Source organism: Brassica napus, chromosome C8 (genome assembly GCF_020379485.1).
Source record: "Brassica napus cultivar Da-Ae chromosome C8, Da-Ae, whole genome shotgun sequence".
Classification (NCBI taxonomy): Eukaryota; Viridiplantae; Streptophyta; class Magnoliopsida; order Brassicales; family Brassicaceae; genus Brassica; species Brassica napus.
The window spans coordinates 1,469,089-1,714,374 of NC_063451.1; the positions used below are offsets into that span (position 1 = coordinate 1,469,089).

At 36.4% G+C, this 245,286-nt stretch overlaps 26 protein-coding genes, 1 long non-coding RNA gene and 1 pseudogene across 38 annotated transcripts; 8 read left to right on the forward strand and 20 right to left on the reverse strand.

Moving 5' to 3' along the window:
* Positions 1-3,931: 3,931 nt before the first annotated feature.
* LOC106397205 (NEDD8-activating enzyme E1 regulatory subunit AXR1-like) lies at positions 3,932-7,215 on the reverse strand. 2 transcript variants are annotated; one of them, XM_048766049.1, is made up of 14 exons: positions 7,050-7,215; positions 6,786-6,958; positions 6,537-6,700; positions 6,241-6,351; positions 6,046-6,125; positions 5,817-5,967; positions 5,643-5,736; positions 5,483-5,571; positions 5,317-5,390; positions 5,079-5,241; positions 4,866-4,951; positions 4,562-4,645; positions 4,296-4,476; positions 3,932-4,191 (listed from the first exon to the last, which is right to left on the reverse strand). In XM_048766049.1, the coding sequence occupies exons 1-14, from the start codon at positions 7,079-7,081 to the stop codon at positions 4,108-4,110; spliced, it is 1,566 nt and encodes a 521-aa protein (XP_048622006.1). In that variant the 5' UTR covers positions 7,082-7,215; the 3' UTR covers positions 3,932-4,107. The 2 variants fall into 2 exon arrangements, with proteins under 2 accessions (XP_048622006.1, XP_048622007.1); XM_048766050.1 differs by lacking the exon at positions 7,050-7,215 and having other exon boundaries at positions 6,537-6,560; positions 6,659-6,700; positions 6,786-6,830.
* A 5,841-nt stretch (positions 7,216-13,056) lies between these two features.
* On the forward strand, positions 13,057-14,387 carry LOC125591590. The gene is made up of 2 exons (XM_048766051.1): positions 13,057-13,738; positions 13,799-14,387. The coding sequence occupies exons 1-2, from the start codon at positions 13,144-13,146 to the stop codon at positions 14,197-14,199; spliced, it is 996 nt and encodes a 331-aa protein (XP_048622008.1). The 5' UTR covers positions 13,057-13,143; the 3' UTR covers positions 14,200-14,387.
* A 6,613-nt stretch (positions 14,388-21,000) lies between these two features.
* On the reverse strand, positions 21,001-22,671 carry LOC125591527. Its single transcript, XM_048765916.1, has 3 exons — positions 22,234-22,671; positions 21,968-22,122; positions 21,001-21,853 (listed from the first exon to the last, which is right to left on the reverse strand). Exons 1-3 carry the CDS (start codon positions 22,669-22,671, stop codon positions 21,001-21,003), a joined length of 1,446 nt encoding a protein of 481 aa, XP_048621873.1.
* A 3,545-nt stretch (positions 22,672-26,216) lies between these two features.
* On the forward strand, positions 26,217-27,257 carry LOC111205455. Its single transcript, XM_022701300.2, has 2 exons — positions 26,217-26,611; positions 26,917-27,257. Exons 1-2 carry the CDS (start codon positions 26,288-26,290, stop codon positions 27,097-27,099), a joined length of 507 nt encoding a protein of 168 aa, XP_022557021.2. The 5' UTR covers positions 26,217-26,287; the 3' UTR covers positions 27,100-27,257.
* Positions 27,258-27,736: 479 nt separating this feature from the next.
* LOC106400076 (peroxidase 1) lies at positions 27,737-29,529 on the reverse strand. Its single transcript, XM_048766052.1, has 4 exons — positions 29,235-29,529; positions 28,961-29,152; positions 28,697-28,856; positions 27,737-28,344 (listed from the first exon to the last, which is right to left on the reverse strand). Exons 1-4 carry the CDS (start codon positions 29,478-29,480, stop codon positions 27,938-27,940), a joined length of 1,005 nt encoding a protein of 334 aa, XP_048622009.1. The 5' UTR covers positions 29,481-29,529; the 3' UTR covers positions 27,737-27,937.
* A 3,198-nt stretch (positions 29,530-32,727) lies between these two features.
* LOC106400072 (peroxidase 1-like) lies at positions 32,728-34,195 on the reverse strand. The gene is made up of 4 exons (XM_013840484.3): positions 33,923-34,195; positions 33,621-33,806; positions 33,355-33,514; positions 32,728-33,287 (listed from the first exon to the last, which is right to left on the reverse strand). Exons 1-4 carry the CDS (start codon positions 34,166-34,168, stop codon positions 32,881-32,883), a joined length of 999 nt encoding a protein of 332 aa, XP_013695938.3. The 5' UTR covers positions 34,169-34,195; the 3' UTR covers positions 32,728-32,880.
* Positions 34,196-42,023: 7,828 nt separating this feature from the next.
* On the reverse strand, positions 42,024-44,380 carry LOC106397125 (traB domain-containing protein-like). The gene is made up of 9 exons (XM_013837682.3): positions 44,007-44,380; positions 43,817-43,864; positions 43,666-43,725; positions 43,209-43,292; positions 43,024-43,128; positions 42,791-42,904; positions 42,592-42,692; positions 42,392-42,503; positions 42,024-42,310 (listed from the first exon to the last, which is right to left on the reverse strand). The coding sequence occupies exons 1-9, from the start codon at positions 44,313-44,315 to the stop codon at positions 42,182-42,184; spliced, it is 1,062 nt and encodes a 353-aa protein (XP_013693136.1). The 5' UTR covers positions 44,316-44,380; the 3' UTR covers positions 42,024-42,181.
* A 17,306-nt stretch (positions 44,381-61,686) lies between these two features.
* BNAC08G01260D lies at positions 61,687-65,060 on the reverse strand. The gene is made up of 5 exons (XM_013840380.3): positions 64,568-65,060; positions 63,421-63,832; positions 63,101-63,337; positions 62,670-62,972; positions 61,687-62,053 (listed from the first exon to the last, which is right to left on the reverse strand). Exons 1-5 carry the CDS (start codon positions 64,969-64,971, stop codon positions 61,934-61,936), a joined length of 1,476 nt encoding a protein of 491 aa, XP_013695834.1. The 5' UTR covers positions 64,972-65,060; the 3' UTR covers positions 61,687-61,933.
* A 7,327-nt stretch (positions 65,061-72,387) lies between these two features.
* LOC106397729 lies at positions 72,388-86,064 on the reverse strand. The gene is made up of 5 exons (XM_022716118.2): positions 85,504-86,064; positions 77,456-77,867; positions 77,049-77,285; positions 76,644-76,946; positions 72,388-74,385 (listed from the first exon to the last, which is right to left on the reverse strand). Exons 1-5 carry the CDS (start codon positions 85,905-85,907, stop codon positions 74,266-74,268), a joined length of 1,476 nt encoding a protein of 491 aa, XP_022571839.2. The 5' UTR covers positions 85,908-86,064; the 3' UTR covers positions 72,388-74,265.
* A 16,604-nt stretch (positions 86,065-102,668) lies between these two features.
* On the reverse strand, positions 102,669-107,012 carry LOC106402274 (type IV inositol polyphosphate 5-phosphatase 6). Of its 7 annotated transcripts, none has more exons than XR_007327574.1 (12): positions 106,316-106,855; positions 106,127-106,217; positions 105,910-105,981; positions 105,741-105,828; positions 104,778-105,657; positions 104,510-104,703; positions 104,316-104,424; positions 104,093-104,241; positions 103,785-104,020; positions 103,252-103,324; positions 103,025-103,080; positions 102,669-102,902 (listed from the first exon to the last, which is right to left on the reverse strand). XR_007327574.1 is itself a non-coding variant. In XM_048765824.1 (10 exons), exons 1-9 carry the CDS (start codon positions 106,343-106,345, stop codon positions 103,798-103,800), a joined length of 1,836 nt encoding a protein of 611 aa, XP_048621781.1. In that variant the 5' UTR covers positions 106,346-106,855; the 3' UTR covers positions 102,669-103,324; positions 103,785-103,797. The 7 variants fall into 7 exon arrangements, 2 of the variants coding, with proteins under 2 accessions (XP_048621781.1, XP_048621782.1); XR_007327572.1 differs by having other exon boundaries at positions 103,025-103,168; XR_007327575.1 differs by having other exon boundaries at positions 103,025-103,180.
* A 16,221-nt stretch (positions 107,013-123,233) lies between these two features.
* On the reverse strand, positions 123,234-125,263 carry LOC111214079. Of its 2 annotated transcripts, XR_002663559.2 has the most exons (6): positions 125,145-125,263; positions 124,909-125,022; positions 124,594-124,645; positions 124,269-124,384; positions 123,946-124,135; positions 123,234-123,850 (listed from the first exon to the last, which is right to left on the reverse strand). It is a non-coding gene; the product is annotated as an uncharacterized LOC111214079 (long non-coding RNA). The 2 variants fall into 2 exon arrangements; XR_002663558.2 differs by having other exon boundaries at positions 124,909-125,238.
* A 1,048-nt stretch (positions 125,264-126,311) lies between these two features.
* LOC111214081 (synaptotagmin-5) lies at positions 126,312-130,154 on the forward strand. Its single transcript, XM_022716121.2, has 13 exons — positions 126,312-126,537; positions 126,628-126,732; positions 126,875-126,925; positions 126,985-127,105; positions 127,454-127,575; positions 127,864-127,965; positions 128,147-128,221; positions 128,427-128,506; positions 128,732-128,882; positions 128,958-129,188; positions 129,269-129,550; positions 129,612-129,725; positions 129,820-130,154. The coding sequence occupies exons 1-13, from the start codon at positions 126,433-126,435 to the stop codon at positions 129,964-129,966; spliced, it is 1,686 nt and encodes a 561-aa protein (XP_022571842.2). The 5' UTR covers positions 126,312-126,432; the 3' UTR covers positions 129,967-130,154.
* A 234-nt stretch (positions 130,155-130,388) lies between these two features.
* On the reverse strand, positions 130,389-134,580 carry LOC111214080 (protein transport protein SEC23-like). The gene is made up of 12 exons (XM_022716120.2): positions 133,626-134,580; positions 133,389-133,562; positions 132,995-133,156; positions 132,630-132,772; positions 132,458-132,533; positions 132,189-132,361; positions 132,028-132,109; positions 131,650-131,727; positions 131,388-131,549; positions 131,024-131,287; positions 130,853-130,957; positions 130,389-130,774 (listed from the first exon to the last, which is right to left on the reverse strand). The coding sequence occupies exons 1-12, from the start codon at positions 134,361-134,363 to the stop codon at positions 130,628-130,630; spliced, it is 2,304 nt and encodes a 767-aa protein (XP_022571841.2). The 5' UTR covers positions 134,364-134,580; the 3' UTR covers positions 130,389-130,627.
* A 2,757-nt stretch (positions 134,581-137,337) lies between these two features.
* Positions 137,338-139,996, forward strand: LOC111214602. The gene is made up of 2 exons (XM_022717580.2): positions 137,338-138,497; positions 138,829-139,996. The coding sequence occupies exons 1-2, from the start codon at positions 138,441-138,443 to the stop codon at positions 139,834-139,836; spliced, it is 1,065 nt and encodes a 354-aa protein (XP_022573301.1). The 5' UTR covers positions 137,338-138,440; the 3' UTR covers positions 139,837-139,996.
* Positions 139,997-140,725: 729 nt separating this feature from the next.
* On the reverse strand, positions 140,726-142,897 carry LOC106398346. The gene is made up of 3 exons (XM_048766600.1): positions 142,297-142,897; positions 141,400-142,121; positions 140,726-141,291 (listed from the first exon to the last, which is right to left on the reverse strand). The coding sequence occupies exons 1-3, from the start codon at positions 142,351-142,353 to the stop codon at positions 140,967-140,969; spliced, it is 1,104 nt and encodes a 367-aa protein (XP_048622557.1). The 5' UTR covers positions 142,354-142,897; the 3' UTR covers positions 140,726-140,966.
* Positions 142,898-143,913: 1,016 nt separating this feature from the next.
* On the forward strand, positions 143,914-147,013 carry BNAC08G01300D. The gene is made up of 3 exons (XM_048765496.1): positions 143,914-144,496; positions 144,643-145,352; positions 145,441-147,013. Exons 1-3 carry the CDS (start codon positions 144,437-144,439, stop codon positions 145,760-145,762), a joined length of 1,092 nt encoding a protein of 363 aa, XP_048621453.1. The 5' UTR covers positions 143,914-144,436; the 3' UTR covers positions 145,763-147,013.
* Positions 146,242-148,715, reverse strand: LOC111214082. Its single transcript, XM_048765497.1, has 3 exons — positions 148,137-148,715; positions 147,224-147,948; positions 146,242-147,086 (listed from the first exon to the last, which is right to left on the reverse strand). Exons 1-3 carry the CDS (start codon positions 148,191-148,193, stop codon positions 147,035-147,037), a joined length of 834 nt encoding a protein of 277 aa, XP_048621454.1. The 5' UTR covers positions 148,194-148,715; the 3' UTR covers positions 146,242-147,034.
* A 2,477-nt stretch (positions 148,716-151,192) lies between these two features.
* Positions 151,193-160,391, forward strand: LOC106397003 (probable uridine nucleosidase 2). 3 transcript variants are annotated; one of them, XM_048765495.1, is made up of 10 exons: positions 151,193-151,324; positions 151,525-151,580; positions 151,812-151,927; positions 152,016-152,075; positions 152,236-152,421; positions 152,518-152,622; positions 159,365-159,461; positions 159,645-159,752; positions 159,846-159,981; positions 160,093-160,391. In XM_048765495.1, exons 1-10 carry the CDS (start codon positions 151,308-151,310, stop codon positions 160,199-160,201), a joined length of 990 nt encoding a protein of 329 aa, XP_048621452.1. In that variant the 5' UTR covers positions 151,193-151,307; the 3' UTR covers positions 160,202-160,391. The 3 variants fall into 3 exon arrangements, 1 of the variants encoding a protein (XP_048621452.1); XR_002663560.2 differs by lacking the exons at positions 151,193-151,324; positions 151,525-151,580; positions 151,812-151,927; ... (3 more) ...; positions 159,846-159,981; positions 160,093-160,391 and adding an exon at positions 155,189-159,296 and having other exon boundaries at positions 159,645-159,754; XR_007327324.1 differs by lacking the exons at positions 151,193-151,324; positions 151,525-151,580; positions 151,812-151,927; ... (3 more) ...; positions 159,846-159,981; positions 160,093-160,391 and adding an exon at positions 155,189-159,278.
* Positions 160,392-161,388: 997 nt separating this feature from the next.
* Positions 161,389-166,893, forward strand: LOC111214083 (type I inositol polyphosphate 5-phosphatase 13). Of its 2 annotated transcripts, XM_022716125.2 has the most exons (10): positions 161,391-162,421; positions 162,920-163,172; positions 163,451-164,258; positions 164,337-164,461; positions 164,584-164,668; positions 164,820-164,985; positions 165,088-165,128; positions 165,199-165,466; positions 165,568-166,052; positions 166,329-166,893. In XM_022716125.2, the coding sequence occupies exons 1-10, from the start codon at positions 161,605-161,607 to the stop codon at positions 166,689-166,691; spliced, it is 3,411 nt and encodes a 1,136-aa protein (XP_022571846.2). In that variant the 5' UTR covers positions 161,391-161,604; the 3' UTR covers positions 166,692-166,893. The 2 variants fall into 2 exon arrangements, with proteins under 2 accessions (XP_022571845.2, XP_022571846.2); XM_022716124.2 differs by having other exon boundaries at positions 161,389-162,421; positions 164,820-165,128.
* Positions 166,767-169,797, reverse strand: LOC111208898 (ankyrin repeat-containing protein At5g02620-like). The gene is made up of 3 exons (XM_048765839.1): positions 168,776-169,797; positions 168,176-168,585; positions 166,767-167,732 (listed from the first exon to the last, which is right to left on the reverse strand). Exons 1-3 carry the CDS (start codon positions 169,332-169,334, stop codon positions 166,863-166,865), a joined length of 1,839 nt encoding a protein of 612 aa, XP_048621796.1. The 5' UTR covers positions 169,335-169,797; the 3' UTR covers positions 166,767-166,862.
* Positions 169,798-171,549: 1,752 nt separating this feature from the next.
* LOC106398344 lies at positions 171,550-183,732 on the reverse strand (annotated as a pseudogene).
* Positions 183,733-185,664: 1,932 nt separating this feature from the next.
* On the reverse strand, positions 185,665-194,962 carry LOC106398343 (polygalacturonase-like). Its single transcript, XM_048765917.1, has 5 exons — positions 194,903-194,962; positions 193,696-193,985; positions 191,935-192,163; positions 191,722-191,834; positions 185,665-186,883 (listed from the first exon to the last, which is right to left on the reverse strand). Exons 1-5 carry the CDS (start codon positions 194,960-194,962, stop codon positions 186,769-186,771), a joined length of 807 nt encoding a protein of 268 aa, XP_048621874.1. The 3' UTR covers positions 185,665-186,768.
* Positions 194,963-202,739: 7,777 nt separating this feature from the next.
* On the reverse strand, positions 202,740-204,356 carry LOC125591554 (ankyrin repeat-containing protein At5g02620-like). Its single transcript, XM_048765954.1, has 2 exons — positions 203,374-204,356; positions 202,740-203,184 (listed from the first exon to the last, which is right to left on the reverse strand). Exons 1-2 carry the CDS (start codon positions 203,588-203,590, stop codon positions 202,904-202,906), a joined length of 498 nt encoding a protein of 165 aa, XP_048621911.1. The 5' UTR covers positions 203,591-204,356; the 3' UTR covers positions 202,740-202,903.
* Positions 204,357-204,851: 495 nt separating this feature from the next.
* Positions 204,852-207,824, reverse strand: LOC106400152 (polygalacturonase). The gene is made up of 4 exons (XM_048765918.1): positions 207,390-207,824; positions 206,393-206,682; positions 205,973-206,201; positions 204,852-205,079 (listed from the first exon to the last, which is right to left on the reverse strand). The coding sequence occupies exons 1-4, from the start codon at positions 207,822-207,824 to the stop codon at positions 204,852-204,854; spliced, it is 1,182 nt and encodes a 393-aa protein (XP_048621875.1).
* Positions 207,825-213,527: 5,703 nt separating this feature from the next.
* LOC106398341 lies at positions 213,528-214,223 on the forward strand. Its single transcript, XM_013838914.2, has one exon. The coding sequence runs from the start codon at positions 213,528-213,530 to the stop codon at positions 214,221-214,223; it is 696 nt and encodes a 231-aa protein (XP_013694368.2).
* A 1,628-nt stretch (positions 214,224-215,851) lies between these two features.
* Positions 215,852-219,077, reverse strand: LOC106398340 (uncharacterized mitochondrial protein AtMg00310-like). The gene is made up of 2 exons (XM_048765953.1): positions 218,939-219,077; positions 215,852-218,399 (listed from the first exon to the last, which is right to left on the reverse strand). The coding sequence occupies exon 2, from the start codon at positions 216,836-216,838 to the stop codon at positions 216,149-216,151; it is 690 nt and encodes a 229-aa protein (XP_048621910.1). The 5' UTR covers positions 216,839-218,399; positions 218,939-219,077; the 3' UTR covers positions 215,852-216,148.
* Positions 218,408-219,231, reverse strand: LOC111208477 (small polypeptide DEVIL 23-like). The gene has a single exon (XM_022707485.2). The coding sequence runs from the start codon at positions 219,057-219,059 to the stop codon at positions 218,955-218,957; it is 105 nt and encodes a 34-aa protein (XP_022563206.1). The 5' UTR covers positions 219,060-219,231; the 3' UTR covers positions 218,408-218,954.
* Positions 219,232-219,314: 83 nt separating this feature from the next.
* LOC111208753 (polygalacturonase) lies at positions 219,315-222,953 on the reverse strand. Its single transcript, XM_048765920.1, is given in 4 exon segments — positions 219,315-221,928; positions 221,930-222,037; positions 222,528-222,817; positions 222,948-222,953. Coding segments are annotated over 4 exon segments (540 nt in total). The 3' UTR covers positions 219,315-221,792.
* Positions 222,954-245,286: the final 22,333 nt, after the last annotated feature.

A 245,286-nucleotide genomic window follows, 5' to 3' on the forward strand; every position in this document is an offset into this window, starting at 1 on the left:
ATATTAATTATTTACCTAAAAATTGAATATTTTGTAGGGTAACACCTAGATTTTGAGAAAAATTGAAAAAGTATGAAAATATTTTTTAATGCATAGTTGAATCATGAACTAACATATGATGACGGTCACAGAGGTTTGGAACATTTGTTGTCTCCGTTTCTCTAGAATAACTATTTTATTGTGTTTGTCAACTAATTTAGGGAGCATATGAAGTTATACTAAATTAATTGATAATTGATTAAAAAATATAACAATGTTCATGTACCACGAAAGAGAGTTTAGAATACTTTAATACAAATGTATAATGTGGGGGTAACACATAGATTTTGGAAATATTGAAAAAATTTGAAAATACTTTTTAATGCATAGTTGAATCATGAACTAACGTATGATGATGGCCAGAGAGGTTTGAAACCTTTATTGTCTCCGTTTTTATAGAATAACAATTTTATTGTGTTTGTCAACTAATTTAGGGAACATATGAAGTTTTACTAAATTAATTGATAAAAAAAATATAAAGATGCCCATGTACCATGAAAGAGAGCTTAGAATACATTAATACAAATGTACAATGTAGTTAGAAATTTTAAAATAACACTAAAGATTATAGGCTTCAGTATATTAATTATTTATCGAAAAACTGAATATTTTGTAGGGGTTGTTAACACATAGATTTTGAAAAATATGAAAATAATTTTTAATGCATAGTTGAATCATGAACTAACATATGATGATGACCAGAGATATTTGGAACCTTTGTTTTCTCCGTTTCTCTAGAATAACGATTTTAATGTGTTTGTCAACTAATTTAGGGAGCCTATGAAGTTTTACTAGATTAATTGATAAGAAAATATAACGATGTCCATGTACCATGAAAAAGTGTTTAGAATACATTAATACAAATGTATAATGTGGTTAGAATTATTAAAATAACACTAAATATTATAGGCTTCAGTATATTAACTATTTACCGAAAAACTGAGTATTTTGTAAGGAGTTAAACATATAGATTTTGAAAAAAATTGAAAAATATGAAAATATTTTTTTAATGCATAGTTGAATCATGAACTAACATATAATGATGGTCAGAGAGGTTTGAAACCTTTTTTGTCACCGTTTCTCTAGAATAACAATTTTATTGTATTTGTCAATTAATTTAGGAAGCATGTGAAGTTTTACTAAATTAATTCATAAAAAAATATAACGATGCCCATGTACCATGAAAGAGAGTTTAGAATACATTAATACAAATGTATAATGTGGTTAGAAATTTTAAAATAACACTAAAGATTATTGGCTTCAGTATATTAACTATTTACCGAAAAGCTGAATATTTTGTAGCGGTTAACACATAGATTTTGAAAAAAATTGAAAATATATGAAATTTTTTTAATACATAGTTGAATCATGATCTAACATACGATGATGGCCAGAGAGGTTTGTAACCTTTGCTGTCTCCGTTTCTCTAGAATAACGATTTTATTGTGGTTTGTCAAGTAATTTAGGGAGCATACGAAGTTTTACTAAATAAATTGATAAAAAAAATATAACGATGCCCTTGTACCACGAAAGAGAGTTTAGAATACGTTAATACAAATGTATAATGTGGTTAGAAATTTTAAAATAACACTAAAGATTATTGGCTTCAGTATATTAACTATTTACTGAAAAACTGAATATTTTGTAGGGGTTAGAGAGGTTTGAAACCTTAGCTGTCTCCTTTTCTCTAGAATAGCGATTTTATTGTGGTTTGTCAATTAATTTATGGAGCATATGAAGTTTTACTAAATTAATTGATAAAATAATATAACGATGCTCATGTACCATGAAAGAGAGTTTGGAATACATTAATACAAATGTATAATATGGTTAGAAAATTTAAAATAACACTAAAGATTATAGGCTTCAGTATATTAACTATTTACCAAAAAACTGAATATTTTGTAGGGATTAACACATAGATTTTGAGAAAAATTGAAAAAACATGAAATTATTTTTTAATGCATAGTTGTATCATAAACTAACATATGATGATGGTCAGATTGGTTTGGAACCTTTGTTGTCTCTATTTCTCTAGAATAACGATTTTATTGTGTTTGTCAATTAATTTAGGGAGCATATGAAGTTTTACTAGTTGATAAGAAAATATAATGATGTTCATGTACCATGAAAGAGAGTTTAGAATACATTAATACAAATGTATAATGTTGTTAGAATTTTTAAAATAACACTAAAGATTATAGACTTCGATATATTAACTATTTACCGAAAAACTGAATATTTTGTAGGAGTTAACACATATTCTGTAGGTAGTTTCAGTAATGTTTCTTTTCATTATACATAGTAAACCAAATCAAAACCGGTTAAAATGAGTTTACCACAACCAAATAACCAAAATAATTAACCGAACCAAACCAATTAATTGGTTCACCACATCATTACACACTCTCAAGTCTCAACAATACTTTCTCTGAACTATACACACAAGTTAATATAAAAAAGTAAAAAACGTTACAGCTTGCAGGTTAGAAGCAAAGATTAAAATAAAAACTTGATGAGTTAGTTTCTTTGTTTCTTTCGAGTGGCAATCGGTTTCTTATGAGACTGCACTGAGAAACAAACACACTTAGGTTTCATGGCTTCAGCTTCACTCCCATGCTCTCTAAACCTGTAATCCTCCTCCTGTTTAAACGGAGGAGGAACCTTCCCTTCACTATAGCACTGGCTACACAAACTAAACCGGGCTTTCACTTCCTTAAACCAAGATCCAATAATCGGATACCGACAAACCGAACACACCTGGCTCCCATGCCGGTTTCTATCGTTACTCTCTAGTCTAAGAACCGTAGACATGATACCAAACCCCCAATCAGGATCATCCAACATGTCTAGAAACTGATTAAACGTTACTGTCACGGAGAATCAATCACTTTCTTCTTCTTCACCGTGAGCTTCTAACATATAGATAGCTCTCAAGAGCTTGATGTACTTCTCTGCATCTGTTTTTGTAATCTGAGAGCTTCCTTCTTTCACTGGTTTCCACATAAGCGCCTCGAAGGCAACTCGCTTCCGTTTATCTGAATGTCCATTACATAAAGGCGCAATCACCGTTTAGAACATGCATGCCCATGTCGACTCTTCCAGACCCTGAGTCATCAAGAACCGAGAGGATCCTCTCGTTAATAGCCTTAATAGCTCCTTGGAAAGCCTCAGGCTTCAAGAAGACAAGGAGACGCCTGAGAATCTCCTCTACATTGATAATGTTAATGAAATGGTCCATATCCAAAGTACACCAAGCTGTTTTAGTTTTTGTCTGTCTTTGTGTGGAAGTAGATAGTGGACGGCAGTGTCAGAGTGTGGCAGCTATCAATTTTGTTAACATTTTATTCTAATATTTATTTAATTAACATTTATTAACAATTTCTTATGAACTATTGTTGGTTAGTTTAAATCCAACATAGTGTGTATTATGTGCTATAAACATGTTTAATTTTCAGACTAAAAGATTTTGTGGATGCCATGAGGTAACTTTACAAAATCACCATATATCAAAGCATCTTAAGATAAAAAGAGTTTTATAACACTAAATACCAAATGAAGAGAGTGGCTCAGAGCTCTGTTTCATGGAACAGAGTAAGTAGTCTCTGATGAAGTTTCCAACGGAAGGAATACTAAACTCAATGGAACAGCGTCTCATTAGAGCTTCAGGGAGAAAATGATAGTTACCATGCAATTATCAGTTGGTCTGGTATGAGGCAAGTACATCACTACATGTGTCAAGCATGAGCTTATAAAACATACTAATTCATGGATAAGATCACATTGATACAAACGCTAAGTAGTAAACTGAAGTTTTCAACAATCACATACTTGGTTAATGCGGTTATAAGTTATAACATGGACCATCAATACGATCATGCGACCATTGATATAAAAGCTAAACACTCAGGGCATAATTTTGTGCCGGCTAAATCAACATCCTTGAACAGTTCGTGTCTCGATACACCCGCGAAAAGATTCTTTTAAAATTCAGTGAAGAATAAAACAAAAATACATTATAAAGCTAGTCTATCTGTTTCAGGACAACAATGTCTAAGGAGAGATCTTCTACAATGTCAATAACTGAGACTTGTGATCAATGCCATTGAAGATGTAAGTCCCCAACATCGGAACAAACTGTTTTGTGACAAGCTGCAACACATAGACAGAGAGAGACACACACACATAGCAACAAGTTCAATCATCTTTTAATTTTAAACAATTAAAGTTCAGAGCAACAAGAAGGAAGTATGAACCTTGATGACTTCTTGAGATGCGATTCCTCCAACAAAGGCAGCAACCACATGAAGCTCCGAGGCACCAAAGCGACACATCTCATTGATAAGGTCATCAGGCAGTACTGAGCCGTTACACCCCAAATCGGCAAGAAGACTCAAGGCAGTAGTTTTTAACCGAGAAATGTCCTCATCCATTCCTCTACAAAAAAATAGATTTTGCATATTAATAGCCAAACAAGGACCATTTGTTCAGAATCTTATTATTGCCAAAATGAATTTCTTACCCATCAAACTGGCCAGGAAACTTGTTGTAGTTGGCCGTAAACCTGTCCACAGCTCTGAGAAGAACATAAAACCCCATTGCACCACTGCCACAATAAAACAATATTAGCATAAAGATTTGGACTAAAACCAGAAACTATTTTGCTGCTGTATGAGCATAAGATGAACTAAGAGTTTCAGTGAGCTAAGGTTAACTAGATAAATAGCAGTTTTTGCAATAATCTATCACATGCATCTTATTTTTTTAAATCAGCTGATGGTTTTGTGGTCATATGAAAAGAGCAGAGTCCCTGAAGAGATTCACACCTGTAATCCTCGTCCGCTAAACACTTTTGAATTTCGGTTACAGAAGGATTGCTGAACTCGTCCTCTACCGTACGATATCTGCATACCTGTAAAGTAGAGATTGAAGTTTATATTTTAGTCAAAACATATGTTTCTGATACTGCTTCAAAAGCAATAGGTAACCATTGACATGAAAATACACATTAAATTTGTTAGGAAGTTAAGTATTCTCACTTTAAGTTTTCTGGCATTCTTACAGAAGCTCTTGATTGTCGGTTTCGAGATACTGCTCGGATCTCGATCGATTCTCTTCAAAATGTTTTTAACTCGTTTCTCCATGACAAGAAAATCAGCCTCGGCTTTCGCTAGAAAGATTTTCTGCAAATTGATATAGTGTCTGGCAGAAAGAAACAATACAGCTACGTTAGCACTCTGGAAAATAGATCAATGCCATGGAGGCAGTTGCACTAACTCTGTTGAAGACGTCATATCAGGTATGGAGCCTTCTAGGGGTGCCTCTCCATCACCTTCGTTTGAGACAAACTCCTGCGCAGGTGGAGATGGATGAGTATTATGAACAAATCAAAATGAACATGAAAAATATGAGTTTAGCCGAGTAATATTCTAAAGCTTCAAACCTTCAGAGCCGCTACCATCACCCAAAAATCTGAGGAGCTTGAACTCGGTTCAGCACAACTATCATTGCAAATTTGTTGAATCTCTGAGCCTGGAACAGAGACCAGGTTTAGTTATCAACTATCATGACGAGTTACCACACCACACGAGATAGTAACTTACTGATTCCTCGAGGAGCAAAAACTTTGAAAGCAGCTTCGATGGCTTCCTTGTAGTTATCCTCATCCATAGATATCATCTTGGACTTAACAAAATCCTAAGATTTTAAGGATAAAGATTAAATAAGAACAAGGAAGCAAGCTAGCTAAAGACTTTGCTAAAAGAAAGGAACTAAACCTTAAACTCTTTTTTCTCTTCCCTGGTGGAGGGAAGGTTACCACTATGGGACTTAGTCCATTCATCAGCCATCTTCACAAGAATGACAACGTAAGGTATGTGCTTATGCGCTACATGATCTGATACATTCAGATCAATTGTCTCCACAAAACTGCAGAGTTCAATGAATAACCACAAGGTTAAAGGAAGCCAAAACAAAATGATTAGCGAGGATAGGAAAGGAGTGTACCTATTGAGCTCAGGCCATGGATTATTCAAGCGAAGGTCATCAAGAAAATGATCAGGCTTTGAGTCAATTATAGTGTGCTCCTGACAAACAAGAAAACAAAAAGGAAAAAAAAAATACAACCATGGAAACACTCCAAAACAAGACAGTAATTCCTTAGTTTCCTGACAAAATTGAACCAAGAAAGGTATTAATTACCTGTACTGACACACGAACAAGCCCAACAAGACCGTAAGAACGAACAAAAACCACCTTGACGTCTGCTTCTCGACAGATTCTATCAAGCTTCACCATTGAATCTTCCACCAGCTACATGGCAACACAAACAAGGACCAATAAAGCACTGGGAAAGGCATTTAAGAGAATCTGAGAGCATCAAGCAGCTCCAAGGGGAAACAAAAAGCTATATCAACTGGAAAAGACTCTGCCTTGTGAAGCAGTTAAAATAAAAAAAAGCACCCAACTTTACAAGTAATCAACATAAATCATATTACCTGAGTGGCTATAACAAGAGTGAACTGAGAGAAGAAAGAAGGGCTTGTCATAATCAAAGTATCAGGACTCTCCTCAACAAACTTGGCTTTAACAGAATCATTAAGCTCTTGGAGAAACGCACAAGTAGACTTAGCTTTTGACTGACCAACACTCCTCTCATCCACTTTCACATGCCCAAAAAAAAAAAGAATCAAACTCAATTCCATAGAATCTAATAACCAAAAAAAAAAAAAAAAAAATCAGAATACCCATGAAGTTGTTGCCAAGGTCACCAAGCTCGACTTTAGATCCATCAACGATGGTGATGCTCCCAACTCCACCGAGGACCAGATTCTTCAACGCCTCGGATCCAGTGGGGCCGCAATTGAGCAAACAGATGCTCGCTTCTTCCAACGCAGCTTGCCCTACTTCCCCCCATATCCTGCCACGTTCGAACGATTGATTACTTCTACTCCCTAAACGACGAGCTATAGAGTTTATACAGAGAGAGAGAGAGAAGTAAATCTATATACCTTAGCTGCCGATCGTACTTGGTTTTAGACATTGTTAAGCTCTAAGCTTACTCTCTCTCTCTCTCTCTCTCTCTCTCTCTGAGCCTACTAGAGAACCGGTTAAGTCTTTCAATAAATGTTCGGTTTAGTTACCATTTTTTTACCCAAATCATCTTTGAAGTTTTTATTCATACAGCCCATTAGCTTACTAGTAATGCTCACTATCTAATTAACCCGACTATGGGCCCATTATGGACCCATTTTGTGTTGTGTTGTCGATAACTTTGGTTACACCAGTTGTAGTCAACTCAAATATTTTATGAGAAAATTGTTTTTTACAGAAAAAAAAATATAACTATCGTCACTTTATACTAATCTTATATATTTTATGTCCAATTAGGTTAATTATTTTTAAAATGGCAATAACGCCCTTAAAATTGCAATTTTTAAATATAATAAATAATAGATTCGATTAAACGGGATCGATCCGTGGAAGCATAGATATGAATCATGGTAGAAATAATGTGAAAAAATTTTGCGAAAATTTTGTGAACAATCAATGGAATGTAGAAGACGGCGTGAGAAGAAGGTTACCACTTTTTTTTTGTTTTTTTTAAATCGATTTTTTTCAAAATATGAAAGTGAATATTCTCAAATATTTTGTTTCCATATTTTTAGGAACTGATTTCTTATCCGTATAATACATCTAATATGTAGATATCAGTTTCTACAGGTTTTTAGAATTATAGTAATGTGTAGATTTTGATTTCTACATGTTTTAGATTTACAGTAAATCTGTAGAAGTCGGTTTCTACGTGTTTTAGATTTATATTAATGTGTAGATTTTGATTTCTAAATATTTTAGATCGGTAGGTTAAGCGCGGAATGTGTATTCTAAATATTTTTAGAATACTCTTATTTATGTAGATTACGTATTTTAAACATTGTAGATTCAATGTAAAAAGTGGATTTCGTTTTATACTTCGTAGAATGTCATTTCTACTTTATTTAGAACATAATCTGAAAAATTGAAAAAAATGGATTTCGTTTTATACTTCGTAGAATGATTTAAACATTTTAGAACTGAAAAAAATACCACTAAGTTCATATATGTATTTTTATCAATAGTTACTATTTTTTCAATTTTTTTTGTTTTTAAAACTATATATTAAATTTATTTTCAAAAATATTAAAAGGTATTATAGGCAAAAATGACACAAAATAGATATTAGTCTAAAAGAACATATTTATCATTTTTTTGCTTTAAAAAAAAACCAATTTTTCCCTTTTTCTACCTTGATAAATAAATTAGAGTTGATTACACTAAGGGACACTTTTTGACTTTCTATTACACCTAGAGACACTTCTTACATGTGACACATTTTGTTGTGGGCCAGCGACAGATTGTTGACAATTTTGCGCTTAATGAAAATGACACTTGTGGATGGGTGATTTGTGGACGAGTGATGTGTGGTTGGGTGATTTGTGGACGGGTGATGTATGAATGAGTGATGAGTGATGAGTAATGTGTGGACATGTGATGTTAATGTGTTTATAGTAGATAACGTGGACAAACTATCTGTTTTGATTCCATAAATTTATACAACAATATGTGGACATGGGCTCATGTTACTAAAATTATACTATAAAATGTGGACACGAACTCTGTTATCTCCAACACAAGCACTTGGCTTCTTCAGCCCAATTGATAAATTATCTGCAATTAAACTTCAATCAAGATGAGAAAGAGATGATATTGTGAGTATGAGCGGAGAGAAAAATCGAAGAAACGTTTACCTTTTGTCGAAAAGTAATAGATCTTGCATGTCTGAGATTTCCGATCTAAGAAATTGCGCTTTTTCATGATGTGGATATATGTAAATTTGATTAGAACTGAATTTAGATCCTGAGATGATGAATGAAATCGAAAGTATATTGTCTATGTCCACAACTAATTTATAATTATGTTCAGATGTTCATATCCACAACTAATTTATAATTATGTTATCCACGCTTTGGTATCCACATCCACATTTAGTTTTGTTTACACATTAATATATATATATAATATATATATATGAAAATGGATCTTAAAATATAGATAATTTTATATATAGTTTATTATTACAATTATTTTTGTTTAATATATTCTAGAACTTGAGATAAAGTAAATAAAAACATAAAGTAGAATACGAAAAATAATAAAGAGACATAAAAAGAAGAGAGAGGTTTTTTTTAGTTGAGGATCCTCTTTTTTGATAAAAGAAAGTGTATCTCAAGTGATAAGTGTCTTGTAATGTAATTTGAATGTGGGAAAGTGTCTCCCGATGTAAAAAAATCAATAAATTATTACGCATTAAGGGAATGTATGATCGGATGCAACGAGACAATACTGGAGGCGACATTTGATTCTTACTTAGAATGTTGTCGTCCTCGTTTCTATCTATCCTTAGTTGTCTTAAGATTTTTGTCACTCATTTGAGGTTTTAACAATTCCGCACTCCATACAATAAGAAAATATTTTATGTATCTTTCTTTTATTTTCCATCTGTCAAGATTTGTTATTTTCATTTTAAAATTAATTAAAACAAATATTCACTACCTGTACGTTTAATCAATAACTATTACTCTATGAGTAGAAATAAAGTTTGAAAACCAGCATCTAATTTTGGGCACGTCAGTTACAAGTTTGATGATACTAACCAACACATCCAAAAGTTTTAATTTCTCTTTTATTAATTAATAATTATATAAAATATTTATTTAAATATTATAATTGACATAATTAATTAAATAAAATGTTTATTGTGAATCATATTTATAATTACTTGTTATTAAATATAGAAATAGATAAGTATGTGCACATTTATCTGGAATCAGAGAACCGAACCAAACCAAACCTCTTTTCTCGGTTCAATTTGGGTTTGGATCCTACGAATTACCTAACAAATCTTGTATCTTTAGAACCCAATAATTAGAACTAAAATATATATTTTACATTATTTTTAATATTTATCTAGTAAATATTTTTTCATTAACAAACATTATTCTGTATCGTTTATTTTATCAAAACCGCACTTATAAACACATTTTACTTTAAGACATTTATTTTGTAATATATTTATTATGTTAATATATTATTTATATTATTTAAATATATTATATATCATATATTATGTATTATTATTATTTTATTAATTAAATAATCATTCAATACCGCAAATGTGTATGGTCACCAATCAAACAATATTCCGCATTGCATTTTACTTAAAATCGCAATTGTCCCGCACTGCACTATAATTCCGCATGAACCGCAGTTGCACCGTCCCGGACTTTAATTTCACACCGCTTTTATTTGTATCAACTCATACTCATGTTCAAAAACTCGGGCGCCTAGCCGCCTAGGCACCGCCTAATCGCTGATCGGACCTAAGCTGCCGCGACTTTAGTCAATTCGGACCAAAAAATTGCCAGCCAAATAATCGGCCCAATAAACCGATTAATCGGCCTATTTAGCGAATAATCGGCCCAATATTTGGTTAGTCGGTCCTACTAAAAAAAATTGCAAACTATAAATATATCTTTAGGCCTACTAAGAAGTCCAAATACTTGACTAAGTCTCTAGTACAAAGGAGACTATATATAGATCACAATTTCGCCTCTTTTTCTCTCACTCACCGATGTGGGACTTTTGTTATACAACTTGATTAATAATCGAAAATAAATAAAATACACTCCTGAGGATCGAGGACAGGTTGATTGGCGTAGGCACAAGGGTCCAAGCCACTAGCAGACGTCAACTTGTTTGTCCAATTACACATATATTAATATATATACACATATAAATATAATAAAAATATAAAAACTAGGCTCCGATTAATCTCCGTTTAATCCCTGATTTCTTGGTAACTCGCTAGGTCCGGAATTGCCGCCCGACTAGCGCCTAGCGTAGTTTCGAACCGGGATTCAGAAGTTTAAGAAAAGAGAAAATATGACTTTTGAAATGGTAAAGTAATTTTTTTACCGTTGTAATTAATTTTTCTACCGTTGTAGCACAAAGTGAGAGAAAGTTCCAGAGAGAGAAAGTAGATCTACTTTGGGTCCGGCGCACGGCCGGCGCGTGAGCGAGCGTGCCGTCGCCGGAGCCCTCCGTTCTTCGTTAAGATGCTCTTACTCTGCTTCTCCTTCGCCTGCTATCCCCGACTGCCTTGTCTGAGCTCTGGTCCAGCTCCCAACCATCGTCGTCAACTCGGGAGTGAACCGACATCGATGGTGGCTAAGCGGCTGGAGTAACGACGCGGTCGTGTGGAGGTTTTTGGCGTGGTGAAGTAGGCTTGTCAGTTTATGTTTCGAATACGGGAGGTGAAGGCTTATCCAGCTCCGTCGCCGCCGGCCTAGTCTCTGGGAGGTGGGGGCTTCTTCAGCTCCGCCATCGCCGGCTTTAGGTGTTTCAATCTTTTAGTGGGGTAAGGGTTTGTTCCCGATTCTGGATCGGGGTGGTTATTGGTTCATGGTTCCTGTGGTTCGCGGCTTTGATCTGATGGATGAGATCTCGATTTAATCGATGAAGCTTTCCGATGTTAAGAAAAAGCGTGAATGAAGAGAGATGGTTCGTGGTTTCAACTCTATGGGGAGGGTGTTTGGGAGGCTCAGGATGAGATCTCCAAGTTAATTTGATGGAAGCTCGACGGTAATACGAGCTTCGATGAAACGAGCGTTTCAGTGGTGCTGCTCTCGAAGCGGCGACGGTCAAGTCGAGGCGGACGGGATGTGATGTGCCCTGGTTCGTGGATCAGTCCATTGGAGCCAACCAGCATGGAGATCTGGACGTTCTGAACAATTTGACCGAGGTTCGTTCATTCGACCGTACTGATCAGACTGACCGAGCCGTCCCGCGTGCGTCCCGATTGGAGCTTCGGCTGGAACCACGTCCAGACGACCTAACCGACCGAACCACAGCCCGTCTTCCCCGACCAACTCGACATTCTAAAACCCACGGTCGAGCCAGAATTAGCTTGGATCGTGAAGAAACCAAAGACGGACATGCATTCTTATCTGGCGGACCATCCGGACAGTCCCGTAAGCGTCCTTATCTTTACCCCGTGCATCCATCTGGTTCGGATGAACCTGGACAGTAGCCGAAGGGTTTCCTTGACCAGAACGTGAACCGAATGGTCATCTTTGACTAATCTACATGGAAGACTGAGTCTTTGACTCATTAATAATATTCTAGTCAATGTTTCTATTTTCTATGCCTTGTTTTCCCACAATTCTCTTTAATTCTCTTTGACTACAAGTAGTATAAATATGTAGTCCCTTTGATGAATAAAAATCAGTTCATTTTGGTTGTTTATTTTCGATTCTTCTTTTCTCTGAGTGAGAGAGAGAGTTCTTAGCTAGTTCATCGGTTTGAACCAGCTTGTTGATTTGGTGGTCAGCCAATCATCTTTTGTGTCGTTTGGTGGTTAGCCAACACACCTTCATCGTTTCTTAGGTGGTTAGCCTTAGATCGTGGTATATCAAGAGTCATTCCGCATCTCTTGACGATCCATTCATTCCATTCCAGTTCCAGAAGTGCCATCGCCTTCTCGGTTCATATCAAACACCCGGCCAAAGCCATCCTTCCCGTTTTGGGCGTATCAACTTGGTATCAGAGCCACTTTGGCTGGTTTGTTTTCTTTCATCTCTCATCTTCTCATCTCTCCACATTTATTTCTTTTCTTATTTCTTGGATCCGGGCTGTTCCTTTACTCCCTTGTGATCGCCTATTATAAAAAAAAAAAAAAAAAAAAATCGATAAAAAAAAAAAAAAAAGTTTTGGCGTGAATCACTTCTGAAGAGAAATCCAGGGGGAGTGGTGGAAGAGAAACCCTGCTGGCTGAAGAGAAATCCAGCCTTAGGACAGTTAAGGCGGATCCATATCAAAAATCTCTTCATCTTACCTTCTCTTTTCTTTTTCTCACAAAAGTTTGTTTTGGGTTTTGATTGCTGAATTTTGACTGCCTATCATCCTTTGAACCAGTGAAAGAACTCTGAGTGACCATCTAAAAATCGTGAGCTAAACACTTTGAGAGTGTGAGGATTTTTATTTGCTAACTTTGTTAAGTGTTTCAGGATGTTTGGACTTCTCAAGAAATCAAAACCACTACAAGATGATGTCTACTTTCCTTTTAAAACTATTGTTGAAAAGAAGCAATTGATTTTTGACAAGAGACAGTTTGCTTCTAATGAATTTGATTTTGTGCAGAAACAAAGGAAGAGAGAAAACAGGTCCAATGATGAGAAGTGGGTCAGAAGTGGTGATCGTCTCTTCACCAAAACCAAGAGAAGCAACTGTGTAGTGCTTGATCAAAACGAGCTTCAAACTTATGCTAGTTTGGAGAAGATGTTGCATAAGGCAATTCATGCTATCCGACAGCTCAAAAGGAAGGGAAACACCAACACTTCTTCGGCACCAAAACAACAATGTAAGTCTTCTTATCTTTCAAATTCTGATTTGAAAACTAATGAGATTTCTTTTGATAAAAGCAAAGCTGTGAAACCCACAAGCAAAGCTCATTCCACCAGGTGCTTCAAATGCCATAGGATCGGTCATTATGCTAACAAGTGTCAAAAGCAAAAACCGTTGGTGACTTTGGAGAATGAGAACCTTGAAACCGAGCCAGAAAAGGAAGAGCCTTTGCCAATTCAAATACCGGACCAAACCCAAGGTGAACATTGTGCTGATTATGGTTTTTTTGCTTATAATCCTTTTCCTTTTAATGTTTCAGATTTGAGGACAAATCTTTTTGAAGAGGAAGGGAATGATGTGCCCTGGTTCGTGGATCAGTCCATTGGAGCCAACCAGCATGGAGATCTGGACGTTCTGAACAATTTGACCGAGGTTCGTTCATTCGACCGTACTGATCAGACTGACCGAGCCGTCCCGCGTGCGTCCCGATTGGAGCTTCGGCTGGAACCACGTCCAGACGACCTAACCGACCGAACCACAGCCCGCCTTCCCCGACCAACTCGACATTCTAAAACCCACGGTCGAGCCAGAATTAGCTTGGATCGTGAAGAAACCAAAGACGGACATGCATTCTTATCTGGCGGACCATCCGGACAGTCCCGTAAGCGTCCTTATCTTTACCCCGTGCATCCATCTGGTTCGGATGAACCTGGACAGTAGCCGAAGGGTTTCCTTGACCAGAACGTGAACCGAATGGTCATCTTTGACTAATCTACATGGAAGACTGAGTCTTTGACTCATTAATAATATTCTAGTCAATGTTTCTATTTTCTATGCCTTGTTTTCCCACAATTCTCTTTAATTCTCTTTGACTACAAGTAGTATAAATATGTAGTCCCTTTGATGAATAAAAATCAGTTCATTTTGGTTGTTTATTTTCGATTCTTCTTTTCTCTGAGTGAGAGAGAGAGTTCTTAGCTAGTTCATCGGTTTGAACCAGCTTGTTGATTTGGTGGTCAGCCAATCATCTTTTGTGTCGTTTGGTGGTTAGCCAACACACCTTCATCGTTTCTTAGGTGGTTAGCCTTAGATCGTGGTATATCAAGAGTCATTCCGCATCTCTTGACGATCCATTCATTCCATTCCAGTTCCAGAAGTGCCATCGCCTTCTCGGTTCATATCAAACACCCGGCCAAAGCCATCCTTCCCGTTTTGGGAGTATCAGGATGAGATGGTGAAGATACGAACACGTGTCCGGCCTCCTTGACGCGTGGGCCTGCAAGCAGGTGTATGGTTTCTAGCGATTTGGGCCTCAGGCCTTTTTGTTTATTTTGTTGCCTTTTGGTTTGGGTTTTATGCTTAGTAGTTTGGGTTTCAGCTTTGTAATCCTTGGGCTTCGGCTTGTTTAAATTAATTAAAATATTGACGGAATTCTTTTCTTATTTGACAAAAGCAAAATTCAGTTGTCACTTCACTTGTCACTCACAAGTCGCATGCATGATAGATTATTACCGATTCCCAACAAATATGTCCGTTACACCGTAAGAAAATTTATTACCTTTGAAATGGTAAAGTATTTTTTTTTTACCATTGTGATTAATTTTTCTTCTTTTCTTATTTGACAAAAGCAAAATTCAGTTGTGACCTGTGTCACTCGCAAGTCGCATGCATGATAGATTATTACCGAGTCCCAACAAATATGACCGTTACACCGTAAGAAAATTTATTACTTTTGTGATAAATTTCCTTTTTCCTTTTGTAGCATTAACTGCAAAAAACAAATTACGCAACAGATCTTTTTTTTTGGGGTCAACACTTCTTCTATAAATACTCACTCTTACTCTTACAGTCCACTCATCAAAATTTCCCCTCTTTAATTTCTTTATAAAAATTCATGTTTCTTCTCGAGCAAAGCTTTTTTTTTCTGAAAAAAGTATTCTGTTATGGGAAGTTTATATGTTGCATCACTTGCTTCATGGCACTTATTGTGTTCTTCTGGAGGATTTTCTGGCTATGACGAAGTCATCTCGATCATGGAGAGGTTGATAGAGAGACGGAAGCTATAAACGTTAGGTTCAAGGATTAGAACCCTAAATTGATAACTTGTTTTTGAAGGTAGCTGTAACAAAGGGCGCGAATACTCTTCGCAGTGCTCGAAAGCTCTTAAAACCAAATCAATAACTCTTATTAATCAAATCGTGTCTTACATCTATTGTAAGCTTCTCTATTTATATTAGCTAGAAATCATAACACCTAAACGATTTGTAAATCCTTATCCTAAAAGGAATAATACTTATTTGATAAAAAGGAAAACAAAACCAATATTGGAAAAAGGAAACATTCCTAAGTAGACCTGGAGTTGTGATCATCCTGATCACGATCGGCGCTGCATCAGGTCCTTCCGGATGGGAAGGATTCGACCACGAATCTGGCGGGACATTATCACCATGAAAACGAGATAGATGTTTAACATTAAAAACATCAGAAGTCCGTAAATGATCTGGCAAACGGACATGATAAGCATTCGGGTTGATACGCTCAAGAACTTCAATTGGACCAATCTTTTTAGATTTCAACTTGTTATACTCGCGGAGAGGAAGACGCTCCTTGGTCAAATATACCCAACAAGATTGCCCAGCTCGAAAAGAACCTCACGCCGTTTTGTGTCTGCTGCCTTCTTGTATTTTGCGACGGATGCTTCAAGTTGGTGAACGGACTGCATATCAGTGATGAAATCAATGGCTTCCCCATGGTATTGTGTCTTATCAAGAGCTGTCGTCAAGTCCAAAGGTCCCCGAGGAATAATCCCATAGACCACATGAAAAGGCGACAATCCCAAGCTTCGATTCACAGCATGATTGTGCGCGAATTCAGCCTGACATAGCTTCGAGTCCCAAGACTTTATATTATCTCCTACCAAAATACAGAGCAAATTGCCGAGCGAACGATTGACTACCTCTGTTTGGCCGTCCGACTGTGGGTGATATGCTGAACTCATGTCTAGGGAAGTTCCCAATAGTTTCCACAAAGAATGCCAGAAGTGGCTCAGAAAACGCATATCGCGGTCGGAGACGATAGAGGAGGGTAAACCGTGTATATGATAGACCTCTCGAAAATAGAGAATGGCTACATGCACCGCATCCGTTGTCTTTCTGCAGGCGATGAAGTGAACCATCTTCGAAAATCTATCGACAACAACGAAAATAAAGTCGTAACCGTGTTGAGTCAGTGGTAGTCCAAGAACAAAGTCCATACTAACATCGGTCCACGGCTGAGTGGGAATGGGAAGAGGTAGATATAATCCCGCATTCGTCGACTTCCCTTTAGCATGTTGACACACACGACAATGCGCGATGAAATGTATCACCTCCCACGTGACCTTCATTGTGCAGTTCCGCGATGATCTTAAGCCTCCATGAAAGAGGAAGCTGTCTTGGATGGTGTAGTTCCCGTGAGGTTCTTGTTCGGTCTCTTTGAAAATTCGTGCAAAGAAAGGATCGGTGTGATAGAGATCGGCGAAAGAGTCAAACCCCAAAACGGACGTGTGCATCGTGGTGAGTAAACTGTGGCGCCTACTTAACGCGTCAGCTACGCGATTTGTTTTTCCAGACTGATGGCGGATAACAAATGTAAATTTTTGTAAATATGCTATCCAGCCTGCGTGACGAGAAGAAACCTTAGCTTGACTGTCGAGATGCTGTAGAGCATTGTGATCAGTAAAGAGCACGAAATCGCGATGAACCAAATAATGGCGCCAATGTTTAATTTGCTTGGACAATTGCGTAGAATTCGACGTCGTACGTGCTGTAACGGCTACGTGCTCCTGCCAATTTCTCACTATAATATGCTACCGGCCGTTTATTCTGGCTGAGAACTGCACCAATGCCAATTTTAGAAGCATCACAATGAAGTTCAAAGATACTGTTGAAGTCCAGAAGCACGAGGATAGGCGCGGTTGTAAGCTTCGCTTTAATGATTTCGAACGCCTGTGCTGCTTCAGTCGTCCATAAAAGCTTACCTTCACGCATACAGTTGGTGATGGGTGCCATGATTGAGCTGAAGTGGTGTACGAATTTCCTATAGAACGATGCGAGTCCATGAAAGCTTCGAACCTCCGATACATTATTTGGAGTTGGCCATGACTTAACTGCTTCAATCTTGGAATGATCCACGGATAACCCTTTATCCAAGACAATGTAACCGAGAAATAAAACCTGAGACACCCCAAATTTGCATTTGTGTTGTGCTGGAAAGAGTTTCTCGACGCGGAGAACTTATAACACTTGGTGGAGATGGTCTGCATGCTCGGCGATGGAGGAACTAAATATGAGAATGTCATCAAAATAGACGACAACAAAGCATCCAATAAACGGGCGCAGTGCTTGATTCATGATTCTCATGAACGTGCTGGGCGCGTTAGACAATCCAAAAGGCATAACCAACCACTCGAACAGTCCTTCTCTAGTTTTGAAAGCGGTTTTCCATTCATCTCCCGGTCGAATGTGTATCTGATGGTAACCACTCTTAAGGTCGATCTTTGAAAAGATTTTGGAGGTACAAATTTGATCCAATAGATCATCCAAGCGAGGTATAGGAAACCGGTAACGAATAGTTATCTTATTAATAGCCCGACTATCAACACACATTCGCCACATTCCATCCTTCTTAGGTATCAAAAGAGCTGGCACCGCGCAGGCGCTAAGGCTCTCACGGATATGGCCTTTACGCAGCAGATCCTCCACTTTCCATCTCAATTCCTCGTGTTCAATGGGAATCATACGGTAGTGAGGTCTGTTTGGTAACGTTGCACCCGGTACTAGATCAATTTGATGCTGAATTTCTCATAGTGGTGGCAGTTGCGTCGGTAAATCTTTGGGAAAGACATCCTTAAATTCGTTAAGAATGGCCGCCAATGATGGACTATTTTGCACAACTGGTCCATGATCCAGAGATGAAGGTATAAGTGCGAATACTCTGCCCTCTGAACGAAGTTCGGAGATAAAGGAAGCATACGAACATATAAGGTTTTTGCTCTGTGTTGATGGAGTTCGAGAAATTGTTGGTGTCTCCGTCGGCTGGGAAGTCAAAGGAACCGCCGTGTCTTTCGACGGTATCAATAGGATCTTATGTGTATTCCATGTAAATTGATATGTGTTGTCAGCTCCGCTATGCATGACTTTGCGGTCATACTCCCAAGGGCGACCTAGTAGTAGGTGACTGATGTCCATAGGAGTGTTGTCACAATAAAGTCGGTCGGTGTAGTAGGGACCAATGGAGATGGAGACCAGGGTACGTTGAGTAATACGAACCGTGGCACTGTCATTGAGCCATCCTAATGTGTATGGCGATGGGTGTGTTTCACGGAGCAGGCCCAACTTAGTAACAGCCTCTTATGATATGACGTTTTGACTACTGCCGGAATCAATAACGAAGGTGCATATGCGGACATTAATGGTGCAAGTAACACAAAAGATATTGGTGCGAAGCCACTGATCATTGGTTCGACGCGGCATGATGCAAGAACGTCGTAGGACGAGGACGTGACCCGTATCACCTGCGGTTTGATGAATATCTTCGTCATCAAGCTTCTTCTTCCTCTTGTGAATCGTACACCTCTAGTTCATTGTGTTGTTCATCCATGAGCAGACCCCTGCGTGTTGCGTGTGGACATGCTGTTTGTCGGTGACCTGCTTCGCCACAAGAGTAGCATCGTAGTGCGTTGGGACGGGATGAACGCCTTAATGTTTGTTCCTCTGGTGCACCGGGTTTTGTGGTGCCCGAATCTGTTGCCTCTTTGGTTGATGCGGACGCTGAATTACCCGTGGTGTCATGCGACTTTGATCGTGTAGCCGACTGATTCCAATTGGAGGATCGCGACTGCTGTTCGAACGTTTCCGCACGCCGGTGTGCCTCGTCTACTGTTGATGGATCAAACTGAGCCATAACGGTTTGAAGCTGTTGGCGTAGTCCTCCAATAAAGCGAGAGACCAATTGTATTTGACTGTCATGTATCACTGTATGCGTTAGTAATAATGAAAATTCTTCTGCGTATTCATCAACACTGCGACTTCCTTGACGGAGATTTTGTAGCCGAGTATAGATGGCGCGATCATAATTATGTAGTAAGAAGGTGTGACGAAGGTGTTTGGTTAGTTTCTCCCAGGTCTGTATCGGTGTGTTTCCGGTGCGGGAACGAGTTGTTTTAAAGCTGTTTCCACCGCAAAATCGCATGGCAACGAGAGAGACTCTTCGTCCAGGGGGAACTTGCTTAAAGTCCAGGATCTCTTCAACAGCAACCATCCAATAAATGAGATCATCACCTTTTAAGCCGCCATGAAACTCTGGGATGTCGACTTTAAACCCGTTTCCCATCGATTGTCGAAGTTTCTTCGGTGTTGCAAATCGTCGCGATATACTTGCCTATGAAGGTCATCTTCTTCTTCTTCATTCGCGTTTATATCCAGATCGCGCACGTTACCCAGCTGGTCGTTGTGTTGAGGCCGTTGTTGGTGTTGACGAAGAGGTTGTTGCAGAGGAGGAAGTTGACATTGACGTTGCTGGTGAGGCGGTGGAATTTGTTGTTGCAGGTGTTGTTGATGAACAATATCCGGTTGCTGGTTATGAGGTTCCTGTCGGTTGAGTAATGTTGTGTTGATAGTATCCAAACGAGTCGCCAACGATTTGCCCAATTGTTAAATTGAGGTCTGCATCGACGTCTGAATGGTGGTGGCGAGAGCCGTTTGCATCTCGATAATTAGTGCTCGTAAATCATTCATATCTTGAGATGTTCCTTCTGTCGTTTTCTTAATCATTGAGAACGATAGATGAAATCCCAAAACGTGATGATTCTGATACCAACTGATAGAGAGGCGGAAGCTATAAACGTTAGGTTCAAGGATTATAACCCTAAATTGATAACTTGTGTTTAAAGGTAGCTGTAACAGAGGGGGCGAATACTCTTCGCAGTGTTCGAAACCTCTTAAAATCAAATCAATAATTTTATTAATTCAAATCTTGTCTTACATCTATTGTAAGTTTCTCTATTTATATTAGCTAGAAATCATAACACCTAAAGGATTTGTAAATCCTTATCCTAAAAGGAATAATACTTATTTGATAAAAAGGAAAATAAAACCAATATTGAAAAAAGAAAACATTCATAAGTAGACCTGGAGTTGTGATCATCCATGATCACGATCGGCGCTGCATCAGAGGTTTACGAGCACCTTCTCGGGCAAAGCTCTGTGAAATGTTTTATTGAGAGGATCCCTTCCATTCATATCTATGAAATGTTTGTTTTTTTTTTTTGCTTTGAAAAGATTCTTCAAATTTTAAGCATGAGAAAAAAAAATACAAGCCCAAAGCCTTAGTGTTTTGCTAGTATCTGATACTCAAAAGATTTAAATAAAGCCCAAATTTCTGAAACACAAATTAAGAAGCCCAAACTGATAATCTTAGGAGAAGACGGAGAGGTGAAACAACGAGATGCAAGGACTGTAATGGAGATCGGTGGTGTTTCTTTCACGGAGTTGAGTGGAGAGAAGAAGCAATCCAGAATTGGATCATGTTGGATGCCATAGTGGGGTTTGCTTCACGAGAGGAGTGAATCTTGTTCCTTAAGGTTCTGTCAATTGAATTACTTATTGTGCCCTTTGGTTTGAAAATTTGACGATGAATTCTGCTGTTCCTTTCTTGCCAAATAGAATACATCACCAACTGCCAAACCAGTAGAATCAGACGACGCTGCCAAGCCGGAGAAGAGAGGGTGAGAAGAGATGATATCGTATCAGTCCAGAGGCGAGAGGGAGTAAGACCACAACGGAGTGCAAGCGGTTTCCAGAGTTCCCAACTGTAGTCGCAATTGAAGTAAAGATGATCACGAGATTCGAAACCAGAGGTACAAAGGATGCACGCCGGGGTTGCTTGCAGTCCCCAGGAGATGATCCTGTCCTTTGTTGGCATACGGTTAAGCATTGTATTCCAAGCACTGAAGCTGTGTTTTGGTATTCCTCCTTTGTTCCAAACCAGTTTCCACCAGGGTACAGTGTGCGCATGGTTTTTAAGAAGGTAATAGATTCTTCCTGTTCTGTACCTTGTCCATTCTTTTCCCTCGGTTTCCCAATAATAAGAATCATCAGTATCAGTAAGAGTGAGAGTAGTCATAAAGGACTGAACCTGGATTTGAATATCTGAGCGTGCAAGGCGAATGTTCCAGGCGCCATCAGAGTAAATATCTGCTAGCGTCGCCGATAATGGTATTCCCATCGTGTTCGTGCGGCCAGGAGAGATGACATCCAAGAGCTTTCCAAATGGAGACCAATTGTCATACCAGAATCTCACTGAGGTACCTCCTCCGACTCTGATCTTTATCCAGCTATAAGCAAGATTGCTAGATTTTAGGAGCTTGTTGGTGAGCCATGAGAATTTGCTCTTGGTAGTTGCTGACCAAATGTGATTGAGGGAACCTTTTAGTACTTATTTTTTAAACCGGGCTACCCATATCGACCCTGAGCAAGTAAAGAGCATCCATATTAGTTTTAGTATGCAAGCAGTATTCCAGTTTACAAGGTCCCTGCATCCTAACCCTCCTTCTGATTTGTCAAGAGTGCAGGTTTCCCAAGAGACTTTTGCCGAGTGACTACCCTATGATGAGCCATGCCAGAGAAAGGCACTACAAAGGGAGTTTATTTTGTTAGTGCACTGCTTGGGGAGGATGAAGGAAGAGGTCCAAAAGTTGGTGATGCATGCGATTACTGTGTTGATGAGGAGGAGCCTTCCTGCAAAAGAGAGGGCACGAGAGCTCCACGAGTTGACCCTTGATTTGATTTGCTGGATGAGAGGGCCACAATTATAGAGAGAAAGCTTCTTTGTTGTAAGTGGTACACCAAGGTAGCGAACAGGGAGAACACCCGGAGACAGGCCCATGGCTGAGGAGATGAGGTTGACCTGATCTTGGGAAATACCCGATGAGAAGAAGGAAGACTTCTGAACACTGATTTTTAGGCCCGAGTGAAGAGCAAATTCATCCAGTATCGAGATAACAGCCTGTACTGATTCGAGTGTACCATCAGTAAAGATCAGGAGATCGTCTGCGAAGCACAGGTGGGTTAATCGAGTTGAGTGGGACTTAGCGTGATAAGCAAATTTACGCTCTTCTGCTCCTCTATTAAGCATCAATGACAAGCAGTTCATAGCTATTACAAAAAGGTACGGTGAGAGGGGGTCACCTTGTCTTAACCCCCTACTCCCTTTGAAATAGGCTTGAACTGTTCCATTGTATCGGACCGTATAATTAGGAGTGCAGACGCAAGCGCGAAGCCAGCTCAGGTAGAGGGATGGAAAGTTGAGAGAGACGAGGCAGATGAAGATGAAGTCCCAGCTTAGTGAGTCGAAAGCTTTAGCAATATCTACTTTTATTGTGATCCGAGGTGGCCCTTACGCAGAGTTGTAGCCTGCTACAAGTTCAGTGGCAAGGATGGTATTTTCTACAAGCAGTCTACCCTTGATGAATGCCGTTTGGTTCAGGAGTATCAGAGGTTGGAGCAGCGGCTTCAGTTTCCTGACAAGAAGCTTTGATATTGCTTTGTAGAGAGTTGTACAACACGAAATGGGACGGTAATCAGTTATCGCTGAAGCTCCAGGGTGCTTGGGAACGAGAGTAAGAATTGTTGAATTTACCACCGACGGCAGGAAGCTGGTTTGGAAAAATTTGAGAATTGAGATAGTGACCTCATGTCCAAGCAAGTGCCAAGTAGCTTTGAAGAAACCCGACTTCAGCCCATCAGGTCCCGGTGACTTATTTGGGTTCAGGAGGATGATGGCTTTTGAGATCTCTTCCGCAGTGGGGAAGTGATTTAGAATGGTAGATTGAGCCTCCGAAACCCTGAAGTCTGTGAGAGAGTGGAACCATTGTGGCGTTGAGATTGATGCAGGTGGAGAGCAAGGCGCGAGAATGCTCTTGAAATGGTTTACAGCTAGCAGTCCCATGGCAATTAGATCAGTGACCAAGATTCCTGAGGGCAGAATGAAGGAGCGGATTAAATTTATGGCTGTTTTGACTTTCCAAATCCTGTGGAAGTATGAAGTGTTAAGATTGCCCTCCTTAAGCCAGTTTATACGTGATTTTTGACGGAAGTAAGCTTCCTCAATTGCCTTTAGGAAATCAAGCTTCGCAATCATATCACGCTCCTTCTGAAACCATGCTTGAGTTGAGGTTTGTAGAGCTCTTTCCTGCACATCTAAAAGTAAACGGTTAGCAATAATAACGCTCTCCTGAATTTTTGAGAAATTTATACTGTTTATTGATTTTAAAACTCCCTTAATTGATTTCAGTTTCCAGCATAGCTCTCCAAGTGAAGTTGCAATGCTTCCAGCAGCAACCCATGCTTCCTCCACCGTGACCAGGAATTTAGGGTGTTTGGTTAGGTAGTTAAAGAATTTGAAGGGCTTAGTACCAGAGATAGGAAGGGGCATAGCAAGGTCTAGAACACAGGGGGTATGATCCGAGAAATCATGAGGGAGAAAAAAGGCTGAGCTGCTAAGGAAGGAGTTTATCCAGGCTTGGTTCACAAGTAGTCTATCAAGTTTCTTGGCAATTGGGAGGTCAGGCTGTTTATTCATCCAAGTGTTGAACATCCCTTGATATCTGAGGTCAAATAGTCCCATTTGCAAGAAACATTCACTGAATTCTACCATGTCAGAAGAGAAAGTGTTCACAGTTGGGGAAGAGTGCTCCGAGGGGTGGAGGATTTGATTGAAATCTCCTCCAACAGCCCAAGGCAGAGAGTCCAGCGCCATATTCTGCTGTAAGTTTATTAGGTCAATCCATAGCTCTGTTCTTTCCTCGGAGAAATTTGAGGCGTATACTGCCGTATAAACGAATTTTTGGCTCGAAGGGATGAATACTTCACACGTCATTAATTGAGAAGTCTGGCTCTGGATGCGAACTGTTGCAGGATATTTCCAAAGTAGGATAATCCTCCCATCGTCATCAGAAGTGTGGTTGCTCGCAAAATTCCAACCATTACAGAGTTTCGCCATAGTGGAGACGTGGTTAGGCTCCTTAATATGTGTTTCCAAAATAGATCTAAAAATAGGCCGATGAACATTTAACCATTGGGCAAAAGGCAAATGCTTGTCAGTTTTATTATTACCACGGACATTCCAAAAAAATGTTTTTGTACTCATATGAAAGGGTCTAGACAATCTCCATTTGGAATGGAGTTCTCTTCCAGAGAAACAAGAGGCAAACTATGGTGGGTTTGAGTTTGGTTTGGATTTGGATTTGGATTTGGATTTAAGAGGGAGGAGGAGAGAATCCAGGAAGGAGAAGCAGTGTCAACATGGGCTAATGGGAGGGTAATAGAGGGGGCATTTGAAAGAGAGACTTGCTTTTTAGAAATATAGGAACCAGCTCTAGGAGCAAAAGTTGCAGGAAGGGCAATGATACTGGTAGCAAGAGAGATCTGGTCAGAGAAGGACATAGGCATATTTGTGGTAGGATCCCTTCCATTCATCTCCGAGCCTTATCCCGAAGATTTGGTATGAGGAAAGTATCTCGTTTAATGTCAAAGATCTCGTCGGATCAGGTCATTTTTTATTTTTTATTTACTAAAAAACTGTTTTTCTTTCACGTTTTTTATTTTAATTTTAAATTTTGAAACTAATATATATATATATATATATATATATATATATATGTTTTGCACAATCATGTCCATAAAAAAAATTTTGTGGTTCGTTAGAGGTGTATATATGTTTAATATGTTATTCATATTGTAAATTTCATTCTTACATTAATTTTCATTTTGAGAAAATGTCAAGGTGATAAATTTCAATACGTTGAAAAACAAACCAAACTATATCACCCGGTCTATAGAATTTCTATGGTCGGTTAGTGGTTGATATGTTTAACATGTTTTTTGTATTGTAAATTTAACATTTACACTAATTTTCATTTTGGGAAAAAATCTAAGGTAAATTGCAATATGTAGAAGCAAACCAAACATTTACGTCCTATCCTGTCCATATAATTTTTTATGGTCTGAAAAAAGTGCATATATGTTTAATATATTTTTAATATTGTAAATTTAACACTTTAAACTAATTTTCAAAATTTTCCTTGAGTATGCAAAGTGTTTTGATTTAGTTAAAGTTTTCAACAATACGTTTAATATGCTTTTTTTCTTGTTTGGCGAGGGAAGAGGAAGCCAAATGACTGACGGGCCCATCTCGATCAGGGAGAGAGAGGTTTACGAGCACCAAACTCTGAGGAGGTGATTCAAAAGTATCAATAAACTCAAAAGTAAGCTAAAGTGGAGGTGGAGAGGTTCACATTTACATCATAGCCAGATTCCTTTAACAACGAGAGAGTTCAAAAATGCATTTACGTGCTTAGAGGGTGTAGTAGATAAAATTTTCATAACAATTTGTAATAGCTAAGTTTTATATTTCCGGAAAACAGAGTTACATGATTCTGCAGTCTATATTATGTTAAGTAAACCCACTTCTTATAAGTTCAATTCAACGACTCTTATTGGAACTCTCAAACTCTCAGATTCAAACCAGAAAAACACTTGACTAAACCGGTTTGGTAGTTTGGTTAAGTTAACCCAATAATCTCATCGTTATGTTGCTGTTCAAAATCTGAAAAAGAACACTTGACTTAACCGAAAATAAATCTCCGATTCGTTAGCTCGGTTAAGTAAACCGACTTCGTATATAAGTTTAAGTCAACGACTCTTAATGGAACTCTCACACTCAGATTCAAATCAGAAAACTTGAGATCAATCGGAGAAGTAAGAAGAAGATGGGAGCTTTCGGGAAGCTGATCGACGCGATCCTCTTCTTATTCTTCGCCTTAATGGTGTTCATCCCACCGCTCTTCGACGCGCAAACGGTGCTTCCTAAACAAATCTACCCGGCGATTCTCACCGATCTGAACCGCAACTACATCGCCGACTTCGGAGACTACTTGCTCGCGGAGGAGCCGCGTTTCCTCGTCGGACTCATCTGGCACGAGCTCGTACTCCTGTGGCCGCTCTCGATCGCCAACGTCTACGCGATTCTCGCCGGAAAGTCGTGGTTCGGCACCACGTGCTTGCTCTACGGAGCTTCCGTCGTCACTTCCATGGTACAGTTAATTTCGTTTTAGTATTAATCTGTAAATTAAGAATGTTAGACCATAAATTAACTTTTTATCCGTAATTATTTTAGATAGTAGTCGGTTCCCAGCTTTGCTACCCGAATCGAACAGAAAACCAAAATAACCAATCCGAAAATGAACCAAATTTGTAAATAATCGAACGGTTCCTAAATCTTGAACGTGACTGCGTTCTTGTGGAACTATGTTTTGACAACTGTATGTGTGTGTTCCTGTTTGTATGTTAATTCTGATATATATATATATATATATATATATACTGTGTGGATGTTTAGTCTGCAGTCCTGGGAGAGATGCTAGGTTCTGGGAAGGCGTCTGAGAAATTGCTAATGATGTATGTGCCTTTCATGGGTATTGGGATACTGGCTACTCTTCGTGGTTTGGTCTCTCGTTCAACCAAGAGCGCCGGATCTGTCGACAAGAGATCCGCTGTTAAGCCTAGGAGGAAGCTGGCCTAGAAGAGGTGGGTTCTCGTTTGTGATGGTTGGTTCTAATTTTTCCTTTTTTCTTTTATGTACCTTTGGTTGAAAGCGTTTCCTCTGAACTCTCTTTGTTTGGTCTCTCAGCAACAATGAAATGTTTCCTTGATTGAATTCAAATTCATTGCTTTTGAAAATCAAGTAATCTTTTAAGTTCTGGAGATTGTATTTCAAACAACTCTTCAACTGTTCATTCTAAAAATTGGCAAAAAGATGCAAGACAACGATATTAAACGAGATTTTACTTAGATGGAGGAATTTTTTAAAATTGTTAACACTGGTTGCAACAGAGCCAATAGACAACTTACCCGTGGGAACCGAGTCAACCAGAATCTGAAAATCAACATTTTCCCTCCATTAAATTGGTCAAGGCGTCATGAGAAAATTCATTTTGCCATCTTAAGGACTATTTCTTCTTCTTATCATTATATGTCTTCAACCATATGAATAAAAGGTTGAAACCAAGTTTGTGTGGTTTTTTGACATTGTTTGGGATACGTGTTTGGCTCTGTTTTGATTCAGATACAGTTTCAAATGAAAAATATATTTTTGTTATCCATTTTCTGGATAGCTGGTTTCGATTACTTATTACTATGAAACTCAAAGAGAAACAAACTTAAAAGACAAATAAACATTTTCATTCAAACAATACTCAGTAGACAACACTCGAGAAAGATATAAAAACATTATTACACATTTTGAAATTCAAACACAAATAACTTCCGTTGAAAAAAGGGGACTTGATGAAGGAATAAAAGAACATAATAAGCAGAAAAGGTTTTAGAACTTCAATCATCCGGATGAGATCGGTTCAACATCAGTTAACGAAGGCGCATCTCCTCCTGACCTCACCTTTCTTACCGGTAAGAATTTCGACGAAACCAAGTTTGACCATTGAGTCAGAGAAATCTCTAGCGAAGTCAGCCCCACGAGTTAACACCTGCGCCTGAATGTAGAGGTTGGTGTCAAGGTCATCAAGAAGTGTTGCATCAGATGTGAACAAACCCTTCTTCTGAGCCACAATGTTGTAGTAGTGAGAGTCAAACTTCCTGGCACTGCCTGGGTCCATATCCACAGGGGTCTTGACATCAGTTGGCTTGCACCTCTTCTTCAATGTCCTAACGTAGCTAGGGTTCATCGCTGGGTCAAAGTCACCTTTGCCAGTGAAGTTATGGATACGGTTGTTGATGAGACCGCAGGAAGAGACACCAATGGTGTGAGCTCCTGTTCAATAAATCATGATAGTCAGCTTGATATTTAAATTCAACATGTTTTAATTAAATTCTAAGAGGGAAAATCTCCAAAATAACATTTTTTAAAGTTTATTTAAAAACAGCGCTGAATAATAAAAAAAATCTCAAAAATAGCATTTTATACTAACTCTTAAATCTTAATTTCTTCCCCATTTCCTAAATACTAAACTCTAATCGCTAAACCCAAATCCCACAATAAAATAGAAATGTTTTTTTTTTAATCGGTGCTATTTTATATATACTTTTTTGTGTTATTTGTTGAACAATAGGTGTTTTAATACTATTTTAGAATATTTTCGTTCAGATGTTTGTATAGAAATTACCTGAGAGGACTACTAGGTCTTTACTGTTAAGACCCTTGTCAAGGAAGTTCTTCTTCAGTGTCTTTACGTCGGAAAAAGGAGATGGCAAATTAACCTCGGAAAGCTTCGAGATGCGTCCATCCCTCCTCCCCAATGGAACAGGCCACCATGGTCCTCCGATCTTAAAAAAAAAAGAAACCAATCAATGAGCAAAATAAGTTTAGTGCGTAAACTAATGTTAATTGGTTTTGGAATGATAAAAGTCATTAGAATGCAACAAGTTACCACTGCAACAGCTTCTCTAGCGACCAAGGCAAGAATATCAGCGCAAGAGACAACACCACGACAACCCCAAGTCCTCTCGAGAGCTGCCTTGGCAGCATCTACCACTTCGTAGCCTCTCACTGACAAGTTTGGGACAGCGTCTCTTTCCGCATCCTTGTTTGGTGATTTCAGAAGAATGGAACCATCACATCCCTAATGTAAGTACGAAGGAGTAAACATTACTATAAAAGTTCTCACGTAAAAGTACATATACTCATGTCATATTATAACTTACTCTGACAAAGCAGTCGTGAAAATGCATCCTCAAAAGCGCCGCAGCAAGAGTTGGCCTGCGAGAGACGTATTGAAATGTGACCCGGCGGACAATGGATTCCACTTGTGGACACGTGGAGCGGTAGTAGTCAAGGTCAAGATCACCCTTCACACGTGGGTTTCCAAGTTGATTCCCATATGGCTTCGCAACAGAAACTCCAACAAAGGCAAGAAGAACCACAAGGGCAAGTAAGTTTTTGAGCGCCATTGTTGTCTCTCTTCTTTGTTTGTGTATTAAAGCCAAGTTTAGGGATGAAGAGAAATGAGAAAGCCTCAAGCTCCTTTTATAGATCATTGGAGGGAGTTTTGAAAAGTTCCATTGCTAATTGTCGACACAGGAATTATATAATATCCATTTGCAAATATTAATTAATCTGTTTCTTGATAGAATTTGAAGAACATTGCAGGCCTCCACGATCATCCTGATTCTTGTGTCATGCTTGAATATTCAACTTTCAAGAATATGTAAACTGAAAATTTTGAAATAATCATTGACTTCGTTGCCGTCTCTTTTGCTAGATGGAAAGTGTATGGACTTTTTAGAAAGCAAACTCTTTTTATTCCAAGTAAATTAGTATTCTCAAACCAATGCTCTGCTGTTAACCTCAAAATAACTATTATAATAAATGCAATTTGTAAGAAAATAATAGGGAAATAATATAATAATTAGTTTGTGTGTGTTACACACGTTCTTGTTCGTCGCCTGCATAATCTTTATTTCTTTTTCCACCATCATTTTTCTCAAATCTATCGTCTTCCTCCAGCCTCGTTATCCTCATTTGGTTACCACTTCAACTTTTAATTTGTCAAATATATATCCATACTTAAAAAAATATGAACTCCCCAAACTTTTTTTTTTAATATAGAACCTTGCGAAAACAACCCTGAAGGAATATATTTAAATTTGCATTCTTGTTTTGAATAAAAATACATAAAATATAAAATCTCTGAAAATCAAAAGAAATCCAAATAGGGGCTGTTCGTTTCGGCATCTTTCATCTGGATGATTCATTTGTATGATCTATCCAAATGATCTATTCAGATTTTTGTGACTGTTTGTTTGTTCATCCAAATAGCTCATCTATATGAATCATCTAAATGGATCTTATGTTTGTTTCTTTATTATCATTTCCATCCAAATGAGTTTAGTAAACAAATTACCAAAATACCATTGTGTTGATTTAATCATATGTTAACATTTTCCTACAATAATAACTTTTAAAAAAACAAAAAAAATTGATAAACATGTATTTGAAAAAAAAAACTTTAGAGTTTCAAACTAAAAAGAGTATTAATAATAAACCGACTGTAACTTCGGTTTCGGCGGAAAACGAGATTTTTCTGTTTTGACAGAAAAACGATTTTTTTTGATTTTGACGGAAAAATGAGATTTTTCGATTTTGACGGGAAAATACAATTTTTGGTTTTGGCGAGAAAACGCATTTTGCAAATACGTTTTTGGCGGAAAAACACGTTTTTACGCTTTTTGCAGGAAAATAAGGTTTTGACGGGAAAACAAGATTTTTCGGTTTAAGCGGCAAAACGAGATTTTTCGGTTTAAGCGAGAAAACGGGTTTTTCGGTTTTGATGGCAAAACGAGATTTATCGGTTTTGGCGGGAAAACAAGATTTGTCGGTTTTGGCGGGAAAACGAGATTTCTCGGTTTTGGCGGGAAAACGAGATTTTTAGGTTTTGGCGGGAAAATATAATTTTTGGTTTTGGCGAGAAAATACAATTTTCGGTTTTGGCGAGAAAATGAGATTTTCGGTTTTGGAAGGAAAACACATTTTTCGGTTTTTGGCTGGAAAACGACATTTTTTAGTTTTGACGAGAAAACACGTTTTACGATTTTGGCGGGAAAACGTGTTTTTGTGGTTTTGGCGTGAAAACGCGTTTTTGTAGTTTTGGCATGAAAAAATATTTTTCGGGTTTCGCGGAAAATGCATTTTGGCGGAAAAATACGTTTTTGCAGTTTTCGCGGGAAAACACGTTTTTGCGATTTTCGCGGGAAAATGTGTTTTGGCGGGAAAACACATTTTGCGGTTTTCATGAGAAAACGCGTTTTACAGTTTTGGAGGGAAAGACATTTTGATGAGAAAACACATTTTTCGATTTTGGCGGGAAGACACGTTCTGGTTGAAAACACGTTCTATGGTTTTGGCGGAAAAACGTGTTTTTGTGTTTTGGCGGAAAATTGCGTTTTGGGGTTTTGGCGTGAAAATGCGTTTTTGTGATTTTGGCATGAAAACCTTTTTGGGGAGAACATGTTTTTGCCATTTTGGCGGGAAAACACGTTTTTGCAATTTTGTCCGGAAATGCGTTTTTAGGGTTTTGGCTTGAAAAATTCGTTTTTAGGTTTTGGCGGGAAAATGCGTTTTTGTCGTTTTATCAGTTTTCGTGTGTGACAAAATGATATTATGTTTAGGTTTGTAATTTATGAATTACATGAGAGACATAATATACATTATACCATATTGAATGAACCATATTCATCCAAATGGTCCAAATTGGTTCAGCTGAATAGACTTTAAAATTAAGCCTAAATTTTCGAAAGTCATCTGGATGAGCCATCTAGATGAGTCATCTAGATGAATTGCACTTTTAGTGCCTAAACGAACAAAACTATCATCTCCATCCAGATGGCTCATGGAGAAACGAACAGGCCCATACTCAACCAGATAAATCATTTTGAAATCTATTTGATGATCATACACTGTAATTTAGCTAATATTTCGTTGGAAAAGGATGTTATAAAAGAAGTTAAAAATCGTGGTTCAAACTAAAACATGTTCACTTTATTTTGGAATGAACAAACCAGTCACCACCAGTTTAACATAGACATCATGCTATCTCCTCGAGGGGACATGCTTTTTTCATCATTTTAAAAGTTCATAACTGATTGACGGGATGAGGTAGCCCGCTTGGCGAAGGACCTTGGGGCCAATTGTCATGCTCACGGGTTCGACACCAGGCGGTGGCGAACTGCCCATCCTGTCATCCACACGGATATGGGCCCATGCTTTCGGGCCCATTTGAATATCCGGAGAGAAAGTCTATCCGTGGGCTGCACCTCTCTTTGGGGATTAGTCTGAGCTTAAGGGCCCGGGATACCCCAGGTTAAAAAAAAAAAAAAAAAAAGTTCATAACTGATTCTGTTCTTCTTTGGCTTTATAGTTTTTTTATGACGTTACTTGTATGACAAGAAAGCGCACTCTTAACCCATATGAGTTTCAATTACTAAATTTAATAACTTTGGTTGAGTTTCTATAAAAATATAAGAACGTAGGTTCCGCTTTGCAAGCTCTGATTTATTCAAATTCAGTTTCTAATGAAAATATATTTTAACTATTCATTTTTGGTTAGCTTGTTTCTATTACTCATTAATATGATTATATGAAACTCAAAGAGAAACAATAGAGAGAAAAACATTTCATTCAAACAATGACTCATGTTATCTAGTAGATAACATTCGTGAAAGGAAGAAATACATTATTACACATTTTGAAATACAAAGACAAAGAACTTCCGTGGAAAAAGGACTTGATAAAGGAACAAAATAACATTAATAAGCAGAAAACGTTTTAGAACTTCAATCATCAAGTCCAAAGTTAGTTAACGAAAGCGCATCTCCTCCTGATCTCTCCCTTCCTCCCGGTAAGAATTTGGATGAAACCAAGTTTGACCATTGAGTCAGAGAAATCTTTGTTGAAGGAAGCCCCACGAGTCAGAACCTGCGACTGAACGTAGAGGTTGGTGTCGAAGTCATTGAGAAGTGCTGAGTCAGATATGAACAAGCCCTTCTTCTGAGCTACAATGTTGAAGTAGTGAGAGTCAAACCTCCTGGCACTGCCTGGGTCCATATCCACTGGGGTCCTGACATCAGTTGGCTTGCACCTCTTCTTCAATGTCCTAACGTAGCTAGGGTTCATCGCTGGGTCAAAGTCGCCTTTGCCCGTGAAGTTATGGATACGGCTGCTGATCAGACCGCAAGAAGATACACCAATGGTGTGAGCCCCTATTCAATAAATCATGATAATCAGCTTGATGTCCAAAAGCTTAATATATTTTTTGTGTATAAATACCTGAGAGGACGACTAGGTCTTTACTGTTAAGACCCTTGACACGGAAGTTATTCTTCAGTGTCTTTATGTCGGCAAAAGGAGATGGTAGGTTAGCCTCGGAAAGTCTCGAGACGCGTCCGTCCCTCCTCCCCAATGGAACAGGCCACCATGGTCCTCTTATCTAAAAACACAAACCAATCATATAGAGCAAAATAAGTTTAGTACGTAAAAGAAAATATTAATGCATGGTTTTGCATTGAGAAAATGAGTAGAATGCAAAGTTTTACCACTGAAACAGCGTCTCTAGCAACCAAGGCAATAACATCAGCGCAGGAAACAACACCAGGACACTTCCTCTCTAGCACTGACTTGACAGCATCGACCACTTCGAAGCCTTTCAATGTCAAGTTAGGGGGAGCGTCTCTTTCCGCATCATTGTTTGGTGATTTCAGAAGAACGGAGCCATCACATCCCTAAAGAATACAGAAAAAAAATAGTTATGAAGAAACACACATTACTAAAACTGACATGAGCCTCTACTCACATATTACTAAAACTGACATAAACTCAAGCAAAGTTATAAACTTACTCTGACAAAACAGTCGTGAAAATGCATCCTCAGAAGAGCAGCAGCAAGAGTTGGCCTACGAGAGACGTACTGAAATGTGACACGGCGGACAATGAATTCCACTTGTGGACACTTGAAGCGGTAGTAGTCGAGGTCAAGATTACCCTTCACACGTGGGTTTCCAAGTGGATTCCCATATGGCTTAGCAATGGAAACTCCAACAAGGGCAAGAAGAACCACAAGGGCAAGTAAGTTCTTGAGCGCCATTGTTGTCTCTCTTCTTTGTTGAGTATTAAGCCGAATTTAAGGATGAAGAAAAAGGAGAAAGTCTCATGGCTTTTTATAGATCAATGGAGGGGATTTTGAAAAGTTCCAATGCCAAATGTCAACATAGTAATTAGATATCATAACGCCCATTTGCAATTATTAATAGGTTTCCTTTAAGAAAAAAATACTATGTTTCTTGGTAGAATTTGAAGAACAATGCAGGCCTGCACGTCCTTTTGATTCTTATCTGATGCTTAAATACTAAATTATCAAGAACTAGGATCGGACCCGCCGGGCGGGTAAGCAAATGAAAAAATATATTTAAAATTTACATGAAATTTTTAGTTTATTTTTAATTATAATTTTCACTATTTTTACTACATAATTGACATTTTTTATTTTAGAAATTATATATTTGTTACTATATGAAAACAAATATATTTATTTCACTGTGTTCAAAATATTTAATTTTTTGAATTTAATATATTTTTAATATAATTCTTCTTAAATTTTATAATTTAAACAATTAGAAGAAAATCCAATTTATTGTATTTTTCTTTAAAAAAATAAGCAAGTAGCTTAAAATAAGATATTAATTGTTGCTGTATAATATTTATAAATAACATGTTATGTTATAATTTATGAATTATTATATTTGATTAAAAATATGTTTATGTTTTTTTAAGTTTCTTCAAACTCACATCAATAAAAATTTGAAAAAATGAATATGTAATTGTTTTCCTTTTTTTACCACCAAAATCTAGGCTTAACTAATAAAAAATAGAAAACACAAATAGTATTGGTAGCTACGAAGACAATTTATGAAGCATTGATGTATTGTTAATATATATAGTTCAAATGTAAAAAAATGTGAATTTTATTATAAATTTTAAATTTTACACTGATGTGTCATGTATAATTAAGAAATGGATGTCTAATCCAAGAAAACAAAATTACCAAGAAAATTATTTACTTGATTAAATAGAGTAGTTGATTTTATTTTGTGGTAATTATATATCTTCTCAAATTAAAACCAGATAATTAATGGTGGTGAAGTACTGAACAAACATGATAAATATCCACAAACAAATATAGTTGGTCCTTGAAAAATAGAAAATGAATACTCAAGAATGTCATAAAATAATACTTACAAATTACCAACATATTTTCTCAGAATTTGCATTAACTCTTTTTAGTAGGTATAATATATGTTTTCAGTATTAGGAAAATATATACATACTAAATTATTCATTATCTAAAAAGAAGTTTTATAATGTAAAACCTCCTAAAAGCTGATGTGTCTACAAATTCGAACCCATTAATAGAGAAGGTTGATGTTCCCTAAACCCCTCTTATGATGTAAAAGTTTTAAATTGTAATATTTTTAAAAAATAATTGATGTACTGAAAGGACAATGGTAAAAACCTACCAAGAAAGTTACTAACTCTTGACAATTTTTTCTATTCTGAAGTCCTTTTGTGGACCTCGCAGCATTTGTAAGAGACGTCATGAGGTAAACTCTCTCTAGTTCTCTCCCCTCTCTTTTTCTGAAAAACACTTATGTTAGCTTTTCTCCTCCTAGTATTTTGCATGTGTATTTTGCAACGCTTCATCAATTAGCTTCAGAAGCTTAGGCTTCGCTGACTTTTCTCAAGTTCCTTCAAACAAAAAGAGAAAATGTTTGGTCAAGTGACCCATATAGATATTGCCAAAAGATAGTAACATGCGAACATATTTTGAAATCCCTACGAACTACCTGCAAACCTATCGAGATAAACACATAACCTATCGAGATAAACACATGTGTGCCAATAGTAAGGTATGATGAGACTCTTCTCTCTTATTCCATAGGTTTAAATCATAATAATCACACACCACAAACTTTTATAACAATTGTGATTCAAAGATTATGCGAGCATAAATCAAATCTGCATCTACACAAAGCTCAAAACTGAAAATAATACAAACTCCTATGAGAAGCCATTTTCTGTCCCCCCCCCCCCCCCCCCCCCCCCCCCCTCCATAAGCTTGTTCTGTATGAGATGATCATCCCTTCATCACAGACGTTGGACACCATTTTTATGTCGAATTCTTAATTAACTTTTTATTTGAATGTATATATGTTAGAATTATATAGTAAAATAAGTTAGTACACAAATTTTAAACTATTACTTTATTGTTTTCTGCCTAATAAATCTGAAAATTTTAGAACTTATAATTTGTTGAGGGTTCTATAATATAACACTATAGAGATGATGGTATAAGTAAGAAATTAATGGATCATCTCTTCTGGAGAGTCTCCCCACCGATGGAGGATCATGGATCCAAGGGACACGCTCAAATTGGCAGAAACAGAGTCAATACTTTGGGCTGATGCACATGTATTGACCGGAAATAGGATAGTATCCCAAGTCGAGGTTATGACTCTCCCATCAATTCCGGAGAGATGATGTTTTACAGATGGTTCCTGAAAAGAGAATGAGATTTTCTCCGGGCAAGGTTGGCTGAGTACTTTAGAAGGTTTTGATAGACCGTTGGGAGCAAGGAATGTTCGGGCTTGTCTATCTCCTCTACATGTGGAGATAGAAGCACTACTCTGGGCAATGGAATGCATGAAAAACTTACGCCAATTTCAGGTTACGTTCACACGATCAGAGATTATCTATGTACCAAGGACACAAAATTCAAGAGCGAATAGCCTAGCACGCAGTGTCAGGAAGCAACCGTCGTTTGTCGTTCACATGGATCAAGATCTTCCGAAGTGGTTCACAGAGTCAGTATGAGTCACTAGTTTGATGTCAAAAAAAAAATTAAGAAATTAATGGTCAGACATGAAAAATTATCTAGCTAGATTGTTACTATAAAAAATTGGTTAACATGATTTTAGTTTAACCAATAATTTAAGTGTTACTATTTAGTTTAACCAATAATTTAAGTGTTACTATTTATAAGACAAGTCAAAATGACCAAAACAACTGAAAACTTTTGTCCACCAAACCAATTTATGGAAATCCATTACAAATAAAAGGTTAGACGAAAATCAAACTAAATGACAAATTCTTAAGCAAACTACCACCCAAAAGGCCACAACTTTATATTTAAATCTTACAAATCAGGCCATGAAACGCAAACCAATTTTTTTTTAACTCTTGAGAAAATGGAAAGTGTCAAAAACACCATGAAGATTCAAAAGGAACCCCAACAACAATTGAAACTACACTAAAACTAAAAACCGAAATAGAAACGCTAAGAGCCTAAAACTCCAGCTTCTCTCCAAAAATACATAGATTCACCATAGACTTTCAACTCCACCATCATCTGTTACACGCTGTTCCTCGTACCTTCCTCTGCAAGCAAACCATGTAACCAAGAAGGATTACCCTGGGCCACATAGGACTGAAGTCTCATCTCCTTTGTCACGCTTCGAGAAATCAAGAAAGCAGCCCAGTTAGCCTCTCTTGTCACCATATTCACCTTCCAATCTGTAAGATTACTCAGCACTTCAGTTAACTCCAAACCATACACTCGAAAGGCTGGCCAGGCACGTGGTCTATTAATTGATCCAACCAATTCTAAAGCTTCTAACTCAAAAATCACATGCTGCAACCTGGTGTATCGTCTCTGTTAGAGGCAAAATGCAAACCAAATCATCTCTTTTCATTTCTTCATTCTTATTTATAAATAATCTAAGCTTCTTCTACAGAGAAGAAAAAATCTCATTGCTGCTTACCCTATCCTTCTGGTGAAAACTGAAAGCACAGAAGGTATAAACTCAATAAACTCGTGATGAATCTCTTATCTAACGACATCCCAGGTTACCTTGCTCCAGCTTGCAGCTAACTTCAGATTCAATCTCTTGGACAACATCTTTAAACCCATGTTTCAACCTTCAAATTTCAAACAGACCTCTAGATTTCAATACGAAAAAAATTCGGATTCATGACAGGAACAAAAGTGTAAGCCATGAAGAACCCTATCACTGCAGCACGACCTGCAAGACAAAAACATCAAACTTCAAATTATGTTTAGCTGCAAAGTACGCAAGATATGGAAATCACCGTTAATTGAGGAGTTGATATTCTTGTGATGATATTGCTTCATCCATGCCCATCATTGGATAATCGAGGTATCAAAGATAAAAAAAAACGTTAGTAGTTGTTTCTGAGTTATCTTCAAGCCACTTTCTCCTCTTTGCCTCTATAAGTAAAGCAATAGCATACATTAAACAATCAATCACTCATCTCCCTATACCTTATTACAAAACCAAAGCAATAAGCTTACATAAAATGAGTGCAAAACTGAAATAAAGATTCGAGCTTTAGAGGATCTAACCATGAACTATCACCGAATCCCGATCTGTTTTGCCTCGAATTGTTTCAGATCCCAATTTCTATTAACTCACTTAGCATCTTGAAAGAATGATCTCACTCGTGGTGGTTGGCAAATCAGTCTCGTCTCCTCCATTATCAGACACAGAGGATCTTTTCGTTGGAGATTTAGCCGGCACCTCCTCTACAGAAACGGAAGCAGGCTTCGGAATCTCCACGATGGTTGCAGAAAGAGGACCAGAAGAGTGAGAGATCTTGGGGATAAGATTAGGGTTTTGAAGTGAAGCAGAGATCGCTTCCATATAACCGTAAAGTAGAAAGGGCTTGGTCTGATCGAAAAGAAACAGACATGTATAGATATTCAAGTGAAGAATGATAACCTTTATATAGGTGTAGATACACCGTCTTACAGAGAGTAAACACGCCTTTAATGTCAGATCGTGCTTCACATTAATCTGTAACTCTCAGTTTTTCAACTGATTAGAAAAGGAAACGGAACAGTGATAAAAAGAAAAAAAAAGAAGAATGGAAACGGAACATCGCAGAAGAACTCTTTTTTGGTGTTAAGAAAAGGTCAAACCTTAAAACAACGTGTTTTTCATAAACAATATATGGGTCTATGGGTATCAGGCTTAATTCGGTAATCAAAACAAACAATGGAATGCAGTAGTCCAATGTCTCATTAATAAAATGCAGTGTGTCGCAAGAAGGGACACGTGTCGAGCTTTTGTGAGCCGAATTTGTGACGTGTTTGCTGATGTGGAGGGCACTAGAGAGAAGGAACTCTACTCTATATAATAAGATATATAAACATGAAGTTTTGAAATTTAGTCACTTTTGCATTATGATAGGCTATTGACTTTTTAGAAAGCAAACTCATTTTTTCATTTAAGTAAATAGTATTCTCAAACCTATTCTCAGTCTCTAACCTCAAAAATAGTTATTATATTAAACTGCAATCTGTAATAAAATACATATGATAACTAGTTTGTCATGTGTGTTACACACGTTCGTATTCCTGGCCGGCATCATCTTTTTAATCCTCTCTTCCATAATTTTCTCAATCTCTATCGTCATTTACTTATTGAACGTATTACAAAAGTTGATCTTTCAGCTAAACGATCATTTAGAAAGTCATTTGCACGGTTCTGAATAATATGAGTGAATACTAACACCTTATACGACTACACATACAAATACTAATTATGATCATGCACAAATATGTTCACATGTTCATACATACAAACAAAAAGAGCTTTGATGTTTAGTCTTTTTTATTTTTTTGAACACCTGATGTTTAGTCAATTCATCATATACAAGTCTGGCCCAAAAGGGATGGGCAAAGGGACAAGATTTTTGTTATTTACATAATCTGCAAAAGATTTTTCAGTATTAACAAAAATGCCTCAGTTGTTTTTGGTATTTACGAAAGTGCTTAAAATCTTTCTATATTAATCACATTTCACCAAAATTTTGATATTGGTTAAAATGATCATGATCTATTTGAGAAGATACAAACGTTAGACCGATTTTGAGAAATGAATTGTGTGAAGTTTTAATCTGCTTTCCACTTCACCTTATAATACAACTAGGAGGGTGTCCGCGCGGAATATTATTTTTATTATTGTTAAGAACATGATTTTTTGGATAATGTAATTATGTTGTCGTTTTTATTTGTTAAGATCATTATTTGGTGTTTTTAGCGTGTTATGTAGTAATAGATGATATGTTAATATATTTTGTGTTTGTATTTTCGAATAATGTGTTGTTGTGTGTATAGTACTTGTTAGTAGTGAAATGAGCATCTAATGTAAAAGATTATTGAATTTCAATAACTTTGTTGATTCTAAGATTAGCGGGTTCAGCGTCAAAATTGTATTATATTTTTTTCATATTTTTGAAAATTATAACTTGTAAGATGTTTTTGCCCTCTCCCTATATTTTGACCTTGAGTCATCCCCGTCTATGTATTTCGTTACTTTTCTGGTGTGCGGTGTTTCTCACCATCACCGGAAAAAGACTTACATCTTTCTCTTGTTCTTCCTTGTCTTCTTATTATATGGTATTTGTTGTAGATCGGGTTTATGAGTTTTCAGTTTTTCGGTTGATTCTCACGGCATTGTAGGTTGTTCCAGTCAGTATTGATTGCTATCTTCTTCCTTAGATTTCAGCTGATGTTAGGAACTGCATCTTCTTGGTTGGGTCAGAGTTTAGTCGTTTTTGATGTTGTATTCCTCAACGTTGGCTTACCGTCAATAGTCTCTGCTCGTCTTTGTTTTCAAGATCTAACTTTTGGTGTTCTGACTTCTATGCTCTCTTTCATAGCTCGAGGATGGCTTCATAGTTTGCTGATTTCGTTTCGTCTCCCTTTCCCTCTCTATTCTCGCATCTCTTTGCAGCTTTCATCGCATGTCTGGTGGCTCTCCCTTTCACCATGTTTGCCACTCGAGGTTTGGATAATGTTTTCGTTCGTGCATGTTATATGGGCTTGGAGTTACTTCTGGTCTCAAGTTTAGTCTCTGATTTCTTGGTAGTTGTCTTTCATTCTCCCTCCCTCAAGTTTTTTCTTTTCTTTCCATGTTTCCTTTGTATAGGTGTGCGTAGTTAGTCTCTTGGAGCTTTGGTCCATTCTATCTAGAGCTTTGTGGTTTTTCATTTGCATGGCCGTGTTGTATATTCTTGTTTAGTTTGTGAGGTGTTTCTTATCTTTTGGCTACTGATTGTGATTCCGGTGCTTTAAGCATATATGTTCCTGATTCTTGGTGGCTGTGGCCTTTCGATTATTATTCTCCTTCTGACCCGCTTTCTTGGTTATTTGCGTTTGTGCTCTAGTTTCTTATTCTTAGTTTGATTATCTTATGATATTAATAGTGAAATAAATATATAATTTGTAAATGAAATAATAAAAATTAGTAAAAATAATAAAATGGTGAAAATTTATGCTATTTTTAATTGTAAATAAATTAAATATTTAAAATATATTTTTATTATTTTATTTATTTCTTGAATTTTAGGGACTAATAAGTGTGAGAAAGATTAGATAGTACATAATTATAAATTGATGGAAAAAATTGCAATAATCTAAAAGAAAAAAGATTTAAAATACAAAAAAAAATGTGAGGACACGTGTCAACAAAACCACCATTCCACATGTCATAAGAAGGGGAAAAACCAACTTTATATATATAGATGTTTCTAAGTTGATTCACATGTAACAAAGAAAGAGAGGCTCAAGATAGGAGCAACAACAGTTTAGAACAAAAGAAATCCAAATAAGAATGGACGGGCTCAAGATCCAGGGAGCCGCAAAACGTTGGATCTTAGTTACTACCAGCTCGTTCTGAAGCGTAGAGGCCTGTTTCAGTCCTACTCTGCTCTCACCACCAATCCCACAACACTCTCAAACATAAACAAGATCTTGAGGGGTTCGGTGGAGAGTTTCTTCTCTGAGTTTGCTAACTCCATGGAGAAAATGGGTCGGATCAATGTGAAGACTGGTTCAGCAGGAGTGAGGTCAGAAGACAATGTGCCGTTGCAAAAAGATTTATTATCATGAAAGTTTCAATCAACCGACATACAAAAGTAAAAGAGAAAAAGAAAGAAAGCATAACGACTGTATAATGTTGTTGAGTTTGTGTAGTTTTCTTTTGAATGGCTCAGGAGAATGAAGAGAAAAAACTCGTTTTCACCTTCTTCTTGCAAGAAGTATACCAGTAACTATAGCTGTCCCTGTAACTGCAATCGCCACTGATGATATTATCCTCTTCACTGTAAATACCGAGTCGTCGCTCGGTATCTCCATTAGATCTTTCATCTGCACAGTTCCATGAAAAAAACAAACAAAATAAGCTCCTTAATTCAGAGATTGATAACGACAATTTTCACAAGAACAGACCGTTATAGGTTGCTGCCAATTCTTCTTGATTCCATTAATATGCCCTCTGCCGATCACTGCCACAACCGAACTGTGCTCACTTGCAACTCTCAGCAAAGAAGATGCCATGTACCTGAAATTTTAATTCAGATGATGAATTATGATAAGCCAAGCTTAGCGAATTTGATAATCAACATAGAGAGGGATTAGAGAAGACTAACTGGTCTCGCTCATGCACAAGTGTATCCATGAGAGATGGAAACTCCTTGCTCATTTCTTGAATCACCAAAGTCAGCATATCCACATTGTCCATCTCTTTCAACTGAAGGGGACCCACCATTTATCATAAACAGAGATATCCATAATCAAAATATACAAGAAGCATTGAATTATATACAAAATGTATACAGTAAGACTTACCATTTTGTCGAGTTCTTCAGCGCTTGGCAAGAAGACAGCTTGAAACAGCAAGGAGTAGAGAAACTTTACCTTGTGCCACAGAGGCATCTTCGCCCATGTTCTTTTTAACGTGATCTGCTTCGGAAAAAGTATTAAAAAATCAAAATGAATAATGTTACAGAATGCAACTCCATGTTATAAGATGGATAACATTACTAAGAAGATGTTTTGGAACTGTGGACGAGCATTATCACCTGTACAGGACGATCGCCAAGTATCACCTTGCCGCCATATTTAAGGGCCTCTTCGTATGCCACACGAAACTCAGCTCCAGGAAGAACCTCAAGCTGACTGGCGATCTAAAAGAAGGACAGGATGTAAATTATTGGTTGAGAAAGTGAAAGCTTCCACACTAAAAATGTTGATAAAGGAAACTTGCCTTTGCAAGAAACCATCCATAGAGTATTCCGAACGTGTTCTGTTTCTGCTTCCAACTTTCTATCATGTCTGACATGGTTGGAATCTAGAGAGGTAAAACATAGCACCATATCAGGAAAAGCAAAAGGGCTAGAAGAGGGAAAATCATGTATAAGTAGATGGATCTCTGCATTATCATCAACAAAGCATAATAGCAGCATATACAACAAGTGAAGTAAATTCTATAGGCAAGCTCTTTTCCAGTTGACAACCCAAAGCTCATGCATCATTTGAAAGAAAGGAATCCATTCTGTTTTTGTGATTAACAAAGGAGTTTTTGCATCTCTCTTTATTTTTAAATATAGACATCCACAGAAACAAAATCCACAGCGATGCACATTCTATTACAGAATCTTACACAGTGATACATGACCATAACATGCGAAAAAGCAAACCAAAATAGAAAGGAAGAAGCAAACCTTCAAAGTCTGAGGTTTGAGAATAGACAAACGGCTTGAACACAACTCCACGAACACAGCCTATTAATCATCAGCCACTTGCTTAGAGCAAAAACATAATAAAGATAACAAACTTAAATTCTCAGTGAGCATCTTAAAAAAAAAAACGAACCTCTGGTTTCAAAATGCTGATTACTGCTTGAACTTCTCGACAAGATTCCTATAACAAACAAACAAAAAAAAAAAACAAAGAGCTAAGCTGAGATCTCAACTTGTAATCTAAACCCCATCCAAATTTAAACAAACTTCACATGCAATTCAAAAAATCTCCAAGACAGCTCCTTTCCGCCGAAAGTTAATACCTTTGAGACATGAGCAGTCCCGATCAGATACACATCGCAAGACCCACTTTCCCCTGTGGACTCGCACGTCAGCATCACAACGCTTTTCGCCAATTCCTCCGGCAGCTCCGCCTTCGTCGCCTCCGACGAGCCCTCTCCGCCGCTAACGACGGAATCGGAGTCTTTGTATTCTTCTTCTTCCTCGACGGCGTCCTCCTTCTCCACATTCACTATGCTGTCGCTTAACGAGATGTCGCCGGTGGGCCTGGAGTCTTCTTCGATGTGAACGAAGTCCTCGCCGCCAGAGTGAACCTCTGGCTCCGTCGACATCGAATCGGCGAAAGTATTGAGATTGGGATGAGGCAATGGTGGTTACTAGTAAAGTCGTCTAAGGTAACGCTTATAGCTTTTATTTAATATTACTAGGAGACTAGCACGGAGCTATTTTGATTTTCAAATGTTAACTATATAGTTTTTTTTTACATTGTATTACGAAGAACAACAAAATTCTGAATTGTATGTTTGTGTGAATATATATTTCCTTAGGAAAAAATTAAAAACTATACATTTTTCAGATAGATATTTAATATAGTTTTTAATTTCTTATATCGTATATTTACTTATTATTTAGTTTTTCTTATATTGTAGGACATCTCTCTCAATTTTTTTTTTTAAGTTTTTGCCACAAAAATAACATTGAATAAGTAAAATGACCAAAATAGCCACTTTTTATTTTGAAAATTTTAATTTTAATTTTTTTAAAAATTTGAAATCCTATCCTCAAAATCTCACCCTTAACTCTAAACCCTAAATCTAGATTAGTTAACCCTACGGTATAAAAGTATTTTTACTCTTTAATAAAACTTCTTTTGGTCATTTTTCTTATTAAGGCTATTTTTGGACAAAAACTTAAACTGACCATCTTAAGGAATTTCTCTGTATTGTATATTTATTTATTCTAATTTTTTTTGCTTTTATATCAAATGGTAAAATTACAATAGATATTTAATGAAATATTTCTATGTCTTATATTGTATATTTGCTTATTATTTATTTAACTATACATTTTCCATTTAACTATACATTTTTGAGATAGATGTATAATTTTTTTATATTCTATATTTACTTACTATTTATCATTTATTATTTTGTATATTTACTTTTTCTAAATTTCTTGCTTTTATATCAATGATAATATTATGATATATATTTAATGTAATATTTTTATTTTTTATATACTATATTTACTAATTATTTATATTTTCTTATATTTTTACTTATTATAATATGTAACATTTCTATCTCTTATATTGCATATTTACTTACTATTTATTTCTTCATATATTGTATATATATTTACTTATAAAAGTATTTGTAAATAATAAAAATGTAAAAAAATACATTTTCAGATAGATGCTTGATGTTAGTTTTTATTTCTTACATTGTATATTTACTTATTATTTATTTTTCTTATATTGTATATTTACATTTTCCATTTAACTATACATTTTTCAGATTGATTTTTAATTTAGTTTTTTCAGTTATAATATTGTATATTTACTTATTGTGTATTTTTCCTTATATTTATATGAAAATAAATGATAAATAAAATATAATTTCTATTTCTTATATTATATATTTAGATCATTATATATTTTCAGATAGAGGTTTAATGTATTTTTTGTATTTTTTATATTTTATATTTACTTATATTTTATTTTTCTTATATTTTATATCTACTTATTCTAATATTATAATTGATTATTAGTGTAATACTTTTATAATGTAAATTTACTTTTATTTATTTAACTATACATTTTTCAGATATATGTTTAATTTAGTTTTTCTATTTTTTATATTGTGTATTTACTTACTGTTTATCTTTTCTTATTTTTATATTTATTTATTCTAATTTTTTTGTTTTTATAACAATGATAATATTACGATATATATTTAATGTAATTTTTTTATTTCTTATATACTATATTTACTTATTATATATTTTTCTTATATTTTATATTTACTTATTCTAATAGTAAGATAATTTTTAGTATAATATTTATATTTCCTATATTTTGTATTTAGTTATTATTGTATAGATGTTTAATTTAGTTTTTTTTAATTCTTAATTGTATATTTACTTATTCTAATTTTTTTCCTTTTATATCAAATAACAATATTATGATAGATGTTTAATGTAATATTTATATTTCTTATATTGTATATTTACTTAATATTTATTTTTTCTTATATTGTATTTTTACATATTATTGTTTAATGTAATGTTTCAATTTCTTATATTGTATATTTCTTTATTATTATTTTTTTATTGTATATTTACTTACTTATTTATTTATTTTTTAATAACCGAAATATTTTCTGTTTTACTTATTTATTTATTTTATTATACTTTTTCACATAAATGTTTAATGTAAATTTTCTATTTCTTATAATTTGAATTTACTTATTATTATTTTTTTATTGTATATTTACTTACTTATTTATTTATTTTTTAATAACCGAAATATTTTCTGGTTTACTTATTTATTTATTTTATTATACTTTTTCACATAAATGTTTAATGTAAATTTTCTATTTCTTATAATGTGTATTTACTTATTATTTATTTTTCTTTATATCTATATTTACTTATTAGTTATTTTTTTATTTTTTGGTAATAATGCCACGTGTCATCTTCGGAGATAAGTTTTTTTTGGCTGACGTGAACGCCTCAAAAGGTTTATATTGGGTATTTACTTACTGTTTATATTTTCTTATTTATATATTTATTTATTCTAGTTTTTTTGTTTTTATATAAATGATAATTTTACGATATATATTTAATGTGATATTTTTATTTCTTATATACTATATTTACTTATTATTTATTTTTCTTATATTTGATATATACTTATTCTAATAATAAGATAATGTTTAGTATAATATTTATATTTCTTATATTTTGTATTTGGTTATTATTTTATAGATGTTTAATTTAGTTTTTTCATTTCTTAATTGTATATTTACTTATACTAATTTTCTTCTTTTTATATCAAATAACAATATTATGATAGATGTTTAATGTAATATTTATATTTCTTATATTGTATATTTACATATTATTTATTTTTTTTATATTGTATATTTACATATTATTGTTTAATGTAATGTTTCTATTTCTTACATTGTATATTTACTTATTATTATTTTTTTATATTGTATATTCACTTATTTATTTATTTTTTATTTTTTAATAACCAAAATATTTTCTGTTTTACTTATTTATTTATTTTATTATACTTTTTCACATAAATGTTTAATGTAAATTTTCTATTTTTTATAATGTGTATTTACTTATTATTTATTTTATTATACTTTATCACATAAATGTTTAATGTAAATTTTCTATTCTTATAATGTGTATTTACTTATTATTTATTTTTTATATGTATATTTACTTATTAGTTATTTTTTACTTTTTGGTAATATTGCCACGTGTCATCTTTGGAGAGAAATTTTTTCGCTGATGTGGACGCTCTATGAAGCCTTAAAAGATACCTTTTATTAGTATAGATTTTATATTGTATATTTACATATTATTGTTTAATGTAATGTTTCTATTTCTTACATTGTATATTTACTTATTATTATTTTTTTATATTGTATATTCACTTATTTATTTATTTTTTATTTTTTAATGATCACAATATTTTCTGTTTTACTTATTTATTTATTTTATTATACTTTTTCACATAAATGTTTAATGTAAATTTTTTATTTCTTATAATGTGTATTTACTTATTATTTATTTTTCTTTATATGTATATTTACTTATTAGTTATTTTTTACTTTTTGGTAATATTGCCACGTGTCATTTTTGGAGAGAAATTTTTTCGCTGACGTGAACGCTCTATGGAGCCTCGGAAGGTCCCTTTTATTATTAGTATTGATTGTATACTATTATACGGTTCCGTTTCCTTAAATTAAATACACTTAATTAACAACTGAGAATCAATACATGATCTTAATCCGTAATATTGATTTGACCCTTTTTAATGTTTAATCGCTAGTTTTAGCGGGCGACAACTTTAAAAAGTAGTGTAAGCCCAGTATGAATCTGTAAAATTGGAGAAAAGGTGATGGAAGCCCATTATTTATACAAAATTTTATTGGGACATTTACTAAAGCCAACCCAAATATTCAAGTCAAATGTAAAAGTGTATCCCACTTTCAGTCAAATGCAAAACCAACCTAAAGGAGTAGTGAATGTACTATTTAACCTTTATGACCAAACAAAAAACAGAAATATATTTTACGTTTCTATCCTTTGGAAGTTTATACGTAATAAAAGAAGTCTACATATATATAGACTTCCTACGAAGTCTACTTTATAGACTTGTTTTGTAGTCTACACTCTAATTTGATCTAATAATTTAATTTTGAAAATGTATAAAAATAATTATTGTGATATTTTTAACTAATCATCAATATAATGGATAATATGAAGTAAATAAATTAAAATTTCATATAATCGAACAATTTTGAAGAATATATACTAATTTGGTTATCATGTGTTAGACTATGTTCATAGTTTAGAAACAAAATGTTCTAACATGTTATGTCTTTTAGTAGTTGATTTCATAGGGTTAGATTTTAGATTTTGTTTTATTAGCTTAAATCTGCATATTAATGTTTAGTAGTTTATATTTTGTATAAATGAGACTTTTTGATTATCAAGCAAAACATTTAGGGTTTGAGATTTGTGGTTTAGGGTTTCGTAGACCTACAATAAAGTCTATTTATCTGAAGACGTCTTTTTCAGTCTATATTTTTCAATTTGTTTTACAAAAAATCATTATATTTAAACTAAGTTAAGTTCCTTACGAATAAAAAAGTGAAATCATATACTATAACTATTAAAAAATAAAGAAATAAATTTAATAAATCATATATTAAAATTATTAAAATAATAAAGAATAAACAACAATAATTAAATTATTATAGTAGACTTCCAAAAAGGTCTACTATGTTATAGTAAGATCTACTCCAAAATTTTAATTTTAGTAGACTTCAAACGAAGTCTACAGTATCGTAAATTTTAACCTAGTTACATTTTTGTCTCCCTATATAAACAAAATTTATACAATCTCTCTCTAAAGTGACTGCACATGTTTTTAAAACTCTCTCCCTTCTCTCTAAAACTTTCTCTCTTCTCTCTAAAATTCTCTCAATTGTTTCTAAATCTCTCTCATTATGATTCATGGTTTTCATCTTCTCCTTTAAAAAATGTAAGTTTTAGATCTATAGATTTTAAATGTGTATTTTTATGTTTATTTCTCACAATATTATCTTTTTTTGGTAGGTATTATCACTCATGGATTTCATCATCTCCTCTAAAAATGTAAGTTTTAGATTAATAGATTTTAAATATGTATTTACATGTTTATATTCAAATAAATTTATAGATCAAGCTCTCTACATTAATTTGCTACTAGTTTACCTTATAAATTCTATTATGTAAAGTATTTTCAGATTTAAAATTATTTTCACATTTCATAATATATAGATTTTTTCAGATCTGAAAATTATCAGACAGTGTACACTTCTAAAGAAGTTTACTAAAGCTTGCAGACTTCATATGAAGTTTACTAAACCACAAAGTTTAAGCATACAAAAATATGACTTTAATTTTTTTTTTATGTTCTTTAATAATTTTATCTTATTTTGCAGGTATTTTCTTCCATAGTTGTTCTCTTCTCCTCCTAGAAATGTAAGGTTTACATCTATAGATTTAAAATATGTGTTCTAGTATTTATATTCAAATAAAGTTACATATTAGAATTCATATTAATATGTCTTTAATTTATAACTATTTTGTCTATTAAATCATATTATTAAAAGTTTTTTAGATTTAAACTTATTTCATATTTTTAATGTATTTATTTTTCAGATCTATTTTTTTTGATAGAGTAGACTTCATTTGAAATTTACTTAAAACTTACGGTTGGTAGACTTCAAATGAAGTCTACTAGCCTTGACTTTTAAACATATTTCATTAGAAGTTTACTCAAATATGATTTTAATTTTTATCTTATTTTTCATAATTTTATTTTATTTTGCAGGTATTCTCTTCCAATGTTTTCAAATCATCTTCCCAAAAATGTAAGCTTTCCATATATTCATTATAAGATATTTTGTGTTTATAATGAACTAAATTTATAGATTCATACATTATGTTTTTGCTTTGTTACAAGGATGACAAAAAACCATTTTTGAAATATTTTCCAGAACAAAGTATTTTCAAATTTTCTAAATCCACACTTTTAGATATGAAAATTTTCCATTAGTGTGGACTTTAACTAAAGTCTACTAAACAATAACTTTACGTAGACTTAATAAAAATTCTACTAAAATATGATTTCATTTTTTATCTTATGTTTTTTTCATAACACTACAAGAAAACATAATCTTAACGAGGGCGGTTTTCCTCGTTATTTCGTCGTAAAAGAGGCTTTACGACGAATTAGCGAGGAAACGCGTTTGCTCGTTACACGTCCGTCGTAACACATATTTCCTCGCTAATTCGTCGTAACTTAGCGAGGAATATATTTCGTCGAAAAGGCGAAGTAGAGCGATTCGTCGTAAAGACCACGTCAATATTCCTCGTAAGGACGTCGCTACAATTCCTCGTAAATACCTCGAAATTAGTTCCTCGTAACCTACACGTAAATACCTTGAAAGAGTTTCCTCGCAAAATACACGTAATAACCACTAAATAATTTCCTCGTAAAATCGTCGTAAACGTTTCCTCGTTATTTCCTCGTAAATGATTCCTCGTAAAATACTCGTTAATGGTTTCTCGTCATTTCCTCGTAAGGTTTCCACGTAAAGAGGTCGTACATTAGCTACGAATTTACTTCGTTTTATTATTTTACAGAATTTAAAAATATAATTAAAAAATAATTAAAATTATTTAATTTAATAATAAATTAAAATTCAAAATAAAAATAAATCAATATGAAAATATTTTATATATAAATAAGTTTTGAATTTATATAATACAACAACAACAAAAAAACTAAGGGTCGTTCATCGCCCGGTAGAATTCATCACTCCTCGTAACATCCGCCTCGTTATGTACGTCTGATGACTCGCCTTGAATGGGATGTTGTTGTCGCATGTTCCTCAACATGGACTCCCATTCCTGATTTGTGGCCGCAATAACGTCCAAGAAGCCCTCGACTCCACCCATACGAGATTTTGTCGCGGTCAACTCGTTACGCAGCTGAGCGGACTCTCTACGCAGCTCCGTGACTTCATCATCCCGTCGCTGACCATAAGACGATGTCGCTCTCGGAACATCGTTGACGGAACCAATACCCAACGTCCGTCCCTTTTTTTAGGGACAATCTTAAAGCAAAAAATAAATATTGTAAGTAAAAATTTAAAGTTAAATTAAATGAATAATTAAAAATTAATTTTTTTTGAAAATTTACCTCCTCGTAAATCTTATCCACTTCAAGTGTGGATAAGGTGACGGGTAATCCGTCGGTAGACTACTGGGTCAGCTGAGTCTGGCGGTCTTCAACCCGAGCAACTACGTCGTTGTAGATTTGCTCGGACTTGCCATCTACAAATACGCCCGCCTTGTTCTTGTGGGTCCTCTCGTAAAGTTCCATAAGAGACGGGAGATGTCCCGTCTCTTTGGCCTAAAAAACAGTTAAGAAAGTTAGAATAAATTAATATATGTATTAAAAAAATTATTTAATAAAATATTTAATTACCATTTCCAAACGAACACCGGCGTGGGGTTTTTGGCCCGTAGTGTGAAGCATCGGCCCGTTCCCGTGCTCATCGACCGTGTTACGGGAGTTAGAGCAAGCCTGGGCGATTCTAATCGAATCAGGAAGGCGCCAATAACGGATGAGGCCATCCCACACATCCGTGGTGAGCTCAGCGGGTTTGCCACGCTCATACCCCTTCACGATCCAGTCACCCTTCCAGTTGGAGACCGTGTCCAACAAGCGAACTTTCGCTTTCGCGTTAAACTTCTTCCTCACCCTCTCAGTGATCCCCAAGGCCTAATTATATTTTTGCTGTTGGAAAAAATAAATTAACAATTAGTTTTTAGAAAGTATATATATAAATCATGAAAAAATTAAAATATATATAATTAATTAATAGAAACTTACAGCGTAAATTTTGAACCACGTCTTTCTGACGTAGTGAGGCGTCTTACTCCAGTTTGGATGTGCCGTGGAGAAGTAACCCTTGATCGTGTCGGTTACGTCCGATGCAAGACATCCGTCAACCCCCCACCTGGAAAATACAAATTTAAAATATAAATTATTTTTTAATGTTATAAAAGATATTAAAACGAATTAAAAAAAAAATTAATGCAACATACCACAACGTTCCCTCCGGTCGGTCTGGGTCGATGACTGGTAACCCTTCTCTGCCTGGCAGACTGAGAATGTCCTCTACCGTGTACTGCGAGTAAGGAGCACTCGGAGGCACCATCAGATCAGGATGAATATCGGCGGCCATCGGAGGTGCCATCGGAGGAGGCACAGGAGGAGGCATCGGAGGAGGCACATGAGGAGCCGATGGTGCACTAGAAGAAGTAGACCCAGAGACTCTCTGAGTGTACTGAGTCTCGGGGACAGTCTCCTGGCCCGAAGAACTGGGAGCGGAAGAAGAGGCCGGGTCTAAACGACTACCCGGCTCACCGAAGATCTCTCTGTAATGGGCAGTAAGTCTTCCTTTTCGAACCTGGGAAAAAAATGAAATTTTTAAAATTAACATCAACAATATATTTCCCAACATTATCCACCTAATCAACACTAAATAACATAAAATCCGCAAACCTATCTAAATTCCCTATACTAACCACCTAATCTATCCTAAACTAACCAAATTAGAGAGGAATCAGAGAGGCTTACCATTGCTACGAAATGGAGATGAAGTAGAGAGGAAAGAAAGAGTGAGCGCTCGGGTGTATATATAAGATTACATATCGTCGCAAATTCGTCGTAAGTTTACGACGAAATAGCGAGCAGTTACAAAGGCCCGTCTTTTTTTTTTACGAGGAAATTGCGAGGAACCACAAAGGCCCGTGTTTTTTTAAACGAGGTATTAACGACGATTTACCTTACGAGTAATTAACGAGGCTTGCTTTCCTATAAATATACCCACAACTCTCACTCTCAAACCACACACAAACTCCCAAATCACACCTTATCTCAAATCACATTCCTCAAAAAAATCATATTCAAATTATAAATATTTGAAAAAAATAGGAAAAGGAGAAGATATTAGAATTCATGTGGGCGAGACTTACGTATTATAATTGCTGGAAGTCTTGCCACATGTTAATCGGGTATTTCTCTCCTTTTCCTTTTTTTTTCTAGTTTGTACACTACGAGATATTTACGACGATTTGTACTTACGTGGAATTAACGTGTTTTATGTTTAAATCTTTTTACGTGGTCTTTACGACGATTTCTGCTTACGTGGTCTTTACGACGATTTCTGCTTACGTGGTATTCACGACGATTTCATCCTACGTGGAATTAACGAGTGTTATGTTTAAATCCCTAGATTCCGAAACCCGAAACCCAAACCCCCATCTTTAATTTTCTACTTCATATATTCCAAAACCCGAAACCCGAAACCCCAAACCCCAAACCCGAAACCCGAAACCCGAAATCCAAAACCCGAAACCCCAAACCCGAAACCCGAAACCCGAAACCAAAAACCCGAAACCCCAGACCCGAAACCCGAAACCCGAAACCCCAAATCCAAAACCCGAAACCCGAAACCCGAAACCCGAAACCCCAAACCCGAAACCCGAAACCCGAAACCCGAAATCCAAAACCCGAAACCCGAAACCCCAAACCCCAAACCCGAAACCCGAAACCCGAAACCCGAAACCCGAAATCCAAAACCCGAAACCCGAAACCCGAAACCCCAAACCCGAAACCCGAAACCCGAAATCCAAAACCCGAAACCCGAAACCCGAAACCCCAAACCCGAAACCCGAAACCCAAAACCAAAAACCCGAAACCCCAGACCCCAAACCCCAGACCCCAAACCCAAAACCCCAAACCCCATATTCCTTATTTTCTACTTCATATATTCCAAACCCCATCTTTATTTTTAGGTTTCGTCGTTATTTCCTCGTTGTCTTACGTTTTATTTACGACGATTTCATCCTACGTGGTATTTACGACGAATTCATCCTACGTGGTATTTACGACGATTTAGTCCTACGTGGAATTAACAAGTTTTTCGTCGTTATTTACTCGTTGGAATACGAGGACTTTACGACGATTTGAGATTACGTGGAATTAACGAGTGTTATGTTTAAATCCCTAGAATCCAATTCCCACATTTGCTTATTCATAAAACAAACTCCCACATTACCTTATTCATAAAACAAACCCCACATTATCTTATTCATAAAACAAACTCCCTCATCTTATTCATAAAACAAATACATCAATCGGATACATCGACATTCTCGTCATCACTAGAAACATCATCATTTTCATTAAACTCGTCTTCAACAGCTTCGTCTGTGGCATCATCGGTAAGATCTTCGTACTCGTGATTATGCGGATCAATGAGAAGGATGTCATCAATTTCTTGTTCAGGTTCCTCAACTTCATTTATCTGTTCTTCTTGCAATGGTGGTTCTTCTCCACTGATGATTCGTCCTCGAGGTGTAACTTTGATCACTGCTAACCAATTTATACCTGAATCTCTCATCCGAGGGTATGGAAGGAAGCTAACTTGGTCTGCTTGTGAAGCTAAGATGAAAGGCTCGAATTTGTTGTACCTTCGTCCACCGTTGACATCAACTACACCGAATTTGTTAGACCGAACACCTCTGTTGACGACGGGGTCGAACCATTCACATTTGAAGAGGACGCATTTCAGCTTCAGTATCCCTGGAAATTCGACTTCAATAATCTCCGTCAAGATCCCGTAGAAATCTGTTTCCCCTTTCACACATATTCCATAGTTACTGGTCGCCCGCTGTCTACCATAGTCATATGTATGAAAAGTATAGCCTCGTGTGAAATACATCTGTGATGTGGTGACCTTTACAAGTGGAGATTGAATTACTTCGTGTAACCACTTAGGATAATCTGCATCGTCGTCGTCATAATCAACCTGCAAAAATAAAGAGAATGTTAATGAAATACAGATAATGTATGAAAAAAAAGTTTTAGTTAATACCTGATTCCGCAACCACTTAATGAAGTGTTGATCTTTCCTTTTGTCTACGTCACTTGTGGATATACCAGGAAATGTTTCTTCGACTTGAGAAACAAATAGGCTGTAAAATCACATTTTATAGGAATGAATCTCTCGCAATTATACAATTAATTATACTTATATGTGTTTCGAAGTGTCAATATATGTTACCTTTCAAAATAACGCATCAATGGATCTTCGCAATTGAGTAGAATATAGGTGTGTGCACTATGAGCGTCTTCTTCACTCGACCACCAAACCTCTTTACACTTCCCACCGAGTCGCCCAATCTGGCTAAAGATGTCTGGAACACCAGCAACTGCATATGTTGGCGCAACACCACCATCATCATATCTTCTTGGAGCTCTTCTCCGTGTACGTACTTTTGACGCAAAGTAGTACGATGTGAAGTGAGAAACTTCTTCCGTCAAACTTCCAGCAATTATAGAACCTTCAACTTTGGCGAGGTTCTTTGCTTTTCCCTTCAAATATTTCATGGCTCGCTCATACTGATACATCCATCCGTAATGTACAGGTCCACGAAGCAATGCCTCATATGGGAGGTGGACAGCTAGATGCTCCATGACGTCAAAAAATCCGGGAGGAAATATCTTCTCCAAGTTGCACAATAAGATGGGAATGTTCTCCTGAAGCTGTTCCACAACTTCTTCTTTAAGAGTGCGTGTGCTCAGATCCCTGAAAAATGCTCCAATGCCTTTTATATTCAAAAAAAAATTAAACACATTGTTAGTCATATATTATTCTGTAAATTATTGTGATATAATACACTGCGTACCTGCAAGTGCTTCATGTACGTTTGTTGGAAGTAGCTCCGCAAATGCAAAGGGCAGTAGTCATTGCATAAATACATGACAATCATGACTCTTCATCCCGGAGAACTTTTGACCCTTTTCAACACATCTAGAGAGATTCGAAACATACCCATCGGGGAACTTCACTTCTGATGTCAACCAGTTGAACAACACCGACTTTTTTTCTGAAGATGATCTGAATATCGGAACGGGAACTTGTCCATTGCTTTTAATATGTAACTCGCTTCTTGAGCAAATATCCGGCAAGTCCAACCTCGATTTTATGTTGTCTTTTGTCTTCCCTGGGACATTCAATATTGTATTCATGAGGTTGTGGCGCAGAAGAAGATCCTTCCAATATGGCAACTCCCAAAATGTACTCTTCTTGTGCCAGTTGTGATGAACACCGTAAGAATCTGGCATATTACGAGGGACATGCCAATTACCACCCCAACGAACTGTTTCGTTAGCTCTGTAGTAGTCGATTTGCGCTTCAATTTGTTCTCCAGTTAGATATGGAGGAGGAGTGTCTCTCACAACCCTTTTGTGCCTAAACAAATTCTTGTTTCTTCGGTAAGGATGGCCAATGGAAAGAAATCGACGGTGACAATCAAACCAACTAGTCTTCCTACCATTCTTCAGTTGAAACGCATCTGTCATTCCATTACAATATGGACAAGCTAATCTCCCATGTGTAGTCCATCCAGACAACATCCCATAGGCAGGGAAATCACTTATGGTCCACAAAAGCATCGCTCGCATCGTAAAATTCGTCTTCGTTGAACAGTCATACGTCCTCACCCCTGTTGACCACAAATCCTTCAACTCTTTTATCAGTGGTTGTAGGAAAACATCCAGGGACCTTTTTGGATGGTTCGGACCAGGTATTAATATGGTCAAGAATAGTAACTCCCGTTGCATGCACATCTCCGGTGGCAGGTTGTATGGAGTAAGAAAGACTGGCCACAATGAATATTGTCTCCCTGACATTCCGAACGGACTAAATCCATCTGTGCATAATCCGAGATACACATTCCGGATATTGCTAGCGAAATCTGGATGTACTTTGTTGAAATGTTTCCAGGCTCTTGCATCTGATGGATGAGTCATCTCACCATCCGTCTGAGTATGCTCGGCATGCCATCTCATCTTTCCAGCAGTCTGCTCTGATTGATACAATCTTTTCAATCTGTCTGTAATTGGTAGGTACCACATCCTTTGGTACGGTACCCTATTACGTCCCCGTCCTTGCGGCTTGAATCGTGGCTTCTTGCAGAATCGACATTCTTCTAGCTTCTCATCATCTCCCCAATAGATCATGCAGTTGTCGATGCAAACATCTATCATCTCCGAAGGCAACCCAAGACTATAAACCAGTTTCTGAATCTCATAATAAGAATCAGCAGACACATTGTCTTCCGGCAAATACTCTTTAAACAAGTCCGCCCATTCGTTCATGCAACTTTCAGGTAGATTGTGATCAGTTTTAATATTCATCATTCTAGCAGCTAACGACAATTTAGAGAGACCTTCTCTACAACCACTGTAAAGTGGTTGATTCGCCGCGTTTAACATTTCGTAAAACTTTTTTGCATCTATATTAGGTTCTTCATCTTCATCATGAGCTACGAATGCATCAGCTACCATATCATGAACCCTATCATAATCTACCATCTCCTCCTGATGGTAACTATGTTCATTATGCAAATGATGATCAACCGGTTCTTTTTCCTGAAAATTGCTATTACTACTACTAGCTTCATTCTGATCATAATTAAAACCTTCTCCATGTTGAAACCAGATATAGTAATTTTCCGTGAAACCTCCATTTATTAAATGCTTCCAAACATTTTCACGGTTTGCCAGTTTCGAATTGTTGCATTTCTGACAAGGACAGAACATCTTACCACTTTCTTGGGCGAGCGGTGTTGAATCTGCTTGATACATAAATGTCTCCAGACCCGCAAGGTATTCTTTTGTCACTCTCCCGTTAGCATCTCTATGCATATACATCCACTTCCGCAACTCGTAAATATTCCCGGAGCCAGCCATTTTTTTTTCTTTCACGTTTTTTGTTGTTGGTGTGTTTAAAATGATGTTCAAACATCCATATTTATAGGAAAATTCGAATCTGGTAGTTGTAATTTTGCTATGAATTTACGACGAAAATTAATTAGGTGGGCAAAAAAAACGTGTAACACCTATAAAGTTGGTGGATTCAAAAATTTCCTCGCTAAATACACGTAAACTATTCCCTCGTAAATACCACGCAAAGTTTACGTCGTATTTACGAGGAAATAGTTTTTCCTCGTAAAATACTCGTAAAGTTACATCCACTTTACGACGAAACCGTTTTGTCGTTACGTTACGAGGAAATAACGATGACTTTAGTTTTTCACGTAAATTCGTCGTAAACTCGACGCAAATTTACGAGGATTGTTTTTGCTTGTTAATTTTCGTCGTTAAGCATGTGTTTTCTTGTAGTGTAACTCTATCTTATTTTGCTGGTACTTTTTCCAAGACTTTATTTGAAGCATCAAGATTATGAAAAATCAAACATACTCAAGAATACTTTTTAATATATTGCTCTTTAATAACTTTCATAATAAAATATTAATTTTTAAATAATTTTTTAATGCATAATCTATAAACATTGTATTCATTTTTAGTTGTTTTCACTTGTATGATATTATTAATTTTTTGTTAGATATCAATTTTTTTCACAAGATCTAACCAACCAAACAAGTAAAAGCACCATAAGCTAAAATAATAAGTAACACACATGTGAGAAGAAGAAAATCTATACAAAATTTTCCCAAAAATTTTCAAGAATAACAGTAATCAAAACAATTTGCAATAAGTATCAAGTGTATAATTATAACACATTAAATAGTGAAATTCATCCAAGACCATTAAAATTTTACTAACATACACTGTAAAATAATTAAATCATGAAAAAATATGATGAATAATACACAAATACACTTTTAATAGAATTTACGACGTAGACTTCAACTGCAGTCTACATTTGTAGATTTACAAAAACGTCTACACTTATTATCTAACATATAGTCAATCAAAATTTTTTTAGTGTATTTGGCGCATGCTTGATACACAAAGGCGTACAAAGTGTGTCTTAGATAACTCGATCAAGTTCCGTACTTGTCGATTATTCGTGACAGGCATAAGAGGAGTATTTTCCTATTCGAAGTCATTTGTTTTAAATGATGTTTGGTAAGGAATAGGTTAGCACCATCTTCTCAATTTTGTTGTCCAGATCATAATCTTCTTGTGTCATTTCAAGAAGTTTACCATGTGTACAGCCATCACGCACAAGGAACATTCTTCAACCTTTCTGATTCTTCATCCTTTTCGAATATTTTGTCACCCAAAATGTCTTTGGCCCATGCTTCACACTTGCTCTAAGTTTCCAACCACATCCTTGAACACGACACTTAGCCACATACAGAGTTTTCCTTGTCTTCCTTGTCTTATATGCTGAGAATGTAAATTTATATTCCACAGTCACCGACTTCAGCTTTGAAACAAGCTCAGCCTTACTAGCAAAACTATAAACGAAGACTTACAAATACGTCTACAATTATTAGCTAACAACATTGTCAAATCAAATGAATTATACCTTCATAATTATAAAAAAATTCTTTTCAAAATCACTCAAACCCATTAGGATTAACTAAAACACACTGTCAAACAAAAAAACTAGAAAAAATTTAATGAATAATACACAAATTCACATTTGTATAGATTTTTCTATGCAGACTTAATATTCAGTCTCTGAAGATGTAAATGTTCTTTTCAGTTTACAGACGTAGACTGTCAAATAGGTCTACTCTTTGGGTTGGTTTTTGCAATTGACCATTTTACGGGTTTCTTTCTATAGTTGAATAAAAGTTGTGATTTTGTACATGTAGACTTTCATTTCAGACTACAATTTAAAAAGGTTACTTTTTGGAATTGACCAGAATTCATCCAAGATTTGACTTTCAGAACTAGACTTCATATGCAGTCTACATGTTTGAATTTTTTAGAAAGAGGTTAGTTTTGCAATTGACCAAGTTTGACTTCAAATCAGTAGATTGAAATGAACGTCTACGGGTGTGTAGACTTCTTGTGGAGTCTACTCTCAAATCCGACGGGTTGGTTTTGCAATTGACCAAAATAAAAAGTAGACTTTATATGCAGTCTACATTTTTTTTTAAGATAAGAAGACTGCATATGAAGTCTACAGTTTAATAAATTTTTGATTGCTTTTTAAACTTTTTGGTCAAACACAAAACTAACATATTCCACGAAGTCAAAGTTTTGGTCAAATGCAAAACTGACCTTTTATAGACTTCGTTGGCAGTCTACATTTTGTAGACTTCCGTTGAAGTCTATTTTGAAAAGTCAAAAGTTCGGTCAAATGAAAAACTAACCTCTTTTAGGTAGACGTCTTAGTAAGTCTACCGAAAGTTTTATTTTTGTTGTCAAAGGTAAAGACGGAGACTACTGGGGAAGTCTGCGTTAGAAAAAAAATTTGTCTGGTCAATTACAAAACTAACCCATGCGTTGACAAATAGACTGCATCGTAAGTCTCCACGGAGGCGTAGACATACAAAACAGTCTACCGTCGCGACACAGATCTGAAAAAGAACGAAAACCATGTAAATAGTTACATTTTTCATGTGTAAAGCTCGTTTCCAACCTTTTCAACCGTCCAAACTCCAAATATGAGCAAAAAGAAGCATCTTTAACGATTCACTAATGAAAAAACTCAAAAATATGAAGTTTGTGATTATGAAAATGATAGTTATGAGAGTTTTTTAGATGGAAATGTAGAGAAGATGAGAGGAAATGAAGTTTTTTGGGTTAGAATGAGAAAAAAAGTGGTTGAAAATTGAATTCTAGAGTTTTAGAGCTCAAAAATGGTGGTTCATGGTGGTTGGAAAAATTGATGATGATGGCATTTTTGTAAATAAGAAGAAATAGTTAGGGTGTATTTGGTTTTTTGTTAATTTCGAAATTAATAAAAAAATAAATAAAAATGGTAATTTTGTGAATAATTCAAAAACATAAGGATAGTATGGAAATTTTATTGATGAATAGTATGGACAAAAAAAAAAAGGATTGGTTTTGTGTTTGACTTCAAAATATGGGTTGGTTTTGAAAAACACCCAATTTTATTTTGAAAAAAATAATATTGTACTAATACAAGTGTCAAACATTAATTATTATATAATAATTTGGTATTAAATTGTGAATGTACATAAGATAATAGAATGATTGTTTACAAAATTGTTGATGTAATAGTAAATTAATAAATTAATGTTAAAAACAAACTGGAAAAGCCTAAAACAACATGTTAGATTCTTATCTTGTATTTGACGTAAAACATCAGTCTTACAAAGTTATAAATTAGGAGAGAATAATTGGTTAGCCACCCTTTAGATGAATATTCTATCATTTATTTGTCGAAATGTTTTCTTCGCTTATTCTCTTGTCCTACCATTCAAATCTCTTCTCTACCATTCTTTGTAAAGACCTATAAGTTTTGACCATTGGCCCAGAGGTGAAAAGTATAGGTGGGAATAGATAGGGTTGTGATGTTTAGAGGGGGTTTTAGGCAGTCATCACTTAACTTCTCGTTTCATATTCATATATAGGTTCTCCGTTCAAATAAACATACAAAAGCAAATTGTTACGGCCGCCGGTCTTTAATCAAAAATAGTTACAAAACTTAAAAGTTGAAAGGCAACAAGCTGAGTAACACTTTAATACATTATACAAAAAATAACTAAAAGCCTATATATGTCAACGACATTTGTTAGGATAGCAATGTAATGAACCAAAAAAAGGGTATCAATAGTGTAGTAGTTAGGGATGTATATAGATCAACTCATCTTCTTTGCACTTTCGAATTCCAATTTCCAGTACTTTTCCACCATTGGAAGAAGTTGGTAAAATATCACAACATTGTCTTCTGGGAGCCTTCAACTACCACATCCAGAAAAAGTAATTTAGTTACAAATAGACAAACTTCAAATAAATAGAAAATGTAAAACTTTTACGTAGTTATAGTATTTGTTATAGTGTTATTTTAAAACTCCAACAAATTTGATATTTCTTTTTAATATTTTATTATTTACACTTAAGAATTCAGTATCAGTTTTAAGCTTCGTTTAATGTCAAAGTTCACTCAAAATCAATACTGAAATGGATTTTATCACAACTAAAATTACATATAAATATTCAAACTAGCAAACTTATCTGAAATATTTTGAGTTTTTCTAGCAATTCGAAACATCTTAATGTATTTCCCAGCATTTATCGCTGAGGGGAAAAAAAAACTTTTTACAGGCATTTTATATCTTGTACTTGTAAATAATATGTGATTTTCCAATTTTTGGTGGCACCTAATTTTAGAGTAAAATGAATAAGTATTCTACGGAAAACTTTAGTAATTGACATTTCAACAAATCACTACTAATCTAGCAAATGATTTTCACAGATGACCAAAACTTCATTATTTATCCTATTATCCACATAGAAACACCATATCTTTATTCGAAAACCAAATTGCACAAAATTAAGATAAATTAGATTCACTTACTTGTCTGATATCGGGATCGAACTTTGTCGAAAACACTCTAACCTCTTCGATTTTGCGAGGAGATGAAAGGGAATCGTACGTGCAATTCTGGTAAGCTTGCTTATACACACTTTTAATAGTTCCATCACCGGGAGAAGAAGAAACGTGTTCCATGAAGAAAGTGACAGGTCTTTGGCATAAATCAGGATGAACATCTCTTGTGTTGAATGTGTACACACTTGCCAACCCGCCGGAATTTTTCCATGGTCGAAACGTTTTTTGTGTTCTCAAAACATCCCGCATAAACATATGCCTAGTCTCAATCTAACATTAGAGGCCAAAAAATCATTTGATTTAATTTTTATATCAAAAATAGTAATTTGCTTTAACAACGTTGTTATAATACATGTCATGCAAACTCATGTATATAGTTAGGGCAAAACGATATTAACCTGAACAGCATAGCCCCAGGAGATGGAGATGGTCCAAGAGTGCCAACGGTCGTAGCAAACGGAGACTTGAAATATACGGAGAGGATCAAGTTCCACGGCGGAGAAGAGGTGACGGACGGCGGAGAGTATGGTTGAGTTTGGGAAAATTGGATCAATGTGGGACATGTGGTGTAGAGACACCAACGGTCTCGTTGAATGTGATGTCAATATTCCCAATGCATTTCCTCGCACATCAAACTGATTAAATAAAAAAACAAATACGTTTAATCAATAATTTGCAAAAAATAATCCAATTTAATTTTAATAATTCTTTAGAAAACCTGATGGAAGCCAGGCTCATGAGACAATCCAACTCCAAGTTCAAGCACACAAGCATGAACCCTAGAGTCTCCTCCGTACAAATGTGGATACCTTTCGATACAAGAATCAAAATTTTCAGCTAAAACGTTAGCCAACGAGCTGCTTATAGCGATACCTCCACCGCCAAATGCCATGTCGTGTCCGAACAATGAGTTCTGGTGATAAATCTCTGAGCTTGCTCCAATGTAATACCATGATGTGTGGTCGTATTTGGAGAGCGTTTTTGCTAGGTTTTCAGGGATGAATATTGTGTCGTCGTCTCCAAATACGTACCATCTTACTTCCTCTGAGGAGGTATTAAACATCCTTACTGTTTCTAACACGCACCGGGCGATCCTAATCGCGTTTCTGTCTCCTTTTCTCCAAGTGTATCTGTTTGGCGATAATCAATAATTCAATAATTTAGTTATACTCTGTTTAGAAAGTTAGAATCAAGGGAATAAAATCGGAATATTAATTAATTAATTAATTGTATATTTTAAAGGTTTGTTAAACATAAAGTCATCGATGTTTATTTTTTATAAAAATCAAGCTTAACAAAAAGATTTTCTTTTACACACAAAAAGGGTTGATGAAGAGTTCTTGAATGGTAAAGAGACTTGAACCTTCCACATAAAAAAAAAAAAAAAACTAAACCCGACTTTTTACAGTGGATTAAAATTATACGGGTACGTAAATTTCAAAAAAAATATATATAATTTGGAGAATTTCTCATTAATTTTTAGCATGCCTAGATATAGGTGCAAATGCAATAACATTTCGGTAGAGATTATAAAATTTGATTTGACTCTCTAATCAAGTTGAGATTTGCATTTTATTTAGTTTAAACAATAACTTTAGATATATATAGTTTAATTAATTAATACGTCTTTTTGAAATACAGTGAATTTACATTTATGCTATTTTTTTATATGATTTTTAGTTTTTACTAATAGAATATCTATTGATGTAAATTACGTAAAAAAAAATTATCATGAATGCAATGAAATGAAATGAAACGTTTTAGAAGGTATTGGCGTCACGACGGGAATAAGCTTAAATAAAATAAAAAGGCATGAATTATACATGCTTTCAAAAAATGATGATACTAATGGTTTTCTTAGTTACCTGAACCGTGATGTATCTTCGGAAACACAAATCGGAGGAAGGAGATGAGAATCTGTGTCGTTCACCAAAGACGTCAAGGGACGGTCAACAAAGACGCATCCTCTCATTCTCTGAGCATCCCACCAAAGCTTAACATACTCTCTACGTGCAGGCCACGACTTAATGCTCGATCCCATCCCAAAGACTATGTGATAGATCTCTGTTGGGCTCTGAGATTGATCTTGAGAAGATAAGAAGTAGGCATCGATAGTGTCTTTAGATTGAAACCTGGATAACGAGACGAGAAGGTAGACCAAGGAAGCAAAAACAGAAAGTAGTATGCAATTTATCATACGGCTCGAGATAGTTGAAGAAGAAGATGAAGAATGAGTTTTCGATGTGCGTTGAAAGAAACACATCTCCATAGGGGTCGAAAGAGAAGAAAAAAATCTGAAGAATGATAAATTTTGGTCTATTACCTTTATATATAAACAAATAGATGAAAATATCTCAAAATGAGTTATGGTACGAAGGTGGCTATATTATAATGGTTGTTGTTGGACATGGACTTTGTCTCCAACAAGGCCTATAAGATAATGAGCTGATTCAGCCCATTTGAAAGGAGTGACTAGGAAACCCTAGACCTCTTCTTTCTATAAATAAGGAGTCAACCTCATTTGAGAGGGGACTCTTGGCTCTTGGACTCTCTTTTGGTCTCTCATTCATCTCTCTCTACTTCTAGAGAGAGAAACATCTCTCCACATGCTTTCACCTAAGCACTTGTGATTCTTTGTTGTAGAACTACGATTGGCTTGATCCCCTTTTGGGGTGCGTAGGCAACCCTTCACCGGGTCCAGCTATAATCATTAAACACCTTTTTCTTATTCTCTTCGAGTCCTCGTCTCGTTCATTCAAGCGCAGATCGTTCTCTCGTCACTTGACCAATGAGTCGTCATTCGATCGACGAGCCCTCACTCGACCGTTCTGTCGTCACTTCGATCGACGAGTCCTCACTCGACCGACGAGTTCTCACTCGACCGACGAGTCCTCACTCGACCGACGAGTCCTCACTCGACCGACGAGTCCTCACTCGACCGACGAGTCCTCACTCGACCGACGAGTCCTCACTCGACAGACGAGTCCTCACTCGACCAACGAGTCCTCACTCGACCGTTCTATCGTCACTTCGACCGAAGAGTCGTCGTCTCCATCCGGTTCAAGCTCAGCATGAGACCTTCCCTTAACCCCACTGACGAGTCCTCGTCTCGTTTATTCACTAGTTTGTTGACAGTTCTCGGTTCAAACAGTTGGCGCCCACCGTGGGGCATGGGGAAGTATCTTCGAGGAAGATTGAACTGGAGTCCGTTCTGTTGTCACTCGACCGACGAGTCCTCACTTGACCGACGAGTCTTCACTTGACCGACGAGTCCTCACTCGACCGAAGAGTCGTCACTCGATCGTTCTGTCGTCACTCGGCGCAGAGCGTTCTCTCGCAGTCGCTTCGCTCGATCTCTCGCAGTCACTCGTTCGATCTCACGGTCACGGTCACGTAACAAAACAATCTCCCAACATGTAGGAGCGCGAATTGTTTTGAGCGATGCTTACGCACGAGCACGACCTTGTCTCTCGGACAAACGTACTAGCACTCGCACCCACTAACGAGCATGTCCTGATCAGACACATACTCGAGGGATTTTCGGTCGTATCGCGGTCCAGACCCATGCGATCGAGACGACAACTTTCAATCATCTTATAATCCTCTAAAGCCGGGCTTGGCCAACCTAACATTTTTAGGATTACTTCAATATCGAGTGAAAACCGTTGTTGCTCGAAAATATAAACGATTGTCTTCGAAACTCGAAAATTTAAACTGTTATCGAGGACTCGAACTGACGGCATGATGTGTCAAAATTTGAAAAGACCGAGTCATCGACTCTCTGGTTTAATTCAAGACATCGACCACATTGCCAAATCCAAATCGTTTAAACCCAATATTCAAAGTAGAATTCAGCGACTCGTCGAAGGCCAACTGGCACTCTCGAGTTGACCCACCGCACGACTCGCAGTTGCTCAGATCTCTTTCTCGCGGTCACTCGACTTGCAACTCTTGCGGTCACTCGACTCGCACTCTTACGGTCACTCGACTCGCTCCTTGCGGTCACTCGACTCGCACTCGTGCGGTCACTCGACTCGCACTCTTGCGGTCACTCGACTCGCACTCTTTGCGGTCACTCGACTCGCTCCCTTGCGGTCATCGACTCGCTCTCTCGAAGTCACTCGGCTCGGATCGCTCTCTTGCAGTCACTCAGATTGCTTGCAAGTCTCGAGCATGACGTGATACCGCGAAGACACGTCCACCCGTGACGATTTGATTGTGCGAAGACATGGTTCGCTCATGGCGGTACGTTCATGATGATGTCTACGACGACTTGTCTTTGGCAGTATGTCGATTGACACTTCATCCATAGCAACTTGCTCCGATGGTTCAGAACACTGTCCTCACAGATCGTTCGTGCAATCATCCCAGAGTAAGAAGTCTGATCGGAATCAGAAGTATGTCGATGACAGCTCGCCCAAGACGGTCCGTCTATGACACTTCATCTATGACAACCTAACCATGACGGCCCATTCATGATAATTCTCTGCGTCGTTCTCTCGCAGTCGCTCGACTAGATCTCTCGCGGTTACTCGGCGTAGATCGATCTCTCGCAGTCGCTCAGATTTCTCTCTCCTCGCGGAGTTGACGTGTCGACTCAGCAACAAGGACTCGCTGAGGCGTATCCATATTTGTTGTATCCATCGTGGCTTCACGATGAATCGTCTCGAAAACAGTCGACTCGATCTCTCGCGGTTACTCGGGGCAGATCGATCTCTCGCAGTCGCTCAGATCTCTCTCTCCTCGCGGAGTTGACGTGTCGACTCAGCAACAAGGACTCGCTGAGGCGTATCCATATTTGTTGTATCCATCATGGCTTCACGATGAATCGTCTCGAAAACAGTCGACTCGCACTCTTGCGGTTATTCGGCGCAGATCGATCTCTCGCGGTCGCTCATATCTCTCCCGCGGTCACTCGACTCGGTGCAGATCGATCTCTTGCAGTCGCTCATATCTCTCTCCTCGCGGAGTTGATGTGTCGACTCAGCGCTGAGTCCATTTTCTTATAAACCCTCTTCGTAAAATTCATTGAGATCAACTCCATCTCTCTCAACGAACTGGGGGGCTTACTGTTGGACATGGACTTTGTCTCCAACAAGGCCTATAAGATAATGGGCTCAGCCCATTTGAAAGGGGGTGACTAGGAAACCCTAGACCTCTTCTTTCTATAAATAAGGAGTCAACCTCATTTGAGAGTGGACTCTTGGCTCTTGGACTCTCTTTTAGTCTCTCATTCATCTCTCTCTACTTCTAGAGAGAGAAACATCTCTCCACATGCTTTCACCTAAGCACTTGTGATTCTTTGTTGTAGAACTACGATTGGCTTGATCCCCTTTCGGGGTACGTAGGCAACCCTTCACCGGGTCCAGCTATAATCATTAAACACCTTTTTCTTATTCTCTTCGAGTCCTCGTCTCGTTCATTCAAGCGCAGATTGTTCTCTCGTCACTTGACCGATGAGTCGTCATTCGATCGACGAGTCCTCACTCGACCGTTCTGTCGTCACTTCGACCGACGAGTCCTCACTCGACCGACGAGTCCTCACTCGACAGACGAGTCCTCACTCGACCGACGAGTCCTCACTCGACCGTTCTGTCGTCACTTCGACCGAAGAGTCGTCGTCTCCATCCGGTTCAAGCTCGGCATGAGACCTTCCCTTAACCCCACTGACGAGTCCTCGTCTCATTTATTCACTAGTTTGTTGACAGTTCTCGGTTCAAACAGTTGTCACGGTGGCTATACGCGACTCAAGAGTCTTAATGGATATAAAAATGGTTTATATCAATGTATGGAATAAATGTGGCCTAACTAGTTGTGTTTTGGCACGTAAGCTAGTTAGGCGTAGAGACAAAGAAGGCTTAATTGTTGGATTATTTGTTCTATTTTTACTTAATATAGGAATTTTAATTTGAGTGTTGGAGTCGTTTTGGAGTCGTACGTTCCTTACTAGTTACTTGTTTTGTTTCTCGACTTAACAAATTCTCAATTTGAAGCAGTATACATCTTAATGAATTACTGACTCAACCTGTATCTCGATAAATCTTTTTTTTTTTTTTATCTTGATAAATCTAATTGCATACCCTTTTTTTTACGGTTGTGAAGATGTTTTTTTCTGTTAGATTGATGATGATATATATTAAATTATTAGGTATTCGTTGATAAAATTAAATTATATAGATGTTCAGTAAATGTGTAAGTAGATCTCGTTCTTAATTTTATTTGGGTGAAAATATTAAGATTACAGATCGAACTAGTTCAGTTGAACTGTGCTGTTTTTCTTTGTTTTTAAAATGTTTTCTTGTTAGCATTTAAGATTATACATTAAAATATCGATAAATGACGAAACATGCAACGTTTGGTAACGTAAATTCTGCTGCCTTCAACATGTGCAATGTCACAAGATCCGAACCATATGGAATATTTATATATTTTTCCACACGAAATAGTTGAACTTTGTTTCGTGAAAAAATGACTAAAGAACTTCTTGAAAGAAAAATTTGGAATGATATGAATCTGCAAAAATGGTGGTTAGTTAGTGTTTAGATATAAAACTAAAAATATTTGCCATTCATTCAAGCATTACAACGCAAACGCAAAGTCTCTGCAGACTGCATCCAAAAGCGAAACTTCCTCTTGTTATTAAAAAAGATTGGGTCAAAAGGAAAACGAAGACATGGGCTTTTAAGCACACAGAAGATTGATGAATTGGGCCAACAAAAGAGGAACAAAATCCTACAAAAAATAGCTAAGAGTTTTTTTTTTTTTTTTTAACTGCATTTATTCCCTTTCGGTCTTCCTCCTCAAAACAAGATATCATTAAAACAGTTGCATTGCAGCAGGAAAAGGAAATATTAATAGAATAAACTAGAGAAACTAGTGTGAAGCAGAAAATTTGAAGCGGGCTGATCGATTGCCGGTCAAGGCTGGAAGTGTTCAAACCAAAGCGATAGATAGGATTGATGGCCAGTAGAAGAAGACAAGCGTTTTATAGGATTCCTGGTCCAATCCTAAAAGGCGAGCCCTGATTTGCATTTGAATCTCCCGCTGAGTAACATGAAGAGGCTTCAGAACAGATGAGTGAATTCTTGAGTTTCTCTCACGCCAGAGAAAGTAAATGCATCTTTGGAAAATAAGCTTCACAATTGCTTTAATCTTCCTGGTGCTTGTAATTGATTTCAACCAAGATATGACATCAGCAAATATGGGTGGAGGAATCAGGGCGGAGTGAGTGAAGAAGGAGGACCAAACTTCAGTTGAATAGCTGCATGAGAAGAAGATATGGTCGCTTGTTTCAAAACCTGTTCCGCAAAGCAAACAATGAGGGGGAACATTGATACCCCAGTAAGCCAGTTTGTCTCTTGTTGGAAGCCTCTGCCACATTACTGTCCAGGAAATGAAAGCGTGCTTTGGGATTTTTTCTTTGAACCAAACCTCTGAGTGCCAAGGCACGGTAGGAGGATCAGGGTTTAAAGCTTTGTGAGTCTTTGATACCGAGAAAGTGGAAGGAGGATCAGTAATCGATTTTCTCCAAAGATAAAGATCATAATCAAGGCTGGTAATAACAAGGGTCTGCTGAGGAAGGCAGCTGCAGAGGAAGCATAACAGAGGGTGCCGGCCTCGAGGTACCATCCATCCATCAGGTCCCACAACTTCAGACACCGAGGCTAGGAGTTGAATTCCTGATACTTGAGGTCCGGTGGAGCCAACAAGGTCCAAAAGACTTCCAAGACCTGTCCAATTATCAAGCCAGAAGGACGTTTTATTACCATTTCCCAATTGACAGGAAATATGAGGTTGAGCAGTAGTCCTCAAATTTAAAAGTTGTTTCCAAATCCAGCTTCCTGTGTTAGAGAAATCTGAGCACCAGAACGATTTGCCTTTAGAGGTTGAGTTCAACCCAAGCCACCCAGAGAGATCCATTCGAAGAGAACAACAACCAGATGAGCTTCAACCCATAGACCTGATTAAGGCCTAGAAGCCGCCTTAGCCCCCAAACCACCAGATTCTTTCCCCGTGCATACTGACGTCCAAGAGACCTTTGCAAATCTTGCAGAGTCAGCCCCCCCGACCAGAGAAAGGCATTGCAGAGCTGTTCCAGTTGCTCAAAGTAGGATTTTGGTAGTGGAAATACCGCTGACCAGAAGTTGATAATTCCAAAGAGAACAGTTTGAATCAGCACAAGACGCCCTACAAACAAGAGGTGCCTTGCTGTCCAAGAAGAGATTCTGCTCTTGACTCGATCAATAAGAGGTTGGTAGTCACTCTTTCGAAGCTTCTTAGGTGAAAGAGGTTGGCCAAGATATTTAACAGGGAGAGCTCCTTGCTGCAAGCTCAACCGCATAGCTAATGACAGGCAATCAGCGTCATTATTACCATCAATGAAGATCTTCGTTTTTCTCAAGTTAAGGGCCAATCCAGATTTTCGCTGAAAATCAACTAATACCCGCATAATGCCATGTAGGGAATCCTTGGATCCATCAAAGAAAATAAGAACATCATCTGCAAAATTGAGATGGGTGACACAAGAGGATCATAGCAGCTGGGGTGTGGTTTGAAGACTTCTTCTCTTGCCGCCTTGTCTAAGTCTTTGGCCAGAATATCCATTGCCATGACAAAAAGAGATGAAGAGATAGGATCTCCCTGCCGTAGTCCTTTCTCACCCGGAATGAACCCAACCAACTCACCATTAAACGAAATGGAGTAGTGAGGAGAGGAGATACATAGGGTGATCCAAGGAACAAACAGTTCCGGAAGCTGATATGCCTGCAGAGTATTTATGACGAAATCTCATTCAACACTGTCGAAGGCTTTGGAGATGTCCAATTGAATGCAGCCTCGCCTGGTTCTTCCTGGCTTCTGAAAATCTGAGACCAATTCAGAAGCAAGGAGAACATTTTCACATAAGACTCGACCCTTAACAAATCCAACTTGATTCGCTTGGACCGTTTCCTGCGTGAACTGTTTTAATCTGGTTGACAAAACCTTGGAGATAACTTTATAGGTAGTGTTGCAGAGAGATATTGGGCGAAAGTCTGAAAGAGAGGATGCTTCAGGAACCTTAGAAATAAGAGACAAAACCGTGGCGTTTGCTTGTCTGGGCATTGCTTGTCTGGGCAAATATGATGATAGAAGAAGTCACGAACAGCAGCTATCACATCTCCATCTACAATACTCCAAAACTCCTTATACCTAAGAGTTCCTTTTGGCTTATTACCAGAATTTAAGGAATAGCTGATCATATGATGCAACCATCTTCTTAAAAAATTCTTATAAATCTCTTTTAAGGAATAGCTGATCATATCTGGAGTTTCATTTGGTGCAAATTGCTAACAATGTGGGTATAGAAGAATTTATATAGCATAGTAATGTTTCTATTTGTATTTTTCTAAAATAAGTGGTCATCTTTTCGTATTTTCCTAGTTAAAGTACTAAAAATGAGATTATAAAAACTAGCTACCCTTTGTAAAACAACACGTTCTTTCCCTTGTTTTATTCGATTGTTAATGTTTTTGATTTACGGTAATTCTCTTGGGAAAACCACAGCTAATCATTGTCTGTGAAATTAATCATATGGCTCCCAATTTCACATGAATCTTCGTTTTAGACCATTTTTAATGTTACACAAATTTTTTTCTATATTTCACTCTAAAATAGAATTTATATTATTAAATAAGAATCTTTTTTATGATTATGCCCCTGACTTTTTCAATTAATTACAAAAAATTTCATTAACTTTTTCAATGACTTTTCCAATAATAAACTTAATTTTGTCGGTCAAAACAATAAACTAGATTTGTAAGGGCAGTGTGCTTCGGCCTATTAAGATAAAATAAGATAAATGTTTGTTTTGCTTTCCAGTTGAATTGGTTTTTGCGCCCAACTTGATTATTTTTGCATGTGATTTTAAAGTCAAGTAATAGTGCGTCTCATTTTAATTCTTTTCAGCAAATTAAATATTTAAAAATATAAAATATCGACATTATAATTTTTTCATAATATAAACATTACAAATTATATTTTTAATAAAAACTATAATATTTTTTTCTGAATATAGTAACTTTATGTTATTAAAATTATTTGTTATTATTTGCTATATTATTTATACCTTAAATAAATAGATATGTAAATAAAATAATTTTCTAAATATTTCTCCCAATTTATTATATTGGTGATTAACAATATGAAGATTTTTTTTATTTTACCTCAATTATTTTAAATGATTTAAAACAGAAATGTAACTAGAACCGAAAAAATCGAAATTTTTATATATCCATACCACACAAAATATCAAAATATTCAATCACTTTAATCAAAACTAAACTTCATATATAACAAAAATTGTTCATATATTTCTAAACCAAAAACGACAACCAAACTGAAATCGAAAACCAATAAAAGCAAATTAGAGTCGAACGAATACCGAAAATGTTTATAGCGAAATAAATTAGTTAACAAATAGTTATATCAATAAATTTGTCAACAAATATACTCTCGCGTTTTCAAAGCGCGAGTCAAAATCTAGTAACTATATTATAGAGTAATTCTATTATAGAGTTGGATTTGCTTCAATGGTTCACTCTATAATAGAGTTACTCTATAATAAAGTGAAATATAGAGTAATGTTTTTTTACTCCAAATATAGAGTAAAAAACAAATGTTGTCTTTTTACTTCCGCGCTTTCAAAGCGCGAGTCAAAATCTAGTAACTCTATTATAGAGTAATTCTATTATAGAGTTGGATTTGCTTCAATGGTTCACTTTATAATAGAGTTACTCTATAATAAAGTGAAATATAGAGTAATGTTGTTTTTTTACTCCAAATATAGAGTATTTTTACTTCGAATATAGAGTAAAAACAACATTACTCTATATTCGACTATGTTATAAAGTAACTCTATAGAGCGAACCATTGTAGCAAAATCAATTTTATAATAAAATTACTCTATTTTATAGTGAAGTATAGAAATAATTTTTGTGTGCTACCGGAGATGCCTATAAAACATTGATAACATTGCTGTGAATGTGATCAACAAAAGCTGGAAGAAGACAAAGCATGAGGAAACAGGATAAAGACAAAGCATTATCGAAATGTTTTCTTCACTGATTCTATAATTGGTTAGCCACACTTTAGATGAATATTCTATAATTTACTTGTTGAAATGTTTTCTTCACTGATTCTTGTCCTACCATTCAAATCTCTTTCTCTACCATTCTTTGTAATTACCTATAAGTTTTGACCACTGCCCACTGACCCTATATATTTACCATCATACTTTAATTTATTGTTGCACACTCAAAGATTATCCATCCAAAAAAATATTTTAGCATATTGGTACGGCCGGTGAATAATCAAAAATGGTTAACTACAAATCTCAAAAGTTGAAAAACAACAAGCTGAGTCACAGTTTAATACGTATATGTATAGTATACAAAAATGAAGAATAACTTCTTACCAAAAAAAATGAAGAATAACTAAACCTATATGGCAACGACATATGTTAAATTTGGATAGCAAATGTAACAAACAAAAAGAGGTTATTAATAGCGTATTAGTTACGTTGCTACTAGGGATGTATATAGATGAACTCATCCTCTTTGCACTCTCGAATTCCAATTTCCAATACTTTTCCACCATTGGAAGAAGTTGGTAATATATCACAACACTGTCTTCTCGGAGCCTTCAACTACCACATCCAGAAAAGGTTAGTTAAGATCAATAAGCTTAATATAAAAAGAAAAAGGTAACACTTTACGTAATACTAGTATTTTTACGGTGTGATTATAAAATTTAAAATATATCTATTTTGAATATTTCAGTTTTACTCATTTAAATTTCAGTATTATTTTAAGAGTTAACTAGATTTTGACCATCGCTTTAAAAACCCGAGATTTGTCTCTCTTACAAATACTTTATTTTATAACTTATAAATTTATATTATAGCATAGTAATAATCTTACAATTACGTTTCATGTGTACACAATGTGTTTTGTGTAGATGTGTAAAATTTGAATACCACGAGTTTTTAACTTACCATATTGAATCAAGGGAAATTAGGTAAAATAACCAACAAATAAACTATATGTTACTAAGAAGGGGTTATTGGACAGATTATTTATAAACACATCTAAAGATTTAGGTTTTATAGTGATTCTGGTGTTATTCAATTAAAACTCTTCAAGACTATGTTAAAATTTAATGTTATTAGTTTATGATTTTGCAATAGATACTTAAAAGTTTTTAAGAGTCTGGAGCAGTGTTTTGTTGTATGACCCGGATCCGTGGTCGAATCGGTAAATCTGGTGACTCAGTAAATAATCCAGTTTAGGTTTTAGAAAATATCCACTATTTAAAAATCCGATAACATCGTTAAAAGTCCTTAAATCCGGTAACCTGACAACCGTTGAACCACCGGCTGAACCAGCAAGTGATTTTACTTATTTAAAAAAAAAAATAAGTTTCGATTATTAAAATATGTGTTTTATTTCGAAACTTGTATTGAACTTTCTGATTTTTATCATATAACATCGATTAAACTATTTTGTTTATGATTTTTAGATTTTGGTGAAGATTTCACTATACCACCTAAAATAATAAATTGAACGATGATATTTTATGTGTTTGGTATTGGTTTTCCTTTTTTTTCTTATCGAAAATCCTAAAGCTTTACTTTTCGTTTATTTTAGATTTAAAATTTATTTTTACTATTCATAGACATTAAAAGTATATGAATTTAAGTATTGTTATATTTGCTATTATACTATTTTAAGTATTCTACAGTGACTGAATTTGATAGGTATATTTCTGAATATCCTGTTTTATTTAAGTGTAGATACTTTGAAGATTAGCTTGCATATACGTGTAAAAGGGTTCAATTTTTGATATCTAAGCATTAATGTGGTAAATATTATACAAATCCAATAATATTTTAAAGTTTTGAAATCGCGTATTTGTAGGTCATACGGTATCATGAGTTTGGATTTAATAACAGGGATTTTTTTTTCTTTTTTTTATAACAGGGAAATTTTTGTTGTAAAATGATATTTTGCATGTTAATATAAAAATCTCGACTGCTTTTATATTAATACATATTGTATAGCACTATCATGTTATTAAAACATATTCTATAGCCCTATCATATGATCTTATAATACTTAAACGAACCATAAAATGATATATAGAATGTTCATAAACAGCAATATTGTTAATGTATATTATAATAGTAATTTGTTGAAAGTATACACGAAAATTATTATAGGGCAAATGTTTTAAACCAGTAGGTTTTGTGTTGACAGTAAAAAAGATATGTTTTGCTATCTTAACTAACTACGCTGGAAGAGAAATGAAATTTAAAAATAAGTAGTTATTGGAATTAAATAGATTTAGTGAAAAATAACTATAATTAAAAAATATAGGTTTTAAATAAAGCAGTGGCAGTGATCGGTAAATACTATTAAAAGAGTGGCACTTCGAAAAAAGGTATTCTGTTTTAATAGTATTGATACTCAAAGTTCATTCCAGATCAATACTGAAATGGATTTTTTGATTTTTTTTACCAACAACTTAAATTACATATAAATATGCGAACTGATGTCAAACTTATCTGAATTATATTGAAGTTTTCTTGTAATTTGAAACATCTTAATGTATTTTCAAGCATTTATCTCTTAGAAAAAAAATCTTTTTTCCAGGCATTTATCTTGCACTTCTTGTAAATAATATGTGACATTCCTAGTTTTGTTGGTACCTAATTCTAGAGTAAAAGGGATAAGTATTTCTAGGGAGAATTTCACTAATTGACATTTCAACAAATCACTACTAATCTAGCAAATGATTTTCACTGATGACCAAAACTTCATTATTTATCCTATTATCCAGATAGATACGCAATATCTTTAATCCAAAACCAAATTCACAAAACTAAGAAAAAGTAGAATGACTTACTTGTCTGATATCCGGATCCAACCTTGTTGAAAACACTCTAACCTCTTCCATTTTTCGAGGAGATGAAAGGGGATCGTACGTGCAATTCTGGTAAGCTTGCTTATACACACTTTTAATAGTTCCATCACCGGGAGAAGAAGAAACGTGTTCCATGAAGAAAGTGACAGGTCTTTGGCATGGATCAGGATGAACATCTCTTGTGTTGAAGGTGTACACTCTTGCCAACCCGCCGTAATTTATCCATGTTCGAAACGTTTTTTGTGTTCGCAAAACATCCCGTAGAAATAAATGCCTACTCTCAATCTAATTTTAGGGACGCCCAAAAGTTATTTTGAATTAATAACCTTAAGTTACATGTCATGCAGAATCATGTATATAGTTAGGGCACAAAACGATATTAATTACCTGAACAGCATAGCCCCAGGAGACAGAGATGGTCCAAGAGTGCCAACGGTCGTAGCAAACGGAGACTTGAAATATACGGAGAGGATCAAGTTCTACGGCGGAGAAGAGGTGGCTGACGGCCGAGAATGTGGTTGAGTTTGGGAAAATTGGATCAATGTGGGCCATGTGGTGTAGAGACACCAACGGTCTCGTTGAATGTGATGTTAATATTCCCAAGGCATTTCCTCTCACATCAAACTGATTAATTTTTTTTTAAAACGACAACATTTAATCATTAGCAATTCAATAAAATCAATTAATTTTTTTGATTTTTTGTAGAAAATACAAAAAATCTATCTTTGTGAAATATTTTTTTCTCTCTAAAACATCTAACTTAATGAAAGGGATGGAGTGAATTTTTAGTAAACCTGATGGAAGCCAGACTCATGAGACAATCCAACTCCAAGCTCAAGCATACAAGCATGAACCCTAGAGTCTCCTCCGTACAAATGTGGATACCTTTCGATACATGAATCGAAAACTTTAGCTAAAACGTTAGCCAACGAGCTGCTTATAGCGATCCCTCCACCGCCAAATGCCATGTTGTGTCCGAACAACGAGTTCTGGTAATAAATCTCGGAGCTTGCTCCAATGTAATACCATGATGTGTGGTCGTATTTGGAGAGCGTTCTTGCGAGGTTTTCAGGGATGAATATAGTGTCGTCGTCTCCAAATACGTACCATCTTACTTCTTCTGAGGAGGTATTAAACATCTTTACAGTTTCTATCACGCACCGAGCGATCCTAATCGCGTTTCTGTCACCGTGTTTCCAAGTGTATCTGTTGGGCAATGATCAATATATATTTCAGTAGCCGATTCAGTTTGGTTACTCTATCTCAAAATGTTAGAACCACCAAAGGAATAGGATAGGAATATAAATTCTTCATTATTAATATTTTCTAATTTTTGTGCTAAACGTGACACACAACTTCAAGTAGTTACTATATTTCAAAATGTTAAGAGCAGTAAAGAGTAAACCGGACACACAACTTTTAAGCACGACGTTAAGTAGTGTTTTAAGAGTACCTCCAAAGGTTAGAACCCTTGAAAAATTCTTAAACAAAAAAAAAATATTAATATTTTAATGCAAATTAATTCTTCTGTTAAATTCTAAATAGAAAAACATAATTACATCAATCACAAAATGACAAGTGTTCCATGAATTTATATTGAGGTTTTTAAAATCTTTTAGTTTAGAACTTCTGTTGAGATTGAACCTTGATTAGAATCTCCAACAGAAGAAGAAGAAAAAAAGAGTAGCTTAGAAGAAGCTACAAAGAAGAAGAAGAAGAAGAAGCTTGAAGAGCAAGCAACGAAGAAAGAAGAAGAAGCTTGGAGCGCAAGCAACGAAGGAACAAGAAGAAGACCAGCATGGACAACAAGAAGTAAAGGGTTAGTGAGTTGTGTAACTAGAAGTTACACAACAAGAAGAATAAAAAAAAACTAGTTAGTTAGTAAGCTAACTAAGTTAAGTTGGAGTTGGTAATAGTTGTTAGGAGTGTAAGCAAGTTTGCTTGTAAGCAACATGCCTAGAAGTAAGGTGCAAGCGGGAGTTGTTGAGTCTAGAGTTGCATGTAAGCATGTGTGTAGTAGTTAGACTAAAACTTCTATAACTATGTATGTGTGTTGTTGTAAGAAGGTATCCAATTCTAAAAGAAAAAGTGTTGTAACAATTGTGAGAAGAAACAGATGAATAAAAACGATGTAACAACGACACAGAGATTTAACGTGGTTCACCAACTTGGCTACGTCCACGGGCAAAGAAAGATCTTATTATTGGAGGCGATATTGAGTTCACAGAGTGCAATTTTAGGGTTACTTCAAATACAAGATATATATAGTAACATCTCGCATCTAAAACCCTAAACTAAACGGACTCATGGGCTTAAGCCCACGATCAGATGTAACATCCATAATAACTTGATGCAACGCTCTTGATGCAACCGAGTCGGTATGATGTACGTGATGTAACATCCATCGCCTAGATGTAACATCCAGATTCAAGGCATATCAACAATTCTCCACCTTGACTTGAATCCTCTCAATAACATATGTACCAGATGCACCTTCAAGTGTCAAATGTACCAGATGCGCTTCTCTGCGCTAGATGTACCATCGCTCTCTTTGCCTCAGATGTCCCTTCGGACCAAATGTGCTGCTTAGACGAACCAGACGCCATTTAACGGCCAGATGCTCAATTAGAGCCAGACGTTCGTTATCAGCCAGACGTCCCAATAGACCAGACGTCCTTACGGACCAGATGTCTTTACGGACCAGACGCCCCAACGGGCCAGATGTCCTTGCGGACCAGATGCCCCTTCGGGCCATATGCCCCTTAGGGCCATACTAACAGTTTGAGATGTTTAGCAAGTCTAAGCAATGCTTAAACTTGCTGTGAGGAACCAGCTTTGTGAACATGTCAGCAGGATTATCTGCAGTTCCTACTTTCTTCACTTCAATTCGCTTCTCATCTCTCAAGAAGTGATACCTCACATCAACATGCTTCGTTCTCTCATGATGAACCTGATCATTGGCTAAGCATATAGCGCTCAAACTGTCACAATACACAGTAGCCTGATCTTGATGCAAACCGAGATCATTAACCAATCCTCTAAGCCATATTCCTTCCTTCGCAGCTTCTGTCAGTGCCATATACTCTGCCTCAGTAGTAGACAATGTCACTGTAGACTGTAAAGTCGCCTTCCAGCTAACCACAGAGCCGCCCAAGGTGAACACATAACCGGTCATAGATCTTCTGCAGTCTACATCTCCAGCATAATCACAATCGGATAGCCTGTTACCAATCGTGGATTTTCGCATCCATAGATGAGACCAACATCAAATGTACCCTTCAGATACCGGAAAATCCGCTTCACAGCTGCCCAATGCTCCTTCCCAGGTTGTCCCATAAACCTGCTAACCACACTGGCTGCATGTGCCAGATCTGGTCTTGTGCAGACCATTGCATACATCAAGCTTCCTACAGCGCTAGCATAAGGATCTCGAGACATATACTCTGCCTCTTCTTCAGACTGAACCTCATACATGGTAAGATGAAGATTTGATGCACACGGAGTACTAATAGGTTTACATGAAGACATTTCGAACCTTGTCAACACCTTATTAATGTAGGCCTTCTGTGACAAGAACAACTTCTTCTTCCCCCTATCTCTAAAGATCTCCATCCCTAGAATTTTCTGTGCTGCACCCAAATCCTTCATCTCAAATTCAGAACTCAGAAGCTCCTTCAGCTTCTTGATGTCACACATCTTCTCTGCAGCTATCAGCATGTCATCCACGTAGAGCACCAAATAGATGAATGTGTCATCTTTCAATTTTCTAATGTAGACAAAACAATCATAAGGACTTTTGATGTAGCCCAACTTGATCATATAGCTGTCGAATCTCTTGTACCATTGTCTGGGAGACTGCTTAAGTCCATAAAGGGACTTCCGAAGCTTACACACATAGTCTTCTTTACCAGGAACTTGGAAACCATCCGGCTGAGTCATGTATATCTCCTCCTCAAGCTCTCCATGAAGAAACGCAGTCTTCACATCGAGTTGCTCAAGCTCCAAGTCCTAACGTGCTACCAGCGCTAGCAATACTCTGATGGAAGTATGTCTGACCACTGGTGAAAATATATCATTGTAGTCTACTCCCTCTCTCTGACTAAAACCTCTTGCAACAACCCGAGATTTATACTTTACTCCTTCTGTCGGCGATGCTCCATCCTTAATCTTGTAGATCCACTTGCATGTAACAACTCTTCTCCCTGGTGGTAATGTGACCAATCCCATGTATGATTCTTCTCATGAGACTCCATTTCGTCTCCCATTGCTGCATGTCATTTCTCATACTCGGGACAAGAAACAGCTTCCATGTAAGTGGATGGTTCATACGTATCCACTTCCTCTGCAACCTGAAGTGCATAACCCACCATATCATCAAAACGATATCTCCCTGGTGGCCTGACATCAACCCTTCTTGGTCGATCCTTCGCGATGCTACGCTTCGTAGCATCAGGCGGTTGAGTCTCCGTAGACTCCAACTGAACTTCTTCTACACGCTCATCGTGATTTTCTGTGTGTTCATGCACATTGATCACGTCATGATCATCTTGCAGCTCCACCTGTTTATCAGTGCTACCTTTCTCTGCTTCAGAACTGGACCATGAGCTTCTAACCATAGATGCTTCATCAAAAACAACATTCCTGCTTAGAATCACTCGTTTTTCTGATGGAGACCAGACCCTGTATCCCTTGACTTCATCGCTGTAGCCCATAAAAACTCTCTTCCTTGCTCTCGGCTCTAGTTTACCTTCACTTACATGATAGTAAACAGTGCAACCGAACACTCTTAGAAGTGAATAATCAGCAGATCTACCTGACCACACTTCAGAAGGTATCTTGCACTCGATGCCTGTGTGGGGACCGAGATTTATCAAGTAACAAGCCGTGTTGACTGCTTCAGCCCAAAACCGCTTCTCCAGACCAGCATTCGAGAGCATGCACCTTGCTCTCTCTAGCAATGTCTGGTTCATTCGTTCTGCTACACCAATTTGTTGCGGTGTTTCCCTGACTGTAAGATGCCTTGCAATCCCCGCATCCTTACAAAACTGATTGAACTCTGCTGAGCAGAATTCCAGACTGTTATCAGTACGAAGTTGCTTCACCTTCTTCTCTGTTTGATTCTCCACCAATATTTTCCACTCCTTGAAGCTACTGAACGCTTCACTTTTGTGCTTCATAAAAATTATCCAAGTCTTCCTCGAATTATCATCAATCATAGACACAAAATATTTGTGACCTTTCAGTGACTCTACTCTGGATGGACCCCAACAGTCTGAATGGATGTAATCGAGTGTGCCTTTTGTTCTATGAATTGCCTTGCGAAAGCTCTTTCGATGCAGCTTCCCAAATACGCAGTGCTCACAGAACTCTAGACTCTTGGTCTTGTGACCACAGAGAAGACCTTGCTTCGACAGAAGTTGCATCCCACGTTCACCCATATGTCCAAGCCTCATATGCCACAACTTAGTCATATCTTCCTCTGAGATCTCTGGTGATTCAACATTTGCTGAACCTGTAACGGTAGTACCCTTCAGCAAATATAGAGTACCGTTCATGAAACCCTTCAGAATCACATCAGAACCCTTGCAGACATTCAGAACTCCATCACCACCCGAATATTTGAACCCTCTACTGTCCAGAAGACTCATGGATATCAAATTCTTCGTCATTGATGGAACATGCCTAACCTCGTTCAATGTGCAGAATCTACCATCATGTGTCCTGAGCTTGATTGAGCCGATCCCAGCAATCTTGTAGACAAAATCATTTGCCATCTTAATCGTGCCGTCAAGTACCTCTGTGTACTTCGAAAACCACTCTCTCCTCGGTGTCATATGGTAGGATGCTCCTGTATCCAGAACCCACACATCAGAAGAGTTTGTGTTTCCGTGTACAACAAGAGCGATGTCACTATCAGACTTGGCTTCATCCTCAGCTACTGCAACAGATCCAGACTGTTGCTCCTTCTTCTTCTTGGGACAGTCTGACTTCCAATGTCCCTTCTCTTTGCAATAGTTGCAAATATCAGTTGGCTTAGGACCTCTTGGAAACGAATTTCTGTCTTTCGACTTCCTTTTGTTCCCATGTCTCTTCACACCACTGACAAACAATCCCGAAGCTTGATTGTCTGTCCTTGAGCTGGATGCCTTATGGCGTAATTCCCGACTGTAAAGCGCCGACCTAACTTCTTCCAGTCTCACTGTATCTTTGCCAACAATGAACGATTGCACGAAGTTCTCGAAAGAGTTCGGCAAAGATACCAACAGGATTAGAGCATCGTCTTCATCCTCCACCTTAACATCGATGTTACGCAGCTCCAGTAATATCGAATTTAACTTGTCAAGATGGTCGCGAAGCTCAATACCTTCTTGCATACGCAAGGCAAAGAGGCGTTGCTTCAGAAGTAGCTTGTTCGTTAGAGATTTTGTCATGTACAAGCTCTCCAACTTCTGCCACAAACTAACAGCAGTTTTCTCATCCGACACTTCGATGATGATCTCGTCTGCTAGACACAACAAAATTGTTGAGAACGCCTTCTCTTCTAGAGTCTCCAAATCAGCTGCTTCAGATTTCTTCTCTGACAATGGTCCCCAGATGCCTTGTTGCTTCAACAACGCCTGCATCTTAATCTGCCAAAGACTGAAGCTATTTCTCCCATCAAACTTGTCGATCTTCGCTCTTATTCCAGACATCTTCTCACTAGATCACAACCCGAAGCTCTGATACCAGTTTGTTGTAACAATTATGAGAAGAAACAGATGCGGAAACAGATGAATAAAAACGATGTAACAACGACACAGAGATTTAACGTGGTTCACCAACTTGGCTACGTCCACGGGCAAAGAGAGATCTTATTATTGGAGGCGATATTGAGTTCACAGAGTGCAAGTTTAGGGTTACTTCGAATACAAGATATATATAGTAACATCTCGCATCTAAAACCCTAAACTAAACGGACTCATGGGCTTAAGCCCACGATCAGATGTAACATCCATAATAACTTGATGCAACGCTCTTGATGCAACCGAGTCGGTATGATGTACGTGATGTAACATCCATCGCCTAGATGTAACATCCAGATTCAAGGCATATCAACAAAAAGAGTTAGAGAAAACCAAACATACAAATGGCAAGGAAAGAAGGGTTGATGGTCAAGAGAAGCCAAAGAAACTACAATCAAGAGGATGGTGAGTTGATGGTGGACCAAAGAGATAATGGTGAAGAAGACGTAGGTGATGGTTCAAAGAATCAAGTAGCACAAGTTAAAGATCAAAGAAGACACTAAAATCAAGGAAGGAGCGGAAGCCGGATGAAGCGATGATCAAAGTCGAGAAACCAAACCGAGAAGAATGAGACTTGCTTACCTAAGAGAAAGGAAGCAAGGTGAACAAGAAGAAGCTCACCAAAGAGGGAGCATGAGCAGGTTGCGCACGCAGCCAGTGAGGACGTGAGAAAAACTCACGAAAAAGAAAAACCGAGGGAGAAGGCGAAGAAAACATGTCACAAGAAGAAGCTCTTGGAGATTCCTCTCAAGAGGGATATGAGAATCACAAGAGAAGAAGAAGAGAGTGGGATCAAGTCCCTAAATGGAGTTGGAGATTTAATCAAGGATTCAAGAGGGAGTGTTGAGATTGAACCTTGATTAGAATCTCCAACAGAAGAAGAAGAAAAAAAGAGTAGATTAGAAGCTACAAAGAAGAAGAAGAAGCTTGGAGCGCAAGCAACGAAGGAACAAGAAGAAGACCAGCGTGGACAACAAGAAGTAAAGGGTTAGTGAGTTGTGTAACAAGAAGAATAAAAGAAACTAGTTAGTTAGTAAGCTAACTAAGTTAAGTTAGAGTTGGTAATAGTTGTTAGGAGTGTAAGCAAGTTTGCTTGTAAGCAATATGCCTAGAAGTAAGGTGCAAGTGGGAGTTGTTGAGTCTAGAGTTGCATGTAAGCATGTGTGTAGTAGTTAGACTAAAACTTCTATAACTATGTATGTGTGTTGTTGTAAGAAGGTATCCAATTCTAAAAGAAAAAGAGTTGGAGAAAGAACAATGTAGACATACAAAGATTACTCTCTTCTCTCTCTACAAGAACAAGAACAAAACGTGAGAGAGTAAAGAGAGTGAGTGTAAGCTTGTGTGATGATGATACACAAGTGAGAACAATGAGAGTGAGAAAGAGAAGAGCTGGCCGTGAGAAGAGTGAAGAGGCCAAGCCAAGAAAGAGAAATTCAACAACTTCCCTCTCTCCTCTCTCTTTAATTTTGATTATTTTCAATTTTTTTATTGTAATATATTCATGTTAAATATCTATATTGTAGGTGCACAAAAAAAAAGATATCTATATTGGAGGGGTTCTAATAATATTTTTGTACTTATAAAAATCATACTTTGGAGAACTTCTGATGAAATTTTGTGTATGCTTAGATATAACTGCAAATGTAATAACATTTTGTAGAGTTTAGACTTGAATCTCCAAAAAAGTTGAGATTTCTATTTTAGTTTATTTTAAATAATAACTTTAGATATAGTTAATAAATAATTCTTTTTAAAATACAATGAATTATTATTATTATTATTATTATTATTATTATTATTATTATTATTATTATTATTATTATTATTATCTTATATGATTTTAACTAATAAAATATCATGAAATAAAATAAAATATTTTAGAAATTATAACTTGGAGTTTTTGAGATTTTGTACTCGCAAATATAATAATAGGCGTCAGAACAAAATCAAAACCCCTTAAATAAAATAATAAGCCACAAATTATACCCTTTTTGATAGAATACAAATTATACCTGATTGTTAAATAATGATGACATATTATTGGTTTGCTTAGTTACCTGAACCGAGATGTATCTTCGGAAACACAGATCGGAGGAAGGAGAGGAGAATTTGTGTGGTTCACAAAAGACGGCAAGGGACGGTCAACAAAGACACACCCTCTCATTCTCTGAGCATTCCACCAAAGCTTAACATATTCTCTACGTGCAGGCCACGTCTTAATGCTCGATCCGATCCCAAAGACGATGTGATCGATCGCTGTTAGGCTCTGAGGTTGATCTTGAGAAGATAAGAAGTAGGCATTAATAGTTTCTTTAGATTGAAACAACGAGAGGGAGAGGAGAAGGTAGACCAAGAAAGTAAAAACAGAAAGTAGTATGCAATATATCATACGGGTCGAGATAGTTGAAAAAGAACATGAACAATGAGTTTTCGATGAGCGTTTAAAGAGATACATCTCCATAGGGGTCGAAAGAGAAAAAAAATATATCTGAAGAATGATAAATTTTAGTCTATTACCTTTATATATATAAATAAATTGATGGAAAGATCTCAAAATGAGTTATGGTACGAAGGTGGCCATATTAAAATGGTGGTCACGATGGCTATACGCGGCACGAGAGTCCTTTTTTTTTTTTTTTTAACACAAACTTATATTATAAAAGACTCAAAGAGCAACGTTTACAACTGATGCAGAAAGTCCCGAGCCCGGCTCAATGGTAGAATGAAGCTAGAAAACAATACAGAAAAACTAGAGATAGAACCATATAGGGGAGAGTTACGCTCAACAAAATGAAGAAACCCAAAGAGAAACTTCACTTTTGTTCCCATGGCGATTGTTCGAAAGAGCAATTGATAGTCAAAAACGACGTTGAAACACCTATAAGAAAAGGTTGGAATGTTGACTGGCAAGAACTTTAGGTGAGAAGCTCCAGATCCGTAGACAACATTGAGAGAACTAAGTCCTATTTGACTTAATTTGGCGCTGAAACAAGTACGATCAACTTTAAACCCAACATGGCTTACAGAATAGACTAGGTGAATCTCAAGCTCTAACTTCACCTCCAAGGAGGCGCTTGGGGAAATGAGGTTTGATGACAGAGCTGAAGGTTTAATTGGGTCCAAAACTCGGAACTCAACATTACCGTGTCGAGCCCAACAAGTTGTAACCGAAGACCTAAGCAGACAGTCATCACTCTCGTTCAACCAGAGTGTGTGTGAGCAAACATCGGATAAGAGGTAAAAGGCTTCGGGATGGATGGATCTCCGTGTAACAACTCCGGTGTGAATGTCGCATAGTTGACTCTGTGAAGAACCGTCGATGCTTGAGACGACATAATGTGATGGAATCGCAGCGGTGATGGAGTTAGTAAATCTGGCGAGTCCACACTCTTGCACAATAGTTCCAGCGACGAGGAGATCGGGAAGGCCACAAATCCGGCTTTGTGAAGAACTGTCGATGCTTGAGACGGCATAGTGTGGTAGAGACGCAGCGGTAAAAACTTCGTGAGGAAATCTGGCGAAACAACACTCTTGGACAATAGGTCTGGTGGTAACTAGGAGGAAAAGATCTAATCGATGTAGCTTAGCTCCATAGAAACCTTGGTGGGATGGAGCTGCCTCGATGTTGGATATATAATCGGTGGCATAAAGACCTGTGAGGAAGCTAGTGGGAGTTGGATGGAGGCGGTGGCTGGAGTTGGTGACTCGATCCGGCGAAGGGGAGAGACGAGATAGAGGAGTGCTCTGACACAACCTCCGAACTGGCGACGGCGACGTAAAATCCAAGACGAGGCTGACACTACAAGAAAACACAGTTTTAGCAAGGAAATTTAACGAGGAAAACTATTCCTCGTGAAATTACGATGACTTAATGATGAAATTGCGAGGAAATAACGTTTCCTCGTAATGGCCTTGTAAAATACCGAGTAAAGCTTTTCCTCGTAAAATCGTCGTAAGTTGACGTGGTTTTTCCGAGAAAAATGTGTTTCGTCGCAAATTCGTCGTAATTTTAGCATGATTTTTACGAGGAAATAACTTACGAGGAAAGAACGAGAAATCCACCAACTTAACACGTTTTTTTTTGCCACCAACCTAATTTTTCGTCGTAAATTCCTAGCAAAATTCAACTACCAGATTCGAAAATTTTCTATATATATGGAGGTTTGAACATAATTTTAAGCACACCAACAAGAAAAAAAAACGTGAAAAAAATGTCGGGCTTGGGAAATATTTTCGAGTTGCGGAGGTGGATGTATATGCATAGAGATGCTAACGGGAGAGTGACGAAAGAATATCTTGCTGGGTTGGAGCGTTTTATGCATCAAGCAGATTCTACACCGCTCGCCCAAGAAAGCGGTAAAATATTCTGTCCTTGTAGGAAATGTAACAATTCAAAGTTGGCAAATCGTGAAAATGTTTGGAAGCATTTAGTAAATAGAGGTTTCACGCCAAATTATTATATCTGGTTTCAACATGGAGAAGGTTATAGTTATGATCAGAATGAAGCTAGTAGTAGTAATAACAACTTTCAAGAAGAACCGGTTGATCATCAATTGCATAATGCACATAGTTACCATCAGGAGGATCAGCCGATGGTAGATTATGATAGGGTTCATGATATGGTAACTGATGCATTCGTAGCTCATGATGATGAAGATGAAGAACCTAACATAGATTCAAAAAAGTTTTATGAAATGTTAGATGCGGCAAATCAACCACTTTACAGTGGTTGTAGAGAAGGTCTCTCTAAATTGTCATTGGCTGCTAGAATGATGAATATTAAAACTGATCACAATCTACCTGAAAGTTGCATGAACGAATGGGCAGATTTATTTAAAGAGTATTTGCCGGAAGACAATGAGTCTGCTGATTCTTATTATGAGATTCAGAAACTGGTTTATAGTCTTGGGTTGCCTTCGGAGATGATAGATGTTTGCATCGACAACTGCATGATCTACTGGGGAGATGATGAGAAGTTGGAAGAATGTCGATTCTGCAAGAAACCACGATTCAAGCCGCAAGGAAGGGGACGTAATAGGGTACCGTACCAAAGGATGTGGTACCTACCAATTACAGATAGATTGAAAAGATTGTACCAATCGGAGCAGACTGCTGGAAAGATGAGGTGGCATGCCGAGCATACTCAGACGGATGGTGAGATGACTCATCCATCAGATGCAAGAGCCTGGAAACATTTTAACAAAGTACATCCGAATTTCGCTAGCAATAGCCGGAATGTGTACCTCGGATTATGCACAGATGGATTTAGTCCATTTGGAATGTCAGGGAGACAATATTCATTGTGGCCTGTCTTTCTTACGCCATACAACCTGCCACCGGAGATGTGCATGCAACGGGAGTTTTTATTCTTGACCATATTAATACCCGGTCCGAAGCATCCAAAAAGGTCACTTGATGTTTTCCTACAACCACTGATAAAAGAGTTGAAGGATTTGTGGTCAACAGGGGTGAGGACGTATGACTGCTCAACGAAGAAGAATTTTACGATGCGAGCTATGCTTTTGTGGACCATAAGTGACTTTCCTGCCTATGGGATGTTGTCTGGATGGACTACACATGGGAGATTAGCTTGTCCATATTGTAATGGAACGACAGATGCATTTCAACTGAAGAATGGTAGAAAGACAAGTTGGTTCGATTGTCACCGTCGATTTCTTCCAGTTGGCCATCCGTACCGAAGAAACAAGAATTTGTTTAGGCACAAAAAGGTTGTGAGAGACACTCCTCCTCCATATCTAACTGGAGAACAAATTGAAGCGCAAATCGACTACTACGGAGCTAACGAAACAGTTCGCTGGGGTGGTAATTGGCATGTCCCTCGTAATATGCCTGATTCTTACGGTGTTCATCACAACTGGCACAAGAAGAGTATATTTTGGGAGTTACCATATTGGAAGGATCTTCTTCTGCGCCACAACCTTGATGTGATGCATATAGAGAAGAATTTCTTTGAGAACATCATGAATACAATATTGAATGTCCCAGGGAAGACAAAAGACAACATAAAATCGAGGTTGGACTTGCCGGATATTTGCTCAAGAAGTGAGTTACATATAAAAAGCAATGGCCAAGTTCCCGTTCCAATTTTTAGATTGTCTTCAGAAAAAAAGTCGGTTTTGTTCAATTGGGTGGCATCAGAAGTGAAGTTCCCTGATGGGTATGTTTCAAATCTTTCAAGATGTGTTGAAAAGGGTCAAAAGTTCTCCGGGATGAAGAGTCATGATTGTCATGTCTTTATGCAACGACTTCTGCCATTTGCATTTGCGGAGCTACTTCCAACAAACGTACATGAAGCACTTGCAGGTAGTTTACAATAGGACAATAATATTAAATTGGTTTAGTTTACAATAATAGTATTTGACTAACAATGTGTTTAATTGTTTTTGGAATAGGCATTGGAGCATTTTTCAGGGATTTGAGCACACGCACTCTTAAAGAAGAAGTCGTAGAACAGCTTCAGGAGAACATTCCTATCTTATTGTGCAACTTGGAGAAGATATTTCCTCCAGGCTTTTTTGACGTGATGGAGCATCTAGCTATCCACCTCCCATATGAGGCATTGCTTCGTGGACCGGTACATTACGGATGGATGTATCAGTACGAGCGAGCCATGAAATATTTGAAGGGAAAAGCAAAGAACCTCGCCAAAGTTGAAGGTTCTATAATTGCTGGAAGTTTGACAGAAGAAGTTTCTCACTTCACATCGTACTACTTTGCGTCAAAAGTACGTACCCGAAGAAGAGCTCCAAGAAGATATGATGATGGTGGCGTTGCGCCCACATATGCAGTTGTTGGTGTTCCAGAAATCTTTAGCCAGATTGGACGACTTGGTGGGAAATCAAAACAGGTTTGGTGGTCGAGTGAAGAAGACGCTCATAGTGCACACACCTATATTCTACTCAATTGCGAGGATCCATTGATGCGTTATTTTGAAAGGTAACTTAAATTGAGTATACATTATATAATTGAGAGAGATTAATTCATGTAAAATGTGAATTTACAGCATGTTTGTTTCACAAGTCGAAGAAACATTTCCTGGTATATCCACAAGTGACGTAGACAAAAGAAAAGATCAACACTTTGTTAAGTGGTTGAAGAATCAGGTATTAATCAAATACTTTTAAAATTTTCATACATGAATGATTTGTATTTCAACGTTCTTTTTATTTTTAAATAGGTTGATTATGACGACGATGCAGATTATCCTAAGTGGTTACACGAAGTAATTCAATCTCCACTTGTAAAGGTCACCACATCACAGATGTATTTCACACGAGGATATAGTTTTCACACATATGAGTATTGTAAACAGCGGGCAACCAGTAACTATGGAATTTGTGTGAAAGGAGAAACAGATTTCTACGGAATCTTGACGGAGATTATTGAAGTCGAATTCCCAGGGATATTGAAGCTAAAATGCGTCCTCTTCAAGTGTAGTAGATGTCAACGGTGTAGTAGATGTCAACGGTGGCCGGAGGTACAACAAATTCGAGCCCTTCATCTTAGCTTCACAAGCAGACCAAGTTAGCTTCCTTCCATACCCACGGATGAGAGAGTCGGGTATAAATTGGTTAGCCGTGATCAAAGTTACACCTCGAGGACGAATCATCGTAGGAGAAGAACCACCATTGCAAGAAGAACAAATAAATGAAGTTCATGAACCTGAACAAGAAATTGATGACATCCTTCTCATTGATCCGCATAATCACGAGTATGAAGATCTTACCGAAGATCCCACGGAGGAAGCTGTTGAAGACGAGTTTCATGTAAATGATGATGTTTCAAGTGATGACGAGAATGTCGATGAATCCGATTAATGTATTTCATATTTGTATGAGTTTGATTTATTATATATAATTAAAGATAATGGGAGTTTATTTATAAATAAGATATCGACATTAATTATAAGTAAAGGAATTGTGTTTTTATAATTTTCGGTTTGGATTAGAATGAATTGCTTGAGGTTAAAGGATAGAAGTGTTTGATATATGAAGTAGAAGATAAAGAAGATGTGGTTTGGGATTTGGGGTTTCGTTTTAGGGGTTTAGAGACAGTCGTCGTACTTTCCACGTTATCTCACGGGAATTTTACGACGATTTATAATACATTACCTCGCATATTCCACGGTAACAGTAAACGTCGTAAGAGCCTCGTTAACTTACGTGGACTAAGAGACGATTTATAATTAAAAAAGCGGACCTCGCTTATTCCACGTAAGACCAAAACGTCGTAAGAGCCTCGTTAACTTACGTGGAATGAGCGAGGTTAGCTTTTTTATTTTACTTTTCGTCGTTAATTCGTCGGTAAATATAAACCCTAAACTAAAATGAAACCCAAATCCCTAAACCCCAATCGTGCAAACCCTAAAACTCCCCATCCTACTTCATATAAACTAAAAAAAAATTAATTTTCAATTTTATATAAACTTAAAAAAAAAAGAGAAGAAAGATATTGGAAACACATATGACGAGATACGTAAGTGTAGCCCACATAAATCTACATCATTTGTATTCAAATATCTTCTTCTCTTTTTTTTTTGTTTTTAAACCTTTCATATATGATTTGTAGAGTGTGTTTGATTTGTTGTGTGATATGTCAAATTCAAAATTTGTAAAATTGTTTTCCAACGTATTAAACCTTTCAAATTCAAAAAAATATATATATTGAAGTTAAAGGGTTAGAAATATATGAAGTATAAGATAAGAAATATAAGAAAGATAGGGTTTGAGGTTTGGAGATAAGAAAGATAGGGTTTGAGGTTTGGGGTTTAAGATTTTAGAGGTTAGCAAAAAAAGCCTCGCTATTTGCACGTAATGTCGATGATAAAAACAAAAATCGTCGTAATATCCTCGTTAAATTAAATAAGCGGACCTCGCTTATTCCAAGTAAGACCAAAACGTCGTAAGAGACTCGTTAACTTACGTGGAATGAGCGAGGTTCGCTTTTTTATTTTACTTTTCGTCGTTAATTTGTCGGTAAATATAAACCCTAAACTAAAATGAAACCCTAATCCCTAAACCCCAAATGTGCAAACCCTAAAACTCCCCATCCTACTTCATATAAACTAAAAAAAAATTAATTTTCAATTTTATATAAACTTAAACCTTTCAAATTCAAAAATATATATATATTGAAGTTAAAGGGTTAGAAATATATGAAGTATAAGATAAGAAATATAAGAAAGATAGGGTTTGAGGTTTGGAGATAAGAAAGATAGGGTTTGAGGTTTGGGGTTTAAGATTTTACGGGTTAGCAAAAAAAGCCTCGCTATTTGCACGTAAAATCGATGATAAAAACAAAAATCGTCGCAAGAACGACGTTAAATAAAAGACGGGCCTCTGTATATCCTCGTTAATTTGCTTGGGCCTTGCGACGAAACGAAAGACGGGCCCACGTAGAATCGATGATAAAACAAAAATCGTCGCAAGAACGACCTTAAATAAAAGACGGGCCTCTGTATATCCTCGTTAATTTGCTTGGGCCTTGCGACAAAACGAAAGACGGGCCTCTGTCTTTCCTCGTTATTTTGCGACGAATTTTCGACGAACACTAATCCTATATATAGGCGAAACCGCAGCCCTCTTCATTTCCTCTCTAATTCCTCTCTACAGCCTCTCCATTTCCTCTCAACATGGTAACTCTCTTTCCTCTCTAAGTAGTTTAGGGAATTTAGATTAGGTGGTTAGTTTAGGGAATTTAGTTTACGAAATTAGTTTACAAAATTTAGGTTTCCTCATTTTATTAATTACGTAGTTAATACTGTTCATAATTTTTTATTTACTCTTGACTTTAATTTAGAAATTTAAATTTTGCAGACTATTCGTAGGCACCAGCGTAGTGCTCACTACTCGCAGATGTTCGGTCCACCGGGTAGTCGGTTAGACCCGTCTTCACTTCCCGGTTCTTCTTCAGCTCCCGGTTCTTCGGGTCAGCAGGAGACCGTCCCCGAGACTCAATCTTCTCAGAGAGTCTCGCCTTCTTCTACGGCATCGCCATCAGTTCCTCATGTGCCTCCTCCGGTAGCTCCTCCTCCGATGCCAGCTCCTCATGTGCCTCCTCAGATGCCCGCCCATCAGGTTCATGCTGATTTGATGGTGCCAGCGAGTTGTCCTTACTCTCAGTACACTGTTGAGGACATTCTCGGTTTGCCAGGCAGAGAAGGCTTACCGATCATAGACCCCGACCGACCTGAAGGAACTCTTTGGTATGTATGTTACATTTATTTTTTAAAATTCATTTGTGACTTTAATAAATATTTAAAACTTTGAATTTGTTTTTTTTTCCAGGTTTGGGGTTGATAACTGCCTTGCAACAGAAGTAACCGAGACGATTAAAGGTTACTTCTCCATGGCACATCCCAACTGGAAATCCACTCCGATCTACATCAGAAGGACGTGGTTCAAGATTTACGCTGTAAGTTTTTACAATTTATTCCTGATTTATATTTTTTTAAATTTTATTTTTCTAAACTAATTATTAATATATTTTTTTTTTGCAGCAAAAATTTAATTGGTCCATGGGGGTCACTGAGAAGGTGCGGAAAGAGTTTATCGACAAGGCGAAGAAACGTTTGTTGGACACGGTCTCCAACTGGAAGGGTGACTGGATCGTGAAGGGCTATGAGCGGGGCAAACCCTCAACCATCACCACGGACGTGTGGGATGGCCTCATCCGTTACTGGAGGGATCCTGATGCCATGAGAGTCGCCCAGTCTTGCTCCGCCTCCCGTAACTCGGTAGATGAGCACGGCCACAGGGCGATGCAACATAGTACGGGCCAAACGCCCGCGTCCGTTTGGAAATGGTACGTAATTTAAATATTTAACTTTTTGATTTTTAATATATATATATATATATATATATATATATAATAAAAACTTTCTTAACTATTTTTAGGCCAAGGATTTGGGACGTTTACCGACTCTTATGGAACTTTTCGATCGGACCCACAAGAACAAGGCGGGCGCATTTGTAGATGAGAGGTCTGAGAAGATCTACAATGATGTGGCAGCTCGTATTGACGAGCGTGAGACCCAGCTGGCGCAGGAGTCCGCCGACGGATCACCCGTCGTCTTATCCACAATAGAAGTGGATAGAATTTACGAGGAGGTAAATTTTATATAAATTTTTTATTAATTCCATTTTACTTTAAAATTTAAATTTTAATATATATTTTATTGTTTTTTAAGGTCGCTCCTAAGAAAAAGGGACGTGTGTTGGGGATTGGTTCCGTCAACGATGTTCCGAGAGCGACTTCCTCTTATGGCCAGAGACGGGATGATGAAGTCTCTCAGCTGCGCGACGTGTTGGAGACGACACAACATCAGCTGTCGTCGACACAAAACGAGTTGGCCTCGACAAAATCGTCGTTCACAGCTCGTATGACTGGTCTCGAGAACTTCTTGGACGTCATAGCGGCCACAAATCCGGAATGGGAGGCCATGTTCAGGACCATGAGACAACAAAACCCCATTCCAGGCGAGACATTCGTGCAAGTCAACGAGGAAGATCTCTCGAGAAGGAGCGAGGAATTCTACGACGCGGCAATGCAGCATTAGTTTTTTTTTGTTATTGTATTTTAAAATTCAAAACTTATTTATATATTATATAATTTCATTTTAATTCGGCCAAAAAAAAAAATTTCTATTCGATTTAATTTCAATTAAAATTTTATTAATAAATTAAAGAAATATAATTTTTATTTATAAATTCAGTAAATAGAAAACAAAGTAATTTCGTCGCTAATTCCCGATGTATTAACGAGGAAAATTAACGACGAAATATCGAGGAACAATTATGGAGGATTTTACGTGGATTTAGTTACGATTCTATTACGACGAATTGTTTTCGTGTTTCTTACGTTTTTATTACGACGAATTTATTTAGAGGTTTTTGCGGGTCTTTTACGACGAATCATTTACGAGTTTCTTACGAGGAAGCACAACGACCGCGTTACGTGGAAACCCCACGTGGTCTTTACGACGAAAACTTAATTCTTCTTTACGAGGAAAAACCTCGCTAATTAACGAGGAAATGGCGACGAATCTTCTCTTACGACAATCATATAACGACGAAACGCCTTTCATCGCCATTTCTTCGTAAGCCTTCTTTTCCGAGGAAATAACGACGATTTTGGCCGTCGTTAAATTTGTGTTTTCTTGTAGTGTGAGATGTAGATCTGGCTCGGACTCTGCATATGTCGGATATGACTGAAGATTTTTCAGGGAAAGCATAGATCCGTAGGTTCGAAGCTTGACTATCCCGGGATGGAACGGAAGCACGACGATAAGCAGTTCGACGACACAGGGAGACAGCGTTGAAACTCCGATGAACGAGGTGAATGGCCGTCTTGGAGAGCAGCAGTGGTTGAAGATGGAGAGTGATAGCAATGGAGAGCGACCGTGGTTGGAGATGGCCTCAGGAAGAGTGGAAAGGTGGGAGCTTTTCTTCACTGTTAGAAGCGGAGGCGGAGGGGTAACGCGGAGGTAGGTGGAGCTGAGAACAGGGGCGGTGGTGACGGAGAAACTCGACGAGACGGCGTTGTTAGAAACGACGCGGACCATGGAACAAAGACTGAGAACCACGAAAAAGGAAGCAGAGGACGGTGAGGAGCGAGCGGCGGTGCAAATGACCCGACGCCGGTGGCCAAAGGCCTCTCCGGCGCCGAGGGAGATGATGTGCGGCAGAGCCTCTATCGGGAGAGAGTTAGGGCGAACTCGGGGCCATAACGTTTAAGAGAGTCTTAATGGATATAAAAATGGTTTATATCAATGTATGGAATAAATGTGGCCTAACTAGTTGTGTTTTGGCACGTAAGCTAATTAGAGCATCTCCAAAAAGACTCTCTAGTTTAGAGTTTTCAAAATTCAAAATTTGAAGTTCTAAGGTGATTTTCTCCAAAAGCAAAACTTTAAACTTAATTTCAAAACTATTTGTATTTTACACTATAATCCTTATATTTATTATAATTAATAAAAATCCATAAAACATTTATATATAACTATCACATATATAAAAATATTACATAATATTAATTAATAAAATCTTACATTAAATACATAAAATTATATATAGAAATACATAATCTATACTATTAAAGCAGGATCCTATTGTCATAATTACCTTAGGGACATGTTTCCTTCACTAACATTGCATGTTTCATTAAGGGCAATTAAGTAATATTAATAACAAATCTATATTGGGTCATTATTTTTGGATCCAGCCCAAATCAAATCTCTCTTGGGCCATTTGGGCCTATTAAATAATCAGATTCAATTCTCACCTTTTTTTTTCCTTTGGACCATTGAGTCCAAGTTCAAATAATTTTTTTTCAACTATTCTTAATTATTATTTTTTTATTTTCTTAATATAATTTAAGCATTCATAAAAATAATTGAATTTTTTTATTGAAAAGTATAAATCTTTATTAAAAGTATATAATTTTTTAATTAAAATATTAACCCCATAATAAAATTAATTTATCAGAGTTATACCAACTTAATTCATTAAAAAAATAAAGTTTAATTTTTTTAACATAAATAGTCATTTAAAATGAAATACGATAAATAAAGATAAAATTTTTAAGTCTTTTATAAAATAAAACACAAATATATGAAAATGTGACATTTACTAAATATTTGTCAATTGAAAAAAAAAACAAAAATAAACCCGCGCTTTGAAAGCGCGGGTCAAAATCTAGTTAAATATTAAACTACAAACAAAATACGACATTATTCCATAAAATTATTTTTGTACTCCATCTTTGGTTACACAAAATTTTTTTGGACAATGTTTTAGAAATTTTGGAGGTTCCGGAGCAAATTTACCAGACTATTAGTGTTATTGTAATATTTAAATTTGTATAATAATTATGTCTTTATGTATCTTATTTAAGAGTTTTTTTATTAAGTTTTTTTTGTAATATTTTTGTTTTCTAATTATAATCTTAAAATATTATAAATCTTATTTTAATTTTTATTTAATTTTATGTGTAAAATTTGAATTTATAAATCAAATTTGAAGTATTTATGATATATAAAAAAATTAAAGATTAAAACGATAAATGAGAAACTACTTAAGAATCATAAATGTGATGTGTAATTAATTATAAGGATTAAAATGCAAATAAAAAGATGAAATTTCAAATTTGAAGCTTCATTCCTCAAAACTCTAAATTTGAAGTTTTGAAGTTTCTTTTTAGAGAGTAAAAAATTCTATATTTGGAGTTATAGAGTTTATTTTGGAGATGCTCTTAGACGTAGAGACAAAGAAGACTTAATTGTTGGATTATTTGTTCTATTTTTACTTAATATAGGAATTTTAATTTGAGTGTTGGAGTCGTTTTGGACTCGTACGTACCTTACTTGATTTGTTTCTCCACTTAACAAATTCTCAGTTTGAAGTAGTATACGTCTTAATGAATTATTGACTCAACCTATATCAATCTGATCTCCATAAATCTAGTTGCATACAATTTTTTACGGTAGTGAAGATATTTTTTCTGTTAGATTGATGATGATATATTAAAATATTAGGCATTCGTTGACAAAATTAAATTATATATAGATGTTAAGTAAATGTGTAAGTAGAACTCGTTCCTTTATTTGGGTGAAATGTTAAGATTACAGATCGAACTAGTTCAGTTGAACTGTGCTGTTTTTCTTTGCTTTTTAAATGTTTTCTTGTTAGCATATAAGATTATACATTAAATGACGAAACATGCAACGTTTAGTAACGTAAATTATGCTGCCTTCAACATGTGCAATGAAAGAAAAAAATTATATATGGAATATTTATATATTTTTCCTCACGAAATAGTTGAACTTTGTTTCGTGAAAAAAAATGACTAAAGAACTTGAAAGAAAAATTTGGAATGACATGAATCTACAAAAAAAAGTGGTTAGTTAGTGTTTAGATATAAAACTCTAAAAATATTTGCCATTCATTCGGACATTACAACGCAAAGTCTCTGCAGACTGCATCCAAAAGAGAAACGTCCTCCTGTCTGTTATTATTATAAAGGATTTGGGTCAAAAGGAAAATGAAGACATGGGATTTTAAGCAAACAGAAGATTGGTGAATTGGGCCAACAAAAGAAGAATCAAAGCCCACAGAAAACAGAACTTACGAGTTTATTTTTTGCATATTACCAGAATTTAAGGAATGGCTGATCATATGATGCAACCATCTATTCTAAAAACTAGGTGCATAGTCCCCGCGCAAGCGCGGAGTCGGCTACATTATAGGTGTATTGTATAGTTTTGTTTACGGGATTTTATTATTTTTTGTCTATAATGTGATTGATGGGACTTTGGATATTACATAAGTTGATGAGTTTGATATAAGAATGAACGATGAAGTCATATGTTGATATTTTTATATTTTATATGTTCAAAGTTGAGGGTGATGGAACTTGTTAGTGTTTACTTAGGTAGTTGTTTGTATATAAATCAAATAGTGCATGGAAAAAAATAATAAATTTAGATTTAAAATGTTAGGGTCTCAAAATAACTGGGCCTTGAATCTGTGGTTTAGTCTAATACTGAAAAAACTGTTAGGATTTCAACTCCTTTTTTTCTCTATGTCGGGAATGTGGACACTAATTTCCCGATTCATGTAGGTAAAATTGTTTCTTAGTTTGTTAGATTGAAAAGCGTAGATTGATTTTAAGCATGATTGATGAGAGGTTTACTTGCATCAGCTTCGACTGCCGTGGGTGTTGAGTTTCGTCGGCGCCAGATGTTAGACATGCAAGAGAGAAGATCTGAATATGTTAATTTTGTGTTTTGTTTTTTCTTCTCTCGTGTTTTGTGGGTTCCACTCTTTGCTCAGGCTGTACAAAAGATGAAGTCTGGCTAGGCCGTCTCACTTCTCTGAAGTATTCCCTTGATTAACCTCCCACCAACCTCTATCTTCTGATTCTGTCTTGAACTCGATGAGCTTCCAGAAAAATTAGCTTCCATCTGCTGTTCCGCTTCGAATGGAGAGTTCTGAAATGCCGCATAAAAAACATATTGGCAAATAACTAATGATTGTCAACAACTATCACTATACTAAATAGAAAATAAATCAAGGTTTTTTATTCTGCACAAACTAAAATCTTACAACAGGGTTGTCACGGTCTTTTTTCAGGAGCAAGATCTTTTTCTTCCCAGAAACCATAGTCAATGCAATTCTTGGGAGAGAGCTATCCATGACAGAGGCTAAAGTTGCGTAGATGAAAAAATAGATCAGAAACACAGTAGATTTTTTCAGATAAGGAAAATATGGGATAAGTTGTTGACTAATTACCAGTTTCAGTTGTTGGTATGTCATTCCACTTGAATTTGCCTGATTGTAATCTTGCTTGGAGCTGCCAAATATGCTATGTTTACCAATTTCTAGGTTTGTGTTCGCAATCACTTGGAGCACCTAGCAACCTCAAAACGATCGACTTTCACAATGGAATCTGCTTTCAAAGATGGCATGTAATGATTAGCATGTCCGACGGGAGTAAACCCATGAATCACGGAATCTGCAAATAGTATTATCCATCAAAGAATCAGGAAATAAATTAAAACAATTATGTTAAATAAGTGTGATAAATCGAAGATTAACTTACCTTTTCATCGAGGAAAAGAACCGTGATTCCCACAAACTCCCTGTCTTTCTTGAAGTTCAGGGAATCCCAGAAGCGGAGGAAGCCAGAGGCTATGCTCTGACTACTAAGACCAAGACGCAGAGACTCGAAGGTTGAGTGACGGATGCCGGGACGCCGGTTTGACGAACTGGAGAGGCAGAGAGAAACATTTTCTAAAAGATGGTTAAAGCTAAGAGGAATCAATGAGTTTTGTGGAGATGCAGATTGAGTTCATCAAAGATGAGAATCATATATATATAGTTTACAGAGGGGCTACAAATCAGGAACATTTATGATCAAGCGATTTAATATGGAGACATGAAGAGTTCACCGGTGAAAAAATAGATTACGAACATACACACGGCGCAACTCTGTAACTCAGACTTGTTTGAAACAATGATGAAAAGAACCCATATTAAACTATAACAGTTTACAATATAGGAAAACTATAATTGTTGCAAACTTAAGCTTTTTTCATATAACGTGATGAAGCCCATTTAAAAATGAAACTCATAACACACTTGTAGGTCCGACCCTCAGAGGAAGCCGAAGAAGCAATGGCTTCCGACCTTCATAAATATATATTAGGTTCGGCCATCAATGTACAAAGGTATCAGTTAGCTTAGTGGTATAAATGTTGGTGTTTATATCTCAATAACCCGGGTTCGAGCCATGGGTTTGACACTTTTTTATACTTTTTAAAAGTGGGGTCCACAAAACGATGACGTGGCGCGCTGAGGAGTGAGCAAAAACTGATCTATTATAATATAGATTCTAAAGGCATGATTAACCTCTGTCTCTTAGCCGGGGTTACTAACTCATGATTTGACATTTTTTTTTATTTTTTTATAATTTTTTTACACATTTCGGCTAAGAGACGGCTCTTGGACCATCATTAACCTCAGTTTCTTTACTGGGGTTCTTAGATTCGGTTAAGAGACGGTTCTTAGTTTTTCTTAGATTTTAACTAAGGAAATGTAAGAACCGTCTCTTAACGAAAAGTGTAAAAAACAAAAAAAAAAAAAATGTCAAATCATGAGTTAAGAACCCCGGCTAAGAGACCGAGGTTAATCATGTCCTTAGGCCACCATTAACCCTGCCTCTTAAGTGGGTTCTTAAAAGGTGGGTCCCACAATTTTATTAAAAACCAGCTCCTCCTCTTCCTCTTCTGCAAAAGGCGACTTTGCTTGGGTTTTTGTACTGTTTGCGGGCTTCACTGACACGTGACGGCCCGCGATTGGTTTGTTTATAAATTTTTTTTAAAAAAAAAAAATCAGACAAAGAAAAAATAAGAACCCTTTAGGGTTAATCATGCTCTTTTATCTCTCGTTTAAGAGACAGTTCTTAGTTTTTCTTAGTTAAAATCTAGGAAAAGCTAAGAACCATCTCTTATCCGAAGCTAAGAACCTCAGTTAAGAGACCGGGGTTAATCATGGTCTTACAAACCTCTTTTAAGGAATGGCTGATCATATCTGGCGTTTCATTTGGTGCAAATTGCTAACTATGTGGGTAACAAGAGGAATTTATATAGCATAGTAACAAGGGATTTTTCTATTTGTATTTTTCTAAAATAAGGGGTTATCTTTTCGTATTTTCCTAGTTAAAGTACTAAATGATATTATAAAAACTAGCTACCCTTTCTAAAACAACACTTTCTTTCCCTTGTTTTATTCGATTGTTAATGTTTTTGATTTACAGTAATTCTCTTGGCAAAACCACAGCTAATCATTGTCTGTGAAATTAATCATACGGCTCCCAATTTCACAAGAATCTTCGTTTTAATAAGAAATTGATAACCGTTGCTGTGAATGTGATCAATAAAAAAGCTGGAAGAAGACAAAGCATGAGGAAACAGGATAAAGACAAAGCATGATTCACACAAAACATACTCTCTTCACTTTCAGGCTCTCTTTTTTAAGTTATTAATCATTCCCTTCTACATATACTGGTCCCGTTTCTGTCTCTCACGGATAATATGTTCTTAAGAGGTTATTTAATATACACAAATCGAAATATCGGTTTTTGGAAAAGTTCTTTAAGAATCTTTGAATTTGTTGGGAAACCAGTCTTAGAATTTAGTGAAAACAACAAGTCATCTAAATTTCTCTTTAACTAAATCCTCTTTATTGAAAACTGAATCTATTATAGTTCTTGAAATGAAAAGAAACATAGAAATTTCTATTTTAAATTCATTTCTACTCCTTCCGTTCTTTAATGATAGACTTTTTAGAAAAAAAAATTGTTTCAAAAAGATGTATTTTTGTGTTTTCTATGAAAAAATTGTAAATTTCAAAAAAATTAATTGACTTTATTAAATTATTATTGGTTAAAAGTTATTGAAAATTGAAAATTACAGAAAACGATATATTTATTAGGGTAGTTTAATATGTTTTTTAAATATGTGTGAAAAAACTAAAAAATCTATTGCGAAATAGTATTACTGTTTTTTGTTTTGTTTTGTTTTAGGGAGACAATGTTTTTGATTGTTCATTAAACTTGTATTTAAATGCAAGATTGATAATTAGTTTGTCTAGAAACCCCAACTTTTGTGCAGTCCAACTATCATTACAAGACGGCATCAAGCTCACTTTAACTTTTCGTCAATTTTCATAAAATAGAAATGGAAATCATTTTCTTTGTATTTTCCTAAACCTTATATAATAAACATTACAATATGATTACCATAGGGACACTAGAATTGACTAAAAACAAAGAACATAAAATTTAATTTATCCTACTTGTGCTAACTCAAAAGAATGAAAATTTTAAATATGAACTTCTGTCTACTTGGCAGTTTCTGATTGAGTTAGTTGATTGCCTGCATAAAACAAAACACAAGTTGTGTAAAAAAGTGTTCACATTACATTATTACCAAAAATAAAACACTAATTAATTTCAAAGCAATGGTAAAATTTAATGGGTACCAACTGAAACTGTTACCTTATAATTTAGCTGTAAATTTTCAAATCCACCAGAGTTAGCAAAAACCATCAAAACTATGAACCGGATAGACAACAGAACCGCCGGTACGTGAAAATTAGTTAACCGAGGCAAAAATTACGAAACACTTTCTACACCTACAAACTGGAAATTACACTAACCGGAAACCAATGAGTTAAAACTCAAACCGGAAACTGTAAATGTAAAAGATATTTTTTTTGACAAACCTGTTCCCATTGAGTTAAAGAGGCAATGCAATGTCTCCATCACTTTCAAAGATCCAAAAACACTTTTGTTCACCTGACAAAAGCCAATTCAATTCTACCATGAGTGAAAGAAAAAACTTTCATAATGGTTCTGTAATCCTACTTTAATCCGGTTCAAGAAATTTTAAATCTCTTAATGTCATAAAGACAAAAGACTTGATAGTATGAGCTTTCAATGTTTTTTTGGTTCTCCTTATCCTAACCAATAGGTTGATCTTAATGCTCAGACAAGGCAGTGGCTCATTCCTTGGTTGAGATTACACACACCTATGCACATAAATGCAGATAATCATAGACTGGTCTCAACTCTATTTGCATCTAAGGACCACACATACTTGTGGACTTCTTTAGTTCTGAACAGCTCATGTCACTGACACAAATGCCATTTTCATCTATTTATGTCCCAGTAATTGCTAGCTTGGTGAGTTGTAATTAAATCTAAAAAATTTTTAACTATTAACATTAGATGCAAAAGACAAGACAAGAAAAGTTACCGTGTGTTTACTTCTAGAAGAAGCTGAGCTCGGTGTATCCACGGGAATAAGGAAAGAGCTCTTCAGCTTGGACACGTGAAGCGGAGCAACTCATTGTTCTCTTTAACCTATTATGAGCTGACTCAACCTCTGCACAGAAAATGCCATAGACCGGTCTATGATCCGAGAACCTTGACTCTCCTCTTACATATGATAACTGATGCAATCCTTCACCGTACCACAGTATCCTATCACACCTTTTTAAAAGAAAACAAACGTTAGATCATAATAAATTCATATACAAGAAGTTATATTAGGTGGAAACTTACCAAGCAGGAGTGCGACGTTTCTCCTTGGGATGCAAGTCATCTCCAGAGTATCTATCTGAGTTCCTTGAGTACTTGTACGTTGGTGGGAAATAGATCTTTCCTTCGTTCCATCCTTTGAACACATGTCCTCGTTTCTGCTCTATCCTTAACTGCAAGTTAAACATGTTTTGGATTAATAACTTCCTCAGACCATTAGGATCAAAGTATGTTTTACGAAACTTACCTGGTCGTTTTCTAGCAAAGCTCTCCAGTTCTGCATCTCAACTAATGCTTTAGCAGATCGATAAGACAGTGCTATCCGGTAATTCAAATCACCAAGCCATATTACACGACTGGTTCAAAAAATATATGATCAAGAAATGTTAACAAAAAATCAAGAAACTGTTTCTTGATGTAAGAGATGTTATCAAATCTTACTCATGCTGAAGGATATTCTCAGGGGACTTCTCATCCTCTAAGCTCTTGACACGTGGAAACCTTGTTTTCTTAAGTATCTCCATGACATCAGAGTTTCTCTTCAGCTCATCACCTTCTTTTTGTCCTGAAGTCAAGTGAGTACAAACAAAGCAAAAGCTTGTTTGATGCAGCAACATGCTTATTGAGATCGATCCCTAAAACAAATAAACAAAGACATAAGCTCACTCACAAAACAGAACACTGTGTAATGAAAAGAACAATGTCTAACCTTATTCCCTAGATAGCCCATTAGTCCTCTGCCAACACAAGACACCTTCATGTTCTTCACATGTTCCCTTAACTCACTCTTCACCCAAATGGTTAAGAAGACACCAACCATCTGTTTGCTAGCAACTAAACAATACTGCGAAGTATTCCACGGCATCCTATACCCGTTCTCGTTTGCTGTAGAGCCTGGCGAGTACAAGACAGTGCTTGGAGAGTCACCAGTAACATTATCATCATCAGAAGACCTTGAGAAGTCACTCGGCCGTGAGTAATCACTCGGTCTAGAGTAGTAATCACTTGGTCTATTAGAGTAATCACTCGGTCTTGAATAATCACTAGGTCTTCTTGAGTAATCACTAGGCCTTCTTGAGTAATCACTAGGCCTGTGACTGCTGCTGCTGCTGCTGCTGCTGCTACCGCGGAAACTCGGGTCGAAATCACTCGGCCTGTGGCTGAAGAAGACACGGTCACAGACGCTGAAACGGCGGTCAAGACCTGGCTGAGAGACTGAAGGATCGTTCCATGTACTGCTTGGGGTTTGGAAAGAGCGTCTGTGGAAGAAGGTGGAGTTCTTCTGCCTTGTGGAGCCGGAGAAGTCAGCGTCAAGCTCTGCCATAGGGACAGGGACAGGGGAAGGCGTGTGGTAACCGCTGGCTCCGCTGGTGCCTGGTCGGTTGTTGAGTGTTTTGCGGATAAGAGAGAGCCATTTCTGAGCAGGTCCATTGTCTTCGGCTCCAAGGACGTTGCCAGCATTAAGAGGAACAATCTCTTGGAATCCGAGGACATATATATCTGCAGGAGCTGAAGAGTGAAGCCACTCATCAAGGTTTAAGTCAGGAGGAGGAGAGCGTCCAGCTACGTTCCAGGTAGCAGTAAAGATGCTGCTCAAAGTGATCAACAACAAAGATTTTAAGTATCAATGGATCATAGTGTTATGAGTCATGACATGTGTATGTATATGTACCTGTAGTTTTGGACATCAACAATCCTAGGATTCTCATAATTCATTCTCCTTTGCCGAGCTTGCTGCTCCCAGTTCTTACTGAGCTTCTCTGTAAAAATCAGGAAACCATCAGTAAAATTTTTCTCTTACTTTGATGAAATCTTAATGTGGACTATATGTATGTTTATACCAGTTTTGGTCTTCTTGATTATGCTGGGAGCTTTCTCTGCTGAGAAGCTACTTCTGTGCTCTACTTCAACTCCTTTATTCAATATCAGAAAACAAATGAGATTAAGATTATCTCAGAAGAGACAAGAAAAATTAGAACATAACTCTCAAGAAAAAAAACAAGAACAAACAAACAAAATTGGTTCAAGGAAAGAAAGAAAGAAAGACAGAGAGTTTACCAGCAGAAGGGGCAGGAACATCTGCTTGAAACTCCTCTGTTTTGCTTTTTATATTAAACCATTTCCTGACCATCTTCATTGACCAGGCCAGCTTCATTTCACAAAATCCAAAAGCAGAAGGAAGGAATTTTTATGAATATTCAATCTTGCAATTCCATCAAGAATGGCACAGAGGAAGAGAGTAGAAACCTTATTTGTCTTGGATTTGTCTTCTCTCATTGTTACTCCTTCTTTTGCTTCTTTTACCAGTGTGTGTGTGTGTGTGTGTGGTTCTACTTCAACAGAAACTCAACCCATCCATAATCAAAGCTAAAAATGTGGAAATGTTTCCCTAAAAGTTTGACTTCTGTATGAATCACTGCCAAAATTTGACTGGAGCTGTGGTTTTTTTTCTCCCTATGGACCAGACAGAAACTTCAACAAGAGTAGGCTAGGAAAATAGAACCTAAGAGATGAGTTTATATTCTTAGTCTCTCTTTTTATCTCACAGGGACAAAGCAATGAACAAAATGGTGGGCTTTTGCTTTTTTTTTTGGTTCTTGAGAGGAGGGGAGAGAGAGAGGGTACTTTAAAATAAGAGAAAGTGTTGAAGAGACATCAATTCTTGAAGAAGACAGAGGCAAGACAATGAGGAGAGCAGATTTTAGAGGGAGAAAGTAAAAGTGAATTTCTTACATAGAGAGAGAAAGAGAGAAAGAGAGAAAGAGAGTCAGTCAAGCTTCTTTTGTTTTGCTTCTGTGAGAGAGCTTCTTATTAGTCCTCGTCGAAACGGCAAAGTAAAAGCAGCAGCGGATTTTGAACAAAATAAAGTGCAGAGAGAGAGAGAGAGAGACTAGTTTATTCTTTCTTCTAACTTTTATTTCTAATAATCATTAGGTATTATTGAATGTGTATATTTTATTTTTTTCAGAACTTTATAATAAGCTAATTTAATAAGACGTCTGGGAGATAACCATTGATTAGATTTGCCAAAACGAAAATTTAATATTTGCAACGTCTTTCTAATTCAAAATCTGCATTAATTATAATTTTATTGTTTGTTGGAAATTTGCCAATAACATTTTATATATACTCTTACGACAATTTTATTTCCACCTCACTTTATCTCTTATATTTAACCTTAACCAAAAACTACGTAAAAATTCCTAGAAAACTCATTTTAAGATGTAGGATTCGAGCCATCTCAATGAAATATAAAATATTTGTTTAATTCTTTATACATAATCTAAAAGAAGAATAGAAGCAAAAGATGGTTAAAATACTGAGTTTAGATTTAACTTAAAAAGGTAAAAAAACTGCGGAATGACATAATCATTTATGTATTTGTAACTAATCTTGTAGAATTATATTAGAATACATGAATGTAAATCATGATAGTGGAATTCTATGATTGATATAAACATGCCAGGTGCTTTTGTCAACTCTAGTAAAAACATTTATCATCACATCTTGTAATAATACGATGAACAGAAAAAGTCGAGACGTTTTTTATCATAATCTTTTACCTAATAAGATGTGTTAAGTGCTTGCCCTAAAAAGAGTATCTACCAAGTGTCAGAAAACAAAATATAACTGCTTAAAGATCAAATTAATTTAAAATAGTAACATTTGAAGCTTTACAAATTAAGTGAGGTACTATTGTTGGTGTTATTAATATTTTCAGAATGAGCCAAAAGCAACAGAAACTAGAGAGTATTTTACAATCTTCCACAGAGGTGCATGCGAAAATTGTGTATTGATGTTGACTGATAAAGCACGAAGAAACGCATATAAACTATAGGATATAATTAATTTAATAAAAATAGGTAATAATCCGTAAATTGGGGAGTAAACGATAAACATAGACAACAAATGTTTCAAACCTCTTTAACCTTCATCGTATGTTAGTATAGGATGCAACTATGCATTAAAAATATATTGTCATATGTTTTACTTTTTCTCAAAATCAATGTATTAATCCTTACAAAAATATCGAGTTTTTCGGTAAATGTTATATATACTGAAGCATATGATCTTTAGTGTTGTTTTAAAAAATTTAAGCATATTTTACATTTGTATTAATGTATATTAAACTCTCTTTCAAGATATATAAACATCATTTTAATTTTTATCAATTAATTTAGTAACACCTCATAATACTCCCTAAATTGGTGGACTAACCAATATAAAATCGTTATTTTCTAGAGAAACAAAGACAACAAAGGTTTCAAACCTCTTTGACATTCATCATATGTTAGTATATGATGCAACTAAGCATTAAAACAATATTGTCGTACTTTTGAATTTTTCTCAACATCAATGTGTTAACCCTTACAAAAATATTGAGTTTTTCGGTAAATATTCTATATACTGAAGCATCTGATTTTTAGTGTTGTTTTAATTTTTTTTAACACATTCTACATTTGTATTAATGTATATTAAACTCTCTTTCATGGTACATATGCATCGTTTTATTTTTATCAGTTAATTTAGTAAAACTTCATAATACTCCCTAAATTGGTGGACTAACCACTATAAAATCGCCATTCTCTAGAAAAAAAAAGACAACAAAGGTTTCAAACCTCTTTGACCTTCATCATATGTTAGTGCATGATGAAAATATGCATTAAAACAGTACTGTCATATTTTAAATTTTTCTCAAAATCTATATGTTAACCCCTACGAAAATATTGAGTTTTTCGGTAAATGCGCTATATACTGAAGCCTATGATCTTTAGTATTGTTTTAAAATTTATAAACACATTCTACATTTGTATTAATGTATATTAAACTCTCTTTCATAGTACATGGACACCGTTTTATTTTTTTATCAGTTAATTTAGTAAAACTTCATAATACTCCTTAAATTGGTGGACTAACCACTATAAAATCGCCATTCTCTAGAGAAACAGAGACAACAAAGGTTTCAAACCTATTTGACCTTGATCATATCTTAGTGTAGGATGCAACTATTCATTAAAACAGTATTGTTATATTTTTTAAATTTTTCTCAAAATCTATGTGTTAACCTACGAAAATATTGAGTTTTTCGGTAAATGTTTTATATACTGAAATTCATGATCTTTAGTGTTGTTTTAAAAAATTTAAACACATTCTACATATATATTAATGTATATTAAACTCTCTTTCCTGGTACATGTGCATCATTTTAATTTTTTATCAATTAATTTAGTAAAACTTCATAATACTCCCTAAATTGGTGGATTAACCACTATAATATTGCTATTCTCCAGAGAAACGGAGGCAACAAAAGTTAAAAACCTCTTTGAATTTCATCATATCTTAGTTCAAGATGCAACTATGCATTAAAACAGTATTTTCATATTTTTGAATTTTTCTCAAAATCTATGTGTTAAATGCTCTATATACTGAAGCATATGATCTTTAGTGTTGCTTTACAAAATTTAAACATATTCTATATTTGTATTAATGTATATTAAACTTTCTTTCATGATACATGTGCGTTGTTTTAATTTTTTATCAATTAATTTAGTAAAACTTCATAATACTCCCTAAATTGGTGGACTAACCAGTATAAAATGTCTATTCTCTAGAGAAACGGAGACAACAAAGGTTTCAAACCTCTTTGACCTTCGTCGTATGTTAGTGCAGGATGCAACTATGCATTAAAACAGCATTGTCATAATTTTGAATTTTTCTCAAAATCAAAATGTTTACCCTACGAAAATTTTGAGTTTTTCGGTAAATGCTCTATATACTGAAGCCTATGATCTTTAGTGTTGTTTTATAAAATTTAAACACATTCTACATTTTTATTATAAACTCTCTTTCATGGTACATGGGCATCGTTTTAATTTTTATCAATGAATTTAGTATAGCTTCATAAAACTCCCTAAATTGGTGGACTAACCACTATAAAATCGTTATTCTCTAGAGAAACAGAGACAACAAAGGTTTCAAACCTCTTTGACATTCATCATATGTTAGTATATGATGCAACTATTCATTAAAACAATATTGTCATAATTTTGAATTTTTTTCAAAATCTATGTGTTAACTAACCCTTACGAAAATATTGAGTTTTTCGGTAAATGCTCTATATACAGAAGCCTATGATCTTTAATGTTGTTTTAAAATTTTTAAACACATTCTACATTTGTATTAATGTATATTAAACTCTCTTTCATGGTACATGGGCATCGTTTTAATTTTTGATATTTTAATTTAGTAAAACTTCATAAAACTCCATAAATTGGTGGACTAACCACTATAAAATCGATATTCTCTAGAAAAACGGAGACAACAAAGGTTCCAAACCTCTTTGACCTTCATCATATGTTAGTGCAAGATAAAACTATGTATTAAAACAACATTGTCATATTTTTTGAATTTTTCTCAAAATCTATGTGTTAACACCTATGAAAATATTGAGTTTTTCGGTAAATATCCTATATACTGAAGCCTATGATCTTTAGTGTTGTTTTAAAATTTCTAAACACATTATACATTTGTATTAATGTATATTGAACTCTATTTCATGCTACATATGCATCGTTTTAATTTTTTATCAATTAATTTAGTAAAACTTCGTAATATTTCCTAAATTGTTGGACTAACCAGTATAAAATGTCTATTCTTTAGAGAAACGGAGACAACAAAAGTTTCAAACCTCTTTGACCTTCATCATATGTTAGTGCATGATGCAACTATGCATTAAAACAATATTGTCATATTTTTTAATTTTTCTCAAAATCAATGTGTTAACCCTACAAAAATTTTGAGTTTTTCGGTAAATGCTCTATATACTGAAGCCTATGATATTTAATGTTGTTTTAAGAAATTTAAACACATTCTACATTTGTATTAATGTATATTAAACTCTCTTTCATGGTACATGAGCATCGTTTTAATTTTTTATCAATTAATTTAGTAAAACTTTATAATACTCCTTAAATTGGTGGACTAACAAAGGTTCCAAACCTCTTTGACCTTTATCATATGTTAGTGCAAGATGAAATTATGCATTAAAACAATATTGTCATATTTTTTTAATTTTTCACAAAATCTATGTGTGAACACCCGTACGAAAATATTGAGTTTTTCGGTAAATGTTCTATTTACTGAAGCTTTTCTATGGGTCTTTTCTCTCTTTAACCACATTTATCTTTCCTTATGTTTTAGTTATTTCCGTTTATCAGTTTACCGTCGAGGTTCTCTCTCGTTATAACCGACTTTTTCCGTTAGGCTTTTAATTTAATATAAGTATTTAGTGTTCAAAAGAAACCTATAGGATAAAATTTACCCTCAAACTAATGCGCGAAGATATTATTAAATGTCTAAATATGCAATGCTACATGAAGCCACGACCACCTAACCTAAATGAAATGGATTTGTCTTTTAAAATATATATCTCTGATGCTCTTTTTAGCTATGAATACAATTTATATATCCTACCATCAATTGAAATATAGAAAATACTATGCTATTAATACTTATCTAAATAATAACATAACTCATATCAACTCATATTTGCAACACTACTACGTACATGAATAGTATTTATACAATTATACTTGTAATAAGGCACCAAATTATTTAGAAGTAAAGTATCACATTTTCTCTTCCAAAATTTTGGTATCTCAAGAAAGTAGAAAAGTAAACAAATAATGCTATTAAAGACTGAAAAGACAGAAGTAGAGGGGAAAAAATCAAAAAGAGAGCTATCTGTCTCGGTCTATTGTTATGGTTGCCATATCATCTTTCCTTTTCAATTTGTTTAGTATCTCTAGTTTTGTTTTTACTTTTTTCGAAATTTATCTTTACTGAAATTTACAATTTCTGAATTTCCTTAAATTGGACGGTTCTTTGATTTTAGATTTATTATTTTCTTGTAGCACAAATGCTGGACAAAAGATACTGTATTGAAGCAGCCCACTCGCCATTGATACGAGGAGTTCTCTTTTTTTCTCGAGACTACCATTTTTCTTACATGAACAGTTAATATACAAAGCTAAAGAAGTCTTGCCAATCCGTATATAAAAATATTTTTCGACCCACTTTTATTTATTTTTGTAACTATTTTTATTGTTTTATTTTAAAAATATAATCTTATTTAGAAATTCAATTTTGTTTCATTTTTTAAAAGACATCAAATATCAAATATTCAAACACTATAAGAAAACAAAATATTATCAAGTTATATTATGTTTTTAAAATAAAAAAAAAAAAAATAGCAGTTACAGAAAAAAGAATTAAAAAAATCTTTTTAACGTCGTCAGCAAAACACTAAACCCTAAACTCTAATCTTTAAACCCTAAACCTTTGGGTAAACCTAAACCCTTGGGTAAACTCTAAACCCTTGGATAAATCCTAAACCCTTGGATAAACCCTAAACTCTAAATAAAAACACTAAACCCTAAAACTCTAAACCCTAAATTCTAAACCCTAAACCTTTGAGTGTTTTAGTGTTTAGTGATTTTGATTTAGAGTTTAAGATTTATCCTAGAGTTTAAGATTTATCCTAGAGTTTAGGGTTTACCCAAGGGTTTAGGGTTTATGATTTAGGGTTTAGAGATTAGGATTTAGGGTTTAATGTTTTGCTGATGACGTTAAAAATATTTTTTTTTGTAATTACTACTATTTTTTATTTATTTATTTTTATCTTTTAATTTTTTAAAAATAATATAATTTGACAATATTTTGTTTCTTTTTTTAAAAGATATTGAATATGAAATAACACAATCCTATTGGTTGGTGAATTCAATAATAAGTCTTAGGATATCCAAAGTCTCTAGCAAGTTATAGAAAGTCCGTTAGTATCTGTCAAATGACTAGATAAATCGGTAAAACATTACAAGTTCTTCAAAAGATCATGGTGAGAACATTCGCACAGTGCACAGTGAATGTATCTAGAGATATTAACTATATTGAGATGATATGATCCAATCTTGTAATCCCACAAACCTTGTTATTATATGTATACAAAGTTATATACCTAACTTAACTATACAAAATACAGAAAATAATTAAGAAATTGATAATGGCTTAGACGGCGGAGAATTCCATGCTGGGACAGCCAAATGTCTCGTATCATTAAAAATATTCGCTTAAATTAATAGATTAACGATAATGTGTATTTTAAATTAATTTAAATAAAAGCAGCATAAGTTTTTATCAAATAAAATGATCCACAATAGTATAAAATATGGAATTTAGCTCCACCATACATTAAACACTCATGGATGCTAATCATGATCAGCAGCATATACACCATTAATTCGTTACGCTAAATTGCTTTGTCCCATCAAGATACATCCATATTTGTTTACAGACAATAGGAAACGCAATATCGAACATATATATAGATATCTTTGATCAGACGACCTACACATGGTTAATCATTCATATAACTTGATGATTATATTGAAGATATGATTTAACCATTTTCGACATCGTTTGATACTTGGAGTATTCTAAAACGCGTTTTGAAACACCAAATGGTCCATGTTATCCAGTCAATCTTTATGGATTCTTATTTAATCAACACATCCGATATATATTGACAAGCACGATCATTTACGTCTAGATGGGCAAAGAAACGACTAGTAAATAGAGAAAGAAACCATATATATATATACTTTTATTTGTGTCTTAATTTATCTGAGATTATATGTGCAAACAGACGCATTTTATAATACATTTCTTACCATTGAACGTCTCTTTATATACATCTTTGTGTAACCTATCTATTATATGAGCGGACTTTGATTTTATTGGTATCTAATTAGCAGGAATATTATTATTAATTTGTCCCACGAACTCGTAGATGACTTACACTTTCGCACTGATGGACCAAGGCAATGCATTTTCCCATTTTTACACAATCTAATACAGTTTACACACACACACACACACACACACACATATATATGATTATGAAAGTTTATTACAAGGTGAAATGTTCCGAAAGAAGAGATAATCGAGGGCATGCAAGTATGCAACACATGATAATAAAGTCGGTGTACATTGTTTTTCATTTAATGTTAAGAAAATTTCAACACCCAGAGGTTCGGATTGTGTTATCAGTAAATCGAAATGAAACTTCTTTCAACTTTTTATATTCTACGTGCCAGTTTCTTTAATGGGGGAAAGAACAAGGGAAATGACCAACTGGTGTCAAATGGATGCGCATTTAAAATGAAGTCTATATTTTCCATATCCAAAATAAAAGGGATATTCTCTAACTTGTACAATGGTTTCTTACACTGTTGAGCGCAATCTTTTATTTAACCTTTTAGTTTCGTTTTACTTATAATTATAAACCATAGACTTCTAAAAAATTATTTTCCATGTACCAGTATTATGTAATTTTAAGTGGAAAACCTACTCTTCTTTATATAGAAAACATCCTAGAGATATATCATGTGTCATATCACTTTAATCTCTTCACTTTAATCTAGTATAAAATCATTATGCCAAAGACACTATATAAACCCATAGTCTAGGATAGTCATGAAACGACAACCGTTGAAAATTGGAGTACTAGGCTTTTGATCCATACTCAATGGTTAACGAAATGGAAGGGGACAAAAGTAGATTGCATGGTTTCACATAGTAATTACATCTTATCACCAAAGCTTTACTTTCATTAAAATAAAACACAAGGGAGATTTTGCTTTTACTTTCTCTTTTAAGTACAAATCTCATCTCTTAAATTGCAATATTTACGAGGCAGTCAGAGCAAAGATTCACCTATATAAAACAATATTGCATGTATATATTAAAGAATTAAATAGTATATGCATCGGGTTTTTCTTTTGCTTTTATTGTGGGGAGGTCCACGTTTTCTTTATGTTTGCTTGTAGGCTATGTAATGCCCGTTTGTATGTAGACTCGGGCCACATAGCATTTTAAGGAAGAAAATCAATAAAGCTTAGAAATTCAAAGATGGATGTATAAATTATTTCGGATCATGTTTGGTAATTGTTCCTCGTATTTTCAACTATGATCCCTTGATCTAAATAATTATAAAAGTAACCTAAGTTTCTAAAACAAGCAAAGCTCAGATATGCAACCTTGTTTTTTTTGGTAAACATATGCAACCTTGTTGAAAGGTTATCATGTAGTTTCGTTGTTGATAAATGGGTACAAGCCCTTTGGTTGGTAAAGAGTGTTATTTTTCGATGTAAAAACCATTTTTTTCCTTCTACAAGCAGGTCCGATTCACTCCGGTCGGTTTCGAGTTTATAAACCCTCTGACCGAACCTTTTGCCGGTCCGGTTCGATCAAAGATTGAATGAGTGTTATTGGAATTCAAGATTGGAGGAGCTTATATAAGCACATGCAACTTTTTCTCATTTCAAGCTTAAAGAAACAGTGTGTTTGCTACTATTGGGCTTTTTTTGCTAGTGTAGCTTTAGTTTATATACTCTCTTTCAACTAAAGTATTACACTAATACCATTAACAACAAAAGAAAATACATGTCCCATAAAAACTTAGGCCCAATATGTATTATTTGACATGTGTTTAACAAAAGAGATAACAAAAACAAAGGCCCTCTTACGAAATAACTTATAATTTATAGTATCGAGAAATTTAAATAAGAATAAAATTTAATACCCGTAGGAAGCAAATAACACTAATATAAGAGAGAGAGTTTATTATAAGAAGGAAGAAGAAGATGTAATGATTCTTTGATTATAAACTCTTGTTCTTGTTTATGGTGTACAAAAGAGTGAGATGAGTGATGGTATTTATAGTGAACAACAATACATAAAATAACGAAGATGGTGCTTAATTTGGTAAATGAGTGGGTGATCATAGTGCTTGATGAGTAGATGATCATAGTGCTTGAGTTGGTAAAGGAGTGGATGATCATTTCAAAGTTTATTTTATAACACTCCCCCTTGATCATCCATCTTGTATTAAATTAAGTTTCGTAACACTCCCCCTTGGGGACCGGTGTCACTCTCCGCTCTCGCTTAACGTCTTTGTTGCCTCGTTAAAAACCTTTCTAGGAAAACCCAATGGGAAAAACCATAGTTAGGTAAAAAGAGTACAAATACGTAAGCTCCCCCTCGATTGAGTAGTCATAGATCCTTCTGATGACGCATTCCAATGTTATGGACATGTTTTCTGAATACCGAAGTAGGAAGTGCTTTTGTGAAGAGGTCGGCTGCATTGTCGCATGATCGGACATATCTTACTTCAATCTCTTTCTTCTTCTCGAGCTCTTGAGTGTATGAGAAGAACTTTGGATGTATATGTTTTGTTCTATCACTTTTGATATATCCTTCCTTCGTTTGAGCAACACATGCTGCATTGTCTTCATATAGAATAGTTGGCCCCGTACTTTTGTCAATCCCACTACTTGAACAAATGTGTTGGCTTATTGATCTTAGCCATACACATTCTTTACTTGCTTCATGGAGTGCGATGATCTCAGCATGATTTGAAGAGGTAGCCACAAGCGTTTGTTTCTGAGAACGCCAAGATATAGCAGTGCCTCCGATCGTAAAAACATATCCTGTTTGCGATCGGGCTTTGTGTGGATCTGAAAGATATCCTGCATCTGCAAAACCAACCATTTGACCATTTAAATCTTTAGGGTAAAATAAGCCTAAATCAATAGTCCCTTGTAGGTAACGAAAGACATGTTTAATTCCATTCCAATGTCTTCGTGTTGGAGATGAGCTAAATCGTGCTAGAAGATTAACAGCGAATGATATATCAGGCCATGTACAATTTGCAAGGTACATCAACGCTCCAATTGCACTTAGATATGATACTTCCGGACCAAGTATCTCTTCTTTTTCCTCAGGTGGTCGAAATGGATCACTTTCAATGTTAAGTGATCTGACGACCATCGGAGTACTAAGAGGATTAGATTTATCCATATTAAAGCGTTTCAACACTCTTTTGGTGTATGTAAATTGATGTACAAATATACCATTTTGAAAATGTTCTATTTGAAGGCCAAGACAATACTGTGTCTGTCCGAGATCTTTCATCTCAAATTCTCCTTTTAGATATTCTGATGCCTTTTGTATTTCCTTCTGAGTTCCAATAATATTTAGATCATCAACATATACTGCGATTATCACAAATCCGGATGTTGTTTTCTTGATGAAAACACATGGGCATATAGGATCATTCACATATCCTTCTTTTGTTAAATGTTCACTGAGACGATTGTACCACATACGTCCAGATTGTTTTAACCCATATAATGATCTTTGCAATTTTATTGCATATAACTCTTTAGGTTTGGAACTTAATGTTTCTGGCATTTTAAATCCATCAGGGATTTTCATGTATATATCAGTATCTAATGATCCGTATATATAAGCTGTAACAACATCCATGAGACGCATCTCAAGATTTTTATCAGCGGCTAGACTCATCAGGAATCTAAATGTGATCGCATCCATTACAGGAGAATATGTTTCCTCATAATCAATACCAGGTCATTGAGAAAATCCTTGGGCTACAAGGCGAGCTTTATACCTTGTAATCTCATTTTTCTCATTTCGTTTTCGAACGAAAATCCATCTGTACCCAACTGGTCTCACATCTTCAGGTGTGAGTACAATAGATCCAAACACTTTTCGTTTGTTAAGCGAATCAAGTTTGATTTGTATTGCTTCTTTCCATTTATTCCAATCATGTCTCTTTTGACATTCATATATGGATTTCGGTTCTGGATCATCGGTATCTTCATTTACCTCATTTGACATAAGATATGAGAAAACATCACCAATGTCATCATTTTCATTCATTTTCCATATCTTTTTATTATGGATGTAATTAATAGAAATCTCATGATTATCTTTCGATTCATGATGCTCTGATTCATCAGAGTCCTTATCATTTATTTCTTCCAAAATATTTTCTGCTATTTTGGGTGCATCATATATTTCAGCTTTCTTCTGTTTCCTAGGATTCTTATCCTTAGAACCAACAGGTCTACCACGCTTCAGGCGTGTTTTTGGCTCTCGTGTGTCATCTTCCTTTTCTTGTTCATTTGGCATTTTGATACGAGCAGGAGCATTTGCAGCTGGTATATGAGATTTAGTTACCGTCTTGGTATCTGGAAATGCATCAGGTAGCTGGTTAGCTATACTCTGTAAATGCATAATTCGTCGAACTTCTAGTTCTGACTCTTTAGTAAGAGGATCAAGATATAACAATGATGGTACACTCCATTTTATATCACTTCCAACATTTTTGTTTTCTCCCCCTAGAACTGGGAATACATTTTCGTCAAAATGATAATCAGCAAAACGTGCTGTAAAGACGTCACCAGTATGTGGTTCTAGGTATCTTATAATTGATGGAGAGTCACAACCAACATATATTTCCAATCTTCTTTGTGGTCCCATCTTTGTACGTTGTGGTGGTGCTACAGGCACATATACCGCACAACCAAAGATTCTAAAGTGGGAAATGTTTGGTTCTCGACCAAACGCTAACTGTAGTGGGGAATACTTATGGTATGCACTCGGTCTGATCCGAATGAGTGCTTCTGCATGCAAAATGACATGTCCCCATACAGAGGTTGGAAGCTTTGATCTCATGATCAATGGTCTTGCAATCAATTGCAGAAGCTTAATTAAAGATTCAGCCAAACCATTTTACGTATGAACATGAGCAACCGAATGTTCAACTTCAATTCCTATTACCATACAATAGTCATTGAATGCTTGTGATGTGAATTCACCAGCGTTGTCTAGTCTAACTCTTTTAATAGTATAATCAGGAAACTGTGCTCGCAGTTTGATTATCTGAGTTAGAAATCTCGTAAATGCCACATTTCGAGATGATAATAGACAAACATGTGACCATCTACTGGATGCGTCAATTAATACCATAAAATAGTGGAATGATCCACATGGTGGATGTATAGGTCCACATATATCACCTTGAATTCTTTCAAGGAACTTTGGTGATTCTTTATCGATTTTGGTTGGCGATGGTCTTACGATCAATTTTCCTAGAGAACATGCAACACATCTCATTTTATCTCCTTGAAAAATCTTCTGGATTTTCATTGAATGACCATGCGAGCTCTCTATGATTCTACGGATCATTGTAGTGCCTGGATGGCCAAGGCGATCATGCCATAATGTGAACTCTTATGGGTTCCATTTTACTACAAGATTTGATTCGATCTCATCGATATAAGTATGATGTAGTCCCGAAGGAAGTTCTGGAAACTTTTCCAATATGTGTTTTCTGCCATATTTTTCAGAAATTACATACATGTATTTCTTTCTATCCTCAGTTGCAGACTGAGTATCATATCCGTGAAGATATATGTCTTTAAAACTCAACAAATTCCTTTTAGAACTCGAAGAATATAAAGCATTATTTATGGAAAATTTAGTTCCATTCGGCAAAGTAAAGTTTGCTTTACCAGTTCCTTCAATCACGTCTGCAGGACCTGATATTGTATTGACGATAATTTTTGTCGGTTTTATATCAGAGAAATATCTCTTTTGTCTCAGAATAGTGTGCGTTGTTCCACTATCTGGTATGCATATTTCACGAATCCGTTTATTGGATTTTGCTCCATTAGCATGTTGATCCATTTCTGAAATTGTCATATTAATAAAAGAAAACATAAAATTCATTCATATAATGATCATAAATGGAAACACGCAATATTGATATATTAAGGTGACGTTAAAAACATCATTATTTTCTGAACAAACCAATTTAGTGTTATAACTTTGACTAAACGTATTATTATCAAACAAGCATATTGGTACACACGTGTGCATGTGCATGGTTCAATGAATATACGAGCAAATCGGTAATGCAACTACACGTTATAAAGGTGTTTTCTGTTTGGAGTGTTAACCGAACCAAACCAATTAACAATAAGTGATACACATTACAGTTTGTAGAATTAAATTAAACAAAGTCGTTTTAGTAGATCCATCGATCGATGCGTTATAGCCCATAAACCCATCGATCGATGTGTTTTAGCAGATGTACAACCATTAGTCATGGTTAATATATTATATGTCATATGACTATAGTATTATAGTGCATTGCTTTAAAACATGCATATATACAATCAGACAAATTAATATCATCGTCTAAAATGACTATATATATATATATATTTTTTTTTTTTAGAATTTCGTAATTTAAAAACCGTTTACATTAATCATACAAGCAATAACAAGTAAATATAATGTAAACAAACATAAGGCGATGTTAATGCCAAAATATTTATCAGTGGTTCCTCCAACAAAAATAAAATACATAGCCGAAAAAATATAAATCGCACATAAAATTAAAGCTAAGCGACTCATCTTCATTGCGATTGAAAAACCGAAATATGGCGATTTGAAAATTTTGAGAGGAGATGAAATGTTTTGGATGAGTGAATGAAGTGAAGAATGAGTTGTATTTATAGATGAAAATCACTGTTCATGACCGTTGGAAAAAGGGTAAAAAATTTGAAATTTTTTCTTTGTGACCGTTGGGGTTAAATCGAGTGCACCGAAAATCAGTCTGAAAATATCGTATTAAACGATCAATCAAATCTATTAAATTTCATAAAATTTTGATAAAAATAAAAATTATGGTGAATAAATATTTTTTTGTTATGATAATAAATTATGCGACGGCTCAGCCGGTCAATGCAGAATAATAAATAAATTATACGGCGGCTCGGCCGACCAATTAGCAATAAACAAAATATAAGGTGGTTCAGCCGACCAGTTAATAACAAACAGAAAATAAAGGCGGCTCGGCCGTCCAGTTAACAACAAACAGAAAATAAAGGAGGCTCGGCCGTCCAGTTAACAATAAATAGAATATAAGGCGGCTCGGCCGACCAATAAATTAATTAAAATATTAATAAATAATATAGGCGGTATTCCGGCCATTATAACATAATATAAATAATAGTACAGGCGGTATACCGACCATTATTGCAGAGTATATATGATACAATAAATTTTATTGAATTGCAGAACGATCGTGCTGATAACGTGTTATGAAATAACTTATAATTTATAGTATCAAGAAATTTAAATAAGAGTAGAATTTAATACCCGTAGGAAGCAAATAACACTAATATAAGAGAGAGAGTTTATTATAAGGAGGAAGAAGAAGATGTAATGATTCTTTGATTATAAACTCTTGTTCTTGTTTATGGTGTACAAAAGAGTGAGATGAGTGATGGTATTCATAGTGAACAACAATACATAAAATAACAAAGATGGTGCTTAATTTGGTAAATGAGTGGGTGATCATATTGCTTGATGAGTAGATGATCATAGTGCTTGAGTTGGTAAAGGAGTGGAGGATCATTTCAAAGTTTATCTTATAACAGCCCGATATTATATGCATTCAATCTCGTAGCCTAACAACACAACCTGAAGTACCTGTGTCCAGATCTTCCAGGCAAATTGGTCAACCCTCTTCTTCTATGCAACTACATGCTTCAGTTTTTTTTTTTTTTGATTCTGTTATAACATCCCTTGTTATCTTCATAGTGCGTTACTTAACGCGGGAAACATATGCTTCACATTCCCACTATATGACGTGGCGACTGACTATTGGTGTGCCGACGATGGCTCAACTTGTTCGTTTGCGTCGGTAGCGACTCTCGACCTTATTTTCCCCGGTAATCCTCTAATCTTACACTAATCCCAACTTAAATTAATTAATCGAAAAGTAACCTTTTTACATATACTAGGGACTTTTTCCGGGCTACGCCCGGGTTTTCGTATAATCGTATAAGTTTTAATTTAACTAAATTGTTTTGGATCAATTTATTTTAATTTAATTAATTTTTTTTGCACTTATATATGATTAAATTGTGTATATATATTGCAATCGATTTTAAACTATCAAATTGGTAGAAAAAAATTGGTTTTTATTTATTCATTATCTTGTGACCACCGAATTAAATATAATTAAAACTCACAATTTTTTTTTGGAAATCAAATATAGGATGATAAGTAAGATATATTAAAATTTAATTAAACTTAATTAAGATTGAAATACTTTTATCTTATTTTTTAGGTTGGTATAAAGCAATAGTAAAATTTACAAACTGATTTAAACTTTGTTTTGACTTTAGAATCATTGAGTTCCAATACCAATTAATTTAAACTGAATCAAAATCAATTCATACTTAAAATAATATTATTTCAAATAAAACAGACCAAGCCAAATTAAATAACAAACTTTTTTAAAAACCATCACCAAAACTTAATATTTAAATTATATAAACCAACAATGACTCTCTAAATTAAGAATTTTGGCTGTCTAAAAAACCTTGCTCTTTTCTTTATGTTAGTTTGTAGTTTCAATGATTCCTTTTCATAAAAACTCTAATGATTAAATTAATATGTTATTTTAAAGTTGAATGGGCTTATTAATGATACACAGCGTTAAAAAAAAAGATCTGAAGACGTTACAGACCAAAAAAAATATGAGACATTACATGCTCTTAAGCTGTTTTCCAACTAAAGACCAAGTTGCTTGCAGCCTCATAGTAGAAAGAACACAAACGTTATAATCCCTGAATGAATTACTATGATTAGACAATGCAAACAAATATTCTCACACAATATATAAGTTTTAAATAGGTTTTATCGAGTGCACGTTCAAGAAGGAAACCATAAAACAAAGAACAACATATAAAAGCAAATTAGGGAGATCATATATATAGTTTTAGCTTAGAATACTAAATAATAAAAATGTGGATTTTGGTAGCTGGGTGGAAAAAGCCCCATTGCATTCTCCGTCAAATCTAATTCATATTCCAATTAGGTTCTATTGTACTTCAAACCTGACAACACTCTTTTGATTTTCTCAGCTTCTCCGTCTTTTTGCTGCATCTTTTCTGCAATCTTTAGATTCTCTATCTTTGGAATATCATCAGCTATTTCCCTTTATCTGGGTTGGAACTTCACCTTCTTGCCATAAAAATGACAATACAACTCTTGTTTATAGGAACTACTTAGGAATAATGTGTTCATTACTTATGAAAAAGGCAAGATGAATATAGCCTTAGTGGTTTTTTCTTGTGTTTCGCTAACAGAAGACAATTTGTCATTCTTTTGATTCAAAAGAATATTCATAATGCAAAACAACCACTTCTAAGGTAGAAGCATAAACTTAGACGAAGCTCCTACATTCACTTGAATGAATCTGTTACAGAAATTTTACTTTCAGGTGTGACATTAGGTCTTGGTTCCATTATCCAGATTGAAAAAAAAAATTAGAATCTATAATCACAATAGTAAGATTGCAGCATTTACGAACATAAACCCTGAGTCATTCAGAGATGCTTGGTTGTTTTGCCCTTGCTTCTCTTGCTTGATTTCAAAGCACCGACCGGATTCGTGCTTTTCTTCCACACGTCCATGAATGATATAAGCAGGCATCCTATGACATCGATGAAGCAGAACATGAGATAGCTAAGGCTACTCTCAAACTTGAACACCTGGATATGAGCTTCTTGATTACCAATGAAAGAATAGGTGAACAGATTAAATCTTCCTGGATCAAACGTTACACTCCAAAGAATTGGCGAAAGATGTAAGAGGCAGCGTATCATCAAATCCGAAGTATCCATCATCTCATCATCTCGTAATGGCTCCAGTTCAATGGATTTGGTATAATCCGAAGACACAGACTGAAAAACTTTTGTCCCTGGTGGAACGATCTCCTCTTGTGCCGAAAATTAGTTTCTCTGGAATGACTCAGTGCCTCAGGTTGACCTGTTACACCGCCTGTGTATACATTGTGCCATTCAGATATAAAACAAAGAAACCATTAATGTCACAAAACCTAATGTTTTTGCCTTTTTATAAGGTAAATGACAAACCTGGCTCACTGTGCCATTCTGGTTCTTTCTCGTCATATTCTTCTTCATGATCATGATCGTGGTAATGACTATGACCATGTTTGGTAAGACTGTTCCTGATTTTAGATTTTTCTCTCACTTTCTTGAACACTTTATTAGCTCCAATCTCTTGATCCTCTTCTTCCTCTTTCCTTGACTCTTGTCCTAATTTCTGCATGAACCTTGCGTGATTCGCATCTTTTTTTTTTATCACATTGACCAAACTCCAGTCCAATTCACGTTTTTGTTTTCACTCTTTAAGCTAGAATATAGAAATATGATGTAGAGATTAGTTAAGAAATTACCTTATAGCATCTTCACGCTATGCTTCACTCTGAAAGTATCAAGATTCATGTGTCTTTGTTATTGTTCCTTCTGAATCACCGTAGTCCTTGTCTCCAAAATTATCATGCATTTAACCCTGATAAACAATTCCACATTACCAATTAGATACGTAACTCTTCTCTTTCTTAAACAAACATAAAAGAAATATCTTTCATGCATGCTTGCTACGGGTGTGAATCAGGCTGTCAAAAGATTTAAGAAGATATAATTTATTGTTTTCTCAAGAGAGAAAAATATGAGAAGAAAATCCTTTTAATTATAGAAACTATTTCGGTTCTATCTAACCTCATAAAGGACAATGACTTTCTCCTTATTGAGATGTAGCAATCCTTCCTACCTGATTCACGTTCTCAGATATTGGTTAAACTGTGCGATCAAGGGCCAAGAGGCAAACACAATCTTAGATATTGGCATCTAAAAACATTGAATCATTATAGTATACCAAAGAAAGTATATATAAAAAGTGTAATCACGTTCTAGGACACCCGGATTGCTCAACAGTATGGATCAATCACCGTTCAAAGGCTTTTGATTAAAATTCAAGAGTGTAGACGATCTATCTACACGGAGACAACAGAATAACGGAATTGATAAACATACCATGATCGAGCCATCAGCGAGTCAGATGAAACGTCGGGATCAGAGAAAACACACCGATATGGAATACACATCCCCACCGATTAATATCATCAAAACGATTAGAAATAGGAACAACTGGATGCGAAAGAGACACCGATTAAAGATTTTGGTTGCATGTAAGATTCAGTGAAGATGTTTAAATAAAAGGAGAAACAAAGAGAGGTTGAAAGAAACATGAAGAAATGAGTAAAGAATACCATTGAATGATCAAGAGTGGAGGTGATAATGTCAATTTACAGATTAGATGAAACGATAAGGAAATGGAAGAGTCGACTGATTGTCGTCAGAATCCTTTAGGGTTAAGAGATGGGCTTGATATGGGTCAGTTAGTCTTTTTGTATCAGCCCACCACGAATGCTCGGTTACGTAAAAACTTGGATTCATGCTTGATAGGGATGACGTGGCAAAACAGAAACTTCTCATTGGTTGATTAAATTAAATGATGTGGACACCCTCTCCATTGAGCATATCTCCTTTTTTTTTTTCCGCCAAGTTTATTTTAATTAATACTAAAAAGGGTTTTAGCCCAATTACAAAGCCCGAGGCCCAACCCAAAGACAACAAGAACCCATAAACTACAGGTTATAACATAAACGTTAACGGGCCTACGGCCCAACAAACAAAACCGAACGACATCAGACGGCCCACGGCTCAAGGACGCTCGACACGTGTAAGGATAACGCCCCATCAGTGCGGCACGCGTCACTTCCGCATCAACCTGACCTTCACCATCTCGAGAAGTCGCCGGAGATACACCACCGAAAGCGAGGAGCTCAGACAACCGCAGAGCCTCCATCGAGACCAACTCTTCTCTTCCACACTTTGTTCTCGCTTTGGAGAGCATCATCGATCCAATCGAAAGCTCATCCGACAACACAAAGCCGTGAATCACTTGGAATCACGAACCAAGAGACACCCACATACGACCAACGAAATCCACAACCGAATCAAAAGACTGGAACAAGAAACCGGCGACGCAAGGTTGAGGAAACCTTCACCCCCTGGAGAACAGAGCCGAGGACGGGGGAGCTGCAAAAGCCTCCCCTCCCGGAGACAAGAACCGGCGGCGACGGAGCTGAAGGAGCCTTCATCTCCCGGAAACGAAACATCCACTGACTAAAAAACCATTAGCTTTTCCCCATCGAACCTTCACCCAACCGCGTCTTGACTCCAAAATCAGATCCGCCGCAGAGGAGACCTGAACCAGGGCTCAGACAAGGCGGAGGATTGAGGTGACGAAAGAGAAGCGCACGACCAACATCTTTGAGGTTACTCTAGGGGCTCCGGCGACGGCACGCACGCTCACGCGCCGGCCGCTCGCCGGACCCAAACTTAGATTTACTTTCTCTCTACTTTCTCTCTCTCTTTCCCAGATAGCATATCTCCATTTTAGTATTGTCATCTTAGAAAAGACTTAAGAAAAATAATTATTCTCTTGAGCTCGCGAAACAGTACGGACACACTTCAATTTCGCGGCGAAGCAAAATGGGATTCGTAGTCGGCCTTGTAATCGGACTCGCCGTGGGAATCACTATCATCATCGGCTTCGTCAAGGCGGAGAATTACCGATCCAAGCTCCGCTCTGAACTTGTGAGCCTCCACACACACACACACACACACACACACTCTTTTTAAAAAACCATTCGGTTTTCAGCTGGATTTGTCTCTCTTTTTTCTCAGGCGAACACGGTGGCTGCTTTCGCGAGGATGACGGTGGAGGACTCCAGGAAGCTTCTGCCTGCTGAGTTTTATCCTTCCTGGGTCGTCTTCTCCGAGCGTCAGAAGTTAAGTTTGCTATCAAAGATTCTTCCTTTGCTTAGAAAGATTCTTCCTTTATGCGAATTGGTGGACAAAAGAAGTTGTAGGATTTGGTTATAACTCTGTATACTGATGATACCAGTTGATTTGGCGTTTTGTTTACTTTCAGTTGACTTGGCTGAACCATCACTTGACAAAGATATGGCCTTATGTTGATGAGGTATGTTAGCTTCCCTTTGTTTAATCATGTTTTTGTTTTTTTAATTCATCGGAGTTTAGGCAGCCTCTGAGCTTATAAGGGCATCAGTGGAGCCTGTTCTAGAGCAGTATAGACCTGCCGTTGTCGCCTCCTTGACATTTTCTAAGCTCACTCTCGGTACCGTGGCGCCTCAGTTTACAGGTTTGCTTTGTCCATTCCTGTTTTTATATGCACCTTTGTGTTGTGAGGTAACCAGAGCTTGTGCTCCTGAATCATGTTGAATTGGCGTTGAAATCTTTTTGCTTGTAAGCTTTTCGATTTAGTTGAGTAACTGAATTCATGTCAATGAGAAGATTTATATGCAAGTGAATAAAAGAATGAGAAGTGGTTTAAAATTCAACTGGATAACTAATATTCAGTGGCCTTCTTTACATTTCTGTGGACAGTGTTTTTGACTTTTTTCAAAAAGAGGAGCCATAATCTCAAACTAATAATATGCTGCTGCTTTGAAATTTATGAGTCTGCTTTTGATCCTTGGTGTTTCTATAGGTGTTTCCATTGTCGAAGGTGATGAAAATGGGATGACCATGGAACTTGATATGAATTGGGATGGAAATCCAAATATAGTACTTGGCATCAAGACCTTAGTTGGTGTATCTCTTCCAGTTCAGGTAAATGACATGCCCCTCATGCCTGCCTTCAATTGCTTATTTTTATGTACTTCGAGATTGATGCTTGAGATCTGATTTGACACCACATTCTCCCGGATATCTAATTGATATGCAAATAAAGAACTAAGGCAAAGATAAGTTTATGCGGAAGGAAATAGACTTTATAATGCTTGTTAGTTTTCTGTCTTGCAGAACATGTGGAGTCAATACTGATGCTTTATTTGTAGCTTTTCTAGTTTGATCCATGATAAGCTGACAAGAACTGATTTCTTATTGTCTGTTTTCTAGGTGAAAAACATTGGATTCACTGGCGTTTTCAGGCTGATTTTTAGGCCACTGGTTGATGAGTTTCCTTGCTTTGGAGCTGTCAGTGTTTCTCTTAGAGAAAAGGTTGGTGCCCTCTAAAACTTTTGAAGCTGTTATTTTCATAATTGTTTTTTCTTTAGTTTTGTTTAGTGTTGTTACATCCTTCTGCATGCACATGTGTGTGCTTGATTGGTTTGATATAAGAAACGGTGTGTACACAAAAGTCTCAGTTGTTTAGCGTAAGATATCCAATTCTGTGTTGCAGAAAAAATTGGACTTCACCCTTAAGGTTGTTGGAGGCGACATTTCTGCAATTCCTGGACTTTCTGATGCTATTGAGGTTTGGCCTACTGTTTTTTTTTCCTGATGTTCTCCACCTTTTATCATAATAGTATATTAGCATTCATTGTTGCTAGTATCAGGACAGTTACTCTAAGAACCCATGAAACCTTGTTTGGATGCTACTTCCTTTTTGTAAAATTATAGTCTACGTTTCTAGTTTTCTTTTCCTTTTCCATCTCATTTTCTCACCCAGCGCTCCACAGGAAACAATACGGGATGCCGTGGAAGATTCAATCACATGGCCTGTTCGGAAGGTCATCCCCATTTTGCCTGGTGATTATAGGTACACCTTAGATTAAAAACATGAAGTTGAACCATTGACTTAATGTTTTTTATGGAGGGTTTAAGCGCTTACTTCATTGGAGTATATGTTAAACTTTCTTTTTATTCCCACTATTTACTGTTTTGTTATAGCACTATCAAAATGTCAATGCAAAATGAATATACTTGTCTTTTTTATTTTAGTTTTGGATTTTTATTTCCGCTATTTTTGTGTTTCTTTACCCAGTGATCTGGAGCTAAAGCCTGTTGGAATGTTGGAGGTGAAGCTCGTGCAAGCGAAGAACCTGACCAACAAAGATCTAGTGGGAAAATCTGACCCCTTTGCTAAAATGTTTATACGCCCTTTGCGTGAAAAGACTCAAAGAAGCAAGACAATCGTAAGTAGTCCATCTGATTATTTATTTGTGCTAAACCTTATCAAGAATGATATAATTAATATTTATTCCCACCAGAACAATGATCTGAATCCCATCTGGAACGAGCACTTTGAATTCGTTGTCGAAGACGCGTCAACACAACACTTGGTGGTTCGAATATACGACGACGAGGGTGTACAAGCATCTGAGCTCATCGGTTGTGCTCAAATCCGCCTTTGTGAACTTGAACCTGGTAAAGTGAAAGACGTCTGGTTAAAGTTAGTCAAGGATTTAGAGATCCAGAGAGATAACAAGAACCGTGGAGAGGTTAGATAATAAGCTATAAATTTCCTCAGATTAGAGATTTGTCATAACCTGACTACACGTTTATTGTTCTGTAACTTAAGGTTCACCTTGAGCTACTATATGTCCCCTTCGGTGCGGGAAGCAACGGCATCGTGAATCCCTTTGCCTCTTCGTCGATGACGTCCTTAGAAAGGGTGCTCAAGAATGATACGACAGACGAAGAGAATGCAACGTCGCGTAAAAGAAAAGATGTCATCGTGAGAGGAGTGCTCTCTGTGACGGTGATATCTGCAGAAGAGATACCGATACAAGATATGATGGGGAAAGCTGATCCGTATGTCGTTCTCTCCATGAAGAAGTCAGGTGCTAAGAGCAAAACTCGGGTAAGATCATCTCTCATTCAAGGAGTGTTATCCAAGTTATTAATTTTTGTTGTGTCACCAGGTTGTCAATGACAGCTTAAACCCGGTTTGGAACCAGACTTTTGATTTTGTGGTTGAAGATGGGTTACACGATATGCTTGTCCTTGAAGTTTGGGACCATGACACCTTTGGAAAGGTATGGTAAAAAACCGAACCGCAACACTCTGCTATCTAACGTTCTTTATTCTTCTGCATCGCAATATAAGTTGTGGGTTTACTTTATGGTGCAGGACTACATTGGGAGATGCATCTTGACGCTGACAAGGGTTATAATGGAAGAGGAATACAAGGACTGGTTTCCATTAGACGAATCCAAAGCAGGCAAGATTCAGTTGCATCTCAAGTGGATGGCTCAATCAATTTACCGTGATTCCTAAGTCTTCGTCTTACATAAGAGAAAGGATACGTAATGAAGCTTTGCTTTTGTTAATTATAGCTCTTGATCATGTGTATTAAGTTGTAAAAGGCACCAGAAATAGAGTTAGATGCGGTTTTTGCTTTTGTCTTCACGAGTCATAAGAATCTTAGTCTTCTTTATATTTGACAACTTGGCGCTGTTCATATCTTTGGCGGTTGTTGTGGCGATTGAACGTAAGGCAAAGAAGAAGCTTGTGTTTGTAATCAACAAGCTCATGTGTCTGGCTTGTTTGTTCATATCCATTTGCATGTCTTTCTCTCTCGTTTGTCGTTGTTGGTAAGGAGGATATTTGGCTGTCGATTTGTGCAACGGTTATTGGAGGGACGATCATGCTGATCACCATAGGTGCAATGTGTTACTGTGTGGTCATGCATAGTAGGATGAGGAGAAAATATAATAAAATAAATAAAACTATGAAGAAATGGAGCTACAAAATTTGTTAACTATATGAGAAAACAAAAACCTCGTTGCAATGAAAACAAAGCATAGTTCTGTTCATGTGTGTGTTATGAGAAAACTTAAGACACTAGAGACACTCGGGTGAGCGATGGAAGCATCTTTATTTGTCTTTGTGGGATTTGGTCTCAGACTTGATCTGATTCTGTCAACCTCTGTGTGTTTCAAGATTGAACAGCCAATTTCTGAAGATGTTGGAAGAAGACTTGGAGACTAACATCATCCGTGAAGATTACATCAGAACCTGCATTCATCTCGCTCGGGTTGTTGTATGTTGCTGATGGATTTAGCTTCGCTAACAAAAACCTTGCCTGCCACCAAATTATTACCAAACGTATTATTCAAAGTCAACTACACATTCAGAGATGAAAGAGTTTTTAAAAACTAACCTGAGATCCATGTTGATCACATACAACTAATCTCGGTACAGGGAAACGTTCACGGATGATCATCTGCGCATCTTCTTGAGGGGCTTCCAAGAGTTGTGCAAATGCCTTAGATCAAAAATGAAACATGTAAGCTTGATTTACCAATGCATCTTCAAGAAAATTCACCATTACCTGATGTTCAGGCTGATTTTGATAGCCCAAGTTGCGCCACTGCGCTATGGTCATCCCATGGAAAATGACGACGCTAATGTAAGAGTCCAACAACAGGATACGGTCTGCAGCGATGGAAGCAACATCCAACAATGCGGGCTGAGGCAGCGTGCTAAACGAGTAAGTTGTTAGAGATGGCTGAATCATAACAGCTGCGTTTGAAATATTTTCTCGGTTTAACAGCATGCGGTTGTACGCAGTTTCGTCTGGACTGTTGTTGAACACCTGCCAACATCACCATATGAAGAAACAAGAGAAAATTACAGAATGGCACGGACCACTTATTACAGATATAAATTTACAGCTTCTCCTACTTCATACTTACCTGGACAAACTGTGAACGTCGGAGATTAAATGTAAACTGTGGGAATAGTGAAAAGTTTTGATTCAGAGTAAATGATGCTGGATCATCCTTCCGGTAATCACCAAATTTGGAACAAAGACGAATAAGGTTCCTGTCTAGCCATCGAGTAGCATCAAACCCCTCCTGAGAAAACATAACCGATAGCAATTAATACGTTTGATAAATGTCCCAATTCAATAATGAAAATCCAAGAGTCTGAAAGTGCTCTGAATTAAATATTCACCTCTGTTTCCATTTTAAAGGAAGCTAATCTGGCCACCACCACAGCAGCAGTTTCTTGATCAAAACCTTGCACCAATTCCTGAGGATATTACACACCTCATTAGCATCAATGTCCCCATTACATAGACGAAAAATTGTAGGCTGATAAGATCACAAGAGAGTGCAAGAACTGAAGCAAAAAAAAAACAGAATGTGGAAGAAAAAGATGCTTCACCATAACAAAGGGATGAGAAGGTAAACAAAAATGCAAAGGCACTAGACCAGGATATAATTCGACCATTCTTGGAGCAAGGAAACACATCGACTAGTGATTTTAGAAACTCATAATAAGGTAGCAGTATCCAAGTAATTCCAGAAAATAATGTGGAATAGTGCTAACCTCTGTGCTAAGAGCAGTATCTACCCATTGTCTGGTAACAGTAGTAACTCGAAGTAATGATTTACCTTCTGGATTTTGGTAGCTGCAATCATATATATTTAAGATCAAATATCAATTAGATTGGTGAACATGCTTAAATCCGGAATTGAAGAAGAGGATACCTTGTCATAAACTGTATATATAACTGGTTATTTACAGCTCCAGGATTAGTTGATTGATCACTTGAAGAAAGATCAAAGAAGACTGTCAGACAAGTACTTTTGTCGAGACCACACATCTTCCACGCTGTAGTATTCCCCTCCCCAACAACTGTATCAGCAACGCTAGGACCTTTCTGCAAATTTACCCCCCAAAAAGCATAACGGTTAGGTAATCTACCATAATTTGAAGACGAAAAAAAGATAAACTTCAGAGTATGAGTAGTTTCAACCTTTTGCAATGACGCGCAAGGTCCAATAATCCCTTGGATTTTTATGTCCTTGGAACAGTTGATCTCAAATGTACCGCTGAAATGGTAGTTTGAAAATGAGTAAGAATGCCGCTAGCTAAAGAATTTCAATTAGCATGCATGGACAAATGAAATAGCAAGTAGAGTAGCTCACTTGAAACAAAGTCCGAGAGACTGTTCGCCAGCTTCAAATACTCGCTTGAAGGAGTCCTTGAATACAGAATGACCAAAGCTTTCTGATAAAACAACAAGTCCTCCAGTTCTTTCAACCGCAGCTTTCATTTCAGCAACACCAACCTAAAAAATAAGTATGATACATATTAAGCAGATTTCAAAGAATCCCATGTCTGTGAACAAAGTTAAGTGTAATATAGCAACCAAAAAAAATTAATCAAAATAATCTTCTTCAAGCTACAAAGTTCATTGTGACTTGCAACTTTAGAGGAAATGTTTTACACCAAATTTCCTTCTGAAGATATTTACCTTAACCAGATAAAAACATTCAGGGAAAAGAAATACCTGATCAAGTGCGGATGCAAAAAGGTCAAGTACATGTCCTTGGTTAACCAATTGGTTGGCGAGACCATCATAAAACTTCTCTGCTTTCTTATAAAATGGAGCCGCATCTTTATCAAGGTCTTTATGTGAACGCAAAGGTTCTGACAGATCCTTTGACACAATCTGCAGAAGCCAAACATAAGACTAACTCAAAAAGAAGAACTTCAATATCTATCTAACATCTTCTCCTAACAACAAATACTAGCAAATATCTATCTAACATCTTCTCCTAACTATCATAGCCAATTGTTCACCATTACCACTTCAATACCCGAAATTGAACAATTCGATAGTTAATAAGCCAAATTCTACAAAGCAACTCTAGAAAGAAGGGCGTTAAACAAATGGAGTTTACCGTGCCTGGTCCCTCAGAGCAAGGTCCTCCAACCAAAGCAACAATCCTAGCCCCAGTTCCAGGTAAACAAGCTCCAAGCAGACCCGTAGCCACACTCAAAGCCACCCCCGTGCACCTCGACTGTCGACGTCCAGGCTGCACAGGCCACTGATCCGTCTGCAGCTCATCCAACAGCTACACAACAACCAAAAACAATTATACAAAATCACACTAATAACAATCTCCATCAAAACTCACCGAATCAATGGTGAATTCAAACTCAGAAGCCGGCAACAAGAACCTACTAACACCGGACCCATCTCTCCCCACGGGAAACCCAGTCCTCCTCCCGGAAGCACCAAGCCCCAACTGCTCCAAAACCTGATCTTTAGAAATCTCCTTATCTCCCCTAAACACATAAACCTTAGTCAAATCAGAATACCCCAACTCATGCACGTGCGCCTGCGTGCCAAACGTAACAAACCCAACGAGCGCGTTCTCCGGAAGCAGCCCAACGGCTCGCCTAACCGCACACTTCGCGTACTCAAACTCCTCCTCGATCACACACGTGTCCAAAACAAAAACAAACACAACGGCACCGCTCTGATCCAAATTCCCAGGCCCAGTGGGCTGGGATGGGCCGGGCATGGAGTACTCCACGGTTGTGTACTGAGGGTAGAGCTCGCAGGGGAGGTTTGTCTCGGAGATGACGTGGTAGTGAGGAGGGAAGTGGTTGCGCTGGAAGCAGATGGGGCAGATCCAGATCTTGGCGGAGAAATCGACGCGCGCGAAGGGGTTGAGAGCGGCGGAGCAGGTGCGGCAGCGGAGGGGAGCGTAGGGGACGGATTGGATGTCGCGGTGGTAGCGGATCGGGGAGATGCAGGCGGCGACGGGGACGACGCACTTGCTGGCTTCGACTTTGTTGCGAGGCCAGACGTTCCACGTCATCCGGACGGAGTCGATTCCTTCAGGATCGAGGCTCTCCATCTCTGCCATGATTGATTGATTGATCGTCGGAGGAGTAAGAAGGATTCAACAACACTTAGAAGAAACGTTAAGAGAGGAGATATTAATGATAAATATATAAACGTTTTTTGTTGAATTAAAACGGTGTCGTATTATCATTTTAGTTTATAAACTCAAACTACGTGCATGTGTAAGACTAGGGCTGGGATTTTTGACCCAACCAAACCGAATCGAAAATAGAAAAGTTTGGTTTTCGGTTAGTTCGATTCAGAATTTCTGAAAAAAGATTTCCAGTTTTTAGTTCGGTTTGGTAATCGGTTAGTTCGGTTTTAATCGGTTTAATAATCGGTTTGGTAATCGGTTTGTTCAGTTCGATAATTGGTTAGTTCAGTTTGGTAAGACAGTTGCTAGCATTTTAGTTTCTTGAAATATAAATAAATAACATCTCCATATTACACTATCATTTAATTCATAAGCTCAAAATATATTCATGCATTTGTGTGAGACACGTTGTGAGCATTTTAGTTTCATTACATCCCCTATATATTAATTGAGAAGCATTTGAAAGTTTAGAACCTTAATTTTGTATTAATTAAAAAAAACTTCAAATCCTAGGTGACACTCTACAGTTATTATGATTATCTTATTTATTTGATATTATAGATATTTTTTTATTCTACAGTTTCTACAGCTTATAAATGAAAGATGTAGGTTTCTTAACTAAAATACAAAAGAAAAATGTTTGCTTTATTTTTTTTTGCTGTAGCTTTAAAAATAAAGCTAAAGCATGATTGATAAAAATTAATAGAAATTTGATGTATGATTTAACTTTGAAAAGTAAAGCTAAAACATGATTGGTAAATTTAATGATTTAGAAAAAAATAAAGCTAAAGTAGGTAGATAAAGCCCAACCAATCACCCCCAAAATAATTTAACTGTGGAAACAATATGAGTTTTCTGCAAAAAAACCCTCAATGTGGTTTTTTTTTGCAAATTAATCCGCGAACTCAAAAACCCACGGGTCAACCCTCCAAGTGCCAGTCAAACCGCAATATAACCCTCGGCCGTATTTATGTGTATTTGACTGTGTATAATTTTAACATTTTTTCAATACTAGGTCGTTTTGGCGCTAATTTTTTAATGAAAAAAATTTGTTGAACTCGTGGTTTGAAATTTGAACCTTAAATACCATGTGCATGCTATATAACCACCTCGGCCAACAAATATATTTGTTTACTTAACAAACGCAATTATATAGATTTCTAAAACGAAATGACCTTGTTTTTCTCAGACATGGGAGCTTGCGTAAATGCACAATGAAGGTGGAGTTCAACAAATTTTTTTCATTAAAAAATTAGCGCCAAAACGACTTAGTATTGAAAAAATGTTAAAATTATACACAGTCAAATACACATAAATATGGCCGAAGGTTATATTGCGGTTTGACTGGCACTTGGAGGGTTGACCTGTGGGTTTTTGAGTTCGCGGATTAATTTGCAAAAAAAAACCACATTGAGGGTTTTTTTGCAGAAAACCCAAACAATATTGTTCACTTTTTTCAAAAATGTCTTCGATGGAAAAAATAAGGTTTTTATGTCATAATTTGTTTAATGTCCACTAGAGAACATTATATTAACCTAAAATATAAGAAGTGTATATTCTTTCCTTAAATAAAAGCTACATAATTACCTAATATGATTTACATATATATGACAATTAATGATTATGAATAATAAAGATTTGATAACAATTTTTGCATCCTTCTTCATTTTTGTTTAAATTTATATTATTAAAAAAAAAACAATCACATTAACCATATAATAAAAAATTAGATTTTTTCTTATATATTATATTTTGAATTTTTTAAAATGACTTTAAATTACAAAAATGAGGAAACCTTATATGTTATATTTTTTTTAAAACGACTTTAAAATACAAAAATGAGGACACCTTATATGTTATATTTTCTTATATGTTAGATTTGTTCTTATATGTTATATTTTGATTTTTTTAAAACGACTTTAAATTACAAAAATGTAAGTTTTCCTTAAGTATACGACTAAAAACATTAAAATGACATGTATCAGTTCGATGGTTGATTTGAAAGCTTTCAAAACCATATGAAAGATAAAAGTCAAAATAATTCAACTGTGAAAACAATAATGTTCACTTTTTCAAAAATGTGTTCGAGGAAAAAAATAAGGTTTTTATGTCATAATTTGTTTAATGTCCACTAGAGAACATTATATTAACCTAAAATATAAGAAGTGTGTATTCTTTCCATAAATAAAAGCTACGAAATTACCTAATATGATTTACATATATAAGACAATTAATGATTATGAATAATAAATATTTGATAACAATTTTTGCATCCTTTTTCATTTTGTTTAATTTTATAGTATTAAAAAAATAAACAATCACATTAACCATATAATAAAAAAATAGATTTTTTCTTATATGTTATATTTTGATTTTTTTAAAATGACTTTAAATTACAAAAATGAGGAAACCTTATATGTTATATTTTTTAAAACGACTTTAAAATACAAAAATGAGGACACCTTATATGTTATATTTTTCTTATATGTTAGATTTTTTCTTATATGTTATATTTTGAATTTTTTAAAACGACTTTAAATTACAAAAACGTAAGTTTTCCTTAAGTATACGACTAAAAACATTAAAATGACATGTATCAATTCGATGGTAGATTTGAAAGCTTTCAAAACCATATGGAATATAAAAGTTAAAATAATTCAACTGTGAAAACAATACTGTTCACTTTTTTCAAGAATGTGTTTGATGAAAAAAACAAAGTTTTTATGTCATAATTTATTTAATGTCCAATCCGATCAACCCATGATGTATTAATTATAGTTTTGTTCCATTATTTTTAATAAAAATTGATCCGATCCATCGGAAAGAAATTATATAATAACAACAAAAAATATTTTATATATATAAATAAAATGATCAAATATATAAAAGAAACTATCGATAATATATACAAATAAACTCACCCTGCGCAAGGCGCATGTCTTATTCTAGTATATAAATAAATGACATAACATAGCAACATATATACTAAATACATCATATCATATGAACTGTGTATGCCAACAATGTATATTGGTTACTGCATTGCTTACACTAAACCTCAAGGTTAAGCAAGACACATGTGAATAATGTAACATGTGTACTGGTGGTTTGGCCGAGGATAGACGGCAAACCGAAGGAGGGAGATGTGAAGCCATCTCTAAATTGATCACTATAAGACACAATTCGATATTTTTCTCCACAAACCTGGGTCTTCCCATGCGTAACTACATATATGATCAGTCATCAGAGGTTCTTGCTCCATTCATATTAACAAAAAGATAACTAATTTTTTTAATAAAATATACCTAAATTTTACCTTGACTAGGGTTAAAAGGACATATAATTAGCATTTTTGTTAATGGCAAATTTCGTTTTGATATAATGGACAGTGTGCAGTAAAGGAATTGTCATAGAAATACTGATTTCGTAAGACATGTAGTTTGAAAGTTACATAAATTATTGCATGTAACAGATTTTCTTTCAAGAAAGTTATTATAGACTTAAGAGTATGGTTATTGGGAGGTTTTTAGAGTGTGGTTCTTACCGGAATATAAGAATCCGTCTCTTAACTTTTAACTAAAAAAGTTAAGAACCGGCTCTTAAAACTCTTATTTAAAAACCGGTTCTTAACTTTTTTAGTTAAAAGTTAAGAGACGGGTTCTTATATTATGCTAAGAACTCCACCCTAAAAACCCCCTCCCCAATAATCATGCTCTAACGAGTGGTCCATGGTGAAATAAATACTGTATAAATAAAATAAAAACAGAAAGTGAATAAATTATAGAAAAACAGAAAAAGTAAATTGGAAAAGCTTTCTTCCTGCAAGTACACAAGTACCTTGACTTGGCAAGTTTCCATTATTTTGTTTCCTCGAAAAGGAAAGTGGAAAAAAAAGAACTTGATAAATAACCTTGAGTGGCTCTGCTCTCTCTTTAATGGTGGAGACTGGAGAAAATTATTTAGGAGACTTTTTCTTTGTTATTCATCACAAAACATTTGCGAATAATGTCACGGCGTATCATCCGTCTCTCCAAGCTCTCTTCTCGGAACAACAATGTTTTCGTATGTAAAAGCTTCTCTCTCTATTATTACTTCTGTATTAGAGCATGATTAATGGGGGTGCTTAGAGGGGGTGCTTAGCAAAAAAATAATATAATAGCGGGTGGAACCCACACAAAAACTAAGTACATGTGCTTATTCTGCTTAATTAAGCACCGGTGCTAGCACTGTTTAGATAGCTAGGTTTGTTCAGATAGGCTTTTGTAGTAGAACACAATTGAGTTTGAGTTTGTTTAGACAAGACCAGTGTTTGTAATTTTTTTTTTAAAGACAAAACCAGTGTTTGTAATTACTATTCAGTTCTGACTTCTGATGGTCCGAGTTTACTTGACAGATCCAAAAGTGCGTTCGCTTTTTCTCCACCGGCCCGTACTTGACACTCGGTTGCAACACTGGAGATGTCCTCTTGTTTGACCCGGCCAAAGAACAGATAGTGACTCTCCACGGCAAAACAATACCTAAAGAGCTCAAGGACGAAGGAATGATTGGAGCTTCTCATGGATGGGTTTTTTTCTCTGACCGGCGTGATCGTACGGTACGTGTCAGCGACATTTACAATTCTTTTGCATCCAAATCAAACCCCTCCGTGATTCCTCTGCCTTGTCTTACTGATCTTCCCTGTGAACAAATCGAACAAGTATGTAACGTAGCAATGTCGTCTTCCTCCCCTCTCGAGAAAGACTGTCTAGTGGCTATCAAGTTTTCAGGTGACCAGTTGAGTCTATGCAGGCCCGGTCGTGACCTTGAGTGGATTAACATCTTAACCCCTTTCCATTGCTGTGAAAACTCAAATCTCATGTATTCAAAAAGAGACCATAGATTATACTTACCTGCTCCTGGAGGCAAACACTTGTTCTCCTATCATCTCAACTCCACAGCAGACCCCGCTGAGCTCCATGAGTTGGTCTATCGCGGCCCTCCAGAGATGGTCCAGTCCGAGTGGGAGGTCTTGAGTTCGTGCTCCAGGAGGGAATACCTTGTTGAGTCATCCTCTAGTGATGAACGTTACCTAGTCAAATGGTATGCGCATGGCTTCTACTCATCGGTGTTAAAAGGAATTGATTACGAAACAAAGAGGTTCATGTTGTTTAGTGAGGAGGAGACTACCGAGGGAAAAATCATGTGTTACACAGAGGACATTGGAGATATGTGCATTTTCATTGCAAGTAACGAGGCTTTCTGCATCCCGGCTAGCTCATGCCCCGGTCTGAAACCTAGCACCATCTATTTTATGGGACGTGGCTTTGGCTCTTACGATCTCACTACCGGAGACACACATCATTACAAAGCTCCCGGTGGTGTTATCACCATTCCTTACTGGCTTCCTCCGTTTTCTACGTAGTCACGTATAAAACTCGTAAAATCAACTTCTTAAAATCTTTTTACTAATAGTTTTTTTTTATGTTAAAAAAAGTGTCAATATGGTATAAATTTCTTAGAGCATCTCCAATGTATTACTCCAAAATGGTGTAACTCTAAAATGGAATTGAGTTTTACTACAATGTATTACTCTATTTTTACTCCAAAAAAATATATTTATTTTTTATTTAGTTAATAGTTGTTATTAGTATCTTCAACTTATAAAAATTTAACAATTAACCCAACTATTTTATGTTTACAAAATTTCCATAAAATAAATTTTATTTAAATTAAATATTTATCATTAAAAATACAACTAGAGTTATCTTCCAATTTTAATTCGTGCAGTTTTTATCATATGTAATTTTTCTAATTCAAAAATATTTACATGCATTAAAAGAACATAAAGAAAAAAATAAAATTTTGTTTTGTAATTTGAATTATGTATTGGGTCCCATTGTTTGTGCATATATCAAGTTCAACAAGTACAAATGTTATCAATCAAAATTTTGACCCACAAGATTAAAAAACTCATATATTTAGTTTGAATAATACTTCACCGATTTTAGTAGTTTCGAAAACAATTTACCGAATTAATTATTAAATTACTTATTTATATTATATTGTATTTATTCTTAGTTTTGACTTTTATGAGTTTATGCATATTTTATGTAAACTATTAAATAATCTTTTGTTGAGTATTATATTATTTTAAGTATGAAATAAAAACATTAAAGATTAAAAGGACCATTTCATAAATAGAAAAAGTTCAACTCAAAAATGGAGTAATGAGTAAGATTACTCCATAAATGGAGTAACCCTAGCCATTACTCCATTTTGGAGTTGAAGGTTAGAGAAGATTTTACTCCAAAATTAAGTTTAGAGTCAAAAATGGAATAGGGTTGGACATTCCCTCACGGCATACCTGTGTGCGTATAAGTACATTTATTTTACAATGAATCTATTAATCTAATCATAATGTGATATGTTGGCCAATATTTTAGAGTAAGTGTAACAAACCATAAACTAATTAACAGAGTCAAAAATGAACATGAAGATCGTCTTAAACTTTAGATCATAGCAATCAAAACCGAAGTGGCAAACACACCCCAACTAGTTGGAAAAGGGAGGAAGCCAGAAAGGGAAGAAAGGAATCCTTTTTTGAACATCGTTAGGATCATCAAAATGACTAACAGTTCCGGTGGTGAGATCACAAACAGCAAAGCGACGGCCCATCAAGTAAATAGAGTTGGGTTTGAGACCAGAGCAGGAGCTTGCCACAACGCAGAAAGGATCACTCTTTGAAAGGAAGATGCAAAGATCTCCAATGTCCTCGGTGTAACACATGTTTCTTGTTCCTTTCGCTGTGACTTGATCCTCCTCTCTAAACACCATCACTATCGGGTCTTTGCTTCGTAGAGAAGGGACAGCTGAATACCTGCATGCACACGCACAGTCCGAGTTATAGCACTAACCAAAATCTGTCTACATGTTACATTATATATATATATATATATATATATATATATATTTATATATTCCTTACCATCTGACTAGGAAACTTTGACCGGAAGGTGACTCCACCCAATGGTCCTCCCTGAAACAAGAATCTAACGCCTCCCATGCAGAATGTGGCAACTGGGGAAGGTTATGAAACACCAACTCATTGAACTTAGGGTCGTTGTTATGGAGATCCCAAGAGCACAAGTAGTTGCTTCCAGGGGCAGGCAAATAAAACCTTTGATCTTTCTTTGAATACATGAGATTAGAGTTTTCGGCGCAGTCGAAAGGGATTAGTCTGTTAGTCCAAGCGTGGTCACGACCAGGCTTGCACATACTCAGTTGCCTACCCAAGAACTTGATAGCCACCACACAATCTTCCTCATGAGGGGAAGAGGAGGACATTGCCACGTTCCAGACAACTTTGGTTTGACCATAGAGCACACTAGTAAGCGGAGGCAGAGGAATCATCTTGGTGTTTGATTTGGAAGGCAGAGGATTATAAAGGTCGCTGATACATACAGAGTTATGATTGGACCGTTGTTGAGAGAAAAAACCCCATCCTTGTGAAGCTCCCATCAAGCTCGAGTTATATAGCTCTTGTGGAACTATTTTTTCCAGGACTCTGAGTACCTCTTCCTTGGCCGGATCGAACAAGATGATACCTCCGTAGTGGCTGTTACCTTCTACAAAACGCAAAGCATCATCCCAAACGTTGCAAACTGTCAAATAAGGGCTGGTTGAAAACAAACGAACGCTCTTCTGTATCTGCCAAATCAAAACTCAAGAGATCAGAACCGAAACACTCATCTTGACTAATTCTAAAGCCTAGCTTATAATCCTTGATGCAAATAACTAGAGACAAACTCAACTGGGTTCCCCTACAAACCCTAACTAGATTAGAACTTAGACAATAGGGAAGAGAAGAGAAGCTTTTACATACAAAAACATCCTTGTTCCGGTGAGAGAGTTTGGAGAGACGGAATAGAAGTTGTGACATTGTTCAATAAACTTCGAAATTACAAAAAAAAAAATTATTTTTTTGATGAATTTACAAAGTAAAATTGATATTACATATCTTCTCCAATCTCCACCAACTTTAAAAGAGAGAGGAGTCAATGGTAATTAATTGGTTACCAAATACTCTTATTTCTTACACAACAACATAATGGAATTTTGCCTTTTCTTCTTCATTTTATCCCTTTTTATTTTTCTTTATTTTGTTTACTTCTATGTTTTATTTATTACCAAATATTCATTTTCCCCATGGACTCGTCAAATCTATAATTGACGAAGAAAATAAATACTATACAATAAATTAACACGTGAGCATTTTAGTTTCATGATGATATATAAATAAAAACTCCAACAACGTACTAAATACATATGAACCGTGTATGCCAACAATGTATATTGATTTTTCTTTTTTGAAACACCAACAATGTATATCCCCTATATATTATTTGAGAAACATTACAACTTATTTTTGTAGCCACATGTCATCACTAGGATGATTCTTAGAATCATTAGATAAATATGTTGGTCCATCTAATTATATAATAAACTTTTTATTAAACTAACAATAAATTCATCATTAATGTACTTTATTATTTACTTAAATAAAATTTACGGAATTGCCTAATGTGGCTAAAGTATATATGGCAATTAATGATTTTGAATAATAAATATTTGATTAAAAAAATAGTGTATCTTCTATCATATTTGTTTAATTTTAAACTATTAAATAAATCAAACAACCACAATAACCATATAATAAAAATTTAGATTTTTATGTATATGTTATATTTTGAATTTTTACAAACGGCTATAAATTAATAAAACTGTTAAGAGTCTCACATTCAAATTTTATGATCCATGGTTTAAAAATTTTGTTATGACAAAATACAAATGATTACAAAAATTATATAAGTAAAAGTCTAATTTAATTAATTATTAAGATTAATATATATATCATTTTAAATTAAACTATAAACCATATAAAATACAATATTTTAGTTTCAAAATTTATTTTGAACAATTTTTTTGATAAAAGTTTTGAACGGTCATTGACAACTTATTTTTTTTTTTTAATTATAAATTACTAAAACTATTAATCTCACAATGAAAATTTTGTTATCAGTAATTTAAATTTTTTTCTATAAAAGATATAAATGATCGAAAAAACTATATGAGTAGAAATCATCATTTAATAGACATTGATATTAAAAATATACTAAAATATATTATCTATGTTAGTATCATTTAAATTTAATTACATATCCTATCAAATATAAAAAAAAATATATTTTGGATTAATAAAATTAATTTATATGTTCGCACCAATTTAATTATATATTTAATAGTTACTGAACTTTAATTATTTATTATATATTAATTATTTCATAATATGTAAAAAAATTTAATACATAAAATAATTTTTATATATAATGTTAATCCCGCGCAAGGCGCGGATCTTAACATAGTTGATTACTAATTGCTTTTACAACCTCAAAGTTACAGCCGTTACGTTTGAGGTTGAAAGCAGGTTTTGGACGTCGTCAGCACATATATGCACGTGCCGAAAGTAACACTTGCGTTGGTGGTTGTTTGGACAAGACGGCAAGCGAAGGATAGAGATGAGTTCACGTGATGCATGAACTTCATGGTGCAATTATATTAACCAAAGTTAACTAAAATCTTATACATAAAATGAACAAATTGTTTAGGGTTAAAAGGACACTGGTTGCATGTTACATGAATTATTGCATGTAACAGATTTTCTTACAAGAAAGTTATTGTAGACTTAACTAGTGGTCCGTGGTGAAACGAATACTGTATAAAGAAATAAAAACAGAGAGTGAATTTCTCTATAATATATTATAGAGAAAATGATGAAAATAAAGCCTTCTTCCTGCAAGTTTCCATAAGTAGATTTAACCAAAAAGGAAAGTGGAAAGAAGATTGGTAAAATCGATCTTGAGTGGCTCTCCTCTCTTTTAATGGTGGAGATTGGAGAAAATATTTAGTAGACTTTTTCTTTGTTATTCATCAAAAAATTTGGTAATTTTATAATTTTGCCAAAAATGTCTCAGCTTCTCATCCGTCTCTCCGCCAAGCTCTCTTCCCGGAACAACAATGTTTGCGTATGTAAAAGCTTCTCCTCCCTTCTCTATCTCTCTGTTTGTTTACTTCTGTATTAGTTAGGTTTTGTTCAGCTATGCTTTTGTGGTAGAACACAACTGAGTTTGAGTTTTTTAGACAAGATCTGATGTCCGAGTTTACTTGACAGATCCACAAGTGCTTTCGTTTGTTCTCAACCGGCCCGTACTTGACACTTGGTACTAGGGTTCAAGAAGTTTTGCCGAGCGGCTGCAAAATTGGAGATGTTCTCTTGTTTGACCCGGCAAAAGAGCAGATACTGACTCTCCATGACAAAACAATACCTAAAGAGCTCAAGGACGAAGAAATGATTGGAACTTCCCATGGATGGAGTTTTTTCTATGACCGTCATGATCGTATCGTACGTATCAGCGACATTTTCAGTCCTTTTGCATCCAAATCAAACCCCACCGTGATTCCTCTGCCTCGGCTTACTGATCTTCCCAGTGAACAAATCGAACAAGTATGTAACGTAGCAATGTCGTCTTCCTCTCCTCTTGGTGATGAAGACTGTGTAGTGGCTATCAAGTTTTCAGGTGACCAGTTGAGTCTGTGCAGGCCCGGTCGTGACCTTGAGTGGACTAACATCTTAACCCCTTTCCACTGCTGTGAAAACTCAAATGTCATGTATTCAAAAAGATACAAGAGATTCTACTTATCTGCTCCTGGAGGCATTCACTTTTTCTCCTATCATCTAAATGAAAACACTGAGCACCATAAGTTGGTCTACCGCGACCATCCAGAGCTGGATCAGTCTGAGTGGAAGACTTTGAGTATGTGTTCAAGGAGGGAATACCTTGTGGAGTCATCCTCTAGTGATGAACGTTACCTAGTCAAATGGTACACTCTTTAAAATCAATAATCAAGTGTGAATTCATTGGGGAAAAAAAAGAGTGTGTTGAGAATAACTGTGGTTGCATATGTGCAGGTACGCTCATGGCTCCTACTCATCGGTGTTAAATGGAATTGATTACCAAACAAAGAGGTTCATGGTGTTTAGTGAGGAGGAGACGGCTGAAGGAAAATTCATGTGTTACACAGAAGATATTGGAGAAATGTGCATTTTCATTGCAAGTAACGAGACTTTCTGTATCCCGGCTAGCTCATGCCCCGGTCTGAAACCTAGCACCATCTATTTTATGGGACATGGCTTTGGTTCTTATGATCTCACTACCGGAGACACACATCATTATAAAGCTCCGGACGGTGTTATCACCACCCCTTGCTGGCTTCCTCCAGTTTCTATCTAGTCATACTATTGCTGTCGCTTTTATTTTCTCTTAACCGGTTTGGACTGCTAAGATTTAAGACATTGTTTTTTTTCACGATTCAGTTAGATTTTTAAGTGAAACCATCTTGCAACAAATATTGAATCTAGGACGCTTATCTGACAATTCGTATGATTATTTTTTTTTTTAAATATTTCTTCATATACCTAGGTGAATAAAATAGCTAAGTGTCAAGGCAGTTGCAAAAGGAGCTCGGTCTGGTGGTCGTTAAGCTTCAGACCAACCTCTTATTGTAAACATCCGGCTTTCAAGTTTGAATGGTTCATGAGACCTTCTTTGATGTAAAAAAAAATATGTCAAGGCGGGTATAAACTTTTTTTTGGGAAATATTTATGTGTCTATAAGCTCTCATTTATTTTAACATTGATTCTATTAGTCTAATGATCGTAATGTGACATGTTAGCCAAAATTATAGAAAAAATGACAAACTAAATAACAGAGTAAAAAAAAGGAACATCATAGCAAATCCAAAAGCAAACACACCAACCAAAGAACTAGACAGAACATGGAGGAATCCAGAAAGGGGAGAAAGGCATCATTTTGGGAAGTTCAAAACAAGTGACAGCTCCATTAGCGAGCTCGCAGATAGATACGCAATGATCCATCATGTAGATGGAGTTGGGCTTGAGACCAGGGCAGGAGCTTGCCACAACGCAAAATGGATCGTTCTTTGAAAGGAAGATACAAAGATCTCCAATGTCCTGGGTGTAACACATGTTTCTTGTTCCTTTTGCAGTGACTTGGTCCTCCTCTCTAAACACCAGCACCATCACCATCGGTGTAGGAGATGGATTGCATCCCTCCACAAGGCCCATCAAATAACAGGCCGTAGCCCGACAATTTCGGTTGAGTTTAGTCGGCTTAGCGGCTAAAGACGTTGGCTCGACCCTAGAGTACTTTAAGCCAATCGGCTAAGATGATCAGTCGTACTCGGCTTAGACGAAATAATACCAAGGCCCGCATACTCGGCCTTTAGTGACAGGGCCCATAGGATAAGTGCGATTAGGGCATCACGAACAGAGGCGCTATAAGAGTGGAGGAGGAGGCAACGAGCAGAGGACTTTTGGACAACCTACACACTAAGCGGCTAGATCTAGGGTTTCTAAACGATCATTCTGATCTTGTTGCTTAGACCTCACATCTTGTCTCCTTATTTCCCATCAATCTTGTAACCCTTTGTCGGATTCTAATAAAAACGTCTTTAGTCACCCATCCTGAAGTTCATCATTCCGATCAACTGAATCTCGTACAAACAATCGGGGCCTTGCTTCCTACACGTGAATAACTGCACATGCACATATATGTCTACATGTTACATTCGTTAGCATTGACCAAAAATCTCTGTCTTGTCTACGTGTTATAATATTCGTTAGCATTGACCAAAAATCTCTGACTTGTCTACGTGTTATAATATTCGTTTACCGTTTGACTAGAAAACTTTGACCGGAAGGTGACTCTACCCAATGGTCCTCCCTGATGCAAGAATCTAAATCTTCCCACGTGGACTGTGGCAAATTGGGAAAGTTAGGAAACACCAACTCATTGAACTTAGGATCATTATCGAAGTGGAGGTCCCAAGAGCACAAGTAGTTGCCTCCAGGGGCAGGCAAATAGAACCTTTGATCTCTCTTTGAATACATGAGATTAGAGTTTTCCGCGCGGTCGAAAGGGATTAGCCTGTTAGTCCAAGCGAGGTCACGACCAGGCTTGCACATACTCAGTTGCCTACCAAAGAACTTGATAGCCACCACACAATCTTCCTCATGAGGGGAAGAAGAGGACATTGCCACGTTCCAGACCACTTTGGTTTGACCATAGAGCATACTAGTAAGCGGAGGCAGAGGAATCATCTTGGTGTTTGACTTGGAAGCAGCCAGAGGATTAAATAGGTCGGTGATATGAAGAGAGTTATGATTGGACTGTTCAGATGAAAATCCCCATCCTTGTGAAGCTCCTATTGGTTTCGAGTTAAGTAGCTCTTGTGGAATTGTTTTATCCGGGACTTGGAGTATCTCATTCTTGGCCGGATCAAAAAAGAGGACCTTTCCGATGTAGCTGCCACCTTCTACCAAACCCAAAGCATCATCCCAAACGCAGCAAAGTGACAAACAAGGGCTGGTTGAAAACAAACGAACGCTCTTCTGTGCCTGCCAAATATAAACTCAAGAGATCAGAACCAACACACGACTAGAAACACACATCATGTCTAACTAACCCTAAATTTAATCCTTGATGCAATAACAAGAGACAAACTCAACTGGGTTCCTCTACAAAAGCCAATCGAACTAGATTAGAACTTAAACCAATAGAGAGAGAGAGAGAAGCTTTTACATACAAAAACATTCTTATTCCGGTGAGAGAGTTTGGAGAGACGGAAGAGAAGCTGTGACATTGTTCAATAAACTTCAAAATGATATAAAAGTAGTGTTTTGATGAATTTACAGAGTAAAAAGAGTAATACATATCTTCTTCAATCTCCAGCAACTTTAAAAGAGAGAGAGAGATTTGGTTACCAAATATTTATTTCAGAACATAATGGAATCTTGACTTTTCTTCTTCAATTTACCTTTTTCATTTTTTCTTTATTTTGTTCACTTTCTATGTTCTTTTATCTCTTACCAAATATTCATTTCCACTTGTCAATTTAACTCTATCGACGAAGAAAGTAAGTACTATACAATAAATTACAAATTAGCCACACTTCATGCAAACTAGACGTGGGCATATTAACCGAAACCCGAACCGACTCAAAAAACCCGAACCGAAGTTAAAAAACCCGAACGGATTTAGGGTTCAACCAGTCCGGATACCTATACCCGATTGGTTATATCCGATACATGAACCAATTACTCGAAGTATCAGATATATATATTACTAACCCCAAACTTACATCTTCTATTCCCATTTATCTTTCCGTCTTTTCCTTCTTTAATGTATATGTTCAGTACATACTTAAATTCATTTTATTACCGATTACATGTATGAATTACTATACTTTGCGATATTGATTTATGTTTGATTACAAGTAGGATTTACGATTTGTTTTCCCTTTGCTCTTTACACAGGCATGAACTCAAACATTCATGTTTATATATTCAGGTTTTGATTTCTGTTTGATTTTGATGTCTCTTTGATTTTGATTTATGAATAGATGGATTCTTTACCATTTTCTATTCAAAATAATACAAATAAAAATTACATGAAGAAAAAAATATAGACTCGTGTTCCTCAGCGGTATAACAAATCAGAAAGATTATAAATATTATATTAAGTTGTTCAATCTTTTAACTTCAACAATATTGTTTCTGGTCTTATAGGATTAAATCAAAGATACATAGATTTTTTTCTTTATTATTTATTATACAGTTCTGTTATACTCGAAATAACCCAAACCCGAATCCGATCCGAAGTATAAAATAACCCAAACGGGTTATGTACACGCCCATGACTAAAGCAAACAATAAGGGATTTTCTTTTTTGAAACACAAACCATCGAGAATTTTATTACATTGACTTAGCTTTTAAGACACTACTACAAACACACTACTATGTGATACCGATCAAAAGATCATGAATCACGTTAACAAAAATAAGACATAATCAACCAAGATCTCTGTGAGACACCTTACAAAGGGCTCAAGAAGACTTTATTTAAGACACGACTCACGATTCTAACACACAAACTATTACAGACCACAAGACACCCAAACTATTACTCAGGAGGAGTTTTCTGCGGCATTTGAACGCTGAAGACGAGATCCAAATTTTTTTTTCTTTGAGACGTCATTTGGCTCGGACATGATGTAATACTCAAATTTAGCACTGTTCTGCAATAACATATGGATTTCCTTGAGCTGATTCTTGATATCAAAGCATAATACAGAAAATATAAATAAATTAATTCATTTTTTAATTAAGAAAGACTATATGTAACAAGCAAACAAGTAGAAATTTCCAGTTCATTGGTGTCTAGACTTTATTACAAACATGATCAATTATGAGAGATTTAACATGGTCAGAAAAACTAAAATCTACTTAATTAATGAATAAAAAATGAAGATGAAAACCTTCAATAAGAGAAACAAAAACAAAAATGAAGAAAAATGACAAAAAGGTAATCATACCGGTACTGATATGTTTACTAGTAATTTAATATAAATATAAATTAGACAGAGCAAGCTACAAAAAATATCATTACATATATTAGAAATAACAACCACAAAATCACATAATAAATAACCAAAATGGTACATAAATTCATAGCAATAATGATTTATTGATATATCTCATAATATTTTTTCAAGAAAATTTTTAGCAAAAATTGAGCAATTTTCATGTGACATAACATTTCTGACTATAGCATATCTTATATGAGTAATATTCATGTGCGGTAAATAGTGTATTATTAAGTGGTGATGCAATATTTAACTGGATGTATTAAAACTTATACATTATAAAATATAAGAAATTTTAGTAATGCATGAATATGTATATTTGTGTTATAATTGATTAGTTAATGCATTTTGAAGTAAGATATAAACTTATTTAAAGAAATATTTTACTAATCACTGATGAAACTCTGGAGCTTGCCATTGTGTATGAGTTTATATTTGAAGTTTGAGAATATCACTTTAAGATAGAAAATAAGTGATGAAAAAATAAGAGAAAAGATAAAATATCTTCTGATAAAAGGTATGAGAACTCATTTGCAGATTTTTAACATATTTTTATCCAAAATATTTTTATTGAAACTTATAAATTCTATCCAAAATCTTTTTATTCTAACTTTATCTTTATTATATACATAAATTTAGTTTCATAAAAATAGAAAATTATTTATCTAAACTTATAATTGTGTTATGAAAATATTAATAATTTTGTTAAAGCATACAACACAAATATTGGATCTTTTAGACACACAAAAAAAACATATAAAAATGGAAGGGCACATTTATAAACGGAAAAAATCTAACAAATCTAACACTAAATTGAATTTGTGAATAATGTTCTCTCAAATTTGAGAAAATATTATTTGTAAACTCATTTTTTTCCTTAAAATAATGTACATCTCAAACATGTTTTTTTTTTTTCATTTTTCTTTATGTTTTCTCTCAAAATTGAGGAACCTTTGGAAATGGTGGTGCGATTTTGCAAGTGCTGAGTATGGAGAGCATCAATGTCAATTAAACCTCAGCTTTTACAAAATGTAAAACAAACGGAGAGCCTACTTATCCCTAACCGAAATGTCAATTAAACCTGGGTGGTAAAAGTTAGACTGAACCGAAATGTCAATTAAACCTGGGTGGTAAAATTTAGACCGAACCGAAATGCTTTGTTTCTTTCGAAAAAACCTTTCAGACAGAACTATCTGTAGTCGGGGATCTTGTCTGAAACTGGAGTTGCTTGTTGCTAGGAAGAAAAAATATGGAAAAAACTAAACTGGAACAAAAATGATAAACGTGATTGAATAAAATTCGTTTTTTCAATAAGAAGCCGAGAAGAAGGAATGAAGGATCCAAAAAGGTGACAACAAAGCCACGATTGCATTTACTGGAAAAAGAAACAACCTTTTTGCTTCATTCTTCTTCTTTTTGCGTACAAATCAAAAAGACTCTCTCTCTCTCTCTCTCTCTCTCTCTCTCTCTCTCTCTTTTGCTTGTACGAACCAGGAGGAATAAGAAAGTAAAGATTCTACCTTTCTTTGCATTTTGGGTCCCTCAAAGTACGATGGCCATGGGAGATCGCAAGAAGATTATCATCGATACTGATCCTGGAATCGGTATACCTTTCTCCCTTCTTTACTGGATTCGATTCATGTATAAAGTCTCTGTCTTTTGGATCTTTGTGCTGATCCTCTGCTTATAACTACAGAGTTTACTGATTCAAGAAACTTGAACATCTGAGATAGATCCATGAGTTCTTTTTATGTTTTGAGTTTACTAACTGCTTTAATGAAGAGAGCTTGCATGTGTTTCTTTCTTCTCACTTGGTTTTTGATGATTATGTGTAGATGATGCAATGGCGATATTCGTGGCTTTGAAATCACCAGAAGTTGATGTCATTGGTCTCACTACTATCTATGGGAACGTTTACACCACTCTCGCCACTCGTAACGCCTTGCATTTGGTATCCTAATAATCTCTACACTTTCTTCTTTATGGATCTCATTATGAAATCAAATCATCTTTTTATTTTCGTGTGGATCTACTACTAGTTGGAGGTTGCTGGTCGGACGGACATTCCTGTAGCTGAAGGAACACATAAAACTATCCTGGTATATCTCTGCTCTGTGACCTTTATATGTTTATTGTGACAAAGATGGATGCTTCAATGTGTTTTAATGTTTGTTTTAATCACTTTCCCATTTTGATTTGAGCTTAACACTTATCATATCTCTGTGCCTTAACACTTTGATAACTTGTTGTTGTCTTTAGAACGGCACAAAACTTCGAGTTGCTGACTTCGTTCATGGGGAAGATGGGCTAGGAAACCAAAACTTCCCTCCACCTGAAGGAAAGCCAATTGAGAAATCTGCACCTGAGTTCTTAGTTGAACAAGCTAAGCTTCACCCTGGTGAAATCACTGTTGTTGCTTTGGGACCTCTCACAAACATCGCTCTGGTCAGACTTGAGATTTTCTCATGCTCTTTGTTTTTGGCTCTTACTTATGTCTATCTCACTGTCTTATTGAAGTTTTTTTATTACCTTGATATGCAGGCTGTTCAGCTTGACCCTGAGTTTTCAAAAAATGTGGGACAAATTGTTCTTCTTGGTGGATCATTCGCGGTAAACGGAAATGTAAATCCAGCATCTGAAGCTAATGTAAGGTTCTTTCACTCATTAAAATAATATGAATATGTTTTTCTTCATACACATTAGCTTATACACTTATTAAGTGTGAATAATAAATGTTCTTATATATAGATTTAACAACTAACTAGCAAATATAAATCAAAAGTGCTTTTTCTCTCCCAGGCACCACTATCAAGGAAAGTTGTTAACCGCTAGTCCTAAAGCTTCCCTTTCCGTTACTGAGTTTTAACCGCTGGTTCCTTCTCAGAATTTTCAAAATCCTGTCCCGTTTGGGATTATTCTCTGGTCCTTTCGAAGCCTTGCCGGAATATCCACCGGGTTCTTCCCCCGACGATGGTCGGAGGGACCGCCACACACCACAACCTTCTCCACTGATGGCCGTGTATTGAAGTTCTAAGGTTTCCAATGGATCTCACATCTTCTGCATCCGGAAACCAGATGAAGAAGGAGAAACTGAACAGTGACTTTTTGCTCAAAGGTTGACCTCAACCTGGAACTTTACTGGGGATTCCTGGTCTGTTCTGCTCTGTTTCGCTTGTTTAGTCACCTCCTCTCACGCAACTTCAGCCATCACAAAAACAACACCCTACAACTTTCAAATCTCCCTTTTTGTTCTACTATAAGCTTCTAGCTGAACCAAGGGGAATCCCTTAAGTGATAGTATAAGCATGGCCCACAGAAGAATTTCTTCATCAAAGAAAGGGAAAGGAATCGACCTAGGGCCTCACCAACCTCTTCGAGCAGCTCGCATAAAGGCTCCAGAACCTGATACCTCTGATCTGCTCTGTAAACACTCCCTTACTCTTATAGAACGAGTGACAAACAAATCAGTCCAAAAGGTGTGGTCACTGATTCCGTTCTTTACAGAACATTGGAAAACAGAATTTAAACCGGTAGGGTCTGACCTCAGAAATGGCCTATTCCAATTCCAATTTGAGCTTGAGTCAGACCTCTTGGCGGTACTTGAACAACGCCCCTACCACTATGCCAGATGGATGATTATCTTGCAACGTTGGGAACCGACAGTCTCCCCCTCCTTTCCGTCCCTCATTCCATTATGGATCAAAGTCCAAGGGCTTCATGTGCACCTCTGGACAGAGGAGACTATCAAATGCATCGGCCAGGACATAGGCACCTATGAAAAAGCTGAGATAACTCTGAATGCGCGAATGTGTGTACACATCGATGGGCTCCTCCCCCTGATAAAAGAATCAGTTGTAGAGCTGCCTGATGGAGATGAAGTTTATACCACTATGGTGTATGAACGACTAGACAAACATTGTACGAAATGCCTCCGACTGGACCACGAGATCAAGGAGTGCTTGGTAGCCAGAGCTGAAGCAAAAGCGCTGAAAGCGGCACAAGAAGAAGCCAACGACAGAACCAACATCACCTCATCTCAGGGAGCGGGGTCCATTAAAGGAAAACAAGCCAACTCAGTCTCAGACTCTGAAATGAGGGCTCCACGAGACGGACAAAACATAAGCCATGAGGCCTTCCAATTCTCAGCGTCCAACAATGAACGGCTCAGAGAAAACAGACCTCCAAAAGAAGCTAGAGAAAGCTCTCAGCACAGAGCTTATAAATCTCAATCTATGAGCTGGCAGGAGAGAAGCCTCCACCGCAGGTCCTACCAAGCCAGAGAACGTACAAGACAAGACTATGAAAGACCATCCCGTCCAATGCGAGAACAAGTCAGCCACCAATACCCCCCTGGACCCCCAGGCAGAAGCTATTATCGGGAAGTGCCAAAGAGAATCACTGAGACAAGGCTTTCAGATTCCAGTGCGTAAAAAACCAACCATATTAACCTTTCTAGAGGGACTCCTCATGATGATGTTCACCCTCCGATACCACAAGCGGCTTTTAATGAAGCCATGGGAGAGATGAGAAATGTCATGCTACAATGCACGAAAACAGCTGACCCGACTGAAAGTGAGGCCCGCAAAGAAAGAATGCGACATGCAGAGGAACAAGGGGATATGGAAGAAACATCAATCCAAATGGTGAGAGCTTCCCTAACTCCCCAACTTGAGACTCAACACACGCTTTAGAACACAGCCACACCGGAAAGAATTCCGGTTTCTCAGAGACTAAGCGGTATTGGACTGATACAAACATCCACCGTTGGGAAAGACAAAGTCACCTCAGCCTCAAGTAATCATGAGAGGGTGCCTGCAACCCACAGATTGGGGCCCCCACCTAATCCCCTACTGGTCCTGCAAGATGATCTAGGATCAACACAGAACATGAGTAGCGAGGAACGTCTCCCAGCACCTTACGACTAGGACCGCTACCACCATCGGCTGTGGCAGAAACAGAGGCCCCAAATAATGAAAGGAGAAAACCAGGGCGTCCTCCGGGAAAAAAGAAGAATACAGAGAACCAACCACGAGGTGTGGAGGCGGCCCCAAAAAGGAGGAGAGTCCCTCAACTAAAACCTTCACCAGTCAGACGCAAAACATCTACTACGACAGCTGCTACCGCAAAAAAGAAAACTAAGGCGGGACCTTCACGTGGTGGGGAGCGGGCCTCATCCACAACGAGCTCAGAAAACCGACCTATCTGCAACATGATTCCAGCTACAACTAGGAAGAGGATGGATTTTCGGATCCACTCCACTCCCGGTCCTTAAAAATAACAAGCTGGAACTGTCTGGGGTTGGGGAATCCCCGGACAGTTCGTCGCCTAAAGGAGATGAAGAAAGAGTTCTCTCCTGGCATCATCTTTCTTATGGAAACCAAAAATCCCGATGAGTTTGTTATCAAGAAGACGGAGCAATTGCAGTATGAGAATAAATTCTTAGTTTCACCAGTTGGCCATGGAGCAGGAGGGTTAATCCTTCTTTGGAAACAAGAAATAAATCTTCAAATCCTAAATGCTTCTACAAATTGTATTGATACCTGCATCATTTATGAAGGAAAAAAGTTTTATGCCTCTTTTGTGTACGGAAATACGGATAAAACAGAAAGAAAGAAGCTTTGGGAGCACTTAATCTCTGTCAATGACTCCCGTGAATCTCCTTGGTTCTTAACCGGAGATTTCAACGATTTGCTCAACAACACGGAGAAGTCAGGTGGCCCGGAACGCACATAAGGGTCTTTCACAGACTTTAGAACCTTCTTTTCAGAAGGAGACTTATATGACCTGCCTTACACTGGAGATTTCCTATCATGGCGCGGAAAGAGAGAAGATTAACTCGTGAGATGTAGATTGGACAGGGCAATGGCCAACAGTGAGTGGGCGGAACTGTTTCCAACTTCATGCTCCCAATACTTATCATATGAGGGTTCCGATCATCGCCCGGTGTTCTCTGTGTTTGAACCTAACATGAAGAAGAGACGCGGCCTATTCCGCTACGATAGACGACTGAAAGACAGTCCTGAGGCAAAAGAAGTTGTCAAGCAAGCGTGGAAGAATGCCACCGATAAAACGATACATGGGAAGATTGCTATTGTTAGATCAGCCTTGATCGAATGGAGTAAACAATGCTTCCTCAATAGCAGAAAACGTATTGAGGAAAAGAAGACAGAGCTCGAAGTGGCGCTTACAGACCCGGTAAATGACACATAACTGATTTCTAAAGTGTCGAATGAACTCAATGCAACATATGCTTCCGAAGAAGAGTATTGGAGACAAAGAAGCCGAGTTCTATGGCTAAGCCTAGGAGATAGGAATTCTGGATATTTCCATGCAGTATCCAAGAACCGAAAGCGAAGAAACGCCATCTCAGTCATTGAAGACCCGGAAGGAACACCAATGTACCAAGAAGAACTGATCGGAAAGGTCATAGTGAACTACTTCCAAAACCTTTTCTCTTCGATGGAGGGTGATAGAGAAGAAACAGTCAACTATGCATTATCACCGATGATATCTGCAGACACAAACGAGCAGCTGACACTCATCCCCACTTCCATCGAAGTCAAAGAAGCGTTGTTCTCTATCCATGCGGATAAAGCCCCAGACCTGATGGCTTCTCAGCTGGTTTCTACCACACAAACTGGGAAAACATAGGCGGGGACATTGTAAAAGAGATCCAAGATTTCTTTATCTCGGACATATTGCCCGACCGGATAAACGAAACACATGTCTGCCTTATTCCCAAGGTTACTAGCCCAAAGATGGTTGCTGACTACCGGCCCATAGCGTTGTGTAATGTTTATTATAATATCATCTCGAAGATCTTGACGAAAAGACTGCAACCTCTCTTGTCGGACATAATCTCAGAAACGCAATTTGCGTTCGTTCCGGGGCGAGCAATATCGGATAATGTTCTTATCACCCAGGAGGTTCTTCATTACCTCAAAACATCTGACGCACAGAAAAGATGCTCTATGGCGGTGAAAACCGATATGAGCAAAGCCTATGACAGATTGGAGTGGGATTTCATCCAACTAGTGCTGCGACGGCTGGGTTTTCACCAAAAGGTGATCAACTGGATTATGCAGTGTGTCTCCACCGTTACATACTCCTTCCTCATTAACGGCTCGCCTAGAGGAAGAGTCACACCGAGTAGAGGTATCCGTCAAGGAGATCCCCTCTCACCATACATATTTATATTGTGTAGTGAGGTTCTCTCGGATCTTTGTAACAAAGCACAAGAAGAAGGATCTTTTAAAGGGGTCCGGGTAGCTCGGGGGTGTCCTCGACTAAACCACCTTCTCTTCGCGGATGACACAATGTTCTTCCTTAGAGCAAGTAAGGACAATAGTGAAACTCTCAGCCGAATCCTTAAGCGCTATGAATCAGCATCTGGTCAGTCCATTAATGTCTCAAAATCATGCATAACCTTCTCTCGCAGAACTCCGACGACCCTAAAGATTGCTGCAAAGACGATTCTCATGATTGAAAATGAAGGAGGAGTTGGCAAATATCTTGGACTCCCGGAATTGTTTGGTAGAAAGAAGCGAGACCTCTTCTCATCTATAGTGGATAGGATCACTCAAAAAGCAAAAGGATGGTCAAATCGCTTCCTATCCACAGCCGGGAAAATGACTATGCTAAAAAGTGTACTCTTCCCGATCCCATCCCACACGATGTCATGCTTCATGCTTCCGGTATCTCTATGCCAAAGAATTCAAACAGCCTTGACGCGTTTCTGGTGGGACAATGACAGCGGCAGTAAGAAGATGGCTTGGATAGCCTGGTCAACGCTTACACGCCCAAAAGATCAAGGAGGACTCGAGTTTAGAGACATTCAAAGCTTCAATGAAGCCTATCTAGCTAAGCTCAGCTGGCGGATCATCAACAACCCGGACAGCCTACTAGGAAGAACCCTCATTGGCAAATACTGCCTAACCGAAGACTTTCTTACTGTCTCCGCAAAAAGTGCCATCTCCCACGTCTGGAGAGGAATATTGGTAGGGCGAGACATCATTCTCAACAACTCCGGCTGGGAAGTGGGTAATGGATTAAGCATAAACATTTGGGAGAAGGCGTGGCTTGACTGTACCGAGCAGGTCAGACCTATGGGACCTGCACCGGAAGAACTCCTCAGCACAACGGTATCAGACCTATTCCTACCAAATGGGTATGACTGGGACCTGGAAAAGATTAGACAGATACTACCGTTTGAGGAGGACAGGATCCTAGCAATAAAACCAAGCATAACCGGAGCCCTAGACAAGCTAATATGGCTGAACACATAATCCGGAGACTTCACTACAAAGTCAGGGTATGCTGCTGCTCTGTACAAGCGTGCGGCTGAAGTCGGCCAACCACAGACCGAACAAAGATTTGACTGGAAAAAGAATGTCTGGAAACTCCAAACGCTGCCGAAGATTAAACTTTTTGTCTGGAAGACGTTTCATGAAGCTATCCCAGTGGGAGAAGCTCTGCTGTCAAGACATATTCAAGTAGATGGATTGTGTAAAAGATGCAATTTACCTGAATCTATAGATCATCTGTTCCTTCACTGTGGGTTTGCAACAGGTATGGAACTCTGTTCCTGTGCTGTTCCTGTGCTCCCTGCAATTGACATCAGTAGATCTCTAGATTTAGAGCTAAAAATCATTTGGAGTGATCTATGCTCGAGAAAAGCCTTACCTCCTACTGGAATAGCATTAGACTCCTTAGCTCCTTGGATTCTATGGCATTTGTGGACAGCGAGGAACAACCTAATCTTCAACAACAGACACCTCACGTCGGCGGAAGTAGTCTCTAAAGCAATAGCTTCAGCTCGGGAATGGGTCACTAGCCAAGGAGTAGCCAGTCGCAATCTAACACCGCCGATACGCCCTCCTCCTATCGCTATTCAGGGAGTGTGCCTGATAAGAACTGATGCTGCGTGGAATGAGACCACAAAAATTGCAGGGTTAGGATGGACAATTGAAGAATCCCGGGAAGTAGCTTCATACTCTAGGGCTTCCCGGCATGTTTCGTCACCCTTAGCGGCAGAAGGCCTTGCCCTGCGTGAAGCCATACTGAAGTGTAGGGACCGTGGTATTTCGAAGATCAGATGCGAATCGGACTCAGCGATACTGGTGAAAGCAATCAACAATGGAAAATCTCTTGCTGGTCTTTATGGCATTCTCTCTGATATTAGTTCTCTTGCTTTTTCTTTTGATTCTATCACTTTCAACTGGATCTCCCGTGAGAGAAATACCGCTGCTTAGCAAAACAGGTTCTGGATGTTGAACTCGCCATTATGACCTCACCTAACTTCAGTTAAGGTTTTTTTTAATGTAAGTGTGTTTCAAAAAAATAAATTTTCTTATATATTTTCTTAATCAAATTTGTTTGGCAACGGTAGATTTTTGGAGATCCAGAAGCTGCAGATATTGTCTTCACATGTGGGGCTGATATAATTGCTGTGGGGATCAACGTAACTCATCAAGTTGTTATGACAGGTTTAGTTGAAAAGCTCCTTTGATGTTTTCTATGTGTATACAAACGTTGTTAACATAATCATATGATGACCCTAACCGTTAGTTTTATTACTCAAGAACCTAGTTTAGTGAAACATATTTTACTTAGTAATGTTTAACAATACCCACACATCTTGTAATCATAACTTCTTCTCGTTGATATAGCTGATGACAGGGACAAACTGGCATCATCAAACGGGAAACTAGGTCAATACCTCTGTAAAATCCTTGACTTGTACTATTCTTATCATCTTGACGCTTATGAGATCAAAGGTACGATTTGATTAATCATTTGTTCTTTAGACCTAAAAGTAACAGTTTTTGCTCTGTATTTTTGATATTAACCTGTTTTTGGTTATCTGGTAGGTGTTTATCTTCATGATCCTACAACGATCATTGCGGCTTTCCTTCCTTCTCTGTTCACTTATACTGAAGGAGTTGTTAGAGTGCAAACAGACAGCATCACTAGAGGACTTACTTTACTGTACAACAATCAGAAGAGGTAAAGATTCATGAAAACTAACCAATTGTTTTAAGAAGATTAGAACCTAAAAATTTGGAGTTATGGGGTCAACAAAATTGTTGTCATGTGTGTGTTTTTGATGTGAACTAGGTTTGAGGAAGAGACGGAGTGGTCAGACAAACCATCGGTAAAAGTGGCAGTGACGGTTGATGCTCCTGCTGTTTTGAAGCTCATAATGGATAGGCTTATGGAGTCTTGATCATTTGGGTTCAGTACTCTTTGATATTGCTCTTCTTGTGAGCATCTCTTTTGCTTCTTAACACAAACCCTATTGAAATAAGGCTCTTCTTGCCACATTTTTTCAAAAATTCATTTCGGTTCTTTTTATATCTTTTTATCACAAATCAACTGAAAATCAATTGATACCAATAATAAAGTTCAGTTCCATTTTTCTTGATTTAAAAAAATAACTAATATAAGTCATGGAATAATGCTTTGGCCCAAAAAAAAGTCATGGATTAATGCTAAACTCTAGAATTAAGTAAAGCAAAAGTCAAAATTGTACTTCTCTTTTCGAAAATAAGATTTTCTAGAATATATACGTTTATTAAGAATTTAATAAATGTTTATAATTTAATTTATTTTTTACTTTATTATACACTTTCCAATAGTTTCCACCAATGAAATTTAATCAATTCAAAATTTTCAATTAATGTTTTTCAAAAGTATAAAAAAGTATCTTAAAAATATAGAAAATCTATCTCTGTAGAACAATAAAAAAATCTAAAATCTTATTTTCGGGAACAGAGGAAGAGTAATTGCTAAAAAGACAGCACCATCGACATATTATAATTATAAAAAAAATGTAATTATAATTTATAACCATGTAAAGGTGCCATTGCCATGCATTGCATTTGCACGATCTCAATGTAGATAAAACTTTTTTAAAAGAATGAAATACAGTCAAAGAGAGGAATTGGAAAAATTAAGGGATTTACTCATAATATCACAAAAGTAAAAAAAAGAACGTGATATTATCATTGTGATAAGGACTGGGAGATTAAAATAAGGGCAAATCTAAGTTTATATCAAAAAAATAGCATTCAAAAACTAAAATGACCAAAATAGCACCTTTCTAAGTTTATCCTTTGAAAATTTTAATTTTTTTATTTTTCAAAATTTCAAATCTTATCCTCAAAACCTCATTTCTCAACTCTAAACCCTAAACCCTAAACTCTAAACCCTAAACCCTAAAATCTAAACACTAAATCCTAAAATCTAAACCCTAAACCCTAAATCCTAAACCCCACATTTTAACTCTAAACCCTAAATTTGTGACTTTTGATAAAACATTAAATGCTATTTTTGTGACTTTTGACCTTAAATGCTAGTTTGGAAACAAAAACTTGATTTATTGCTATTTTTGTCTTCTTTTCTTGAAATAATTATAAATATATATACTTGTCTCTCTGACTGCTTCTTCCACAAAAACATTCTATCGGACAATAACAAAGACATTAGCTTCCGTACACTCGTCGTTGTCGTCATGATTCTCTCTCCTCGTCTTTCGACGTGCTCCCCTCTCATTCTCTCTTTCTCCTGACTTCTCTCACTCTCATTTTCTCTCCCTCAATCGTCAACTTTCTGCGATCATCATCATCGATGGACACTTCAGTCATCGAAGAAGAAGACGAGGAGGCGTTGGCCTCGCTCGTCCCCTTTCCTCCCCGTCGCAAGATGCATTCCTACAGCGTCCAGTTCGACCAGAAGCCGCACCACCAGATCCGCAAGCACAGCCTCGACGAGGTCCCACGATCCACCACTTTAGGAAACGACGCCGTTTACTTCGATTCCTCCGACGAGGAATTCTCCACCGGAGGAGCCATCGCCATCGCCAGCGGCGAAACCGTCTCCAACGGAGGCGAGGATTACGCCGTCGTCGCGCCTCCTCCTAACGCCAGCGTCGGAGAGGACGCCGTCGAGTCGCTCCCGGAGTTCATCGGAGCCGGAGGCGGCGCCGGGATCTTTAAAGTTCCTGTGCGCGCGGCGGTGCATCCCGGACGGCCGCCGTGTCTTGAGCTGAGGCCGCATCCGTTGAGGGAGACGCAGACGGGGAAGTTCTTGAGGAACATTGCTTGCACGGAGACGCAGCTCTGGGCGGGTCAAGAGAACGGCGTGAGGGTCTGGAACATGGAAGAGGTTTACGACGCAGGGTGTGGTATCGGCGGGCAGGTACAGCGAGGGGATGAGGATACGGCGCCGTTTCATGATTCTGTTACTACTTCACCCACAATGTGTTTGGTGGCTGACCAAAGCAACAAGCTTTTGTGGAGCGGCCACAAGGATGGTAAGATCCGGGCTTGGAAGATGGATCAGGAGGAGCCTTGTGAGGCTTCTGATGATTCAGAGCCTTTCAAGGAACGTATCTCGTGGCTAGCTCATCGTGGCCCAGTGAATTCTATTGTCATTAGCTCTTATGGTTAGTGTGATTCAGTCTATGGTTGATCATATATAGGCATGCTAGCTGGGGTAATTCGGTTCGGGATAGTTTGGTTTTTAGGTGGTTCGGTTCAACATAAATCTTACCGAATTAATTCAAAATAAAGTTTGGTTCAGTACTGGGTGAGTTTAGTTTTTAAAAATCGTACCAAAGTTTTTGATTTCGGTTATCTTTTGGTTATTTTTGTTAAAATTTTCATTTAATTTTGGTTAATTTGATTAAATTTGGTTATTTCGGTTTGAAATTTGATTAGTTCGGTCAGTCTGGTTGGGGTTTTTGGTAGAGTTTGGTTATAATTTTTTTAAGAAAACCGAAATAACCGAGATTGTCGAAAACCAAACTTTAAAAAAAAATCTACCGAATCAAACCGAACTCTCAACCGAAAATTTCGGTTCGGCTGGTTCCATTTGTTCAAAATCCCAGCTCTAATTCATATACGTTATGTTCTTGTTCAACATGCTTATGTTTATGATGTAGGTGATATGTGGTCATGTTCCGAAGGAGGTGTGATCAAAATATGGCCATGGGACTCCTTAGAGAAATCTCTTCTTATTAAACCTGCGGAGAAACACATGGCTGCGTTATTAGTGGAAAGATCTGCCATTGATCTCAGGACTCAAGTTACTGTCAATGGCACATGCAGCATATCTTCCTCAGAGGTCAAGTTCTTGTTAACCGATTCAGTAAGAGCTAAAGTGTGGGCTGTGCAGTCACTCTCATTCTCAATTTGGTATGTTACTAGTATATGTTATGTTCCCCTTTTAATCATTTCTAAAGGCATTTCCAATGGATTCTATTTTTCACTATAAAATAGAGCTTAGAGCAAATATGCTTCAATGATATTTTATTTTTCAGTGGTGAAAAATGAGTTTACTCTATAATATTTTTATGTTTAGTTTATCATTTTATTTTTTCCTCTAACTTAGATTAATTCAACTCTATTTTTTTTATAAAAAAAAAGTAGAGTTAACTATGAGAGATGGTTTAAGAGATTATTGATCTGTGCAGGGATGCTCGGAGTAAAGATCTCTTGAAAGTTCTAAACGTAGACGGGCAAGTCGAGTGTCGTGTTGACATGCTACCTACGCAAGACCAACAAGGCGACGACGAGACCAAACTGAAGTTCTTCTCAGCTTCCAAAAAGGAGAAACCGCAGGGCTTTCTACAGCGGTCGCGTAACGCCATAATGGGAGCTGCGGGAGCTGTTCGCCGAGTCGCCACTAGAAGCGCAGGAGGGTTTGCGGAAGATACGAGGAAAACAGAAGCGATCGTCTTAGCTGTGGATGGAACCATCTGGACCGGTAACATGAGCGGTCAGATTGTGCAGTGGGATGGTAATGGAAGCCGCTTAAAGGATGTGAATCACCACCACAAGCCTGTTCTGTGCTTTTGCACGTTCGGAGATAGAATCTACGTGGGTTACGCGAGTGGATACATCCAGGTTTTGGATTCTGATGGAAAGTTAATGGCGAGCTGGGTCTCGCACAATGAGCCTGTGATAAAGCTAGCGGCGGGTGGTGGTTTTATTTTTAGCTTGGCTACTCATGGTGGAGTGCGTGGATGGTACGTGACGTCTCCGGGACCCTTGGATAATATAATCCGAAAGGAGCTGTCTCAGAAGGAGGCTTTGTATGCTAGACAAGATAATGTTAGGATTTTGATTGGTACATGGAACGTTGGTCAAGGAAGGGCTTCACACGGTGCGCTTATGTCGTGGCTAGGCTCTGTCGCTTCAGATGTTGGCATTGTCGTTATTGGGTTGCAAGAAGTAGATATGGGGGCAGGTTTCCTTGCCATGTCTGCGGCTAAGGAAACGGTAAAACTCATTTTAGTATTTTCTATGTTGCTTATTTTTAAATGATAAAGGTCAAAATTTAAATGAGTGTTGTTGTAGGTTGGACTTGAAGGAAGTGTTGTGGGGCAATGGTGGATTGATGCAATTGGAAAAGCACTTGATGAGAAGAACACTTTTGAACGTATGGGTTCAAGGCAGTTGGCAGGGCTTTTGATCTCTCTTTGGTAAGTGAAAATTTCAGTTATTGCATTCTCTTGCTTAGCTTGTATGATTAATCAACTTAATGCATGTGTCACTTGTTTTCTTCCCATGTTTAACTAATTATGTGCTTTAATTCTCTGCTTAGGGCGAGGAAGGAGATTAGAACACATGTTGGAGATCTTGATGTTGCGGCAGTCCCATGTGGATTTGGCCGTGCCATTGGCAACAAGGTATTTCTTACTCTTATTCTACTATCTCAACTTCATTTTTTTACTTCTTAAATTCTGATTATGGAGCCTATATGCACTTATGCGTTTGGCATTTTCATTATCTATTGATATCTTATTTGACTGAAAATACAAATGCATTTGGAATTTTTAGGGTGGTGTGGGACTGAGAATCAGAGTTTATGACAGAATAATGTGCTTTGTGAACTGCCATTTGGCTGCACATTTGGAGGCAGTTAACCGCAGAAACGCTGATTTCAATCACATTTTTAGACTAATGGTGTTTTCCAAAGGACACAACCTAAGTAACACAGCAGCTGGTATGGTGCTGTTCCTGTTCTTGTCTTGCTCACTTGGCTTTTCAACATATTTATTTTGGCTGCTTTATTCTTCTGGTTTGCCATGGGCCCTCTCTCTTGCAGCTGGTGTCTCAACAACAGCTTATACACTAAAGACCACCACTGTATGTTCACGAGTTTAAATTATTCACTCCTTACTTTTTTTTGTACTGAATATATTTCTCTGTTCATCAGAATCCAACCACTGGCACTGAAGAAGTCAAGTCTGATTTAGCAGCAGCAGACCTGATCGCATTCTTCGGCGATTTTAACTATAGGCTTTATGGTATAACCTATGATGAAGCAAGAGACTTCATTTCACAGCGATCCTTTGACTGGCTCAGAGAAAGAGACCAACTTAGACAAGAGATGAAAGCTGGTAATGTCTTCCAAGGAATGCGTGAGGCATTAATCACTTTCCCTCCCACTTACAAATTTGAAAAGAACCGTCCAGGCCTAGGAGGTAAGAATGAATTTTGAGACAGTTTTGTTATGCATGGTGTGACAAGAGTTATATATATATATATATATATATATAGACTTTGTGTTCTGTACTCTCTCTAGGGTATGATTCAGGAGAGAAGAAGCGAATCCCTGCATGGTGTGACAGAGTTATATACAGAGACACTCAAGCAAGCCCTTTCTCAGAGAGCAATTTGCAATGCCCTGTAGTTTCATCGGTTATAATGTATGAAGCTTGCATGGATGTTACTGAGAGCGATCACAAGCCTGTACGCTGCAAGTTTCATGCAGCCATAGCTCACGTTGATAAATCTGTGAGGAGACAGGAGCTTGGGAATATAATAAGAACCAATGAGAAAATAAAATCCATATTCGAGGATCTAAAGTTTGTTCCGGAAACAAGTGTGAGCACTAACAGCATTGTTCTCCAGAGCCAGGACACGGTTATACTAACAATCACAAACACTTCAACCACTAACAAAGCCATGTTTAGTATTATCTGTGGTGGTATTACTTTTGTCAAGGATGATGGTGTAGAGTCTGATTATACTCCACGAGGCTCCTTTGGTCTACCTCGTTGGCTTGAGGTACTATACTCTATCTGATTCATAAAAAGTGTCACTCGAAAGTTTTTTTACACATATTAACAAATTACTTAAAAATTATTTTTTATCCTCTAATCACACTATTTTTTTCTCTAATTAATACACTAATACAATGAGGTTAAAAATAAACATTTATTTAAGAATTTTACATTGAAAACACAAAACACACCTTTTTAAGAAACCAAGGGAGTATTGTCTTTGTCCCCCCCCTCTCCCAAGAAACTTCATGTAGTATTCAAATAATTTGTTTTCTTGTAGGTCACGCCAGCAGCAGGGATAATAAGCCCGGAAGGAACCGTGGATGTGAAGGTTCATCACGAAGATTTTCAAACAATGGAAGAGTGTGTTGACGGCATCCCACAGAGTTGGTGGTGTGAAGACACTCGAGATAAAGAAGCAATCCTGATGTTGAACATTCGAGGAAGCTGCTCAACTACATGGACAAGCCACTCAGTCAAAGTCCGTCACTGCTACTCAGCTAGAGTGTGCCTCCTTGAATCCAGACCTAAAAACCTAACAAAGCACCTAGGTGGTTCGCGTCGTCATCCAACAGATAAAAGCCGTCATGGAAGCACTAGACCAAGAACTGAAGACTCGGTTAGCCGAGGTAAAAGCCACTGATGAGCTTTGTGACATTAACAGTTTATAACTAGATCTTTAGAGCAGATGAACCGTCACAAAAATAAATGCATCAGGTGAAGTAATCACTTTTTTTATTCATTCTTTGATTCTTTAGAAAATACATTTTGTGTCACAAACTGTAGATTTGCTTTGAGACTTGAGTTAGTCTCATCAGAGTGCATACATTCTCTTGTTGAGTTCACCATTGAGAATATCTGACTCTGAAGGCATATGAGAGAGTGAGAAAGATCTAGACTTGCTTCTCTCTTTCCTCATTTGTTTCAGCTTACACTCCTCAATCCTATGCATCACCACACAATAACACATTACACCTATAGTGGTTAGCATGATCGTCCCTCCAATAACCGTTGCACAAATCGCTAGCCACATATCCTCTTTACCCACAACGATAAACGAAAGAGAAACAAAGGCAATAGATATGAACAAACAAGCCAACCACATGAGCTTGTTGATCACAAACACAAGCTTCTTCTTCGCCTTCTGTTCAATCACCACAACCGATGTCTGCACCACAACAACCGCCAAAGATATGAACAGCGCCAAGCTGTCGAATATAAAGAAGACCAAGAACGGTGCTTCGTTGGCTATCCTAGCTTCTCCTAACACCAACGGTCCTTTTGTTCTGTCCTCTTCATATTGTCCAGGTATGGTGAAGATGGCCGCAAACGCAACGGTTGCTATTAGGACAGCTACAACGGTTGCTGAGTTTATAGCGTTGTTCAGACCGTTAATGTGAAGCTTCTTGAGTCTCTTTGCGATCCTCTGAACTCTAGCACCTGTCTGGCGAGACTGCTGGAGCTGAGATTGTACCTCGTGTCTAATGTCGCTCACCGTTTGCTTAAGATGTTTAGCTGGATTCTGAGGCTTCCCAAGATCTTTAGCTGTAGCAGCTCCTGCTTCTTTCAAAACCAACACAAGCTCTGCGTTTCCAATCTTTTCAGCTATATCAAGCGCAGTATCTCCAGCCTTGTTCAGAGCATTGAGGTTGATTCCATCAAACGATACTAAACATCTCACTATCTACAAGCAAAGACAAAGAAGCAATTGGTAAGAAATAATGTTCAAGAAATCGATCCGTAACTAAGTGTGTTTGTAGACGATTAACGCTAGACAGATTATTCATAGCTATGCAAAGCTTAGAGTTTAGCAAATTATTGATTCATTATATGTATTTTTTACATTTATATAAGATATATTAATTATAAAATTGTTTTGATGAAAATTATCAAAATTAGATATACAAAACAAAGAAAGTTAACTAAATTTGTAAATTTGTACTTAAATTGTTGCTTAATTTTACATACTGATATTAATTTAGATTGATTTTAGCATTATAAATCGATTAGAGTCATATAAATCAGATTTTTTAAATTGTTTCGGTTAGGACTAAGTTGCCACCTGAACCGATTTTTATTATGATAAGAAAAACTCATGTAGATTAAGAAACTCAACGATGATGATACCTTAGTACGGCCTTTATTTGTGGCAATATGCAATGGAGTGTTTCCTTTATTATCCTCAACGCTCAAAACTTTAGGATCAGGCCTCACCAACTCAAGAACAATCCCTTCATGTTTACCTTTAACAGCCATGTGAAGCGCTGTTTGTCCCTTCTTATCAGTTCTAAACCCAATGCTTGCATCGTTACCTATCAAAGACTTGACAACTTCAACATGCCCCATCCGAGCTGCGGAATGAAGGGCGGTTTTACCGTTGTTCTTAGCTATCTTAGCTAAATGAGAATCCGTCTTCAAAAGAAGATTCACCACATCAATGTGTCCCTGTGTAGCAGCCGTGTGTAATGCTGTTGTGCACAATAAATCAGTTGTCATGGCTAGGTTCGGAAACGTCTCCAAGAGTCTCTTCAATGTCTCTACAAAAAACATAACGCAAATTCAAGATCCATGTTGATCACTCAGGTCTTAACCCGATAAACTAACTGCAAGTGCACAGTAAAGTACGCAGTAGTAAAACCCGACCCGATAATTAGTAAAACCCGAACGGAACTTATGAGCATATCACCGAAAATCCAAAAATCTGAATCAATAAAAGTTTCTTTTTACCGAGGTGGCCTTGTTTTGCTGCGACATGGAAAGGATCAAACCCATTCCTAGCTGCAATAGATGCGATTTCAAGATTCATATGCTTCAACATCTCTTCAACAACTAACGAATGTCCATTGTCTGCTGCGGTATAAAGAGGAGTCTCTCCTTCTAGATTTTGCTTTGACAGCAACTCCCTTAACTCTTCAGCACCGTTACAACTTCGAATCGATTCCATAACCTTTCCCAAGTTCCCTGTTCGAGCTGCAATGTGGAGAGGAGAGTCTCCTCTTTTACCGGGTGACTCATTCTTCTTCATCTTCCTCTCACCATTCATGAAACTTAACTGTCTCTCTATCACTACACGAAAGCTTTTCTGTTTCTCGACGAACCCACGCAAGCTTCTCTGCCTCTCCATTGCTCTTCCTTCGGTTCCATGTTGGAAACTAACTTGCTTCTCCAAAGGTCTTCCCTTTCTTGGATGATTCTCTGTACCAACGCATCTGAGACTGTCTTGTACCTCGATGGAGTTACCTAGAAAGCTACGTTGATTCTCCATTACAGGAGGCAAAGAACCCATTATATTACAACCGTTTTTTAGCTAACTAAGATCTAAAACAGAACAGTAATCTAATTAGACAAAGATCGTGAAGAATGACAACTTTGTCCGTGAGATCTTTTCCAGGAACCCTTGTTTTGTAATAGAAGAATCAGCAGGAAAATGAAAAACCTCGACTTTCTTGTAATTTGAAGATCTCTTCCATGTGTTGAGAGAAAGATTAAGAAAAAAGGTGGCAGGTGGTTTCAGTGGAGTGTAGTTGAACTATCAGTTGCATCTGAGAAACTAAACAGCTTGACTTGAGTTGTTGAAGAAGTGTTTGAAAATCTCGATCAAGGCTTTTTTTTTTTTAAAACGCCCACATGTAAGAATCTTTAGTCCTAAGCCATTGACGAAGGACAGGAAGATGCACAGAGACAAAAGAGTTAGAGTGACAGCATCTTCAGCTGGGAACCATCCTTTTTGGTGGTGTTTTCTTTATTAATTTCATTGAATTTCCAAAATCTATTAATTATGTTACTAACAGTATATACAGCCACTTAGAAAGCACATGGCAACCTTCTTAATATTCGAGCTTTCTAGATTTGTCTTTTTATATATTTGCTTTCCAAATCAAGCCAAAAAAGAGCAAGGCACTATGTGATTTCAAAATCTTCCAATTTGTTTTAGTTAAATGAAAGCAAGACTATATTTGCGAAGTGATTTTACCATATTATTTGTACAATCATTTTTACAAAAAAAAATGATGACATGGATAACAAGATTGATGACATGGCTTATAGTTAATATGACATGGATAATCACATTTATTAATGACATATATTTTTGGTACACTTTATAGAATATGGCAATAACTAATACATTACATTTAATGTTGATTTATATTTTTGTTAAACTTCTTAATATAGTAAAAATTCATAAATCATCACTAAAATAAATATATTGAAATATGCATTATAAATTTCGAAATACATTATTTAATTGTATTTTTATAATTATACAATTTTTATTACTAATATTTTCAAAATTTTCTACATCTTTTTTAAAAAATTAATAAATTGTTAATCGTAATTTCATTAGTTTCTTTTAAATATCTACAAATTTTATAAATATTTTTAGTTATAATTTTTAATAACTATACAATTTTTAGTAATTTTATACAAGTTGATTTAATACATTTAACCAAAATAAACAGATAAAAAATTTATCTAAGATTTGAATTTTAAATATATTACATATATATTATTAAATGTAATTTAAAATAAACAAAATTATTTTTTTCTTAATTTTATGCTTAAATAATAAACTTTATATTAAATATTAGTCAAAAATAATAAAATATATTAATCAATTTCATTTTAAATATAATTTAACTTTTTAAAAATTTATCACTTCACATGATGCAGGAAAACACCTAGTATGTTTGTAATGTCACAAAAATTTTATTATAGAAACAAGCACTTTAACCTTAACCGGTTGATATCCAAAGCAATTGGGCACGAAACTATTTGGATAATCGTTCCATGAATCTTAAATTCACCGGTAACGACGCTTAAAAGTAGGGGTGGGCACTTCGGTTATTTCTTCAGTTTGGTTCGGGTTCGGTTCGGTTTAGTTAGTTCGGTTCTAGTATTTATCTAATTGAAATAAACCATAGTTAGTTTGGTTTGGTTTGGTTTGGTTTATATTCGGTTCAGTTGGATTTATTTTTTGGATCAGTTTATTAGGTTCTTCTTAGTTAGGTTCTTCTTAGTTTAAATTTTTAAGAGAAATTTAGCTTAAATTATGTAAACATAAACTATGTGAACTAAATTCAATATAAAACTGAAACAAAAACCTTTAAAAAGTCACAAAAATATATAAGAATTAAAACAAATGAAAGTTAACAAGAAAACATCATTAGTAATGTCTCTTATATCATTATTAAAAAGTTTGCAATGAATCATCTTCCATGTGACGTTGTGGAAAACCTTTGTTTTTAATAAAATTTGCTTTAAGTTTTAGGTTTTGGATTTAGATTTAACATTCATGTTTACATATATACAAATATAAAGATACATATTTTTATATTTTCTTAAATCAAATATTTTAATGATTACATATTCGGTTGGAATAATATATGTTAATAAATGAAAAATGGAAAATACGTGGTATGGTATTAGAATTTTAGTATATTGGTATTACTAATATTTTTAATTTAAATAATTACAAAAACACATCAGTTTCTCGGTTTGGTTCGGTTTAAAACCGAACCATTCGGGTTGGAGAAATCTTCAACCGAATGGTTTGAAATAGACTTTGGTTCGGTTTCGGTTCGGTTCGGGTTTTTTTCCCACCCCTACTTAAAAGAGGAAGAAGTCAACCCCCTAACAATATTTTACCATTTCATCTTACACCAAATAAATTTACACCAAGAATTTTTGATTTTATTGGTTTAGACAGCTAGTAGGTTGAATAACACCGAGACTATAGTCCCACGAGCATTGAAACAATATGAAGTAGCGGGAGTTCCTTTCTTGTAAGTAAGCTTAATGTCTTGTAATGTGATATCTGTGCATGGATTGCTCTTGCTGCATACCAGCTTCATTGCTTGCTTTGTCTCCGACGTTCCTTGTATGTTCTTATACGTCACTTGGCTTATTTTCACCCCCGAATGCTATTTTTACATAATTATTTGTTAGAACTTAAATCACTCTATTTGATAAATTTATTCGATCAGTTTGATCTAAATATGATAGATATTGATATATATGTACCTCGGTAAGGCAATCTTGGTGGTCAGGACAATATTTTTGGTCGATTATGATAGGGTTTTGGACGTTCTTCATGATTAGGTCTTGGAAGAAGACGTTCTTAACAAATCCGGTGCTTGGTCTCGCCCACGACTTTATCCTCACGCCGTTTTGTGTACCGGTGAATACAGAACTCGATAGTGTCACATTCTCTACTCCATCTTCGTTTAATTCCTTTGCCAAGCTCCCAATACTGCGAATAATCACATAGTCATATATATATATATATATTAATCGCCATCTTAAACTATTTTTAATTTCTGCAATTTTTTAAATCCTAACAGATACGGTAGCATCATTTTAAAATATTAGAGAGTCCAGTATATATATAGTGTGATTTTGTACACATATAATATGTTGTTCTAAGAAATTAGACGGTGTGTGTGACACATACCTAACACCATGACCTGGGCCAAAAGGAAGTTTGGAGATGAGAAAGTTGCGAGTACCAGTCCGATAGCAACACAATCGTCTCCGGTCTGAACTGTGCTTCCGGTGAATGTGACTCCGGTGGATAATTGAACGTCAAAGCCGTCGGTGTTTGCGCTGTTTTTGGGAGCCACTAGCTTGAAGTTACGGACGGCCACATTGGTGCAACCGTTGAGGGTCATATGAGTGATCTGGCTGTTCATTGATTTCACTCCACTTATGATCACGTCATTTGCCGAGCTGAACGATATGGACTACAATAATGCATGAGTTATTCTTGGATTGATACCTTTTAAAAAATGAAACAAAATATTGGCAAGTTATATTATGTTTTTAAAATAAAAAAGTAAAAAAATAGTAGTTACAGAAAAAAAAATTAAAAAAAAATCTTTTTAACGTTGTCAGCAAACCACTAAACCCTAAATTCTAATTTCTAATTCCTAAACCCTAAACGCTAAACCCTAAATCCTTGGGTAAACTCTAAACCCTTGGGTAAACCCTAAACCCTTGGATAAATCCTAAACTCTAAATAAAAATACTAAACCCTAAAACTCTAAACCCTAAACCCTAAACCCTAAATCATAAACCCTAAACCCTTGATTGTTTTAGTGTTTAGTGATTTTAATTTAAAGTTTAAGATTTATCCTAGAGTTTAGGGTTTACCCAAGGGTTTAGGGTTTACCCAAGGGTTTAGGGTTTAGGGTTTCGGATTTAAGGTTTAGGGATTAGGATTCAGAGTTTAATGTTTTGCTGACGACATTAAAAATATTTTTTTTTGTAATTACTATTATTTTTTATTTATTTATTTTTACATTTTAATTTTAAAAGGATAATATAATTTGATAATATTTTGTTTTCTTTTTTTAAAGATATCGGATTTGAAATAATGAAATCATATTGGTTGAACCTAGAAAGAATAAGTCATAATGCATCATGGTTTTAAGAGATTGGTTTCTTCGATCTATATGGAAGTATATGTGGTGGTCTAGTAGAGTGTAATAATAATTTAATACTTCGAACGAATTAAATTTAATACCATAATTGACAATTCGTAGTACCATAGATTAATTAGATAAGCTTATATATATTTTTAGATAAGCTTATATCATTATTTCTTTTTTACTCCTTATTGCGTTTATGAATGCATGTTATCGCTGTGTAGTATTTTTAAACCGAGATCAGATTTCCGTACGTTAAGCGCACATACGGGAAAAAGTCAAGTAGCTTGTTCATGTTTACAATTTTTAAAGAAATTGGACAAATCTTTATATACTGAAACCTATAATCTTTAGTGTTGTTTTAAAATTTCTTTATATATGAGTTTATCCCCACAAAAAAAATTGAATTTTGGTAAATGATTTATATACTCAAGCCTATAATTTTTTGTGTTGTTTTAAAATTTATAACCACATTCTACATTTGTATTAATATATGCTAAACTCTCTTTCATGGTACATAAGCATCGTTCAATTTGTTTATAAATTAATTTAGTAAAAGTCTATATACTCACTAAATTAGTGTACTAACCATTATAAAATCGTTATTCTCTAAAAAAATAGAGACAACAATGGTTTCAAACCTCTTTGACTATCACCATATATTAGTACAAGAGACAACTATGCATTAAAGCAATATTGTTATACTTTTTGATTTTTTTTTCAAAATTTATGTGTTAACCCCTACAAAAACATTGAGTTTTACGTTAAACGTTCTATATACTAAAATTTCATAATACTTTCATGGTACATAAGCATCGTTCAAGTGTTGTTTTAAAATTTCTAACCACATTCTACATTTGTATTAATGTATGTTAAACTCTATTTCATGGTATATGGGAATCGTTATAATTTTTATCAATTAATATAGTAAAACCTCATAATACTCGCTAAATCGGTGGAATAACCACTATAAAATCGTTATTTTTTGAAAAACGAAGAAAACAAAGGCTCCAAACCTCGTTCAATATCATCATATGTTAGTGAAATATTCAGCTATGCATTAAAACAATACTATCATATTTTTTGAAATTTTCTCAAAATCTATGTGTTAACCCCTAAAAAAAATATTGAATTTAGGTAAATGCTTTATATACTGAAGCCTATAATCTTTAGTGTTGTTTTAAAATTTTTAACCACATTCTACATTTGTATTAATGTATGCTAAATTCTCTTTCATGGCACATGAATATCGTTCAATTTTGTTATAAATTACTTTAATAAAACTATATATACTTCCTAAACTAGTGGATTAACCATTATAAAATCATTATTCTCTAGAGAAATGAAGACAACAAAGATTCCAAACCTCTTTGACCATCACCATATATTAGTACAAGAGGTAACTATGCATTAAAGCAATATTGTTATATTTTTTGAATTTTTCTCAAAATCTATCTGTTAATTTACCCCTGCGATAATATTGAGTTTTACGTTAAACGTTCTATATACTGAAGCCTAAACTTTTTAGTGTTGTTTTAAAATTTCTAACCATATTCTACATTTGTATTAATGTATGTTAAGCTCTCTTTCATGATATATGAGAATCCTTATAATTTTTTATCAATTAATTTAGTAAAACTTTATAATACTTCCTAAATCAGTAGAATAACCACTATAAAATCGCAATTTTCTTGAAAAAGGGGGACAACAAAGGCTCCAAACCTCTTTCAACATATCATATGTTAGTGCAGGATGCAACTATGCATTAAAACAATATTGTCATATTTTTTGAATTTTTCTCTATATACTGAAGCCTAAACTTTTTAGTGTTGTTTTAAAATTTCTAACCACATTCTACATTTGTATTAATGTATGTTAAACTCTCTTTAATCGTATATGGGAATCGTTATAATTTTTTACCAATTAATTTAGTAAAACTTCATAATTCTCTCTAAATCGATGAAATAACCACTATAAAATCACTATTTTCTTGAAAAACGGAGACAACAAAGGCTCCAAACATCTTTCAACATATCAAATGTTAGTGCAGGATGCAACTATTCATTAAAAAAATATTGTCATATTTTTTGAAATTTTCTTAAAATCTATGTGTTAACCCCTACAAAAATATTGAATTTTGGTAAATGTTTTATATACTGAACTCTATAATATTTAGTGTTGTTTTAAAATTTCTAACCACATTCTATATTTGTATTAATGTATGCTAAACTCTCTTTAATGGTACATGAGCATCTTTCAATTTTTTTTTATAAATTAATTTAGTAAAATTTCATATACTCCCTAAATTAGTGGATTAACCATTATAAAATCGACAACAAATGATCCAAACCTATTTTACCATCACCATATATTAGTATAAGAGGCAATTATGCATCAAAGAAATATTGTTATATTTTTTGAAATTTTCTCAAAATCTACGTGTTAACCCCTACGAAAATATTAAGTTTTACGTTAAACGCTCAATATATTTAAGCCTAAATTTTTTAGTGTTGTTTTAAAATTTATAACCACATTCTACATTTGTATTAATGTATGTTAAACTCTCTTTCATGGTATACAGGAATCGTTATTATTTTTAATCAATTAATTTAGTAAAATTTCATAATACTCCCTCAATCGGTGGAATAACCACTATAAAATCGCTATTTTCTTGAAAAACAGAGACAACAAAGACTCCAAACCTCTTTCAGCATCATCATTTGTAGAAAAGGATGCAACTATGCATTAAAACAATGATGTCATATTTTTTTGAAATTTTTTCAAAATCTATGTGTTAACCCCTACAAAAATATTGAATTTTGGTAAACGCTTTATATTCTGAAGCTTATAATATTTAGTGTTGTTTCAAAATTTCTAACCACATTCTACATTTTTATTAATGTATGCTAAACTCTCTTTCTTGTTACATGAGCAGCGTTCAATTTTTTTATAAATTAATTTTGTAAAACTTCATGTACTCTCTAAATTAGTGGACTAGCCATTATAAAATCGCTATTCTCTAGAGAAATGGAGAAAACAAAGGTTCCAAACTTCTTTGACCATCACCATATATTAGTACATGACACAATTATGCATTAAAACAATATTGTTATATTTTTTGAATTTTTTCTCAAAAACTATGTGTTATCTCCTACGAATATATTGAGTTTTACGTTAAACGCTCTATATTTTGAAGCCTAAACTTTTTATTGTTGTTTTAAAATTTCTAACCACATTCTATATTTGTATTAATGTATGTTAAACTCTCTTTTAAGGTACATGGGAATTGTTATATTTTTTTATCAATAAATTTAGTAAAACTTTATAATACTCCCTAAATCGGTGGAATAACCACTATAAAATCGCTATTCTACTGAAGAACGGAGACAACAAAGGTTCCAAACCTCTTTCAACATCATCATATGTTAGTGCATGATGCAACTATGTATTAAAACAATATTTATATATTTTTTGAAATTTTCTCAAAATCTATGTGTTAACTAACCCCAACGAAAATATTGAGTTCTGCATTAAAAGCTCTATATACTGAAGCCTAAACTTTTTAGTGTTGTTTTAAAAATTTTAGCCACATTCTACATTTGTCTAAAAGTATGTTAAACTTTCTTTCATGGTACATGAACATCGTTCAATTTTTTTTATATATTAATTTAGTAAAACTTCATATACTTCCTAAATTAGTGGACTAACCATTATAAAATCGCTATTCTCTAGAGATATGGAGACAAAAAGAGGTTTCAAACCTCTTTGACCATCATCATATATTAGTACATGAGGCAATGATGCATTAAAGCAATATTATTATATTTTTTGAATTTTTTTTCAAAATCTATGTGTTCCCTACGAAAATATTAAGTTTTACGTTAAACGCTCTATATACTGAAGCCTAAACTTTTTAGTGTTGTTTTAAAATTTTTAACCACATTCTACATTTGTAATAATGTATTTTAAACCCTCTTTCATGGTATATGGGAATTGCTATAATTTTATATCAATTAATTTAGTAAAACTTCATAATAATCCCTAAATAGGTAGAATAACCACTATAAAATCGCTATTTTCTTGAAAAACGGAAACGACAAAAGCTTCAAACCTCTTTCAACATTATCATATGTTAGCGCATGATGTAACTATGCATTAAAACAATACTGTCATATTTTTTGAAATTTTCTCAAAATCTATATGTTAACCCCTAAAAAAATATTGAATTTAGGTAAATCCTTTATATACTAAGCTTATAATATTTAGTGTTGTTTTAAAATTTCTAACCACGTTATAAATTTGTATTAATGTATGCTAAACTATCTTTCAAGGTACATGAACATCATTCAATTTTTTTATGAATTAATTTAATAAAACTAATATACTTCCTGAACAAGTGGATTAACCATTATAAAATCTTTATTCTCTAGAGAAATGGCGATAACAAAGATTCCAAACCTCATTGTCCATCACCATATATTAGTACAAGAGACAACTACACATTAAAGCAATATTGTTATATTTTTTGAATTTTTCATAAAATCTATGTGTTAATTAATCCCTGCAAAAATATTAAGTTTTACGTTAAACGCTTTATATATTGAAGCCTAAACTTTTTAGTGTTGTTTTAAAATTTCTAACCACATTCTACATTTGTATTAATTTATGTTAAGCTCTTTTTGATGGTATGAGAGAACCGTTATAATATTTTATCAATTAATTTAGTAAAACTTTATAATACTCTCTAAATCAGTGGAATAACCACTATAAAATCGCAATTTTCTTGAAAAAGGGGGACAACAAAGGCTCCAAACTTCTTTCAACATATCATATATTAGTGCAGGAAGCAACTATGCATTAAAATAATATTGTCATATTTTTGAATTTTTCTCTATATACTGAAGCGTAAACCTTTTAGTGTTGTTTTAAAATTTATAACCACATTCTACATTTGTATTAATGTATGTTAAACTCTCTTTAATCGTATATGGGAATCATTATAATTTTTTACCAATTAATTTAGTAAAACTTCATAATATTCTCTAAATTGGTGAAATAACCACTATAAAATCGCTATTTTCTTGAAAAATGGAGACAACAAAGGCTTCAAACATCTTTCAACATATCATATATTAGTGCATGATACAACTATGCGTCAAAACAATATTGTCATATATTTTGAATTTTTTTCAAAATCTATGTGTTAACCCCTACAAAATTATTGAATTTTGGTAAATGTTTTATATACTGAACCCTATAATATTTAGTGTTGTTTTAAAATTTCTAACCACATTCTACATTTGTATTAATGTATGCAAAACTCTCTCATGGTACATGAGCATCTTTCAATTTTTTTTTATAAATTAATTTAGTAAAACTTCATATGCTCACTAAATTAGTGGACTAACCATTATAAAATCGTTATTATCTAGAGAAATGAATACAACAAATGATCCAAACCTATTTTACCATCACCATATATTAGTACAGGAGGAAATTATGCATTAAAGCAATATTGTTATATTTTTTGTAATTTTTCTCAAAATCTATGTGTTAACCCGTATGAAAATATTAAGTTTTACGTTAAACGCTCAATATACTGAAGCCTAAACTTTTTAGTGTTGTTTTAAAATTTCTATCCACATTCTAAATTTGTATTAATGTATGTTAAATTCTCTTTCATGGTATACGAGAATCTTTATGATTTTTATCAATTAATTTAGTAAAATTTCATAATACTCCCTAAATCGGTGGAATAACCACTATAAAATCGCTATTTTCTTGAAAAACAGAGACAACAAAGACTCCAAACCTCTTTCAACATCATCATATGTTAGATAAGGATGCAACTATGCATTAAAACAATAGTGTCATATTTTTTTGAAATTTTCTCAAAATCCATGTGTTACCCCCTACAAAAATATTGAATTTTTGTAAATGCTTTATATTCTGAAGCTTATAATATTTAGTGTTGTTTCAAAATTTCTAACCACATTTTATATTTTTATTAATGTATGCTAAACTCCCTTTCTTGGTACATGAGCAGCGTTCAATTTTTTTATAAATTAATTTTTTAAAACTTCATGTACTTCCTAAATTAGTGGACTAACCGTTATAAAATCTCTATTCTCTAGGGAAATTGAGACAACAAAGGTTCCAAATTCTTTGACCATCACCATATATTATTACAGGAGACAATTATGCATTAAAGCAATATTGTTATATTTTTTTATTTTTTCTCAAAAACTACGTGTTAACCTTTACGAAAATATTGAGTTTTATGTTAAACGCTCTATATTTTGAAGCCTAAACTTTTTAGTGTTGTTTTAAAATTTATAACCACATTCTACATTTGTATTAATGTATGTTAAACTCTCTTTCATGGTATATGAAAATTGTTATTTTTTTTATCAATCAATTTAGTAAAACTTCATAATACTCCCTAAATCGGTTGAATAACCACTATAAAATCGCTATTCTCTTGAAGAACGGAGACAACAAAGGCTCCAAACCTCTTTTAACATCATCATATGTTAGTGCATGATGCAACTATGCATTAAAACAATATTTATATATTTTTAAAAAATTTCTCAAAATCTATGTGTTAACTAACCCCTACGAAAATATTGAGTTTTGCGTTAAAAGCTCTATATACTGAAGGCTAAACTTTTCAGTGTTGTTTTAAAAATTTTAACCACATTCTACATTTGTATTAATGTATGTTAAACTCTCTTTCATGGTACATAAACACCGTTCAATTTTTTTATATATTAATTTAGTAAAACTTCATATACTCCCTAAATTAGTGGACTAACCATTATAAAATCGGTATTTTCTAGAGAAATGGAGACAAAAATAGGTTCCAAACCTCTTTGACCATCATCATATATTAGTACAGGAGACAATAATGCATTAAGACAATATTGTTATATTTTTTGAATTTTTTTTCAAAATCTATGTGTTCCCTACGAAAATATTAAGTTTTACGTTAAACGCTCTATATACTGAAGCCTAAACTTTTTAGTGTTGTTTTAAAATTTTTAACCACATTCTACATTTATAATAATGTATTTTAAACCCTCTTTCAAGGTATATAGTAATCGCTATAATTTTATATCAATAAAAACTTCATAATAATCCCTAAATACGTAGAATAACAAATATAAAATCGCTATTTTCTTGAAAAACGGAAACGACAAATGCTCCAAACCTCTTTCAACATCATCATATGTTAGTGCAGGATGCAACTATGCATTAAAATAATACTGTCATATTTTTTGAAATTTAATTCAAAATCTATGTGTTAACCCCTACAAAAATATTGAATTTTGGTAAATGCTTTATATAATGAAACCTATAATCCTTAGTGTTGTTTTAAAATTTCTAACTACATTCTACATTTGCATTAATGTATGCTGAGCTCTCTTTCATGGTACATGAGCATCGTTCAATTTTGTTTTATAAATTAATTTTGTAAAACTTCATATACTCTCTAAATTAGTGGACTAGCCATTATAAAATCGCTATTTTCTAGAGAAATGGAGACAACAAAAGTTCTAAACTTCTTTGACCATCACCATATATTAGTACAGGAGGAAAGAATGAAAACAATATTGTTATATTTTCTGAATTTTTCTCAAAATCTATGTGTTAACCCCTACGAAAAGTTTGAGTTTTACGTCAAACGCTCTATATACTGAAGCCTAAACTTTTTAGTGTTGTTTAAAAATTTCTAACCACATTCTACATTTGTATTAATATATGTTAAACTCTCTTTCATGGTAAATGGGAGTCGTTGTAATTTTTTATCAATTAATTTAGTAAAACTTCATAATACTTCCTAAATCGGTGGAATAACCACTATAAAATCTCTATTCTCTTGAAAAACGGAGACAACAAAGGCTCCAAACATCTTTCAACATCATCATATGTTAGTGTACGATGCAACTATGCATTAAAACAATATTGTCATATTTTTTGAAATTTTTTCAAAATCTATTTGTAACCCCCTACGAAAATATTGACTTTTACGTTAAACGATCTATATACAAAAGCCTAAAATTCTTAGTGTTGTTTTAAAATTTCTAACCACATTATTCTACATTTGTATTAATGTATGTTAAACTCATTTTCATGGTACCTGGGAATCGTTATTATTTTTTATCAATTAATTTAGTAAAATTTAATAATACTCCATAAATCGGTGGAATAACCACTATAAAATCGCTATTTTCTTGAAAAAAATAGAGACAACAAAGGCTCCAAACCTCTTTCAACATCATCATATGTTAGAGAAGGATGCAACTATCCATTAAAAACAATATGAGAACAATATTGTCATATTGTTTTGAAATGTTTCTCAAAATCTATGTGTTAACCCCTACAAAATATTGAATTTTGGTAAATGCTTTATATTCTGAAGCCAATAATCTTTAGAGTTGTTTTAAAATTTCTAACCACATTCTACATTTTTATTAATGTATGCTAAACTCTCTTTCGTGGTACATGAGCATCAAAAATGTTCCAAACCACTTTGACCATCATCATATATTAGTACAGGAGGCAACGATGCATTAAAGCAATATTTTTATATTTTTTGAATTTTTCTCAAAATCTATGTGATAACTCATACGAAAATATTGAGTTTTACGTTAAACACTCTATATACTCCAGCCTAAACTTTTTAGTGTTGTTTTAAAATTTCTAACCACATTCTATATTTGTATTAATGTATTTTAAATTCTCTTTCATGGTATATGGGAATCACTATAATTTTTTATTAATTAATTTGGTAAAACTTCATAATACTCCCTAAATAGGTGGAATAACCACTATAAAATCGCTTTTTTCTTGAAAAACAGAGACGGCAAAGGCTCCAAATCTCTTTCAACATCGTCATATGTTAGTGCAGGATGCTACTATGCAGTTAAACAATACTATCATATTTTTGAAATTTTCTCAAAATCTATGTGTTAACCCCCTATAAAAATATTGAATTTTGGTAAATGCTTTATATACTGGAGCCTATAATATTTAGTGTTGTTTTAAAATCTCTAGCCACATTCTACATTTTTATTAATATATGCTAAACTCTCTTTCAAGGTACATGAGCATCGTTCAATTTTTTTTATAAATTAATTTTGTAAAACTTCATATACTCCCTAAATTAATGGACTAACCATTATAAAATCGCTATTTTCTAGAGAAATGGAGACAACAAATGTTCCAAACCTCTTTGACCGTGATCATATATTAGTATATGAGGCAACTATACATTAAAGCAATATTGTTATATTTTTTGAATTTTTCTCAAAATCTACGAGATAACCCCTACGAAAATATTGAGTTTTACGTGAAACGCTCTATATATTGAAACCTAAACATTTTAGTGTTGTTTTAAATTTCTAACCACATTCTACATCTATTTTAATGTATGTTAAACTTTTTTTTTATACGCAGAAGCAGCCTAATCCTATTTTTAGAATTATGGTAAGAAAATCTCATGTAGATTGAAGAAACTCAACGATGCAATGGAGTGTTTCCTTTCTTTGCGGCAATATGCAATGGAGTGTTTCCTTTATTATCCTCAACGCTCAAAACCTTAGGATCAGGCCTCACCAACTCAAGAACAATCCCGAACGGGACTTATGAACATATCACCGAAAATCCAAAAATCTGAATCAATAAAAGTTTCTTTTTACCGAGGTGGCCTTGTTTTGCTGCGACATGGAAAGGATCAAACCCATTCCTAGCTGCAATAGATGCGATTTCAAGATTCATATGCTTCAACATCTCTTCAACAACTAACGAATGTCTATCGTCTGCTGCGGTATAAAGAGGAGTCTCTCCTTCTAGATTTTGCTTTGACAGCAACTCCTTTAACTCTTCAGCACCGTTACAACTTCGAATCGATTCCATAACCTTTCCCAAGTTCCCTGTTCGAGCTGCAATGTGGAGAGGAGAGTCTCCTCTTTTACCGGGTGACTCATTCTTCTTCATCTTCCTCTCACCATTCATGAAACTTAACTGTCTCTCTATCACTACACGAAAGCTTTTCTGTTTCTCGACGAACCCACGCAAGCTTCTCTGCCTCTCCATTGCTCTTCCTTCGGTTCCATGTTGGAAACTAACTTGCTTCTCCAAAGGTCTTCCCTTCCTTGGATGATTCTCTGTACCAACGCATCTGAGACTGTCTTGTACCTCGATGGAGTTACCTAGAAAGCTACGTTGATTCTCCATTACAGGAGGCAAAGAACCCATTATATTACAACCGTTTTTTAGCTAACTAAGATCTAAAACAGAACAGTAATCTAATTAGACAAAGATCGTGAAGAATGACAACTTTGTCCGTGAGATCTTTTCCAGGAACCCTTGTTTTGTAATAGAAGAATCAGCAGGAAAATGAAAAACCTCGACTTTCTTGTAATTTGAAGATCTCTTCCATGTGTTGAGAGAAAGATTAAGAAAAAAGGTGGCAGGTGGTTTCAGTGGAGTGTAGTTGAACTATCAGTTGCATCTGAGAAACTAAACAGCTTGACTTGAGTTGTTGAAGAAGTGTTTGAAAATCTCGATCAAGGCTTTTTTTTTTTCAAACGCCCACATGTAAGAATCTTTAGTCCTAAGCCATTGACGAAGGACAGGAAGATGCACAGAGACAAAAGAGGACTTATTTTTGGGCTCACCCGGTTCACCAACCAATAGCATTGTGTTATTTTATATTTGATATTTTTTAAAAAAGGAAACAAAATATTGTCAAATTATATTATCTTTTTAAAACTAATAGGTAAAAAGAAATAAATAAAAAATAGTAGTAATTACAAAAAAAAAAAAATTTTAACGTCGTCAGCAAAACATTAAACCTTAAATCATAATCCCTAAACCCTAAATGCTAGGATAAATCTTAAACTCTAAATCAAAATCACTAAACACTAAAACATTCAAGGGTTTAGGGTTTAGAGTTTTAGGGTTTAGTGTTTTTATTTAGAGTTTACGATTTATCCAAGAGTTTAGGGTTTATCCAAAGGTTTAGAGTTTACCCAAGGATTTAGGGTTTACCCAAGGATTTAGGGTTTAGGATTTAGGGTTTAGGGATTAGGATTTATGGTTTAATGTTTTGCTGACGATGTTAAAATGATTTTTTTTAATTCTTTTTTCTATAATTAGTTTATTTTTACTTTTTATTTTAAAAATATAATATAACTTGACAATATTTTGTTTTTTTTTGTAAAAAATATCGAATTTGAAATAATGAAATCTTATTAGTTGATGAACCTAGATTGACTGCATCTTCTCTGGGAACCATCCTTTTTGGTGGTGTTTTCTTTTCTAATTTCATTGAATTTCTAAAATCTATTAATTATGTTACTAAAACTATATACAGCCACTTAAAAAGCACATGGTAACCTTCTTAATATTCGAGCTTTCTAGATTTGTCTTTTTATATATTTGCTTTCCACCAAGCCAAAAAAGAGCAAGGCACTATGTGATTGTGACAGGTCAAAGTCTTCCAATTTGTTTTAGTTAAATGAAAGCAAGACTATATTTGCGAAGTGATTTTACCATATCATTTGTACAATCATTTTTACAAAAAAAAATGATGACATGGATAACAAGATTAATGACATGGCTTATAGTTAATATGACATGGACAATCACATTTATTAATAACATATATTTTTGGTACACTTTATAGAATATGACAATAACTAATACATTATATTTAATGTTGATTTATATTTTTGTTAAACTTCTTAAAATATAGTAAAAATTCATAAATCATCACTAAAATAAATATATTAAAATATGCATTATAAATTTCGAAATACATTATTTAATTGTATTTTTATAATTATACAATTTTTATTACTAATATTTTCAAAATTTTCTACATCTTTTTTAAAAAATTAATAAATTGTTAATCGTAATTTAATTAGTTTCTTTTAGATATCTACCAATTTTATAAATATTTTTAGTTATAATTTTTAATAACTATACAATTTTTATATAATATTTAGTTATTTTATACAAGTTGATTTAATACATTTAACTAAAATAAACAGATAAAATTTTTTATCTAAGATTCGAATTTTAAATATATTACATATATATTATTAAATGTAATTTAAAATAAACAAAATTATTTTTTTCTTAATTTTATGCTTAAATAATCAACTTTATATTAAATATTAGTCAAAAATAATAAAATATATTGATCAATTTCATTTTAAATATAATTTAACTTTTAAAAAATTTATCACTTCACATGGTGCAGGAAAACACCTAGTATGTTTGTAATGTCACATAAATTTTATTATAGAAACAAGCACTTTAACCTTAACCGGTTGATATCCAAAGCAATTGGGCACGAAACTATTTGGATAATCGTTCCATGAATCTTAAATTCACCGGTAACGACGCTTAAAAGTAGGGGTGGGCACTTCGGTTATTTCCTCAGTTTGGTTCGGGTTCGGTTCGGTTTAGTTAGTTTGGTTCTAGTATTTATCTAATTGAAATAAACCATAGTTAGTTTGGTTTGGTTTGGGTTGGTTTGGTTTATATTCGGTTCGGTTGGATTTATTTTTTGGATCAGTTTATTAGGTTCTTCTTAGTTAGGTTCTTCTTAGTTTAAATTTTTAAGAGAAATTTAGCTTAAATTATGTAAACATAAACTATGTGAACTAAATTCAATATAAAACTGAAACAAAAACCTTTAAAAAGTCACAAAAATATATAAGAATTAAAACAAATGAAAGTTAATAAAAAAAACATCATTAGTAATGTCTCTTATATCATTATTAAAAAGCTTGCAATGAATCATCTTCCATGTGACGTTGTGGAAAACTTTTGTTTTTAATAAAATTTGCTTTAAGTTTTAGGTTTTGGATTTAGATTTAACATCCATGTTTACATATATAAAAATATAAAGATACATATTTTTCTATTTTTTAAATCAAATATTTTAATGATTACATATTCGGTTGGAAGAATATATGTTAATAAATGAAAAATGGAAAATACGTGGTATGGTATTAGAATTTTAGTATATTGGTATTACTAATATTTTTAATTTAAATAATTACAAAAACCCATCGGTTTTTCGGTTCGGTTCGGTTTAAAACCGAACCATTCGGGTTGGAGAAATCTTCAACCGAATGGTTTGAAATAGACTTTGGTTCAGTTTCGGTTCGGTTCGGGTTTTTTTCCCACCCCTACTTAAAATAGGAAGAAGTCAATCCCCTAACAATATTTTACCATTTCATCTTACACCAAATAAATTTACACCAAGAATTTTTGATTTTATTGGTTTAGACAGCTAGTAGGTTGAATAACACCAAGACTAGTCCCACGAGCATTGAAACAATATGAAGTAGCATGAGTTCCTTTCTTGTAAGTAAGCTTAATGTCTTGTAATGTGAAAAACACATGGGTGATTGTTTCCACCTCACCACATCTTACGCAGCCTGAGCTTGGGATAATCAGTCGGGTTGCTAGTCGTTCGTTTACAGGTAAGCCACCGTGCAACGCTTTCCAGATGAGAAGCTTAATCTTTAAAAGGGCATTAACCTCCAAAACCTTTTTTTGCCCATTGGAAAGCAGGCTGATCTCCAGTTCCGGCGTCTATAGTTCTGCTTTTCAGGGCCGCTTGGTAACCTGTTTTCGTAGAGTACACACCAGACTCGTGTTTGAGCCAAATCCGATTGTCCGGTTCTCCTTTTGAGCTTGTCTTGATACTTAGGATCTGCGGGGCAAGTTCTGGGAACAGATGTGTGATTTTATCAGTACTCCACCTACAAGTGTTCTCCTGAAACAACTCCTTAACAAGCGCATTTCTCGTTTGTTCTGTAGCAGGGCCTATGGGTTGGGCACCATGCGACGTTGAAAGCCATGCATCAGACGAGATTTTTACTGACTCCCCATTGCCAATTGCCCATCCTAGATGCTCTTTCACCAGGTCACGTCCGATGAGGATACTTCTCCAACTGTTGGAGCAGTTTGAAGCTGCTTGTACCTCAAGGATAGGGCTGTACTTACAATACTTTCCTCTCAAGATTCTTGCAAGTAACTCGTCCAGATTGTTGATCAGTCGCCAGCTAAGTTTCCCAAGAAGAGCATCATTGACGCATTGTATATCTCGAAATCCTAAGCCTCCATCTTGCTTTGCTCTAGTCATCGTAGTCCAGGAGATCCAAGACATCTTCCTCTGATCGGGGTCTGAGTCCCACCAAAACCGAGTCAAGGCTGATTGTATCCGTTTACACAGAGATGTAGGCAACTTGAAACATGACATCGAGTTAGTAGGCATGGCTGATAGTACTGTCTTGAGGAGGATCAATTTACCCGCTGTTGACAAGCATCTTGTAGACCAGCCAACTGCCTTTTGTCGGATTCTATCAACAATAGAAGTGAAAAGATCTTTTTTCTTTCTCCCGAAGTGTTCGGGCAGGCCAAGATACTTCCCAACCCCTCCCTCCTTTTGAATATCTAGCTCCCTTTTCACTTTGTCCTTTAGGCTCTGAGGCATTTTTTTGGAGAATGTTATTGCCGATTTTTCCTTATTGATTCTCTGTCCCGACGCTTGTTCGTATAGCTGAAGGATTTCTTGCAGCTTCAAGATACTTTGTGCGTTGGTCCGGCAAAAAAACATCGTATCGTCCGCAAAGAGGAGATGATTTACTCGCGGGCAGTCTGTTGCTACTCTAATCCCTTGAAGTGAGCCATCATTCTGATCAGCCTTTGCACACAGACCGGATAGAACCTCACTGCACAAGATGAACAGGTATGGAGACAGCGGGTCGCCATGTCTGATTCCGCGTGATGGGTATACTCGTCCTTGAGCTGAGTCGTTTATCAAGAAGGAAAAAGATACTGAGGTCACGCATTGCATTATCAGGCCGACCCATTTCTGGTGAAAACCCAACCGAGACAGCACCATCTCGATGAACTTCCATTCAAGCCTGTCATATGCCTTGCTCATATCCGTTTTTACGGCCATTGAGCAATGTTTGCTTGCCGAAGATGTCTTGAGGAAATGTAGTACTTCGTGTGTGATCAACACGTTGTCGGATATGGCTCTGTCTGGAACAAACGCTGACTGGTTCTCGGAAATTAATTTCGAGAGTATCGGCTGTAGTCTTCGGGTGAGAAGCTTAGAGATTATTTTGTAGTAGACGTTGCATAGCGCAATTGGTCTATAATCTGCTACGAACCGAGGCCCTCCTCCTTTCGATATCATTCTAATGTGGGTGTCGTTGAGCCCACTCGGCATTAATCCAGAGCTAAAGAAACTTTGTACCTCTCGGACAATGTCGGCTCCCACTGTTTTCCAGTTTGTTTGGAAGAAACCTGCGGAGAAACCGTCGGGGCCAGGGGCTTTGTCCGAGTGAATCGAGAAATTTGCGAGTCTAATCTCCTCCGCTGTTGGTTCTCTAACCAGTAGCTCATTTTCCGCATCCGAGACCAACGGGGTTAGTGCATCATGTACTATCTGTTCTCGCTCTGCCTCATGAGAGGTGAAAAGTTCTGTGAAATAATTCACGATTGTTTTTGTAATCATCTCCTCCTTGTAGTGAACTTCTCCATTCACATCCTCGAGGACAGTAATAGAGTTCAGCGCCTTTCTTCCTTTGGTTGTGGCGTGAAAGTAGCCGGTATTTCGATCACCAAGGCTGAGCCAGAGGACTCTACTTCTTTGCCTCCAAAAGTCCTCTTCAGCTTTATAAGCTTCCCGCAGATCTTGGTTGATTATCGCTATAAGAGGAGCATCATCTTGAGCACTTGTTATCGCTTCTTCTAGCTCTATTTTGCGTTGTTCTATAATTGCTCTGCTGTTCTGTTGTTGTTCCTTGTTCCAAGCTACAATTGAACCTCGGACTATAGCTATCTTCTTGCACACTGAGGCTCCTCCTGCCTATTTCCAATGTTTATCAATGAGCTCCTGCACTGCGGGGTTATCTTTGAGCCTCCTATCGAATCTGAACAAGCCTTTCCTCTTTTTCCTTGTCGTATCAAAGCACGATATGATGGGTTTGTGATCAGAGCCCCCGTACTTTAGATACTCGCAATGGCCAGAATAGAACTCCTCAAACCATTCACTGTTTGCGACTACCCGATCTAACCGACAATGTACTACATGTTCATATCTGACTCCACGCCAAGATAGAAAGTCACCTGAGTGCTTTAAGTCGTATAAATCGCCTTCAGACATAAAGGATCGAAGGTCCACGAAGGATCCTTCTGTTCTCTCTATTCCTCCTGATTTCTCTTGGTCACAGATGATATCATTAAAATCCCGAGAGAGAAACCAGGCTCCTCCTCTGGCCGCATTCAGGTTTAGTAACTCCTTCCACATGCTTCTTCTTTTGACATTATCGTTGTCACCGTAAACAAAAGTAGAATAAAAACTCTTCCCTTCATACACCACTTTCGTATCAATAAAGTTTTACAAGAAGACAATACATCCAGATTAACTCCTTGTTTCCAAAACAGGGCTAGCCCCCCTCCTCCTTGATCGCTAGGAGATACAAAATGTTGATTACTGAAACCCAACGAAGACAGTTTCCGAATAACAAAGTCGTCGGGATTCTTTGTTTCCGAGAAGAACAATATGCTAGGAGATATGCTTTTCTGTATCTCCTTTAATCTCTGGATCGTCAAGGGGTTCCCCAACCCTTGACAATTCCAGCATGCTACTTTTAAGGAACTGAGGCAGATGGATTGTGAAAATCTTTCTTCTGCCTTGTCGCTGCCGTTATGAGCTTGATAACCGGGTTACTGCTTCCTGGTACTGAGCTTTGGTTTGTCCCTCTTTGCGCTTTGTTTGCTAGCATTTCAGCTTTCTTGGTGGTAGGTTTTCTTAGTCTTGTGCTTGTCTTTCGTTTAGGAGAAACTCTGACTTGTGTTACTTTCCTCTTCTTAGCCACAGACGTGCCTACTCCCTCTGTGTTTACCCTTGGGTTTTCTTTGTTGGGGGGGGGGGGGGGCGTCCTAGTCTCTTTTTTGCTGAGACACGAAGCTGGTCATTTAGTCCATCCAAAGGAGGCTCAATTGAGCTACCACCTCCAAGACGCTGAGACGCTGGAACTCTAGCTGCTACTTGTATCTGGTTAGATGGCATCTGCGGGGCCTCTTGATCTCGCATCAACTGTCTTGCGAATTGTTCAGCAGATTCATCTACTTCCGCTTGTTTTTCAGCTCTTCTCAGCCTTTCCTTACGTGCTGCACTCTCAGAGGGGTCGGCGCAAGAGGTATACTGGATCAAGACTTCTCTTAGCTCCTCTCTGGCTTCAGCCATTACCTCTGCTGGGATGGCATCAAGTGGGGCACTTAGATTATCAGCTCGCTCTCCCTCCACTCTATGCGAGCCTGTAGAGATTTGAGATTCTCTATGTCGGGATGATATCTGTGGAGAACGTTCCTCATCCCTCAACCTCCTGTGAGATGGGCTTCTATCAAACCTCGAGTTTTCACCTGCCCTTTTGCCCAGGAAACTTGGAGAAAGATACCGTTCAAAAGAGACATATTATTATCAGGAATCCAGCACTTCACAGAGGGATGGAGTTTGGTGCAAGCAGAGATCTCTCTCCCTCAGACGGGTTTGAACACTGGCTCTCTAGCAGCTTGGGTGATATGGAGTCTCTGGATCACCAGAAATTATAGGATTTTTGAGGAAAGGACCTTCTCTGAACAGGAGGTTGCAACTAAAGCGGTAGTGGATGGCAAAGAATGGAATGCAGCGCAACCTTTGAAATCGAATCAGTTGCTTGTGAAGCAAGGAAGAGAACCAGAGCAGAGATTTGAAGTGATTTGTCAATCAGATGCCGCCTGGAAAAAGGAAAGTCTGACTGCAGAAGCAGCTTGGAAGTACACACGACGTAGAGATGAACTCAACAGGTCGACCTCATTGATTTTCACATTCGTGAAATCACCCCTCGTGGCGGAGGGCTTAGCCTTACGTTCAGCAATGGAGCAAGCAATTTTACTAGATTACAAACAAATCTCCTTTGAATCGGACTCGAAGATCTTGGTGACGGCAATTCTAGAGGGTTCTCACATTTCAGATTTGCATGGAATCCTAGCAGACATTAGGTCATTGGCAGGGGCCTTTACCTCAGTTTCTTTTCATTGGGTTCCTAGGAACTCTGTTTCTTCTGTTGATCTTTTAGCCAAGCAGGCTCTAAACGCTTTTGTACCAAACATGGTTTGATCTGATTAAGGAAAGTTGGTGCACAAAAAAAAAAAAAGTCTTGTAATGTGATATATGTGCATGGGTTGCTCTTGCTGCATACCAGCTTCATTGCTTGCTTTGTCTCCGACGTTCCTTGTATGTTCTTATACGTCACTTGGCTTATTTTCACCCCCGAATGCTATTTTTACATAATTATTTGTTAGAACTTAGATCACTCTATTTGATAAATTTATTCGATCAGTTTGATCTAAATATGATAGATATTGATATATATGTACCTCGGTAAGGCAACCTTGGTGGTCAGGACAATATTTTTGGTTGATTATGATAGGGTTTTGGACGTTCTTCATGATTAGGTCTTGGAAGAAGACGTTCTTAACAAATCCGGTGCTTGGTCTCGCCCACGACTTTATCCTCACGCCGTTTTGTGTGCCGGTGAATACAGAACTCGATAGTGTCACATTCTCTACTCCATCTTCGTTTAATTCCTTTGCCAAGCTCCCAATACTGCGAATAATCACATAGTCATATATATATATATATATTAATCGCCATCTTAAACTATTTTTAATTTCTGCAATTTTTTAAATCCTAACAGATACGGTAGCATCATTTTAAAATATTAGAGAGTCCAGTATATATATAGTGTGATTTTGTACACATATAATATGTTGTTCTAAGAAATTAGACGGTGTGTGCAACGTTAATAGTAAAAAGTTCGCCCTAGAGAGAAACTCTCTCGAGCCCGCATCCCAAGGCACCGTTTCGATGGATCTTCCTTGCTCCAACCACGACACTTTTTCCTCCTCTCTCTGAAACAGCCATGCTCCTCTCCATGGACATGATGGTGACTATTCCTCCGTCGTGGCTCCGCCCCCCCTCCAGATCCGCCGCCCCCGTCGTTCCTGATGCAGCACTGCTCTTCCTCCTTGAAGATGATGGTGACAGGCCTTCCTCCTTTTTCACAGCCCAGGCCTCCTTCAGATCCGACGCGGAACAAGCATCTTCCGATTGAAACTCCTCCTGTCAAGCCACCAGAACCTCCAGACCCACCAGACGTCTCCGTCAGCCTCGTTCTTTTCACTTCCTCCAGCCCTTCTCCACAAGCTACTCAAGTCCTAGATCTGATGTTTAATTTTTCAAGGGTTTCAAGTAAGCTCAGTGATGATGGTGTTGTTCTTGTGTTCACTGGTGACACCATCTTTGTCAACTGGCGTTCTTCTCCTGTGGTATACAGGTTGTATCTTTGTCAGTTCGGGAATGGGTCTTCTCCCGGCTCTTATTCCAACTTTCATTTTATCAATCCGCTTATAGACGTCCAGGTCCACCTTAGCTCCTTACTCTCTGTTTACTCCTATTATTTTGGAAAGGATGCAATGCTAGATGTGTGGGTGACTTTGGATTTGTGGTTTCTGGCTTTATTTGGTAGTGTACTGATGGACTCAGTGTCCTTTGGTTATATCTTTGTGCCTCTTAGTGGTTTTTATGTTGCGTTGATGCAACTCTCTACTGTAGTATGCAGTCCTATTATTGTATTCAACCTGGTTTGTGGTGCAGTGTCTGTGTGTTTCTCTTCTTGGTGGCAGTTGAAAGAGACAATCATTGTGATTTGTTGCTTGGTGAATATGGTTATGGCGGGTATTGATTGTCCGCTTGGCTCCTGTTTGGAGCAGTTTCTTTTCCCAATATTTCCTCATGTATGGAGTGAATTGGATGAACATGTGTGGCTGGTATTGCAAGGATTCTCCTCCCGGCTAACGCTCTTCCCTGCCTTTATTGCAGTGGTTGTGACTCTCAGAGTTACCCGAGATGCAATCGTTCAAGAAACTCATGAAACCGTTGTGATGCGATTTCTAATGTTTACTTGTTGTGATTTGTATTTTCATTCTATCTTAGGTTTATCTGTTTCGTATTCCATTGGGCTCTTTGTACCTTCGTTGAACTCTCTTTTCATGGAGCTTAAACTCTTCTAAATTTAATACAAGTTGGTTTGATCAAAAAAAAAAATAAATAAATTAGACGGTGTGTGTGACACATACCTAACACCATGACCTGGGCCACAAGGAAGTTTGGAGATGAGAAAGTTGCGAGTACCAGGTCCGATAGCAACACAATCGTCTCCGGTCTGAACTGTGCTTCCGGTGAATGTGACTCCGGTGGATAATTGAACGTCAAAGCCGTCGGTGTTTGCGCTGTTTTTGGGAGCCACTAGCTTGAAGTTACGGACGGCCACATTGGTGCAACCGTTGAGGGTCATATGAGTGATCTGTCTGTTCATTGATTTCACTCCACTTATGATCACGTCATTTCCCGAGCTGCACGATATGGACTACAATAATGCATGAGTTATTCTCGGACTGATATCTTTTAAAAAAGGAAACAAAATATTGGCAAGTTATATTATGTTTTTAAAATAAAAAAATAAAAAAATAGTAGTTACAGAAAAAAAAATTTTTAAAAAATATTTTTAACGTCGTCAGCAAAACACTAAACCCTAAATCCTAATCTCTAATCCCTAAACCTTAAACTCTAAACCCTAAATCCTTGGGTAAACTCTAAACCCTTGGATAAACCCTAAACCCTTGGATAAATCCTAAACTCTAAATAAAAACACTAAACCCTAAAACTCTAAACCCTAAACCCTAAACCCTAAACCCTAAATCCTAAACCCTAAACCCTTGAGTGTTTTAGTGTTTAGTGATTTTGATTTAAAGTTTAAGATTTATCCTAGAGTTTAGGGTTTACCCAAGGGTTTAGGGTTTACCCAAGGGTTTAGGGTTTCGGAGTTAAGGTTTAGGGATTAGGATTCAGGATTTAATGTTTTGCTGACGACGTTAAAAATATTTTTTTTGTAATTACTACTATTTTTTATTTATTTATTTTTACATTTTAATTTTAAAAGGATAATATAATTTGATAATATTTTGTTTTTTTTTAAAAAGATATCGGATTTGAAATAATGAAATCCTATTGGTTGACGAACCTAGAAAGAATAAGTCATAATGGATCATGGTTTTATGTGATTGGTTTCTTCGATCTATATGGAAGTATATGTGGTGGTCTAATAGAGTGTAATAATAATTTAATACTTCGAACGAAATTTAATACCATAATTGACAATTCGTAGTACCATAGATTAATTAGATAAGCTTATATATATTTTTAGATAAGCTTATATCATTATTTCTTTTTTACTCCTTATTGCGTTTATGACTGCATGTTATCGCTGTGTAGTATTTTTTAAACCGAGATCAGATTTCCGTACGTTAAGCGCACATACGGGAAAAAGTCAAGTAGCTTGTTCATGTTTACAGTTTTTAAAGAAATTTGACAATATAATCTTTAGTGTTGTTTTAAAATTTCTTTATATATGGGTTAATCCCTACAAAAAATATTAAATTTTGGTAAATGATTTATATACTCAAGCCTATAATCTTTTGTGTTGTTTTAAAATTTATAACTACATTCTACATTTGTATTAATATATGCTGAATTTTATTTTACGGTACATGAGCATCGTTCAATTTTTTTATAAATTAATTTAGTAAAAGTCTATATACTCACTAAATTAGTGTACTAACCATTATAGAATCGTTATTCTCTAAAGAAATGGAGACAACAAAGGTTTCAAACTTCTTTGACTATCACCATATATTAGTACATGAGTCAACTATGCATTAAAGCAATATTGTTATATTTTTTGATTTTTTTTCAAAATGTATGTGTTAACCCCTACAAAAACATTGAGTTTTACGTTAAACGCTCTATATACTAAAGCCTAAACTTTTTAGTGTTGTTTTAAAATTTTAACCACATTCTACATTTGTATTAATATATGTTAAACTCTCTTTCATGGTATATGAGAATCGTTATAATTTTTATTAATTAATATATAAAAACTTCATAATACTCGCTAAATCGATGGAATAAGCACTATAAAATCGCTATTTTTTTGAAAAACGAAAAATAACGAAGGCTCCAAACCTCTTTCAACATCATCATATGTTAGTACATGATGCAACTATGCAATAAAACAATATTGTCATATTTTTTGAAATTTTCTCAGAATCTATGTGTTAACCCCCCTACAAAAATATTGAATTTTGGTAAATGTTTTATATACGGAACCCTATAATCTTTAGTGTTGTTTTAAAATTTTTTACATTCTACATTTGTATTAATGTATGTTAAACTCTCATTCATGGTACATGAACATCGTTCAATTTTTTTATAAATTAATTTAATAAAACTATATATACTCCCTAAATTAGTGGATTAACCATTATAAAATCGTTATTCTCTAGAGAAATGAAGACAAAAAGATTCCAAACCTCTTTGACCATCACCATATATTAGTACAAGAGGCAACTATGCATTAATGCAATATTGTTATATTTTTTGAATTTTTTTTCAAAATCTATGTATTAATTAATCCCTACGAAAATATTGAGTTTTACGTTAAACGCTCTATATGCCGAAGCCTAAACTTTTTAGTGTTGTTTTAAAATTTCTAACCACATTCTAAATTTGTATTAATGTATGTTAAGCTCTCTTTCACGGTATATGAGAATCATTATAATTTTTTATCAATTAATTTAGTAAGACTTTATAATACTCCCTAACTCAGTGGAATAACCACTATATAATCTTCATTTTCTTGAAAAACGGGGATCCAAACCTCTTTCAACATATCATATGTTAGTACAGGATGCAACTATGCATTAAAACAATATTGTCATATTTTTTAAATTTTTCTCTATATACTGAAGCCTAAACTGTTTAGTGTTGTTTTAAAATTTCTAACCATATTCTACACTTGTATTAATGTATGTTAAACTCTTTATAATGGTATATGGAAATCGTTATATTTTTTTATCAATTAATTTAGTAAAACTTCATAATATTCTCTAAATCGGTGAAATAACCACTATAAAATCGCTATTTTCTTGAAAAACGGAGACAACAAAGGCTCTAAACCTCTTTCAACATATCATATGTTAGTGCAGGATGAAACTATGCATTAAAACAACATTGTCATATTTTTTGAAATTTTCTCAAAATCTTTGTGTTAACCCCTACAAAAATATTTAATTTTGATAAATGTTTTATATACTAAACCCTATAATATTTAGTGTTGTTTTAAAATTTCTAACCACATTCTACGTTTGTATTAATGTATGCTAAACTCTCTTTCATGGTACATGAGCATCTTTCAATTTTTTTTTATAAATAAATTTAGTAAAACTTCATATACTCCCTAAATTAGTGGACTAACCATTATAAAATCGTTATTATCTAGAGAAATGAAGACAAAAAATGATCCAAACATATTTTACCATCACCATATATTAGTACATGAGGCAATTATGCATTAAAGCAATATTGTTATATTTTTGAATTTTTTTCAAAATCTATGTGTTAACCCCTACGAAAATATTAAGTTTTACGTTAAACGCTAAATATACTGAAGCCTAAACTTTTTAGTGTTGTTTTAAAATTTCTAACCACATTCTACATTTGTATTAATGTATTTTAAACTCTCTTTCATAGTATATGGGAATTGCTATAATTTGTTATCAATTAATTTAGTAAAACTTCATAATAATGGCTTCAAACCTCTTTCAACATCATCATATGTTAGTACATGATGCAACTATGCAATAAAACAATATTGTCATATTTTTTGAAATTTTCTCAGAATCTATGTGTTAACCCCCCTACAAAAATATTGAATTTTGGTAAATGTTTTATATACGGAACCCTATAATATTTAGTGTTGTTTTAAAATTTCTAACCACATTCTACATTTGTATTAGTTTATGATAAACTCTCTTTCAAGGTACATGACCATCGTTCAATTTTTTTTAACAAATTAATTTAGTAAAACTTCATATACTCCCTAAATTAGTGGATTACCCATTATAAAATTGTTATTCTCAAGACAAATAGAGACAACAAATGATCCAAATCTCTTTGACCATCACCATATATTAGTCCAGAAGGAAATTATTCATTAAAAAAAATATTGTTTTATTTTTTGAATTTTTCTCAAAATCTATGTGTTAACCCCTACAAAAATATTGAGTTTTACGTTAAACGCTCAATATACTGACGCCTAAACTTCTTAGTATTGTTTTAAAATTTCTAACCACATTCTAAATTTTATTAATGTATTTTATACTCTCTTTCATGGTATATGAGAATCGGTAAAATTTTTTATCAATTAATTTAGTAAACTTCTTAATACTCCCTAAATAGGTGAAATAACCACTATAAAATCGCTATTTTCTTGAAAAACGGAGACATGAAAGGCTCCAAACCTCTTTCAACATCATCATATGTTAGTGCATGATGCAACTATGCGTTAAAACAATACTGTCATATTTTTTGAATTTTTTTTCAAAATCTATGTGCTATAACCACTACAAAAATATTGAATTTTGGTAAATGTTTTATTTTTTGAAGCCTATAATCTTTAGTGTTGTTTAAAATTTCTATCCACATTCTACATTTGTATTAATATATGCTAAACTCTCTTTCACGGTACATGAGCATCGTTCAATTGTTTTTTACAAATTAATTTTATAAAACTTCATATAGTCCCTAAATTAGTGGACTAACCATTATAAAATCGATATTCTCTAGAGAAATGGAGACAACAAAGGTTACAAACTTCTTTGACCATAACCATATATTAGTACATGAGGAAATTATGCATTAAAGCAATATTGTTATATTTTTTGAATTTTTCTTAAAATATATTTGTTAACCCCTACGAAAATATTGAGTTTCACGTTACATGCTCTATATACTGAAGCCTAAACTTTTTAGTGTTGTTTTAAAATTTCTAACCACATTCTACATTTGTATTAATGTATGTTAAACTCTCTTTCATGGTATATGAGAATCGTTTTAATTTTTTATCAATCAATTTAGTAAAACTTCATAATACTCCCCAAATCAGTAGAATAACCACTATAAAAACGATATTCTCTTGAACAACATAGACAACAAAGGCTCCAAACCTCTTTCAACATCATAATATGTTAGTGCATGATGCAACTATGCATTAAAACAATATTGTCATATTTTTTGAAATTTTCTCAAAATCTATGTGTTAACTAACCCCTACGAAAATATTGAGTTTTACGTTAAAAACTCTATATACTAAAGCCTAAATTTTTAGTGTTGTTTTAAAATTTCTAACCACTTTCTGCATTTGTATTAATGTATGTTCAACTCTCTTTCATGGTACATGAGCATCGTTCAATTTTTTTTATAAATTAATTTAGTAAAACTTCATATACTCCCAAAATTAGTGAAATAACCATTATAAAATCGCTATTCTCTAAAGAAATGGAGACAAAAATGGTTCCAAACCTCTTTGACCATCATCATATATTAGTAGAGGAGGAAACTATGCATTAAAGCAATATTGTTATATTGTTAACCCCTACGAAAATATTGAGTTTTACGTTAAACGCTCTATATACAGAAGCCAAAACCTTTTAGTGTTGTTTTAAAATTTCTAACCACATTCTACTTTTGCAATAATGTATTTCAAACCCTCTTTCATGGTATATGGAAATCGTTATAACTTTTTATCAATTAATTTAGTAAAACTTCATAATATTCCCTAAATCGGTGGAATAACCACTATAAAATCACTATTTTCTTGAAAAAAATAGACAACAAAGGCTCCAAACCTCTTTTAACATCATCATATGTTAGTGCTGGATGAAACTATGCATTAAAAAAATATTGTCATATTTTTTGAAATTTTCTCAAAATCCAAGTGAACCCTTACAAAAATATCGAATTTTGGTAAATGCTTTATATAATGAACCCTATAATATTTAGTGTTGTTTTAAAATTTCTAACCACATTCTACATTTGTACTGATGTATGCTAAACTCTCTTTCATTGTATATGAACAGCATTCAAATTTTTTTAAAATTAATTTAGTAAAACTTCATATACTCCCTAAATAAGTGGACTAACCATTATAAAATAGCTACACTCTAGAGAAATGGAGACAACAAATGATCCAAACCTCTTTGACCATCACCAAATATTAGTACAGGAGTCAGCTACGCATTAAAGCAATATAATTATATTTTCGATATTTTCTCAAAATCTATGTGTTCGCCCATACAAAAATATTAAGTTTTACGTTAAACGCTCTATATACTGAAGCCTAAACTTTTTAGTGTTGTTTTAAAATTTCTAACCATATTCTACATTTGTATTAATGTATTTTAAACTCTATTTCATGGTAAATGGGAATCGCTATAATTTTTTATCAATAAATTTAGTAAAACTTCATAATACCCCCTAAATAGGTGGAATAACCGCTATAAAATCGCTATTTTTTTTGAAAAAGGAGACAACAAAGGCTCCAAACCTCTTACAACATTATCATATGTTATTGCAGGATGCAACTATGCATTAAAACAATACTGCCATATTTTTTGAAATTTTCTCAAATTCTATGTGTTTAACCCCCTACAAAAATATTGAATTATGGTAAATATTTTATATACTGAACCCTATAATCTTTAGTGTTGTTTTAAAATTTATATCCACATTCTACATTTGAATTATTGTATGCTAAACTCTCTTTAATGGTACATAAGCATCGTTCATTTTTTATATATTAATTTAGTAAAATTTCTTATACTCTCTAAATTAGTAGACTAGCCATTATAAAATTGCTATTCACTAGAGAAATAGAGACAAAAAAGGTTCCAAACGCCATTGACCATCACCAAATATTTCTACAGTAGGCAACTATGCATTAAAGCAATATTGTTATATTTTTTTAATTTTTCTCAAAATCTATGTGTTAACCCTTACGAAAATATTGAGTTTTACGTTAAACGCTCTATATACAGAAGCCTAAATTTTTTAGTTTTGTTTTAAAATTTCTAACCACATTCTAAATTTTTATTAATATATGTTAAACTCTCTTTCATGGTATATGAGAATCCTTATAATTTTTTTATCAATCAATTTAGTAAAACTTCATAATATTCCCTAAATCGGTGGAATAATCACTATAAAATCGTTATTTTCTTAAAAACAGAGACAACAAAGGCTCCAAACCTCTTTCAACATCATCATATGTTAGTGCAGGATACAACTATAAATTAAAACAATATTTTCATATTTTTGAAATTTTCTCAAAATATATATGTTACCCCCTACAAAATATCGAATTTTGGTAAATACTTTATATAATGAACCCTATAATCTTTAGTATTGTTTTAAAATTTCTAACCACATTCTACATTTGTATTGACGTATGCTAAACTCTCTTTCATGGTATATGAGCATCGTTCAATTTCTTAAAAAATTAATTTAGTAAAACTTCATATACTCCCTAAATTAAGGGATTAAACATTATAAAATCGCTATTCTCTAGAGAAATGGAGACAACAAATGATTCAAACCTCTTTGACAATAACCATATATTAGTACATGAGGCAACTATGCATAAAAGCAATATTATTATATTTTTGAGTTTTTCTCAAAATCTATGTGTTAGCCTCTACAGAATATTAAGTTTTACGTTAAAAGCTCTATATACAGAAACCTAAAATTTTTAGAGTTGTTTTAAAAATTCTAACGACATTCTACATTTGTAATAACGTATTTAAACTCTATTTCATGGTATATGAGAATCGTTATAATTTTATATCAATTAATTTAGTAAAACTTCATAATAATCCCCAAATAGGTAGAATACACCTATAAAATCGCTATTTTCTTGTAAAACGGAGACAACAAAGGCTCCAAACCTCTTTTAACATCATCATATGTTAGTGCAGGATGAAACTATCCATTAGAACAATATTGTCCTATTTTCGATTTTTTTTTTCAAAATCTATGTGTTAACCCTTACCAAAATATTGAATTTTGGTAAATGCTTTATATTCTGAACCCTATAATCTTTAGTGTTGTTTTAAAATTTCTAACTATATTTTACATTTTTATTAATTTATGCTAAACTCTCTTTCATGGTACACGAGCATCGTTCATTTTTTTTATAAATTAATTTTGTAAAACTTCATGTACTCCCTAAATTAGTGGACTAACCATTATAAAATCGCTATTCTCTAGAGAAATGGAGACAACAAAGGTTCCAAACTTTTTTGACCATCACCATATATTAGTACAAGAGAAAATTATGCATTAAAGCAATATTGTTATATTTTTTGAATTTTTCTCAAAAACTATGTGTACCCCTACGAAAATATTGAGTTTTACGTTAAACACTATATACTGAAGCCTAATCATTTTAGTGTTGTTTTAAAATTTCTAACCACATTCTACATTTGTATTAATGTATGTTAAACTCTCTTTCATGGTATATGGAAATTGTTATATTTTTTTATCAATCAATTTAGTAAAACTTCATAATACTCCCTAAATCGGTGGAATAACCACTATAAAATCGCTATTCTCTTGAAGAATGGAGACAACAAAGGCTCCAAACCTCTTTCAGCATCATCATATGTTAGTGCATGATGCAACTATACATTAAAAAAATATTTATATATTTTTTGAAATTTTTCAAAATCTATGTGTTAACTAACCCCTACGAAAATATTGAGTTTTGCGTTAAAAGCTCTATATACTGAAGCCTAAACTTTTTAGTGTTGTTTTAAATTTTTTAACCACATTCTACATTTGTATTAATGTATGTTAAACTCTCTTTCATGGTATACGGGAATCGTTATTATTTTTTATCAATTAATTTAGTAAAATTTCATAATACTCACTAAATCGGTGGAATAATCACTATAAAATCGTTATTTTCTTGAAAAACAGAGACAACAAAGGCTCCAAACCTCTTTCAACATCATCATATGTTAGAGAAGGATGCAACTATGCATTAAAACAATAATGTCATATTTTTTTGAAATTTTCTCAAAATCTATGTGTTAACCCCTACAAAATATTGAATTTTGGTAAATGATTTATATACTGAAGTCTATAATATTTAGTGTTGTTTTAAAATTTCTAACCATATTCTACATTTGTATTGATGTATGCTGAACTCTCTTTCATGGTACATGAGCATCGTTCAATTTTTTTTATAAATTAATTTAGTAAAACTTCATATACTCCATAAATTAATGGACTAACCATTATAAAATAGCTATTCTCTAGAGAAATGAAGACAACAAAGGTTCAAAACCTCTTTGAACATCACCATATATTAGTAGAGGAGACAACCATGCATTAAAGCGCTGTTTGTCCCTTCTTATCAGTTCTAAACCCAATGCTTGCATCGTTACCTATCAAAGACTTGACAACTTCAACATGCCCCATCCGAGCTGCGGAATGAAGGGCGGTTTTACCGTTGTTCTTAGCTATCTTAGCTAAATGAGAATCCGTCTTCAAAAGAAGATTCACCACATCAATGTGTCCCTGTGTAGCAGCCGTGTGTAATGCTGTTGTGCACAATAAATCAGTTGTCATGGCTAGGTTCGGAAACGTCTCCAAGAGTCTCTTCAATGTTTCTACAAAAACATAACGCAAATTCAAGATCCATGTTGATCACTCAGGTCTTAACCCGATAAACTAACTGCAAGTGCACAGTAAAGTACGCAGTAGTAAAACCTGACCCGATAATTAGTAAAACCCGAACGGGACTTATGAGCATATCACCGAAAATCCAAAAATCTGAATCAATAAAAGTTTCTTTTTACCGAGATGGCCTTGTTTTGCTGCGACATGGAAAGGATCAAACCCATTCCTAGCTGCAATAGATGCGATTTCAAGATTCATATGCTTCAACATCTCTTCAACAACTAAGGAATGTCCATTGTCTGCTGCGGTATAAAGAGGAGTCTCTCCTTCTAGATTTTGCTTTGACAGCAACTCCCTTAACTCTTCAGCACCGTTACAACTTCGAATCGATTCCATAACCTTTCCCAAGTTCCCTGTTCGAGCTGCAATGTGGAGAGAGAGTCTCCTCTTTTACCGGTGACTCATTCTTCTTCATCTTCCTCTCACCATTCATGAAACTTAACTGTCTCTCTATCACTACACGAAAGCTTTTCTGTTTCTCGACGAACCCACGCAAGCTTCTCTGCCTCTCCATTGCTCTTCCTTCGGTTCCATGTTGGAAACTAACTTGCTTCTCCAAAGGTCTTCCCTTTCTTGGATGATTCTCTGTACCAACGCATCTGAGACTGTCTTGTACCTCGATGGAGTTACCTAGAAAGCTACGTTGATTCTCCATTACAGGAGGCAAAGAACCCATTATATTACAACCGTTTTTTAGCTAACTAAGATCTAAAACAGAACAGTAATCTAATTAGACAAAGATCGTGAAGAATGACAACTTTGTCCGTGAGATCTTTTCCAGGAACCCTTGTTTTGTAATAGAAGAATCAGCAGGAAAATGAAAAACCTCGACTTTCTTGTAATTTGAAGATCTCTTCCATGTGTTGAGAGAAAGATTAAGAAAAAAGGTGGCAGGTGGTTTCAGTGGAGTGTAGTTGAACTATCAGTTGCATCTGAGAAACTAAACAGCTTGACTTGAGTTGTTGAAGAAGTGTTTGAAAATCTCGATCAAGGCTTTTTTTTTTTAAAAACGCCCATATGTAAGAATCTTTAGTCCTAAGCCATTGACGAAGGACAGGAAGATGCACAGAGACAAAAGAGTTGACAGCATCTTCAGCTGGGAACCATCCTTTTTGGTGGTGTTCTCTTTTTTAATTTCATTAAATTTCCAAAATCTATTAATTATGTTACTAAAACTATATACAACTATATACAGCCACTTAAAAAGCACATGGCAGCCTTATTATATTCGAGCTTTCTAGATTTCTCTTTTTATATATTTGCTTTCCAAATCAAGCCAAAAAAAAAAGAGCAAGGCACTATGTGATTGTGACAGGTCGAAGTCTTCCAATTCGTTTTAGTTAAATGAAAACAATATGTTTGTAATGTCACAGAATTTTTTTTTGGTAAACATGTCACAGAAATTTTATTATAGAAACACACTTTAACCATAACCGGTTGATATCCAAAGCACTTGGGCACAAAACTATTTAGATAATCGTTCCATGAATCTTAAATTCACCGGTAACAACGCTTAAAAGATGAAGAAGTCAACCCCCTAACAATATTTTACCATTTCATCTTACACCAGATAAATTTACACCAAGAATATTTGATTTTATTGGTTTAGGCAGCTAGTAGGTTGACTAACACCGAGACTAGTCCCAAGAGCATTGAAACAATATGAAGTAGCAGGAGTTCCTTTCTTGTAAGTAAGCTTAATGTCTTGTAATGTGATATCTGTGCATGGGTTGCTCTTGCTGCATACCAGCTTCATCGCTTGCTTTGTCGCAGACGTTCCTTGTATGTTCTTATACGTCACTTGGCTTATCTTCACCCCCGAATGCTATTTCACATAAATCTTTATTAGAACTTATATCACTATTTGATAAATGTACTAGATAAGCAGAGCTGTGCCAAGAGTTTTTGATGCCCTAAACCATTATGTTTAAAGAAATTGTTTTTTGATGGAATAATATAAGAAGTCATCAGAATCATTTTTTGAAATAACATTTTGGTAGAAAATATGCACATTTATTATAGTTATATTTAATTGATAAATATTTAAATGCAAAAAACACTGAAAATGCAATATACAAAACTATTTTACATAGATAATTTTATTTTAAATTTGTAAGCCTAAAAATTAACAAGCTAATAAACTAAATAATACTCCCTCTATTTTATTTTAATTGTTGTTTTAGAATTGAACACACAGATTAAGAAAACATTTAATTTTACATATTTTCTAAACAAAAATATCAGTACCAATATATCTAACCACATTTTAACCAATAGAAAATAGATTGGAATATAAAGTCAATAAATTTTGCATTGAAATTATAGAACGACAATTATTTTTAAACAAAAATTTTACTATACAACGACAAATAAATTGAAATGGAGGGATTAGTAGATAAATGAAGGAAAAGGTTATTTTTATGATAAAAGAAAAAAAAAAGATAAGCATATGGATAAATTAAAAAGTAAAGAAAAAGATAAATTATAAGAAATTAGTTATAATTAACATCTTAATTGTAATTGTAGGAAATAAGAAAAGACGATATTACTAGTGATTTAGTATGTACGTACTTAAGTTAAGAAGTAATCAAAAAATTTGTTAATGAATATATAAATAACTTCTTACAGAAATTTGTTGCTCTAAGCGAAAGTTTCAATTTTCCTTTACAAGGCACGGCCCTGTATATCAGTCTATATGAGATATATGTGTGTGTGTACCTCGGTAGGGCAACCTTTGTGAGAAGGACAATAGTTTTGGTCGATTATGATAGGGTTTTGAACGTTCTTCATGATTAGGTCTTGGAAGAAGACGTTCTTAACAAATCCGGTGCTTGGTCTCGCCCACGACTTTATCCTCACGCCGTTTTGTGTCCCGGTGAATACTGAACTCGATAGTGTCACATTCTCTACTCCATCTTCGTTTAATTCCTTTGCCAAGCTCCCAATACTGCAAATAATCACATAGTATATATGTATATTAATCGTCATCTTAAACTATTTTTAATTTCTGCAATTTGTTTAAATCCTAACAGACGCTAGCATCATTTTAAAATATATAGAGAGTCCAGAATATAGTGTGAGTTTGTACAAATATAATATGTTAGTTCTAAGAAATTAGACGGTGTGTGTGACACATACCTAACACCATGACCTGGGCCACAAGCAAGTTTGGAGATGAGAAAGTTGCGAGTACCAGGTCCGATAGCAACACAATCGTCTCCGGTCTGAACTGTGCTTCCGGTGAATGTGACTCCGGTGGATAATTGAACGTCTAAGCCGTCGGTGTTTGGGCTGTTTTTGGGAGCCACTAGCTTGACGTTACGGACGGCCACATTGCTGCAACCGTTGAGGGTCATATGAGTGATCTGGCTGTTCATTGATTTCACTCCACTTATGATCACGTCATTTGCCGAGCTGAACGATATGGACTACAATAATGCATCAAGGTTTTATGAGATTGGTTTCTTCGATCTATTATTATATGAGGTGGTCTAATAAAGTGTAATAATAAGTTAATACTTCAAACAAAATTTAATACCATAAGTAGTACCATAATTTAAACAAAATTTAATTCGTAGTACCATAGACTAATTAGATAAGCTTATATATATATATATATATATATATATATTTTAGATAAGCTTATATCATTATTTATTTTTTACTCCTTATCCAAAATTTATTGTTGTAAAACATAATATACGCAGTTTTCTTTGAATTCCTAAACAGTTAATGTGTAAATTATAAACTTCACGTTTTTATTTGTAAATAAATAATTGCAATAAATATGTAGTTGACTATTACTAATGAATCATTATTAAGGCTATGATTGCGTTTATGCATGTTATCGTTGTGTAGTATTTTTTAAACCAGGATCGGATTTCCGTAAGTTAAGCGATCATACGGGAAAAAGTCAAGTAGCTTGTTCATGTTTACAATTTTTAAAGACATTGGACTAAGCTTTATATAATATTGTAAGATATAACCGAATTATGTTAGCTAAAGTAAACGCATACGTAAATAATCGTGACTAAGACAATTTTATATATATTAGTCCATATTTTTCACGCATATCTATACGTAACTTCGTAAGTATGCATATATAAAAAGAAACTAGAGATAAGGAAGTGCATACCCTAACACCGGGAGGACAGTTCTGACCAGATTTCCGGCAAGCCCAGAACCCATTAGCTCGAGCGTCGAATGTCCCACCGACAAGTGAGAATTTGCTAACCTTTTTGAAGAGAATCCAGTAGCCGGAGTTTCTAAATTCTCTGTAATCTGCTGGAGCAACGACGGTGCCGGCCACTTGAAACTTGAGTTCGCTCTTGCATGGCCCTCCAAACGTTATTGCCTTCACTACAAACGTACCGGTCGGAGCCATCATAGTGGCTGAAGATGCCGAGCCACAAGCCGCTTGCCATGCCTTGAGGAATGCTGCCGTTGAATCCGTGACGCCGTCCGGATTGGCCCCGAAGCTAACGACGTTGAACACGTTGGAGGCGCCGGGGGAGACATCGATGAATGTGAGAAGTGTGAAGAGAAGTGGTTTAATATTTGATTTCTTCATTTCTGGATATGTGAGTTTGACTTTGTGTTTGATTTTGGGGTGACGCATCATGCATGGTTATATATATAGTGCATGGATGGATCGTTATTGGAGTCTATGGTACAATTAAGAGCATGTGCGATTTAGTATATGAATTTATGATTGATAAAAGAATTTTAAATTTCCAATCATTAGGTGCACACATGGTTCGTATATAATTTTTTAGGAGCAACGATCGTGGTCTATTGTTACCGCTTTCAGTAATATCCAAAGGATAATCCACTCTTCTGATCTATTGCCCACCGGGTTCTAGCCCTCGACTCCGGTCGACGGGTCCGCCGCTCCCTCCGGTAAGACCTCCTCTCTTATCATGGAACTTTCCTGTGGCTATATGGACAGGTTACATGTTTAAGCAAACAACTTTCTAGAACTCTAGTTTCTAAGAACTTTCCCGCTTTGCGGAGAACCCTTATCTCTTTCAAGCAAGATCAAATCTACAGCTACCACCATGGCTAGAAGACTAACCTCAGCAGAAAAAGGAAAAGGCTTAGCAAATAATGCATCACCACCAAGGAGAGGTAGGGTTAGTGTACCTGATTTTGATAACTCAGAGCTGATAAAGAAGCATGAGCTCACTCTTATAGGAAGAGTTACCAACCCCAAGCATCAGCGAATGTGGTCCCTTATTCCTTTCCTCTCAGACCTGTGGAAATGCAACTCAAGACCTTTTGGTTCTGATCTGGGACAAGGAAGATTCCAGTTTCAATTTGCCTCAGCGGAAGATCTACAAAATGTCCTTGACAATAGGCCATATCATTTCGCCAAATGGATGCTCATCCTACAACAATGGGAACCTTCAGTCTCACCAAGATTCCCTTCTCAGATACCTTTTTGGGTCCAAGTTCAAGACTTACCTCTGCATCTTTGGAACGAGGCCATCCTTAGAAGCGTTGCAGGTGATATTGGAACCTTTGAAAGTTGGGAAATTACTGCCTCCAAGGCAAGGTTCAGAGTACACATCAACGGCCTCCAACCCCTCGTTTTCAAGACTACTCTAGATTTCAAAAACGGTGATGAAGTCACCGTGGTTCTGGTCTATGAAAAATTGGAAAAATTCTGCACAACATGCATGAAACTTGATCATGAGTACAATGACTGTCCACAAAATCCAGGTCAAAACCCACAGGAGACAGAACATCAAAACGATCTTGAAACTAAGGCGGAAGAAATGGCAGATTACCGTAAAAACGGATCCAATCAGCATGCACAACACCCCAACCAAAGGGGAATCTCTCGCCAAGCATCTGGGTTCATGAGGGATGCTAGAAGAGCTGACTATGGAACTCGCTCACATTCCTACCGTGATAATGAAAATAAGACTCGTTAAGTGGCAAGTAAGAGAGCACATACTAATGAATCTTATTCAAGATCTCTAAACTACTACCCTCGACACTCCAACTCTGCGCAAGTCTCAAACTATAGAAAAATTGGATCTCGGTGGGTAGAAACTGGCAGACGAGCACACTACTCAGGCACATCTCACCCTCCTGAGACAAACGCCCTTAGCCAGAGTCAAAAGAGACTGGATTGCTCCCGCGACGCAAATTCAGAACACCTTTCCTATGCGCAAAGGCAGGAGAGACCGGTATCCCCTCAGCGTAGCACTCAATCTGACTATCAAAACACATCTAGAGTTCCGGTCCCTGAAGAAGCAATTAGAGAAGCTAGGGAGGAACTTCGCGAAGTAATGATCCAATATGTTAATGGAGCTGATCCTTCAGAGAGCGCTGCTCGAAGAGAAAGAATGAGATATGCTGAGGAAAATGGAGAAACAGAACAAGTGATCATGAATATGGCTATTGAGGCTACTGTTTCTGCTGAAGGAGCTCGGAGAACCGCGGAGACCCAGACCATCGTAGAAAGAATTCCCGCGCTATCTAGGCTGGGGGCACTGCATGATCAAGATACAGTGGATGCGACTGAACCAGAGGGTGATAGAAGAATGTCTGATGTACAGACCTCTGCGGAAAGAATCTCTGTGTTATCTAGGTTGGGAGCTACTCAAGAGACGATTATCACTCCTGAGGCTGATACACCAAGAATAACAGTTAAAAAACGTCTAGGCAGACCCCCCCTGAGTAGGAACCAACCTAAGCCCTTAGGAGTGAATACCGGTGTTAGCTCCAAGAAGAGAAAAGTCGCCCAAGTCAAGATATCTCCAAAAAGAAGAAGTGTTCCAACTTCATCTACTAGAGGTCCTGTTTCCAGTAGACCTACCAGTACCAGGAGAGGGGGCAGTGCAAACAATTCTCAGCCGACAGTACAGATTATTCCGGGAATTGCAAAGAGGAAGGTGGATTTTCAGAATCCGCCCGCTCCAATTCCTTAAAGATTGTGAGCTGGAACTGTCGGGGGTTGGGGAATCCCCAGACAGTCCAGAGACTTGGAGAGATCCACAAGAAATTCTCTCCTGACATTACATTCCTCACAGAGACAAAGAACTCCAACGACTTTGTTCTCCGTAAATGTGCATCGTTGGCTTATCCAAACTCCCATCTGGTACCTCCTACAGGGCACAGAGCTGGAGGCTTAGCCCTGCTCTGGAAACAAGGAATCAGTGTTACTATCTTATTCTCCTGTAAACACTACATTGATACCGAAATAATGTATGAGAATAAGAGTTTTTTCGCAACCTTTATTCACGCGGATACAGATTATATTGTGAGAAGACAAATGTGGGAGGAACTTACAGCTTTCACTCTTTCTCGTGACTCCCCCTGGTTCATTACTGGGGATTTCAACGATATACTTACCAACCAAGAAAAAGAAGGGGGCCGAGTTAGAGCAGAGGGGTCTTTTGTGGACTTTAGGACCTTCATTTCAGAGTGTGATCTCTATGATCTACCACACACAGGAGATTTTCTCTCCTGGAGAGGGGTATGGATAGAAGGAGTTGTGCGCTGTCGTCTGGACAGGGCAGTGGCAAACAGCCATTGGTTTGATATCTTTCATTCTGGAAGTGTTGAGTACCTAAATTATGAGGGTTCTGACCATAGGCCGATCTTAACCTGCTTCGATCTAACTAGGAAAAAAGGAAAAGGGCTGTTTAGATTTGATCGAAGACTCAGAGAAAACCCTGAAGTCAAAGCCTTAGTACAACAAATATGGAAGAAAGCAGGAAAAAGGTCAGTTCAAACAAAAATTGGCATGGTGAGATCAGCGCTGGTTCAGTGGAACAAGGAACAACAAAGGAACAGCAAGCTACTCATTAACAAGTGGAAAGAGGAGCTTGAGAAAGCGATGACAAGTACCTCAAATGATGATTCTCTGTTAAATAGGATAAACTCTGATCTTAAAGCGGCTTACCTTGCGGAGGAAGCTTTCTGGAAGCAGAGAAGCAGAAATTTGTGGCTGAGCCTAGGGGATAGAAACTCGGGATATTTTCATGCGGTAACTAAGGGGCGCAGAGCAATTAACAACCTCTCAATCATGGAAAATGCAGAAGGGAACCCGGTATTTACAGAGAAGGAGATCACAGAAACGATAGTTGACTACTTCAAGAATCTGTTCATCTCCATACCGGGCCAAAGAAGGCAGATAGTGAGAGAGGCGCTCACCAATAAAGTACCCCCTGAGATCAATCAAAAACTCATTACCATCCCACCAGCTTCTGAAATACACTTGGCGTTACTTGCTATTCATCCGGACAAAGCTCCTGGTCCGGATGGGTTCTCAGCAAGTTTCTTCCAAGCAAACTGGAGTACCGTTGGGCCAGACATTGTAGCTGAAATCCAAGAGTTTTTCTCTTCCGGTGTAATGCCGAGATCACTTAATCACACCCTAGTCAGATTAATACCCAAGAATACTGAGGCCAAATCAGTTGGAGATTATAGACCAATTGCGCTATGCAATGTCTATTACAAAATAATCTCTAAACTATTGGCCAACAGGTTCAAAACGCTACTTCCTGACTTGGTTTCTGAAAACCAATCTGCTTTTGTCCAAGGAAGAGCTATAACTGACAACATCCTCATCTCCCACGAGGTCCTTCATTTCCTAAAAACGTCAACAGCTTCTAAACGGTGCTCCATGGCAGTGAAAACTGATATGAGTAAGGCGTACGATCGCTTAGAATGGGATTTCATTGAAGAAGTTATGATCCACCTTGGCTTCCACGTAATCTGGATTGAGTGGATCATGCAATGTGTCAAAACCGTCTCCTACTCTTTTTTAATCAATGAATCTGAGCAAGGATGGGTCAAACCAGAGAGGGGCATTAGGCAAGGAGATCCGCTGTCTCCCTATATTTTCATTCTGTGCAGCGAAGTGCTCTCGGGTTTATGCAGGAAAGCACAGGAGGATAAAAAGCTCCAAGGCATCAAAGTGGCCACAAACAGTCCAAGAGTGAACCACCTGTTGTTTGCTGATGACACACTCTTCTTCTGTAGAACCAACAAACGGAGTGTAGCAACTCTCCAAAGAATTCTGGCCAGGTACGAACGGGCCTCGGGACAGAAGATCAACCAGTTGAAGTCGGGTATTACCTTCTCACATAAGACCCCGCAGACAATCCGAGATAGAGTGCAAGCGGAACTTCAGATCGTGAATGAGGGGGGCTCTGGGAAATATTTAGGCCTACCTGAGCACTTTGGACGCAAGAAAAAGGATCTCTTCACCTCAATAGGTTATAAGATCAGACAACGAGCAAAAGGGTGGACTAACAGATTTTTATCCTCAGCGGGGAAGATGACTCTGTTGAAGAGTGTGCTATCTCCTATGCCTAACCACGCAATGCAAAGCTTTAAACTCCCACTATCCTTGTGCAAGAGGATCCAATCTGTTTTGACTCGATTTTGGTGGGACTCTAATACAGGAGAGAAAAAGATGGATTGGATCGCATGGGATACTATGATCAAATCAAAACAAGAGGGAGGGTTGGGTTTCAGGGATATCCAATGTTTCAACGATGCTCTACTAGCAAAGCTCAGTTGGCGCATGCTAGAATCCCCTTCATGTTTGCTTGCCCGGGTACTTAAAGGCAAATATTGTCACGATCAAGACTTCATGCAAGTATCAGCCCCTAGCTCCTGCTCACATGGGTGGAGAGGAATACTGATAGGGAGAGACCTCCTAAAAGAGCAACTAGGATGGGCCATTGGCAATGGTGAAAAAGTCTTGGCTTGGGATGATGCATGGCTATCTCTAATAGCACCAGTACGACCAATGGGACCAACTCCCGAGCATCAGAGTTCCCTGAAAGTCGCAGAGCTAATCTCTACGGAAACCAAAGAGTGGAATGGACAGATGATCGAAAATCACTTTCCCCTGCTCCGAGATAAGATCCTAAGTATAAAGACCAGCAAATGGGGGGGAGAAGACAAGCAAATCTGGCTGCGACACAAGTCAGGATCCTATACTACAAAGACTGGTTACTATACAGCGGTCGAGAGGAAACAAATCACCCCTGAACAGAACCCTAGGAATTCGAGCGACTGGCTACCAGAGATATGGAAGCTAACTCCTTCTCCTAAGCTCAAATTGTTCATTTGGAAGATCAAACATAGAGCACTACCAGTCGGAGATAGGCTCGAAGCTAGACAAGTCCTATCAGGTACCAAATGCATTCACTGTGAAAGCCATGAATCTATTTCTCATCTATTTTTCCAATGTCCCTATGCGTTAAAAGTATGAGAATTGGTACCTTTCTCTGGTGGGTTCAATCCAATGCCTCTGAACGATTTTGACCTGGAATGGAAAAGGCTACTCCGAACAGTAGTCCTCCCTCCTATTGGTCTCGGAAATGCCATTCTAGCTCCCTGGATCATCTGGGCCATATGGAAAGCAAGAAACCAAAAATTATTTCAAAACAGAACTTTCTCTGCTCAAGAAACAGTAACCAAAGCAATCTGTGATGCTAAAGAGTGGGCGACAGCCCAAGTACCAGTCAAGATTTGTGAGCAGAGGAGGAAGATCCAACCCAACAGATCGACAACTGAGATTACCTGTAAATCAGATGCAGCGTGGAGGAAAGATCAACAGGCCGCGGGTCTTGCTTGGAGTTTCTACCGTAACCAAAAGGAGCGCTTTAGCTCCCACAATCAACCAGTAGCGTTTGTGAATTCGTCCCTCATGGCAGAAGGACTAGCACTGCGCGCAGCAATGGAACAAGCCGTTGCCCTTCAGATGAGACGGGTGGTCTTTGAATCTGACTCTCTGCAATTGGTGACGGCAATTGCAGATGGATCAAGCTTCTCTGATCTTCACGGCATCCTCTCTGATATCTATCTCCTTTCAATTTCCTTTGATTTTGTATCGTTTAGTTTTTGTCGCCGAGAGACACTCTGTTTTGAGGATTCTGCTGCAAAAAACTCTCTATCAAACTTTGTTCTGACCCAGACCATTGAACCGGTCTTGGTTTAGTTTTAATGAAAAATTTCGATGGTGCACAAAAAAAAAAACGATCGTGGTATTAATGATGACATTTTTGATAATGTACTTTTATTGCTGATGTTTAAGAAAATACGTTGGCAATGTGTTCAAGAAACAAAAAAAAAAAAACGTTGGAACAAACTAAACGGTTGATTCACGATAAATATTAGCGCATAAATTAATCCTATTTCCCGTTAAATCGATATATAGAGAGACGACGACACGACAACAACAGTAAAAAAGCAATCTACAAGAATACAGCATTATCATTTACCACAGTCGAATCCAGAAAGTATTAGTACTAATTTGTCATATCTGTCATTTTTCTATTTAGAAGTCTAATTTTAACTTGAACAATCTTGCAATCTTTTTATTATATACATATACACATATAGAAACGTAGTACGCAGCTTGCGTAGTCACGAACACGGGCAAAATCAGCCATATCGTCGTCAATTAACGTGAATTTGAAAATAAATTAAAATGTAGTTAAAATATTCTCATGTGTACATCATGATATCACCACATTTTAAATCACATCACATAAGCTGTTGACCAAAAAAGACATGTGATTAACTAGCTCGCACATGTTGGCAAAAAAAATATAACTAACTCGCACATTATTGAAACTTCCCCAATCATATTCGTTAATCATTCTGATGAGACTGGCAGTAAAGTCATTAAATGATAACAAAAAAAAAAAGTAAAGTCAATATATATAAGCGAGCACGTGTAATTATTTATGTGGATGATCATAGTAAGAAAGTAAGAAAATGATAATAATGTAATTTATTACTTTATAACATAGTGTAAGATTAATTTGTTTAGTTTTATGGTGTTCTATGGGTTTAACACACTATTTTACTAAATGTATTTTAAAATTATATAAATTTATAGATCTCCAAGAAAAAAATCTATTAGATAAACTATATGTTTTTTTTTTAAAACACTACTTCATTAAAGACGTTAACCAAAGTTTGGTGGAGCATTAATGGCTAGTTTAACAGACAGCACCTGATTAGGCAAGCCATTAGCCACAAAGTTCCTCTCTCGAGGGATCCAAACAAAAGAAACAAGCTCAAAAGAGCTAGCTAAAGCGATAATGTCTGAGACAACACCATACAAATCTGAGTTTGCAAGCTCAGAGTTAACTAACTTAACGAGCGTCGCTGAGTCCGACTCGCAACGAAGCCGTGGGAGATTGAGCTCTCTGCACTTCAAGATGGTTTCTCGTAGCGCAAGACCTTCAGCTGGAGTTGCGAAGGATGATGATCCCGTTGTGTGTCCGATCGTCCACCCAAGACCTGCAATCTGTCTACTCTCACTACAAGCTGCATCAGTTCTTACCACCACGCATCGGTCAGCTGCCTGTTGAAAGGGGATATTTATTCCTCTGCTTTTGATCTTTGTCCTGACATTGAGCCCATTCCTTTGCTGCTGAGATGGCCTTAGAAACAACTTCTATGGCAGAGCGTCTTCTGTCATTAAAGCTCAGATTGTTTCTTTCAATCCAGAGTTGCCAAAAGATCCAAGGGGCTAGTGGAGCCTCTGCTAAACCTGTGGGTGGAAGGGACTTTGAGGAGAGTAAGTCATTCCAGGCCAACTTCAAATCTAACGATCCGTTGTACTCGAGCCTCAGGAAGATTGGAGTGAGGGTCTAAACGGTATGCGCAAAGGTACAGTGGAGAAACAGATGGTCGATAGATTCAGGTAGGCCACAACTCTTACACTTTCCAACAACATCTATATGGCGGGCTAGTAATTGATCTCCTGTGGGCAGGGCTTTGTGGAAATTTTTCCAGAGAAAAAGCTTTATCTTTGGGGCTGTATGAACTCTCCATACGCTCTTCCTCCAATTGAAGTTGGAGGTTTGTGGGTTGGCTGGTTCTAGAGCTGGGATGGCTTGTCAGACAGTGTTATAGCCCTGATTTAGTAGTAAACTCCCTTGTTTTGTCATTGAGCCAGATGAGTTTATCTGGTGCACCCGAGAAGCTTGGCTTGATGGCGAGTATCTCCTGTTCATGGAAGGGAAGAAACTGACGGATCTTCTCCAAGCTCCATACGTTTTCCTCGGACTGGAAGAGTTCCGCAACTGTAAGATTCACAAGTGATTCTGGTGCTGGCCCCATTGTTCTGGTTTGAGAAGAGGAGCTTAGCCATGGATCTTCCCAAACATTAAGGTTCATGCCATTTCCCACTGCCCATCCAGAGTTGTTCGAGATGATATTCCTTCCTAGCATGATACCTCTCCAGCCATGGGAGCACGCTGAGGGAATTGGGGCAGAGAGGAAAGAGTCTGATGAGCAGTATTTGCCTAAGAGAATCCTCGCGAGTAGGCTTTTAGGATATCTGACGATACGCCAGCTTAACTTGGTGAGGAAAGCCTCATTGATACTCTCAATATCACGGAAGTCGAGTCCACCCTGGTCCTTTGGGAGAGTCATTGTGTCCCATGCAATCCATGACATCTTCCGGTTTCTGTCTCGGTCGTCCCACCAGAAACGGGTGAGAGCTGATTGGATTCTTTTATAGAGTGAGACGAAGAGCTTGAAACAAGTCATCGAGTAGGAAGGAATGGGGGAGAGCACGCTCCGGAGCATAGTCATTTTCCCAGCCGAGGATAGATGTCGATTCGACCAACTCTTCGCTTTTTGCTGAATCCGATCTACGATAGACGTGAATAAATCTCGTTTCTTCCTCCCAAACAGCTCCGGTAGGCCAACATATTTCCCGGTGCCGCCCTCTTTTTGGATACTCAAAGTATCCCTAATCGTCTGTTTCAGAGAAGCTGGGGTCCATCGAGAGAAAGTGATAGCTGATTTCTCCGGGTTGATCAATTGCCCGGAGGCTGCTTCATATCTTTGGAGGATTCGCTGCAAGGCTTCACTACTTTTTTGCAAGCTTTGATGAAAAACATCGTGTCGTCCGCAAAGAGGAGATGATTGAGCTGAGGACTCCCTCGGGCTACACAGATTCCTTTTAGAGAACCCTCCTCTTGTGCTTTGTTACATAAATCCGAGAGAACCTCACTACACAAAATGAAGATGTATGGTGAGAAGGGATCTCCTTGACGGATACCTCTACTAGGTGTGACTTTTTCTCTAGGTGAACCGTTGATGAGAAAGGAGTAAGTAACTATATGTCTAAATGTATATATTCAAGTATGAAACTTTCATTGGTAGACTAGAAATCTGAATTAAAATCATATAACCAAAAATTAAAAGATTATGCATTCCATAAATATTCAAGTTAACTCATAGTTATTTTAACGTGAGATCTTTTCCAGCAACCATTATCTTCGTAGCAAAAGAATCAGCTGGGAAATGAAAAACCTTCATCTCCAATTGTAATCTGCATTCTTGTAAAGATTCAAACCGATGTGGTGAGAGAAGATTTTTTTTTTTTTTACAAAAAAAAAGCAATGGAGTTTGCTCTTTAACTTGTTGATATCCAACGCCATTGGGAACAAAACTATTTGGATTAATATTATATTATTGTATTTAATCTTATATTCAAGGACGCGAGGCTTAAAAGATGAAAACATCAATTCCCTAATAACATTTTACCATCTCATCTTACACCAACTAAATCTTTACACCAATAGTATTTGATTTTATTGGTTTAGACAACTAGTAGGTTGAGTAACACCGAGACTAGTCCCAATAGCATTGAAACATTATGAAGTAGCAGGAGCTCCTTTCTTGTAAGTAAGCTTAATGTCTTGTAATGTGATTCCTGTACATGGGTTGCTCTGGCTCCACACCAGCTTCATTGCTTGTTGTGTCGCGGAAGTTCCTTGTATGTTCTTATACGTTACTTGGCTTATTTTCACCCCCGAATGCTATTTCACATAAATATTTATTAGAACTTAGATCACTATTTGATAACTTTATTCGATCAGTCTTATCTAAATAAGATAAATGTGGATATGTATATACCTCGGTAGGGCAACCTTGGTGGGAAGGACAATAGTTTTGGTCGATTATGATTGGGTTTTGGACGTTCTCCATGATCAGGTCTTGGAAGAAGACGTTCTTAACGAACCCGTTACTTGGCCTCGCCCACGACTTTATCCTCACGCCGTTTTGTGTCCCCGTAAATACCGAACTTGATAGTGTCACATTCTCTACTCCATCTTCGTTCAATTCCTTTGCCAAGCTCCCGATACTGCGAGTCACACATAGTCATATAATATAAATTCCTTAATTATGGTTCTATGGAAAAAGAAGACAAACACACAAACATATTTATGTGTATTTTTAAAAATTGGATGCACTATTTTTATGTCGACTAAATAGATGGTCCATTAATATAATATATTATCATTCTAAAATATTAGTCTAGAAGATATAAGAGCATGATTAACCCGGGGTTTTTAGGATGAGATTCTTACCGGAAGTTAAAAAATTGGTTAAAAAATTGTTTCTTAATTTTTAACTAAAAAAGCTAAGAACTGGTTCTTAAAGTTCTTAACTAAAAATTGTTTCTTAATTTTTTAGTTAAAAATTGTTTCTTAATTTTAACTAAAAATTGTTTCTTAATTTTTTAGTTAAAAATTAAGAAACAGTTTCTTAACTTCCGTTAAGAACTCCACTCTAAGAACTCCGGGTTAATCATGGTCTAAAGATTAAAAAGAAAGCATATCTCCATTGGATTTTCTTTGTACAGACTACAGAGTGTGTTAATAAACCATTTAGATTAATCACCATTCTTGTTCGATCTTTAGTCTTCCCACTGTAACAAGAAAAGCAAACACCTCCAGATGATATAAGCACGCGTTCTTTGCTCCTTACACCAGTCCCAGCAACGGAGCTTCGAAATCTTCATTTTCTTTCACAACCTCTACGTGGTAGTTTTCTGTTTTGTTTTAGTGGTAAGACCATGTGTTTTTGAGGTAGTTTTGGAGTAACGAGAAATAAGGAGAGCTATGGAATATATAGAGAGGCTAAATCTAGTAATTAAGTTGAGAGAGAGAGAGAGAGAGAGAGAGAGAGAGAGAGAGAGAGAGAGAGAGAGAGAGAGAGAGAGAGAGAGAGAGAGAGAGAGATAGGTTACTTGTGCTCAAATATAGAGAGCATGTTACTACTACATGTATATTTTTGTACGATTTTTCCCGATCTGACATTTCTAAGTTTGAGACTTTTTCTGCATTTTCCCTTTTTCGTCCCTGTCAAAACGACAAATTCGAGATAATTAGTTTTTGGGCATAAAATTTAAAGAGTATGAAACAAAAATCTCTTATAAACTCAAACAATACTCCAAATATTAGACATGATCAATCTTAGTTTGTATATCACAAGAAATTCTATGTTTTCTTTGGTCTGATATATATATATATATATATTATATATATAACGTTTAGTGTATAAAATTATGAATACACGTGACGATGTTAATAGGGATGTCAAATAAAAACGAAGCCCTAGCTCCAAAGCTTTAAAGTTCTGATAATAAATAAAGTTCGATAAGCTTTGTTTGGACCAAAGCTATCACGTTCTAGTTCTTTTTAAACCTTCTGTAGTTGTTGTTGGTTTATTTTAGGAGTAAATTCCAGTGAAAATTCCGATGAATTTATGGTCATTGGAAAAGTGCATTCACAGCGAAAATTTAGCTCTTTTCAGTGGATGCATTGGAAATAAATCTTTATCTGGATCAGACTCACAAGATAATTTAAATAATAATTCAAAACCGGGACTAAATCGGGTTAGATTGTCTTGATTAACACCCCTAGATATAAATCAAGAATGAACACACCTCAAGTAATTGTCGGGTCTTGGATCATCGATTTGTATAATCCATTTCACAAGGTGTAGATGTGTGGGACATAAAAGTACTTACATTAAGCAGTTGTGTGTTTCGTCCTTATATTTTCATTTGGCTGTACACGTATATGTTTCATAATACGACGCATAAGCTAATAGTATAATAATATATTTGGATTGGTGCTGATGCCTCAGGCAGCTGTTACCCATTGGTGCTGGTACTGGTCGGGTTATCGAGTGCCATTATTATTATTTGTTGTTATCATAACAATTATTATTTGTTGTTATCATAACATGTACTTCCTCTCCGTTACTTTTGAATTATATATTCTAGATTTTTTTAAGCATTTTAGTAAAACTTAATGCATAATTTTTTGTGTTTATCTTTTTTTCCATAATTTTAAGCCAATAAAAATTTAATTAGTACAATTAAGTTTTTTGAAATTTACAATTAGTTAATAAAACATGCATTGGAAATATAAAAAATGGATCTTTTTGAAACAATTTTTTTCTAGAGTATGTAATTTTAAGGAACGGAGAGAGTATGTAATTTAAGTGTCTTTTAATTGAACTATATTGGTGAAAAATAAATGCATTACTATTAATATTTTAATCTCCTTTGATGATGTTTACTCATTCAAAACAAAGAGATATACGTGTATCCAATAATTATAACGCACTTATAATAATATAATATCAATCACACAAGGGCTACATGCATATATACAAGTACTAAATATAAATATAATAGTATGTTTAGACTTTAGCGGGTACTATATTGTAACATCCCGAGTTGTGATATATGGAAAAGGCTTTAAGAGAATTGATTTGACTACTTATATCACCAAAGTTGACTTAACTTTTCCGGAGCACATCCTGAAAGAACTCCAGAGTTAAGCGTGCTTGAGCTGGAGTAGTGGAAGGATGGGTGACCTATCGGGAAGTGATTCGCGATAGCGTGCGAGTGAGGCCAAAGCATGGGAAAAGGTCGGGTGGTGATTGCAGGGTCAGTAAACAATGATTTCGAGCCTTGAAAAATTAAAGGACCGACCGTCGGATGGGATGGGGCCCACAGGCTGAGTGAGCGGGCGTGGGTGGCCCATTAGCCGTGGGCGGTCGAGGCGTTATAAGTGGTATCAGAGCTGGTTAGCCATCTCAGTTCTGACCTGAGAGGCGTATTGAGATCTGTCGTGGGACGCAACGATGACGTTGCGTTCTTTGAGAGGGGGTGAATTGTAACATCCCGAGTTGTGATATATGGAAAAGGCTTTAAGATAATTGATTTGACTACCTATATCACCAAAGTTGACTTACCTTTTCCGTCACACATCCGTTTAGAACTCCAGAGTTAAGCGTGCTTGAGCTGGAGTAGTGGAAGGATGGGTGACCTATCGGGAAGTGATTCACGATACCGTGTGAGTGAGGCCAAAGCACGGGAAAAGGTCGGGTGGTGATTGCAGGGTCAGTAAACAAGACTCTAGAGCCTTGGAAAATTGACGGACCGACCGTCAGATGGGATGGGGCCCACGGGCCGAGATAGCGGGCGTGGGTGGCCCATTAGCCGTGGGCGGTGGGGGCCTTATATATATATTTTGGCAGGGAGGTTTTGTCTATGAGAAGGATGATATTATGTCGCTGAAAACTGAAAACAAATAAATACATTTCTTCTGTAATTATTCATCAAGCTTAAAATATTTGTACAAGCCCAACGATTACATATTACAACACTATGTAAACGCAAAAAATGCTGATGGCTGAGAAAAGAAGTTAAAGATCAAAATTAACAAGAAAGGAAAGATCAAGAGTTGTCATCAGAAGAGAGAAGCAAAGTGATGCAAATTCTGATTATATGATGCTTTGCTCTCTGTTGTCTCATTGTCCTCTTCATCTTCTCCAACCTCTCCTTCATCTTTTCCATTAACTGCCTCATCAGTTCCAGATATGTTGGAAACCCCACATATATACATACACGCGCATACATTTATATACATGCAAACACATGCTGACATGCACGTAAGAACATAAGAAACGACAATCCCACACCTATACATTTAAGACCAACCTCCAACAAATATACAAAGTGCCCTAACACCATCAATCTCTGTCGGAAACCTACGTGCAGAAGATACTTATTACTAGTATAATATAAAGGAATATGGTTTATAAATGGTTTACACCATACAGTATTTTGTTTGTGGGCGTATGTACAATTAGACATACAAAAACCGATACTAAGATTTTTTTTGTATTGTTAGAGCATGATTAACCCATCGTTCTTAGGATGGGGTTCTTAGCGGAAGTTAAGAACCTGTTTGATGAGGTTCTTAGGATGTTGTTAGGATGAGGTTCTTAGTAGAATATAAGAAACCGTCTTTTAACTTTTAACTAAAAAAGCTTTTTAAATAAGATATTTAAGAACCGGTTCTTAGTTTTTTTAGTTAAAAGTTAAGAGACGGTTTCTTATATTCCGTTAAAAACCCCACCCTAAAAACCTTCTATTAATCATGCTCTAATGTGAGTTTGTCATGCGTACCTAACACCATGACCTGGGCCACAAGCAAGTTTGGAGATGAGGAAATTGCGGGTACCAGCACCAATAGCAACACAATCATCTCCGGTCTGAACGGTGCTTCCGGTAAATGTGACTCCGGTGGAGAACTGAACGTGGAAACCGTCGGTGTTTGGGCTATTTCCGGGAGCCACTAGCTTCACGTTACGGACGGCGACATTGGTGCAACCGTTGAGAGTCATATGAGTGATCTGGCTGTTCATCGATTTGACTCCACTTATGATCACGTCTTTGCCCGAGTTAAACGTTATAGACTGCAATAATGCATCAAAGATTTGTATGAGATTTTTAGCAAAAACAAAGAAGATCTGTATGAGATTTGACTTTTCTGGCAATTTCACTTCATGTAATATATATATATTTTTTTTTTCTTTTTGGGCAAACCTTCATTATATAAATTCAAACAACAGAGTTATTCCATGAAGGAGAGGTTACAAAGAGAAGACAGGGCTGATTTAGCTAAGCCATCAGCAACTACATTGTTCACACGAGGAGTAAAAGTAATGGAGATAGAGGAAAAATTTCGACTCAACACCGAGATGTCGTAGAGGAGACTTTTCAGAGCCACCGATGAAACATTTGAGTTGATCAAGGTGACAAGGCTTTGGCAATCCGAGAAGACTTCTAGATCACGGTAGCCTGCATTTGCTGCAGCTAGTAGTGCAGATTTAATTGCTTGGGCTTCTGCTGCTATAGCAGACACCACACAGCGACGGGAAGATGTTCCTTTATAGAGTGGAGTCCCTAGCTTGGTTTGGAAAGTCCAACCCAGCCCGCAATTACCATTGCTCTCCTGCCAAGCCGCATCAGAGAAACATTCTATCGAGAGAGAGTTACCTGAGCCTCTTGTAAGGTGATTGATGGGGTTATGGTGGTCAATCTGTGGACAAGATCGTGGTTTTTGCCGAGGGAGCTGCGCTTTGGACCAAGCAAGAGCATCTCTAAGAGCTTTCGACACTACCTCCTGTTCAGTGTACTTTTTATCCTCAAAGATTAACTGGTTGCGTCATGTCCAAAGATTCCAGAGTATCCATGGGAACAGGGGGGAGCAAAGCTCAGTAGGAGGGAGATTAACCGATTTTGAACATGCTTGAAGCAGCAGGGGAACAGTGTTGATGGAAGGAGATGGTTTAGAGAGAGACGGTGTCAGATCCCAGACTTTGGCTGCGAAGGGGCAATGAAGCAGAACATGGATCTCGCTCTCCACTGCTCCACATCTTTTGCAAGCTGTATCAGAAGTCATTCCTCTGCGAGAGAGGGCAGAGCCGACGGGAAGTGCTCCGCTTGCTGCTTTCCAGAGGAAGAGATTAAGTTTGGGGGAGCATTGCAGGTTCCATACATTTCGTTTCCAAGCAAAAGAAGGGGAAGGTAGGTCAGGCGAGGCCTGTAACTTTGCAAGAGCATATCCCGATCTTGTAGAGTAGTTGCCACTCTTCTCTGGGAGCCATTGTAGAGAGTCTGCCATGTCCATTTGGCTCGGGACCAGCTTCCGAATGGTATCCTCATACTGAGGCAGGTGGGTTCTTATTGCTGTGACGTCCCAGTCGAGTGAGACAGGGGAGATGAGATCTATAACACACAAGGTTTTGTTATCAGCACACGGGGGACATATAGGACGCAACAGTGAGGAAGTAGAGAGCCAAGGGTCCTTCCATACGTTTATATTTTTCCCGTCTCCTACCACCCAGCCGAGCCCCAGTTTCAGTACTTCTCTACCAGCCAAAATCCCTCTCCATCCATGAGAAGCTGAGCTCGGGATAGGACAATCCAAGAAGCTGATGGAGTGACAATATTTTCCCAGTAATGTTTGCCCCAGTAGAGAGTCTGGTGATTGGACCAGCCGCCAAGAGAGCTTTGCAAGAAGCGCATCGTTGAAGACCTCGATATCTCGGAACCCCAATCCTCCCGCTGATTTTGGGAGGGTGAGTCTTTCCCAAGCAACCCAACATAGTTTCTTAACCGCTGGAGAAGAGTCCCACCAAAACCTTGTCATTGCCGATTGGATTTGTTTACATAGGGATTTTAGGAGTTTAAAACAGGACATAGCATATGATGGCATGGCCGCCAAGACAGTTTTGAGAAGAACTAGCTTCCCGGCACTCGATAAATACTGAGTAGACCAGCTGTGTGAGCGTTGCCGAATTCTATCCACAATGCTGGCAAATATGTCTCTCTTCTTTCGGCCAAAATGTTCGGGGAGGCCTAGGTACTTGCCCATTCCCCCATCGTTTGAGATATCCAGTGCCTCCCGAACTCTAACTTTCACTTCAGGTCTTGTCTTCGCAGAGAAGGTGATTGAGGATTTGGCTTTATTTATACATTGACCCGAAGCCTGTTCGTATCTGGATAAGATGGAGAGGAAGGTTGTGCAGCTGGTGACATTTGATCTACAAAAGAACATAGTATCGTCCGCGAACAGTAGATGATTGATCGGGGGACAATTCCGGGCTACTTTCACACCCTGCAAAGAGCCATTCGCCTGCGCTTGGAGACAGAGACCCGAGAGGACCTCCGTGCACAAAATGAAGAGATAAGGAGAGAGGGGATCACCCTGTCGCAGGCCTCTGGTTGGTAAAACGAAGCCTTGGGGAGCGCCGTTGATAAGGAAGGAATAGGATACAGTGCAGACACACTCCATAATCCAACCGATCCATATTTCATGGAATCCAAACCTCTCTAGCACTTCCCGAAGAAAATCCCATTCAATCATGTCATATGCCTTGCTCATATCTGTTTTGATGGCCATGGCGCACCTAACCCGGGCTCCCGAGGTGCGAAGGTAATGAAGGATCTCATGGGTAATAAGGACGTTATCCGAGATAGCTCTTTTGGGAACGAACGCCGACTGGTGTACAGAGATCAAGCGGTCCAGCATTGGCTGTAATCTCTTTGTGAGGATCTTTGCAACAATCTTGTACTGAGTGTTACACAGCGCAATGGGTCGGTAATCTGACACCCGCTTTGGTCCAAGCCCCTTGGGGATGAGACGTACATGGGTTTCGTTTTGTCGGTTGCGCAGAGAACCAGAGGCAAAAAAGTTCCGGATCTCCTTAGAGACGTCATCACCAATGATATCCTAGAAGCTTTGATAAAAGCCTGCTGAGAAACCGTCAGGCCCAGGGGCTTTGTCGGCGTGAATAGCGAAGACGGCTGCTTTTATTTCCTGATCATCAGGCAGGGCAATGAGGGCTTCGTTCATCTCTGGTGTAACTCGTGAGGAGATCACCTCTTGAACTACTTGTAGCTGACCAGTTGAGGAAGAAGCGAAGAGGTCTCTATAGTAATCCGCAATCGTGTTAACAATTTCTCCTTCCTTGTAAAAAGCCAGGCCCGCTGCATTCTCAATGACAGAGAACTTATTTTGAGCTCGTCTACCCCTCGTGACTGCGTGAAAGAAGCTCGAGTTGCGATCACCGCTGTTAAGCCACTGGATACGGCTCCTTTGTCGCCAGAAATTTTCTTCCTCTTCATAACACTCGAGAAGTTGTGCTTTTAGATCATCAATGGAGGCTTGGTCAGGGGTGGTACGAGAGAGTTCCGCCTCCAGCACATTTTGGAGGTTTAAGACTTGGGCTTTGGAGGTAGCATTCTGTGCTTTTGTCCATTTCACCAGTTTAATTCGTACCCTGTTGATCTTGGTAAGGAGAGAGTCTTCGCCAGAACTCTTCCAAGTGTCATCGATCAGGGTTCTAATCTCAGGTTTACTGCAAAGGCGTCTGTCAAACCTGAAAGAACCCCGCTTCTTTGTCAGGTTTTGGTCGAAGTAGGTGAGCACCGGCCTGTGGTCTGACCCTTCAAATCTCAAGTACTCACAACGACCAGCCGGGAACAGTTCAGACCAAGTGACATTGGCCATGGCTCTATCCAGTCTAGACTGGATGAAGTGATTATAGCGTGTCCCGCGCCAAGAGAAAGCGTTACCGAAGTGTTGCAGATCCCATATACCATTCTGGGTAACAAAGCTACGGAAAGCGAGGAACGATCCTTCCCATCGTGCTGGACCGCCCAATTTCTCGGAGTTATCCAGAAGATCGTTAAAATCACCGGTAATGAGCCACGCCTCGGTTCTTGCGTCTCCTATCTCGGAGAGTTTTTCCCAGAAGAGGGTTCTATTTTCCTTTTGTGGGGCACCATACACATACGACACAAAACATGATTTTCCATTAAATTGAACGTGAGTGTCAATAATGTTTTGAGAAGAGTACAACACGTCCACATGGACGTTATCAGTCCAAGACAGAGCCAAGCCACCACTAAGGCCAATGGGTGGAACAGTGTAGTGATTAGTGTAAGCTGAGCCCCGAAAATGCTTGAAGACGGCTTCATCTTGATTCTTCGTCTCCATGAGAAACAATATGTCAGGAGAGATCTTATTCTTGATCTCTTTTAGACGACGAACTGTCAAGTCGCTTCCCATTCCTTGACAGTTCCAACTCATACTTGCTAAGGAAGAGAGCTTGGAACGGTCCGAAAATCCGTTCCCCTCTTAGATGTCGCTGGGATTAATATTGCTCTAGGTTGAGTGTTGGTTAAGTTTGATTGTGCCACAACATTTTCTTTGGAACCCGCAACCTTACTCCGCCGCTTTGGTGAGCTCTTGGTAACCCTTCTCTTCTTCAGGGAGATACCAGGGAGAGGGCTTTGATTACCTCTCTTCCTCGAAGTTGTTTTCGTTGCAAGGCTGGAGACTTTCTTTTTTCCAGCTGCCTTGGCTGCTATGAGAGCAATTCTTGCAGAACGTAGAGGCGCCTGAGAGTTACCGGGAACAGAGTGCTCGTCAGGGTCGGAAAACACTGGTCCTAGTCTGAGGGCAACATGTAAGCGATCTTCACTCAATGAACGAATAGGTGAGTTGCCATGCAGTGCTTCATTAACAGTACCAAAGTTGAAAGTTTGAGCCCTCGAGCTTGAGCCTAGAGAGAGACCCCCAGAGACAGGTGGGAGAGTGTCTTCCAGGTACTGAATGTTCATTTCCTGAAGGCGACCCGAGTCCAGATTGGCCACTCCGTTGTGGAGAAGAGGAACTCGTGTTGGTTGACCCGATAGACGTTCTCGAGCTGGGCGTCTGTCACCTGCGCCAGGAGCAAGTACATCTGGGGTCTCATGGTAGGGGTCATGCATTTGCTGAGAGTCAATGACCCCATGCCCTGGGGTTATAGGTGAGGTTAGACGTTCAAGAGCAGAACGCCTTTCCTCTGTTCCATGTTGCTGACTTCCTGGAGATTTCGTAGAGGATACTTTTTCATGTTGTGCCTCTGTCCTATCTGTATCATGACCAGGGACTGAGATACGTTCAAGAGCGGAGCGTCTTTCTCCAGAGTGAGGTTCATGATCTCCTGTGTTTCGAGCTGTCGCGTTACCTGGAGGGAGCATAACTTCCCTCAAGGGTCTTGGAGAGGGGGTATGGGAAACTTGAGACTGAATCGACTGAGTTGGAGTCTTTAAGTTCCCAGCCATAGTGACAGGCCTCCAAGTGGGAGGAGGGGGATGCCCTGGTGGGGGTCTAGCGGTATGGTTCCTCTGGTTTTCAGAGCGACTGAGTGAATAATCATCAGCTCTTCTTGCAAGAGAGGTCCTATCGCGCTCATAGCAACCCTGAGAGTCATAGTTTTTCCTATAGTCCCTTCTGATATAGTCAGAGACGTAGGTCTTGTCGGAGCTCCTGTGAAGGGAGTGAGAAGGTTCTCTTCTCCATTCCCTGTCACGCGAAAGGGATAACTGTCTTGGAGGTCTGCGATCTTCCAGCCTCCTTCTATTAGCTTCCAGACGGTCAAGAGTGTTGAGTTGAGTTACTCCGAGATGACTAGAGGAGGAGCGAAGGGCAGGAGGAAGTAGAGGGCAGTCTTTCTTCTCATGAGAGAGGGCGAAGCAATGGAAGCAGTGTTTCTCCAACTTTTCGTATTTGAGCTCTACTGGAATCTCATCACCTGATGGGAGACTGATATCCATCTTCATCTCCAGAGGTTTTAGTCCATTTAGGAGGACCCTTACTCTGCAGTGATCCACATCTTTAGCCTCTACCACTCCAAGTTCACTACCTATAGTGTCTAAGGTTATTAGTGACCAATAGTGGAGCGGGATACCATGTACTTTGATTCAGAACGGAATCATGGCTGGGAAGGAATCTGAAACAACTGGTTTCCATCTTTCTAAGAGGAGCATCCAGCGTTTAAAGTGGTAGGGGGCTTTTGTTAAGACAGACTGCAGATCTTGTTCTGATTCAAAGTTGAACTACACCAGATTAGGTCCTAGGTCGCGCCCTGTTATCGTACCCACCACATGCCAGTGGTGAAGGAAGAAGTCCACCAACGCTCTTGTATTTTGAGCTGCAGGGTTTGTAACCCTGCCAATAAGGGTGAGATTGAAGTCTTCAAGGCGTGCCACATTCCCTTCAGCTGGGATACGAACAGGGAGTTTGCGGCGTTGCTTAGAGTGTTCCGCAAGGCCTTTTCCTTTTTCGGCTCTAGAGTAGCGGTGAGACATGCTGAGAGATAGAGCAGAGAGAACCAGGGAGTGTAGTGAGAAACACAAAGATAGCTACTGGAAAAGACAGAGAAGGAGGTCTGTCTCAATCACAGTAAGCCCAAACCCCTCAGTGCACGAGGTAGTAGTCGAAGCAGTCGACAGGAGACAGGAGGAGCCTGTATAGTGGGTAAGTGGTAACCAAAAATTCCGATAGTCCCTCAACGGTGAGGTAAGCAAGGGAGAATGTAGGGATTCAAGGGTGGGACACCTCCAGGTGCTCCATGTTTGAGAGAGGGCTGGAGAGAGAGAGCCGAGGAATGTCAATGAGAGGAATAGAGAAGTCTTCCATAGGGTAAGGGGTGGAAATCCGGTGAAAAGGAGTCGGAAACGGCGACCCTCCGACCAAGTCGGGGGTATGAACCCGGGTTTAACTTTTACCAGGCGGTAAAATTTGAAAAAACGTTCTAAAAGAGGTAATAAACCAGCTTGAGAAGAAACAGTGTGCTAGAAACCAGACAGTTGGAAACTAGCTCGAATACTGTGCCTGGGAGCAAATCCTCTCCTCCCTATTACATTCACTACTCATGTAATATATATAAGTCTATATGTGGTCTAGTGTTTGTTCCACTCAATCGATAATTGTTATAATTCGTATAACCGTGGACTTATATAATAAGATTATAACTATTTATATTTCGACCAATAATCAGTCCAATTTCTTATCGGAATTTATTGTAAGACTTACTAGCAAAACTCAAATTTCTGAAGTTCGCGTGGAAAATTTTATACGTAGAAAATGGGTTGCATTATCAACTTCATATTTTTATTGCAAATAATTAATTGGAATATGGATGCTTGACTATTACTAATGAGTAATGAATAATGCTTAAGGCTATTTTTAATGTAGTTGTCAAGTAAAACAAAATTACATATTCATATTTAACATGTCACGAATATTTGTAATGTTTTCGATCGGTTAAATTATTATTTCTACAAATCGACTTATATATGTAATATAAGTACATGCATATATAAAAGAAACTAGGTATAAGAGGAGAGAAGCATACCCTAACACCGGGAGGACAACTCTGACCAGATTTTCGGCAAGCCCAGAACCCGTTAGCTCGAGCATCAAAAGTCCCGCCGATAAGTGAGATTTTGCTAACCTTGTTGAAAAGAATCCAGTAGCTGGAAATTTTAATCATTATCCGCGGGCCCCGCCCCGTTTGACCCGCCGCGGGGCGGGTGCGGGTCGAACTATTTGAAATTTTTAAATCGCGGGTGCGGGTGCGGGTCGAGATTATTTTGAGCGGGGCGGGTGCGGGTCAGCCGAATTTGAATCGCGGGTACCCGCCAACCCGCAAATTAAAAAAAACAAAAAACATTTTTGAAAAAAAAAACATTTTTTCGTAAAATATATAAAAAACAATAAATATTTGTATAATTTTAATTATAAATATATTTTTTTAATAGTATTTTTTAAAAATAACTATTATATAAATAAAAAATAATTATTTTTAATTAAAATAATTATTATATAATTAGAAAATAATCATTTTTAATTAAAATAACTATTTTTAATATAATTAATATTACCCGCGGGTTTGGCGGGTTATCCGCGGGTTTTGACGGGGCGGGTGCGGATATAAAAGTTTTTATTTGCGGGTTATGCGGGTCGAGTTTTTGAATCGAAAAAATGATTCGACCCGCGGCGGGGCGGGGCGGGTCGGCGCGGGTTGACCCGCGAACCCAGCGCTACAGCTTGCGTAGTCACGTTACTCACGTACGTATATGCACGACACGGCCAAAAGCCATACCGTTAATTAATATGAATTGAAAATGTAGTGAAAATAGAATACATATAAATGTCTACATCACGACAATCACCAGTTTTTTTTTTTTTTTTTTTTTGGTAAAATGTTAAATATTATACCAATTTTCAAATTTGTGACAGAAGTTACAAAGCGAACTAGTAGCGGATAACTGAAAATAAACTAAACAACGAAACGGGAAAGAACAGCCCAAACAAAAGCTAAACAAAGCTCATTAACCTGCTAAGCAACGAAACGAGCTCTGACCAAAGAACCGAGCCTGGTCGGGGACGAGAGCCGGGCACCACGAGCTACCGAGAGAAAGGCGCCCTCAAACCTTGAAACAACGGTTCCTGCAGCTTCCGAAAACCCTTCCCGAACCTGAGACGGACAGAGAATCCAAACACAAAGACACACCCATAACACCCGACAGGTATACTTCCGATGGCACGAGAGAAAACCACCTAGCGACGATGCCGTCGTTCGGAAGGATGACCTGAAGATTGTCGTCTCCACACTACAAGAAAACAACGGTATTCTGACGGACATTCCGACGGAAAATGAAATCGTCGGAATATACCGAGGAATTTCCGAGGAAATTCCGAGGAAACACAAAATTGGGTTTCCTCAGAATTTCCTCGGAATATACCGACGGAATTCCGAGGAAATATCAATCCGTCGGAATATTCCGAGGAAATTTCGAGGAAAAATGTGTTCCTCGGAAAAAACCGATGAATTCCGAGGAAATATTATAGCCGTTGGAGAGCCGTTGGGGGATTTTACAAAATTCTGAGGAAATTCCGACGAACTAGCCTTTTCCGTCGGAATTTCTTCGGTCTGTCGGCAGGATTTAAACTATAAATACAAGCACTCCTCTTCCTCTTCATTCACTTCATATCTTCATCCTCCCTCTTACTCTATTTACACACGAATTTGATTCATAAAAAATATGTCTTCTTCAAATTATTTTCGTTCTTGGATCGATCGACCTCATTTGGATCCGAACACGAGATTGCTTACGGAAGAATACCAACGAGGTATAACCGAATTCATGGGGTTAGTTCACCGACAACCGGAAGCAAAAACATGTATGTTAAGATGTCCTTGCTCTAATTGTAAAAATAGAAAGGTTATTAAAGAGTGGGATGTTTGGACTCATCTATATTTGAGTGGGTTTACACGAAGTTACAAAATTTGGTATCATCATGGGGAAACTGATTATGAACATGGTAGTACTAGCGAACCTCAGCCAGCGGTTAGATTAGAAGAACCAATTAGAACGGATGTAGATTATGGTGTAGGTACTGAGCAGATGGTAAATGATCATTTTAGAGGGGAAGATTTACCCAATGCACAAGCTAGGAGATTTTATGATATGTTGGATGCTGGAAAGCAACCATTGTACGAAGGTTGCAGAGATGGTCATTCAGCTTTATCATCTGCTACAAGATTGATGGGCATTAAAACAGATTATAATTTGGCTGAAGACTGTGTGGATGCGATTGCTGATTTTGTAAAAGGTATTCTACCCGAGGATAATGTAGCTCCTGGTTCATACTACGAGGTTCAGAAACTCGTAGCTGGTCTTGGTTTATCGTATCAGGTAATAGATGTATGCAGCGACAACTGCATGATTTATTGGAGGGCGGATGAACAGCGGGTTACATGCAAATTTTGTGGAAAGCCTCGTTATAAAGATACGAGTGGAAGAGTTCCAGTGCCATATAAAAGGATGTGGTATTTACCTTTGACGGAAAGGTTGCAGAGGTTGTATCTGTCTGAACGCACAGCGCAACCAATGAGATGGCATGCGGAGCACTCAACAGATGGTGAGATCAGACATCCTTCAGATGCAAAAGCGTGGAAGCATTTCCAATCAAAGTATCCCGACTTTGCGTATGAGAGAAGAAATGTCTACCTTGGATTATGTACTGATGGTTTCAGTCCGTTTGGCAAGAGTGGAAGACAGTATTCTCTATGGCCCGTCATTCTTACACCATACAACCTACCCCCAAACTTGTGCTTGCGACGAGAGTTTTTGTTTCTCTCGATTCTCGTTCCCGGACCAGAGCATCCTAAGAGATCACTTGATGTGTTTCTTCAGCCACTAATATATGAGTTGCAACAACTATGGGCTCAAGGTGCTGAAACATACGATGTTTCGTGTAAAGAAAACTTTCAAATGCGGGCAGTACTAATGTGGACAATAAGTGATTTTCCAGCATATGGTATGTTGTCTGGATGGACAACGCATGGAAGGCTATCATGTCCATATTGTCAAGATAACACTGATGCTTTCCAACTAAAACACGGAAGGAAAACGTGTTGGTTTGACTGTCACAGGAGATTCCTACCACCTGATCATCCATATCGTAGGAGTAGGAATTTGTTTACGAAGAACAAGAGGGTGTTTGACAGTCCACCTCCGGAAATTTGTGGGAAAGATTTGAAGATACAACTAAGAGATTTTGGTGCAGAAAGGACGCCAGACGTCGGTGGACATGAGCGTTTTCCGGTAGATGCTGTTGGAGAACTACATAACTGGCACAAAAAAAGTATTTTCTGGGATCTGCCATACTGGGAGGATCATCTGCTAAGGCATAATTTAGATGTCATGCATATTGAGAAGAACTTTTTTGACAATCTCATGAACACGATCCTTAATGTTCAAGGTAAAACAAAGGATAATTTGAAGTCAAGACTGGATTTAGTCGATATATGTGCTCGTTCAGAACTTCATGTTGATGAGAATGGTAGGGCTCCTTTTCCCATATACCGACTTGATGCAGAGGGAAAAGATGCGTTCTTTGATTGGATTTCAAACGATGTGGAATTTCCAGACGGTTACGCATCAAATTTGCGTAACTGTATCGACAGAAAGGAAGGAAAGTTTACTGGCTTGAAAAGCCACGATTGCCATGTAATGATGCAGCGCCTCCTTCCGTTCGCCTTCAAGGAACTATTACCACGAAATGTTCATGAAGCAATTGCAGGGATAAGTGGTTTCTTCCGCGATTTATGCACGAGATCAGTGACTCTTGAAGGTATTGAAAATTTGAAGACTAACATAGCCGTGATTCAGTGCAACCTTGAGAAGATATTTCCTCCCTCATTTTTTGATGTTATGGAGCATCTTGTTATTCACCTGGCAAGAGAATTGGAACTTGGTGGTCCTGTGCAGTATAGATGGATGTATCTGTATGAGCGGTATATGTTCCATTTGAAGAAGATGGTGAAAAATTTAAGTAGGGTGGAAGGTTCTATAGTCGCACAGATGATCAATGAAGAAACTTCAAACTTTGCCGAGTACTACTTTCCAGCAGAAGTTCAGACCAAAAACAGAAGACCTGCTCGGCATGATGATAGAGGCGAACGGGCAACATATCATGTTACGGTTCCAGACATTTTCACAGACGTTGGACGACTTAGCGGAAAACCAAAGGACCGTCGACTTACTGAGCAGGAGCGCAGTCATTTGCAAACATATTTGCTCACCAACTGCGAAGACGTTCTTCAATATGAGAGGTAAATAAATGAGCTTACAAATTTTTATTTTAACAAGTTGAAATTTAAATCTTAATTAATTACATTATTGTCATCATATACAGGATTTTCATGGCAGAAAAGCGGTTCGAGTATAGATACGCCACAGAGGACGAACTAGAAGAAATGAAGCAGAGAGAATTTACTGGATGGATGTTTACTTATGTGAGTGCTTTAAACAAATTAAAATATATTTTATCACATATTTATACTAATTCACATTTATTGATATAACATATATATATGTGCTATTAATAGGTGTCTGCTGGTTTGGCCAGAGGTGAAACATTTGACGATTGGATACGTGAGATGGTCGTTGGACCAAACTTTGTTGTGAAGTCATATCCGAGATTTTGTACTCGAGGATATGTATTCACAACTCAGAAGAGGAGACGTTCGAGTACGACTTATGATGCTGGCGTTTGTTCTGCATCAGGAGATGATGTATACTACGGACACATACATGAGATTTTGGAAATCAAGTATTTGGGCATGGTTGGATTGCGCTGTATTGTTTTCTATTGTGATTGGCATGACAACACTCCAGATCGAGGTGTGAGAACAGATGCATTTGGTGTTACATCAGTAAATTCGAGGCGAAAGCTGCAATATTATGATCCTTTCATTCTTGCTTCTCAGGCCGATCAGGTAATTAAATGTTAATTATTCAGAATGATTCATCATCATATGTATTAATTCATAATTTTTCTAAATGTTACAGGTTTGTTATATCAAGTACCCCCGGGTAAGGAACAGAGATGATCCATGGGTTACTGTTACAAGACTCAACCCGAGAGGCCGAGTTCAGGGAAGTTCTGAGCTGGAAGACCCACTACAACCAAGCACATCCGGCAACTTAAGTGCAGCAGAAGATTTAGCTGGAGTTGGCCTTGTAGTCGATTTAACCGACTTCGGAGAGGAAGCCGTCGTTCACGTAGAGGATGAACCAATGATTGGAGAGTTTCACCAAGATCCAGATTCAGATTCATCTGGTGATGATGACTCGGAAACAGACTACCATTGATTTTTTTTTTTTTTTTTTTTACGAAATACTAAGGAAATTCCGAGGAACACTTGATATAACCTCTTTCCTCGGATATTAGTTATTTGGTTTATCTAGCAAGGCAAAGCTGAATACGAATTAAAAACTACTCAAAACACAACCAAATAAAACGAAGAAACCATGTAAAAGAAATACGAACTCATAATTAAGAAAAAAAATAAAAAAATAAAAAAAAAACTAAGTTCAAAATTAACAGAAAATAAGACCATAAAACGTTAGAATAGAAAAGAAAATAAAATAGCGCGGTCAGAAATCAAATGGCAATACTGGCCGGTGATAGCTCCTACTCCTCGTCTCCTGCTCCAGATGTTCCTGCATCTTTGGGTCTCTTGGACCTCTTTCTTACCCTGTGTGTACCACTCGAACCTGAACCAGAGCTGGATGGAGAGTTGTCCCGATGAACTACATCATCCTTTTGGCAACGACACGGCCTGATACGTGAAATGGCAGCCCAGATCTTGTGTAGCATGTCGTTGTTTGTCTTTATGCTCTGATCTCTCCAATGTTGTTGCTGGCGCGAAGTGGCGTTCGGTGGAAGCTCTTGCAGCTTGTACTGGCTGGAGTCTGATGGGAGTAGCTGATGGGGTTGTGAATCATCTGGAATGGCTTGTGCAGCCTCATCTTCTCCTTCTTCATCAACCATGGCCTTGCCTTTGGTCTGATATTTTGGCGTGAAGAAGGATGGCTTGTCTACTAGTGCGGTAGAAGGGGGTAGGAACTCAACTGCAGCCTCTGAAAGTAGAGCAGTCAGGCCGATCTGAGGCAGGTGGCAGTAGAGTGTTTTCTTCGCTCGGTCCTGGAATACGTAGACGTAAGGACCATCCCGATCGATCCTCGAGTGGGGACCAGCTATGAACTCCTTACTTACTAGAGAAATGACATCCAGGTAGTTCCAAGCAATGTTGTTCGATCTGTCCAGTGCTACCTGATGGTTCTCGCAGTCTACACCCACATGTGCAAGGATCCGAGTAATCACTGCACCAAATCCACATGCACTGCTCTTGGATTTGGTTACTTTCCCCTTGTATCCTGCTAAGTTTGCGGCCAGCACCACTCTCGCTGAGACGAACCCTCTTCTTGTGTGTTCTTCTTTGCTGATGTTTTCGTGCGCTTCATCCTCTACAAAATAGAATCATTGCTCTCAACATGGTTATAATCAATTAAGAACTCAAATCAACATGAAAATGAAAGGCGAAATCGAGTTGTGATAAAAAAAAACCAAATTGAAAAAAATTCTCAATCCCTAAATCATCTCAAATCCTGTTCCAAACTCGTTGATCACAGACAATTGTGTTCTATTCCATGTTTAAACATCTGTTTCATGCATATTTGATCAAGCAATCAACACGGAAATAAGAAATTCACAAAACCCAAAAAATTGCTCAAGAACACGATTTCAGAATATGGAGATTCGCGGAGTATACCTGTCTTAGGGTGAAAACGAGTGTAGGAATCAGGTAGAGCTCGAAAAATCAAGGGGAATAGAGCCCAAAATTGTTCAAATCGTATAATTATAGAGAGAGAAAAGGAGGGGGGGTCGAATTATAGGGAAATCGGAGGGGATAAGAGTTCTGAGGTTTTGATCCAAAAGGTTCGGGTTTTGCCTTATAATTTTGTTTCCCGCACACGCATCGATCGATGTGTTTTTGTATAAACACGGATCGATCGATCACATTGTTACGCTTTGGTCCATCTTAGTGATCGATCGATGCGTTTTTGGAAATATATACATCGATCGATCCGTTTATAAAAAAACGTACGAGCTTTTCCGAGGACATTCCGAGGAAAGTTTGAGATTCTTGATCGATCGATGGGATAGTCAAATCGATCGATCACATTGTTACGCTTTAGTCCATCTTAGTGATCGATCGATGCGTTTTTGGATATATATACATCGATCGATCCGTTTATAAAAAAACGTACGAGATTTTCCGAGGACATTCCGAGGAAAGTTTGAGATTCTCGATCGATCGATGGGATAGTCAAATCGATCGATCACATTGTTACGCTTTGGTCCATCTTAGTGATCGATCGATGCGTTTTTGGATATATATATACATCGATCGATCCGTTTATAAAAAAAACGTACGAGATTTTCCGAGGACATTCCGAGGAACGCTTGAGATTCTTGATCGATCGATGGGATAATCTAATCGATCGATCACATTGTTACGCTTTGGTCCATCTTAGTGATCGATCGATGTGTTTTTGGATATATATACATCGATCGATCCGTTTATAAAAAAAAATTGACGTATTGAAACCCCAAACACTAGTTCCTCGGAATTTCCTCGGAATATTCCGACGGAATTCCGAGGAAGAAGAGGGTTTCCTCGGAATTCCCTCGGAATATTCCGAGGAAATTCCGAGGAAATAGGGTTTTTAAACCGAAAACAACGTTTTGCGGTTTGAATAACACCTATATAACCCTTATTAAGTGTCTTACGTTCATTATGAAGTCAAAAATTTGTTCCTTACCGTATAATTAACACTTTTCCGATTGTATGAACGAAATCCCACAATATAAGAGAAACACTTATACCTTTTAATGAACGGTAAAGGGAATACTTTCAATTAGTTTTGAAATTTGTTATTTCATGGTTTATGCTCATCTATACAAAGAATCCTCAATGGTATGCATTACAATTGTATAAGAAATGAAATACGGCAAAAAAAATTGATGTTTTGAAACCCCAAACACTAGTTCCTCGGTATTTCCTCGGAATATTCCGCGGAAAGTCCGACTGATATTTTACTTTCCGTCGGAATTTCCTCGGAATATTTTCATTTTACCGGGCAAATATTTCGCGAAAATTGAAATTAGAATTCCGACGGAATTCCGACGGATAGTATCCGTCGGACCCTAGGTTTTATAACCACGAGCCGCTTCTTCTTCCCCATTTCTCTCTTCTTCCTCTGCGCGACTCCTCCGGCGATTTCCCACTCAAATCCGGCGATATCTCCGGCGATCTCCCCCTTCTCTTACACAAATCATGTAAGAACCCTATCTCACTCTCTTAGGTTCTATTTGTTAGGTTTTTGTGTAGTTTTGATAGATTTTTGTTAGGGTGATTGGTTAAGATTGTGATTTGGTTGTATAATAGGTTTAGAATTGTGATTTGGTTGAATAATTTGTTTGTTGAATTGATTTAGAATTTTTTTTATAATTTTTTTATTTTTTTGTATTTATTTATAAAATCGATTTTTGTATATAAAATCGATTTTTGTATTTTACAAAACGATTTTTCTATATAAATTCGATTTTTTGGATTTTACAAAATCTTTTTTGTATATAAATTTGATTTTTTGGACTTTACAAAACATTTTTAATATCTATAAAACTTTTTTTGTGATTAAAAACTATTATTTGGGATTTAAAAATATTTTTAATATATATATTATTAAAACTATTTTTGTAATTATTAAACTATTTTTTATTTATTAAAACTATTTTTTGTTTATTAGAACTATTTTAAATATCTATAAATCTTTTTTTGTGATTAAATTATTTGGGATTTTTTTTAAAAAAAAATTAATTTATATATTTCTGTATTTATTAAATATATTTTTTATATTTTTTTAATTTACAGGTCTCATGATGATCAGACCCGGCTTCGACAGCGTCGTGGTCGTGGTGGTACGGGGAGGCAGTCTCGGGATTCCACCCATTTTCAGGATTCCCCTTTGCCCCACAGCTCCAACCATACATCTCCCTCTGCTGCACCCGCTCCTGCTCCTCTCGCTCCCGCTGCTGCATCCGCTCCTGCTCCTCCGAGTCCTCCGGGAGTGATGAGTGTTGCGGAGTTGGTTCAACAGCCCGGTCGTGACCATCTTCCGTATCTCACTCCGCATCCACATGGAGGGGGTCAAACATGGTAATTAAACATTTTTTTTTCTTTAAATTTGGATTCATTATTAACCGTTTGTTCTTTTTATTAGGTTCAACCGATCCGGGAACGGGATCAGCGCATGGATCAACCGTATGATGTACTCGGCCCTCGACAGGGGACATCCGACTTTCACTCACTTCCCTATCGACAAGCAGGTTCTGTGGTTTCGTTAGTTTGCGGTAAGTATTCTAATTTTTTACTTATATTTTAAATCTTTAATATAAATTTTCTACTAATTGTGTTTTTTTTTCAGCAAGAGTTCAACTGGAATTCCAATGAGACGCTCTTTATCTATCACCACTTCGTCCATAAAGTTATGGACAACTATGGGAAGCAGATCCACGAGTGGAAGAAGAAGTGGGAAATCAATAAGGTTCGATTTAATTTATTAAACAATTTTTTAATTTATTAAACTATTTTTTAATTTATTAAACTATTTTCTTTCTTTTTTTTATTAAAAGGTCCCAAAGTCGATGAACGACACGGTCTTGAAGGAGTTGTGTGCGCATTGGGATAAGGAAGAGACGAAAGAAACTTCTTCCACCAACTCCACCAACCGCAGGAGCGACCGTAAAGGGAAGGGCATCTACAAGCATAACTTGGGTGCTCAATCTATTGCAACTCTGGGAGATCGCATGGTAAGTTCAACCGCTTTTTCTTCAATTATTTGAGTTTCAGAATTTTAATTTATCGTGCATTTCTTCTAATTTCTAATGTTTTTTTAATTTATGTTTTTTTTCAAGGCGGAAGAAAATGATGGCGAGCCGGTTGATGATCTCGCCCTAATGAGGAGGGCGTATACCAACAAGAAGACCGGCCAGATTGATGACGGTCTTGTGAGGGACGTGGTCGACCTGGTCCAAACTCAGGTGGTAGACGAAGTGTCTCAGCTTCAAACCGAGGATGACGCTTCGACGGCTTCGACCAACTTGTCCCGGTTTCGAATCAACGAAATCGTTGAATCCGTAAGTTCTTTTTTTTTAAAGTTCAATTCATTTATTTCTTGGTTTAAATTTGTAAATTTGGCTATTTTCTATTCAGTCGGTTCCAAAGAAGAAGGGACGTTTGGTCGGTTTGGGTCGTCGCACCCGGTCGGTTCCTCCTTCTTCTGCACCACCGCCCTTTGTTGATCCAGAAGTACTTACGGCTCAGTTGAAGGACAAGGATGATCGCATATCTTTGTTGGAGACCCAGATGACGGCTCAACAGGCGGGTTATGAGGCACAGAGGAGGCTGAACCAGCAAATGATGGAGATGATGCAGAGGATGTACCCGAACGAGGTGTTCCCGGACGTGCCAGACCCGTAGTTTTTTTTTTTCCAAAAACTCGGAATGTTTTATTTTTATTTGTGAAACTTTGAATATTAATTAATATGATTTCAATTTTAATTTTAATTTTATATTTTCGAATTTAAATTTCAAAAATTTTATTTTTTAAAAAAAAATTAATATTTTTTACATTCCGAGGAAATTGATTATATTTTTTACTCGATCGATCGATGCGTTATTGGACATAAATCCATCGATCGATCTGTTTATAAAAAAACGTTCGGAATATACCGAGGGACATCTTCCTCGGAATATACCGAGGGACATGTTCCTCAGAATATTCCGAGGAAGATTTCTCTCGGTATATTCCGATCGATCGATGGATATGTGTCCAAAAAAGCATCGATCGATGAGCTTCCGAGGAAATATCCCGACGAAGTTCTCCCTCGGTATATTCCGAGGAGATTTCCGACAAACTAGTGATCCTCGGAATTTCCTCGGAAATTTTTTTCCTCGGAATTCCGTCGGAAAATTCCGAGGGATTTCCGAGGAAAGAAGAAATTCCGAGGAATTATTTCCGAGGACTTGTTTCGTCGGTATGTCGTCGGAATAATGTTATTCCGACGAAATTCCGACGATTTTTTCCCTCAGTATCCTTGCTGTTTTCTTGTAGTGCCAGCCTATCCCGCCGTGACCGTTTGCACCCATTGAACCGAGAACTCATATAGAGAAAACGGACCGCCAAGTTGCTTATCCTCCAAAAGCACACTGCAGAAGAATGAGTGGCTTGATTGTCCAACTGCCGCATGGCCAACGAGCCAGTTCCACACACCGAAGGAGCTATTACCCAACCCGCTCACCTTATTAAAGAGTTAAGTAGTCTAGCAGCACCTCAAACACGGCCAGGTTCACGCACCGGAAGACTGGAGCTCCTGCTTTACGCATGTAAGAAAAGTTTAGATCTGACCTGCGTCACGCGCAGCCACACGCGCCGCCGTGTCCACGCACGTTGCCACCGGGAAAGCCGGAGTCGAAGAGACCAACACCGTCACACCCACACACGTCCACCTGAGATCACTAGCAGAAGAAGAGACAAGGAGCTCGAGATCGCGAAACCTCAAACCCAACCCGAACCTGATTCGCCGGACACCACCGCCGTGAAACCAACCGGTGGAGCTCAACACGAACAACTCGGGCTTCTCCAAACCGCCACACACCATAACTCAACCCAAGACACGTCCAAACCGGGAAAGCCTCATCTGGAAAGAGCCTTCCTCCAGTCGAAGAAACAGATCCGGTGAGAAGCGAACGCCGTCCTCGAGCGCTGCAAAGATCCACGGCCTGGCTCCGGTGAAGAGAACGCTCCAGATCTACTCCAGATGAGAAGCTTGGACCCGCTTTAGAAGCCACAGAACGTCGAGGACCGACGGAGAGGGAGAAGCAGAGAAACGCAAATAAAAAGGGGAGGCCCGGCGGTCGCCTCAGCCGGCACAGCGACCGCCGGAAACGAAGCTTGACGGCGGCTTGACCTAGTTTGGTAAGAGAGAGAGGTTAGAGCAATCACCATATTTTTTTAGACACATGACATGTGGTTCACTAGCTATTGACCAATAGAAGACATGTGAATAACTAGCTCACACATTATTGAAACTAACCCAATCATATTCGTTAATCATTCAGATCGAATGACAGAAAGTCATTAGCACATGCAATTTATTTATGAGTTAACTATGTAGATGATAATAGTAAGATTGAAATTAAGTAAATGAAAATGATGTCAACTATAACTATGCTGTGAAATTATTGATTATTTATAAACTATTTTATGAAATCTAACCCACTATTTTGTTAAATGTATTTTTCAGCTGATAAGCTTCGGTTTTATATATGTTGTAACCAACGATTCTTACCAAATTCAACGTTCATTCTATAGTCCAGTTTGAGACATTGTTATCAACTTTTTAGTTAAACAATGGTATATTTAACTTTTAATATTAAGATAATTGTTAGCACATAGATATCTGAGAACCATAGAATGTGGCTCTGTGACCTATCGAATAAATGCTTAGAAGATTCGGATAATATATGTTTGGAATAGAAAGACCATAAAATAAAACTAAAGGAGCAACAAATTAACAAATCTGTCACATGACTCTCATGTGATGCGAGTAGAAGAGAAGAAGCGCACTAGTTGACGGAGAAAGAGCCGCCGGAACTCTCGGATTATTAACATATAGCATAATAGCTTTTGGTAAATATGCGAGACAAAAGACAAGGAAATTTATGGTGTTTCTCAGGACATCAGGATTTGCTCTGCTCTCTTCGCTTCTATCTCTTTCAATTTCGTTCCTAGGGCAGAAAACGCTAGAGCTGATTCTCTAGCAAAGGCTTCCCTTAGGACTTTCTGTCTTATTTGTAATGAGCCTGTTTTGGGCTAAAACACTACTCTTTAATTAAATTTCCGACCGTTGACAAAAAAAAAAGCATAATAGCTTTTGGTAAATATGCTATATTTTTGGTAAATAGCTTTTGGTAAATATCATATATGAAGCCATAATTAGCAACAAGAAGAAATATATCATCGAATTAAGTTTAATGTAAAAAAAAACACAAACAAATCATAACGAACGTGCCACTGTAATTACAATTACATAAAACTTTTATGAAAAAGACTTGGTTGTCATTTTGTTGATCATTATATCATCAAATCTACATCCAAAGATGAATCAAGGAAAAAAAATTGTTTACAAACAGATTTGCTAATATGCCAATCACAAATTCTTCATTCAGTGTTAAGACTTTGTTAGCATTATCTTCCACAAAACGTCATTTTGCATAAAATTCGACATCTCCTGCAACATCACATAAACTCGGTAAAACGATTTTGACATCTATGACATATGGGTAAAAAGGCAAAGGATTCAAATAGTTAACATCTATGACATCGGTTCAGACAGTCACTTGGGAGCCAAACCGGTTTTTGTCGTATCGGAATTGAAACTCTTAAGGCCCATTAAAAAGAACATATAGGCCCATTAACAAGGGATTTTGATTAAGACAGCACTTTGGAACTAAACCGATACTCTTAAGGCTCACTAATAAGAACACATGCCTATCAACAAGTTTCGTCTCCACCAGAAGAGAAGAAAGGTCTAGCAGAATCTTCAATTTTCATTGGACTTTGGAATCATATACTACGTACACTGTACAAACTGACGATTGAAAGTGAAGGTGAAAACGACGTAACATAGACTACCAAGTGAAAACCAATTCGTAAACGGCTCATCTCCCGCCCCACTCCATGTGGCTTTAACTGGATAAGGCCGTCATGTCTTAGCGAAGATCTCTTAGGTTGGAGTTCTTAGCATAATATAAAATACGGTCTCTTATTTTTTAACTAAAAAAGTTAAGAGACGTCTCTTATCTTAAGAGATATAAGAGATATAGGAAACGTCTCTTAACTTTTTTAGTTAAAAGCTAAGATACCGTATCTTATATTATGTCAAGAACCCCAACGTAAGAGACCTGCAATAAACATGTTCTTAGGCCAAGTCCAACAAGACTGCAAAACGCCAAAATAGTGTTGTATTTGATGATTTCTCTCTCCAATCACACTGCAAAAGCAACGCCATTTTTGTGTGATTCCCTTCATTGCTACAGTGTCACACCATAACACTGTAGCAACGGCAAAACCTTTTTTTTTTTTTTTTGTAAAACTGTTTATTTCAATATTGTTTGACCAAAAAATATTGTTTAATTATATTTGACTATATTTCTGTTACAACATTATTTTTTAATTAGATCTGATATTTTAATTAAAATAAATATACCATATTTCTTTTGTTATCTTTAACATTGATTTAATATAAAATATTAATTTATATGAAAACAAATTAAAAACTAGATTAAAAATACATAACAAAGTTTAATTCAAACACAAGAAATTTAAATTGCAATATTAAAACTAAAAAATAAAAATTGCATACAAGAAAAGAACTTTTAAAACATAAGCCTAGATAAATATCTAATAATTAGGGAAATTATTATTTATCCCATTAAAATAATTAGAATACGAAAAGGCGTGGAGCGGGCTTTTGGAGTATTGCAATCAAGATTTGCAACTGTAGCCGGACCATCGCGATTATGGAATAAGAAAGTGTTACATGATATAATGACAAGTTGTATCATAATGCACAATATGATTATAGAAGATGAACGTGATATAAATGCAACAATTGAAGAATATGTTGAAGTTCCAAGTGCAGAAGTTGAGATGACAGGTGCTGATGATGTTCAATTTCAAGAATTTTTAGCTCGTCATAAGAAAATCAGAGATCGGGAAGCTCATTTCGAACTTCGAGATGCATTGATTGAACATTTGTGGTCTGAATATTTGAATTCTTAAATTTAGTATAATGTAATTTGGCTTTTGTTATGTGTTTTTAATTGTTTAATGTAAGAGTTTGTTTTCATAATAATATTTTAATATAATTTTGTCATATATTCATATTTGAATTAGAAATATGTTTTACAAAGTGAATTAGAAATATTATTTTTAATTACAATTTTAATATAAGTTAATATATGTTAGTCATAAAATATTAAATATTCTACAAAAATATTAAAAACAAAGAATCTTTTTGATAATTTAGTAACGGAGAATGTTCTTTTTAGTGTAAGAT

Coding starts and splice junctions, on each gene's coding strand:
- LOC106397205 (XM_048766049.1), bottom strand. CDS start 7,081: ATGTCTAAAACCAAGTACGATCGGCAGCTAAG. Junction 5,391..5,482: donor TGATGGTAGCGGCTCTGAAG/GTTTGAAGCTTT, acceptor CCACCTGCGCAG/GAGTTTGTCTCAAACGAAGG. Junction 4,646..4,865: donor TTAGCGGACGAGGATTACAG/GTGTGAATCTCT, acceptor TTATTGTGGCAG/TGGTGCAATGGGGTTTTATG.
- LOC125591590 (XM_048766051.1), top strand. CDS start 13,144: ATGTTTGGACTTCTCAAGAAATCAAAACCACTACAAGATGATGTCTAC. Junction 13,739..13,798: donor AATACCGGACCAAACCCAAG/GTGAACATTGTG, acceptor TTAATGTTTCAG/ATTTGAGGACAAATCTTTTT.
- LOC125591527 (XM_048765916.1), bottom strand. CDS start 22,671: ATGAACTGCTTGTCATTGATGCTTAATAGAGGAGCAGAAGAGCGTAAA. Junction 22,123..22,233: donor GGCTCCTCCTCATCAACACA/GTAATCGCATGC, acceptor GGCTCATCATAG/GGTAGTCACTCGGCAAAAGT. Junction 21,854..21,967: donor GGGTCGATATGGGTAGCCCG/GTTTAAAAAATA, acceptor TCTTGCTTATAG/CTGGATAAAGATCAGAGTCG.
- LOC111205455 (XM_022701300.2), top strand. CDS start 26,288: ATGGGAGCTTTCGGGAAGCTGATCGACGCGATCCTCTTCTTATTCTTC. Junction 26,612..26,916: donor CTTCCGTCGTCACTTCCATG/GTACAGTTAATT, acceptor GTGGATGTTTAG/TCTGCAGTCCTGGGAGAGAT.
- LOC106400076 (XM_048766052.1), bottom strand. CDS start 29,480: ATGGCGCTCAAAAACTTACTTGCCCTTGTGGTTCTTCTTGCCTTTGTT. Junction 28,857..28,960: donor CTAGAGAAGCTGTTGCAGTG/GTAACTTGTTGC, acceptor TTTTTTTTTAAG/ATCGGAGGACCATGGTGGCC. Junction 28,345..28,696: donor AGACCTAGTAGTCCTCTCAG/GTAATTTCTATA, acceptor TTTATTGAACAG/GAGCTCACACCATTGGTGTC.
- LOC106400072 (XM_013840484.3), bottom strand. CDS start 34,168: ATGGCGCTCAAGAACTTACTTGCCCTTGTGGTTCTTCTTGCCCTTGTT. Junction 33,515..33,620: donor CTAGAGACGCTGTTTCAGTG/GTAAAACTTTGC, acceptor TTGTGTTTTTAG/ATAAGAGGACCATGGTGGCC. Junction 33,288..33,354: donor AGACCTAGTCGTCCTCTCAG/GTATTTATACAC, acceptor TTTATTGAATAG/GGGCTCACACCATTGGTGTA.
- LOC106397125 (XM_013837682.3), bottom strand. CDS start 44,315: ATGTCGACGGAGCCAGAGGTTCACTCTGGCGGCGAGGACTTCGTTCAC. Junction 43,865..44,006: donor GGACTGCTCATGTCTCAAAG/GTATTAACTTTC, acceptor TGTTTGTTATAG/GAATCTTGTCGAGAAGTTCA. Junction 42,693..42,790: donor CTGAAGAACTCGACAAAATG/GTAAGTCTTACT, acceptor GGTCCCCTTCAG/TTGAAAGAGATGGACAATGT.
- BNAC08G01260D (XM_013840380.3), bottom strand. CDS start 64,971: ATGGAGATGTGTTTCTTTCAACGCACATCGAAAACTCATTCTTCATCT. Junction 63,338..63,420: donor ATGAGCCTGGCTTCCATCAG/GTTTTCTAAAGA, acceptor TTATTTAATCAG/TTTGATGTGCGAGGAAATGC. Junction 62,054..62,669: donor TCGATCCCGATATCAGACAA/GTAAGTGAATCT, acceptor TGGATGTGGTAG/TTGAAGGCTCCCAGAAGACA.
- LOC106397729 (XM_022716118.2), bottom strand. CDS start 85,907: ATGGAGATGTATCTCTTTAAACGCTCATCGAAAACTCATTGTTCATGT. Junction 77,286..77,455: donor ATGAGTCTGGCTTCCATCAG/GTTTACTAAAAA, acceptor AAAATTAATCAG/TTTGATGTGAGAGGAAATGC. Junction 74,386..76,643: donor TGGATCCGGATATCAGACAA/GTAAGTCATTCT, acceptor TGGATGTGGTAG/TTGAAGGCTCCGAGAAGACA.
- LOC106402274 (XM_048765824.1), bottom strand. CDS start 106,345: ATGAGAGAAGACAAATCCAAGACAAATAAG. Junction 105,982..106,126: donor TGTTCCTGCCCCTTCTGCTG/GTAAACTCTCTG, acceptor TATTGAATAAAG/GAGTTGAAGTAGAGCACAGA. Junction 105,829..105,909: donor AATCAAGAAGACCAAAACTG/GTATAAACATAC, acceptor TGATTTTTACAG/AGAAGCTCAGTAAGAACTGG.
- LOC111214081 (XM_022716121.2), top strand. CDS start 126,433: ATGGGATTCGTAGTCGGCCTTGTAATCGGACTCGCCGTGGGAATCACT. Junction 127,576..127,863: donor GTGTATCTCTTCCAGTTCAG/GTAAATGACATG, acceptor TCTGTTTTCTAG/GTGAAAAACATTGGATTCAC. Junction 128,507..128,731: donor ATTTTGCCTGGTGATTATAG/GTACACCTTAGA, acceptor TTCTTTACCCAG/TGATCTGGAGCTAAAGCCTG.
- LOC111214080 (XM_022716120.2), bottom strand. CDS start 134,363: ATGGCAGAGATGGAGAGCCTCGATCCTGAAGGAATCGACTCCGTCCGG. Junction 132,773..132,994: donor TTGCATCCGCACTTGATCAG/GTATTTCTTTTC, acceptor CTTATTTTTTAG/GTTGGTGTTGCTGAAATGAA. Junction 131,550..131,649: donor CCTTTAAAATGGAAACAGAG/GTGAATATTTAA, acceptor ATGTTTTCTCAG/GAGGGGTTTGATGCTACTCG.
- LOC111214602 (XM_022717580.2), top strand. CDS start 138,441: ATGTCACGGCGTATCATCCGTCTCTCCAAGCTCTCTTCTCGGAACAAC. Junction 138,498..138,828: donor CTCGGAACAACAATGTTTTC/GTATGTAAAAGC, acceptor TTTACTTGACAG/ATCCAAAAGTGCGTTCGCTT.
- LOC106398346 (XM_048766600.1), bottom strand. CDS start 142,353: ATGTCACAACTTCTATTCCGTCTCTCCAAACTCTCTCACCGGAACAAG. Junction 142,122..142,296: donor ACCGGAACAAGGATGTTTTT/GTATGTAAAAGC, acceptor TTGATTTGGCAG/ATACAGAAGAGCGTTCGTTT. Junction 141,292..141,399: donor CAAAGTTTCCTAGTCAGATG/GTAAGGAATATA, acceptor GTGTGCATGCAG/GTATTCAGCTGTCCCTTCTC.
- BNAC08G01300D (XM_048765496.1), top strand. CDS start 144,437: ATGTCTCAGCTTCTCATCCGTCTCTCCGCCAAGCTCTCTTCCCGGAAC. Junction 144,497..144,642: donor CCCGGAACAACAATGTTTGC/GTATGTAAAAGC, acceptor TTTACTTGACAG/ATCCACAAGTGCTTTCGTTT. Junction 145,353..145,440: donor GAACGTTACCTAGTCAAATG/GTACACTCTTTA, acceptor GCATATGTGCAG/GTACGCTCATGGCTCCTACT.
- LOC111214082 (XM_048765497.1), bottom strand. CDS start 148,193: ATGTCACAGCTTCTCTTCCGTCTCTCCAAACTCTCTCACCGGAATAAG. Junction 147,949..148,136: donor ACCGGAATAAGAATGTTTTT/GTATGTAAAAGC, acceptor TATATTTGGCAG/GCACAGAAGAGCGTTCGTTT. Junction 147,087..147,223: donor CAAAGTTTTCTAGTCAAACG/GTAAACGAATAT, acceptor GTGCATGTGCAG/TTATTCACGTGTAGGAAGCA.
- LOC106397003 (XM_048765495.1), top strand. Junction 151,928..152,015: donor CTCGTAACGCCTTGCATTTG/GTATCCTAATAA, acceptor ATCTACTACTAG/TTGGAGGTTGCTGGTCGGAC. Junction 159,462..159,644: donor TCATCAAGTTGTTATGACAG/GTTTAGTTGAAA, acceptor TCGTTGATATAG/CTGATGACAGGGACAAACTG.
- LOC111214083 (XM_022716124.2), top strand. CDS start 161,605: ATGGACACTTCAGTCATCGAAGAAGAAGACGAGGAGGCGTTGGCCTCG. Junction 162,422..162,919: donor TATTGTCATTAGCTCTTATG/GTTAGTGTGATT, acceptor TTTATGATGTAG/GTGATATGTGGTCATGTTCC. Junction 164,669..164,819: donor GCCGTGCCATTGGCAACAAG/GTATTTCTTACT, acceptor TGGAATTTTTAG/GGTGGTGTGGGACTGAGAAT.
- LOC111208898 (XM_048765839.1), bottom strand. CDS start 169,334: ATGGGTTCTTTGCCTCCTGTAATGGAGAATCAACGTAGCTTTCTAGGT. Junction 168,586..168,775: donor AGCAAAACAAGGCCACCTCG/GTAAAAAGAAAC, acceptor TGTTTTTTGTAG/AGACATTGAAGAGACTCTTG. Junction 167,733..168,175: donor CAAATAAAGGCCGTACTAAG/GTATCATCATCG, acceptor CTTTGCTTGTAG/ATAGTGAGATGTTTAGTATC.
- LOC106398343 (XM_048765917.1), bottom strand. CDS start 194,962: ATGAACAAGCTACTTGACTTTTTCCCGTATGTGCGCTTAACGTACGGA. Junction 192,164..193,695: donor GGCCCAGGTCATGGTGTTAG/GTATGTGTCACA, acceptor GATTATTCGCAG/TATTGGGAGCTTGGCAAAGG. Junction 191,835..191,934: donor ACCAAGGTTGCCTTACCGAG/GTACATATATAT, acceptor ATGTAAAAATAG/CATTCGGGGGTGAAAATAAG.
- LOC125591554 (XM_048765954.1), bottom strand. CDS start 203,590: ATGGAATCGATTCGAAGTTGTAACGGTGCTGAAGAGTTAAGGGAGTTG. Junction 203,185..203,373: donor AGCAAAACAAGGCCATCTCG/GTAAAAAGAAAC, acceptor ATGTTTTTGTAG/AAACATTGAAGAGACTCTTG.
- LOC106400152 (XM_048765918.1), bottom strand. CDS start 207,824: ATGAAGAAATCAAATATTAAACCACTTCTCTTCACACTTCTCACATTC. Junction 206,683..207,389: donor ACTGTCCTCCCGGTGTTAGG/GTATGCACTTCC, acceptor GCATTATTGTAG/TCCATATCGTTCAGCTCGGC. Junction 205,080..205,972: donor ACAAAGGTTGCCCTACCGAG/GTACACACACAC, acceptor TATGTGAAATAG/CATTCGGGGGTGAAGATAAG.
- LOC106398341 (XM_013838914.2), top strand. CDS start 213,528: ATGCCTCTGAACGATTTTGACCTGGAATGGAAAAGGCTACTCCGAACA.
- LOC106398340 (XM_048765953.1), bottom strand. CDS start 216,838: ATGACTATGCTCCGGAGCGTGCTCTCCCCCATTCCTTCCTACTCGATG.
- LOC111208477 (XM_022707485.2), bottom strand. CDS start 219,059: ATGAAGATTTCGAAGCTCCGTTGCTGGGACTGGTGTAAGGAGCAAAGA.